Source organism: Saccostrea echinata, unplaced genomic scaffold, assembly GCF_033153115.1.
Source record: "Saccostrea echinata isolate AGI-Se365-2 ecotype Australia unplaced genomic scaffold, CSIRO_AGI_Sech_v1 ptg000016l, whole genome shotgun sequence".
NCBI classification, from domain to species: Eukaryota; Metazoa; Mollusca; class Bivalvia; order Ostreida; family Ostreidae; genus Saccostrea; species Saccostrea echinata.
In genome coordinates, this window is record NW_026889765.1 from 12,635,479 (window position 1) to 12,923,836 (window position 288,358).

The following is a 288,358-nucleotide window of genomic DNA, read 5'->3' on the forward strand; positions in this document are numbered from 1 at the left end:
CTACTATGCTTCATGCCTGCATATTTATCATGAAGCGCTAACGAGCTTGTAAAGTGTTGTAATTCATATTCTCAAAAATCAAATTCATTTCTTAAATAAACTGCCCCAAAGATTGAAATATTTGTTATATTTGCTGCATTCTAAAACTGTCAAGTTGCAACTAATTTTTCAAATGTCTGCAATGGTTATGTTTTTTAGTCCCCTACCGGTGAAACCGGAGGGGACTATAGGTTTCCTCTGAGTCTGTCCGTCCGTCTGTCTGTCTGTCTGTCCCTCTGTCTGTCTGTCAGTCTGAACCAGATTACACTTGCCGGTAGGGGACTAGTATTGCTAATGCAATACTCTCAGAATGCTTGTTTTACATATAAGAACCTTTACTTACGGCTTCTAGATTCATGTCTTTTACATTTAAGGACCTTTACTTACTGATTCTAGATCCACGTCTTTCACATTTAAGGACCTTTACTTACTGCTTCTAGATCCATGTCTTTCACATTTAAGGACCTTTACTTACTGATTCTAGATCCATGTCTTTCACATTTAAGGACCTTAACTTATTGATTCTAGATCCACGTCTTTTACATTTAAGGACCTTTACTTACTGCTTCTAGATCCATGTCTTTTACATATAAGCACCTTTACTTACTGCTTCTAGATCCACGTCTTTTACATTTAAGCACCTTTACTTACTGCTTCTAGATCCATGTCTTTTACATTTAAGCACCTTTACTTACTGCTTCTAGATCCATGTCTTTTACATTTAAGGACCTTAACTTATTGATTCTAGATCCACGTCTTTTACATTTAAGGACCTTAACTTATTGATTCTAGATCCATGTCTTTTACATTTAAGGACCTTAACTTACTGCTTCTAGATCCATGTCTTTCACATTTAAGGACCTTTACTTACTGCTTCTAGATCCACGTCTTTCACATTTAAGGACCTTAACTTACTGCTTCTAGATCCTTGTCTTTTACATTTAAGGACCTTTACTTACTGCTTCTAGATCCACGATTTTAGTCCCCTACCGGTGAAACCTGAGGGGGACTATAGGTTTTCTCTGTGTCTGTCCATCCCTCTGTCTGTATGTCCCTGTCAGTCTGTCCCACTTTGTTTTCTGCACTTTTTTCCTAAATGCTTGAAGATATTGAGCTGATTTTTGGTGAGTGACACTTGAAGATATTGAGCTAATTTTTGGTATGTGAGTGTATCTTGATGAGTTACAGATCAAGTTTGCATTTTGTTCCGCTTCATTGATTTTTGATGGAATTATGACCTTTTCAATTTCTAAGGGTTTTCCAAAATTTTTTTCTAAACGCATGAAGATATTGACCTGATTTTTGGTATGTAACTTTACCTTGATGAGTTATAGATCAAGTTTGCATTTCATTCTGCTTCAATGATTTCTGACGGACTTATGGCATTTTCAATTTTTAATGGGAACCAGATTACAATGCCGGTAGGGCACTAGTATTGCTAATGCAATACTCTAAGAATGCTTGTTTACATTTAAGGACCCTACTTACTGCTTCTAGATCCATGTCTTTTACATTTAAGCACCTTAACTTATTGATTCTAGATCCATGTCTTTTACATTTAAGGACCTTTACTTACTGCTTCTAGATCCATGTCTTTTACATTTAAGGACCTTAACTTATTGATTCTAGATCCACGTCTTTCACATTTAAGGACCTTTACTTACTGCTTCTAGATCCACGTCTTTCACATTTAAGGACCTTTACTTACTGATTCTAGATCCATGTCTTTCACATTTAAGCACCTTTACTTACTGATTCTAGATCCATGTCTTTCACATTTAAGGACCTTTACTTACTGCTTCTAGATCCACGTCTTTCACATTTAAGGACCTTTACTTACTGCTTCTAGATCCACGTCTTTCACATTTAAGGACCTTTACTTACTGATTCTAGATCCATGTCTTTCACATTTAAGGACCTTAACTTACTGCTTCTAGATCCATGTCTTTTACATTTAAGGACCTTATCTTATTGATTCTAGATCCATGTCTTTTACATTTAAGCACCTTTACTTACTGCTTCTAGATCCATGTCTTTTACATTTAAAAGGACCTTAACTTACTGCTTCTAGATCCACGTCTTTTACATTTAAGGACCTTAACTTACTGCTTCTAGATCCATGTCTTTTACACTCAAGGACCTTTACTTACTGCTTCTAGATCCACGTCTTTCACATTTAAGGACCATTACTTACTGCTTCTAAATCCATGTCTCCTGCATCATCTTCATAATCTGAATCATCTTCATCTTTCCATTTGTTAAAATCTGTTCTTATCCAGTGAACCTAAGTACAGGAGAAATAAGGGAAACATATCAAAAATTATCTCCTCATCTTTTCATCTGTGGCAAATTCTTGGGATAAAATTTTGACCCTTTATAAATGTATTCTGTTTCCAAAAAGCAAAAATTTAAAGAAAAGTGCACAACCCCATACAGTCATGGATAAAAACATACTCTGTAGCAAGATGTCACTCAAGTGATTCCAGTGATTTTAAAAGAATGTTTTCAGTTCTGATTCTGATTGCTCATATGGTTGTAGCAGTCCTGCATGTACAGTAGAGCTGGGATGATATATCGAAAATTGATTTTGTGTGATGACCACAAGAGTATCAATGTGTGTGCAGAAATGTTGATAAAGAAAAATTAATTTTCTGACCTATTTTTTCTTTGTTTTACTTTTATGTTTTGAATATAAAAAGGATATTTTAAATATAAACTAAATCCAAGCACACAAGAGTTAAAGAAGATGTGAATCAACTGACCAAATTTTATATCAAAGTCAATGGAGATAATTTTTTTAAGCATTTAAGGATAAATAACACACAAATTTTGTCTTCCAAAATTCAAGTATTATTGCTTGTATATGTGCCTCTCTCACTAATGAATTGATATCTGTTTAGTTTAACAATTTAATTTTTTATTAAGCCACACTTGGTGAAAAGTGGGAAAATTATCTTTACAGTTCAGTTTTGTTACTGTAAAGTTTCCTGGAACATTTATACAAATAAATTTCCAAGTTAGATTTCAATTGTAAGAAATATTGAAATCAAAAGCTTGAAAGGCTTCAATGGCATCAAACATGATTTTAAACACATACAGCCCCTAGTAAATTGACAAAAAATTAAATATCTAAATTTTACTCTAATTTTTGCATGCACTTAATCACTGATATGTGTACCCTCATGGAAAACTACTTTTACCAAAGATAAAAACATAATTTGGAAGATATATGTCTTTATTTTGAGTAGGAGTACCATGTTTACATCCAATTCCTATTGAATTTTGGCCCCTCCCCACTCTTTGAAGCCCTTAAAATATAGGAGTGCAAGTAGGTACATTTTCCTCCTTTGGCTGGTCACTGTATTTTATTGAAATCTACCTATATATGAAAAGAGAAAAATTTTCCTAACTCACTCAAATGTTGCTTTTAAAAAATTGTAAAATCTAGCTGGCCTTCCAATTATTAACAGATCCATGAAACTATTTTTTCTGACCTAAGAATAAATTCATATGCTAATTGAAGCACTGGCATGACTTTCTAACTGACCAATCAGCTAAATGAGTTGCATTACTAGTGAGTACCACAAAAATAATAGGGAAAATTAATGCTTTGAAAAAGGCATGTTTTTTACTTGCTTTCCAATTGACAATTTTTATGCATTTCAGACATGGATTAGACATGAATCAACAATTTACCTGTTCATAATTACAAAGAATTGATTTATAAACATACATTGTATAATTTCATAGTTTTGTAAGGCGTTTGGTGGGCAAATTGGCTACATGTATTCCCGAGTATCAGTGAATACAAGTTTCATGTGCATTTCTTGGTCCAAAATGATAAATGCTGAGGTTCCATGCGTAGTATCATGTATAAAAAAGCTTTTGCTGACCATTAAAAGTTTGAAATGTAGTAGAGATAATGTGTAAATTGACCTAAACCACATGTCTGTGATAAAAAGTAAACATGTAGTAAACCAGCATATTTTGTCGTTCAGTCATCGGATTGGACAATTGTTCTCAGTATACGACTATGTGCAAAATAATAACAATAGCCATAAGGCAGATTTCTCAGACATGCATATCCCTCTTTTGTACTAAGACCTGCCTTATCTCTATTCATAAAAGAACATATTGTCACAAACCAGGCTGAATTTTGCTGTCATGGGGTCTAAAAAATCATAAATAATGTAATAATCTTCAATATTATGATGTGTCTGAAGTATTGAAACTATTTATTCACTCGTTTGAAAACTATCAAAATCATTGTAGAATATATTTATAATTCATCATAGAAAAAGGGGCCTTAGACAGTAGTTTTGGTACATCATCCTTTTACAAAATTAAAAATTCTTTAGAGATTGATATTAAATTTTAACTTTAAACAAAATGTCACAATGACAGTTTTTGAGCCTTATGCCATGGTCCTGTAACAGAGTTAAAAGTGGATATGTGTTGTAAATAGTAAGGCCATGCTCCTACTAGCACTAACTAGTGGGTTAACCCTTTAGCTCACTCGGTATAGCGTTGGATTTTAAATCTGAAGGTTGTAGGTTCAAGCCACAGTATGGACAACCCCTAGTTAATCGGTCATATTGGTGCCCAACAACAAAACCCACCTGCAGGTGAGTGGTGTTTATATAGTCTTGTATGTAAGATTTCTCGGGGTAAGAAATCTCAAGAACTAGATGTGTCCTAAAGCCATGAATGCCCCCACAGGCAGCCAAAATTTCAAATGCCATATTTAGTCTTAAATTTGTTTGCACAAAAGATTTTTTTGATTCAAAGATAATAATTAGAAACTGCAAATTGTAAATTGCACATTTAATGAGCAGGGTAATACTATATGTCCCCAGCCATTTTATAGCAGGGGCATAAAAAAAGGGGAAAGTGTAACAGAGTTAAAAGTGGCTATGTGTTGTAAATATTGAAGCCATGCTCCTACTAGCCCTCGCTACTAGCTAGTGGGTTACCCTTTAGCTCAGTCTGCAGAGTGCTGGATTTTGAATCTGAGGGTAGTAGGTTCAAGCATACATGTTAACTCTACCGCTTTAGGCAGAATTCTACTTGTTTTACTCCATCTCCCGCCTACCACTTTTATTTGTAAATCGAACGCTTTCCTAGAAAATCCATTTTTGGTTCGCATGAGAAGCCATTTTTAAAGCCACTCGTCATAAAATCTTGTTAGATATCACATGATTAGGGAGCATACAAATGCTTTTTTTACTCCTTCAACACTGAGTAATTTTTTTCAACCAACCCCCAGTACACTGAGTAACTTTAGTCATCATTAGAAAATCCAACTGCAGTCAGAAAAATACAATAACTTCTTTATTTCCTTAAATATTTTAATAAATGACACATCATAAGAAAGATAAGACATTTCTCTTTTAGATGGTATAAAATTAATACGTATTCAAAATTATTTAACAAGAGAAAAGCACTAATAAAAATTATATTTTATATTCTAAATGATCTTATGTAATATTTTGATAACTTTGCTGCCACGAAGTTTCAAAATCATATATGTTCTTACCATCATTTAAAAGAGAAATTATTTTCGAGTAAAATGATATGCAATATGTCATAATTTATTGAAAAATAAGTCCGGAAAAATAAAAAAATAAAACATGGTGTTTCAGGATATTGAGAAAAGTTTGGGGCTTCATAAACGTGCTCCGTCTTGGAGCCTTCATAGTCTTATTCCAAGTCAAGTTTCTCCAACTACCTTTCACAACATTGTTTATTACTCATATCTTTATTGTCTAGGAACATTTATAATGTCTAAGTCCTGATTTTTATTTAAATTTTTTGTCTTTGTAAAGATCGGATATTTCGATGTTAACTGCCATTTTGCTTCCTTCTTTGTTTCCTTTAAGATTCGTCCAATTTTTCTTATTTTTCCATGATATTCGCCATGTGGTCCGCCATATTTGTTAATGGATGTTTATATCAATCTACCCATAAATCATAGCAAAAGATTTTGCGCTGAGAATACTTTCTAAGAATAAACATGTTTACTTTCAGTTTTGTGTCCGAGACCGCCACAACGGCCTACCATGTTGAAAGGAAAAATTTTATCAGACCATTGTGGCAGTGTACAGTGTTTAAAGGATTAAACCGATGTTTACACAGATTTCAAACGTGTTTGACAACGACAGGTGCACAAATCTGTAGAACAAAAATGTAGAACACAGTTTTTATCAAATCAACAATTTGTTCATATAAAAATTATTAATTACATTGTTCTTATGATTTAAGACAGTTTTATTCTAATCAGAGCATTATTCAATTATGTTATTAGCAGGAGAGTACGGGTATATGTATTTGTTGCAGGGAAAGGGGGATGAACATTATTGTTACAAATGCCAATGGTTTTAAGATCATTGATTTAGTTGTTCTTGAGAAGAAGATGAAAATGTGATAAGTTTACAACAATGACAACAGACAATAGACAAATTTTGATCAGAAAAGCTCACTTGAGCCTTTGGCATTTTCTGTTTTTTTCCTCCCTCCTTCATAGGTTTTGAATGTTATAGGTGACGTTTAACGTAGAATTTCTGTAACTTTGTACAGCCTTATAATTACATGTAATTAACTGACATGTACATATAACACAGGTTTATGAACAATACATACCTTAAATTTATCTTTTATTAACCGAGGCCAGAAGTGACCCTCTTCTTTCTTCTTTATCACAAACGGAACATTCCTGGGAAGGACAGTATATTTTGATTCCTGAAAAAATTGTTTCAGTTGAACTTGAAGTTAGATTGGTGCATGTGGTTAAAACACTTCCATTCTGTTTAAACTAAATAAACTTTTTTCATTCCTAACCTTTTCTGGCATATTTAATCATTACCTTTGGGTCTACTTCTTTGAAGAATTCAATTTTGGATTCATACAATTTCTTTTCTGCTCCTCCTCTTGCCCTACAAAAATACAGGTTTATAATTAAAGTTTAATAATATATATGCAGTGCCTGGGGAGGTCAAAGAACAGATGGGGCTAATGGCCCCACTTCTCATGAAATGATGGGGCCATTTGAAATTTTAGGGTCCAAGAGCAAATACACTGCAGTCATTTTAAAATATTTGGTATAAAAAATAACTGGACTCATGAGATTGTTAGTTTCATCTTTAAATTACATATCAATCACTTTTTGTTGGAACTAATAAAGCATTTATCTTCAACAACATATAGGAATTGCAAATCATCATATCTGACACTGATAATTTTTTTTCCATATCTAATAACCTTATTCAGTAATTCATTCTAACACAGCAACAGGCCTTTCAAAATCTGGCGGTACCCGGTACTTTTATCCAGCTGAAATCATGACTATACCGGCCAAAATATCTGATGGAGAAAAATTTGACAACATATTTAATTAAAACGCTTCCACTAGGTACTTCCCATTTTGTAAAAGAGGATCTTTTTGAAAGCCCTGCACCAAGTATTTTGAAAAATTATCTTAAAACTAAAAGCACCAAAAAGTTTTTTTTCTTTTTAAATGCTGATTTATAGATTGAGGAAAAGGCAATGACAAGATGTGGTACTTCATTGTATGGAAACATTTTCTATGTGCAAGACTTAAAATAAAATTTGTGATGCTATGGACAGAAGTCTAAAACAACTTGACAGTTATGAACCATGTTGGAGGAAAAGTTTCAGTTTCTTTGCCAGCAAAATGTCAATATGTTAAATAGCAGTTCCTATTTTATTATTCCATACTATCATCATCATTCAAATTGGATGGAATCATCTGTGAAGTGTCTACTGTGATGAACTTACAAACTAGAAAATCATACATGATAACATTTTACAGAATATTTGCAAGATGTGCCATTAGGCCATTATTGCATTGCGCCATTTTTCAGCAGTATGCACACATGGCACAAGGCCCTGCCCCTTCCTAGGCCCTACATATGGCTGCAACAATTAATCAAGGTGCACCCAAATCAAAAGGCGCAGCATTTGATTTAATTTGCAATGCAACTGCAGCTTCAAATTGCGATTTAATTCATGTTTACATTTTCTTTCCAGAATAAAAAACAATCAACATTTTTGGTTTTTTTCTTTACAACTAAAACAGAAAAAATGGTGGACATCTGCTGTGGTCAAATCTCAGGAATTTGGATTAAAAACCCACAAGCAAACCTCATGTCCACCCATTGTAGAAATATTTTGGCCTGAAAGAACTGAAATATTGCAATAGGTAACTGGCCAAGTGGTTCTTGAGAAGAAGATTTTAAAAGATTTGTCCTATATATTTCAAGGTAAAAATTTAATTCCCTTATGTGGTCCCACCCTACCCCCAAGGGCCAAGATTTGAACAATTTAGAATCTACACTACCCAAGGATGCTTTCATATAAGCTTCAGCATTCCTGGCCCAGTGGTTCTTGAAAAGAAGATTTTTAGCTTACCTGAGCTGAAGGCTCAAGTGAGCTTTTCTGATCAAAGAGTGTCCAGCATCCGTCTGACGTCCTTTGTCTGTACACTTTTCACATTTTCAACTTCTCAAGAACCACTGGGCCCATTTCAACCAAACTTGCCACAAAGCATCCTTGGGTGAAAGGGGATTCAAGTTTGTTCACAGGAAAAGATGCATCCTCTTTCAAGGGGAGATAATTAAGAATTCGTACAAATTTGATGGCATCTTTTAACAAGAGGCCCATGGGCCTTAACGGTCACCTGAGTACAATACAACAATTTAGAGGATCCATAAACTGATAAATGAAGCTTTGTAGCCCAAAAGCAAGAAATATAGTATGATTAGCATCAACAAAATAATTGGTTTAGTATCTATCCATCCCCCATTATTCACCATTACCATGTAGACTATTTAACAAAATGTCTATTTTTTAACCCCTTATTATTACTTCTCACATTGGCTTCTCTTGGCCTTTGAAGAACATTTAAAAAGATAAGTTATTTTTGTCTCAATTTTATTCATCTATTATTTCCAGGTCTACCTGATCATTAAAACTGTGAAAGTACTTTTCGTATTTTACAATAAACATTCTTGCATAATTCTTGTATTCTATTAACCTTTCAAATACATTATTTACAGCGATTAATTATCAAAGGTGAATGGCAAAGGGAATAACTTTGCTCAGCAGAATACAAGTTAATAGAGCACTGGCCAGGACCAGAACACTTGACTAAATGTCCAGGTGTTCAAAATTCTGGTAAGAATACCTTTGCAGATTAAAAATTCTACTCTGTTTGCCTCGAATATGCCCAGAAGCATAGAAGATTTTCAAAGAAATGCATTTTCACTATATTATTAAATAAATAAAGCCCCGCCCTTACACCAGAACATCTGACCCAGGGGCCATGAACTCACAATTCTGGAAGAAGCACCCTTGCTCATCATAACTATGCACTTGTTTCTTTGCTTTATAACCAGTAGTAGAAAAAATTATTTTGAAAGAAATTATACATTTTCAATATATAATCAATAGAGTCCCCCTCCCCCTCTTCACCTAACCCCTGACCCAGGGGCCATGAATTTCACAATTTGGAAGAGGCATTCTTCCTTATCATAACCATGCACTTCCTTTGTTTGAATAATACCAAGGAGCAGAGAAGAAGATTTTGAAAGAATTTATGCATTTTCCCTGTATAATCAAGACAGCCTTGCCCTTACACCAAACCCTTGACCAAGGGGCCATGAAATTCATAATTTTGGAAGAGGCAACCATGCTCATCATAACTCATCGTCACTATGTACTTAGTTTATTTAATACCCCGGAGAAGAGAAGAAGATTTTCAAAGAATTAATGCAATTTTACTATATAATCAATAGAGCCCCACCCTAACACCAGAGCCCCTGACCCAGGGGCCATAACATTCACAATTTTGGAAGAGGTACTCTTACTCATCATAACTATGTTCTTAGTTTATTTAATATCCAGGAGCAGAGAAGATGATTTTCAAAGAATTAATGCATTTTCACTATATAGTCAATAGAGTCCCGCCCAAACACCAGAACCCCAGACCATGGGGCCATGAAATTCACAATTTTGGAAGAGACACTCTTGCTCATCATAACTATGTACTTAGGTACTTTATTTAATATCCAGGAGCATAGAAGAAGATTTTCAAAGAATTAATGCATTTTCACTATATAATCAATAGAGCCCTGCCCTAACACCAGAACCCCTGACCCTGGGGCCATAAATTTCACAATTTTGGAAGAGGCACTCTTACTCTTCATAACTATGTACTTAGTTAGTTTATTTAATACACAGGAGCAGAGAAGAAGATTTTCAAAGAAATAATGTACTTTCACTGTATGATCTATATAGCCCCACCCTAGCACCAGAACCCCTTACCCTGGGGCCATGAATTTCATAATTTTGGTAGAGGGCTCAATGCTTATTACAATGATGCCAACAGTTTGACTGCTTGATGTCCAGGAGTAAAGAAGAAGATGTTTAAAGATTGCATTATTTTTGGTGGTTTTAGCCCCACCCCTCAGGCCCCAGGGGGGCAGGGACCACGAAATTCATAATTTTTGTTCCCCCTCACCCATAGATGCTATATGCCACATTTGGTTGAAATTGGTCAAGCGGTTTCAGAGAAGAAGCTAAAAATGTTCAAATGTTAACACACGACGCACACCGACAGACAAGAACGGACAGCAATAGGTCACCTGAGTGACTCAGGTGACCTAAAAATCTTCTTCTTAAGAACCAATGGGCAAGAAAAGATGAAACTTATGTGAAAGCTTTTTACATATTCTAGATGCAAATTTGTTCATATCATAACCCCCGGGGGTAGGGCGGGGCCACAAGAGGGGGTCAAAGATTTACACAGGAATATATAAGTAATGTCTTTAAAAATCTTTTTGAGAACAGCAAAACCATGATTAGTCATATTATTACAGAAATATCCTCAGGTAGTGTAGATTCAAATTTTCCAATCATGACCCCTGGGGGTAGGGCAGGGCCACAACAGAGGTGTCAAAATTTACCATAGGATTATACAGGAAATATCTTTAAAAATCTTAAGAACAGCTCAGGCATTATTAGGTATATTAATACAGTGCGGTCTCGTTATTACGATGTTCATTTTGTCACGGTAAAATATCATAATACCGAGGGCAACGTAATAAAACTTCCCAATAAAATCCATTAAAACATCGTTTTGAAAGCTTATGTTATCTGCATATTGAGGTGTATTTTTTCCATTCTGTTTTCTTTTTCCGTTCTACTTTACATATCTTAGTTAAAACACCTTGACACTTTAATTTATTCACAACTTATCTTGTAAATGCATATTTCTTCATGCTGTTGAACTCCTTTTGCTTTATTTCTAATGCAGCAATCATATTTTGTAGGAAAGACAAGCTATCGCTATGTGCATTCATTCCCGCGATCCCGCCATTTTCTTTTACTTTCACTTTCATGTGTACTTAGACAATGCGTTCATGAAAACTTAACTGAAAAAGGTTTCGTGTTCAACATATGTTCAACCGAAACATTAGGGTTTTTTTAATTTATTTATTAAATTTAGATGTATTTAAAATAAAAAAAAGCAATTTCAGTTCACAAAACAGAGTTCTACAAGATTTGATTACACACAAGCTTTATCGGTATATGTCGTAGTTCAATGGGCAATTACATGTATTATTCCGTGTTCCTATTAACACTGCTAAATTGGCCCAAGCCATTATCCAAGCTGTTGAAACTTGACTGAGTTTTTTTTTTTTTTTCAAAATAATGTTTGATACCCAAGCTGTCCATGAACACAGTGTAATGGCAAACATAGTTACACAGTGGATTTAGCATGCATCAACACAATTAAATGCAACATTTTCTTTATAAATAAGATTTATTTGGTAACCAACCTTTGAAAAATAAAGTAAATTTACAGAATTAAATAAACTAGAAGCTATAGATGTGCACACTTCCATAGTTTATCAATGGCTTGGAAACAACGGCCTCTCTTCTATGAATCGCCTGACCGGTTAAAGTGTGATCAGTCAAGCGTCACTAATCACCTAAAAGGTCTGGAAGTGTACACACCCAGTCAGACAACAGTTGTTTCAATGTTTATTTAGCGTCTCCTTAAGTGTCAATTATCAATCAATTAAGCAGGTCGAGGAAACTACCATATATGGATATTGTTGTCATTGCGCACAGAGGTGCTTACAGCGAGCAATCGTCCAATCCAATGAATGAGCTGAAAAGCATGATGGTCTACTACATGTTTATATTTTAATACAAACACGTGGGTCAGGCAAATTTAGGACGCGATTTCAAATGACTGCAGGAAAGTCATCTAATAACTATTTTTAATGTTTTTGTAAAAAACACGAAGAATAGGTACTAATTAAGATTTTCCATGCTCACATTAACAAACAAAGTCAATTTTCCGTATTAAATAGTACGTTGAAATACCGCTCACAAAGTCTTCACAAGTAAATAAGAACCCAGTTTTTATAACTTGATATTCATAAATTTGCCATGCTACTGGTGTTATTCGTTGTTACTTTGTTATTTGTTTACTAGAATATAAAAGTTAACGCAGTTATAAAAACATAAGTCTATTACTGTACGCTATTTTAATTCTCATGTACATTGATCATAGAACGTGTATTGAGTAGCATATATATCGAAGTTGTATATGTAGTAAACAATGAAAATACGTGAGTACACCTCAGAGTCGATTTGTTTTGGACCAGGGAGTTCATACTGACTGATAGTACAGCATGGGAAAACTGCCAGGCTATTGTCAATAAACGGACTTATACAATGGAGTGGAGAAAACCCAAATTTTATCGTTGTAAAACATTTGTATGTAAATGTGAGCACAGAACTAGTAGATAATGATGTACATATTACATTGTGTAAAATGCTTGGAAAAATGCATTATGTCTTTCCGAGAGCGATTTCAAAAACTGGCCTTTTCGAAACGTACATGTAGTATTTTTTGTAGTAACCCATAATGCAACTCATTTAGCGGATTGGTCGGTTTGCCAGTCACGTTGGGCGCCTCATTTAGCATGTAAATTTATTCTGATGTCACACAAAATAGTTTCCTCGACCTGTTAAGGAATAACTGTCTTATTTTTTGGATTCATGATGTGATCAATCAAGTGGTTTGCGTGATAATTTGCATAAACGCCGAAGGTGTTTATGCATAAAATTATCACGCAAGCTAATCGATTGATCATTGTCATGAATCCAAAAAATCTGACAGTTATTCCTTATATTTACATGTTCCCGTGCTAATAGCCCCACTTCTGTTTCTATTTGTCCCGCCCTGCACGTGATTTTTTTTAACCGCGCCTATCGATGAACCAGTAGATTTATGTAGGAATAAAGTATTTTTACAATTTGTAATTTTATCTCGGACAAAGACATTGGAAATGTAAATATTACTGAATAAACATGGATGTAATTTTTTTTTTGGTCAAAATTAGCGTCTCCTTAAGTGTCAATTATCAATCATTACTGAATAAACACGGATGGAATTTTTTTTTTTGGTCAAAATTTTTACATCGTAATACTGAATCCTGGCATTTTTGGACAACGTAATAAACGGTCCTTTTTTGTATAGATTTGTTAAGGAATGGTTTTGTGCTTTGAATTTACAACGTAAAAAGCGTTCTATCTTATAAAACCGTAACCGTAATAACGAGATTCCACTGTACATAAGTATCCTCAGTTAGTGTAGATTCAAGTTTGTTCAAATCATGACCCCTGGGGGTAGGGAGGGGTCACAACAGTGGGTCAAGGTTTACATAGGAATATATGGCTGTAATGGTTAAGGGGCATTTGAGTAAAATGCATTGAAGACTTCAAATAGTGGAATGACCTGACAACCCTTGGAATGGACTAGCCTAAGGGTATATAAATGCAAAGCTTTGGGAAAGTCAGGCATTCAGAAGATAGATGTAGAAGTTGGATGATGAATCAGCAATAAAGAAGTTAAGGTATTCCATCCTAATAACAGAAGATTCAATGAAACTGAATACATAACAGATGTGTAGGTGTTGAATACTCAGTATATTTAGACATAATTCCCATTATTACTATTAGCATGTAAGGGTTGGATGTGTCCTAATTTATGACCTTGAATTTTGGTAAAAGTTATCTCCCTCTGTTTTTAATTCATAAAAAATCTATTTTAAGAAACTTATCTGGTTTTAAAAAAATCGTTATAAATTGTCATTCTATTTCTAATGTGTTTTAGTGCATTTTTCCACTACAGTATTTATTGATATCCTTATTATTTGAATTTTTATTTTTAAAAAATTGCTCCATAGACTTCAATGCAATCTTTGTTAAGTACTTACTTACTTAATTACATTTTTGAAACTTTCTCTTGGTAAATCTTTTTCTACAGTAAAATGCTTTAAATTAATATCAGAGTATCATGTATGTGATGGACATTTAAGGATACGGGATGGAAAACCTTGAGGGTAAAAGCAAAATAAAAGTATAAAAGTTATAAACACCAGTGGCAAGTATCCTAAGGAATTGATGTTAAGCTCTGGGTGTAGTAAATCTGAAGAAGATTGAGACAACTGGTTCTTATCTATCAATGGGAACCTAGGAGAGAAACACGGTGCAAGTAGTACCTTACCCAGTCCCCATATATAACTAATATTAACAAGAGGCCCATGGGCAACATCGCTCACCTGAGCACTGTGGCTGGGGAAAAAAGCAAAAATCAGTTTAGTATTGAAAGCTTTTATGCATAAGTGGTCCCGACCTACCCATAAAGAAGGAGGGGGGTATAATTTGAACAAAATTGAATCTACACTAACCAAAGATGCTTAAATATTTCTTTGTCTAACTGTGACTTTTTTCCTACAAGTTTTAACTTTCATTATGGTCCCACCCTACCCCCAAGGGTCATGGTTTGAACAAATCGGAATCTACACATCTGAGGATGCTTCCATATAAATTTGACCAATCATAGCTTTGCTGTTCTTGAGAAGAAGATTTTTCAAAAATTTTCTTATGTATTCCTATGCATAACTTTAATCATCAATTGTGGCCCCACCCTATCCCCAGGGGGTCATGATTTTTTTCAAACAGGAATCTACACTACCTTAGGATACTTCCGATTAGTTAATAACTAGGGATGTCAAAATATTTATTATCTTTAGTCGAATATTCGAATGCATTATTCGAATGATAGTCTAATATATTCGAAACTTTTACGGAAAATAAAATTTTATTTTATTTCAAACTTCATTGGTACATGACATATTAACCCCAAAACCCCTGTTCTCAAATTAATTAAAATGTAACAACAAATGTATACACACAGATGTTCACATGCACCTAAAATGTGGATAGCGCGTTTATATTAACTAAATATAGACCGCTAATTTCTCCAAAATGTATGATTTCCCCATCAATCATTCCATAAATCAGCCTGTAAAGACATGTTTTTCTCAAGGAAAAAAAATGACAGTACTATATATTTTTTAAAGCTTATTAAAATAAATGGGGTGGGGTGGGGGGGGGGTGAAACACACACTATCCACACCCCAGGTGTCTGTGATAATGTACAACAGTTGAGTATACTTTTCGTCCCGGCTATCAAAATGTTTTTAAAATTTGTAAAAAAAATATTAATTCTATAATAATCGTAGTGTCCAAACCTGTCACAGCTATAACGGGTACATGGGATGAGATCAAGTCCAATTAATAATTTTACAAAGCCCAGTATAGAGAGAAAATTTTATTACTAAAACAACACATTAATTGACAAGTAATTCTCGCGGAAGTGAAGCATTTCTAAATACTGTACTTTCTACGTGTAAAGTCAGCAGTTTTTAATGAGGAAAATTATCTTATCGACTGTGTCTGAGGAAAGACGGTTTCTCAATTTTAAGATGAGAATTCCATTTCTTCATCACTCTTTTATTGAATTAATTTATTCAAATGTCGTTTCGTTATTCGATCGTCGGTCCATTCGACTGATAGTCGAATAGTCGACTATTCGTTGACATCCCTATTAATAACCAATCATGGCTTTGCTGTTCTTGAGAAGATTTTTTTCTTTATATTCCTATGTAAAACTTTGATTGTCTATTGTGGCCCCACCCTACCCTAGAGGGTCATGATTTGAACAAATCTGAATCTACACTATCTGAAGATGCTTCCATATAAATATGACCAATCATGGCTTTGCTGTTCTTGAGAAGAAGATTTTCAAAGATTTTTCCTATGAACTCCTGATATGTAAAAATTTTATCATCCATTATGGCCCCACCCTACCCCTGGGTCTCATGATTTGAACAAACCTGAATCTTCACTACCTGTCCATGATTCCACATGAGTTTCATCTTTCCTGGCCCATTGGTTCTTGAGAAGAATTTTTAAAAGATGCCATTAATTTTTCACTATTTTGTAATTATCTCCCCTTGGAAGAGGGCATAGCCCTTCATTTGAAAAACTTGAATTCCCTTCACCCAAGGATACTCTGTGCCAAGTTTGGTTGAAATTGGCCCAGGGTTCTGGAGAAGAAGATGAAATTGTGAAAAGTAAACGACGACAACAACAACAACAGACAAATTTCGATCAGAAAAGCTCACTTGAGCCTTTGGCTCAGGTGAGCTAAAAATACGTAGCAACTGTTCCTACGCCAAATGCTCGGCACTTTGAAGTGAAAGTTGCAGGTCTTTCAAATGAGATGTTAACCAAAAGTCTCTGACGAGACTGTAGCTCTACTGGTTTGTACTTATAACAAAGGAAGATAAAAATAGCACTTGAACTTGAAAATTTGCAACAGCAATAAATAGAACAAGAGGCCCAAGGGCCTTAACGGTCACCTGAGTACAATACAACAATTAAGAGGATCCATACACTGATAAATGAAGCTTTGTTGCCCAAAAGCAAGAAATATAGTATGATTAGCATCAACAAAATAATTGGTCTAGTATCTATCTGTCCCCCATTTATCACTATTACCATGCAAACTATTAACAAAATGTCTATTTTTAACCCCATATTTTTACTTCTCACATTGGCCTCTCTTGGCCTTCGAAGAACATTTCAAAAAGATAAGTTATTTTTGTCTTGTTTTTATTCATCTATTATTTCCAAGTCTACCTGATCATTAAAACTATGAAAGTATTTTTTGCATTATACAATAAATATTCTTGCATACTGTAATTCTCTTATTCTATTAACCTTTCAAATACATTGTTTACAGTGATTAATTATGAGAGGTGAATAGCAAAGGGGAATAACTTTGCTCAGCAGAATACAAGTTAATAGAGCACTGGTCAGGACCAGAACACTTGACTAAATGGTCCAGGTGTTCAAAATTCTGGTAAAAATACCTTTGCATATTAAAACTTTTACTCTGTTTGCCTCAAATATGCCCAGAAGCATAGAAGATTTTCAAAGAAATGCATTTTCACTATATTATTAAATAAATAAAGCCCCACCCTTACACCAGAACATCTGACCCAGGGGCCATAAACTCACAATTCTGGAAGAAGCACCCTTGATCATCATAACTATACACTTGTTTCTGCTTTATAAGCAGTAGTAGAAAAAAATATTTTGAAAGAATTTATGCATTTTCACTGTATAATCAATTAGAGTCCCCCCCCCCCCTTCACCAGAACCCCTGACCCAGTGTCCATGAATTTCACAATTTTGGAAGAGGCATTCTTCCTTATCATAACCATGCACTTCCTTTGTTTGAATAAATACCCAGGAGTAGAGAAGAAGATCTGGAAAGAAATTATGCATTTTCCCTATATAATCAATAGAGCCCCTCCCTAACACCAGATTCCCTGACCCTGGGGCCAGGAAATTCACAATTTTGGAAGTGGCAACCATGCCCATCATAACTATGAACTTAGTTTATTTAATATCCAGGAGCAGAAAAGAAGATTTTCAAAGAATTAATGCAATTTTACTATATAATCAATAGAGCCCCACCCTAAGACCTGAACCCCTGACCCAGGGGACATAAAATTCACAATTTCTGAAAAGGCAGTCATGCTCATCATAACTATGTTCTTAATTAGTTTATTCAATACCCAGGAGCAGAGAAGAAGATTTTCAAAGAATTAATGCATTTTCACTATATAGTCAATAGAGCCCCACCCTAACACCAGAACCCCTGACCCTAGGGCCATGAAATTCACAAATCTGGAATAGGCACTCTTGCTCATCACAATTTGTACTTAGCTACTTTATTTGATACCCAGGAGCAAAGAAGAAGATTTTCAAAGGAATTAATGCATTTTCACTATATAATCAATAGAGCCCTACCCTAACACCACAACCCCTGACCATGGGGTCATGAAATTCTCAATTTTCGAAGAGGCACTCTTGCTCATCATAACTATGTACTTAGTTACTTTATTTAATACCCAGGAGCAGAGAAGAAGATTTTCAAAGGAATAATGCATTTTCACTATATGATCTATATAGCCCCACCCTAGCACCAGAACCCCTTACCCTGGGGCCATGAATTTCACAATCTTGGTAGAGGGCTCAATGCTTATTACAATCATGTCAACAGTCTGACTGCTCGATGTCTAGGAGTAAAGAAGAAGATTTTTAAAGACTGCATTAATTTTGGTGGTTTTAGCCCCACCCCTCAGGCCCCAGGGGGGGCAGGGACCATGAAATTCACAATTTTTGTTCCCCTTCACTCATAGATGCTATATGCCAAATTTGGTTGAAATTGGTTCAGTAGTTCAAGAGAAGAAGCTGAAAATGTTCAAAAGTTTACGACCGACAGGTCACCTGAGTGACTCAGGTGACCTAATAATAATCCTTGGTTTAGTCTCTTTCTGTGGCAAGATTTATTGCAATCATACTTAAACTGTAGGAGGAGTAGCCTTTTAAAAGAATTTTACAGAAATTTAAATTTCAGTAACCATGGCAACATCATTCATCAAAATCAAAAAACAATAAAGACAATTATGTATCTCAGTGCAGTCTACTTGTGTGTTAAGTTACACTGAAATTAAATCAAAACTGTAGGAGGACGAGTGTTTTGAAAGTATTTCACAGAAATTTTTATTTTTACTAACCACGGCACCACCGTTCATTGAAATCAAAAATTGATGAACAGAAACATGTATCTAAGTATAGTCCTCTTATGTGTCAAGTTATATTGAACTCAGACCAAAACTGTAGGAGGAGTAGCGTTTTGATAAAATTGTTAACAGGTGGACGGACAGACAGACAGATTGACAGACGATGGACACCTTTTCTATCACATAAACTCTTCCAGACCTGCCTAGCTTTTTCATTGCAATGGTGTAGGTGTAATTTCAATACTCAATTTGTTGGAACTTCAGAGGTAAAGGTGTAATCCTTTATGTTTCCCTATTTTGACATTTTACTTTTATACTATATATTCTCTAGATAAAACTGAAATTGTACATCATTGAACAAAGCAAGCATGAGCACTTTTATTTTTCAAATCATTTTTTGCCACAAAATCCATGTGTTATGTAAAAGTAGAACATCGGTATCCTAAATGCAGTCATATCAAACTTGTATCAACCTTACATGCTTAATGAAGCATTTGGTTATTTTCTAGCAAATCACATAATTAGGAGTATCATTTCAATTTTAATACAAATTGTACATTATTGCTTCTTTTTTTTTACATTCACTTGTCACTATGTTGTTAATAAACTGAACTGAAAGTTGAACTTGCTCTTTTCATTGCACATATCATTTAATAGTTTTCTAAAAGTAGTGCCTTCTCGTCTTCTTTTTCGAATCTACGGAATGCCACCCGTTAAAAACCTACATTATAACTACCAGGCATTATCTTATGTTATCTTATCTACAACATTAATAATTATATCCTAAAAACCGAAGCTCTCTATTAATCATTAATATTATTGAAGTTTTCATTTTTGCATGCCATACTCCAAAGTTAGCAGTTCTTAAAGAGGGTTTAGACCAAAAATTTAAAAGCGTAAAACTAATGTAAATGGCGTAATAGCATAATATCATGGTAAAAAGCGGAAGAATTACACCAAAAGCGGAAGGGTAGGCAGGTCTGCTCTCCTGGTCTCTGACCAGTTGATCTAGAGATAAACCTATTAAATGTAGCTATTAGGAATATCAATGCCACTTGTATTTTGATACGATGATCAGGTTAATCAATTGGAACGTCTTGCGGTTAACCGATAGACAATTCTATAATCAGTTGCCATTTCATATAAATATAAACATGTACATGAATCAAGTTTTGATTCATTTGAATATTTTTCAGAATAATAGCAACAAAGGATGAATTCCCGTAACTATATTCAAGGGCCCCTTATTCTATGTATAATGATTATAAATCTGCAATCATTCTGGTAACTAGATGAAATCCCGTACAAGCGCAGGGAATTGAATATACCATTACTAACAGAAAAATTCCAATAAAATATATTGTAGTTTTTTTAGTTTCTACTGACAGCCTACAGGCTCATCACAGGAAGAAATACTTTGTTCAAAATCCCACATTTAGCTTTGGAGCAGAAGCAGATGTACATCAGGACATCATACCCCCCCCCCCCCAATCACATCAATTTCAGCTTTTCTGGTCCAGTGGTTCTTGAGAAGAAGATTTTTGAATGAACCAATGCTATTTTTGTCTTTTCTTGATTATCTCCCCTTCAAAACGGGTTTGGTCTTTCATTTGAACAATTTAGAATCCCCTTCACCCAAGCATGCTTTGTGTCAGCTCTGTTTAAAATTGGCCCAGTCGTTCTTGAGAACAAGTTGAAAATATGAAAATTTACAGATGGACGTACAGACAGCTAGATGGAGGACGTTCAGACAATTCATACGAAAGGCTTTTATAAGCTTGTGTAAATGTAAAATTTAAAAAAAAACAAAATTAAGGAAACTCAAATAGGAAGAACAGAAATATTTATTGTAAATAAGTAAAATAATGGTTGAACATTTTAACAACTTCCCTTCTTAGGAATACAAATAATTATTGTTTAACCAACACATGCATGATAGTTTCTTGGATCTTCGACAAACGCTAATTATGAGATGCTCCCAATTTGGAATTACATTCCTGAAAGTTCAACATGAATCCTCATTTTTATGCACAGGAAAACCTTGTGTACAAATTAAATCCTCATTTTATACATAGGAAAACCTTGTGTACGACTTGACTTCAGTTTTGTATACAAGTTTACTCCTTGTTATGGCTCAGTTTGTGTATGACTCCGGTTGTGTACGAGTTGACTGGACATCCTTACCAGTACATGAGCACCTCTGGTCTCTGACCGTTTAAGTCAAAAATTAAAATCTATGCAGTTAAACTTATTTATTTTACTTAAATATATAAACAACACTTTAGGTGTTATTTTCATGATTTTTTTAAAAAAAGTTTGTTTGTATTATATATCTGGCCTCAAAGGTGCTTGGATACAGATTTGAAGTTAATATTTTCTCAAATTTTCAGTATAATATCATGACTTGTATGTTCTCATAGCATTTCACATAGAAATAAAATATGAAACTTATTTTATCTTGAAATTGTTGAAACTACAGATTTCGGGACGCATCTTATTGACACATCCATGCACTTTCACAAGGTAAACTTTATCCTTAATACTTAAAAAATGTAATAATTTTGTTGTGCATTAATGAAAAATATTAAACTATAATCCAGAAAATAAAGACTAGAAATGTGAGAAAGCAAAACCAACTCACCATATTGTCAGTCCGTGCTCAGCATCCGCGAAAGGTAAACTGTTTTTATAAACAGGGTACGAGCTCTGTTACTGTTAATGTTTACGTTTTGCCTGGTGTGTTCAATTTGTTAAACTCTGCACACATCACTGAGCACAGACTGACAATAATTGTGAGTTGGTTTTGCTTTCTTACATTTCTACTCTGAATTTTCTGGGTTATAGTTTGAATATATTTCATTAATACACAACAAAAATTTTACTTTTCTTAAGTATTTAGGATAAAGTTTGCTTTATGAAATTGCTAGGATGTATTGATCAAACGCGTCCCGAAATTTGTAGTTTCAATAATTTCCAGATAAAATAAGTTTTTTATTTTATTTCCATTTGAAATGCTATAGCAACATATAAGTCATGATATTATACCGAAAACTTAAGAAAATATTAACTTTAAATCTGTGTACAAGCACCTTTAAAACATTTTCACAATAAGCTCTACCCTGGATCATGAATCCAACTCTGAGGACATAATTTTTTTCTCAGTTTTTAAAAGACTCATTACTTGAATAATCATGCAAACAGATAGGTTTAATGACTAAAAGAAAAGGATGATTATATATCTAAGATTAAATGCATTTGGTCTGCCAGGAGTACATGGGTAACGGGGAAAAAGTTCTCTTCATAGATCTTATGTCTGATCATGCAGATGTGTCAAAAAGACAAAACACAGCATAACTCAGCTAGAGTGCACAGTTGAATGCACTATTAAGCTGAAAGCAGACCACCTTGCATCAAACATTTCTGACTGTGTGTTAGCATATACCTGGTCAGCTTTCAAATGTAAAACCACAAAAAGTTCTTTTAGGCCAAACAAAAAAATATGTGTGGTTCTGGTTACACTTCCAAAAAAATTAGGGTAGGTAGGTAGGGATTTTTTTTTTTTTTTAAGAAACAAAATGATTTTCTAAATTTTTTCTAAATAATACCTATCACTGCTTTGCAAATGGCATTTAGATGTGGTATGATAATATACTAGTCAATATTGGTAGGGGACACCTACATGCTAGCTTGCTTTGGATTTAACACTATTAAACACTTGCACTATGTTTTGCAAGGAGGCCGTCATTGCTGAAACTAAAACTTAAACTGGAGCCATTGATGGAAATCGGGGGAAATTCCGGAAAAAATATGAAAATTGCCAAAAAAAAGTTTAGGGTCGGGGGTATAAAATAGGGAAGGTCGGGTAACCGGAACCACACATATTTTTTTATTTGGCCTTATACACAGAAATACATGCAGAAACCTGAACAATGGAAACTTTACCTTGTATAAGCAGTGGAGATAATGATGCACGTAACATACCTAAATGTTAATGAAGTTTCTGTGAGCTCTATTTGGGGTTCCACACAATCATCAACATCAACTGTAATGTATAACTTGTCTTTCCTTTGTGCCCATTCTATCGGTGCATGAAGAGCTTGTCTGCAATAACAAATACATGTGAACATAGGCTTATAAGTTATGCCATAGTAAATGATTAATAAAAGTTTAATTATAAAATTGAAGGCAAGAATGTGATACAATCATCCTGCAAAAAATCTACCGAGTCTCAAAGGTTAGGAAAATTAAATTGTGAATGATATCAGTATCTGATACATAGATAAAGTAAGGTAAGTCACAACACCAGCTTGCTCAGGAGTCTAGGTTTTCAGTATGTTGCTGACTGACTCTAAAACTGCAATTCAAGCAACCAATCATTCATGATTCATGACAATGCAATTTTAGGGTGTTTTAGTTTACAAATATAATTCAGGCCTCTCACTCCACTTTTGGGGACTGGAGCCGGAGCCATACAAATTCGGAAATTTATACAGACCCTGAAACGTGCTACTACCCCAAAAAAGCATGTGACTTTCGTGCGCTTTTCGTTTCGTGCAAACCGTGTAGCGTTTCGTATAAACCGTGCAGCGTTTCGTGCAAACCGTGTAGCGTTTCGTGTAAACCGTGCAGCGTTTCGTGTAAGCTCCAAAGCATTTCGTGCAAACCGTGTAGCGAGCGTGCGAGAAGCGTGCGAGAAGCGTGTGAGAAACATGCGACTTTTGTGTAAGAACCTTGTGAGAAACGTGCGACTTTCGTGCAAGAATCGTGTGAGAAACGTGTAGGATTCATTCGGAAGTCTTTTTATTTTAAAGATGGCTAATGATGGGTCAACATGTCATTCTGTGTTGTTTGTAACTAATATTATTCGGATATATCATACCGGTGGTATTTTAAGAGTGAAAAAATACGGAAACAACAAAATAAAATTACTCGGTAATGTATTACATATTTGTTTGATTTTCTTTCTTTTTTTTATTTCAATAAAGATAGACAGAAAATGTGTTAAAAGTAATTAATTATATGCACATAAATTTTAAGGTATTTGATTCAATACATTTTAAAAGGGAGCAATACTGAACAATTTTTGTCCTTTTCATTCATTTATTTGAATCTCTTCACCAATCTACAATTATGGGATGTAGGATTACAAGAACATATTGGTGATTAATACAAAATAATAGATAAATATGGCACTCGTGAAAAATAAAATGCAAAATTTAGTGTGTTGCTATAAATGTGAAGTATTGGAATTCTAGGCCGGGGAGCACAGTTAATTGATTTTCTTTATAAACGAACATAATTTTCTTATATTACAAGATTGTGATACAAATTATTTTGGAACGATGAGTGATTTATAGTCTTTTTTATGCATAAAATTGGTTGATTGATAATAGTCATATAAATGAATTATAATTCACATGCATCGACAAATACAGGGTTAAATATTTCCGGGAGTGGGGGGGGGGGGGGGGGGGGGTGATCAAAATTAATGAAAATACTGAGTTTTTGTTGTAAACAAGTCTTTTATTGATGATTTTCTTTTTTAAAATAATCTATTACTTTTTTCGGGGTGCGCCCGATGCACCCCTTAAAAATATTGTAATCTTCTTTACACTTTCAACACTTTTCTTACGACTCTGATCAAGGTCATTTACAACAGCGATCACGGCTTCCGCGTGTCGGGACTGAAAACTTGTTCTGCAAGTATCTCTTGTCAATCATAGATAAGATGACAACCGACAATAACGATTGATTTTTAATGTGTGAAATTAAACGGTTTTATTAGTATTTAATGGGTATAAATAAATACCCGTGGATTTTATTTCTTAAATTTATCCGATTGTCTGTAAACAGTGAATTAATTTGCCAGTGCATGGGTAAATAAAATAAATCCTGAATAATCATACATGTATATTAGTTGTTTCATTAATCACACAGTTCTAGAGAATATTTTTTTTTTTAGTTTTTAGGACATTGGACATGTATACATATATATTGAATGTATTGTTAAGAGCCGTGATTATTGATTACATAAATTATTGTTGGTTGTTTTTTTTTTTTTTTTGTCTAGACACGGTTTGAAATGAAGGATTTTAAAAGTTGGTGGGTATAATATTGTTTTTATTTGATAAACCAATGCCTCAAAAGAGAACTAAATAATTACAATACTTATCCCCCGGCATCTCTATCATATAAAATTTTAATGATTAAATAAAGTTCAACTCTGTAATGAAACGATATATTTACCATTTTGAATAAAGTGCATTTAATGAATTACATGTATCGGGTCCCGCTGGAGATATGTATATCCTTTTTTTTTTCTTAGAACGGGCACTTGTTTCTGTAATATTTTTCCCCTGATGGTATACTTACTGAAACAAGTGCCCGTTATATTTAGTCATGTACAGATTTGAAGATACAACAGTAAGATCTCGGTAATCTACACCCCCCTTTTCCTGCACAATGTTCCTGTTAAATGCAGTTTACATATTACCTTTGCAAACTATAAACAGAGCCTAATTTTATTAAATGATTTTTTTCTAATAAATCAAAAAATGTATAAATCAATCAATAATTAAAATAGGGAAAAGAAAATCAATCCGTTTACAGAAATCATACGCAATTGAATCATTTTTTTTTTCAAATCAATAACTGAGTTTATTTGTTAGTAATAAAACGACTATTTAATATCAAATTATAATTGGAAATACATTAGATGCTGTGAAAGATTATGAATTACAAATATGATATTTTTTTCAGTGCGTAATTTAGAGTCTAGTGAAAAAAGGTTTGTACACAGATGATAATAAGTATTTCATCGGGCGGGTCACATACTCACTGACAACTATGTATTAATTACAACTGAACATTGAGTATTTTATCTTTTAATATAGTACTGGTGTAGCGAGTTTTAATCTTAACTTAATCTGAATGATTGCAATTCTTAATTAATCTTTGATTAATCCGTAATAATTGAAATAAAGTCCGAGAGATTCCGAATAGAAAATCCAGATCGAGGCCAAACCGTGCGAGAATCGTGTACAAAGCGTGTGAGAAAAGTGTACAAAGCGTTTCGTGCAGGCTTTCGTGTAAACCGTGCAGCCTTTCGTGCAAAGCGTTTCGTGTAAACCGTGTAGCGTTTCGTGCAAACCGTGTAGCGTTTCGTGTAAACCGTGCAGCGTTTCGTGCAAACCGTGTAGCGAGCGTGTACCGTTCGTGCAGCGCGCATGTGGGGTAGTAGCACGTTTCAGGGTCTGTAGTGACCTTTTTAGAATTTTGGGAAAGTCATTTTACATTAAAATCATTATATATTGTCTTTCTGGTGTTTGTTATGACCTAAATTTCTGTTTTACAACACAGAGGAATATGAATAGCAAGTTTAGTTATTTTTTTTATTTCTGGGAGAAATGACTATTAGTTATATTAACACATTCAATAGAGTGTTTCATGGTAAGTACAGTACTGCTCTTTTGCAGGGCAAAATGATATAGTTTGGTGAAATATGTCATTTGATTCAGGGACTGACAAATCCCATTGCCTGACGTCCGGGACTAGTGAATTTTGGGGATGGGCAAGTGAATTCTTATTAACCACTTGCCCGAGGGCAAGTGACTTTTTCAAGAAAAAAAATAATAAGTCTTAGTTTTAAGTGGAAATGGGCACTTGTAATAATCATTTTTTATCTTCCTATTCAGGGTTCGACACTAACTTTTTAAGGCTCTAGTCCAGCCGGACTAGTGCTTCATTACTTTTACTAGTCCGCACGTGATTTTATTAGTCCGTCAAAAAAAAAAACATCAATGTTTTCTAACATTAATTTAACGTGACAATTAAAATACGTTTTATTTTTTGAAATAAACAAAGTATTTACGTGAAATATATTATTCCACAGATTCATTGAAATCTCGCAATCAGCAAAATACGATCGTATTCCCGATCTCTCTCTCTCTCTCTTTTTTTTTTTTTTTGTCTTTACATTACATCCAAAATGTCCAACATCTTTCTTAAAAGTGTCATACTAAATCATGATCCCTTAAACCTTATACTTCATATCGATCAGTCGAAAAATTAAGCGCTGAATTGACCCGGCATTGCGTAACTACGCGCCAAAAGCTAGAAATCTAAAAATACACGCGGGGTTTTCCAGTAAAAGTTGTCGAGAATTGGACATCGGCAATTTATTCATATTGTTTTTCAGAAATTTTTATTGGTCCGTTCGGACTAATTAGCCACATATTTTATTAGTCCGAATGAAAATGTATTAGTCTGAGACTAACGGACTACCGTTAGTGTCGAACCCTGCTATTTCTTAGTTTAAGCTGGGGCAAGTAAAAATTCAGGTAGGGCAAGTGAGTTTTGACCATGTACTCGCTCATGGGCAAGTACTTGAAAAATCTATTTGTCAGCCCCTGCTGATTATCTGTCAACAAAAACTTTGCCAAATGTTATTATTTTGCCCTGCAAAAGAATAATACCGCAATTACTGTGAAGGGATAATTTGGGGAAAGGGGTACCTTTTTTGAATTGGGAATGGGGCCTTTGAATGACCCCAATTATAGACAATTGAAAACTTTTGATATGTAATGCATAAAATTACAATTACTTTGCAATTCTTTGCAATCCATTACAATTACCATAATTCTCTTTCAGGAAAATAATTATAATTAAATTACAATTACTTTTTTAAAGTAAAGAATCACATTACACATAACATTTTATATGAAAATGATAGGGCTGCCACGATTAACCGAAAAATCGGTTAACCGCGAATCAAAATCTTTCTGTTCGATTCGGTACATTTTTCCTGGATTTCGATTCGATTCAGGTTTGATTTTTTCAAACTAACATCCGCTGTTGTTAGATGCATTCTGATTGGTTAATCGGAAGAAATGATGGCAAATCATGTTGATGTAAACAAAAACACGAAAATGGCCGCGAAGAAGTCTGTGGAGGACTACAAAGAATGTTCTATCTAAGTACCTTTAAAATGATAAATGTCATATGGACCCGGTTGTCCCGAGACACAGTTAGATTAGTCCAACTAGGGGACTACTAGATAAAATGTTCTATCGTTAAAATGATAAATGTCCTACGGACCCGGTTTAACGAACTGTGGTGAGGGCCTGTCCCGAGACACAGTTAGATTATTCTAACTAGGGACTACTTCCATTTCCTACAGAAATATGGCACAGAAGATTAGTGCATTTAGGCCACACTTATCAGCGACGCAATTCTGAATTTAGAGGACCTGACACCGTGCTGCGAAATTTCGTATTTCCTTTTAATATTGACATCGTTTTGAATGTGAAATTAATTATTGACTGTATTGTGTTTCGGCGGTTTGATATCGTATTGGTGAATCTAAAATCAGAGATCCAACCGTAATTTCTATGGTGGCAAAATAGCTTTTGTAAGCAAATCACCAATACTTTTATGTTTAGCATATGCAATCATGGAAGTTTTGTTTGAAAGATTTGTATGCATGTTTTCTCTTTTAAAACTAATGACCAGTATTTTAATAATTTGAATTTCAGACATTTGATTCTTGGTTCATACTTTGTAATTAGAACATTAGGTATTTCCTTTGTTTTCTTGGCTTTACATTCCATATTATCTTAATAAGTCTAATAAAAGCTTGTTTCATTATTTATTTTGAATTATCAAACATTACAAATTTTATACAAAAATAAAAAAGGTTCTATTTCTTATAATCGAATCGAAATTATTCGAAAATCGAGGTTTCTGTTTGAACCGAATCGATTCGAAAATTTTCTGATTCGTGGCAGCCCTAGAAAATGACACAAATATTAAGACAACACAATTTATTTATAAACAGTAATAACAGTAATTCAGATTGTGGTATTAAAAATTGGCATTTTTGATTGATTTTTTTTTTCATCTTCATGTAGTTCACCTATTGTAGCAATGCTCACGGTCATAGGTGGTGCTGCGGTTCGTATATTTTAAGCTGTGTGAATAACATGTCCGAGTTTTGTATATGTTTTTAATACCCATGTTTTCTCCCCTATTACTCCAAACATTTAAATGACAATGATTGGAACAGAAGCCCAAGGAACAAAACCGAGAGAAATCGAAAGATTTTCCGCGGTAATAGCTTTATCTGTAGAAAAAAATCGTAAGTGAAAATTACTTCACGTGAGAAATATAACAATGAGACACATTTCCCCTTTAATATATATACTTTTATAAACGCATTTTATCTATTTACTTGATGTTGGGTAAATTTATTAAATCCATGAGGTATTTCTTGAGAAAAACAGCTGAGACATTTGGTAAACAGAGGAAATTCGAACTACACGTACACTACATGCAAAGTTCATATTACATGTGTAAGCTACTAACAGTAAACCACACGGTCGAGACTTCATTAGTTTGAATTGTTCTACAAAAACATCTTTTTTTTGGGGAGTGGATTTCTTTAATGTCAGATAATAATAAACAAAATACACTTGTAACCTATATTATATAGTCTTGATTAATGTGTGTATCACTGTGTGAAAGTCTACTTGAGGATTTCTTTTTAATCTTTATTATCTACAGAATATGTTGTAGATAAAATACAATTTCATTAATACAAACATAATACAAACAATATAGCTACAGGAATAATAATAATATACTTTATTTATAAAAAAAAATTAATTATGTAATTATTAATGATTTATATAGCATACAAAATCATTAATAATTGCATTTTTTTAATAAATAATGTATTATATTATTATTTCTTTAGCTATATTGTTTGTATTAATAAAATTGTATTTTATGTACAGCATATTCAGTAGATAATAAAGATTTAAAAAAATCCTCAAGTAGACTTTCATACAGTGATACACATTAATCAAAGAAAATGTGGGTTAAAATTTGTGGGGGTGGGTGTCTTTGATCCTAAATATATACTTTCTATAATATTTAAACCCCTTTTTGTTTCTTTAGTATTCTTCTTTAGTCATTCCTGAGCACATATAAATTGTATATCAATCAAAATCTCATGAAATTTAGTCAAATATTTAAAGGGTCACTTTTCACTAAAACCTGAAATCATAGATGGAAAAAAATATGCTAGGGTACCCATGTTTATGATGCTCTTTTTTTTTTAATTTTCAAGATAAACCAATAACTTTTGGTGTTTTGTAATCAGAAATAATAGGCAATTCTAAATATCTAATTTATTTCAAGATATTTTGAAATTTAAAATTTCATGAGCATTGCTATAGCCTATTGACAGTTGATAAAGTGGATCGGAACACTTTCAGCGCTAGGATGTTTTGTAGAGCTTGAACACGTTGAATAAAAACCGAAATGGAGTGCGTGTATGAAGACATGGGATTTAGCAATGCTGACAAGTTAAGTATCGGCCTAGCACACTTTTTATAAAACTACTACTTCCTCACAAAAATGAAAGTACAGAAATTTCTGGAAGTTTGTAACCTATATATTTTACATATTATTTTAACTTTTTAACAAAATTACAGGACAACAACCTCCCCCTTTCAAAAATTATCGTCAAGCAAACAGTGAAAACTTGCATGACCTTTTTTCACCAAATGATTTGAGTTTTGGATAAAAAAAAGAATAAAATTACTCTTTGTCTGCCATCTTGGAATCGTCGGACGCCATGTGGGTTTTTGCCGTATAACGAGTGGTAACGGGTGGGTTCGCCCCATACATGTTCGCTCTGTGTAGTTTCGACTCCTGTAGTTTCGTACCATACTTGTAATTAACTAATTGTAGGTGTCAAATTGTTGCACGTGTGGATTTGGGCATTTGTTTTGACAAACCAGTAATGTTCTATGCTTGTGATTTGCGCGTTTGCTGTGAGAGAGGTTTTTGATACATGTATCCAAAGCTATACAATGTATTCATTTTTTTAAATGTCAGAAGTAAATCTTCTTTGTTCAATTTTTTTTTAAAAATGAGATAGGGGAATAAAATTAATCCGGTCAAATTATTATTTTTACCCATATGAGCATATATATTGTTATTGAAAAAAAAGTTTGTATCATAATTATAGAATCTGTTCCAAAATTTTGTATTGATCGGCAACTTTTTATTGAATTCATAGTAATCAAGTGCTCATTAATCATGTTAATATAAACAACCACTTATCAAACGACTTTTACTGGCATAAACATCAAAATTCACCGGGGGGGGGGGGGGGGGGGGTTCCACTGAAGGCGAACAGGGAAGGGGGGCAAAATCACTAATTGCGAAAAGGTGGTGGGACGAAACCACTCATATTCTAACCAGCAAGTATAAAATCTGGAGTGGACCGGGATTTGGCAATATATTCTACCTTTAAAGTGACAGTACGGCGCATCTCATCAAAAAACTGACTTGATAAAATTTTCCGACAAGATTTGGTATTTTTTTACTGCTCATAAATGTATAAACTTTCAGAAAATTACAACTGTCACAATTAAATAATTTTGATTATTTCGTTAAAATTAATAGTTATACATGGGACGTGAATATATACATCGCAACGTGTTCGGGGTTCCACATTCCATGCTATGCACGCATGCGTAGTTTTCATAAACAAAACAGCATGGTTAGAGAGAGAAGCCAGGTAGGCCTGCTACATTGACAAAGTCCACCAAAAAGAAAAAGAAACTGAAAATAGAACTTGAAAAAGCAACTTTCCTGACTAAAATTTAGTTTGGGTATTAATATAATAGCTGGATAAGGAAGAAACGGGAACTCGGCGACACTCGTGCAGGGCTCTCGAAGGTTCTATTCGACAGGTTTGTTGATACTTATCATTTCTCATTTTTCCACCGCTTTCAAAGAAAAAAAATTAGCGTAAACTCAACATAAAAATACACCTTTGACTTATAAACATTGCTGCCATTTGAAGTGCTAATTTGTGTAACTGTGCAGAAAAATATTTTGTTTGACATTTGCCGCGATAACGTATGATACTATAGTTGGTTTTTCCTTTCTCGGACCCCAATACACAAAACGTCAACATTTGTACTTTTAATTCTGTTAAATTCGCCTGAAAGCAGACAAAAAATCTTTACGATTATTATTTTAGATTATTTTATAAGAAAGTTATGATAATTTGCTTTTGAGAATTGCTTTTACTTAATATTCATTATAATTGTAAACTATACAGTGTAGGCACGTGTCGTTTTAGAATTCACGTGGTACAAATAAACAGATCTAAGATTGCTCCAGTTCGTACGACCCTTGATTTTCCGGCAGATTCTAATTACGTTAATTTTGTTTGAGTAGAGAATATTTCTGTTTCTCAAATTGCTTACATCAACTTTATTCCTTATTTCTTAGCGACATATTGGGTAAATTTGAATGAAAAAGCACACATTTTGCAGCCGTACTGTCGCTTTAATAAATATTATTTTTAATTTATTACTTTTCATTATTTATGTTTAAATTGCATTTTTGGCAATAGCTAAAGAAGCTATAAAGTTTTTGTAATTTATACTGATAAGATTCTAAATAAGAAATTATTAAGATAATAGCTTTGTTACAACACGAAATGTAATAACAACACGAAATGTAATTTTGCGTCGAGATCAGCGCAAAATCACAAAATGCAAAACAAGATTTTTGATTATAACATTTTGCGCTGGTACAATTTGCGTGATTAACGCAAAATGTAATAACACACTTGATTGTAACATTACCTTTTGCGTTATTTATTTTTTGCGTTGAGAACAACGCATAATGCATGGCAGTATAGGAACCAGGGGGGCACGGAAGGGGGCTATGCCCCCCCCGCCCCCAATAATTTTGCGGATATATAGATTACTATAGAAAATATAGCTACTACTAGCTTGTGCCCCCTCAATAAAAACTTCTTTTTTTTTTTTTTTTTGCTTGTCAAGGAATTTTTGGTAGTTGATAGTGCCCACCCCAACTGAAAATGAATGGCTGTGCCCCCTAAACTGAAATTGCTTCCTAAGGGCCTGTAATGTAATATCACAAGATATTAATGTATATTTTTTTGTAATTGTGTTCAAAACGAAACATCAAAAATTGTTACTTTAAACATTTATTAATATTATAAAGTATGAAAAGGTATCATATGGAGAAATGATGTACAGTTTATTCATGAGGTTGCTCCCACGTGATTTACTTCTCATTAATATTCGGCCGATGATATATACACGACCGTCGTGCGCATAGAAAAGAAAGTCTATTTACACGACCGTCGTGCGAATAGCTATTGCAAATTGCTGAGATATATACACGACCGTCGTGCACATAGGTAAGAAAAAAATCTATTTACACGACGGTCGTGCAAATAGCAATCGCACATTACCAGAGATATGCACACGACGTTAATAGCTATTATGCATATATATATATATATATATATATATATATATATATATATATATATATATATATATATATATATATATATATATATATATATGTATATATATATATATATATAAAAGTGAATTTTTCTGTGCTTTCTATATTAATATTTCTTCACTTAGGGCAGTTATATTAGTTTAAGAGTTGTTGTAAAATGTGCTTTATAAATAAAAATTAATTTCATTACAACATGTATTGGTAGCGATCCTCTAATAAAACTAATGTTCAAATAACTGTATCTCACTTCCATTCTCAATGACCGTGTAGTATAGGACAGCGCCGCGAGAATTCCATCGGCATCGAAAGCAAGTTTTTTTAACTTGCCTAGATAGCCGAGCGGTCTAGCGCGCTGTTTCTGTACTGCTAGGAGACAGATTCCGTAGGTCGAGAGTTCAACCCCGGGCTGGGGCGGAAGTGGGTATCCTTATAAAAGTGAATTTTTCTGTGCTTTCTATATTAATATTTCTTCACTTAGGGCAGTTATATTAGTTTAAGAGTTGTTGTAAAATGTGCTTTATATATATATATATATATATATATATATATACACACACACGACCGACCTGTGCTCGAAGACGTTGTTTTTAAATGGAATTTGACCCCAGTATGAACATTTATGTCAACATTTTTTGACATTTAGATACTATTATTTAATGAATGTTTTTATGAACGGATATTTCTTTTCTTTTACACACATTAAATTAGAAAGAATTTGGTAAAATAAAAATAAAAACTAATTGATAATTCAAAGAGATTCAATCCCGATCAGATTTGTGTGGAGTTCCAAAATCGCTAAACTTTGACATTGTGAGGATGATTCCGTTTCTGGCTTTATGTGTAAATTTAATCTTTTTTATTCAGTTTTTTTAAAAAAAGAAATGCAAGCAATTGATTGTTTCACACGATAGTAAATATTACATTTATGTTGATATTTAATTACCTCAACATTTTTTTCAATTTTATCTCATGTTAAAAAAAATGTAAAACATATGAGGGATTGACACCTGTGTAAGATCTACACTCCAACTTCAGATGAAAAAAAACCTTTGTATGCAATCCCCTATCTGAATTGTAAAATGCATGTTTAGAAACAGGATGGGGACATAAATACCACATTTCATCAGTTTTAGTCTGGTTATAGACTGGGACACATGATCGTGCCCCCTTTATGGTTCTCTCTCACATCTTTAAGTATTTCTATTTCTATTCTTTTCATACTTGAAGTTTACAGACTACTCCATTTACATATTTCTATTTGAAACTGAATTAAATATTATAGCCCACAACCATTTCCTTTCACGCCTCTTTCTTTTTACGGTACAGCTTCTTTTGTAGATAATTTTGATTATTTTACATAGTACATGTATAAAATATATGGATGCACCAGCTAGAGGATGGGTATATTATGAGCTATTCAAGTGTGCGGAAGAATACAACCGAATCGTTATATAATTTCTATCAGTTCCATAAAAATTTAGATGAAGGAGTTTATTAGCTGGAAAAAGAAAACAAATCTATAAAACAAAATAATAATAATGAAGATTAGAAACGAAAATAAAATTGGAAAGGGGGTTGATCACTCAACATCCGTTTTAAAAGAGAAGACGTGCAGATCGCCAGGGGTAGACAATTAACTTTCACACTTGGCTAGCGATGATTGGGGGGGGGGGGGTAAAAGTTACGTTACTGGGTTATACCCTCCTATATACCCTTTCGGTCCTCAACCACACAGTGCACTCACACATATGTTGTATTCTGGATCTGCCATGGAATTTCAATGATATATTGATGACCAAATTGATGACATAAAAAATTGAACGTGAGCAGTACTTTCAACTAACGTAATGTCATTTGCGGACGAGTGTTATATTTTCATAGTTGCAATTATGTCATATAACAGTCATTTTACATGACTGTTCAAATTACTCTAATTTTGGGACAAAAGATTTAGAAACTCAATAAAAATAAAACAAGCATTACGCAAAACTTAATAAAATAGTTCAGAACTGTCTTTTCCCGAGATACTTTCAAAGTGTAACGTGTATATTATGACTCTCTGAAACTATGTTTATTATAAAAGTATTGAATAAAACGTGTAAAAAAAATACACATGAAAGAAAAAAATTTGAAAGAGCACAACTGGAAAAATCTTAAGGTTGAACTCGAATCACCACATTTACATTTCAGCGATCATACCACTGCACCACGAAGTCATTGCTAATGAATAATGAATTTAAGACAGATTGCCAAATCTTAAAATAATACGCCTATGAGAAGAAAAATGAATATATATAAATGTTCACCTTAACCAAAATAAAGTGCCGTCATAAATGTTTTTCTGGTAAGGAGTGGTCTTTGTCAACATTTTGTCATCGTTTAACTAGATATACCTCAATATTTACTACATACTCCATACAAACTTGATGATTTTTATAATTATATTATATATGGGAATTAACTACAATATGTATTAACATATGAATATCATTATTGTTTAATTTGAGATTACACGTGTGTAATAACAATGGTTGTATGACAAAATTTTGGTTAAAAAGTGTATTTAAGAAATCACTACTAGAGTAGGCAAAATGCTTATCCAATGTTCTATGGCTCTTTTTAATTGGTGGGATTTAGTTTGACGTGCTTTTCCAGGAACACTAAATATCAAAATCACTATAAAAAAAAAAAAAAAAAAAAAAAAAAAAAAAAAACCTGGAAAACCTCAGATATCTCGGACTAGGTTCAGGTTGAGGGGTTAAACCTACCAAAATAGTAGGTAAACATTTTGTTATAGTGACGTGTATATATACAAGGGTAGTTCTAATAGAAATATATTTACATTACACCGACCAGCCTATTGGATCTATATGTCACTTTAGCATATACAATGTAAATTAACATTATGAAAGAGTTTTTCGAATGTTTTCTTACTAAAATGCTTCTAGGCTTAAATCAGTTAAATCACTGCGTGCCGAACTTAACTGGGGGCGAAACAAAATGACATAATAAGTTGTAAACGATAATGGTCGTGCGAACAGCTGATTAATAAATACAATACACGACGGTTGTGCAAATAGTCAATGAAAATTATATACACGACGGTCGTTCAAATAGTCATTGAAAAATTATATACACGACGGTCGTGCGAATAGCCGATGAAAAAGTAAGTGCACGACGGTCGTGCATATAGACACTGCCTTAATATTCATAAGATCCTGCATAGACTCGAAATATTCCATTTCTTTAAGGTAGAGACGGATAGCAATCACGTGATTGATAGAATCCGCATATTAGCACGTGCTGTTTTTCCGGATTCCGCATTGCCGCCAAATAATAATCTTCATTTACACATTATTGTCTATGCTACAAGATGGACGACGAAGCAGTCGAGAAAATTTCCTCGTTTAAAAGACAAAGTTTCCATACATATTTAATCTTGACGGTCCTCGAAATTGAAACACCTTAATAAGAATCGAAATGAAAATGAGACTGAAACCGACCATGAACATAATTTTGGTGAAACTACTCCTTGTCGACTGCAGCACCACGTGGGTGCCGGTATCTGTGTCTGATGTGGTTTTGAATATAGACATAAGCTGATTAAAGGCCATGACCCTGCAGATGTTAATTGGTATGATGGAAGAAGTAAAAATTTTGCAGAACAAATGTTTTGTTTGCAGTGTCCGTTTCAGATACATCAGGTGAATATTACGACTATGGTGCATGTTTGTTTAACAGTTTAACGTACAGGTCTGGTACAATCACTAGATTTAGCTACGTAGCTTGAATTACCTACATAGGTTTATTTACCTAACTAAAGTAGTTTTATTTAGCTGCAAAGTCAAACTTATTTTATGACCAGACTCTTACTTCTTGAATGAAATAACAAGACCAGACATTTCTGGTGAACATGATAAAGGCCGGATTGGTAATTATTTAGCACAATGTGAAGTAATCATACTTTTCTGTGCCTAAACGCACACCAGGCTGTGTATAGTTACTCAAACAATAGAAATACATATTTTGCTTAAAGTGTTAAAACGCAGAAATGTGTAAACTTTCTCAGCTTTGGATCGCTTTTTAAATATTAATCCCTTGTATAAGTAATTGTGGATATTTACTTGCAATTCTAGATCTTTTGTCTTTTTGAAATAAAAAGCAAATTTGTAAAAAGTTGCATTGAAATAGCTAAATAAAGCTACCCAAAGTAGCTAAATAAAGTTACAGTAGCCGTCTGTAGGTAATTCAACCTATGCAGATAAATGTACTGATTGACTGGACCTGTTTAATACTTAACATTGTATATTATTTAAGTACATGTATTTTACATGTTATCTTATGAACCATATACATAGATGATAAATTACAGTTTAAATGGTGCTGTATTCAAAAGATTTTTAAATAAATGCAAGTTTATGTAATAATTATGCACATGTAATAAATTATGTATGTATTTGTTGTATGCTCAAAAGGGCCCTGATTATAAACAGATATCATAAATACTAAAAGAAATATTAAATACTACAGGTGAAGCAAAATATGGACTAGGCTAAGGCAGTGTATTCAGCATTCTCTGCAGAAATAATGTGGCCATTCAAATCAAGTGTCAGCTGGAAAGAGGAATATCAAGGGTGCTTTTTACATTAACTTCAAAGTAGCCATTGGTTTGTATTTAAAGCTTAATTTGTTTCATCTCTTATTTTTTCCTTTCAATTTACACTTGCACATGTATCAGGGAAAATCCAGAAATTTTTCCAATAAGGGGGGGGGGGGGGAGGTGTTTTATATTATTATAAATTTATTAGATTTCAAATTTTTAGTCCTTATATTCTTAAGTTACACACCATAATGTACAAACTATTGTATACATGTAGAAGCATTTTCTCAAGTCAATAATTTTTCAAAGTTCATATACATATTTCAGGAAAATTCAAGACAGATCTGCTATAGTAACTGTACATGTGTGACAGGAAAGGAGGAAAATGTATGGCTGGACCGAGATTCTAACCTGGGACACCTGCATCACTAGTCAGGTGCTCTATTGACTTAAATACATGTACCGGTAAATGCTTGTGTATAGACATACAAAAAAAAACCATATTGTAAATTGAATTAAAAACTGAATACATGTAACCAAAAATTATAAAATGTAAAGATGTCTTCTAACTTGAATGAAATTGTTTCAACTATAACACCAAAGAATTGGTATGATAATCTGAAGAAGTCAGTATTGTTAAAAAACTTATGAGACATGGTTTTTTAACAATACATGCACATACTGACTTCTTCACATTATCATACCTAAACTTACAAAAAATTAAATTTACAAATTAAATCAGGCCCAGGATCATGAAACAGACTTAGACTTAAGTCAAATTTTCAATCGCCTGTAAAGTATTTATTAATTATTGAATTAATCTCTAAATTTGCAGATAAAAACACTTTTGTAATGCAATATTGACAATTATTTTAATTTTGGTCTATTTAATGTCTACAATGTTTTAGTGCAACATTAAGATTTTGACTTAAGCTTAAGATCTTTCATGATCCTGGGGCCAGAATTGTTAATAAATTCTACAATATCTTTTAAATAGATCAAGCTATCTACTTTAATTTTTATTGTCTTTTCTTCATGTTACAGATCTTATGGACATACATGATCCTTGGCTATATAATCAAGTGTCATATGCAGTGTTACAAAAGAATATTGGAATTATGTCAATAAGGTAATTAGGACAAGACTGGATTAAAACCAAGGAATAAGAATGATGTAAAAAATGTATTTTAATTCCACATATAATAGTTACTGTACATAAATTTGCGTATTTAAAATTTAGCGCAATTACTGGGTGTGGAATTTTTGGCAAAATCATGAATTCGAACTATATATGTCCCTGCTGTATATTGTATTTATAAATGATTTCTTAGCAGTATTATTGAATTAGTGCATCGTTGTCTGCGCCAAAGCTGCTAAAATATGAAGCCCGCTTTTTTAAGTACACATACAGGTGTTGCTAGTTGCTGTATGTATTGTTTTACATTGAAGATGTTTCATTGACAGGTACATGTAGTGTTTTTTCCACAAAAACTTTATCCTTTGGCCTTAACTCTTAAACAGTTATTGCTGGGTCTTTGTATTTCACATGTTTATTTCTTTTTTTAACCCCATGATCTTGGCCTTAGAGTGTGACCTACATTGAGAAACTAGAACATTTAATCTTTATCTATATATACCAATTTTTTTTTTAATTTAGACACTTCATTAATCCAAACAATTTCCATGGGAGCAAAAGTGTCCAGATTAATGAGGCTGACTACATATGCATTTGATTAAAAGATTCATGACAATTTGATGAATACATATATATAAAAATGTATTGCTACAGTATAATCTGACAGAAATGTCTTATATTCATAATATAGACATAGTCATACTATGTTTACAGTGTAAGAAAGAAGTAATACATGTATTTTAGTTCTTTAAATATTAAAATAATTTGTTCATTTCAGAAAAAGAACTACCAGAAGGATACAGTAAAGAGGAACAGACATATCCCACCCATTATATATGTGCTTCAAAATCTGAATATACAGAATGAATTCCGCTCATTGCAGCTCCTTCTGAAAAGAACACCTTTGTTGTATTGACATAGAATCAACAGAATTGTCCGGTTCCTTGAACATGACACAACTGGATCCATATGATGGCAATTAAAGATTCATACATGTGTACATAAATGATTGATCTTCGTCAGCCAATAAGCCAAAAAACTACAGCTAGCAAAATAACAAGTTTATCTTACTTTTCCAAATGAATCTTAATGGTAATACATGTACATGTAGCATCAACATGTGCATTCATCAAGCATTGTTATATTTCTTAGATTTTCTTAAATCAAACCATCCTTTTCTTGTTGTAGGTCATAATGTTGTATCAAATGACATTCCAATTTTCTTGAAATTACTTGAGGAGTTTGGACTTCAAGAAAAACTTACATATTATTGAATGTATTCACTTTATTTTGTTGAATTACATCCTGAGTTTAAAAGTTGTACACCATCATATACAGTCCTCTAACTTTTATGAATCTGTGTGTAAAATCTATACTTTAAAGTTACAAATTATTACCTTTAATAAATTATATGTTCTTACGTAAATTATTACACTATTTTTGTATGTATGTAATGATAAACGAATCACTCTATTTCCCCGCACTTTTTACCATGTGATGCTTTAGTGTATTAATATCTGACTACTGATGACCAGGCAGTCTTCATTAAACAGTGAAACACATAACTCATGCTTTTATTTGAATATCTTTAAAACAAGGATAACATACTGTGGATTGATTCTGTTTACAAAACTTCATAATCACTGGGTATTCTTATATATATTATACATGTATTTGGAATGAAAAAGAAACTGTTAAAGGAAAGTGAAATTAATACTAATGTTGTCAAAGGAAGATTAAAAGAACAGTTTATTTATGCACAAAATTGGTCAAAAGATATTGTCATTGATAATTCATCCAAGAATCATATGTATAATAAATCTATCAAAGTCAATTTTAACGATATAAAGGAAAGTTTATATCTGTTTGAATGTAAGTGCAAAAAGGTCAACCAGGGCAACATGTGTCTAGGATGTATAAATATTTGCTTTTGTGATATAAAATGTAATTTAGAAGAATATTACAAAGAATTTACGCATTTTCTGTGAAATATTTTGATGAATTCTTTGATAATCTCTCTTAGTCACCATATTCTTCAAAAGTGCATCCTTTGTAAAGGAAGGGGGTAGGGTAGTGTGTAAGATAATAAACTTGCACCAGGTTGAAATTAAACCCCATTATGTAGTATGATTTTTTTCTGAAATTTAAGATACCTATTGACTAACTATAATATGCAATAAAAAAAGAAATTTGATGGGTAATTTTTTCAGAGTGGAAGCAGAAGTGTGAGTCTTTGAGCAATGAATAGGCAGTATTTTAACGTAATTTGACCATGCATCTTGGTGAATGTAATTCTGTTTTTTGTTTACAATGCTTGATACTTTTAAGATTGATGTCAAATATTAATTCATATAGACAGATGTTTCAATTCATATAAGACAAATGATAATTAATATATCAATGAAAATTTTATAGCCCTTTTCATTTCTTCTTCTTATATTATTTTACCCTGCTTTTTCAGCTCTTCGGTGGGTGATGAAGGCTATATTAAAATAATCAAATTTCTCTTAAACTAGCCCGATGACCTACCTTGAATTTTTAATATGATTTAGAACAAAGACTCAACACAAACATATATAAAATTCAGAAAATTTCAATGGTTAGTTTTTTTGTTGACAACCTATCAATCTCTACCTTAAATTTTTATTATAAAACCTGCAAGCACAGTTTGTTTTGTTTTTTTAAGCCTCCGTCATAGTTACTTGGGCAGAGTTTTGGGTTATTAATAGTTGACAACTCATGAAACCACCTGTTTTGGTAATAAGTAGGCATGGCCGTAGGAACCGGAGGGTGGGGGGGGCACGGGGGGGCCGTGCCCCCCCCCCCAATAATTTTGCCGATATATAGATTACTATAGTAAACATAGATACTTTATTTTTGCTTGTCAGAAAATTTTTGGTAGTGCCCCCTCAACTGTCAACTGAAAAATGTATGGCTGTGCCCCCCCCCCCCAAACTGAAATTGGTTCCTACGGGCCTGGTAGGTCACACTGATGCAAGAAATTACCGTTTTCAAATTAAAAAGGCGGTGATAACTCTTTATGAAATGATAAATCATCTGTATTTTATATATTAAAAAAAAGGCATTCGTCTGCATCTATAAATCGGCGGAAGAACTCTGTCAACTTGCATTAAACACTTACATTTAATCACCAAAAATGATAATGACACCAATTCTGTACTCTTTCTTTCATTGAAACATTATACTCTCGCTTCGGAATTTCAAATCAAAAAGGCGGTCGCAACTTTCACTTTGGCATCAACAATATTGTCATTTCCGGTAGAAGATATTAAGAAAAATCTAAACATCGGCGGAAGAACTTTATCCGAAATACTTACAAATAAAAATCTGCGGGTTTTTGTTCGTTCTCTATATAAACCTTTATGGAATCTGTCGCCATTATAGCTCCAATATGGACGATATGTAAATGAGAAGAATGAACACCATTTCTCCATATGTTGTGCTGAAGTGGATTGGTCGGTCAGGGGTATGAAATACGTTGAAGGTCCTTCATATAATTTTTTTTTTCATGTATGCACAGGTTAGTTTTTTGAAATTTACATACATGTTGCATACATGTGATATGTACAGGCTGTACGCAAAATGTACAGTTTTTTGAGCCCATTCATAGTGTACCGGCGGGACACCAAAATTCACAGAATATGAAAATTTGTACAGTATTTTGAATTTCTCGCTAAATGCCGCCATTTTCCTCTCATTCTCGCTCGCGAGACACTGAAAAACGTCACCTGTTTGACACTTGACCTTCTGATAATTGTGTAGTGTACACAACCATGGCGTGCGAAGGTGTGAACTGCCATAATTATCTTGCTATAAATCCGTATCAAATATCCCTTTAGGTAGCTTTATATTTTAAGGGGTACTTAATTACTGTTAATGTTTCGTATACGTAACTTGATTGAAAAAAATTAAGTCAACTTCGAAAGTTGATATACATGACTTTAGTCTTAATATACGTGAATCTGACCCAGATCTTCATAGGTATAAAATATACGATGTTTATTACAATGATTACGATGGAATTTCAGAAGAATTTAAGCGATATTTTATACCATTTTTTTGTACCGTTTTTTGATAAGCAGTGTACAGTTTTTTCACCCAAATTCCAGTTTTTTTATGGCTCCTGTACAGTTTTGTGGTCTTTGACTTATCACATGTATGATGTTGAATTAGAAAGCATGCCGATTCACACAAATGAATGACGTTCTAATTCAGGCCCGTAGGAAGCAATTTCAGTTGGGGGCGGGGGGCACAGCCACACATTTTTAGGTGGTGGGGCCCTATCAACTACCAAAAATTCCTTGACAAGCAAAGAAAAAAAAGCCCCCCCCTCCCCGCTTCCTACGGTCCTGTAATTATACAGAAGAAATATAATGTATTTGTGTCAATATGTATGTATAAGAGAGAGAGAGAGAAAAAAAACAGCAGAATATGGTACCGTTGAATTCAAATTAAAAAAAATAATTAAAGAACAATTTCAGGTGTGATACAGTAGTAACAAAAAATATTAATATAAAGTTAAAGAAGAAAAAAATGACGCTTGCTACATACTCTTAAGAGAACACACAAGTGCATACCCACGGAGGAGGGGTAGTGAATAAATATAGAGGGGAAACTGATTATATAAATCTTTTGGTAGCTACAATAATACAATAATAAAATATTGATGTTAATGTAATGTGGAAGAGTGTAAATATATGGCACGCCGATTGCTTCAAAATTATTTTCTGCACGACCTAAAACAAAAATTACACGAGTAAGTAAAAACTTACACAAAGTGAGGAAAATATACACGAAGCTATTGAAATTTACACAAACTATAGAAAAACTGCACAATCAACAAAATATTTACACGATATATAGTGAGGAAGTTACACAAACGTAAAAACGAAAACTGCACGAGTGAGAATACAACATCGACATAATATGCTACGCATCCTCATTGCGCACATTTCATTAATATTCATTAGAGAACAGTTCAATGTGGTTTGGATGCTTGCAACATACTATAAAATTTTTACAAAAGGAGGAGTAATTAACGTGTTGGTAATCTTTTTTAAAAAAGATTCTTTTAAAATTCCGCTAGACTCCCAAGAATATATGTACAACGCATATTATACATGTAGATAAATTGACAGGCAAACAATCTTAAACTTGTAGTATATGAACAACCCCGAATAAAAAACATTCTTCACAGAATACTTGTATAGATAACGTAAAAAAGGGGGATGCATATTACCAGTTGTGTGTTTAATTGTTGGATTTTTAAAAGTATGTCATTCCTCTATATAGCAATTTCTTTTGAAAGTTTAAAACAATGACATAAAGGCCTAAATAAAAATAAATAAAAACATGTGATATAATACAGGAGAGTTAACAACAAATCAAACTCTTCTCCTCCACCACCTACTGTGTGTACTTTTGGTAATAATCAAGGATGTGCATGCGTGACCTTTTCATACAGAGATCCTTCCCTGCTGGTTCTGGAACGAAAGACACATGTACGCTAATCGATTTATAGCTATTTGACACACCAATAATACCTTTTGATTAAAGATTATATTACTAGCAATTCATATTTTTTTTTTTTTTTTTTTGAAGCAATGTTGCGATCATCTGGGTTGTGGAATTTGACCGAAAACTTTTTGGAAATCAACAGTAAAGAAAATCGAGCAAATATTAATTGTGCAACTTAAATTTTAATATTGAAACGCATATCTCACTTTTTGGTATATGTATGTAACAAAGTACATGTAGTACATGTAGTCTTAACTTTTGTGCAGCGTGTGGTGATTTCATAAAAACTCCAAGAAAATGTAGAAAAAATATACAGTCGTTTTACTTATGTAAATTAAAGTTTAATTTATGTTGTTTTTGATGTATCGGCGGTAGTCTATTTTGAATAGTTAAAATGCATATAAAGGTGTTAAGAAAATTTAAAATTATAAAATACAGGCAAGTAGTATCGTTTTTGAAAGCGGGGGAGGGGGGGGGGAGTCAGTTTTTTTTTTTTTTTTTTTGACAACCTATCTGAAAAAACAAAACAAGTATTTTCGAAACACATTATAATACCAAATTACTTTGATTTAAACTATCCTACAACAAAGGGAGGGGGCAACCAGCTTTTCAGTGGAAATTTACAATAGAAGTAGGTTATGTTTGGAAAAAAAGTGGGGGGAGGGCAGACCCCTCCTGATGCTACGTGCCTGAAATATTTTCTAAGAATTTAAGGGTACATAAAATAGTCCATCGAAATCAGGATTGCAATTCAACTGAACTGTAACGATATTGTAAGACCAAATTCAAGAAGACATACAAGATGAACTTAATTAGCTGGGACTTGGCTACACATGCACATTTATTTTCAATGTGCAGATTTTGACAATAATAAACACACGGTAATAAAACAAAGATTTCTTGAGGTCATCATATGTTTTCTTATATTTATTCGTAGTCATGCTCGAAGTAAAACAAGACCTGGTTGATGCCATTGATACACATGTACAATATTGCTATAAAGCAAACTTTTTAATTATTTGTACATGTATTCGTACAAAATACAAATTGCATAGATTAGGCTTTTTAACTCATAATCTGATTTTTCAAAAACGTTAGATATGCACATGAATAGTCTTTTAAAAAGTGAATCTTGTATCAAATATGTTCCTTGAATATTATTGAAGATTATTTTCATTTTATAATTATACAGTCATTTTTTTTATAATGACTATAGATTTGGGTAAAAAAGTGTTAGCCTATTACAAAAACTTAGTGTTCGGAAAATAATTAAAATTTTATGCATACGAATTCGAAATGTAAAGAGAAATTGTTGTCTTGGAAAATATTTGTCAAACCTCGAGCTCCATAAAGAACATGATTTATTTGCATTATTTAAGAGTGATACAACACATTCTTTGTTCTTTCTATTTATTATAATATCCATTCCCCTTTTCTTATTTGTAACATTGTACGTAGATGTATTTAGTAATTCACTATGTTTTAAAATTTCTGATGTGTCATTATGGTCCAACGATTTGAAACTTTAATAAATACATAGGTTCAGATGTTGCTACTCTATCAATCCACGAACCAGATCCGCCACTGATGATATGTTTTACCGGTGCCAGGATCATTTGAGTAGAGTTTTGTTATTTCATTTGGACAAATTTTAAGTAACAAAACACAAAACCGCATGTACTAAAGCACACAGAGTATATATATTTTCCCTTTATCTGGTCCTATTTATTAAAAGTGAAAACATTTATCAAGTAATCGCCATTACGAATGAGGGTAACGCTTACCCTTAGGAATGTCTTGTTTTTTATTGAGTAGTTTATGACTGAAAATATGTGATATCATGGAAGGAATTCATAACAGTGTAGGCTACAGATGTCCAACCAAAATTGATATTCTCATATTTTATAAGTGAAGATACATGTATAATTAGAAAAAAAATATTTTTTATGTTTGACTTTAAAAACATACTGTATATATCTAAGGTCAGGTAATTCCCACTTTTTAATCTATGAAAAAAATCTGCCCAAATGAATTCATAATTAGTACAAATGAGAAGTACCAAAATGAATTCTACAATTTAATGATTATAATCAGCAATAATTCTGCCATCATTTTCATGAAGAATCCACGTTATTAATTGTTTTATTACGCATGTGTTAATTTTATTTTATACAAGTACTTTCCGTTAAAGTTGTATCTGTAAGTTAGAGAATTTTAAAAGACCATAGAGCGTATTACTTTTAGTTCGGAGTCGAGTGCATCATATGCAATGGTACTTTTTTCCCCGCATTATAACACAAACATGCAATTCCTTTCTTGTCACAATTTATGTCCGGCATCATATAATACCTCCATATTTTGGCTAGGATCTCGGTCAATATAAGAAAAATATAATATCTCCGAACAACTTTTAAATTTTTTCACACAGTTCACAAGAAAACATTTCATTCGTTCGATTGGCATTAGCTAGAAATCGGATCGAGTTTTAGCAAAGAAATAAAGAAGCAAACAAACATGCATATCATCGTCAACGCCATTTTCTCTCGATTACACCCAGCATTCAAGAAGAGATAAAGAGTACAGAAAACCAAGAACACAATGAATATTCTATATGCATAATAATGATATGCGCAGCTGTATGCGCAGTAAAATTGTTTGTGTAATTTTTAGTTTCCTCTGCTCGTGCAGTTTTTGACTTTACGTTTGTGCATTTTATACCCCTTAATCGTGTAAAAAATTTCGGATTCGTGTATTTTTCGTTATGTTTGTGTTAAAATCTTTCAAACTATGTGCAATTTTTACCGATACGTGCATTTTTATTTTACTCGTGTATATTTTTCATCAAGCTCGTGTATAAAATCGTGATCGTTGTGCAGAAAATAATTTTGAAGCAATCGGCGTGCCATATAAATAAGTCTATCTCTGAGATTTTCAAAATAAGAACGAGGAAATGTTCAGAAATTTCAATCTCGCCACAATTGCAGTTGGGGCTACTGACAATACTTTGGGAAAATACATGACTGTTTAGTGAGTTACAATCAATTCGTAGTCTTGTGTGTACTTTTAAAATATTTGTTCCTTATGTTTACCAATATTTACGATTTGCACCGTTGACATTTAAGTAGCGTTTAAGTCCCGAGCACCATGAGATTTGGTGCCTCTATATCTCTCTGGTGTCTCTATCAATTTCATTACAACTCTCAGTATGTTTCTTGTTATTTAATCAAGATAATGATGATTTAATCCTGACTGTTGTCATTTTGTACGGCCCAAATGTGATTATTATACCTTCAAGGGTATATCTACATGTACCTGTTTGCAACTGGTCAGATGAAGGTCTACAGTGAGTAGTTTTTAAATTCATTCATTCATTCATTTTATTCTCTCAAAAACCATATGAATGGTACAAGAGGTACATATATACATATTTACAATAATTATGGACGAGCAGAGATTACAGGAGGACAGACAGTGTCAAAAATTTTGATGATAAATATACACAATTTTCTTAAGAATGCTGGGTCAGTATTTGTCATTAAATTACAGAATTTTATAATATTTGGATGTACATAGTATTTCTTTAACAGAAAATCTTTTCGAATATTACAAAATACATTACATTCCATTAAGTAATGAAATTCGTCTCCAATTTGATTATTATTACATAAATAGCACACTCTTTCATTTCTTTCAACATTATTCCATCTACCCACCTCCATGGGAAGACGATGGTTATTGTTCTGAATTTTGAAAAGATATTTCTAAATTTTCTTGGTAAAATAGTTAAGTATTTTTCACATTCAAACTTTGTTTTAAAAATTCTATATATAATACCTTTACTGGAATTATTCATATCACTATACCATTTTTGTAAAAATTGGTCTTTAAGCTTTTGGTTTATTGCAGTCGCAATCCATTTAACACTATGAAAATTTTGATCATTCCAAACATTACATAGTCCTGCAGTGTTAAGAATACTAGTATTCTGTATGCAAGATATCCATGGATTATTGATTCCATTTTTGGTATATTTATTATAAAGATGTAAATAAATAAATCTACAAATCTTATTCTCATTTCCATGTAACAGTTTCCCCCAGAAAGATATCATTCTTGTATAAATGCGTACGTACATCGGGTAACGTCCAGTCTCCCCGTATACCATAAAACTCGTACTAGATTTTAGGTTTAAAATATATTTCAAAAATCTTAAATGTAGACGTTCAATAATATCAATATTTTCAATCCCCATATTTCGCACCCATATAACAAAACAGGAATAACAACTTTATCAAACAGCTGACAATCAAAAGGTAGATTATATAAACGAATTTTTCTTATAATGCCGTACATTGCCTTTTGTGCTTGATTACATAAGTGTTTCTTAGCCTTTGAAAATGACCCTGATCTTGAGAATAAAATAACCTAAGTAATTTTGTTTGTTTTTGTTTGTTTGTGTTTTATTAGTCTATGTTAGTGTCTGTATTGTGTAAAGTTTTTGTGAATATATGTGAAATATAACACTCATAATGGAAATGTTAAGCCTTTAATATTAAATATTTTCTATGTTTATATGGCAAAGTTTAGTGACCTGGTTCGAAAATGACGCTTCTTTGTGGGTTGTTTCTCTACTAAAAGTTCGAAAATAGGCTGACCATCTAGACTCATACCTTGTAACCAAATATACTCGGAAACTTAAACGCCTTCTATCAAGTTACAGTACGGGAATCGGCTTCCTCGTAAACACCATGTACTCTAGTAGGGGAAAAACCAGGGTTCTGGCACAGTAGCCTCCCATAGGGTTTATATAGGATAGCCTCCCAGTAGCCTCCAGGTATCCTCCCAGGGTGAGAGGCTAATTATGACGTCATTAATGTAAATAATTAATCAATTAATTATAATCAATTAATTATAATCAATCAATGAATTATAAATAAATAATTATAATCAATCAATTAATTATAATTAATTCATTCAGGGTTCTGGCACAGTAGCCTCCCATAGGGTTTATATAGGATAGCCTCCCAGGGTGTGAGGCTAATTATGACGTCATTAATGTAAATAATTAATCAGTAAATTATAATCAATCAATTATTAATAAGATTGATTGATTTGATGATTGGCATACGATATTTAACTATCTATTTTATGACAACTGTGTTGATTTAAAACTACACTTAGCTATTATCATATCTTTAAATATAACTTCACTATATTTTGTTTTGACTCAGACGATATCAAACGTTATGGAAAATGCATCCAACGTCCAATATATCTGCCTACATCTTGCATGATCCTTATATTCATATTAATAATACATGTTTATTACATAATATTTATTGAATTATGCATCAATTAGTTATTTTCATATTAGGTATTAATTATAAATGTTCTAAAGAAAACATAATTTAAAAAATATATACTTATTTTTTTTTTATTTAGAAAAGAGGGGGGGGGGGGGCTGTTTTAATGCAGATCCAATCACGCAACATCCAAGGTAATGATGCGCACTTGTAATATCACACACTTAATATCATTTACAAATGTCAATTAAACAAAACATAACAAACACATAAATCAATACAAATGTATATTTTATTATCTCCGTTACAATAATAAGGCATGGGTCGGAGAGCCATCCCAAGTCCACTTTACAATGTCTACACCCCTAATCTATAATGTACAAGTAAAATATTGGAACTATCCAAGAGTCATCTACCATCCACTATACCGTACTTCAAACAATCTGTGTATACATTGTATGTACGCTCTTTTCAATACGATGGAATCTAAAGTTTGACCTTTTCTGGGTAGTAGTACACTCATCTACTTACAAATCAGACATATCAAATGCATTAACCCAAGAATTAAATTTCTTTGGAAAATGAAACCATTTCACAAAATATTGTTTTTGTCTACCTTTTCCTTTTGTTTTCAAGACCTGTTCTACTTTCCAGAGGTCGTCCTCTTTTATGTCTACTTTTTGAAGTTCTGATTGATAGAAAGTTCCTTTAATTTCATCTTCATCAAAATCCTTTGCCCTGTAAACCGGTAAACCATCACGTAAAATCCGCTGGGATATTATGAATATCTCACCCGTCCACCTTTCATCATATTCTCGAGAAAATGGATTCCTTAAATGGGTTAGACGAACATGATCACCAATTTTGAATTTGAAAGGTTTTCTTACGGTCTTTGTCTTTTTAATTACGCTATGATCTTTTGGCCAATACATTCTCCACCATACAGCTGTCTCATTTTTACTGTTGACACTTTTAGGCGCCATGCCAATCGTTCTGTGATATGTGTTATTGTAGCTTTTGACAAATGTTTGAAGTTTGTCTGTGTATTCATACGACTGTTGGTAAGTCATGAAACGATAAATCCTTGTTTTAACAGTTTTGATGACACGCTCAGCAATTGCAGCTTTGGTTTCATTCTGAGCATAAAGATGTCTTACGTCATAATCGTTGAAGACTTTTTGAACTTCCTTGGATCGAAATTCTTGTCCTTTATCTGTTCGTATTCTTTTGGGCACTCTACCTTTTAGAAAAATTTCCCGCAACGTCTTTCAAAGGACGCATCCAAAGATACTTTGAGAGAACATCGATAACAACCAAAATATACATGTATCCCTCATTATACTTGGCAAACTTTACCATATCCATGAGATCAGCAGACCATTGGTCATCTATGCCGGTAACCATTATTTTGTTTCTTCGAAATTGTCTTCGCAGTGGTCTTTGTAAATTGTAAGCCCCTTGGTTTTGTAACCATTTTCTTATTTTATACTGTATTTGCTTATCACGTATTTACCATCTTTCCTAATATATCGGAATAATTTGTCAGGTCCAGAAAAACTACCAGCATTATCTGGATTGTAATAAATTTCATGTAAATAATCCTCCCACGACATGTTTCCTTTTCAATGTACAGCAGCAAAATGAATGCATAGCAATATGTCATCTATATTTATGCAGGAAATTTTCAGTCATCATTTTCATCCCCTTCTGAGTCTTCCTCTGTTTCACCTTCGTCATCATTCTCATCATTATCGTCTTCATCATCTGTTTCCTCGTCATCTGTTTCCAACATCATTTCTTCAAGTAAATGTTTGTACTTCCTTAGAGTCATGCGAACTGCTGGTAAATTTTCATAACCCTTTTTAAGGAACTTTTCAATACTTTTCATGACTTTCCCGTGGATCTTTCCATCTTTCAAATCCAAAAAATCTAGGATAGAATGACCATATAAATCTAAAAACGTAATAAAATCAGTTTCTTTCATTTTGTTATCCGCTTTTTCTTCAGCCTCCTTTTTGGATAATCCACTGTTTTGGTATTTTTCGACTTTTTCAGACCAAATCTCCTCGTTTTTTGCTTTGGATCTTTTTCTTATTCTTTTAAAATAGTCTTCTCCTGCTGATGTGTTAGAAGACTCATCCTCAGATTCATTCTCGAATTCATCTGACTGAAGTATACATGTACGTGGCCTCTTTCTCTGTGTTTCCTCATTATCATCCAGTGGTAATTATCGTTTACGGTTATCATTCTCTGGACACCATCTCTTTATATGTCTTTGAAGATCATGAGTACTCTCGAAAACGAGACCACAGTCGTCACAAGAAGCCATAATAGGTTTCAAAGATGAATGAAATTCGGTGTCAATAGAAATACTGTTTTCTTCACCAGCGTTACTCAGATGCGTCCTTTCTTCTCCAAAAGATCTTTGCGAATGATCTATAGTCTCTCGTTTGTGTTCTTTTATAGATGCGTCGGTGAATACATCACTGCGCATGCGCGTTGATTCGGTTGTTGTTGGCTTTAAATCAATCAATAGATATCCGTAAGGTTTTTCTGTGGCCTCTTTAAAATATCGCATCAAATGCTGAGGGTTTCCAGGATACATTTGTCGAGCAAGAGTCATTACTTGTTGTTTATCAATTGGGTTATTAAACAGAATAATGTAATGACAATTACGTCTTTGAGTCGGATCCTTGTTGTTAAACAAGTTCTGGTTAATGGCAATGATTGATAAATTCCTATGATGACTTCCCTCCGTAAACAATTCATTGATTCGGGGATCTTTTGAGGTGCTTGACATCAAATCATCCAATAAAAGTAGATTTCTGGTGCTTGGGCTTAAAAATGAATCTTCTTCTAAATCTACTGGTATTCCTTTGATGAATTCTACACTGGGAGAAACTGTGTCTTTAATGACGTCATATAAAGGTTGCCAATGTTTGTAAAGCCAAATAATTCGCTCAGGTGGTGGATCAATTTTGGTGTAACAGTTCTGCAAGAGTGATTTCACAAAATAAGTTTTTCCACAGGAGGTTGGCCCCGATACGTTTGCAGTGAATGGATGTTTGAATTGAAAATTCTGTTGCTGCTTAGGAGATACTGGGATTTCCTGCTGCTGCTGCTGCTGTTGCTGCTTCTGCTGGGGAGGTACAGTGGATTCTTGCTGCTGGGGAAATAAACTGGATTCCTGCTGCTGCTGCTGCTGGGGAGAAACAGTGGATTCCTGCTGCTGCTGCTGCTGCTGCTGCTGCTGCTGCTTGAGGAAATGAGACTCTTGGTTATGATTATTTGAAGTGTTGTATACCTCTTGTTGCTGCTGATTTGCGGAATGTTTTTGTTTCAGGTGACGCTGTAAATCATTGGGCCAGACATAAGATCTCAGACAAAGTTTACACTGATTCATGATGATTGATGTTCACTCCTTGACTGTAAAAAGTAAAATGGCTTGATTTCTCCACTCGTCACTTTATATAGCCATCGTTGTTGCATCATGGGAAATCCTCCAATGGCCATGAGCTAATGTATGTATCCCATCTTTTAATATATACCGTTTGTCATCATAAGGGGAAAGGGTTGTCTTGTTTAATGCTATGGTGTGTATCTGATGTTTATCTGATCTAAATGTAACCATGCTTTCCATTTGAGTTTCCTTCTGAAGTAAACATTCTTTGTATGATAAATGACGCAATTTTGTTCTTATCACCGATTTGCTGACACCTTTTGCAGTACGCTTTTCACTTGATCCATAAGTGAGGCTGTAGATTTTTGGTTTCAGTCCTATAAATTCAGTCACTGGTACTGACATTGTTTCATCTTTCATTTTACCTAAGACTTTTTTATTTGTAGCATTATACAGAAAGTGATCAGTTGGGTAGTCACTAAAATCAAACTTGTCTTTGTCCTTTTCCATGTCTTTGTACAAGTCTTCTGTAAAAATGTTGTAGCATAAGGAATCTGTGTCTGTAAACAGGAGCTCAGCCTTATCTTCATACCTTGATTTGACATGGTTGTAATGGAAATCATACATCAGCACCTTTGATAATTCTAAGATGGAAAATCCAACGTAAATGGGGCGGTTCAAGACAAGATTTTGTTTTGCAAGTTCTACAGATGCAAGATCTTCGTTGAATATTTTGAATGATTTGAACCCTGGTTTTGCTGTCACTTTGAGTAGCCTTTCTTCCCTGTGTATGAGCTGAATATCGACCCTCTTTCTTAAATTCTCCATAGTTTTCCCAAATACACTATTAGTCATTAATTTGTAGAAGTCTTTCTCAAAGTCATTCTTGGCTGCTTTTCTCATGTTTGTGTTGAAGTCGATGTATTTTCTCAACCATGGTGCTTGTTGAAAAGCAACTACTTGATGAATTTTGGTGACCTTCATGCCAAGAGACATATAAAGTTGAAGATTTCTATAATGGACAATATAATCCCTCTTATTATTGAGAATCGGAACCAGTTTTCGAGTGGAGGCTTCCCCAAGATGTAAACCTTTTAGGAGTTGTAACTGATAAGGTGATAACATGTCTTGTTTCACTTCACATGATTCCGGTGCCAATGGATAATCGCTGTGAGTATCATGTAATTCTGTTGGGTATTCAAGGTCTACCGACAAAATATAGCCCTCTTCAGACATTTCTGTTGCATGCTGAACATCTAAGGAATCGATTTCCTCTCTAGAAAGCCACCGAAATCCATGTGTGGGTAAGGCCTGACTCTTTGACCATCCATACAAATTGTTTGCATCTAGGTAGATGAGATAGTTAGTTGGTTGGCTCTGATCGTAATCTTCTACATATGGGTTGTTGGCTTTTGCATATCTTTGAGATATCATTGAAATGCCTCCTCTTAGACCCCTTTCAATAAATAAATGCATATCAGGATTTGTGAAAAGTTCCAAGTTTACACCTGTCATTTTGAGAGCCGCCTGCCATGCCAATCCCGGTGCAGTATAAAAATGTGCAGGATCAAGTTCATAGATTTTAAGACACACATTTCTAAAGTTTTCAAACACATCAGCCAATAGGATAACATCTGATTCCATGTACAGTTCATGATAATCCCCTAAATTAGAAACTCCAAATGTTTTCCACACAACTTGAGCATGGCTGTAATCAGCTTCTGATATATCTAGATCGTTGATGGAACTGTAAAAAGCTGATCTGTCTGGTAGACAAGTTTCTTTGAATTTCTCCATTCTGTCCATGTACTCGTAGGGATAAACGCCCTTACGCATGAGTAAGTTCAGTTTTTCTTTGACTGATCCAGAATGCTTTTGCTCAATGTACTGTCGGAGGTGTTTGAATTTTTCTGCACCTTCTTTGGAAAGATTGTACACGAGCTTTTCTAAGGAGGTTGACAAAAATTGAAAGGAATCGATGAAATCTAATTTTCCCATGGAAAACGATGTATATTTCTCATGGTTTTGGGGAATGCAGTTAAGTTGTTTGTGCTTCATCTTTCCAATGGCTTGCATGATCAAGTGTGAATCATATCCTTTCAGGTTATGAAAAAATACCGGAATTCGCTCTCTTTGTTTCAGATTTAGGTTACAGGAATTATGGGCGGCTCCGCGAAATTTTCCTGTCACATGGCAGTGATCACGAACTCGATCTTTCCCCAAGTGTTGATGACAGATGTAGCATTGTTCAGCTGTTTTAAATTCAAGTTCTTCTTTCATTTCCATTCTAAGTGGTTTGTGATTTCTGAGCGCAAGGAAGAAATAATATAGGAGGAAAGAGTTTTCCATCTTAAATACAAAACATTTAATTCCCATATTTCCTTGCAAGCAAATAATTCAATAAATTTTTTGACGGGGGGGGGGGGGTATTAAAGGTTTATATACGTCAGAAAAAATGGGAGGAGGGGCAAACTTTTAATAGGATCTTGAGTAATATTTGTTGGTATATGCATTTATATCAGAAACACTAATAAAAAATCATAAAGGCCTTTTACTCTATGTAAAAACAGTTGATCTCAGGCAAGGAAAAGCAATATCACCGCGGGGGGGGGGGGGGGGGGGGGCAACCCAACATAATTCCCTTGACAAGGAATAAAATAAGTCAAAGGCGTCTTTAAGGAAGGAGAACTACTGTATAGTATATGTTGGAAATTAATTTAGTGGGTACGTCCCCCCCCCTCCCATCACCACCACCACGAATGTTTTTACAGATCTAACATTAGCAATTAAACCGATTTACATAAGACACATATAAAAATTTCTAAATAGAGGTACTTTTCCTAAGAAACACCGAAAGATATTGCTAGATATTTTACACTAGGCAAAAGTTATGTTATTATAATTTTCAGTAATATTTCTAGTATAAATACATATACCAACAAATGTTACTCAAGTTTGTTCTTTTGTCGTATGTGACCCCCCCCCCCCTCTTCCCGCGTCTATAAAAGCTACCAAATTAATTAAATCAAATAAATTGCCTGCAACGAAATGCAGAAATTAAATGTTTTGTTTTTAAGAGGAAATACTCCTTCTTCCGATTTACTCCTTCCTCGCCTGACAGTTTAGAAATTCCTAAATCCGCCAAATTTTGTTATTATTGTAAGAACTACGCACGCTAACTCTCGATTCCCGCCTACATTTTCCATCCATTTAAATCAATGTAAATGGCAATTTGGACTTTAAAACTTGTTTGAATGCAAAGAAAAGTTCATCAGTATTAAGTAATAATTTTAAAAGCCAGTGACAAAAGAGTTAATTGCTCTTATTTACAACTCCTTTCATAAGGGGGTAGAAAATTTTATCAATTGATATCAGGCTGAAAACGTAAACATTACAAGATTTTCAAATACTCATGGAAATGTATAAATGGCTCTTAAATCTCACCGTATGTTTAACTTATGTAAAACTCAACATATTAGATTGATAAAGTACATTTTTTATTTGTTATCTCATTTGAAATTGGTAATAAATGACTATTTTCCTGTTTTTAATCTTTAAACACGTGACCGCCCCCCCCCCTTTCCCGTGAGACAACAAAACCTTTGGAATGAATTTGTGAAATAAAGTTTTCAATTCATAAAAACTGAAAAAAAGATTTGTTGTTTCGCTGGGGAAGATGTTTTGAAAATCAATTTCCATTTTCCGTTAATTTCGATGGTGAAAAATTTTCTCAAATTAAAGACATATCTCTTTGTTTTCCCAAATAAGTTATGTTTTACATGCGCGGATCTAGATGGGAGGGTCGGTGGGGTCCGGAACCCCCCCTCCCCCTGGAATTTGTAGAGTTATTTAATGTATATACTAAACCCAACTAAAAGTGACCTTGGACCCCTAGAAAACGCGGATCAGTGTTAAGTTGATATGAAAAGTCATAGATATGAAGATAGGAAGCATAAGTAGTTACCCCTCTCCACCCCCCCACCCCCCCCCCCACCCCCCCCCCCCCCAACCACCAATACTACCACCACGAAATAGGTTTTTCACGGTTTGGAAAGGAGCTTACGTGTTTTTTTTTCTTGTAAGGAAATTTCTGGGTTGGATTTTTTTTTTACCGGGGTGGACCCCTCCTGGAAAAAATCCTTTTATAAAAATTCACATAATATCAATATAAATATGAAAATTTATTCAAATATGTGTGGCAGTTGGCAGTAAGCAGTGAGCAGTTGGCAGTAAGCAGTGAGCAGTTGGCTGTCGTATATGGAATTCCATAAAACAAAAAACAAAACAAACAAGCATTCTGAGAGTATTGCATTAGCAATACTAGTCCCCTACCGGCAAGTGTAATCTGGTTCCCGTAAGAATTGAAAATGCCATAATTCCGTCAAAAATTAATGAAACGGGACGAAATGCAAACTTGATCTATAACTAATGAAGGTAAAGCCACATACCAAAAATCAGCTCAATATCTACAAGCGTTTAGAAGAAAATTGCGGAAAACACCTAAAAATTGAAAAGGCCGTAATTCCGTCAAAAATCAATGAAGCGGAACGAAATGCAAACTTGATCTGTAACTCATCAAGATACACTCACATACCAAAAATCAGCTCAATATCTGCAAGCGTTTAGGAAAAAAGTGCGGAAAACCAAGTGGGACAGACTGACAGACAGACAGAGGGACAGACAGACAGACAGACAGACGGACAGACAGACAGACAGACGGACGGACAGACGGACGGACAGACTCAGAGGAAACCTATAGTCCCCTCCGGTTTCACCGGTAGGGGACTAAAAACAAAAAACAAACAAACAAAAAAAACAAAATTAATGCGAAAAAAAATAATAATAATAAAACAGAAGAATAAAAATACATGTACATGTATTTTGCAAAAGTAATTATGAACTTGTTAAATTCAAAAGGGGAAGAAAAGGTTTAGCACTTTTCATATTTAAATTCCATATATTCCTCGTCATCGTACATGTGAAAAATAAATCACAGAAAAATATCAATATTCATATTATTTATTGTATAATTAAGAAATTCTCTTGTACTGATATCTTTTTCCAGTTTTCAGATCGGGATCGAGATCCCTCCGAATCAGATTCGTTTCAGATTCATTTTCAGATTCGGATTCGATTCATATTCAGAAACATCTCTATTTAGGAATATGTCATAATTGTTAAAAGCCATTTGAGCTTGATTACCGTTTGAAAGGTACACCGCAATATAATAATTAACAATTACTGATAAACATTATTCTCATAACATATAATAACGCAATGTTGTAATGTAATAACATACTTGTTGGATTTACTACATTTTGCGTCGAGGTAAAACTCAAATTGTAAAAGCAGACTTTGGATATTTTACATTTTGTGTTACTAGTATTACGTGTTGCATCGAGGTAAAATATGATAACATTCAATGGATTTAATATTAAGATTTAAATATCATTGAATACTATTTTAAATAACATTTCCTGAAGTTTCAAAAATCTGTCAATATTATATGGTATTAAAAATATAAATAGAGGGTATTCCGTGTTTTGTAGTTGGATATGGAATTTATTTCACGAGTGGGACAGAATTTTTTGATATATTCACGAGTGAGAAGCACGACTGAAAATATAAAAAATTCCTGTCTCACGAGTGAAATAAATTTTATAGCCAACTACAAAACATTGAACTTTCTGTTTATTTCATTGTATTTTGATTCCCCTTTTCCTCTCTCTTCACACATTGTTGTACATGTAGGCTGTGACGTCATAGTTGAGCGGTTGAAACCTCATAGCGTAGCAATATTGTGAGACTGAAAACATCGTAACAAGGATTTTAGCAACATATTGAACTTGGCAGTTTTAGTCTCAGTCAAGATGGTTTAGTTCTTATCTCTTTCTGAGAGACCAGAAATTATTTTTACTTACTTTGATATCCTTTCACACTGTGACAGAATATCACTGTGGTATCCTTTCACATTGTGACAGGATATCACTTTTATTCAGTCAATAAATCACAGTATTTCATTGTTGAAAATGTAATAAATACACGTATATGCACATTTTGCGTTCATGACATTCTGTGTAGAAATTTGCACAAATTTTGATAACGCCAATTGAAACAAGCATTCTGAGAGTATTGCATTAGCAATACTAGTCCCCTACCGGCAAGTGTAATCTGGTTCCCGAAAAAAATTGAAAATGCCATAATTCCGTCAAAAATCAATGAAGCGGAACGAAATGCAAACTTGATCTATAACACATCAAGGTAAAGTCACATACCAAATATCAGCTCAATATCTGCAAGCGTTTAGAAGAAAAGTGCAGAAAACCCTGAAAAATTGAGAAGGTCGTAATTCCGTCAAAAATCATTGAAGCGGAACGAAATGTAAACTTATCTGTAACTCATCAAGATACACTCACATACCAAAAATCAGCTCAATATCTGCAAGCGTTTAGAAGAAAAGTGCGGAAAACCAAGTGGGACAGACTGACAGACAGACAGAGGGACAGACAGACAGACAGAGAGACAGACAGACAGACGGACGGACAGACAGACTCAGAGGAAACCTACAGTCCCCTCCGGTTTCACCGGTAGGGGACTAACAAGCATCATGAGAGTATTGCATTAGCAATACTAGTCCCCTACCGGCAAGTGTAATCTGGTTCCCGTTAAGAATTGAAAATGCCATAATTCCGTCAAAAATTAAAGAAGCGGCACGAAATGCAAACTTGATCTATAACTAATGAAGGTAAAGCCACATACCAAAAATCATCTTAATATCTACAAGCTTTTAGAAGAAAATTGCAGAAAACCCGTAAAAATTGAAAAGGTCGTAATTCCGTCAAAAGTCAATGAAGCGGAACGAAATGCAAACTTGATCTGTAACTCATCAAGATACACTCACATACCAAAAATCAGCTCAATATCTGCAAGCATTTAGGAAAAAAGTGCGGAAAACCAAGTGGGACAGACTGACAGACAGACAGAGGGACAGACAGACAGACATACGGACAGACGGACGGACAGACTCAGAGGAAACCTATAGTCCCCTCCGGTTTCACCGGTAGGGGACTAATAACAACTTTTGTACTAGATGTAAAAAAGAAACTAAAACGTATCCCTCCAAATTCAGGGAGAAACCATTTCCCGAGGCTGAACAAGTTACAACTTTACAATTAAATACAAGCATTCTGAGAGTATTGCATTAGCAATACTAGTCCCCTACCGGCAAGTGTAATCTGGTTCCGTTCCCGTTAAGAATTGAAAATGCCATAATTCCGTCAAAAATTAATGAAGCGGCACGAAATGCAAACTTGATCTATAACTAATGAAGGTAAAGCCACATACCAAAAATCAGCTTAATATCTACAAGCGTTTAGAAGAAAATTGCGGAAAACCCGTAAAAATGGAAAAGGCCGTAATTCCGTCAAAAATCAATGAAGCGGAACGAAATGCAAACTTGATCTGTAACTCATCAAGATACACTCACATACCAAAAATCAGCTCAATATCTGCAAGCGTTTAGGAAAAAAGTGCGGAAAACCAAGTGGGACAGACTGACAGACAGACAGAGGGACAGACAGACATACGGACAGGCAGACAGACGGACGGACAGACTCAGAGGAAACCTATAGTCCCCTCCGGTTTCACCGGTAGGGGACTAATAACAGAAACTCTTAAAACATGAGGTGTAGATAATATTAAATTGTATTCAATTTATATAAAAATATTTTGTGGTATAAGAAAAATGGGTCAATACAAGAAAACTTCCAAAAGTTCAAAAGTATGGTAATCATTTTGTTTTGGCAGCTGAGAAGGTTTAAATGAAATGTTATTTTTTTATTAAGCTTTGCCTTGGGATCAATATAAAACATATACCGACAGTAGATTTAAGAATATTTTGGATAAGGTAGTCAAAGTTGTATAAAGAAAATTAAATTGACTGCAATATACTGTATTCCCATTTCAATTAAAAATTCACTTATTTTTTAAGATAACAAGCATTCTGAGAGTATTGCATGAGCAATACTAGTCCCCTACCGGCAAGTGTAATCTGGTTCTGTTCCCGTTAAGAATTGAAAATGCCATAATTCCGTCAAAAATTAATGAAACGGGACGAAATGCAAACTTGATCTATAACTAATCAAGGTAAAGCCACATACCAAAAATCAGCTCAATATCTACAAGCGTTTAGAAGAAAATTGCGGAAAACACCTAAAAATTGAAAAGGCCGTAATTCCGTCAAAAATCAATGAAGCGGAACGAAATGCAAACTTGATCTGTAACTCATCAAGATACACTCACATACCAAAAATCAGCTTAATATCTGCAAGCGTTTAGGAAAAAAGTGCGGAAAACCAAGTGGGACAGACTGACAGACAGACAGAGGGACAGACAGACAGACAGACGGACAGACAGACAGACAGACAGACGGACGGACAGACGGACGGACAGACTCAGAGGAAACCTATAGTCCCCTCCGTTTCACCGGTAGGGGACTAATAAGCGATGATAACATCCTGTAATTTAACCTTGAAAGCTGGAAGTGGAGTTCTTACGTACATGCACGATGTCATTGATTAGCTGGTGGCCTGGCAAACAGGGACTGGAAAATGTGAAGTTCATACGCACACTGCTCAACGCGTTATCGGCTATTCGGTTGTTATCGGGCATTCGGTGCAAGGAAAGCAAAGTTTAGAAAACATAGGTGATTTTAAATTTCTTAATTCAACGATAATTGCGTACGTAGTATTAGCTGGTAGTCTGGCAAAATTGGCGATTGTGATCTGTTGACGCGATTTCTAACAATAGGCCCAAGAGACCTAACAGTCACCTGAGTATAATACAACAAACTGATAGGCGAAGCTTTGTTACCCAAAGGCAAGAGAAATAGGATGATCAGGATCAACGAAATACTTAGTCTTGTCCTCATATGTTCTATTTATCCTCATTTATCACTCATCAGACTGTTAACAAAATGTTTAGAGCCTCTATTCTATATTTAATCCCATATTTTTACCCCTAACATTGGCCTCTCTTGGTCTTTGAGAAGCATCTAATAAAATGAGTTATTTTTGTTGCATTTTTGTATATCTAGTATTTACAAGTCTAACTGATCATTAAAACTATGAAAGTACTTTTTTATTATACAATAAAGGTTCTTGCATGATTTTCTTAACATTATTCTATTAACCTTTCAAATACATTATTTACAGTGATTAATTATCAAAGGTGAATGGCAAAGGGAAATAACTTCTCTCCGTAGAATCAAATTAATAAAGCGCTAGCCAGCACCATAACACTTGACCAAATGGTCCAGAATATCAAAAATCTGGTAAAATTACCCTTGCTTATCAAAATCTTAACTCTGCTCCGAGATGCCAGGAACAGTGAAGATTTTCAAAGAAATAAAGTAAAGATTCAACACAGCCTCACCCTAGCACCAGAACCCATGACTCAGGGTCATGAAATTCACAAAGAATGAGTGCACTTTAGAGTGTCTTTTGGAACCTTTTCGACCACCCTTTTTAAGAGTTGAATGAGACTATATTGCTAAGTTAATCTATGATTATTGTTTATACGTATGCGTTTGATAATTATACTTCGACTTTTTTGTTAAACATATTTCTATAATTCCACACAACATCATGAAAAGAACATGTATAAGCCTTAAATTCCGGAAAGAACTGGGTACGTTAAGACCGATTTACGGCCCTGTAAAATCGGCAAAAATTAAACGCACGATTACATTTTATCAATTGTATCAATTAACTGTTAAGGTTTCCCTGTGTGTGAAATAGGAATCAATTTTTCTCAACTCACGTGCCCTTTCATTAATATAACGTTCAAAACGGTCTAATATTCCAGAATTCCCCTATTTTGGACGTTTTCCTCCTCTTCAAGTCTATATTTCGATATGGCCGCATCCGAGTATGTATGCCAAACTTTGCAGAAAGAACAAATATACTACGATTTTTAATTTTAAAGAGAAAAAATAACCTTACAAAAGTGCGGCCACATCCGTTTTTACAAAAAATTGAAGTAAAAATGCTGCATTTTTGGATAGACGTCACCTTTTCTCCACAATAAAATCTATATTTTTAAAGAAATTAATTGCTTAATTCTGTATCTGAAGGCTTTATTATTTTTTATTGTCTTTTAAATTCAATTCTGCATTTGAAAAAAAAATGATTTTATATAATTATTTATGCAAATGAAAACCATATAAACCTTTCTCAGTGAAATTTATTATGGGACATTACATGTAAATTAATGACGCAATGCATTGAAAAAATGACGTCACAAAGAGCAATCATGTTGAAAATATGTACTTGAAACAAATTCTTCAGTCTTCGCAACTATGATAAATATTCAATCAATATTTATAGCGTGAAAAAGTATAATTTAACGACATAAGTTAGGATGGTTCAGACAATTAATTTACGTTTAATCCTACATGCACCTCCAATTAAAACGCGCGTCTCCTTCATAGTGGACGTTGACTTTATCTGACTTAAGAAAAGATTTTTTAACATTTTTATTTAAAATCATCAGCTTTCTTAAGTATGTTTTATTCTTTTTCAACTTATATATGTCTGGGATTCATGAATATCCAAAGACAATAGCTAATGATTGGGGCGGGGAAATGGGGGAGGTAGATTGGAAGCTTGGCGTATAGCAGTCACCACTTGAACATTTCTTTCCAAAACTTGTTATCCTTGTCACTGTATTGTTGCAGATTTTTTTTTTTTTTCAGAATTAAAGGATTCTAGTGTTTTATCGCATAATCAGGAAGTGTTTTATATATGACTAAATACTTCTAAATCTGCCACTGCCGACCTACATTTACTTATTGAAGGTAAGCAGCTGGGAATGGATGATTATATTATTAATTATATATATGTTTATGATGCTGATCGGAATATTTGACATCGGTGTTTTCAAGTAAAATCGGGTTTAAATTATAATTTACAAGGAATTTTAGATAATTATGTTGACCAAGTTTATAAGGCTTAAAAAACGTATACAGTGATGTACGCTTCCGGCATTTTCTACGAAAATTTAAGTGAAACATGATAAAATCAACCTTTTTTTGTCTATAAATAAAGATTATCTGTTCCTAGTTCTGTAAGAAATACAAACACGATCCTGCATTACTTGTGGACAAGACACCCCCCTTACCGCTCCATAATCGATGGTTTAACTCGATTACTATTTTTTTCAGAAATTATTTTCCTAATACATTTTTAAGGCATCCCAAGTCTTGAAATGAAAAAAAGATTACTCTATAGATATTTATCTGCATAAAAAAAACGAATGTACATATTAACTACATGTACACTGTTGTTAATCTTGAAGTAAGCGAGTATTTTTCAAAAGGATTTTATCCAGATTATCCATGAAATAATAATAACACATTTCATAGGAAATATGTTCAATATTCCAATGGATGTTCATCGGGGCTGGAGGAGCGTCCTGTCCAATATCACCTCTGTGAAAACGGTGCACATTATCTCTGAATTTTAAAGATTCAAAGTCGGTCTATGATGATAATCCGTTCCAGAAAAAAAAAATTAAAAGTATTTTATCGTTACTACAAGGACAATTGTAAGAACTGCAAAGGAAATGCCCCAGAGAGTTAATGTATCCAAATGAAGTGATAAAATTATCATTGTCACCGAAATATATCAAATATCCTACCTACGGTTGTGTAACATGTAAACATAGGGAGGAGTTCTAAAGAAAATCTTTATCTATTTCAAGGCAGTTTTTGACTTAGTAGATGACTAGATCTGATGTTTCGTCATGTCAGCAGTTTGTTAGGTATATTTTTAAAGATTTTTTATCAGACACTAACATGAGAAAGAAACAAAATCAAGCTAGTGATATTATAATCCGGGAATGGCAAGGATAACTCTATAAGGAAGCACTATGACGTGTTTTGCGAATTGTTCTCACAAGTAACAAAATAACATCAGATTTCGTATAATTTGATAACTGAAATAGAAATAAAATCTCTATGTAGCTTATCAAAAGTGAATTTTGATCTTTTATGTGAGTGTTCTGTTATTGTGCATCTCGATTATTTGTATTTTGTCTCTATGTAAATAGAAGTGGGGGGGGGGGGGTTTACTGATAATCAAGTTATACATGTACTGTAATGAATACCAATAAAAAAATTATATCAAGAATTTGATTTAAAACTAAATACATCCCTTTCTAATTTCCTGTGGCTTCCCACTCGACTGTGACCGTTGATCGATCTTTTACTGATGATATCAAAGCAAGTGTCTGCCGCTTCATGCAGCATTGCTTTGAAGACGACACGCGCAGATTTTCATAGCTGATGTGGATAAACTCTATATGTAAATCATACACAAAATATGATATCCTTTTTTTAAATAACTTTTAGTTTTTAGGGAATTATGCCCGTTAGAGTGTACTACAGGCTTCTGAATCCCTTCCCGAGAATTCGTGTGCATTTCCTGTCGAATTTACTACGCAGATTTAAGCATGTAATCTTCGATTTTGTTAATCAAATAATGAGTATGTACATGCAAAGTAGTGTATTTGTCTCTAAAATTAAATTATTAGCATTGGCTATATAAAATATTTTGTTCAGGGAGAAATGGATCTAAACAAATTGCACACCCTTTTTAAAAGCCTTCGGAGATTCACGGTTTTTATTTGAAGCAAAATTTTTCAAGGTCTGTAACGCAAGTTATGATGAGGGCATTCCAAGTTTTTTTTTCTATGTGCAGCGTACGCGGACGAATTGGTTTTGAGGTTATGAAATTAAAAACAAACACATATTAAAATTGATAAATACAAAGCTTTGAAACGCAAACACAAAGTTAACTAAAATTAAAATCAACAAATACGAATCTCTGAAATGCATTTTACTCTTTTGGGATTGACATCTCTCTTTTTTTAAGTGGTGTATAATTTTTTTTTATTTCAATAAACTAGTAGTTTAACTTAGTTTTGTGTCGAGGAGAGGTCTCAAATGATAATAAGAAATTCTATAACTGTTCTGAAAATGTTGTTTTTTTTCCTTTTTGTTTGTGTTTTCTTGAATAGGAAGATAGGTTTTCGAATTTAGGATGGACGCTAAACAAAGAAAAAACTTGGAAATGACTCTTATATCCGATCTCCTCTTGTGGTTTTAACATAGAAAGTGATTGTGTGTAAGTATATTGGGGATTATTCCTGGTTAGTGTATTTTACATGAACCATGCAGTAAAGCGGATCCACTGGAATGAATAAATAACGATCTATAAAAGAAATCCTAACATCAAAGAAATTTTTTAACGCAGTTTAAGACACCTCGTAACCCCGTAATAGTTAGTAATTTATACGTTTATAAAAAAAAAAATAAAATCATTAGCGCTGCCATTTGTTGGAATGGAAAAGGGGAATGGTGTTGATGGCTTTTTCATTGCCAAAAATCCAATTTTGATAACTTTGTACCAATTTTCTTTTTAATATTGATTCATGTAACTTTAACATTTTTATTGTAACTTCATAGACAATGCGGAAAATGATTGAAGAAATCATTAGGAAATTTTTACATAAAAAATGATCAATTTGGTACGAGCACAATTTCAAATTAAAGAAGTACTACTTGTCTCGTCTGTTTGGATGAATCAAGCTTCATTACTTGTTAGATGAAGTAGTTTGTAATAAAATTATATTTTCCTTTAAATTATTATACTCCTTCCAGCTAGCAAATTTAAAGATACATTACGATGAATTGAAATAAAAGTTCAAAATTGTTTTCTGGAACATAAGGCAGGTTAAATTAAATAGTTTCCGGCTCAGAGAATTTACAGATTTCTTTTAAAATCAGTTACGCCGTGATGACGTTATCACGTCAAAATTTGTAATTTCTAAAGAAAACTCCCCATTTTTCGAGACCTCTGACGGAAAAACGTTTTGTGATAATTAAAAAAAAATAAAATGATTTTGAAAGGACACATCGTAGGCATGTTTGTAAGAAACTGAAATTAAATTTGGAGACAGGGCCGCTCTGTTATCCGTAACGTACCCAGTTCTTTGAACTGGAACACTTTCGAATTTAAGGTACCCGCAAATGGGCGGAGATATTTAAATCGCATGGAAGTGGAATGTAAACATTTGCACATTATTTCAAGATTGATTCCACAGTATGAATTTAAATGGAGCAGAGAGAGATTGTGTAGTTTCATGATTCAAACAAATGATAAATGATTCATGGCCATACAAATTGATCATTTTCATGATTCGTATCTATAAATTTGCTGCTTAGCACCGATTCAGCTCAATCTTCAGTTTTCTTATATATATGTTTAAAAAAAAATGTCCCCCCTTTTTTTACTTTAGCTTTATCATTTTTCGTTTTATAAGCTGATTGCTTTTCAATTCAAAGAATAAATGTATGTTTTAGGAAAGATTCACATTTACATGACTTCGATTTCACACTACATTTAATCGTAATTCACTGTACATGTACAGTATATACGTAGTAACACAAACGTGTAGTGAAACAATCAAAGTATAAATGTATGTAGTACTCACGGTGATACAAATTTTATTATATGAATGTATAGATAAACAACATTCAGAAATGAAATAAAAAATTTTAACTAAAACTTTGAGTTGCTAGGTTAACATGAAAATTCCAAGAAATACAAACTATCTGTAAAGATTATGCACTTCATGTAAAGATAACCGTCTAATTGTGCATCCAATCTTTCCAGATATATATAGACGGAACTCCAAATATACGGCAATAACAATCTATTAACAATGTGGACAGGCTCTGTCATATAGCGGACGAGAGCGCTGTCCAGCGTGGCTGTCTTGGCGCAAGCCAGCCGCTGACTGTCTACAAAACATATAAGTTTATCAGAACTACATAACATTACACAATCTTACATTAATAACATTTCAATCAATTATTTCCGATATAAAGTCAGTTCTTTACATAAGAATTCTGGGTGGATTTTAGCAACACTTTAACAATCGTCCCTTGGACCGTTTGTTTTTAGTCCCCTACCGGTGAAACCGGAGGGGACTATACGTTTCCTCTGAGTCTGTCCGTCCGTCTGTCTGTCAGTATGTCCCACTTGGTTTTCCGCACTTTTTTCCTAAACGCTTGCAGATATTGAGCTGATTTTTGGAATGTGAGTGTGTCTTGATGAGTTACAGATCAAGTTTGCATTTCGTTCTGCTTCATTGATTTTTGACGGAATTACGGCCTTTTCAATTTTTATGGGTTTTCCGCAATTTTCTTCTAAACGCTTGTAGATATTGAGCTGAATTTTATTATGTGGCTTTACCTTGATTAGTTATAGATCAAGTTTGCATTTCGTGCCGCTTCATTAATTTTTGACGGAATTATGGCATTTTCAATTCTAAACGGGAACGGAACCAGATTACACTTGCCGGTAGGGGACTAGTATTGCTAATGCAATACTCTCAGAAAGCTTGTTGTCCTTTAGTTCTTCCGGATTATAACACTTTCTCACTTCGTCATAAATGTTTGTTTTATACCAAAATTGCTCGGTCACATAAATCTATTGATGGTGAATTTCATTTCTTTTTACAATGTAATTGTAATATACAAGCAAGGAATATACTTGTAAAAACCATGTTAGATAATTGTTCCTCATTCTATCTCAGATCACCCATACAGAAACTTTTAATATATACTTAGTCAAACACTTGAAGTTATACCGGCTGTTTGCACTTTTATAAAACAATCATTAGAATTAAGAAATAAAAGGTCCACATCGATGTAACATATATTGAGTAAATTACTTAAATTGTGCATTTTGTTTATAAACATTCATTGTTCTCTCTCTTTTTTTTTTTATTATTTTGTATTGTATTGCTTGACCCATATGGTGTATTATTCCGAAACTTCATAAAAATCCTTACAAACAAAGATACATAGCGGGTTCCAGTAAATGTTCAACCAAGCCTCTATCTTTACTCCTCACTAAGATATTAACAGTGGTGAAGGAGAAACTTCAAGAGTACTGTGCAACAATATATTCGAGAAGTGGTGTAAATCAGATGTGGATACTTAAAAATTCCAAGGAACTTTTGGAAAATTTGAAATCACAAGATTTTACCAAAATCAACAGCTTAAAAACTTACGACTTTTCAACTTTATACACAACCATTCCCCACGATAAATTAAAGTCCAGGCTTTTTGATATCATTGACAGCTGCTTTTTCAATAAAAATGGAACTCGTAAATATACTTACCTTGTCATTGGTCATTTGCAAAATTATTTTGTTAAAAAACATTCTGATTGTACACACAAGTACTCTGAAGTTGACATTAAAAAGATGCTTGAGTTTCTGATTGACAATATCTATGTGGTTTTTGGAGACCAAGTCTTCCAACAATCTATTGGAATTCCTATGGGTACCAATTGCGTCCCGTTGTTAGCAGACCCTTTTTTGTATTCGTATGAAGCAGAATTTGTCCAAAATCTTGTACGTGAAAAGAAGAAAACACTTGCTGTGGCGTTCAACTCGACATTTAGATATATCGACGACGTATTGTCAATTAACAATGGCTATTTTCATTCTTATGTCGATACGATATATCCTGGTGAACTTGAGATAAAAGATACCACAGAATCTGACACATCTGTTTCATATTTGGATATTTTACTTGAAAAAGACGTTAATGGTAATCTAACAACCAAGCTTTATGATAAACGTGATGACTTTAACTTTTCAATCGTCAACTTCCCTTACTTATGCAGCAATATACCTTCATCACCTGCATATGGGGTATATATCTCTCAGTTGATTCGATACGCAAGAGCATGCTCTACGTATGTGCAATTTCTAAAACGAGGTAAATTATTGACAAATAAGTTGATGAAACAAGAATATCAGCTGTCTCGTTTAAAGTCATCATTTCGTAAGTTCTATGGTCGATACAATGACCTTGTCAGCAAATACAATTTATCATTGAGTCAAATGCTGACTGATGTTTTTCATACTAATTGTTAGGCCATTATTTACACACTGAATTGTCGACGGATTTTTCCGTTATTTCCAGATCATGACAAGGAGCACACGGCGGGTGTGACCGGTCGGCAGGGGATGCTCACTCCTCCATGGCACCTGATCCCACCTCTGATGTTTGGAGGTCCGTGTTTGCTCTGCTCCTATTTTGTATAATGGACTTTTGAGCTTGAATACTGTTCGTTATCTCCATATATTTCATGCAATAAAGAAATTATAAATGTAATTTTGATTAACATTTTATTGACGGAACAAGTATATTTGATATCAAAAACCACGGTCAAAGAAAATTCCACAACGTTACTATTATAATATCGATAATCACTCGCTTATGTTTTCAATATCTGTTTCATTTCGGCAATCCAAATATTGTCAGGTATGATATAGTGTTTAGGGATGTGTCTGTAGATGCCTGTAGACCATAATACGGAAGGCGACATGAGCTAGCACAGCTATCTACTAATCGTGCACCTGATTTGCACTGGCAATACCAGAATTTCCTTCAAAATTCCAAACGAAAAACACAATCTAGTGAAAGAAGACAAGGTCAACTTTAAGACCCTAATAAAATCTTCGCAAAATTCTTCAATATTTTGAAGCCGGTACACACGGCGAGATTTGTAATATTATGCAAGTATTATAATTGTATTGTTATACTTTCAAGTACCTACACTTATACATGTCTTTTTAGATTGTTAATAGACTTTAGGTATTTCTACGTGTTTCCCTCGCAATATCTCTCTCTTTCTCTCTCTCTCTCTCCATAATGGAAAAAGAGGTTCCGTCAGTAGTATCTGTTATAGTATTATGCACTGCATTAAAACTGAAAAGACCATCATAATGGAAACAACGGCGGAACACTCATACATGTACTTGGTGCACATAATGCCTCGCTAGATGAGGTGGAAAGGGAAGACCCCAGAAGTTTAAAAACTTCTTTAGAATAGATAATGCAGCATTTGAGCAACTTTTACAATCACATATAGTTACTCCTTTTGATCTCCTTCTCATAAAACATGTTTACTGCTAAAGTCAACCATTATTTACCATGTGCTTTTTTATGATAAAAATAGCATGACCACAATATGAGTACTTTTGATTGGTTTAAAAATGAAAGGTAAGTTAAGACTTGTACAAGTAATAGAGCATTGTCCTATTCTTAATACAGTTTTATAAAATTCGACAAATCTTATGATTTACTGTATTAAAAGTCTATACATAGTAAGATTTTGTACTTAAAAACATATACGTGTGTACAGCCCTCGATTGACAGACACAATGAAAGCATATCGAACAGTGGAATGTCACGTGAGTAGAGTGATTATAATATCTAACGGTTGACACTCGGTGATCTGCTAATTTAGTAGCTAACTCGACCGATGTTTGGAGAATTTTTCAAAAAATTACATATGAGCCGCAAATTGTCTAACATTGCCCTTTGGATATGTATAAGTTTAGATCAAAATACACATTCTGTGTAAATGAGACGAATGGACAAGTTGCGGCTCGATATAAACAATGTCGTTGAAAACTAGTATGCATATGAATAACAACAGAAATGTGACAAAACTGCTAGACCCCCGTCGCAAAAACCAGTGTCGCTCGGCATTATTTAACATTTCCATGTGATATAATATATCAAACTCTGCTATTAAGATATTGTTTAATAATTCTGATTCAAAAAGTTTATAAATTTCGGAAATTTATTTTTGGCAAAGCACCGGGACCCAACTCTCATAGCTTAAGTGCACTGATCCTTTTGGAAGAGGTACTCTCGCTCATTATAACTATGCACTTAGTTGAAGATTTTCAAAGAATTAAAGAATAAACACATTTTCCACTATATTATCAATGGAACCCCCTCCCCTTGAAACACCAGAACCCCTGACCCTGGGACCAAAAGTTTTCAAAAGATTTGGATGAAGCTCATCATGCACTTTTTATGAAGCTCATCATGCATTTTGTTTCTCTGTTCAATACCAAGGAGCATACAAGATTGATTATTAGAATTAATGTATTTTTACTATATTATCAATAGAGCCCCACCCTTACACCAGAACATCTGACCCAGGGGCCATGAAAGTTGAAGAAGCACCCTTGCTCATCATAATTATACACTTAGTTTCTTTGCTTTATAACCAGGAGCAGAAAAGAATATTTTCAAAGAAATTATGCATTTTCACTATATAATCAATAGAACCCCCCCCCCCCCCCGTGTTATCACCAAAACCTCAGACCCTGGAGCCATGAGATTCACAATTTTGGAAGAGGAACTCTTGATCATCATAGCCATGCATTTAATTTATCTGTTAAACCCAGGAGTTGAGGAGAAGGTTTTCAAAGAATTAATGCATTTTCACTATATCATCAATAGAGCCCCGCCCTAACACCAGAACCCCTGACCCAGGGACCATGATTTACACAAAATTGGAAGAGGTATCCTTTCTCATCATAAATATATACTTGGTTTGTTTGTTTAATAGACAGGAGCAGAGAAGAAGATTTTCAAAGAAATAATGCACTTTCACTATATAATCAATAGAGACCCCCCTTGACCCTGGGCCACAAATTTCACAATTTTGCACGAGGCACCCTTGATCATTATAACATGCACCTAGTCTACCTGCTTTATATACAGGGGAAGAGAGACGATTTTGAAAGAATTTACCCATTTACACTATATGGTCATTAGAGCCCCACCCTAACTCAAAACCACTGACCCTGGGGCAAGATATTTCACAGTTTTGGTATAGGGCTTAATTCTTATTACAATCATGCCAACAGTTTGACTGCTTGATGTCCAGAAGTAAAGAAAAAGATTTATAAAGATATCACTAATTTCGATAGCTTTAGCTCCACCTCTAAGGCCCCAGGGGGCAGGGACCATGAAATTCATAATTTTGATCCCCTTCACTCAAAGATACTGTATGCCAAAAATGGCTTAAATTGGTTCAGCAGATCCTGAGAAGGAGCTGAAATTTTCAAATGTTAACGCACGACTGACGACGCACGCCGACCGACAAAAACAGATAAGTCACCTGAGTGATTCAGGGACCTAAGAATAGTGATGTAAAGAAACCCGCTTCTCACCCTTAAGAATGCTATGGACAACATGGACCATTTCACAGGATTCATAAAGAACAAGAGTGGTGGGATCGTTTGGGTGGTGGTGGATCTTTGAACAAAACAACCATACTTTGAGTAATCTGTGGTCATGCAGCGCACATAAAGAAATGTCGTACACTTAATTCGCAATTCTTGTGATATTTCTAAACAAAAATCCTCAATTATATTAATAATCCATTTCTTTTTTTTTTTAATAAAAAATCAAATATTTATCATATTTTCATTATGTTATGTATGTCAACATTCAAGTGTAATATTTTTTTTTAAGTTAACAATTCAAGGAAGAGCAATAGTTATTAATACATTGTTTGTGTCAAAATTGTGGTATTTTTTAAGTGTGATATCAATTCCTTAATGGGCTACAGAAAGTATTCAAAAAGAATGTACCAATTTTTTGTGGAATTACGGGAAACATTTAGTTTCGTACAAAACAATAATTGGAGAAAAAAGAGAAGGAGGTTTGAATGTTATAGATATATATATGTTAAAATGTTGGCGTTCAGACTGAAGATTTTAGCAAAATATTTGTGCAATGAAAAACAGTTTTTATGGAAGTTAACATGTAGATATTTTTTGTCAAAAATTTGTGGTTTGAGAGCCGGGTTCGAATTATTTTTATTAAGATTTAATACGAAAGATTTTCAATTTCTCCTTCAGTGCTATAAGGAGATGATGGACGCATGGTATGCAATAGAAAATAGTATAGAATACAAGAAAGATAATAATGAGATTTATGATTATTGTTTATTTTGTAATCCACAAATTGTTATAAATGATAAGATGTTGAAATGGGATCATTTTATCAGATCAGGTATTTTGCATGTAAAAGACATTACTTATGAGGTTATACCTGGTTTTCTACCTGTTTCTTGTATTATAGAAATAATTCAAGAAGATATTCCTGATATAGATATCAAAACTATCAAAGACAAGATGTGTTTGTGAAACACTGATGCCCCCGTATGGCAATATACCTGTGAAATATGAAAGCCCTAGCAGCAACCATTGAATAGATATGGAAAAGGTTAAAGTAATTCAAACATCAAGGTCAAGGTCAAATGTTCAAAATATGGTGCCCAAGGAAAGGCCTTCTCCCAAAAAATATACAGATGAAATATGAAAGCTGAAGCACCAATCGTTCAAAAGTTATGACCAAGGTTAAAGTGTTTCAAAAGTAGGTCGAACTCCAAGGTCAAGGTCAATGGATAACAATTGTTGGTATCCAAAGAAAGGTCTTGTCACAAGGAAAAAACATGTTAAATATGAAAGCCCTAGCAACAACTTTTCAAAAGTTGTGTCCAATGTTAAAATTGTTGAAAAGTAGGTCAAAGTCCAAGGTCAAGGTCAAAGGGTCAAAGTTGTTGGTTTCCAAAGGAAGGTCTTGTCACAAGGATTACATATGTGAAGTATGAAAGCCCTAGAATCAGCGATTTTAAAAGTTATGGCCAAGGTTAAAGTTTTTCAAAAGTAGGTCAAACTTCAAGGTCAAGGTCAAAGGGTCCAAGTTGTTGGAATCCAAAGAATGGTCTTGTCACAAGGATTACATATGTGAAGTATGAAAGCCTTAGCTTTAACCGTTCAAAAGTTATGGCCAATGTTAAAGTTTTTCAAAAGTAGGTTAAACTCCAAGGTCAAGGGGTCAAAGTTGTTGGCATCCAAAGGAAGGTCTTGTCAGAAGGATTACATATGTGAAGTATGAAAGCCTTAGCTTTAACCGTTCAAAAGTTATGGCCAATGTTAAAGTTTTTCAAAAGTAGGTCAAACTCCAAGGTCAGATGTGGTGGTACCCAAAGAAAGGTCTTGTGACAAGGAATACACATGTGAAGTATGAAAGCCCTAGTACCAATCATTCAAAAGTTATGGCCAAGGTTAAAGTTGGGAAAAATTTTGCAAAATTGGGTCAAACTCCAAGGTCAAGGTCGAAAGGTCAAATATGGTGGTACCCAAAGAAAGGTCTTGTCACAAGGAATACACATGTGAAATATGAAAGCCAAAGCTCTAACCAATCAAAAGTTTTTGCGGACAAATAGACAAACAGACAGACAGACGGACGGACAGGGCAAAATCTATATATCCCCGAATCTTCGATACGGGGGCACAAAAAACGCGTTTGCCCCATAAACCAAAGGTCGTTGTCTCGAATCCTGATTGGACTTTTTTTTTAATTTTAATTTTTAATTTTTATCTTTTCTTTCTTTTACATTATTTTTGCCAAATTAACAAATGTGTAAACTCGACATTTATAATTTGTGAAAATAAATCATTATAAAAATAATATTTTACCAATCAAAGCAGTTTTATCGACTGCGTAATGGTGACTTAATGGTGGCTTAAAGGTGGTTTAATGCTAGCTTAATGGAGTTTGGACATTAAGCACCTATAAGGGCTTAATGGTGACTTAAAGATTGTCTAGAAGCTACCATTAAGCACGTATAAGCCACCATTAAGCTACCTTTATGTACCCATTAAGGACTTTGAAATGGCTCAATGGTAACTTAATGGTGGTGTATTTATTACTAAAGGATAGCTTAATGGTACTTAATGGTGACTTAAAGACATCCATTAAGCCATCATTAAGGACCTATAAGCCACCATTAAGCCAAGTTTTAAGCAAGTGTTTCATCTTGTGTCTCTGACAACAAAGTTAAGGAATTGTGAATTTTAAAAAGAAATGCGATAGGAATTGACAAATCATATGACAATGACAAGTGAAAATAATTTTTCTGTTTCTAAGAACTTCAGGCCCGTAGGAAGCAATTTCATTTTGAGGGGACACAAACATATATTTTCAGTTGAGGGGGGCACAATCAACCACCAAAATTCCTTGACAAGCAAGCCAAAAAAAAAAAAAGGTCATCAGACGTTATTTTGAGGGAACACAAGGATATAGTAGCTATGTTTTCTATAGTATTCTATATATCGGCAAAATTATTGGGGGGGGGGGGGGGAGCACGGCTGTGAAGCTGTGTCATTTGTATAGAACGATTTGACACTTACGAACCACCGGGGGGGGGGGGGGTGTCTTTGCCAGTGGATGTCAATATATTGAATGATGGTTCCGATTTTATTATATGACACACATTGGCTGATCCAGAAGGGGGGGTACATGTGTCAAGTGGAGAGGAAGAAAGGGGGGCAGAGGGGGGATAAAACACATCTTTTGGACAAGATATTTTTAGGTTTAGTACATTTGATATATGTTAACGTAGTTCAAAACAGCTCTGTCGGCTGCAATCCCTGCTCATATTCCCTTTACTATAGGTAAAGTCTCACATATTTCCTTTCCTCCATTTACCTTCACTATCCCTTCCTTTCAGCGTTTTTATGATAGAAAATATTCTAGGAGACTTATTTCAATATGATATATATAAGTAGCATGCGAGGTTCAATTTGATATCAGATTTAGGCGATCTTTGGCTATATAACATTTTCGGATCATCTTTTGAAGGAACTAACTTTAAGAAGTTATTAAAGGGAGTATGCATAATTTAAGCCGTGCAGCAAATCAGTTCTTTGTTTTACGTCGCCTGGCGGGTAGGTTTTCAGGAAAATCCAGTTTAAAAACACACAAGTTTGTCAAAATCTCATCAACTTTACCTTGCATTTTTTGGAAATGTTGCAAATCCATTCTATTTTAAGACTGCAATATTTCTTTCTTTTTTTTTTTTTTTTTTTTTTTTTTTTTTTTTTTTTTTTTTGAATGTGTTTGTTTTTTATTCAGACTGAAGGGTACTTTTTCAAAGAATTAAGTGTTACAAAAACAAAGATATTACTTACTACGGCCTTCGATGATTTTTCTCTCCTTGTGTGTGTATGTGAATCTATGTTTGAGCGTTTGGAATGGGATCCCCCCCCCTTTCAAAAATTGCTGGATCCGCCTCTAACACCTGGATACATTAAAGATCAATAAAGAATATAGTCTGGTAATGCCTGTCTCTACCATAAGAAATATCGCGTATTTCAGACTAACAAGGCCAGTCTATTTAAAGAGGACCGAAAGCGCCAACTGCAACGAAAACTTAAAAACTATAAGACATGCATTTTGCATGGTGCGCCGCATGGCGCAGCATACTATAATTGCATTGCACCATGTTTCGGCAGTATGCGCATATGACGCGGCCTCTTCCCCATGCAGTCTCTTCTCAGGCCCTGTAAAAAAGTTGTGAATTCATTCCTCCTATTCTTGAAATAAAGCCATATATGTGTTTCCTAGAACAGCAAAAAAATTCAGGTCAGTAGTTGAAATTATTTGTAGAAGTACCGAAAGGGTTTTTATCACGTCTCAAAATTTTTTGATATGACAAAGTTTACATGGTATTAAAATCATATATTTAGAAATCTTTGCTAGAAAATTAATATTTTTGATGTTTCAGCGATTCAAAGTTTGAATTTCTCAATATGCATATTTTGATCGCCGATGTTACGCGCCATAGCTCTGACGTCATAGGTGTCAATCCTGGTCAAGCAAAGTACTTATTGTGTATACAAAAGGGCTCATTTGTTGTTTCAATTAAACTGTTAGAAAATAAGTGATAATTGGATAATTGACAGATGCTTATGGATGCACAAATGTGCACAAGAAAGGTTTTAGGAAGAATTATTTTCCACAATTCCTGGACTTGGTCGGGAGATGAACATGATGAAAGGGGGGCCTTTTTCTGCAAATGCGATGGCGTTTATCTCCATTATGCCCGATCGATCACGAATATTTTTTCTGTCCTATAAAAAATCTGGCTATTTCTCTCTGCTAGACGTTCATACATAAAAGATTGACCGTCCATAACCAAAGGAATTTCAGTAGTCGATGTCAAAATTTCAACCGGCCATGTTGTGTATTTTATTTATTTAGCGTAAAAATCTATTCAATGTATTTTTTCATACGATAAGCTTTACGAGTTCTATTGACCATTGACACCTATGACGTTTCAGTACCACGTGACCCCTATCTAACTATAGTGGAGATTTTTACTTCGAGGACTCTATATTACGGTCGTTTTATCGTCTAATTACGGCCGTTTTCAACATTATTTCATAATTAAACGATAATTATATGTTTCAAGAATATAATAGTGTTTCATTTTTTAAGAAATTTAGATACGTGATAAAAACCCTTTAATTTTGTTTAATAACAATTAAATTTTATAATTTACCTCTTTATTAAAATGCATGCGAAGATTAGTTTTTTTACCTACTGTTTTTAATCTTTTAAATTAAAGATTTGTAAATAGCTGTACATGTTTAAAAACTTTAAGTTAAAGTAAGATGTGTATATTGCAAGAAAATTGGACTTTTTCAGTTTCCTATCTAAATTTTTTCCAACAACAGAAAGTTTTTTGAGCGCACGTGATATGGAAACCCCGACTCAGCCAAACAAAGAAAAGGTGAAAGGGTGTGTAATTGTTCTAAGAACTCTTAGTTTCCTCAGTAGTTTTTATTAAAAACCTGTAGAATTTAGGATCCTTACTTCTGACAGAGCTTCTAATATTAATTGTCTTTTGGTAGAATTCAGTCATTAGCATTAATTGCGCTTTTAACGAATTCACTCTAAAATCTAGATTGGAAGAAAAGCACTACATTTGGTATGAATTTCTGGAGTGGAGATATATTTTTCTATCCACGTCATTTTTTTTCTTGCAGACAACCTTATCTAAAATGAATAATGTAATATTTTCTCAGTTTAAATGGTGACGTCTCTATATGAGTGAAAAATTCTCGAACATACAATAAATAAATTAATCAATCACAGTTTAAATAAAAGCTAAGAAAAAAAGATTCCACTTTCGTACTAAAGACCCGTCAAATTTCTTTAAAAAACTGAGATATCCCCTGTTTGATGTGATATTTTATGTAGAAAAAATGATTAGAATTATTATGGGATACATTTGCGGTGTAGCAGAGTGCTTGCTGAAAAAAAAAGATTTGCAACATGTATCACTATGATATATACAGAGTTGTAAATGCGAAACTAAGACACGTGGTCGGTTGCAGAGGAAATTCAGCTGGAAAACACTGGTGTCTCAGAGGGAAGGTGAATGACCCCAGATCTATTGGTGAATTTTCATTAGGGCTTGCATTTATTCATAGCATACTTGGTCTTTTATCCTCCTCGCTCGGGACTGGGGGTGGGCTGTATGGGTGTGACTGATGCCCAAATCTTGGAAAAAACAAGGCCAAAATTTGGGGAAGTCCCCAAGTGCATTTTCGGTACATGTGCACTCTAATATTTAGATTGCGTGCTATATGGTGACATAATTTGTGAGCTATGGGCATATGAAGTGTAGTTAATTAGCCCCCAAGAAACTGTCCCCATGTATATATTTTTTGACCGTATGTACAAGTATATATGTGTACCCTCTCGACACATGTTTGGCATTAAAAAAAAAAATTATCCCCATCCACCTTCATCATGTTCATATTCGACATGAATTCGCGATAGTAACTTCTCGATCATTTGGTTATTCGACAAATAAAGTTTTGATGTCGGGTAAAATTTATTTGCAAGAAATCTTAAATTTCAATTTAAAGTATTTAAAAAATAAAGAAAGAAAAAAGAAATGCTTTTTACTTGAAGAAGAAATCAAAATGTACGACTTATCCAACGAATACACAATGTTACTTCCGGGAGAAACAAACGATAAACGTTAATCGGTCAGACGGTCGACGGTCAGTAATATTGATATTCAGTAAGTAAACTCAACTGTAATGTTGCTATTAATTCTTAGTGGAATGTGTAATGTTCACTTGAAATGTCATTCTTCAGACTGTTGACATTCTGAATTCTGAATAACTTGATAACATCACATGTGCTTGTGGAAAGGACCCTGTGTTACAACGCGAAATGTAATAACAACGTAATAAACTGGTATTATTGCATTCTGCGTTATTACATTTTGCGTCGATATCAATTTTTTTTTTACATAATTTTCTTTATTTCTTATCTCTTATTTTACTATAAGACTATAAGAGTACTACTATTTTACTTCATTTACATGTTCCTGATCAAAAATCACATTAAAATTATGAGGCAGATGCAAATTCTAACATTCGTTACCCCAACTTAAAGGTGTGAAAAAGAAAATTCCAAAACCTTATTGCACATCTACATGTACATTAGCTGCAGAACTGTAGCATTATGGTTTTATATTTTAGTCTTTGACCATAACACTACAGGTCCCTTTTTAAATAAGGGATCTGTAGCAATACAAATATTGTGCAATTTACGGTGCAAGATTTTCTGCGCACTTTGGGGACGTACATGTAATTCGCCATGTTCCAGCATTGGTAAATTAATGACCTTTCATTCCCTAATTCTAGACATATTCTATAACCAATCTGTGTATTTTATCCACCTCCTAACCCTTTGCAGTCGTCTGTACAGACCAATAATCTCACTTGTTGTGAATTTGTTTTCAGATGGCATAAAATTCACAACAAGCGAGTTTATTGTCTGCAGAGATGACTAGAAAGAGTTAGGAGATGGATTAAATATACATTATGGTTACAGAATATGTCTAGAATTAGGGAATGAAAGGTAGTTAATTGACCAGTGCTGGAAAGTGCCAAATTACATCCCCAAAGTGCGCAGAAAATCTTGCGCTGTAAATTGCACATTCAATATATTTGCATTACGGGATCTGTAGCGTTATGATCAAAGACTAAAATGTAAAACCATTATGCTACAGTTCTGCAGCTACATGTACATACACTCTGAATCATCAAAAGATTAGATGGCTACTTTTGTAAAATTTTGAAAAAATGTATTTTGACACCTAAGTTGAAAATGAAAATTCCAAAACCCTATAACACCGAGCACATCTGCAGGACACCCCCAATCATCTTGCATAGGATGAAATGGCTACTGTGTCAAATGCAAGAGTTCTGGGAAACAGATTTTTTTGAAATGTAAAACATCATTTTTTTCCCATATGGCCACCAAGGTGAAAATGAAAATTCCGAGATCTACAGGACACCATCAATTACCTTCTAAAAGATGTTGTGGGCAAAATGTACAGATGCGTGCCATGTATTAGGAGATCCCAGGGAGTGAGGTTTCTGTTAAAAAAAACAAACATCATTTTTCAACCCTCAGGGTGAAAATGAAAATTCTGAAACTTTATTACACATCAACAGAACACCAACTTTCATATTCCAAAAGATGAGTTGGTTACTGCTTAAATTGTAAGAGAAGTAAGGGGAGATGAAAGTGGGTTTGATAAAAGGGGGTCTATAAATTATGTTTTCAAGTTCAAATTTGACCAATTTTTTTCTACTTTTTTTTTTCTTTACAGAATTTTTTATTTTTTGGAACTCCCTTTTTTAAAATCAGAATATACTTCATCACAATCTTTAATTTCAGACCAGAAATGAATTAAATGTTTGAAATACTAACACAAGAGGTCCATAGTTATGATCACCTGTAAATTTTATACTCAGTTTGATACATATATACACATTTTGTAAGTTATAGAATAAGTTTATGGCTTCTTCACTACCCAGGTACAAGGGAGCTAGTTAAAAGTTAAGATCTAACCATCTTCCCTGAAAGTTTCAAAAAGAGTATATTCAACCGTTTCTTAGAAAACACACAGACAGAATGCCAGTTTAAAAACATATCTTTCTGACAAGTTCAGACTCGTATCTAGAAGATTTGAAAATTTCACCTAGACCTTTCCGAGAAATTTGGATGCACAAAATTGGTAAAATAAAGAATAATAATAGGGAAAAAGAAATAGAACAAAAATCAATAAAGTCTTAATTCCCATGGAGGTGGAAGACCTTTAATAATAAAACATTCACATGTGGTAATGTTTATGTTTAACAGGCCTTTCAATATGTGCAGGTACCCTGTACTTTTATCTGGCTGACATGAATGTACTGGCTAGAATATTCATTGAAGAAAAATTTGATAACATATTTAATTAAAATTGCTTCCACAAGTTATCTCCTATTTTTGAAAAAGTACCGCATGTTTCTAATCTTTTTGAAAGCCCTGTGTTTAATTAATGTTGAATAATTAGAAAACCTTTTCACAATTAGCAATAAAATTTTCATACATTATAAATCAGTTTCTAAATTCTTTTTCCAATGTCAAAAAAAGTCTTCATTGTAATCCCAGGTGTATCATTACAGCAGTATTTTCTCAAATAACTCTTTCTTCCTCTGTAAACATGGTAAAACAAAATATTTACTGGTATGCCCCCGTATCGAAGATTCGGGAGTTTATAGTTTTTGTCCTGTCTGTCTGTCTAGCTGTCTGTTTGTTAGCAAAAACTTTAACATTGCATGCCCATAACTTTTGATTCATTGGAGCTATGACTTTCATATTTCACATGTGTATCAGGGATGGGGTAATGGTAATGTGTAATGGTAATTGACAGTAATTAATTACAAATTTCGATGTAATTGAAAGTAATGTGTAATTGGCCCAATTTTCAATTACATGTAATTGTAATTTTAATTAATTACTTTTGAGAAAAGCATGTAATTCACAATTACTTTTCAATTACATTCATTTACACTTGTGTTTAATAAATGGGAAATAGCCCCCCCTCCCCTTTTTTCAAATCCCAAACACTTTATTCATGAAAGGTTAACTGATTTTTTGGACAAAATGTTCTATAATATATTAAAAAATTATATCATCTTTATTTAGTGAATTGCTGTTTCCTCCTTAAAATGCATTTTCTTCAAAACTTTCTAATATTATTTATCTCCTTGTTTATAAAAATATTAAATAAAATTAATAATTTCAATTAAGATGTTTATGAATTGACACTTAAAATATCTAGTCCAATGGAATATAAATGAACGTTCATGACTATTTATCATTGTTTATTTTTCTATGTTTTTTCTTAATGTAATTTGTAATTTAATTAATTACATTTGCAAAGTAATTGTAATTTAATTAATTACATTTCAAAATCCTTGTAATGGTAATGGTAATTTAATTGAAGGTTTGGGCAAGTAATTGTAATTTAATTAATTACTTTCCTATGTAATTGACCCCATCCCGGATGTGTATTCCTTGTGACAAGACCTTTCTTTGGTACCATCATATTTTACCTTTTGACCTTGGAGTTTGACCCAGTTTTGCAAAACTCTACCGAACTTTAACCTTGGCCATAACTTTTGAACAATTGGTGCTAGAGCTTTCATACTTCACATGTGTAATCCTTGTGACAAGACCTTCCTTTGGATACCATCAACTTTGACCATTTGACCTTGACCTAGGAGTTTGACTACTTTTGAAAAACTTTAACCTTGGCCATAAATTTTGAATGGTTGGTGCTAGGACTTTCATACTTCACATATGTAATCCTTGTGACAAGACTTTCCTTTGGATACCAACAACTTTGACCTCTTGACCTTGGAGTTTGACCTACTTTTGGAGAACTTTAACCTTGTCCCTAACTTTTGAACAGTTGGTGCTAGGGCTTTCATATTTAAGAAGTCTATTTCTTGTAAAATTCCTTCCTTTTGGATACCATCAACTTTGACCCTTTGACCTTGAACTTGGTGTTTGACCTACTTTTGAAAAACTTCAACCTTGGCCATAACTTTTGAATGATTGGTGCTACGGCTTTCATATTTCACATATATATTTCTTGTGAGAAGACCTTTCCTTGGGCACCATTAATTTTGACCATTTGACCTTGACCTTAGAGTTTGACCTACTTTTGGAAAACTTTAACCTTGGCCATAACTTTTGAACAGACGGTGCTAGGGCTTTCATATTTCAAAGGTATATTACTCGAGACAAGACTTTACTTTGGGTACCAATATATTTGATTTGCATTTGATAAAGTTTAACCTTTGCTATAAGTTGCCATACAGGGGCATCAGTGTTTCACAAACACATCTTGTTCTTTAAGGTTTGCAATGCAGTTGCTGCATGTAACCTATATTTTCCAATTATGTGTTAACTAAGGTTAAAATTGATAAAGGTAGTTTAAGGAGGGAAGTTGAATAGAGAAGCTAATGCATGGATATTTCAACTGTCATTCTTGATGATAACTCTTATTCTTGATGAAAGCTACTACTTTTTAATATCCTAATATTTTTATGTGTTTAGGTATGTTTCCTCAGTGACAAATTTATAGGTCTTGGAACATTCAATCGAAAATGGAGAAAACTTTGACAGAGGCAATAATCTTACCAATACAGCCTTCTCAATCTGAAACTGTACACTCTAGTATTGGCCAGTCAGGTGATATATCCCAGAAGTCTACAGATGAAATTCAACACCATGTACAGGAACAGGAAGTTAGTCAGAGTTCAGACAATCCAGAGCCAGTGAAACAGAAACGTAAAAAGAGAGAAAAGTATATTCCTGATGCAGTTCCACTTGAATTACCTCCTTGTAAAATATGTGGTAAAAAGGCTTCTGGGAATCACTATGGGGTCATCAGCTGTGAAGCTTGTAAAGTGAGTGAAGTTGTTTAATACTAGGTACATAACCTCTGATTTTATGAATCTAATACTGTAAAATCATGAATTTTCTTGGGGGTTTAATTTTCATTGTTTTCAAGGTATGAAGAGACCCATGAATTACTGTCCACCACAAACTGTAAAATGTCAATGACGTACTGTATGTGTACTTAAAAAAGCAGGCTTCATATTTTAGCGGCACAGACAACGATACGCTAATTCATGAATACCGCTAAGAAATCATTTATGTATACAATATACGGCACAGGCATGAGTAGCGCTAATTCATGATTGTGCCAACAACTCCATACCCAGTGATTGTGCTAAATTTTGAATACGCCAATTTATGTACACATACAGTATAAAAATTTGGAAATTTCTACAAGGAAATGCAATAGTAAGATTATTTTAAAAAAGTCTTGAGTGCACGTACAGATGAAATTTTATCTGCATCATTGTCTTTTGGACTTTGGAGATAATAAGTGCATGATGATTTGATATTTATTTGACTGCCACTCTGGGAGGGTAGGGGTCCACCTGGCATGAAAATTCTTCATTCATGAAATCAAATCCCAAACCATCCTCAAACCACAAAAATTTGACCCCACAAAAATATGTGATTTTACAGTATATGAAAGTTTTAGTTTATATATTATATACTGGTATATATTATGGCTGTTATTATTAAAGATTTAAGATTCATCCAGTGATTATTAAAATATGAAGTTGTTGAAGCGTCTTTTGGAATTGGGCACTGGATATTATTTCTAAGAAACATTCTTGAAAACATATTTTTAGCTCACCTGAGCCGAAGGTTCAAGTGAGCTTTTCTGATCACATTTTGTCCGGCGTCTGTCTGTCTGTCCGTCTGTCTGTATACTTTTCACATTTTCGACTTCTTCTCAAGAACCACTGGGCCAATTTCAACCAAACTTGCCACAAAGTTTTCTTGGGTGAAGAGGATTCAAGTTTGTTCAAATGAAGGGCCACACCCTCTTTCAAGGGGAGACAATTAGGAATTAGTGAAAAAATAATGACATCATTTAAAAAATCTTCTCTTCTCAAGAACCACTGGGCCAGGAAAGATGAAACTTATATGGAAACATCCTCAGGTAGTGTAGATTCAAGTTTGTTTAAATCATGACCCCCGGGGGTAGGATGGGGCCACAATGGGGGATCAAAGTTTTACATAGAAATATATTGGAAAATATCTTTAAAAATCTTCTTCTTAAGAACAGCAAAGCCATGATTAGTCATATTGATATGGAGGCATTCTCAGGTAGTGTAGATTCAAGTTTGTTCAAATAATGACCCCCAGGGGTTGGTGGAGACAGAACGGCTGATCAAAATTTAACATTGGAATACATAGGAAAATTCTTTAAAACTCTTCTTCTCAAGAACAGCAAAGTCATGATTGGTCATATTTTAATGGAAGCATCCTCAGGTAGTGTAGATTCAAGTTTCTTCAAATCAAGACCCCCGGGATTAGGGTTGGGCCACAATGGGTGATCAAAGTTTTACATAGGAGTATACATGTACAGGAAATAACTTTAAAAATCTTCTTCTCAAGAACAGCAAAGCCATGATTAGTCATATTTATATGGAAGCATCCTCAGGTAGTGTAGATTCAAGTTTGTTCAAATAATGACCCCCAGGGATAGGGTGGGGCCAGAACAGGTGATCAAAGTTTACCATAGGAATACATAGGAAAATTCTTTAAAACTCTTCTTCTCAAGAACAGCAAAGTCATGATTGGTCATATTTTAATGGAAGTATCCTCAGGTAGTGTAGATTCAAGTTTGTTCAAATCATGACCCCTGGGGGTAGGGTGGGGCCATAATGGGGGGGGGGGTTCAAAGTTTTACATAGAATATATAGGAAAAAATCTTTTTCTCAAGAACAGAAAAGCCATGATTAGTCATATTGATATGGAGGCATCCTCAGGTAGTGTAGAATCAAATTTTTCAAATGAGGCCCCTGAGGGGTAGATTGGGACCACAATGGGGGATCAAAATTTTACATAAATTAATATATAGGAAAAAATCTTCTGCTCAAGAACAGCAAAGCCATTTGTTATATTGATATAGAAGCATCATCAGGTAGTTTAAAATTCAAGTCCCCCTACTTCCCCCCCCCCCCTTGTAAACTTTTCAATACTGAACTGATTTTTGCTATTTTCCTAGCCAGTGTGCTCAGGTGAGTGATGTGGCCCATGGGCCTCTTGTTTTAAGTTTGTGCTACACCTGGTCTATTAGGGTTATAATAAAGAAACTAATTGTTTCCCATGTACACAGTTTTCTCAGGGCACTTGCCACTAAGTAAACAGTGTCAGGTAAGGGATACAGGTAATTAAGAGACAATAATTGTTTAGATAAATGAATGAAAACTAAATCATGATAATTAGCAAGTCAAAAAAAACTTGCTTTCGATGCTGATGGATTTTCGCGGCACCCCCCTACCCTACACGGTCATTGAGAATGGAAGTGAGATACAGCCATGATTAGTAAAATTGATACAGAAGCATCCTCAGGTTGTGTAGATTCAAGTTAATTCACATCATGACCCCCAGGGGTAGGGTGGGGCCACAACAGGGAATCATCAATCTGATGACCAGCAAAGCCATGATCAGTCATATTGATACAGAAGCATCCTCATATTTATGTAGATTCAAATTTGCTCAAATCATGACACTAGGGGTTAGGGTGGTGCAACATTAGGCAGTCAAAGTTATACATAGGAATATAAGGGAAAAAAATCTTTAGAAATTTTCTCAAGATCAGCAAAGCCAAATATGGAAGCAAATTTGTTCAAATCATCAGTAAGGGTTAGGTTTGGACCACATAAAGGGGCCTGGGCACAGATTGCATTGCCGTTTTGTTTACAATTTTAAATTTTTAGGTCACATGAGTCACTCAGGTGACCTATTACTATCTGTTTTTGTCTGTCATCTTTTGAAACCGCTCAACCAATTTCAACCAATTTTTAGCTCACCTCAATGAAGTTGGGGGAGCTTATGTAATACCCTCAGCATCGGCGTCCCAGGTTAAAGTTTTTGGAGCAGTTTTCTTCTCAAGTACTTCTATGCCCTGAATTAATCAGAGATGCATGGAGGATGCTTCTAGTGTGTTTCTTTGTACCAGTCAAGGTTTCAGATGCTGCAATTTCAGCTAAAGAATGACCAGATTAATGTTTTTGGAGCTGGTTAAATAGGGGTGCAAAGATACACTAACCACACAATACGATATGTATCACGGTATTCAGTTCACGATACGATACGTATCACGATACATGACAAGGTTAAAAAGTCTTTCAAGTTTGTCATAATATTTTTTTTAAACTTGATAGGGTTATATCAATTGTTCATATTTTTGATAATAATTAAAATATCATTTTGTTAACTTGAACTAGATTGATAGGTAGATCTTTGAGTTGTGACAATATTCTAAACCAGTGATGAACATTTACAGGGAACTACGGGGACCTTTCCTAATAATCTTCCTTTTAAATTGGAAGGAAAAAGGAAGACATTCATTCTTTTATTCCTTTTATTTATGTAGAAAACCAGTTGTCATATTTCTTGTGTTAACACGTTTTAGTCAACAAGACAGTGAATTTTCATTGAAATACACGTTTTAGTCAACAAGACAGTGAATTTTCATTGAAATACACGCATGAAGAAATATCGTGTATTACCAAAGAATATGTTTAGATCTAAAGGGTTTATCATTTGTCTTAACATCTATAACTTTTAATCAGATAAAGTCCTTCTCCGTGTTAAATCTGAGGTCTGTAAGATGCTGGAGATGAGTTTAACTGCCGTTAATGCATTATGTCGACCTCACTTTTTGCGTGGAAGCCATTTTGAAATTGTAAACAAGGAAACAAAACGGACGATTCAGATAATTCTGGACCAATTGAACTGAACCATGGTATCAGTTTAGTGTATCATGAATTGAACCGTGGAAAAAAATACCGCGATATACTGTCAAACAGTTTATTGTTGCACTCTTAAGGTTAAAGTTTTTGGAGCAGGTTAAAGTTTTTGGAGCATATCCCATTTCCAAGTAACTATAAGCCCTATGTTGACCAAACTTGCATGGATGATACATCTAAGGATGCACACTACTGGACCTGCTTCAGATGCTGGATCTGACCTACATTTTCCGGATGAGTGACCAGGTTATAGTTTTTGGAGCAGATCTCATTTCCAAGTAACTATAAGCCCTATATTGACCAAATTTGCATGGATGATACACCTAAGGATGCACACTACTGGACTTGCTTCGGATGCTGGATCTAATCTATATTTTCCGGATGAGTGACCAGGTTAAAGTTTTTGGAGCAGATCTCATTTCCAAGTAACTATAAGGCCTATCTGAACCAAACTTCCATGGATGATGCATCAAGGGATGAACACTCTCAAACTTGCTTCAGATGCTGGATTTGACTTACATTTTCTGGATCAGTGACTTGTTTAAAGTTTTTAGATAAGTCCATTCCCAAGTAACTACAAGCCATATCAGAACAAAATTGCATAAATGTTGCATCTAGGAATGCACACTACTAGATTATTAGCTTAGTGTGGGACTGGGATTTTGCCTTACTTAAAGACGACATTCGTTGAGGTGAGCTCTGTAATATCTGATTACCTATGTTTGCATAAAGCATCTATGGGTAAAGGGGAACAAAAAATGTGAATTTCATGGTCCCTGCCCCCCCCCCCCCCCCCCGGGGGTCCTTAGGGGTGGGGCTAAACCACCAAAATTAATGCAATCTTTAAAAATCTTCTTTACTCATGGACATCAAGCAGTCAAACTGTTGGCATGATTGTAATAAGCATTGAGCCCTCTAACAAAATTGTGAAATTCATGGCCCCAGGGTCAGGGGTTCTGGTGCTAGGGCGGGGCTATATAGATGATATAGTGAAAGTGCATTATTTCTTTGAAAATCTTCTTCTCTGCTCCTGGGTATTAAACAAACTACATAGTTATGATGAGCAAGAGTGCCTTTTCCAAAATTGTGAATTTCATGGCCTCAGGGTCAGGGGTTCTTGTGTTAGGGCGGGGCTCTATTGATTATATAGTGATAATGCATTAAATGTTTGCAAATCTTCTTCTCTGCTCCTGGGTATTAAATAAACTAACTAAGTACATAGTTATGATGAGCAAGAGTGCCTCTTCCAAAATTGTGAATTTCATGGCCCCTGGGTCAGGGGTTCTGGTGTTAGGGTGGGGCTCTATTGATTATAGAGTGAAAATGCATTATTTCTTTGAAAATCTTCTTCTCTGCTCCTGAGTATTTAACAAACTAATTAAGTACACAGTTATGATGAGCAAGAGTGCCTCTTCCAAAATTGTGAAATTCATGGCCCCAGGGCCAGGGGTTCTGGTGTTAGGGCGGTGCTCTATTGATTATAGAGTGAAAATGCATTATTTCTTTGAAAATCTTCTTCTCTGCTCCTGGGTATTAAACAAACTACATAGTTATGATGAGCAAGAGTGCCTTTTCCAAAATTGTGAATTTCATGGCCTCAGGGTCAGGGGTTCTTGTGTTAGGGCGGGGCTCTATTGATTATATAGTGATAATGCATTAAATCTTTGCAAATCTTCTTCTCTGCTCCTGGGTATTAAATAAACTAACTAAGTACATAGTTATGATGAACAAGAGTGCCTCTTCCAAAATTGTGAATTTCATGGCCCCTGGGTCAGGGGTTCTGGTGTTAGGGTGGGGCTCTATTGATTATAGAGTGAAAATGCATTATTTCTTTGAAAATCTTCTTCTCTGCTCCTGAGTATTTAACAAACTAATTAAGTACACAGTTATGATGAGCAAGAGTGCCTCTTCCAAAATTATGAATTTCATGACCCCAGGGCCAGGGGTTCTGGTGTTAGGGCGGTGCTCTATTGATTATATAGTGAAAATGCATTAAATCTTTGAAAATCTTCTTCTCTGCTCCTGGGTGTTTACATAAACAAACTAAGTATATAGTTATGATGAGCAAGAGTGCCTCTTCCAAAATTGTGAATTTCATGGCCCCTGGGTCAGGGGTTCTGGTATAAGAGCGGAGCTCTATTGATTATATAGTGAAAATTCATAATTTCTTTCAAAATATTTTTTCTACTCCTGGTTATAAAACAAAGAAACAAGTGTATAGTTATGATGAGTAAGGATGCTTTTACAAAATTTTTTGAAATTTGTGGTCCCAGGGGTTCTGTTGGTTTTCTGAGGGGGGCCTCAATTGATAATGTTGTGAAAATGTGTGAATTCTTTGAAAATCTTCAAATAATTGCATAGTAATGATGATGAGGGTACCTCTTCCAAATTTGTAAATTTCATGACCCTGGGTCATGGGTTCTGGTGTTAGGGTAGTGCTTTGTTAATAGTGAAAATGCATTATTTCTTTGAAAATCTTCTCTGCTCCTTGGCATATTGGAGGCAAACAGAGTAAAAGTTTTGATAAGCAAGGGTATTTTCACCAGAATATTGAACATCTGGACCAGGGCTCTATTTATTTGTATTCTACTGAGTGAAGTTATTCCCCTTTGCCATTCATTTTTGAAAATTAATCACTGTAGATAAAGTATTTGAAAAGTTAATAGGATAAGAGAATTATGCAAGAACATTTATTGTATAATACAAAAAGTACTTTCATAGTTTTAATGATCAAGTAAACTTGGAAATAATAGATGAATAAAAATGAAACAAAAATAACGTATCATTTTTAAAGTTCTTCAAAGGCCATGTGAGGCCAATGTGAGAGGTAATAATATGGGGTTAAAAAATAGATATTTTGTTAAAAGTCTGCATGGTAATAGTGATAAATGGGGGACAGATAGATTAGATACTAGACCAATTATTTTGTTGATCTTAATTGTACTATTTTTCTTGCTTTTGGGTAACAAAGCTTCATTTATCAGTTTATGGATCCTCTAAATTGTTGTACTCAGGTGACTGTTAAGGCCCTTGGGCCTCTTGTTTTTTTTTTTTATCAAGAAATAACATCAGTTTAAAGAATTGAACTTGCATGAACATTCGTAGAATTTAATGACAACGACATTTTTCATAACATCACTCCAAACATCTGTGTTTGTTAACAGGGCACAAGCTTTGTTCTTGGTAATGTTTACGTTTTACCAGGTGTTTCAATTTGTTTACTCTGCACACATCACTGAGCATGGACTTGCAATACTGGTGAGTTAATTTTGCCATCTCACATTTCTACTTTAAATTTTCTGGATTACAGTTTCAATATTTTTCAATAATACACTCACACAAAAAAATCTATTTTTCTTAATTATAAAGGATAAAGTTTACTTCATGAAAGTGCAAGGATATGTGTCAATCAAGCACATCCCAAAATTCATAGTTTTAATAACTTAATAACAGATAAAAGAAGTTTCTGAACATGCTTTCATTATATTTTGTTGTGAAATGCTCTAGCAACATATAACTCATGATATTATACTGAAAATTTTCGAAAATATTAACTTCAAATCTGTGTCCAGCCCCCTTTAATATACACAGTATAAGCAGAATTTTAAGCGAGGATTCATTTTTGGCCGTATTACTATAGCGAGGATGTTGAGATCGCTAAAATTGAATATCATTAACAATTTTAAAATTGCAGACCAGTTTTCTTTTGTTGGCATTATAAAATTGCTAAAATTACTTCTCGCTTAAAGTAATTATATACCAAATTTTAAGGATTAATTGTTAAGTTTGTGTTTCGCTAAAAATTCTACTTATAAGGCAGGGTTCGACACTAACGGTAGCCCGCTAGCCAGGGACACCTGAAAATTGAGGTCGGGCTACTAAACATGTCTTCAAGTTTGTCCTGCAGGGTTACTGCAATTTATTACCAAACACTCACTCGGATCAATTGTAAAAATTGTTTTAAAAATGCACAAGTCCTGATTTTGTTACTTTCCGAATCACAACGCTTTTCGCAATTCTCAGTAAATTATCTTATCGCTGTACCTTGCACGACACATCCACATGTGTGACATCCAACTAGTTATCAAAAACTGATCAGATACAAAAAAATTAAAGAGATAAACATCATTTGTTAATTAAAAAATTAGCAATTTAATTGATTAAATTATCCTTATTGAAGAAATACTTGTGTTGAAAACATTGCATGGTTTTCCTCATCGATGTCGTAGCATTGTTGGTGGGTGAAACACGATGCATTAGGAATTGACAGATTGCTAGAACAGCAATTTTAAAAGCTTCCATGAGCATTTATTGTTTTTGACAACACCTGAAAATTAAAAAAAAATCATTACTGCATTTGTAGTCCCCTACAGTTTGGGTTTTTTCGAATCACGTTTGTACATCACCGCAACCGAACAAATTGGAAACGCTGCATACTTGCTGAATATGTCACATATTTTTGTAACATGTAGCTTTCTTTAAATGCAAGGAATATAAAAGTTAAAGTATGAAAAAGCAACAGCCACTAGTATTAATTGTAACGGGGACCGTTACAGATGTTCCCCAAACGCTCCCCAACTTCCTTTTGGTGTCTTATTCCCTGTAAGCTTCATTAAATAAGGCAATCAAGAATAATTGGGTTTTTTACGCATTTCTCGCGCGCGCACGGGCATGCATGTACAAAATGACCATGTCAACTTGTCTATACTTTTAATAGATCTTTATATTCAAATTTCATCAAAAGATAAAAAAATTGGCTATATTAAGTCATTTTACGCATTGCAAGCGCGCGCACGTGCATGCATGTGTGCGCTGATCAAGTCTTCTTGTCTACACTTCTAATATATATTTATATTCTGAGTTTCAAAGCATTTCATCAAAGAATGTACAAGTTAAGTCTATATCAATTGTATTGGTTATTTCAATCAATGCGCATGCGCACACGTGCCTGCATGTGCATTCTGACCATGTCATCTTGTCTACACTTTTAATATATCCTGACATCCTGAGTATCAAAGCATTCCATCAAAAGATATGAAAGTTATGGCTGTATCAGGTATATCTGTCATTTTACCCATTGCACGCGCGCGCACGTGCACGCACGTGCATGCATGTGTGCACTGATCAAGTCTTCTTGTCTTCACTTCTAATATATATTTATATTCTGAGTTTCAAAGCAATTCATCAAAAAATGTACAAGTTAAGTCTATATCAATTGTATTGGTTATTTCAATCAATGCGCATGCGCGCACGTGCATGCATGTGCATTCTGACCATGTCATCTTGTCTACACTATTAATATATCCTTATATTCTGAGTTTCAAAGCATTTCATCAAAAAATATAAAAGTTACAGCTATATCAAGTATATTGGTCATTTTACGCATTGCACGCTCACGCACGTGCATGCACGTGCGCGCAAAATGACCTTCGTTCCGCAAATCTACATAACATTCCTAGAAACCCTAAAAAAGTTTCACCTCAATCGGATGTGTAGTTTCGGAGATCACTCACGGACAAAAAAGTACCCAGGAAGAAAAATAATAATAATAATAAGAAACAGAGTAAAAACAATATGTTCCCAAACTTCGTTTGGGGAACATAATTAAAGATTAGCCCGGGTATATATTGGTCAGTGTTGATCTTTTTACATGTATCATACACTGAAATACATGAAATACATTTCACACAGATCTATACAAGCATGCCAGTAAGTTCATGTTATACAGAAATAATAATACTTTGTTTCTGATATCTTAACTAAACATTAACAAATTAGTTTAATTCATTTTCATACATTTTTTATTATCATTTTTGACTGTATCGAAGATGGACTTGCCTTGTAATGTAGATCTGATTTTTCATATACTTGACTTTTCTTTAATTCTAAATAACTAGTTACGAACTTTTTAATCAGATTGTTTGCAGTCAAAATGTAAAAGGTGATTTGGAATACCCTAAATGACTGTAAATGTGGAATTTTTCAATAAGAAAAACGTCTTTGGTTCAGTCATGAAGTGACATATAATTTTACCTAAAAATGTAGCCAGAATGCAGGATTTGGCATCTCTATTTTTTAAATTTTCTGGGGGAGACCCCCATACCCCCACCAGCAGGAGGGGGAAACCCCCTCCCACACCTACCCCTCTCAGTGCTTTGCGACTCGGCCAACATCCTTTGGCTGCTGGACAACTAATTCATGGTCAGGGCTAGTAGAAATTAGAAATTGCTAGCCCTGCGGGCAACTATGGGTTAAAAGTTAGTGTCGATCCCTGTATGGTATTTAAACTTTTTGGCAATGAACAGATTGAATAGATTTGGCAGATAAGGAGTGTCTCATGTATAGAAAACACTATCATTTTCACATATAGCCATGAATACAATAAAACAATGAACAACTAGTTATAATTGTAACGGGGACCGTTACAGATGTTCCCCAAACGCTCCCCAACCTCCTTTTGGTGTCTTATTTCCAATAAGTTTCGTTAAATAAGGCAATCAAGTACATTGGTTGTTTTACGCATTACATGAGCTCGCACGTGCATGTACATGTATGTGCATCCTGACCATGTCATCTTGTCTATACTATTAATACATCTTTATATTCTGAGTGTCAAAACATTTCATCAAAAAATGTTTTAAGTTACGGCTATATCAGGTATATGAGTCATTTTAGAATTTCATGCGTGCGCAAGTGCATGCAAGTGCAGTATGACCACGCCATTTTGTCTATATTATCAATATATCTTAATATAATGAGTATCAAAGCATTTCATAAAATATTATAAATGTTACAACTAAATCAAGTATATAGGTCATTTTAGCATTGCATGCACGCGCGTGCATGCATGTGCGTGTTGACCATATCATCTTGTCTACACTATTAATATATTTCTATATAATGAATATTAAATCACTTCATCGAAAAGTATTAAAGTTACGGTTATATAAGTGTATAGGTTATTTTAGCATTGCACGCGCGCGCATGTGCATGCATGTACATGTTGATCAAACTATCTTGTCTACACCATTAATATCTCTCTGTATTATAAGTATTGAAGCATTTCATCAAAAAGTATAAAAGTTGCAGCTACATCAATTTTATAGGTCATTTTAGCATTGCACTCACGCGCATGTGCATGCATGTGCATGTTGACCATATCATCTTTTCTACACTCTTAATATCTCTCTATAGTGTAAATATCAAAGCATTTCATCAAAAAGTATAGAAGTTACGGCTATATCAATTATATTGGTCATTTTTCGCATTGCACGTGCGCGCACGCGCATGCATGGTCTTGCATTCAATTTTGATAGTAGCATAATGTAGGATTCAATTGTACCTATTTATATTCTAAATTTCATCCTGTTTTGTTGAGAACCAAGAGAGATATAGCCATTTAAAGTTTAAGCCAATCAGATTGCAGCACACGCGCATGCGCGTGTTTTCATGATAATTATTATATACTATATTGTAGAACCTTCTAATGTATGACTATATTTCAAATTTCAAAGTACTTTGTCAAAAAACAAGGAAGATATTGAGACTTTTGTTTCAGCCAATCAGAGCGAAGCGCACGTTCATGCACGTAAGTTCATGCTAATTCAACCATTTCATCTTGTTTACTCTACTAATATATACTTATATTATGAGTTTCAAAGCATTTCATAAAAAATGTAAAAGTTACGGCTATATAAATTATGTCAGTCATTTCACTCATTGCATACGCCCGCACGTGCATGCATGTGCGCGCAAAATGACCTTCGTTCCGCACATCTACACAACATACCTATTAACCCTAAAAAGGTTTTAACTCAATTGGATGAGCAGTTTCCAAGAACACTTGCGGAACAAAAAGTACCGGAGAAGAAATAAGAATAAAAAAGAATAATAATAATAACTAGAAACTCATTACTAGTAATGAGAAGGTCTTCCGTTATACCACTTCCTGTTGGGAGTCGCCTATGTAACACAGTGTTTTTAGCGTTTTTTTGGCCGGTACTTCTAGCGGAAATAATTTGCTTGGACATGTCCTTTCTAACTTCGGTATTATTCTAAAACTAAACTAATGTAGAAAGAAAACAACTTGCAAAAAATTCACTTTTTTGTATCACTTCCTGTCACGATCGGAAGTAATGGCGACACACGATTTTACACGATGCATTTGAACTGATGATTGGCTATCAGTCCTGAAAGTTTTAGACTTCAATCTTTTACTGTTGTCAAGCAATTTTGAGAACACATTCTAATTTTGAGTACAGGAAAACACGCGACCGGAAATGAATTGTTTAAAAATCTCTGAAATTCTTCTAGACATTTGTAGTATCTACAACATATATAAAAAACATTTCAAATACTTTATCTCTAAGTGATATTTATGAGACAGTTAAACATAGAAATAACATAGTTGATCTCATAAAACCGGAAGTTTAGGTTTTTGTTTCCGGTGGAATCTAACATATCAGAAAACAGCAAAAGAGTTGCAATAAAGTGATGCAAGTTTTAATTTTAAAAAGAAAACTTAAAATTTTTGATTTTTTGTCACTTCCTGTGACGACCGGAAGTGACGGGTGACGCGTTTAACCATATCTGTTTTGTCTACTCCTCAAGATCTATTATTCTTATAAGTTTGGTGTCTTAATCTCTTACTGTTTCCGAGATCTCGCTGAAATAATTTTTCATTTTGAGGACGAGAAAACACGCGACCGGAAGTGAATTTTACAAAGATATCTAAAATTATTCTAGACATTTGCAGTCTGAATAAAATATCTAAAAATCATTTCAAATCAATCATCTATAAAAGATATTTATCGGAAAGTATAATACTCAAATTATGTGGTTTTTCTCTTATAACCGGAAGTTGTCGTTTTTGTTTCCAGTGGGACTGACATATTTCGAAACGACAAATAAGATGCAATAAAGTGATGCAAAAAAAGATTCAAAAACGAAAAGTTGAAATTTTTTATTTCTTTGATCACTTCCTGTGACGACCGGAAGTGACGGCTGACGTTCTTGCCCTAAATGGTTTAGCTTACTCGTCAAGATCTATTACTCATAAAAGTTTGGTGTCTTAATCTCTTACCGTTTCTGAGATCTGGCTCAGACAAGTTCTTATTTTACGGACATTCAAACGCGCGACCGGAAGTGAATTTTACTAAGATATTTGACGTTACTCTAGACATTTACAGTCTTGATAACATATCTAAAAATCATTTCAAATACTTTATCTATAAAAAATATTTATGGGAAAGTAAAATACTCAAATTATGCAGTTTTTCGCTTATAGCCGGAAGTTACCGTTTTTGTTTCCGGTGGGACCAACATATTTTGAAACTACAAATAAGATGCAATTAAGTGATGCAAAAAAAGATTCAAAAAAGAAAAGTTGAAAATTTCGATTTCTTTGATCACTTCCTGTGACGACCGGAAGTGACGGCTGACGCGTTTAACCCAAATGGGCTCGCCTACTCCTCAAGATCTATTACTCATATAAGTTTGGTGTCTTTATCTCTTACCGTTTCTGAGATCTCATTCGGAAAAAATATTTTTGAAAAAAAAGGAAATCGGACATATCTGACGACCGGAAGTGAATTTCGAAAAAATGAAAAAAACGCCTCAGGGTATTTTCATTCTCTATCAACCCTGAAAATTTCAGGAAAATCCATCCAGCCATCTCCGAGAAATCCTGCCGACAAAAAAAGGGGAAAAAAAAAATAATAATAATAATAATAATAATAATAATAAACAGTACAATCACTATAAGGTCTTCCGTCTGGAACGGAAGACCTTAACTAGTTATAATTGTAACGGGGACCGTTACAGATGTTCCCCAAACGCTCCCCAACTCCCTTTTGGTGACTTTTTTCCTGTAAGCTTCATTAAATAAGGCAATGGAGTATATTGGTCATTTTTTGCATTTCACGCGCGCGCACGTGCATGCATGTGCAGGATGACCATGTCATCCCGTCTATACTATATATGCATCTTTATATTCTCAGTATCAAAACATTTCATCAAAAAAATATATAAGTTCCGGCTGAATCAAGCATATTGGTCATCTTATCATTGCGCGCACGCGCACATGCATGCATGTTCATAATGACCATGCCATTTTGTGTACACTTATAATATGTCTGTTAATTCATAGTATCAAAGCTTTTCATCAAAAAATATAAAAGTTACAGCTATATTAAGTATATTGGTCATTTAACACACTGCACGCGCGCGCATGTGCATGATGGCCAAATCATCTTGTCTACACTTTTAATATATCTATATATTCTTAATATCAAAGCTTTTCATCAAAAAATATAAAAATTACGGCTATATTAATTATATTAGTCATTTAACACATTGCACGCGCGCGCACGTGCATGCATATGCATGCATGTGCATGATGACCATGTCATCTTGTCTACTCTTTCTATATATATAAATATTTTGAGTATCAAAGCATTTCATCAAAAAGTATAAAAGTTACGATATTATCAAGTAAATTGGTCATTTTACGCTTTGCGCGTGCGCGCACGCGCATGCATGTGCATGTTGACCATGTCATCTTGTTCACACTTTTAATATATCCTTATATTCTGAGTATCAAAGCATTTCACCAAGAAATATAAAAATTACAGCTATATCAAGTATATTGGTAATTTTACCCATTGTACGCGCACGCACGTGCATGCACGTGCGCGCAAAATGACCTTTGTTCCGCAAATCTACATAACATGCCTATTAACCCTAAATAGGTTTTAACTCAATTGGATGAGCAGTTTCCGAGAACACTCGCGGACAAAAAAGTACCAGAGAAGAAATAAGAAGAAAAAAGAATAATAATAATAACTAGAGCAAAGCTCGTTGCAAAGCAACGAGTGGGTCTTCCTTCTTAGCTTGTAAGTTGACGTCGTAATAAAAGGATAAATATTTGTTTAATTTCCACCTAAAGGTTACATGTTTCTGTTTATATTGTCAACTTTGCTAACATTCTCTTTCTTCTTTGACCCAAATATCAAGAGACCTCATCTCCGGAACTCTGAATTTGGAGTGAGCATGAGGATATATAATTCAACTGTACTCTCTCCAACAGTACTCCTGAAATTGTATCCAAAACACTAATACTCCCAGACCCTCATTTCTTGAACTTTGACTTTTGATTTTTATTTTCTAGACTTTTCTATTCATCTAACATCTTTGATGCAATCATGTTAGTAACACGTGTCATACTACAGAATCATCAGTGTTTTGCTACATCACTGTCATAATAATTGCTTGACAAAACATTTACACAGCATAACTACATAGTAAGTAATCCCAATGTGTTACTGATTGAGGATATCCATTGTTTGACAATCAGTAAGTAGAAAAATACTCTTACAAGAAATGCACAGGGATGATTTCAGTAAGACAAAAGAAAATTTTAACATAACGTCTTTTTTAGACTTTAACTTAAAAGTTAAACTTCATTATCTCAAAAACCGATATCTAAATACATGTACCATTTATATGGTGAAGTGAGTTGGTACTCCCAACCCCTTATTCTTTAAGTTTTTTACCCTGCATGGTTATCTGGAGTCATTGGATATCTTGATGTTTAATCTTGGTCCAGTTGAAATTGAGAAAAAATGGTTTTACTGTACTTCTTGGGTTCATTTATTCAAATGTTTTACAAGGAGGGAAAAAGACACATATATTTAAATTTTTGTAACATGTTAAAATAATCTTTTACATGTACATGTATATTACACATATATTCAAGTAAATTTTTTTAATAAGAATTCATTAAAAATATTTGAATCCATTGAAGTTGATTGCAGTAGATATAATGTGAATTATGAGCCTAACACACAACAAGCAAATTTAAAGAATAGTGGTCTCATTCTGTCATTTGTCAACTGAAAAAGTTTGATGATAATAGGCCTGAAACTGTTCAAAATATGCCTCTAAATCATTTTGAAAAAGAATAGCTGCAAAATTTAAAAAGTAGGTAACCATGAACTACTTTTGAGTCAACATGATAAGAGGTCCTTAGATGCATCAACTGACAAGATTTGATGATCCTAGTCCTTATAGTAAGCAAAATATCAACATTTTAATAAATGTAATTTTTGGTCAACTTTGAAGTGACCTTGAGACCAAGCCCTTTGTCTCAGAGCGATTCCCTGTGCAAATTTTAATCTACAATATATCCTCATCCTTTTGTGAAAGTTTGGTGATAATCTGCCCAGTGGTTCTTGAGAAGACGATTTTTTAGCAACCAGTACTTTTGGTTTTATTTACCTAATTATCTCCCCTTGTTTAAGGGTCACAACCCTAAGTTTACTATAAACGGGAGCCCTTGGGCCAGTGATACACTGTGACAAATTTGACAATAATTGGCCAAGGGTGTCTTGAGTTATGGCCCATATTCTAACAAGAGGCCCATGGGCCACAATGCTCACCTGAGTTACTTTGGCCCTGCTGTTCTTCACCAGACCCTCCCTCCCTTGCAATACTTATTGCGGCCCCACCCTACCCCTGGGGGCCATGATTTGAAAAATTAGAATCTACACTACCCCAGGATGATTCCACGTATGTTTCAGTTTTTCTGGCCCAGTGGTTCTTGAGAAGAAGATTTTGCCTATATATTTTAAACTTTGATTCCCTATTATTGCCCCGCCCTACCCCCGGGGGCCATGATTTGAAGAATTTAGAATCTACACTACCCCAGGATGCTGCCACATAACTTTCAGCTTTTCTGGCCCAGTGGTTCTTGAGAAGAAGATTTTTAAAGATTTTGCCTATATATTTCAATGTATAACTTTGATTCCCTATTGTGGCCCCGCCCTACCCCTGGGGGCCATGATTTGAAGAATTTAGAATCTACACTACCCAAGGATGCTTCCACATAACTTTCAGCTTTTCTGGCCCTGTGGTTCTTGAGAAGATTTTTTAATGACCCCACCCTATTTTTGTCTTCTCTTGATTATCTCCCCTTGTAAAGGGGGTTGGTCCTTCATTTTAACAACCCCCCTTCACCCAAGGATGCTGTGTACCAACTTTGGTTAAATTTGGCTCAGTGGTTCTTGAGAGGAAGATGAAAATATGAAAAGTTTACAGATGGATGGACAGACAGACAGACAGACGGACAGACAACGGACAACTGGTGATCAGAAAAGCTCACTTAAGCTTTCAGCTCAGGTGAGCTAAAAAGTTTACATACACTGCACAAATGGCCATAGCATTAGCTCTTTGAGCCTTTGGCTCACAAGAGCTAAAAAGATAAAAAGAATTATGTATCTTAGAGTTGTCTATTTGTAATCAAAGCTATATTGAAATCAGACCAATTTCTTGTAATAAAAAATTGCACTGTTGTAGTGCAAAAAAATTAATGATATTTTACATGTCGCTACAATATTCAAAGAGGGCATGTTGCAAAATTTTGAATTAAATTAGAGGGATTATGACTGTTTCATCGCTAATTATAGATGATCAATGCGAAAACACAAAGTTGAGAATTGCAATGTCATTGAAAGTCTTGGAGAGCACCGAGCTATTAAAAAATTATTCCTTCAGACAGGTCATTTTTCAAAGTGCACAGTAAATTTTCCTTAAATCAATGTGTCCGCAAACTTTTCTAACAATCCTCATTCATGTACATGCCCTCAGCACTGAAGTCATTTGAAATATGCACATATGTTAACATTTGTTGTTGTATATGCCAAAATAGCAGTTCTCTCTAATTTTTTTTTGTAAAAATACATATATTACAAGTTCTTAATGTATTAAGGCCTGATGTGTCCATAATCCTAGATGGAAGGACTTTTATCCTTGTGTGACTGTTTAAATTTCACTATGCTGCTTATTCTTTGTCATCTCCAAACAGATGCTCTTCTGGCAAATATGGTCATGCTTGGTATCACATTTCAGTTATCAGATGGCAGTCACACCTATCCAAAAGAAATTGAAATTTCTCATTTAAAATAAAAAAAACTGTACAACTTATAAATGATAAATAGCGATGTTAATTTTACTCGGACAGCTAAGTCGCAGAGTCAGAGGCTTTAGTCAAATGAAAGTCGAGTACTCGTTGAAATTTAAATTAATTTTTCATGTCATTTTCCTTTTTGTCTTTAAGAGACTGCTAGCCTGTACAATATTTAAACTACGTTATAACCATTATACAACAAATTATTGAATCATTAACATTTTCGTAGTAATAAATATATGTATCAAATGTATTTGATTTCAAATATAATATTTACTGCCTGTGTTTTTTTTTCAGTACTTTGGGACTGGGGGCTGGGGTCCTCAGAATTGGGAATTTCAGCATCAATTAGGCTAAATTGGGAATCTCCCAGAAAGCCCAATCACTTAAAAAGCATTGTCAAAAAGCTTTGTTTTTGTCTTTGTATTACTTTAACAAACAATTGTTATAACTAATCAAGACTATTCTTGGTATGGATTATCTAATTACTTGCATCAAGAACAAGAGTGGTATGAATTATCTAGTAAAGTGCACATGTACCAAAAATACACCTGGGGTCTCCCCAAATTTTGGCTTGTTTTTCCAAGATTTGGGCCTCAGTCGCACCCATACAACCCATCCCCAGGCCGGAGCAAGCAGGATAAAACACCCAGTAGTCTGTAAATCAATGCATGCTGTAATGAAAATTCACCAGTTGATATGGGGCCATTCATCTTCCCTCTGAGATACACACCTTCTTCTAAGGCCTACTGCTTTTCAGCTGAATTTCCTCTGCAACTGACCACGTCTCTTAGGTTCGCATTTATAACTCTGTATATGATAAGCATCATAGTAACACCTACAAGTTGCACATCATTTTTTTCAGAAAGCACGCTGCTACACTGCAAACGTGTCCCAAAATTATTCTAATCATTTTTCTACATAAAATATCACATCAAAAAGGGGATATCTCAATTTTTTAAGAAATTTGACCGGGTCTTTAGTACAAAACTATCCCCTGCCACCTTTAACTTTCAAAGTTTGCTTTTTAATTAAAATAACTTTCCATATTTAGAAAGTGCAATCAATTCTGAGTAAAAATATACTAAATATGTCTTATTTCAATGAAAAATAAAAAAGTAAGAGGCAAATAAGTGACCCCACCAATTGTCAGTCAACCACCTTAACCCCATATTCTTTGTGTTACTTCAAAAATGACCAACTCCTACAATCCAAAAGAATCTATTTCTTATCAAAACAGTGTTTAATGGTAACTTTGATCAATTTCAAATGCAGCTACATATAAAAAAAATTCAATAAGAATTGCATGCCTTCATGAAATGTACTCACATGAAACACATACTCTCCTATTTTTGATGTTTTGAAAAATCCCATTTTACCTCTTAATTGCTTGAATTTATACATCTATAGCTTGTTTGCAAAAAGAAAACCTTATCTGTTTTTCAGGATATTTATTGTAATATACAAAAACCCCTCTTGCATCAAAGGTTCAAGAAGAAGTGTCCTGAAAGTTGCAGTTATCTACCCTACCCCTCCAACCATTACCTGATTCTATAGAAAATATTTCAAAAACATTAAAATGTGCACCGTCACATATACTGTGGAAATCTGATTTTACTGATCGACTGTCCTTTTCCTGAGTATATTGAGTATATTTCCATTCAATTTCAATGTATCTGAGTGATCAAATACATGCATTTGATTCCCCCGAATAATTAAAGTGATCATCCTGTCCTTACTTGGCATTTGTGAGTAAATTTCAGGTGTTTAGTAGAATCCAATAATTACATGAAAAATATACATATTTCTGATATTTTGTTCATTAAATATGCAAAAAGACCATCTGTTTTGTTATAATTTAAAGAAAAATATATAATCTATATGAAAATAATGAAAAGTTTAAGTTCTATCACATTATAGAAGACAAATGAGGGGGAAAATGAAGGGGAGGGGGGGGGGGTATTTTTTTTATGTAATTATCAATAGTAAGATGGGTCTAATTTGAAAAAAAAATAAAGCACAGCAATTCTTTGAATAAATGTGGTTCTGTGAACTGATATTTTTGCATACCGACTCATTCTTTTCTCAAAATAATGATATTTAGTGAAAATACATGTAAAAAAGAGTAAGTTTATAATTTATAATTTCAGTGATATTGCAATAACTGAGCCCCTTTAATTTTAATTAATACTAAGTGATATTGCATCAAAATTTGATAAAATATATGTGACAGTGCCCAAACTATTATTTTCAAACAAATAAATTTTTCTCAGACAAAAATTGCCTTACTCTGTTAAGATTTGTTAAGCTGATGCTTCAAACTCTTTGAAAATGTGTACTGGGAAAGGTTTACCCCTCTGTGTTTAGGTCTCTATATCTAAATGAATAAGAGTCAAATAAAAGAAATATGGTGAGTTTTGAAAATGGCATACATCAATAAACTTATTTAGATAAGAATTAGACTAAATTACATATTTCTGAAAATTGGTGTTTTCTTGAAGGTGGCAGAGGATAGTTTTTTTAAATGCCAAACATGTGCTGAGGGGGTACACATATAAATGCGATCCATAAAAACATGTACATGGGGACAGTTTTCCAGGGGCTAATTAATTACACTTCATATGCCCATGGCTCACAAATTATGTCAACAAATTACATATAATTTGCCTAGTAGAGTGCACATGTACCAAAAATACACCTGGGGTCTCCCCAAATTTTGGCTTGTTTTTCCAAGATTTGGGCCTCAGTTGCACCCATACAACCCACCCCCAGGCCCGAGCGAGCAGGATAAAACACCCAGTAGTCTGTAAATCAATGCATGCTGTAATGAAAATTCACCAATTGATATGGGGCCATTCACCTTCCCTCTGAGATACACACCTTCTTCTAAGGCCTACTGCTTTTCAGTGAATTTCCTCTGCAACTGACCATGTGTCTTAGGTTCGCATTTACAACTCTGCATGTATATAAGCGTCATAGTGACACCTACATGTTGCACATCATTTATTTCAGCAAACACTCTACTATACTGCAAATGTGTCCCATAATTATTCTAATCATTTTTCTACATAAATATCACATCAAAAAGGGGATATCTCAATTCTTTAAGAAATTTGACCGGGTCTTTAGTATGAAACTATCCCCTGCCACCTGAACAACAAAACCTGCTTGAAAAACATGCAATAAACAAACTAAATTTGATCACATATTTTGTAAGTTTTTCTTTGGGAAAACTTCCATTACATTTTGGGAAAATACAGGCATATTTTCAATTGGGACTGGGGCCGAATTTTGGCCCCAAGTCGGCTCTAAAAAAATCACTGCACATTTTATCTATATACAGAACATCAAATGCTCGTATTTATCCTTTCTTTTCCTGCTGCTAGTACATGTACCCGTTATTGATTTCTTACCTGAAGCCATTTGAATGTGTCTTGTCAGTGACCTGTGATTGTTAAACAATTAAAGTGTAACTCTTATAAAAACAAAATTTTAACTATGAGATTTTTTGCATTCAATCAATAGAATTTAAAAATGATTGATATTAATATCAGAAAGAAACACCTTTGAATTATGCTCATAACCATTCCCCAATTTACATGTATTTATAAAGTTTTATTATTCTTCATTAATTGGTAGTTGCATTATATGAGATCTGAGATCTTACGAAATCGCAGGTTGAAACTTTACAATTTGGATCCGACATCTTTTAAAGTATGCCAATGCATGTTTGTCGAACAACAAAATTCCTTTGAACAATTAACAAAGACTGGTTAAGCCTTTCCCTGAGTTTGAACACTGATACGTTAATAAATGAACTGAGCAGATCCAATTTTTTTTTACATTGAATTTTTAAACGAACAACCGACTTAATAAATTTTAGTCGATAGTCAGTATGATTGAATGATAGTCGAGTACTCGAATATTCATTGACACCCCTAATGAAACCATCAAACAGAGTTCAAAGATACTGTCACATTTTCCGTGTATTATTTGTAAAAAGTACTCTATTAAATAGATGTTTACATGCAGTCAATTTCGAGAATGTAATTACAAAATATAATATAAATAGGGATTAATTAGGAGTTTTTTTTTCATGATTTCACAAAGGAAATGCACATAACTTACACATGTAAAAAATTTATTAGGGATGGCAATGGTCAACTGGGTAACCATCTAATCAGTCAGAAATATAGTAACCGGTTTAGTATGGGATGACGGGTTATGATTTTCATAACCGGTTAGTCGGTATTTTTTGTATAATATGTACTTTTTAAATAATATACCAGTATACATATTTTTTTTGAAAAAATTACCACTTAGATCATGTAGATAGCATGTGCAAAACTAGTCTCATTCAAGCAGATGCTCGACTGTCTCCATAAACTCCTGCTCGTTGGAGTTTACGGAGACAGACAAGCATCTGCTTGAACGAGATTAGTTTAAAACTGAAAAGTTGCTATCGACTTATTAAATTATTCACAATATACAGCCACTTTGAAAACAAATCCCCATTATTTTGTCATTACAGTAAAACATGCTTATAAGTGCCAGAGACAAATAATTTTGATTCATTATAAATGTATTCATTTTTCAGTTTAGTTTTCAGTATGTTTTAAATCCACAGGGAATGAAAATCACTTCACTCTATATGCTTCAATTCCTTATTTAAGTCTGTTCGCAGTAAGCGTGTTTTACTGTATAACCCAAATACCACTCTAAGTTTAAGCTGATCCTTACGTCACAGGTTCGAATCCCACAGCTGGATGTGGAGATAGGTTCCTCGAATGAAACTGTATGAACCGAGGTTCTGTGTCACAGAAGGTGCTGGCACGAAAAAGATCCCTCACTTCCCAAAGGCCATAAGTGTCAAGTACAGGTCTATATTTGCAGGCCTCCACCAGCAAGTGGTGGCATAATAATATGACTAAAAAAAATTTGAAGGGGCAATAAACAAAACACAAATCAATCCTGCAGTCTTATCACAGAAATAATTCAAACTTTTATGTATAAATATATTTCCAAATTTCTTTTGCAATTTAACTGAGTGACATTTTTGAGATTTTCCAATAATAATACACATTTACTAACTGGGTTCGAGGGCAATATGTGTTTTGTCGGACCCAAGAACCAAACTGTTTGCTTGAGGCCCTTATGCCGAAGGGAAACAGTTTGGTTCAAAGGGTCAGCAAATTGCATTTTACCCCGAGAACACGGTCAATATCTTTTACTTTCTTATTTTGTTTGACATACATGTATTTTGTAGTGGCTTCCGTGATGTAAATTTCCTTTACCAGCACTGAGGAAAACTCTGTCAATTCCGTAACTTTCGAACACCAACGAATGCAAATGAGATTTAACTAATCCCGCGCATACTGTAATATGTAAGCAGTCCAATGATCTCATCGACAGGTTCAATATCTCACTTTGCGGTTCAACATAGATTTTTTTATGATTGCTCATAAAACCTTGGAAATGTTAGACATTTTGAGTGTACACTGGTATAGATTTATATAAGAACAAATTTTTAAAGGTATAACAAATTATAATATTAATTAAGGCCCTAGTTATAACAGCTATTCATACTTGTTGAAGAATATATAACAATAATTATCATGTTTATACATGTAGTATGTTAGATAGTGTATTGTTGATTTTTTGCATTTTTTTGTTTCAATAAAAAAAATAAGTCTTGGTGAAATTACATGCTCTCATGCATTTAAATATAAGGTAAAGCAATGGGGATTTGACAATGTCATGTCAGGGCTAACAGACAAAGACTGAACCATAAAATAGATAACATACATCAGTGTTTGTGCATACATTTATACATTTGCTGGCATATACATGTAAACATCAGTGCTGTAAGCAGCTGTTAAATTTTAGATAAGAAGAATTCTAACCTTCATTTCCATGGTCCACGCCAATCATATATTAAAATGTCACCGTGAACTGTTTCATCACTCGCTACATTTATCACAGAAAACTCCGACACAAGACTGTTCATCGCTGTTGAACGTCAGAATTTCCTCGTAAACAATTTGCGCAAGAATATATATATCCCTTTAAAACTAATGCTCCATGTACGCAACCAAGGATTTTATGTGCTTCGTAGATGTGGATTAAACGTGCATGTCTACATACGGCTCGTACGTTAAGAAAATGTACAACTGTCAACTTCACATATTTTCTTCCCATTTTCTGTCTGTTGCATGGCTACTTTCGGGGACGTACTAAAGACTTGATATGCTAAAAACCTGATATTCGACCTGATGATTTTTCAAAAAATAAAATAATCAGATTGAGTGTTAAACATGATTTATTTTTAAAAATTATTGATTATGAAGCATTATGCTATACTAAACTACACTTCTTTTTTTTTTTAAATATTTGCCAACAAAGCATCAGATCAAATCACGTTTTTCGTATATCGGGTCTTTAGTGTCTTCTTCCCACAATGCCGCTCGTGATTGTTTACATCCAGGTTACAAACAAGAGGCCCCGATTAAGACTCTTTCTATACGGATGCATTTGTAAATGTTGATTTACCTTTACTTGTGTAAATAACTTGCATTTATAAACGATTTAAATAACAGAAAAACAGAGAAATCGAATCAAAACAATTATTTAAAACACAACAACTATCTAAAACCGTACAAGCATGTGTTACGATGCCCTAAAAGGCGTGGCTGGTTTGTAGACAACTTGTTCCTGTACGATTCTCGAATAATTATTATATAAAATAGAATAAAATATAGCACGGAGCTTGTTTCTCTTTATACCACATGACAAGATTTAATATGTTAGAAATTATGTCATTCACACTTTTTCATAATATTTTAATATTTCTAGCTATCCAAAAAATACTTTTATGACCTGCTGTCCCCTGAATATAGGGGCCAGCCCCTTTTTCTTGATGTTATCTGAAAGCTCTCGTAATTACACACAACTTTTATTCTATATGTCTTACCAAATTTTTATCAGTTTAAAAGTTATTAAACAAAAAGCGGCAAAATTTCATGGAAAAATAATTCTTAAAACTTGCCGTCACATAGCTTCCGAACTTAAAAAAATTAGCCTACAATTTTAATGTTCTGCGCATCTGCAATGTATTAGTTACAAGTTCTCCAGTTTTCATGCAAATATCATGTGTCGTTATTGAGAATTCTACTGGACAAGAGACCCTCCAAATATCGATTAAAGGGCAATAACTCATGAACGGGGGTATATATCAAAAATTTGAAAAAACCGTTTTTAGGCAATAATACACTGTATCTACCCTGAAAGTTTCATAGCAATCGGACAAAAGGTCTCCGAGAAATCGCCTGCTGAAAATCGGCGGGAAAAAAAAATAAAATAATAATAAGAAACAGTAGAATAACAGTAGGGTCTTCCGAAGGAAGCTCGGAAGACCCTAATAACTAGATGCGTTTCTTGTTGCTAGGGCAACAAGTGGTCTTCTGACCGAACTTTTCTCCAGATCGCTGTGCTACCTCACTTCATTCCATACTTTATTGAAGGTATTTTTTGTTCGCGTTTATGTAACACAGTCTTTCAACATAGATCATGATTATTAAAGGATTTCTGTAGAATCTCTGTTAAAAAAGCTTTAAAAAATAAGCAAAAACTATCATACATGTTTTCACAGAGAAAAATATCATTTACAACTGAAAAAAGAGAGAAACAATCTCCCGACCCAGCAGGATTCGAACCCGCAACAATACGAGAAGTTTGGATCGGTCATATGAAAGATATGGAGTTAACGAACAGTATTCAAGCTCAAAAGTCCATTAAACAATACAAAATAGGAGCAGAGCAAACACGGATCTCCAAACATCAGAGGTGGGATCAGGTGCCATGGAGGAGTGAGCATCCCCTGCCGACCGGTCACACCTGCCGTGTGCTCCTTGTCATGATCGGGAAATCACGGAAAAATCCGTCGACAATTCAGTGTGTAAATAATGGCCTAACAATTAGTATGAAAAACGTTAGTCAGCATTTGACTCAATGATAAATTGTATTTGCTGACAAGGCCATTGTATCGACCATAGAACTTACGAAATGATGACTTTAAAACGAGACAGCTGATATTCTTGTTTCATCAACTTATTTGTCAATAATTTACCTCGTTTTAGAAATTATACATACGTAGAGCATGCTCTTGCGTATCGAATCAACTGAGAGATATATACCCCGTATGCAGGTGATGAATTTATATTGCTGCATAAGTAAGGGAAGTTGACGATTGAAAAGTTAAAGTCATCACGTTTATCATAAAGCTTGGTTGTTAGATTACCATTAACATCTTTTTCAAGTAAAATATACAAATATGAAACAGATGTGTCAGACTCTGTGGTATCTTTTAGCTCAAGTTCACCGGGACATATCCTATCGACATAAGAATGGAAATAGCCATTGTTAATTGACAATACGTCGTCGATATATCTAAATGTCGAGTTGAAGACCACAGCAAGTGTTTTCTTCTTTTCACGTACAAGATTTTGGACAAATTCTGCTTCATATGAATACAAAAAAAGGTCTGCTAATAACGGGGCGCAATTGGTACCCATGGGAATTCCAATAGATTGTTGGAAGACCTGGTCTCCCAAAACCACATAGATATTGTCAATAAGAAACTCAAGCATCTTTTTAATGTCAACTTCAGAGTACTTGTGTGTACAATCAGAATGTTTTTTAACAAAATAATTTTGCAAATGACCAATGACAAGGTAAGTATATTTACGAGTTCCATTTTTATTGAAAAAGCAGCTGTCAATGATATCAAAAAGCCTGGACTTTAATTTATCGTGGGGAATGGTTGTGTATAAAGTTGAAAAGTCGTAAGTTTTAAAGCTGTTGATTTTGGTAAAATCTTGTGATTTCAAATTTTCCCAAAGTTCCTTGGAATTTTTAAGTATCCACATCTGATTTACACCACTTCTCGAATATATTGTTGCACAGTACTCTTGAAGTTTCTCCTTCACCACTGTTAATATCTTAGTGAGGAGTAAAGATAGAGGCTTGGTTGAACATATACTGGAACCCGCTATGTATCTTTGTTTGTAAGGATTTTTATGAAGTTTCGGAATCCAATATAAATATGGTAATTCGAATTCATTTTGGTTGTTTGGAATATTAAAAATATTCAAAACTGACATATGATTTTGAAGAAGTTCTTCCTTAGAAAGGGAACTATGAGTATAAGTTGGATTACCACTTGTAGAATTAAATCCAAGTTCCTCTAAAATACATTTAATATAATGAGTCTTACAAACAAAGACAATATTGTTACCTGCTTTGTCAGCAGGGACCAGTACGTACTGATCATGTAATCTATCTTTGTATTACATATCTTTGCAACAAATGCATCAATCAAAATGATAAAAACATACTTAGAACTCTTAGAAGACTCTCGATTAACCCTGTAAATCCCAGAGAAAAATATTGAAAAACAAAAAAGTTACAAATTTAACATTTTTTAATTCACTTCCGTTTGCGACCGGAAGTACGAACGATGGAAAATAATGGTCGATCAACATATCTACATTTGATGCTCTATCACCTCAGCAAGTTTCATATTCATATCTTATCATATATATCGAAATACCTTAATAATAACAAGTAAACTAATTGTTCAGAGAACAATTAGAGGCCTTTCCACCTTTTTTAAGTGTTTTCGTGTCGTTTAGGCCGAGAAAAAGAAAAATGCCAAAAAAAAAGAAAAAAGCAAAAAAATCCAAAAAAAAAAAAAAAAAAAAATCCTCCTCCAGCTGGGATCGAACTCAAAACCCTTGGTTTGAAAGGCAGGTGCTCTAACCACTGCGCTACACATTCCGATAAAATTGAGCAAGTTAATTGTTTAAGACTATAGAATAAATACAAGCATATTTTTAGAATCGGTAGGGGAAGAAAGAAGTTCCGTAAAAGGAAATAGTTCCTGAACTTGCAAGCAGTATATAAAATAACAAGGGACGGGTGTGCGTGAGAAAACGTTAACACTGTTCCCTAATGAAAATGTATTAATGGACTGTAGCCCGATTCATCGATATTGTGAGCACGCTGAATTTTTTGAAAATAGCTTTGTTGTAAGCTTAAAAGATCGGGTTCGGATTTTAACATTTCTGACTGAATATCCTGAAATAAATATGAAACATTTAAATAAGCATTTCTTTGGGTTAAATTAAATATATGTAGCACAAATTAAACTCCCAACATGCATTTTTAGAAGGGAAACACGACAATGAAAGCGAGAATTGTTTTTAATATACCGAAAATCGCTATTTCTGGAAACTGATTAATTCTAAATAAAAATCAAATAAATTCCAAATGTAAAAGAAAGAGAGAATGCTTGGTATTAAAATGTCGTATCATATCAGGAAAATCGAATGCTACTAACGACATCTGAAGAAATAGCCGATAAAAGGTTTAGATCATTTCTTCGTTCACCTGCACTTTAATTTCAAACACAACAGAACTTGTAGTTTTTGCCGTGAAACTTCATGACTTCTATTAACTTATAAGACTCATCGTAAAACTCTCAAGAAAGTTTCTCTGAGGTCTATACTACAAATGTACCAAATATGTTGTCGATCCGAGGTCTGGTTTGAATTTTACAGAAATATTCTACGTTGTTGTTGATGTGATTTTTTTTAAGAAGGGGGGGGGGGAATGAATTATTTATTTTATGCCTCTTTTAAACTAAGAATTGTAACTACTTTCACATCTTTAAGCCTGATTGTGACCTTTGGGTCAAGATCAAAGGTCAAGATCAAAGGTCAGGGCCATTTCAAAAAAAAAAAAAAAACCAAAACAAAACAAAACAAGGAAATCTTTACTTTCTATGTTTTTACCTGATACTGGAGCTGGATGCATGTCCTTACTTTTTCATTTGACCCAATGTCAAGGCCAAAGGTCAAGGTCATTTGGTGAATTGCTATATTTCACACATATATAAGGAATTTCTTATGTTTTTAAATGACTTTGACCTTGACCTATATTTCAAGGTCAAAGTCAAACATGCCGATGCAGTTGGTCCCATGTCTCTAGGATACACCGTTTTAAAAAAGGTTCATTAAATGTAAGCAGCATAAACTTTCAGGGGCAGTAACTCATACAAGGGACCAAAGAATGCTTTTGCAATGATAGAATGAAGAGAGTATTAAATGAGTCGAAGACACTGCTGAAGGCTTGGAATCTCTACGTTTTACGGTTTCGGAGGAGTAGCGATAACAAGGTTTTATTGCAAAAGGGGTGACAACTTTTGAATGGGTCAAGCTTTGGGGACAAGAATGAAATCTTAAAATAGTTTTAGAAGGACATATCATAGATGCAAAGATATTCAGTATATGTCGAAAGGTTTTCTACAGAATCTCTGACAAAAAAGCTTTTAAAAATCAGCAAAAACTACCATACATGTTTTTAAAGAGAGAGAAGTCATTAGCAACTGAAAAAAAGAGAAAAACAAAGAAAAAAAAATTAACTACCTCCAGCAGGATTCGAACCCCAGACAGTGGGACAAAGTTTGGATCAGTCATATCTTTGCAATAAATGCACGCATCAAAATATTGAATACATATTTAGAATTCTTGTAAAACACTCTATAAACCCTGTAAATCCTAAAGAAAAATATTGAAAAACAAAAAAGTTGAAAAATTGGATTTTTTGAATTCACTTCCGTTTGCGACCGGAAGTGCCGACGACGAAAAATAAAGGTCGTTCCCCATATTGGAATTTGATGTTCTATTTATTCATTGAGTTTCAATTTCATATCTTTAGCCGTTGTCGAGAAAAATTCTGGACAAAATGCCATTTAAAAAATACAAATTTCCCCAAAAATCGCGAACGGAAGTGATTTTTGAAAAAATGAAAAACACATCTAAAGATATTTACATGATGCATCTTCCGCGAAAAAATCTCTGAAATCTGCTCACTCACAGCTGAGATATCGCCATAACTATGAAAAAAAGAATAATAATAATAATAATAATAGAAAACAGACGGAAAACAATAAGGTCTTCCAAAGGAAGTCGGAAGACCTTAATAATAATAATAATAAGAAACAGAGTAAAAACAATATGTTCCCAAACTCCGTTTGGGGAACATAATAATAAGAAACAGAGTAAAAACAATATGTTCCCAAACTCCGTTTGGGGAACATAATTATAAGATCGAATACTTAAAATTATCCAAGTAACAAGCATTTTCTTGCAGCAGTTGGATACAGGTGACTCTTGATGGCTCAAACTTCGATCTCTTGAAGTGACTCTCCGGTCTCGAATTTTTCTCCTACTAAGGAAATTTATGCTTGATTAATTCTTTAACTCTGAAAACCTTTGACCTCTCAAACACAAAATGCAGTCCTGTAATACCTATTCTATTATAATATAGAGAACAGTACCCAGTATATTACACAGTAGAATTGATCCAACAGACTGTTAGGAAGCAATTTCAGTTGGGGGGGGGGGGGGGGGGGCACTCTCAACTACCAAAAGTTCCTTGACAAGCACATCAGATGCTTTTATTGAGAGGGCACGAGCATATGGTAATTATGTTTTCTATAGTAATCTATATATCGGCAAAATTATTGTTGGAGTTTAATTGAACATTTTGATAAGAGTTTACATCTGTCAAGTTGAAAATTAATTAATGAGTTTAATAATTTCTGTAGGAGCACCTCCGATCAAGAGGGTTTTATCCACATCTTTTTGGAAATGGGCAGAGGAATTAAAGATCTAGCCTCTTAATTTGCAACCGATAGCAATTGATAACATCATTCAAACTTGAGTGCTGGTCTTGTGTTTTAATACTAATTTGATATAAAGTAGTTATAAACAATTACCTTGATATTGGATAATTTTTTTTTAGCTCTTCTTAGCCAAAGGCTCAAAGAGCTAAAGCTATGGCCATTTGTGTCATGCATGGTGTGTGTAAACTTCTTGAAATTTGGGCCATATCTCAAAAACAATTTTTGTCAAATTTGTCTCAGCATATCCTTGGCCCAAGGGCTTTAATTTTTACTAAAAATAACAGTATGACTTTTAATCAAGGGGAGATAATTAGGGAAATAAAAATTTAAAAAGTGGTTGCTAAAAATCTTATTCCGAAGAACTGCTGTGCAGATTATGAAGAAACTTGCACACAAGGATGAGGATTTGTTGTAGCTTAAAAATTATGAGGGCAAAGGGTGTTGTCACAAGGTCACTTTAACGTTGACCTAAAATTGTTAAAACTTTGATATAATGCCCATTATAAGCACTAGGATCATCAAAACTTGTCAGTTTATGCATCGTAGGACCTTAAAGAGTAGGTCACCGTGACCTACTTTTTAGCTCACCTCAACGAAGTATGTACCGTATTTGGCTGAATATAATACGCACTTTTTTCCCCAAAATATTTTCTGTGAGAAAGGGGTGCATATTTTACACCACAATGGGATTTTGATAGGTTTTTCTTTCATGTGAAACACGGCTATCATACGCACATACCGTAGTATTACCTAGATACTTATGCAATTTCTTGCTGTTTATCGCCGTATTGAAAACTTCGGAAAGTTATTGTTGAAATGTAGGCTTGTTAAAAATGTTATATTTATAACCTTTTGATAGTTAAATTAAATTTAAAAGCAAGTTAAAATTAATTTGAGCTGCGTGTTCATCGTTTCCGTGTAGGCCGCCATTAACGATGTTATTTATAGATGTTCACACATTCCTTCGCCACGTGCTTCCGTAATCATAGTACACATGTACCTAATCAGTCAGACACTGGTCAAGAAAGTAATAAGTCATTTTTTAATGAAATACAATAAAATAAATTTTATTTTAGGTTTTAAATAACTCAGTGAAAATTCATTTCAACATAAACACCCCTCTATACGTCCCAATGAATGGAAGCCAATGTTGTGAACATGTGCGCTTGTCACTTGATAATTACCCCTCAACACCCCTCCAGGCAATTAAATTGTTTACCAACTCCAAAGCATTGTTTTTACAGTTAGAGCACTGATTATTTACTGCCCTTATTAATGGCTTTGATTATTTTCTTTGTTAAAAATCGGGGGTTGGTTTATGATCTTTCGTATGTGATTACGACACATTAAACAGTTAAGCGCTTGTAAATTGAATTTTACTTTTTCTTATATTGGCCTCGTGTTAAAATAATTGAGAGTTAAGAAAGGAAATATGAAGTATGTTGAAACTTAAGTGTTATCATTTACTCGTGCTCTGTAGAAAATAAGATATTCACGAAGATTACCTCGATGTATGAAGACATATATCCCACCTTTGTACATCATTTTTCACAGCTTTGGAGGTGTGTTGAAAACTTTACACGCTTGTTAAATTTGATTTTATTTTTATAACATCAGCTATTTATTTAATTAATTAATTTCAAGTTCAAAAGAGGAAAATCGTAGTCTATGAATACTTTGATGTTGCAATATCGCTTGCCCTGTTCAATTTACGTAATTTTCAACATGATTACCTTAAACTAAAAATAAATATGACAACTGTTAAACTTGCAACAAAAGCTCGTGCTTTGTTGAAATAAAATTATTTCTACAAAGAATAGTTAGAATACGGCGACGTATAGTTTCAATATCACCATATGCTAAAAAAAAAAAATTAAAATAAACTCTGTTAATACTTTAATGCAACATTATCTCGTGCTTTGTTAAAATAAATAATCTTCAGATTGCCGCGATATGGAAAGTCAAGATTAAGAAATAAAAACACATTTGAATAAAATATCGTGTTCTGTAAATTTTCGGCACTTTATCTCCGCGCCGATTTTCATATCAAATTACCGCGATTTTCAAAAGTTCAGAACACCGCTTGGTAAAATTTTCTGCTGCGTATAATACAACCGAACTGCGTTTTTTCCCCCAGTTTCAGGCTCAAAAAGGGGGGTGCGTATTTTACACCAATGCGTATTATATTCGGCCAAATACGGTAATACTTATGTAATACCCTTGGCGTCGGCATCGGTGTCGGCGTCCCAGGTTAAAGTTTTTGGAGCAGTTTTCTTTTCAAGTACTTCTATGCCCTATATCAATCAGAGATGCATGGAGGATGCTTTTAGTGTGTTTCATTGTACCAGTCAAGGTTTCAGATGCTGCAATTTCAGCAGAAGAATGACCAGGTTAATGTTTTTGGAGCAGGTTAAAGTTTTTGATGCAGGTTAAAGTTTTTGAAGCAGGTCTTATTTCCAAGTAGGCCCTATATTAACCAAACTTGCATGGATGATACATCTAAGGATGCACACTACTGGACTTGCTTCGGATGCTGGATTTGACCTACATTTTCCGGATGAGTGACCAGGTTAAAGTTTTTGGAGCATATCTCATTTCCAAGTATCTATAAACCTTATATTGACCAAACTTGCATGAATGATACGTCTAAGGATGCACACCACTGGACTTGCTTCAGATGCTGGATCTGAACTATATTTTCCGAATGAGTGACCAGGTTAAAGTTTTTGGAGCAGATCTCATTTCCAAGTAACTATAAGCCCTATATGTTATCCAAACTTGCATGGATGATACGTCTAAGGATGCACACCACTGGACTTGCTTCAGATGCTGGATCTAACCTATATTTTCTGGATGAGTGACCAGGTTGAAGTTTTTGGAACAGATCTCATTTCCAAGTAACTATAAGCCCTATATTGACCAAACTTGCATGGATTATACACCTAAGGATGCACACCATTGGACTTGCTTCAGATGCTGGATCTGACCTATATTTTCCAGATGAGTGACTAGGTTAAAGTTTTTGGAGCAGATCTCATTTCCAAATCACTGTACGCCCTATATTGACCAAACTTGCAAGGATAATATGTCTAAGGATGCACACCATTGGACTTGCTTCAGATGCTGATCTGACCTATATTTTCCGGATGAGTAAACAGGTCAAAGTTTTTGGAGCAGATCTCATTTCCAAGTAACTATAAGCCCTATATTGACCAAACTTTCATGGATGATATGTCTAAGGATGCACACCACTGGACATGCTTCAGATGCTGTATCTGACCTATATTTTCTGGATGAGTGACCAGGTTAAAGTTTTTGGAACAGATCTCATTTCCAAGTAACTATAAGGCCTATCTGAACCAAACTTGCATGGATGATGCATCAAAGGATGAACACTCTCTAACTTGCTTCAGATGCTGGATTTGACTTACATTTTCTGAATGAGTGACTAGTTTAAAGTTTTTAGATAAGTCCATTCCCAAGCAGCAAGCCCTATCAGACCAAAATTGCATAAATGTTGCATCTAGTGATGCACACTACTAGATTATTATCCCCTGGCGCAACTAGTTGCGGAGGGGATATAGCATCGCTACTGTGTGTATGTGTGTGTGTTAGTGTGTCCGTTACAGCTTGTGGGCAAGATTTAAAGAGAACCTTTAGACTATCAATTCTCAGCTTCCACATACTTATGTGGCATGGTAAAAGGACGAACCCTATTCATTTTCAAATGAATCAGTGAAATATTTCTCAAAATATTGCGTTTTTACTACCTTCAAACCCAGAAATTTTATGTACGACTTGACAATACTCGCTTCCGCTTAATCAACCTTGGAAAATTCGTGTCGCTTCGATAGACTTTGTCTAAGTAAGTTCACCCAACTTTGTATTAAATTTTTGCATATTGTCATATTATTGTGTGTATCTTGAGACAGTCTGTATGAATTAAGTTTCATCTCGGATGCTGAGTAATTGAAATAATTTGATGAATGTCGCGGTTTCATTACCAAATTTCCACAGGTGTCTGTTTACAACATGGAATTTATTCGTGAGGCACACGTAATTCCTGAAAGCTATAAAGACATTTTGCAAGTTTAGGTCTATGGTTTCAGTGACCTCTCAACACCGGTATATTGTCACTTTAATTACGAAAAAATATTGTCTTCGTGGGTATTCTCAGATTTTATGCATATAGCATGCAACTTTGAGATATACCTAAGAAGGTAAATTACTGAAACTTAGAGCATATGTGATATGTTTCTGCTAGGAATAAGGGAAACTGCCCAGTTATGTATGCATGTTATGCCCCCCCCCCCCCATGCTATGCACTTTGGTTTAAAAATGACAACCCACCCCCACCCCCGACGATTTTGTTAAAAAAATAATGAGTGCTGCAACATATTTTATTTTCTTTACCATTTTTTAAACCTAACTAGATGATTGTATCTTCATTAACGTCCCTCTTGAGAATTTTTCTCTCGTATGGAGACATTGCCATTACCGGTGAAGTTCCTGCCACAAGGGGATGCTCCGCTTAGTGGTGCTCTTGTTAGTTTAGTGTTGGACTTTGTCTTACTTAAAGACATTTGTTGAGGTGAGCTCTGTAATCTCTGATTACCTATGTTTGAAATTTATGGGTAATCATTTTCTAAACCTTTAAGGTCATTATTTCAGATAATCATCAAACCTTGTAAGTTGATGCATTTTGGGGCCTTGAAACATATTTATCAAAAAGGAGGTCACAGTGACATTTTCTTAGGTCTCCTAAGTCACTCAGGTGACCTATTGCTATCTGTTTTTGTCCGGCGTCATCTGTCATGCATTGGACATAACTTTTGAACATTTTCACCTTCTTCTCTTGAACGGCTGAACCAATTTCAACCAATTTTGGCATTAATTATATTATCTAAGAGTGAGGGGTTTTTTTTAAGTTCATGGTCCCTGCCCCCGGCCTGAGGTTTAGGGCTAAAACCATCAAAATTAGTGGTATCTTTTTAAATTTTCTTTTTTACTCTTGAACATCAAGCAGTCAAACTGTCGACGTGATTTTAATAAGCATTGAGCCCTCTACCAAAATTGTGAAATTCATGGCTTAGGGGTTCTGGAGTTAGGATTGGGCTCTAATGATCTTGTAGTGAAAATGCACAAATTCTTTAAAAATCTTCTTCTCTTCCCCTGTGTACTGTAAAAGCACAAATTTTCATTGGGATAAAATTAAGTTGATTTGTCATCTAAAAAGATTTCGCTGACATTAAATTTCATTGTTTCAAAAGTAACCCTATACAATATATATTCATATAAAATTTTCATGTGGGTTTTAATTTCGTTGATACTTGTTCACAAAGAAATAAATGAAATTTAATACCCAATGAATATTTCTGCTTTTACAGTACAGGTGACTCTCGATCTCTCGAAGTTCAAGGGACCGCAAGAAAAGTTCGAGAGATCGAGGGGTTCGAGAGATAGAAAGTGAATAAAATCCGGAATTTTCAGTTCCGATCATCATTGTTCTACTATTATAAATACCGGAAGTATATGTTGATAATTCATTCGTATTTTACAGGTAATTCACTTGATTTCAACAACAATGATCATATTTTGAATAAATAAAACGATCTCTTTAAGTTTCAATATTTATTTGTTCTCATTTCATGATTACATAAAACCTGAATAGCAATCATCGGTGTGGCTACCCCCCGGGCTTGATCGGGTACTTTACCAGATTTCTCATATTAAATCAGTATTTAATTTTTGAGATAGGATTTCTTGTGCAATGTTTGTTATACTGGGATTATGTAAACTCTAATAAAACTTCATAATCTATGGAAAATTATTGACAAGCCTCTTAAATTATTTTCTAAAAATTTTCGTCGCGCTGTCAAGTCAAAAATAAGTTGTGAAGCAACTCGTTTATAATTTACCAATTGTAGCCAATTATTTATATCAACACTTGGATGCTCACAGGTATAGTGTCATCTATGTAAACACCCAATTAACACCTCCATGCCAGCCCCAGGCGTTCACTGTTATCCAGGTAAGTCCAAGCTGCATTAATTTTACCCTTGATTGGCGTGTACACACGCGCAATCAAAACTTCGAGAGATAGAGAGTAAAAAACAATGAAATATGTGTAACGGGACACAGGTCTTGGTTCGAGAGATAGAGAACTTCGAGAGATTGGGAGTTCGAGAGATCGGAAGTAAATTTGCTTAGTTATATAGAGGAAAAAAACGGGACCGGAGGTTCACTTCGAGAGACCGAGAACTTCGAGAGATCGGAGTTTGAGCCATCGAGAGTCACCTGACAGATATACTAAATGTGAGGTTATGATGATCAAAGATGCCTCTTGCAAAATTGTAAAATTTGTGGCCCCAGGGTCATGGGTTCTGGTTTTTGGGGAGAGGGACTCTGTTGATTATATACTGTATGCAGGGTTATTTTCGCTCCGTGTTTTTTTTTTGGCCCCTTTCGTCCTAGACGGAAGTGAGCGAATTTAAGACAGTGTGAATTCATAGAAGACAGTATTTCTTCTTAAACAGAACTGTGACTGGGCGAATTTAAAATGGCGCAAAATTGTTTCCAACAAGTGTGAAAGGGTGAAAAAAAAAAACACGGAGCGAAAATAACCCTGTATACAGTATTGAAAATACATTATTTTTTGAAAATCTTCCTGGGTATTGAGCAAACAAACAAAATACATAGTTATGATGAGTAAGAATGTCTCTTCTAAAATTGTGAATTTCATGGCCCTTGATTTTAAAGTGAAAATGCATTAATTTTTTGAAAATCTTCCTCTGCCCCTGTGTATTTAACAAATAAACTAAGTGCATAGTATGGTGAGCAAGGATGCTTTTTACAATATTGTAAAATTTGTGGCCCCAGAGTCAGGGTTTCTGGTGCTGGGGGAGGGGCTCTATTGATTATATGGTGAAAGTGCATTATGTCTTTGAAAATCTTCATCCATGCTTCTGGATATTAAGCAAACAAAGTCAGTTCATAGTTATGATGAGCAAGGGTGCTTCTTCCAAAAATATGAATTTCTTGGCCCCTGAGTCAGGGTTTCTGGTTTTAGGACAGAGCTCTATTGATTATATAGTGAAATGCATTAATTCTTTGAAAATGTTCTCTGCTCCTGGGTATTTAGCAGATAAATTAATTACATAGTTATGATGAGCAAGGATGCTTCTTCCAAAATTATGAAATTTATAGCCTTGGGTCAGGGGTTTTGGTGTTAGGGTGGGGCTCTGTTGAATATATTGTGACATTAGGCCATATAAATTTAAAATTTAGATTCTCATCCTAATTTGCTAAAATATTGGGGCGGGTGGGCGGATTTTATTTTTTATTTTTTATAATTGAAAGTATCAACAAAACATTCGTACACGTAAATTTTACATATGTTAATGCCAATATGAATATATTTTATTGTTTTCATATTCTTTTAAATATCTACAGAAGATTCTTCTTATAGAAAATTAAAAATATATATAACGTTAGTTTTATTAACAAATTATCAAGTACACGGATATACGGCACACGCCAAACAAAATGAGGTGCTGATCCTAATAAATTGCATATGCATGTTTTCTCATCGGCCTTTTCCCAAATACCTTATAGTTTTACCAACAACTCCTGTTCTGTGTGATATACAGATATCACAGATTTACACTGTCCTGATACATTCAATCGTTCTTGAGACTTGACATGTTCAACATTAAAATATATCATATTTGCAAAACAGGATTGTGTAAATCTGTAAAATATTCTACTGAAAAGCCTAGGCCTGAACAGTTTTAAGATTTAACATTTCCATAGCACTATTATTCTCTTAAGTCTTTGGACGATGTTTTATTTTTTAATGCAAAATCACATACATCTGGAGATCGTTATTTAAAACTTGACCATGTGTATTTTCTTCGTCTGTTTTTACTTGATTAAAATCTCTTTAAACACTTGTCCATGCCAGTGATGGTATCTAGATGTGTTTATATGTTATTTTTGCTTTTCTGCCTTCTCTTTACTAACAAATTATCTTTTCCTTACATGTTTAAACTGCATTTATTGCCGATTTTTCTCCATTCTTCACATAGTTTTTTTTGCTATAAATAGCGCCACGCGACTTTTAATACAGACGAGAGATAACTCTTAAATTTTGACCCAGATTCTTGCTGAATAAAAATACATGAAAATAATACGTTTGGCACCCAAAAAGAAAAATAAAAAACAACGGGGCGGGGCACTTTGAGAGGGGCGGGCGGGAATGAGAATCTTAAGATTAATTTTACCTGGCCTTATTTCAGAAAAAGTACGAGGGGTGATCAAAAAGTTCGCGAACTATCTCTATATTTACAAAACCACAATTCAGATCAGACTGAAATTTGGCACACAAATAGTCATACACATGTTCTATAAATAGCAGATGTTAAATAATGTTTTGCTCCTTGTTTGTGACATCACAATGTTAAAATGACGTCAGTATGTAGGTCACTTGTGACAAATAATGATTGACTCAGTTGTATTCAAGCAACGAATGGCTGTAAAGTTTAATGTATATCTCAGAAATTCCTTTGCAGTAGAATATGATAATTTGTACAAGGTTTATGAAGACAAAAGACTTACTAGAGGTTCAAGCATTTGCGCATGGGCAGAACAATGGCAGATGTGCATTAAAATCAGAGAGGACTACTTTAAAAAATAATGAACACTGAAACCTCATTTTATTATGCCCCGCCATGAATATTGCCAGGGCATATAGTGTTTGTCATGTCCGTCTTCCGTCCTTCCGTCACACTTTGCGTTTAGCTCTGTTCAAAGCTCAGTTTCAAAGAAACTATCCAAGATATTTTTATCAAACTTCATATGCTGATAGATATTGATAAGAGCTATGCAACTGCATCAACTTTTTTTGACCTTGACCTTTCCTTTGACCTTGACCTCACTTTTCTTAAATTAGTGTTTAGCTCAGTTCAAGATAGTGTTATCAAACTCCAAATGCTGATACATACTGATGAGAACTATTCAACTGCATCAACATGTTTTGACCTTGACCTTTCCTTTTACCTTGACCTCACTTTTCTTAAATTAGTGTTTTGCTCAGTTGTAAAGATACCATTCAAGATAGTGTAATCAAACTTCATATGTTGATACATACTGATGTAAGCTATTCAACTGTATCAACATTTTTTGACCTTGACCTTTCCTTTTGACCTTGACCTCACTTTTCTTAAATTAGTGTTTAGCTCAGTTTTAAAGATACCATTCAAGATAGTGTTATCAAACATCAAATGCTGATACATACTGATGAGAACTATTCAACTGTATCAACATGTTTTGACCTTGACCTTTCCTTTGACCTTGACCTCACTTTTCTTAAATTAGTGTCAAACTTCATATACTGATACATACTGATGAGAGCTATTCAACTTCATCAATACTTTGTGACCGTGACCTTTCCTTTGACCTTGACCTCACTTTTTTTTAAATTAGTGTTTAGCTCAGTTTTAAAGAAACCATTCATAATATTTTTGTCAAATTTCATATGCTGATACATACTGATGTAACCTTTTCAACTGCATCAACAATTTTTGACCTTGACCTTTCCTTTGACCTTAACCTCACTTTTCTTAAATTAGTGTCAAACTTCATATGCTGATACATACTAATGTAAGCTATTCAACTGCATCAATATTTTTTCACCTTGACCTTTCCTTTGACCTTGACCTCACTTTTCTCAATTTGTGTTAAAAATATTGCATTACTAATATACCCTCGACGGGGCATTCATGTCCTATGGACATATTTCTAGTTTCTTTAAAGGAAGTAATTCTGCAAGTGTGTCATGACCTTGACCAAGTGTCATTCACTGAAGTTCAAGGTCACTGGTAGAAAAAGCATCAAATTTTTGTTTAGGCTACAATTTTGTAATGAAGAATCATTGGAAGCTCATACGTGGTACATAAATTATTTAAGACCTGAGTGTGTGTCGTAACCTTGACTTAAGTTCCTTGTGGTAAATTCAAGGTCACTGGTATAAAACGTGTAAAATTCATTCCAGGTCTATAATTTTTTAATGGAGAAACACTGGATGTTCATATTTCACTAAAAGATTACTTATGACCAGAGGATGTATCAATATTTTTAACCAAGGTCTTTTTGGAAGTTCAAGGTCATGTTTACAGAATTTGAATGGGCACTTTATAAAGATTGTAGTGGGGATATTATTTTGAGAGCTCACTCACAGTACCTCCAGTTTTATACTTCTGTGCATGGATCTTTATGCTGTATTATACTCTTGTTGAGTTTTGCAGGTACATGTATTCATTTTCAAATTTGTTTTAGAGATATTTTGGACACTGTGAAGACTAGGGCTGGGACGATACAACTTTTTCTATATTGATATGTATCACGATATTTGAACCACGATACGATTTGTATCACGATATGTTGAATTGGTTATAAAATGTCTTTTTTGTATTGAAATAAACAAAACATTTCTTCACAAATAAGAATAATTTATTCAAAGAAGTTGTATACCTATTGTGAAAGAAAATAATTTTACACAAGTAGTGTTAATTATTATGTATTTCATATTTATATTAATATTTAGCATATTTATATTACATATTTAACACAAAATGTTAAGTAAACAAAGAAAAACATACGTCAGAATTTTTTTGGTGATATTTCGATATTTCTTCATACGTATCGATATGCGTATCATCCTCACATTGAATTGATATTATCGATATCTCGATATATCGTCCCAGCCCTAGTGAAGACTAGGATCATTGTACCTTGTTAGTTGATGCATTTTAAGGTCTCTGAGTATATCAACCAAAAATAAGGTCACCTTGGCCTACTTTCAGAATGTAGGAATATGACGATATTTAAATATTTCAGATACTAATTGGCTAAAAATCATCAAACTTTGTCGGTTTTTGCATCTTGGGTCCTTTTTGTTTTGTTTAATGACCCTTTCGAAAAATTTTCTCATATTGAGATGCCATCACTAACCAGTGGAGGGATGCAAATTTAGACCTATGCTGTGCACTCAGGGGCATTGAGCAGTGAGGGATCTTTTTTGTACCAGCACTTGCTGCCACAAGGGACCTCGGTTTACACAGTCTCATCCGAAGGAATTTAGGATTTGGCAGCAACAACTTAATAAAATTTCATTATTCCAAACATTAAAATATTAACTTAAAATAATTATCACTTTTATAGACACATAACCCCCCTTATACCATGAAAAGTAATGAGTCAACGTATAATTTTTTTTAGCCAATTCTTTTCCTAAGATATTACAGGTAACTCTTGATGGCTTGAACTTCAATCTGTCAAAGTTCTTGATCACTCGAACTGAGTCTCCGGTCCCAAATTTTTCCCCTATATAACTAAGCAAATTTACTCTTGATTACTCGAACTCTTGATCTCTCAAAATCCTTGATCCCTCGAAGTCAAAATGCAGTCCCACTATGCATATTCTATTAGAATTTACCCTCGATACCTCAAAGTGGCTATGTGTACACAAGGTTATATAATTAGCACCTTTACCTGGACATTTAAATGGCCCCAGGCAGAAGACGCGGGTCTCGAGGAACGGGATGTTTATTCAGGTGACACTTATGCTGCAAGGTGATAATTGATTTGTAATTAATCATATTTTGCCTACATGCTATCAAAATAATTATCATCAACTGTCTTATGATAATTTAGAAACACAGTGTCAGTGAAAAGTAGTAATGGATTAAAAGACGAAACACTAATTTAATTTTTATTTGGAGTCAGTGTCAAAGTTAAAGGAAATATGGAAAAGCAGAAATAGCCTAAATGTCAATATGATGACTATTAATGGACAAATACTTACAGAACTGCGTTCAATGATCATGTTTGGAATACTCAATGCTATGTACGACGCTGTTTTTATGTAAAGAATGCGTAGTATGATATCTGTATTACAAAGAATAAATAAATATACATGAAATGATGATATACATTTTTTTACTTTACTCAGTTTAATGAAATATTCATCTAAATTACGAAAAAATATCGTTGTTTTATAAAAACCACGTGCAAAAGGTAAGCACTGCATGAAAATCATTACATCTGGTAAGACTAATTTTAAAGCCAGTCAACAAACCCGGAAAATTCTGGACTCTTGAAAACTCGAACTCTTGATCTCTCGAAGTTTTTCCTCGGTCCCATGGACTTCGAGGTATCGAGAGTTACCTGTATTTTGTAAAAAGAAAACACTTTTGAGAAGATTGAGTCCATAAAGTTTAAAATAGTTTAAAATGACCCAGATTGACCTTTGCGGCATACTGTACATGTACATAAATTGGTGTATTCAAAATTTAGCGCAATCACTGGGTATGGAGTTGTTGGCGAAATCATGAATTAGCGCTATACATGTCGGTATATTGTATTTATAGATGATTTATTAGCGGTATCCATGAATTAGCCCATTGTTGTCTGCGCAAAAGCCACTAAAATATGAAGCCCACTTTTTTAAGTACACATACATTATTTTCTTGTGTTACATTTTGATACATCAGCCCAACAAAGTGAACATATTTATAATAATTCATGCTAAACTATTACAATGATTAAATATGGTTTAATAAAATGTTTCCATTCTATTTTGAGTATCATAGTTTGTCTAGATTTTAATTCTTATTTATTGACAAAAACAGGTACCTTTTCTTAAATTTAAATATATATTTGGCATTTCGGGATATATGCTGCTGAGAGGCAATAGCAGAAAAATAAGCATGTTGAAGTATAATATGTCTATCCATTGCTATGATGTATGTCTATGTTATGAAAGCAAGTTTTTCAAGCTTGAGCCGATTTGGTGCCATCCATTCCCAAGTAACTATAAGTCCTACTTAAACAAAATTTGCATGGATATTGATCTCAGGATGCATAATAAACTGGAAAAAAAATTGGAGTAAGATTCGCTTATCAAAGATAATATCCATTGAGGTGATTACCTATGTTTACCTATGGGCTTTTTTTTTGATATGTGATGAAATATTTTATATACATTAAGTAATTAATATTGTCAGACTATTTAAAAGTTCCGATTTCAGTGCCACTGAGAAACATACTGGACACAAAGGTAACTTGAGTCCAGAGAGTATAGTGAATTTAACAAACACATTTTGACCAACCTTGGGCATTTTTTTTTTTTCTCAACTTCAGCACCCTCCTTTTTTCATACACAATTAAGTCGTAATTTCTAATTTATATTGATTTGAAAATATATCTTTTTAAGGGATTTTTCCGAAGGTTCCTTCAAAGAAAAAATCCTTATAAATGTAATAAAGGGGGTAAATGCCTTGAGAATTCCACCTGCAAGAAGAATATTCTTTGTTCAGCCTGTCGAATGCAAAAGTGCTTAGACTGTGGAATGTGCAGAGAAGGTATAGATTTTATATACACTTATTTCTTTGAAAAAAAGTGATGAAATAAAAAGAATATTTATGTGAAAGCTTACATTTGTGTTGTAAAATTAGGTTTGTTCAGTTTATGCCAATTTAGTCTTTATCCCAAAAATCAACACAACCATTTTAAATAGGAATAAGTTACCTATAGCTCACTAAATTAAATAAATATGATTTTTGGTCACCTGTGTCACTCAGGTGACCTAGTGCTCTCTGTTTTCATCCATTGTGCATAGTTTGTTAACATTTGAACATTTTCAGCTTCTTCTCTGAAACTGCCTGACCAATTTAAGACCATTTTAGCATATAGCATCTATGGGTAGAGGGGAACAAAATTTGTGAATTTCATGATCTGAAGGATGGGGCTGAAAACCATCAAAATTGGTGCAATCTTAAAAAAAATCTTCTTCTATACTACTGGACATTAAACAGTTAAACTTTTGGCATGATTGTAATAATCATTTAGTCCTTTACCAAAATTATTAAATTCATGGGCCCAGGGTCAGCAGTTCTGGAGTTAGAGTTTGGATGGGGCTCTATTGATCATATGATGATAATGCATAATTTTTTTTAACAATCTTCTCTATCCTTGGGTAATTAGCAAACAAAGTAAGTGCCTGGTTATGCTGAGTAAGGATGCCTCTTCTGAAAATGTGAAATTCATTGCCCCAGGGTCAGGGGTTCTGATCTGGGGGTGGGGGGACTATATTGAAAACAAAATGAAAATGTATTATTTCTTTAAAAATCTTCTTGACCCCAGGTTCAAGGGTTCTGGTGAGAGGACTAGGCTCTTTTAATCATATAGTAAAAATGTATAAATTCTTTACAAAATTTCTTCTCTGCCCCTGGGTATTAAGTAAACAAATGCATGGTTATGTTGAGCAAAGATTTTTCTTCCAAAATATTGAAATTCATGGCCCCAGGGGGAATTCTAGTCAATTTGGCACCTGGTAAACTCGGCACCTGGTTAATTTGGCACCAAGTAAAGTGAATTCGGCACCTGGTATATTGGGTACCTAGTCAATTCGGCACCTGGTGCACTCGGCATCTAGTTAATTCGGCACCCGGTTTTGAATTATTAAGAATATAATAAATACTAAAAAATTTTGAAGATGTTTTGGATAATTATCTTTATCAAACAGTTCTTAATTTTCACGGTGTAGTACATAAACGGTTGCTATTGGAACAAAAATGCATTCAATGTTTCTATTCGAAAAAGGAACGACTGCTACCTGATAAAAATATATTGGAGACACTTGAAACAAATTGTAAAACTGTCAAAAAGTGACCCCAATTCGTTTAAGTCTCTGATTAATCCTTGTGCACGTAAATATACGTAAATATAATAAAAATATTTTTAAAAGTGTATTTTGAGAGAGATTTCTGGACGAAACCAGATCTTGTCATGTTACGGTTGCTATCAGAGTTTGGTATGTATGCACCGGTTATAAACTTAAAAAAATGCACCGGCCGCTATTTGAAAAATAATTTCTTTTCCATAAGGAAAGAGAAATTCAACAAAATTGTGCTGCCTAAATATATTCATTACATCTCAAACAGCATGTGAAACACAACATTTAGTATACTATACGAAGGAAACGAAAATTATTTTTTTTTATTGAAATGAAAGAACTTTTACCATCTGTACATCAAATCCTTTTCAAAGCATAATGAGTCTTTGGGGATTTTTGTAGCCTACATGTATACTTAGACTTAAATAATATCTAGAAAAGCTGAAGTATATATAACCTTTGACATTTTTTTTTCTTGAAGCGCAGTAGTGCATACACTTTAGCTAAAGAAAATACAACCAACAGGCAATAATCAAAACATCAGATTGATCTTGAATGGAGAAATTTTTTTTATTTTTTTGCTTGTCAAGGAATTTTTGGTTGATAGTGCCTCCTCAACTGAAAATGTATGGCTGTGCCCCCCCAAACTGAAATTACTTCCTACGGGCCTGTTTTGAGTGGGCTAGGATCCCCCCACCCCTCCCCCTTTTGGGAAAAAAAACTGTAGATCCGAACACTAAAACGGCTGTCTAATATTCTATCTAGTAAGTAACATATAATATGTTTATTATATTATTATATGATACATTTAAAGGAAAGAGCATTACAATTATTAACAGACATATGTAATCTTTTCCGAAATAGAAAAAAAGGGGGCGGGGGGATTGTGATCAATTCCACTTTCGTTCTAATTTTCAACACATAAATATTATTTGCATTTGGACATTAGGAGTGTTTGACCATACTGTACATCAAAAATTGAATTTAAAAAAATCAATCAAAATTTACAGCAATAGACTCTTCTTGGAAAAAAGGGAAGGCCGGGAGAGAGCAGGCCACCCTTTCTACGTGCTCTATGAATATGTTTGGAGCAGGACCGTTTTAAAGAAACATTTTACCCTATTATGAGCAAGTTTTAACTAGCCATGCGCATGTTATTGGTTTAATTATCAATGCCATACAGCAAAACCTTACCCCTTTCTCCCTTACTACTAGTATTTCAATTTAGATTTTTTATCTAGATTTTTTAGTGCTATTTTGAATTGCTCATGAAAATTTGTAGTCCATAATTGAAAAAAGGTAAGATCTTTAATGCCAATTGAATTTAATTCAATATAAAGAAAAAAATGTTAAATCGTTCAAATTAGGATCTAATTACAGCATATTTATACATATAGCACCGAGTAAACTCCCGTTTTTGTGATATTCTCCGAGTGTTTTTGTTTCAGATCTAAAAGCTGTACATGGATAAAACATTTTTAGTCGTAATACCGAAAATATGTTTTTGTCTTAAATAATGTTATGTTAGTATGAGATGCTGTAAACGTACAAAATAAATTTGAGTACGTTACAGAAATGACTGTTACGGAGATGAAAAAGTTACCATTGATTTTTATGTATTTATTTATTGTTTTTAAATGATTTGTTTGTACAGCAACATGCTCTGTATTTTTACTTGATACGTCTATATGAAAAGAAATTGATAGAACGACTCCAGTACAATAAAAATTCCTTTCAAAGCAGCAGGCTTGTTAGGAATCTACAGGAGGTCGTGTAATTAAGGTTGTAAAAATATGATGCAACACACGTGTTAAATGACCATCGATATTTTATTACTGAATGTTGAACATTGTAAAAAGATAAAACTCTTTTCCGCCAACTAATGGCTGCAGTGGTAATTAAAAAAAGAGTACACTTTAAGTTTATGAAGTAAAATATACTATGAATTTTGGTATGGCACAAATTTGGTATTTAGTTTTGGTACAGTTCTAAAAATTTTCAACAATAAAATTTGTAATTCTCGTCTAAGGATTAATATTAATGTTTATTAACGTTGTCCCTAAGTTGAAAAGATTTTTTTAATGCAAATACATTCCCAGATTATAGTAAGGAGAGTTATTTTTTTGAGTGAGACAATTTTGTTGGTATGGTGTCTGTAAATAAATTGTGAATTATAGGCTGTGATTATATATTTCAAAAAGGACATTTGATAAAATTATATACTTGAAAAACAATATTATGTCTTCCCTGGTCAGAAATTCATTGCTTAATAATCCAATTTTTCGCTTAAGCATTTTAACACCCTGGCATAAAAAATTACAATTTTGAATAGTACAATTATTATGGACAAGCTTTTTTTCAAAACTTGGTTATATACATTTTTTGTAAAGCAAAGGACAACGGGTTATTCTGAATATAAACTTCCATTAAATTTTCTTCTATTTTCCACAAAAATATGTTACAAAAAATTAAGATTGGTGTTGCTTCAAATGCATATTATTTAATACAAAATAATCAAATATAAAGACAACAACTAGAATTATAAAATTCTCTACTTAAGATAATTACTAGTATTATAGCCCTCTTCTTTAGCTTTAACTTTTCTATACCCGCAAAAATTTAGCGAGACTGAGAGAGATTTTAGTATATATTTATAAACTAATAATTCAATTTTGTACGTTTCAGTACGAATATTAGAATTATTCGAAATTTTCTTTAAAGAAAAGGTCTTAAACTTACAGTATTCCTGATTGAGTTTTCCACAGATGAACTTTAACTCATTAGATCTATACTTAACAAACACGCATTTTTCTTTAAAAAAATGACTTTATTCGTTAATAAAAAAAAATCGAAACGCCTTTTTTCCCTGTAAAAGCAATTAATCACACGAAAAATATTAACAAACCACTCAACAATTACATGGTTACCGAATTAACACAAACAGGTACTGAATTCACCAGATTCCGATGCCGAATTCACCAGATTCTGATGCCGAATTCACCAGTTGCTGAATTCACTTAGTGCCAAATTCACTTTTTCGTTAGGTGCCGAATTCACCAGGTGCCGAAATCACTTGTACCCCCCAGGGGCAGGGTTTCTGGTCTTGGGGGGGGGGGGGCTGAATTTATAATATAGTGAAAATGCATATAATATAGTGAAAATGCATCATTTCTTTGAAAAGCTTCTCTGCTCCTAGGTATTTAGCAGATAAGCTAATTGCATCATTATGTTAAGTAAGTTTGCCTCTTCCAAAATTGTGAAATTCCTCATCCAGGGTCAGGGATTTTGGTATTAGGGAGGGGGTGGGTGTATTGGTAATGTAGCGAAAATGCATCATTTCTTTGAAAATCTTATTTGCTCCTGGGTATTAAGCAGATAAGCTAACTGCAGGATTATAATAAGAAGGGATGGCTCTTCCAAAATCGTGAAATTCATGGCCCCAGGATCGGGGTCTGGTGTGAGGGTGGGGCTTTATTGATCATATAGTAAAAATGCATAAATCTTTATAAACAACCGTTTGGGGAAATGATTTGATGTGGAAGTAGTAAAAGAATGTGATAGGAACCCATGGTTAGTAAAAATTTGAGATGGCAGCATAAATAAACGGAGAAATATATTGAGAAACAGCACATGTTAAATATACACTTTTTTACACTGTAGCTCTCTGGTTGTCCATCCCTCTTTTTTCAGACCAGCAAACTACAGATCTGCAGCAAGGCTAAAGGGTCAAGGATTCTGGTGTGGGGGCAGGGCTCTATTGATTATGTAGAAATGCATAAATTCTGTGAAAATCTTAATTGTATCACTGATGGCACCTGATTCCACCACTGATGTTTTTGGAGGTCCGTGTTTGCTCCCATTTTGTATTGTTTACTGTAGATTCCTAAATATACATGAGGAATAAATTATCGCGTAATTACGTGAGAAGCACCACTCGCGAAATAAAATTACTCGCTTTTATTTTTATAGTGCTTTAATGTATGTAAAATCTCTAGATAAATCAAAGATTCGTGAATTTTTGTTCTCGCGATTTGACGCCCTTGGGCCATTTCGCGATATTAAGTACTCGCGTAAAATAAGGAATCTACAGTAAATGGACTTTGATCTTGAATACTGTTTGTTATATCCATATTTCATTGTAATGAGGAAGGTGTTTTTACCAGATTTTTGAAATTCTTGACCACTGGATCAAGCGTTCTGGTGCTGGGAAGGGTTCTTTTGATATTGTTAGGGAAAGACGGTTCGTGTGATGCTTTGGTGCCATTTTATATCCGTGATCAGATAGACCTGAACATGTACAAAATATATAACAGTACTTTATACCCAAAGATATCAGTTTATTTTTGGCAAATTTACTTGGTCGATAGTGGTAACATCCGTATTCAGTTCTTTGTACTCTACAGAGAGAAGTTATTCCCCTTTGCTATTTACTTATGATAATTGATAACTGTAAATAATGCAATTGATTGGTCAAACTGTATAAATAATTAAACAAGAATTTTTAATGGATAATATAGAAAGTACTTACTTAGTTTTTAATTGTCATGTAGACATGTAAATAATAAATATATAAAATGGGACAAAAATACCCTATGTTCATGCATACATTGTATACTCTTCAAAGACCAAGAGAAGTTAATGTGCGAGGGAATGTGTAAGACTTACTACATTTTATCAAGCATATTGAATTATTTAGTCTGCATGATGACAGTGACAGAAGGGAGTGTATAAGTATTGGCAAGTAAATATTTCCATGATTTATTACTGAGAACTAAACTACATTGTAACTATTTTATTGATCCCTGATTATCCTTTTTCTCTCAGTTTATTTTGTTTTATTTCATACTTCAGTGGATCCTTTACAGTGTTATATTATACTCAGGTGACTAGTAAGGCCCTTGGGCCTCTTGTTCAAATTGATACCTATATGCAGTTACATATACATGTACTAGGTTATGTGGAATGTTGCTTAATTTATAAATTAGGGCCATGGGGATTCATTTGGCAGAGAGAACAATGTGATTCAAGTGAGTAGTGTGGGCCATTAATCTCTAATTCACTTGACATTTTTATTTGACTCTTTAGGAATTCGTCAAGGCAGGTACACTGCTACAGAGAGGGCACATGCTATTGAGGAAATTAAGCGCTACAAACGACAGAATAGCAATAGTTCATTATCACAAGACAACCAGGCAAAGAGTTCAGATCAGGGCTTGAATCACAGTAGCACCAGTGAATGTCTAGATTTATCATTACCAAAACAAGGGGAATCAGCAAATGTAGAGACTGCTGGAATTAATGGAGTTTTGTGTAACAGTTCTGAAAAGGTTACTGGTTCTAATGAAAGCTTAAAAGTTGGGAAGCTGTGGCCTCATATCGGCACTGAGATGGTCACTCTGATAGACAATGTAGTGAAGGGCTATCATGAACTCAATCCACATATTATGACGCTGACTGATGAAGAGGCAGACAAAATCATGAAGGAAGGCTATGTGAGTTTTATTGCAATTTTATTTAATAAGTTATGTGTAGCATTGAATTCAATATTTCTCTCTTTTGAATCTACATATTATACCACCCTAAACAAATGGGGGGGGGGGGGGCACCTTGTATGTCTGGTTTTCTGTCTTTCTTGCAAATCATGCCTGGCCCATATAATGAAGAAACAATGGATGCTCATTTTTTAACACAATGATTGCTTATGACATGATGATATGCTGTGACCTTGACCCAAGGCTATTATTCTGTCAAGTTCAAGGTCACTGACAGAAAAAAAGTGTTAAATTTGTGTCAGGTCCATATACCTTTCTAATGGTAAAATATTGGAAAGTCATACAAAGATTGCTTATGACCTGAAAGTGTGTAATAAGGACTTTTTATCAAGTTCAAGCCCAGATCACTTTTCAAAGATTGTTGCGTGGACCCTGAGGTCTACGCAGAAAATATGTAAGTCAAGATTGTATCATTCCTGTCCTTACCATACATGTATCTTCTGATGGAGAAATTTTGAAGCTCATACTTTAAGGTAGCTAAGTACACCTGACCCAAAAAATACCTCTTACCGGTAATATTTTTTATGCCCCGCCATAAATATGGCCGGAGCATATAGTGTTTGTCATGTCCATCTTCCGTCCTTCCATCCTTCTGTCTGTCTTTCCATCATGCTTTGCGTTTAGCTCTGTTCAAAGCCCAGTTTCAAAGAAACTATCCAAGATATTTTTATCAAACTTCATATGCTAATAGATATTGATGAGAGCTATGCAACTGCATCATCATTTTTTGACCTTGACCTTTCCTTTGACCTTGACCTCACTTTTCTTAAATTAGTGTTTAGCTTAGTTTTAAAGATACCATTCAAGATAGTGTAATCAAACTTCATATGTTGATACATACTGATGTAAGCTATTCAACTGCATCAAAATTTTTTGACCTTGACCTTTCCTTTGACCTTGACCTCACTTTTCTTAAATTAGTGTTTAGCTCAGTTTTAATGAAATCATTCAATGTAGTGTTTATATAAAACGAACACAAATGATTATTTACAATTTATTCAAATTGCCTTCTAGTAACTACTCAGCTATTATGAAATCAAAACAAACCATACATGAAAATTACACATGCAAATAATATATTTACAGTACTTAGTTATATACACTAATAACATTTATCAAACTTCATATGGTGATACAAACTGATGAGAGCTATTCAACTGCATCAATATTTTTTGACCTTGACCTTTCCTTTGACCTTGATCTTGACCTCACTTTTCTTAAATTAGTGTTTAGCTCAGTTTTAAAGAAACCATTCAATGTAGTGTTATCAAACTTCATATACTGATACATACTGATGAAAACTATTAAATTGACCTTGACCTTTCCTTTGACCTCACTTTTCTTGAATTAGTGTCAAACTTCATATGCTGATACATGCTGGTGTAATCTATTCAACTGCATCAACATTTTTTGACCTTGACCTTTCCTTTGACCTTAACTTCATTTATTGTAAAATAGTGTATAGCTCAGTTTAAATAAACCATTCAAAATATTTTTATCAAACTTAATATGCTGATATGTATTTGTGAGAACTATTCAACTGCATCAAAAACGGTTGACCTTGAACTTTCCTGTGACCTTGACCTCACTTTTCTTAAATTTGCAGTTTGCTTAATTTTAAAGAAACCATTTAAGATATATTTATGTAAGCTTATGCACTTATACATAATTTGGTGAGAATTTATCATCTGTATCCAACTTTTTAGATTTCAATTTCAATTTTTAAGAAGCTATTCAAGATATTCTCATCAAATTTCATACATTAATACAAATTTTCATGTTGCATTACTAATATACCCTCGGCAGGGCATTCATGTCCTATGGACATATTTCTAGTTGCTGAAATTTTCACATTGCACAAAGCATTGTGTAATAAATATTTAGTGGAAATATGAACTTGGCATCAAGGATTAATTACGAACCAGGGGGTAATGAGTTACCGTCCCTTTCCAGTCACTCCAAAAATCATAATACAACATATATAAATGTATTATGCAATATGCATTCAATATTTAAAATAATTTTAACAATTTTGATACTGTAAACTAATTTAAACAATAGATTGTTTGAATGGAAATATTGCATAAAAAACTTTAAATTTAACAAATTTGGCTATTTTCATGCACACAAATTTGATTATTTTTAAATTTAAAAAAAAAATTGTCCAATAGATATTTTATATTTTATCATTATGTTAAAGATTTGTTCAATACCTTTCTTCACTCAAGAAATCTTGGTCACATTGAGGGCTAAATAAAGGTACTTAATGGTTTACTACCCCTCTCAGTGTTTTCAATAAGATTTTCAATAGCAGGAAATATATTTGGAACAGCAGGAAATCAATCTAGGCGAGGGGTATGGGGGCCGAAAACGAAAATTGGCATTTTTGACTCATTTTTCTTACCTCTCAGGCCAATAAATTTTTCACATATCTGTCACTATCAATTACCAAATTTTACCTAATAAAGCCATTTAGAAAACAATTTGTACCCTTTCACTGATTTGTTATATGGACTTTTGACAGATTGATTTTTTTTTCCTGAAAACCAGGTGTCTGTAAAAACATTAAGACAACTTAAGTATGAAATTCTAGCACAGCACAGACAATGTTTGTGCTAGAATTTCATACTGAAAATGCTACATAATTAGTCCCTTTCACATTAACTGGTCAAAAAAATTATTCAAAATTAAGGAAATAATTTAATAAAAAATTTAAGAACTTTTTAACACGTAGTGACGTACAATACCCCCCAAAAATTGAAATATTCTGCAATCTTAGACTAAAATATCATAAACCTTTCAATTTATTTACTATTTTGTACAGATTGTCAGAACGAAATAATTAAGAAAATGGATACAAATACAAACTACTAGTACATAAAAAGCTTCTTAAATGTGAAATGTTACACTGTTCCTGTATTTCAAGAGAGCTAACACAAATAAACGAGAATACAAATTTACATTTTCAATTTGAGGAAATTCTGTAAGAATTAATTCCTATGTCCCACGTCTGAGTCACGATTGAAAAATTAAGACTTTAATTTGTAAGGTCTTAAAATTATATCGGTCTAGATATAAATAGTTTCTGTTGTGATAATCTTGACCTAGCTTGTGGAGTGACAGTGAATGTTAAAAAAAAACATTTATTTTCCTGTTCGACATTTTAGGCCGTAGATACCTGACGCTTGCGTCAATGAAACCCCAAATTCTCAATAATCTTGATCATATCCTGTATAACTAAAGTTAAATCGCGATCGTTGAGTTGTGAATTTTATATGAGGTTGGAATTATTCTTTAAAAATTTATTCTTAAAACTTTACTCTCGCAAGTTATAGCCTTGTTCAGTAGTTGTAGTACGTATTGGATCAAATCAAACTTCCATGAAAAAGAGCGCACTCAAGGGAAGTTACTCTATATCATGTAGATAGTCCGAATTATGGAAATCTCACAGCCGGCAAAATTTCTCGTACAGGCGGTTAATGTTGCCGGATGCCGGCTCTTATTGAAAACACTGCCCCTTCCCCTGCCCCCACCCCCTTCTTTTCCTGTCAAGAAAATAAAAATAATGATTGAAATGCAATTAAAAAAAAATCAATGCAAATTTAAAAAAAAAAACAACTGATGAAATGAGTTATAAGTACAAAACTATGTCTAATAAATGATTGATGAAAATATTAAGGGGGCTCTCTACAGTGTCAAAGCATGGTGTTCGAAACACTATTTTGGTCGGAAATGGTACCGATTTTGTCCTGAACAAATTCACTAGACACCAATAAATCACCGGGTGTAATGCAACATGCGATATTTGTTCTCTTATTGTGAACAGAATGTATCCCCTTGAAGCGACAAGAGTGGCCAATGTACCCTGTCTTTAAACATGAATTGTTGACAATATATTCATTACAACTTATTTTATTCAAAAGGGATATATTTGCAAACTTATTAAAATATGATTATAAGTAAATAAACCCACTCATATGTTTCTATAAAGTCCTAAATTGTCCACATCAAGTCTACATCAAAATGTATTCCCCAAAATGTCTATATCCTATATATAGAATTTCAGTGAACATGCATATAACTTACAGTAGTTTACAATAAATTGCCAATTTTCTACACTTATTAAACTTTGCATAACAAAATTCAGATGATGACATTACCAGTATCACTGTATACTGACAGCAAGACCCCTTGGTCTGCTATCCAGCATCAAAATTGCATTCCAATTGGTCCGCTATAGCATTCTTGGTCTAGCCATCCAACAAGACTCCTTGGCCTGGTTGCACAATAGAGGCTGAAATCTCTTTTTCTTCAATGTGGTGGCACCAATAGGTGGAGTGTTATAGGTGCTGAGAAAATTTACTACTGTACATGGGTTGGTCTAATACCAGAATGTACCATGGCTGAAAAAAAAAATTACAGCAAAATATATACAGACAAAAACAAACTAATGGCTGATTTTTTTTTTTTTTTTTTTTTTTTTGTGATGGAAAACATAGATAATATGTCCCCAATCATCTTTGAAATAAAAATAAATAACCTATACTTCACTGGCATATAAATAAATAATCTGACACCCCAAAAATTTGCCCCCCCCCCCCACCCCCCACCCCTTTGAATCAAATGTCAGTTCCCTACAGTTTGCAAAGGAAAAGATTTATATTCAATGGCATGATGAATTACAGTTTTGTCTGAAGTTTGAAATGTACATCTATATACAATGTACGAGGGGTTATCAAAAAGTTCGTGGACTAGCGTCATAAAATTAAAACCGCTTAAGATACATCAATGAATTTTTAAACATTAAATAAGCATCTTCTTTTCTATCCGTAAAATAAACTATAAATCATAAGTTTTATTTTTGAGTGAATCGTAAATGTTTTTGTAAGCAATGGCAGGTCAAGGCGGCGCAACCTCGAACATGACGTATTTTCTACCTGATGGTAACTGAGAAAAACTCTTCTAATATGAGCATTTGTCATCCGAAAAGCCCATTAATTCACTCATGTGATATGACATAATGTTTTCCTAAAAGTTGCAATTTTTACCTGATTCTATATATTCTATGAAATTTTATCGTAAATTTTACAGGGAATGTCCAAACAATATAGGGCTTAAAAATGATGTCAAAAGGGGGTAGGGTGTCATTTTACAACATTCTATAAAGTTTCAGCCCCTGGAAAACCTGACATAGACCTAGAAAATGTTTAAACAGGCTACAGAGAAATTAAATACATCCAGAGTACTTGTGTTTGAATACCAAAACAGATTTAGCAAGAAAAGAGACTCACGGTTAATGTCGATTTGTAGTCAGGGTGTCCAAAGTCAGACACTACGAAAAGTGAGGTTGATCATTGGTTGACATTGAACAACGGTAAGAAAATTATGCTGGCAAAATCAAGCGAGGATTTTTTCCTATGTATAGATTTAATATTTACAATATAAATGCACTGAAATCAGGTGTTCATAACATTGTAAAGTCATATAAACAAGACGGGTTTAAGTCTTTACTTTACTCAAGAGAATCTCATCAAAATAAGTGTATTGAGGCAGAGGGAGCGGGCATGGAGAAATAATGACGTTGTCGGACGTCATAAAAATAAACGGCGACAGCGCCGGGTGATCATATAATGCTCTTTTTATTTAATGATAATCTGGCAAATTATCAATATATTAAGCCGAAATTTTTAACACTTCTTAAACTATTGTTGTTTTATGTTGCCTACAAATTTTGTAATCAACAACTACATAATATTAATTTCATCGCATCAGTCCACGAACTTTTTGATAACCCCTCGTACATCATGTTAATATTTATTTGACTTACCAAGAGGTACTTTTGAGTTGATATCTAAACCCTCTCTATCATATCTCTTTCACACGGAAGAAGTGTTGGTAAATCCACAAATGGTACACTCCTATCAGTCACATTTAAGAGTGATGATTGATACAATAAAGTACCAAGTCCACAACGTATTTGATGTTGGAAAAAATGCAAACAATTCCCTGTGGCTGTAGCATATAATCTGGTCTTTCAAGTTCTTCAGCTCAACAACCCTTTGTCCTTCATTCCATTTGATGTCATCATGTGATTTACATCAGCCGTGTGTCTGCTTTGGAATAGGATGTAATGTTATATTGTTTCCCTGTGTTGTTGACATGTTATGTGCTCTCGTTCGCTGTAATTTGCTTGATCTACCTTTACTGTTGAGCTTTTCTGTAACTTTTCCTGGAAACTTTTCTCTGAGCACACATTGTTTACAATTGCAGTCCCATATATTGAAAGAGGGGCATTACTGGAATAAGCAGACTGAAAAATTCTGAATTTAGAATTCACATGTAATGTCATGTGATCGCTTTCCAGAGCTATGTTTAAAAGGCTATGCCAATATGCATACAGCTTTTTAGCTCACCTGAGCCAAAGGCTCATGTGAGCTTTTCTGAACAAAGAGTGTCCGATGTCCGTCTGTCGTCTGGTGTCTGTCATCTGTCGTCAGCAAACTTTTCACATTTTTGACTTCTTCTCAAGAATTAAACTTGCCACAAAGCATCATTGGGTGAAGGGGATTCAAGTTTGTTCACAGGAAGTACCGCGCCCTCTTTCAAGGGGAGATAATTAATAATTCATGAAAATTTGGTGGCATCTTTTAAAAATCTTCTCCTTAAGAACCACTGGGCAAGAAAAGATGAAACTTAAGTGAAAGCTTTATTACATACTCTAGATTCAAATTTGTTCATATCATAACCCCTGGGATAGGGCAGGGCCACAACAAGGGGTCAAAGTTTACCATAGGAATATATAAGAAATGTCTTTAAAAATCTTCTTCTTAAGAACAGCAAAGCTATGATTAGTCATATTATTACAGAAGTATCATCAGATAGTATAGATTCAAGTTTGTTCCAACCATGGCCCGTGGGGGGTAGGGCAGGGCCACAACAAGGGGGTCAAAGTTTACCAAAGAAATATATAGGAAATATCTTTAAAAATCTTCTTTTCAATAACAGATGAGCTATTATTTAAAACATATTAATATGTAAGTATCCTCAGGTAGTGTTGATTAAAGAATGTTCCAATCATGACCCCTGGGGGTAGGGCAGGACCACAACAGGGGGGTCAAAGTCTACCATAGGAATATATAGGAAATATCTTTAAAAATCTTCTTCTCAAGAACAGCTAAGCCAGTATTAGACATATTAATACAGAAGTATCCTCAGGTAGTGTAGATTCAAGTTTGTTCAAATCAAAACCCCTGAGGGTTGGGCGGGGCCACAACAGTGGGTCAAAGTTTACATATGAATATATAGATGTAATGGTTAAAGGGCATTGGAGTAAGAAGCATTGAAGACTTCAAATAGTGGAATGACCTGACAACCCTTGGAATGGACTAGCCTAAGGGTATATAAATGCAAAGCTTTTGGAAAGTCAGGCATTCAGAAGATAGATGTAGAAGTTGGATGATGAATCAGCAATAAAGAAGTTAAGGTATTCCATCCTGATAACAAAAGATTCAATGAAACTGAATACATAACAGATGTGTAGGTGTTGAATACTCAGTAAATTCAGACATAATTCCCATTTATTACTATTAGCATGTAAGGGTTGGATGTGTCCTAATTTATGACCTTGAATTTTGGTAAGAGTTATCTCCCTCTGTTTTTAATCAATAAAAAAAATCAGTTTTTTAAATTCTTACCTTCAAAAAGAAAAATCATTTTCAATTGTCATTTTATTTCTTATGTGTTTTAGTGCATTTTTTCACTACAGTATATATTGATATTCTTATCATTTGAATTTTTATTTTTAAAAAATTGCTCCATAGACTTCAATGCAATCTTTTAAGTACTTAAGTTCTGGGTGTAGTAAATCTGAAGAAGATTGAGACAACTGGTTCTTATCTATCAATGGGAACCTAGGGGAGAAACACGGTGCAAGTAGTACCTTACCCAGTCCCCATCTCTAGATGAAAGAGAAAATTTAAGTACTATGTGATATACCCTCAGACATAGCTGTCCAATCATTAACTCAGACAGAGTAAAAGGAAAACCTATATATCCCTTGTAAGAACCTGATTATACACATTACATAGGAAATATCTTTGAAATCTTCTTCTCAAGAACAACTAAGCCATTATTAGTCATATATATACAGAAGCAACCTTAGGTATTGTAGAATCAAGTTTGTTCAAATCATGATCCCCCAGGGGTTGGGGCACAACAGAGGGTCAAAGTTTTGCATAAGATTATATAGGAATCATCTTGAAAAAATCTGCTGTTCAAGAACAGCAAAGCCATGATTAGTCATATTATAGGAAAATGCACAGGTAGTGTAGATTCAAATTTGTTCAAATTTACGGTGGGTAGGTTGGGGCCACAGTGACCAATCAGAGTTTTACATAGGAATACATAGGAAAAATAATCTTTAAAATTCTTCTGTTTAAGAACAGCAAAGCCATGATTAGTAATATTGACATAGAAACGTCCTGAGGTAATGTAAATTTAAGTTTGCCCCCCCCCCCTTAAAACTTTTTTTAATATACTGATTTCTGCTTCTTCCTAGCCAGTTTGCTCAGGTGAGTGATATGGCCCATGGGCCTCTTGTTTAGATTTTCTGAGCCAAAGGTTCAAAGAGCTAAATGCTATGGCCATTTGTGCGGTGTGCATAAACTTTTTAGAATATGGGCCATAACTCAACAACCCCTTGGCCAATTATTGTCAAATTTGTCACAGGGTGTCCTTGGCTTAAGGGCTCCCGTTTATACTAAAACTAAGGTTGTGACCCTTAAACAAGGGGAGATAATTAGGTAAATAAAACCAAAAGTACTGGTTGCGAAAAAAATTTTCTTCTCAAGAACCACTGGGCAGATTATCACCAAACTTACACAAAAGGATGAGGATATGTTGTAGATTGAAATTTGCACGAGGAATCGCCCTGGGGCAAAGGGTGTGGTCTCAAGGTCACTTCAAAGTTGACCAAAAATTACATTCTATTAAAATGTTGATATTTTGCTTACTATAAGGACTAGGATCATCAAATCCTGTCAGTTGATGCATCTAAGGACCTCATATCATGTTGACTCAAAAGTAGGTCACGGTGGCCTTTTTAAATTTTTCTTTTTCAAAATGATTTAGAGGCATACATGTATTTTGAACAATTTAAGGCCTATGATCATCAAACTTTGTCAGTTGATGCATCTTGGGTCCTCAAAGTATGTCAACTAAAAAGAAGGTCACCTTGACCCACTTTTTGAATTTTATGGCTAATCTTTTTCAAAACATTTAAGGTAATTAATTTGAATACTGAGAGGTTTAGAATCGTTAAATCTTGTAAGATGATGCATCTTGGGGCCATAAAACATATTTATTATAAAGTAGGTTACAGTGACCTACTTTTTGAACTTTGCAGGCATTTGATTTCAAAGCATTTGAGAGGCATATTTTGGACATTTTAAGGCCTATGATCATAAAACTTTGTAAGTTGATGCATCTTGGGTCCTTAAGAAACATCAACTGAAAAGTAGGTCAGCATGACCTACTTTTGAAATTTTATGGCTATATTTAAGTATTATGGGTACTATTTGGCTTAGTATCATCAAACTTTGTCAGTTGATCCATCTTGGGTCTTCGGAGTAAGTTGACTGAAAAGTAGGTCACCATGACCTACTTTTGAAAATTTATGGCTTTAATGAAATATTTTAGGTACTATATAATTGGCTTAGAATCATCCAACTTTGTCAGTTGATGCATCTTGGGTCCTCGGAGTATGACAACTGAAAAGTAGGTCACCTTAACCTACTTTTGAAATTTTATTGCTATATTTTAATATTTTTAGGTACTAATTGGCTTAGAATCACTAAACTTTGTCAGTTGATGTAACTTGGGTCCGCAGAGTTAGTCAACTGAAAAGGACGTCACTGTGACCTACCATATTTTTGAAATTTTATGGCTTTATTTAAATATATCAGGTACTGATTGGCTTAGAATCATCAAACTTTGTCAGTTGATGCATCTTTGGTCCTTGGAGTATGTCGCCTTAAATGTAGGTCACTCTGACCTACTTTTGGAATTTTATGGCTATATTTAAATATTTTTGAGTACTAATTTGCTTAGAATCATCAAACTTAGTTGATGCATCTTGGGTCCTCAGAGAATGATGATGATAAGTAGGTCACCATGACCTACTCTCAGGTACTAATCTTGGGTTCTCAGAGTGTTTTATCTAAAATGTAGGTCATGATGACCTACCTTTGGAATTTCAAGGCTTTACTTAAATATACAGGATATATACTTAGAGGCTTTGAATAGAAGTGATAGGTTGTACAGTTTATCAGAAGAGCGATTCAAGGCCCTTGGGCCTCTTGTAAAGAGTCAATGCCAATAAACATAGAGCTTTAGGTGGAAAGTGAACAATCATAGTAATGTGAAATCATTACCATAAGGCTTAAATGCAAAATTAACAGAGCATTTTTGAAAAACATTATGATTTACTGGTGCTCAAAAATTGATGTTCTTGACAACAGCTCATTTAGAGTAGAAAAAAAGTTCATCATAGGAATATATAGGAGAAGTGTTTAAAAATCTTTTTCCCAAGAACAGCAAAGCCATGATTAGTCATATGTAGATCGAAGCATCTGCAGGTTGTGTACATTGAAGTTTGTTCAAATCATGGGAGTTAGGTGGGGCTCCACTGGGCAATCAAAGTTTAAACTAGGAATATGTAGGAAAAAGTCAACAACAGCAAATTCATGATTAGTCATATTTATATGGAATCATCCTAAGGTAGATTAGATTCAAGTGTGTGTAAATCTTGACCCCATGAGGTAGGGTGGGGTCATAAAAAGTGATCGAAGTTTTAAAAAGTGATCAAAGTTTTGTATAAGAATATGCAGGGGAAAAAAATCTGCTGATGACTAACAGAAGGGCCTTAGTTACTAAGTGTTGTGGCTTATGGGCCTTTTCTGTTATAAATCATCAATGGGCAAAGAGGGACAAAAATTATTAATTTCATGTTCTCCGTCCCATGGGGCCTGAGATATGGGACCAAAACCTTCAAAATTAATGCAATTTTCAAAAAATTTTCTTTAATACTCATAGACATCAAGCAATCCAACTGTTGACATGATTATAACAAGCAATGAACCCTATACCAACATTGTAAAATTCATGGCCCCTGGGTCAGGGGTTCTGGTGTTAGGATGGGGATGATACAGTGAAAGTGCAAAAATTCTTTGAAAATCTTCTTCATTGCTCCTGAGTAAGTAAACAAACTCTGTGCATGGCTATGATGACAGAGAATGCCTCTTCCGGAATTGTGAAATTCATGGCCTGTGGGGTTCTGCTGTAAGGGTAGGGTTCTATTGATTGTATTGTGAAAATGCATTATTTCTTTACAAATTCTTTTTCTGCTCCTGGGTATTAATCAGAAAGACTAAGTGCATTGTTATGATAAACAGGGTTAAACACATTTGTTCATTTATTATACCCCACGCAACAAGTTGCGGGGGTATAATGTTTTTGACCCGTCCGTCAGTCAGTCAGTCCGTCAGTCCTGTTTTTTTGTCAGCGCAACTTCATAAACCGCTGCACAGAATTTCATCAAACTTTGCAGATATTTAGGACACAATGTGTAGATGTGCATATTACCAGGAAATTCCAATTCCTTTATTTTTTTCTGGGAATTTTGGCACTTTTCAACTTAGATTTTTGGCCATATCTTGAATATAGATGTGACCACCGATCTGGGAGGGTAGGGGTCCACTTGGAATGAGTAGTGCACCCTACTGCACACACATGCAGACCTGGCCTCAACACTCGGTCACTCAGTAACCATTAGACATGGTTACTGTCCTTGACCTAGATCCGTCAAGGATTAAGACATAAGATAATTCGTTTTCCAGTCTTTATTACAGGAATATGTACATATACACATATGTCAAACTGGGTCTGCTAGCTGCCTGCTCTAGTCCTGACTCCTTACTCTCTTACTGCTAAAACTACTACTCTTGATGCCACACTACTACTACTGAGATTATCTCTTTGTTCATTAGATAAAGTATAATCTTTGCCTTAAGGGGAATTGAGTGATTATTTAATTTACTCAGGATTGTTTGACATCTTTACAATAGAGTGATGTGGACAGGTAAAGTGTTAATAACTGTGACACCTATACTGTCTTCAGGGTAATACTTAATTAAAGATAATTGCACAGGGGATTAACTAAATTGACTTCAAAGACTAGATAACAATGTACTAGACATATATACAACTTACAAGCCATCTGCTTAACTTTGAAATATATGGCATCTTTGTATCAATTAAATATTAGAAATGAATGAAATAGAAAACTAAAGTATAAAATAAAAATGTAAATCTTGTAATATTAAAATATATAAAATTATAAATTATGTAAGACCCCTAACTCTTTGGTTAGTGGCTATATAGAGATGAACGGTTTGTCAGCGCAACTCCTCATAAACTGCTGCACAGAATTTGGTCAAACTTTGCAGATATTTAGTGCACAATGTGTAGATGTGCTTATTACCAGGAAATTCTGATTCCTTTATTTTTTCTGGGAATTTTGGCACTTTACAACTTAGATTTTTGGCCTATCTTGAATATAGAGATGAACAGTTTGTCAGTGCAACTCCTCTTAAACCGCTGCACAGAATTTGTTCAAACTTTGCAGATATTTAGGACACAATGTGTAGATGTGCATATTACCAGGAAATTCTGATTCCTTTATTTTTTCTGGGAATTTCGGCACTTTTCAACTTAGATTTTTGGCCTATCTTGAATATAGAGATGAACAGTTTGTCAGTGCAACTCCTCTTAAACTGCTACACAGAATTTAATCAAACTTTGCAGATATTTAGGACATAATGTGTAGATGTGCATATTACCAGGAAATTCTGATTCCTTTATTTTTCTGGGAATTTCGGCACTTTTCAACTTAGATTTTTGGCCTATCTTGAATATAGAGATGAACAGTTTGTCAGCGCAACTCCTCTTAAACCGCTGCACAGAATTTGCAAAAACCCCTGCACAGAATTTGGTCAAACTTTGCAAATATTTATGCAAATATTAAGTTCAGAGTGGGTAGATGTGCATATTTTCAGGAAATTCCGACTCCATTATTTTTGCCCTAAGAGTTTTGCCTATTATTGAAGAAACTTTCCAGCTAGGTAACAAGGAAATCCAATGGAATCAGCTTTTGTAATGAAATTTTATGTGAAATATTTTATGACCTTAGAAGACCCCTATTGATTTTGAGATCAAAATATTGATAATTTAACACACACACACACACAAATCTTGGATAGTTCTCAAACTCCCCCCCCCCCCTCCTCAAATTGGTGCTTTGCCTTAAATAATTTCATAAGTATAGTATATAAACAAATTCATATGGCTACATCATAATTTTGTTTCCATCAATTATTTAAATGTGTAAATTGTCATGTGTTGGACATGGACTTACACTCATTAACAAATCGAAATCACTGAGGAATTTAAATAACAGTTTGTCAGCATAACTCCTGCTCTGAATTTCCTGAAACTTTGTAGGTATTTCAGACATAATGTATAGATTTGTATATTACCAAGAAATTTTGATTCCATTATTTATCTAGAAACTTCAGCCCAATTAAATTTGTAACATACAAAGATTTGAATGTCCTTATATGCAAAAAAGTTTTGATGTTATGATTTTTTGCAAGTAATGCCCCTTTTTGAATTATACTGTGTATTTAAAATGCACATGTTGCATTGTCAAGTTTTGGGGGAGTGTGGGGTATGTGAGCTTGCTCACTTTTTCTTTCATTACAGTAAAACTTGTTTAGTACGAACACGGATATAGCGAAGTTTTCTTGGATCCCCAGCTATATAAATTTTACTTATTCCTTAAACGGATATAACGAAGTAATTTCACAGGTCCCAATGACTTCATTATGACCGAGTTTTACTGTATATAGTGTAAATACACAAACTCTTTAAAAATTTTCTCTGCCCCTGGGTATATAGCAGACAAACTAATTGCATTGTTGTAATGAGCAAGCATGCCTCTTCAAAATTGAAATTCAAGGCACCTTGATCAGGGGTCCTGGTATTAGGGTTGGGCTCCATTGATTATTTACTAAAAATTTATTAATTCTTTGAATATCTTTTCTGCCCTGTGGTATTTAGCAGATAAACTAACTGCATACTTATGATGAACAAAGTTGCCTTTTCCAAAATTGTGAAATTCATGGTCCCTGGTTCAAGGGTTCTGGAGTTAAGGCAGGATTGTATTGATTATAAGAGCAAGCACAGCGAGCGGCGCAAAGCGCTGCTCATCACTGCGAGCTCTAACTACAATGCCTGGGCGAAGAGCAAATTTGGACTACTGCACATTCATTTAATAGAATTTTTTTCAGCAGTAATTCTGGACCCACAATGCATCGTTTGTTTAAGCTACGTTCTCGTGAGAATAACAACAACAGTTTAACTGAATAATAAACTCGCCTTGATTTAATGGATATATTGCAGATAAATAGTAAATGAAACGTTCTACATTAAAGTCAACAATATTCAGGCTTCGGTTTGGTAATGCAACTTAAATACGAAGTCATGTGACGTCAGAGTCCAGACGCACCAAATGTCATGTGCAGTTTGACATACGAGCCCGATCTAAATTAAACCTGAATAAATATCTGCGCTCGCCCTAATGGTTGCACCATCAACATATTAGTGAAAATGCATTGATGCTTTGAAAATCTTCTCTGCTTATGGGCATCTAGGCAGCAGAATTCAAAGTTATAATGAGCCAGGGTATTTTTTACCAGGTTTCAGGGCTCGACATTAACGCTTATCTGGTACCAGTGAAATAAATTACGGACAAGTGAATATTGTTGGGCACTTGTCCGATTGGACAAGTGCATTTTGATTTAAAGAAGTCTTCAAATGATAAAAAGAACAACTGATGAAAGTTCATCTGATTCGGTAAAGACGGAAGCAGTACATAAAAACAGAACTTCGATCCCGATATGGATCGCTATGTAATTGAGTTCACACTCGATCGGGATCGAAGTTCACTAATTGCATACTACTGCAAAGGTAGCTAAACACAGTTTCGTATAAAATCCAGGGGTTTTTTTTCTCGGAGAAAAGCATGATGGGTAGGGATTTCCCTGCTATTTTTATGCAGTGTACATGAAAATTGCAACTTTTTTTTTTATTTTTGTTTGCATAAAGTAGAGTCTTATCTTAAGATTAAATGAAAAAAGTATACAAATATTTTTTGAGAATTAATTTTTGTGTGACTTTTTAAACGGTGGCTATTTATAGCCACAGGCTATTGCTGCTGCTTTTGGGCTATAAATAACAACGGTGTAAAATCACAGGGACCCTAGCAGCAATTTTTGCAGAGTCAAAATAATGAAAATAGGGTTGATTCGATGTTTGAAAATAAAATGCACATAGTTAACAAATACTCTCAAGTTATTTCAAAGACATTTTGTTAAGGGCACAATGCTTAATTCCTGATATTTGCCGTTATAGATATTTCTCGTTTCATGAATATTCATTAAATTATGCCGACCTACAACTAATTCGTACACATACCGACTCGTATATTTGTATGCAAACTACAGAAGTCACACGGCTTTTTTTAACGTTGTGTTAATGTAAAATTTAAATAATATTTATTAATAGTCAGAATATTTAAGGGAAAAAATATTTGAGAATAATGGTTTCACATTTTAACTTTGAAATCAAATAAATTATAATTGCTAAACACATGCACGGTGGTTTCTTAGTTACATGTATGCGACAAACGGTAATTATGAGACGTTCCCAATTTGATACTCCCTAATTATGAGATACTCCATGCTAGGAAAACGTCGATCTCCAAATTTCTCCAATTCCAAAAGTACAACATGATTCGAGGACTGCACATTCTGTGTTCTGGAATTGCATGTTTTATAAATGTTTTATTTGAGACGTTTTGTGGAATTTTTATACAATAAAACTTTTAAAGTTAACTGTAATTTTACGATGTCTTTTGATTGTTTGAATTTCTAATATCTGTTGATGATAATATATTAGAAATATGTATATATTTTCGGAAAGAAAAGAAAAGATCATGACATCTTATCGATAATCAGTTAATAAAAGGGTTGTTGGAGGCAGATACGATGCCATAGAATTTGCAAAGTTTATTATGATTCTATCTAAAAAAAATAATAAGCCATTGCCTAACTATCTCGGACACAAAAACTACTGAACGAATGCTAATTTATCAAAGTTATAATTAAAAAGACTGTGACGGACAAAAGTTAACAATGTATTTCATTCGTATTTTAAAATTCTATCATGCCCCGAATGAAATTTACCTTTTAAAAAGTGTAAGAAAAAATGTACTAAAATACACGTGCATGAAATATTAGTATTTTCTTGCGAATTCAGTGGGCTTAATTTAGGTCAGTCTTCTCCTCCGTGTGTTCACAAATTAAATTTCTTATTGTGCAATGACTAGCAGCAATGAGCAGGGTCAGTGCGTATTAAGATTACATATGAGAAATAGCATTGTCACAAACCACGGCCAAAATATACGATCTTTTCCCATTCTGAAGAGAGCTATATGCAGACTCCGAACCGTGGCTTGAGACGATGGAGAAATGGAGGTTGACAAATATTTTGGTTTTTTTTGTTCTTCTTTTTTTTTTCTTTTCGAACATATATCAAACAAAGAAGTAAGACTTCTGTACAATTCCTGAAGTCTTTCAAGCTTTTAGAAATAAGTTAATTACAGCCAGGGAATTTAGCAAAGATGGGAATCCAAGGATAAAGTCTATTTCGTTATCTTTCTGCACGTGATTTATGTCGCACATTGTACAGTACATGGCCAAAAGTGATTCATCATTTCCCTTTTTTACCATATACTTTATGAAAAGTAAGTTTTTGTTAAAAAATATTGTGGGTTCAATTCTACTCAAAAATTTCAAAAACTTTTCCAATAAGTTACAAAAATTTGTTCATATTTTCTTTTTTTGGGGGGGGGGGGGTGCAAAATTTGATTATTGATCACTGAGTAAAGATTTGAAATTATAAAGTCAAAATTTCTAACTTCAAAACACCACGATTTCATTACACATTTTGGTAAAACATGCATCTTAGAATAAAAATGTTCGGTCACTACATGATTATATTAGGAACCTTGATTCCCTTATGATTTAACATTTAGAGTAAACTGACATGTTTGACATGTTTTAAGCATTAATTTATGTGGAAAAATACTAAACATCCCAAAATCCATTATTTGAATATATAATTTCAATCTGTCCATCATCCTTAAATATGTTTTCATTTTTAAATTTGCAATTATGACTGTACACCACAATAGTACATATAGAAAAAAAAACTGAAATGATTGTTTTGAAAAGTTTTGCTTCTGGCATTTCAGGATAGTTTTTTTTTAGGTCACCTGAGTCACTCAGGTGACCTATTGCTATCTGTTTTCGTCCGTCGTCGTCAGTCGTCCGTCGGTCATAAACTTTTGAACATTTTCAGCTTCTTCTCTTGAACTACAGAACCAATTTCAACCAATTTTGGCATATAGCATGGTGAAGGGGTACAATAATTATGAATTTCATGGTCCCTGCCCCCCTGGGGCCTGAGGGGTGGGGCTAAAACCATCAAAATTAGTGCTATCTTTAAAAATCTTCTTCTTTACTCCTGGACATCAAGCAGTCAAACTGTTGGCATGATTGTGAAAAGCATTGAGCCCTCTACCAAATTTGTGAAATTCATGGCCCCAGGGTCAGGGGTTCTGGTGCTAATGCGGGGCTATATAGATCATATTGTGAAAGTTCATTATTTCTTTGAAAATCTTCTTCTCTACTCCTGGGTATTATTTAAACAAATTAAATACATAGTTATGATAAGCAAGAGTAATACTACCAAAATTGTGAAATTCATAGCCCCAGGGTCAGGGGTTCTGGTGCTTGGGTGGAGCTATATAGATCATAAAGTGAAAGTGCATTATTTCTTTGAAAATCTTCTTCTCTACTCCTGGGTATTATTTAAACAAATTAAATACATAGTTATGATAAGCAAGAGTGCCTCTTGGAAAATTGTGAAATTCATGGCCCAAGGATCAGGGGTTCTGGTGTTAGGGTGGGGCTATATAGATCCTATAGTGAAGGTGAATTATTTCTTTGAAAATCTTCTTCTCTACTCTTGGGTATTATTTAAACAAATTAAATACATAGTTATGATAAGCAAGAGTGACTCTACCAAAATGGTGAAATTCATAGCCCCAGGGTCAAGAGTTCAGGCTCCGGGGCCATAAAACTTAGACGAGCTCACTTTTGATCTCAGTCTCACTTTTACTAAAGGAATGTATAAGGGAAAAGTGAGACTGAGATCAAAAGTGAGATCATCTAAGTTTTATGGCCCCGGAGCCTGGTGCTAGGGTGGAGCTATATAGATCCTATTGTGGAAGTGCATTATTTCTTTGAAAATCTCTTTCTCTGCCCCTGGGTATTATTTTAACAAATTAAGACATTGTTATGATACGCAAGGATGCTTCTTCCAAAATTATGAATTTCATGGCCCCAGGGTGAAGGGTTCTGGTGAAGGGGGGGGGGGGGGGGGCTCTATTGATTATATAGTGAAAAAGCAAAATTTCTTTGAAAATATTCTTTTCTGCTCCTGGATAAAAAGCAAAGAAGCTAAGTGTATAGTTATGATGAGCAAGAGTGCTTCTTCCAGAGTAGTGAATTGCATGACCCCTGGGTCAGATGTGCTGGTGTAAGGGTGGGGCTCTTGATAATATAGTGAAAATGCATAAATTCTATTAAATAATCCTGTCTACTCTTAGTGTTAAGCAGATAAATAAAGTGATTACTTATGATGAGCAAATTTCTGGTCCCAGGGTGAGAGGATCTGGTGTTTCTCACTGGGGGGGGGCTCTATTGATAATATAGTGAATCTGTAATAAAAATGCATTATTTCTTTAAAAATCTTCTCTGCACCTGGGCATATCAGAGGCAAAAGAGTAAAAGTTTTAATACGGAAGAGTATTTTTACCAGATTTTTGAACATCTGGACCATTTGGTCAAGTGTTCTGGTCCTGGCCAGGGCTCTATTAATTTGTATTCTACTGAGAGGAGTTATTCCCGTTTGCCATTTACTTTTGATAATTAATCACTGTAAATAATGTACTTGAAAGGTTAATAGAATAAGAGAATTTTGCAATGAAATATATGGAGATAACGAACAGTATTCAAGCTCAAAAGTCCATTATACAATACAAAATAGGAGCAGAGTAAACACGGACCTCCAAACATCAGAGGTGGGATCAGGTGCCATGGAGGAGTGAGCATCCCCTGCCGACCGGTCACACCCGCCGTGTGCTCCTTGTCATGATCGGGAAATAATGGAAAAATCCGTTGACAATTCAGTGTGTAAATAATGGTCTAACAATTAGTGTGAAAAATGTCAGTCAGCATTTGACTCAATGATAAATTGTATTTGCTGACAAGGTCATTGTATCGACCATAGAACTTACGAAATGATGACTTTAAACGAGACAGCTGATATTCTTGTTTTATCAACTTATTTGTCAATAATTTACCTCGTTTTAGAAATTGTGCATACGTAGAGCATGCTCTTGGGTATCGAATCAACTGAGAGATATATACCCCGTATGCAGGTGATGAAGGTATATTGCTGCATAAGTAAGGGAAGTTGACGATTGAAAAGTTAAAGTCATCACGTTTATCATAAAGCTTGGTTGTTAGATTACCATTAACATCTTTTTCAAGTAAAATATCCAAATATGAAACAGATGTGTCAGACTCTGTGGTATCTTTTATCTCAAGTTCACCAGGATATATCGTATCGACATAAGAATGAAAATAGCCATTGTTAATTGACAATACGTCGTTGATATATCTAAATGTCGAGTTGAACGCCACAGCAAGTGTTTTCTTCTTTTCACGTACAAGATTTTGGACAAATTCTGCTTCATATGAATACAAAAAAAGGTCTGCTAATAACGGGGCGCAATTGGTACCCATAGAAATTTCAATAGATTGTTGGAAGACCTGGTCTCCAAAAACCACATAGATTTTGTCAATCAGAAACTCAAGCATCTTTTTAATGTCAACTTCAGAGTACTTGTGTGTACAATCAGAATGTTTTTTAACAAAATAATTTTGCAAATGACCAATGACAAGGTAAGTATATTTACGAGTTCCATTTTTATTGAAAAAGCAGCTGTCAATGATATAAAAAAAAGCCTGGACTTTAATTTATCGTGGGGAATGGTTGTGTATAAAGTTGAAAAGTCGTAAGTTTTTAAGCTGTTGATTTTTGTAAAATCTTGTGATTTCAAATTTTCCAAAAGTTCCTTTGAATTTTTAAGAATTTTTATTGTATAATACAAAAAGTACTTTCGTAGTTTTAATGATCAGGTATACTTGTAAGTAATAGATAAATAAAAATGAGACAAAAATAACTTGTCTTTTAAAATGTTCATCAAAGACCAAGAGAAGCCAATGTAAGAGATTTCAACAGGAATTAAAATAGTACTGGACTAATTATTTTGTTGATCCTGATCACCCTATTTTTCTTGCTTTTGGGCAACAAAGCTTCACCTTTCAGTTTATTTTATACTCTATGGATCCTCTAAATTGTTGTATTATACAAAGGTGACCGTTAAGGCCCTTGGGCCTCTTGTTTTAATTCAATCCTTATTTTATAATAAACCTAATGTAGAAAAATTCATGCAATAAATTAACAACTCCAATTAATACATGTCCTTATACTACAGAAATATAAATTTACTTATTAAAAAACATGTATCGTGAAAAATTGCAATAAACTTTCATAATTTCCATCATTTTACAGATTTATATATTTTAACTCATTCAATGCCAGTCGCCATGTGGCGCAGTGGTTAGCGTTTGCTCTAGAGTCGCAAACATGAAGGAGTCGATCCTTACGTGGTGAGTTCGAATCCCACTGCGGAACGTGGAGACAGTTAAACTGAGGTCCCGTGTCACAGTAAGTGCTGGTCAGAAAAAGATTTTTCACTACTCAATGGCCTGGAGTGCTGAATATAGATCTAAACTTGCAGCCCGTCAACGGCAATAGTGATGTCTCAATATGAGTGAAAAATTCTCGAGAGGGACATTAAACAAACAAAATCATTCATGCCACCGTCTATCAGTACTTACAGTACTTTGATTAATAGTGGGAGATAACTCTAAAAACACCCATTTTTCAAATGTGCAGAATAGCATGATTGGAGTAGCAGGTAAATTAGCTCTTTAAAAAGCTGGAAAATTACCCTAAAAGTACAACAAAAAGAAACCTAAGGACTTGTTCTGTGAAATGCATAGCACTTTTATCTTCTGATTTCTGCACTGTTTGTGATCAAGGGAGCTAAAAATGCATAGGTGTACTACAATTAGACACATAAACCTTCCCATTTCCCTCATGTTTCATGTGTCAAATACACCTCATTAGTAAGTGATAAATGCAATGTATATATATATTTATAAAAATCACCATTTTATCTTTCTATTGATATATAGATGTCTATGTAACAAGTCTTCATATTATTTCTTTATGGAGGTCACTTTAGCATGTCCCTCATTTAGTAACGTCATGATAACGTCATACATAAAACTGTGTTTTGCACCCAAAAGTATGAAACTTCGAGTTACGAAGTTTAGATTCTGTTGGATGTTGACAGCTTCATTTGTGAACATTTATGTTGTTGCCAGAATAGAAAGTGTAGATAAAATTTTGTTTTTATGTGTTTTTTTGTATTTATCAATAAAATCACAAATCAAGCACATGTAATGGATTTTATTTTAGTTTTCAAGTTGACAGTATTGTATCTTTAATACTTTATTGAACAATTTTCGGACAAGTGAAGTTGAAGTTCGGACTAGTAAATGTCTTGGTCAGTTGTCCAAATGGACAAGTATGGAAAAAAGTTTATATCGAGCCCTGGGTTTTAGAAATTCTGGACGACCATGTCAAGTGTTCTGGTGCTGGGCAGGGCTCTATCAATTTTGTATGGAAATGTGTATTCTATTGAGAGAATTTATCCCCCTTTGCTTTTCACCTTTCAAAATAATCACTGTTATTAATGTAATTGGTAGGTCATTTGAATAAGAAGATTTTACAAGAATTTTTAATGTGTAATACAAAGAGTTACTTTTTAATAGTCAGTAAGACTTGTAAATAAATAACTTGTGGATAAATAAAAATGAGACAAAAATACCATATCTTTACACTGTATATTTTTAAAGGATCAAAAGATGTCAGTGTGAAAGGGGATGAGATAGAATAACTATATGTGCTGAAGAACTATTGTTAGCTCACCTGAGCTGAAAGCTCAAGTGAGCTTTTTTGATCACCTGTTGTCCGTCATCCATCCATCCGTCTGTCCGTCCGCCTGTAAACTTTTCACATTTTCAACTTCTCTTCAAGAACCACTGGGCCAATTTTAACCAAAATTGACACAAAGCATCCTTGGGTGAAGGGAAAATTAAATTATAAAGTGCCAAGCCCCCTAACAAGGGGAGATAATCAAGAAAAGACAAATATAGGGTGGGCTCATTAAAAATTCTTCTCAAAAACCACCATGCCAAAAAAGGGAATCTTATTTGAAAGCATCCTGGGGTAGTGTAGATTCTTAATTGGTCAAATCATGACCCCCCAGGGGTAGGGTGGGGCCACAATACTGAATTCCAAGTTTTACATCAAGATATATAGGAAAAATTGTTACAAATCTTTTTTCTCAACAACCACAGGGCCAGAAAAGCTGAAACTTAGAAAAAAGCATCCTCGAGTAGTGTAGGATCTAAATTATTCAAATCATGATCCCTTGGGACAGGGTGAGGCCACAATAAGGAGTCTGTTTTACATTGAAATTTATAGGAAAAATCTCCTCCTCAAGAACCACCTGGCCAGAAAGGCTCAAACTTGGGTGAAAGCATCCTGGAGTAGTGTAGATTCTAAATTGTTCAAACCATGACCACACTGAGTATTACAATGCAGAAATCTGTTGAAGATCAACAGGGCCAAAGTTTCTCAGGTGATTGTTGTGGCCCATTGGGCCTCTTGTTTTGTTTAATCCTGGTGATAGTGACAAATGGGAATGTATTAGCAGGCAAGTAAATATATCTGCTGTGTGATTTGTTACTAGAGTAACTATTTTTTTTTACCTCTGATTATCCTATTTCTCTTGTTTTTGGGCAACATATCTTCATCTCTCAGTTTATTAGGTCACCTGAGTCACTCAGGTGACCTATTGCTATCCGTTTTTGTCTGTCGTCGTGCGTTGTCCGTCGTGCTTCGTGCGTTAACTTTTGAACATTTTCAGCTTCTTCTCTGAAACCACTCAACCAATTTCAACCAAATTTGGCATATAGCATCTATGGGTGAAGGGGAACAAAAATTGTGAATTTCATGGTCCCTGCCCCCCTGGGGCCTGAGGGGTGGGGCTAAAACCACCAAAATTAATGCAATCTTTAAAAATCTTCTTCTTTATTCCTGGACGTCAAGCTGTCAAACTGTTGGCATCATTGTAATAAGCATTGAGCCCTCTACCAAAATTGTGAAATTCTTGGCCCCAGGGTCAGGGGTTCTAGTGCTAGGGTGGGGCTATATAGATCACATAGTGAAAGTGCATCAATTCTTTGAAAATCTTCTTCTCTGCTCCTGGGTATCAAATAAACTAACTAAGTACATAGTTATGAAGAGCAAGAATGCCTCTTTTGAAATTGTGAATTTCATGGCCCCAGGGTCAGGGGTTCTGGTGTTAGGGCGGGGCTCTATTGATTATATAGTGAAAATGCATTAATTCTTTGAAAATCTTCTTCTCTGTTCCTGGGTATTAAAAAAACAAACCAAGTATAAAGTTATGATGAGCAAGAGTGCCTTTTCCAAAATTATGAATTTCATGGCCCCAGGGTCAGGGGTTCTGATGTTAGGGTGGGGCTCTATTGATTATATAATGAAAATGCATTAATTCTTTTAAAATCTTCTTCTCTGCTTCTGGGTATTAAATAAAGTAACAAAGTACATAGTTAAGATGAGCAAGAGTGCCTCTTCCAAAATTATGAATTTCATGGCTCCAGGGTCAGGGGTTCTGGTGTTAAGGGGGGGGCTGTATTGACTATATAGTGAAAATGCATTAATTCTTTGAAAATCTTCTTCTCTGCTCCTTGGTATTAAATAAAGTAACTAAGTACATAGTTATGATGAGCAAGAGTGCCTCTTCCGAAATTGTGAATTTCATGGCCCCAGGGTCAGGGGTTCTGGTGTAAGGGGGGGGGGGGGGGCTCTATTGACTATATAGTGAAAATGCATTAATTCTTTGAAAATCTTCTTCTCTGCTCCTGGATATTAAATAAACTAACTAAGAACATAGATATGATGAGCATGACTGCCTTTTCAGAAATTGTGAATTTCATGGCCCCTGGGTCAGGGGTTCAGGTATGGGGGGGGGGGGGTCTATTGATTATTTGCATTAATTCTTTGAAAATCTTCTTCTCTACTCCTGGGTATTAAATAAACTAACTTAGTGCATAGTTATGATGAGCATGGTTGCCTCTTCCAAAGTTGTGAATTTCATGGCCCCTGGGTCAGGGGTTCTGGTGTCAGGGTGGGGATCAATTGATATATATAGTGAAAATGCATTATTTCTTTGAAAATCTTCTCTCTCCTGAATATTGAATAAACTAAGTACAATAGTTATGATGAGCATGGCTGCCTCCTCAGAAATTGTGAATTTTGTGGCCCCTGGATGAAAGGTTCTGGTGTTAGATCGGTGCTCTAATGATATATAAGGAAAATGCATAAATTCTTTCGAAATCTTCTTCTCTGCTCCTTGGTATTGTTCAAACAAAGGAAGTGCATGGTTATGATGAAAAAGAATGCCTCTTTCAAAATTGTGAAATTCATGGCCCCTGGGTCAGGGGTTCTTTTGAGGGGGGGGGGGGGGCTCTATTGATTTTATAGTGAAAATGCATAATTTCTTTCAAAATATTTTTTTCTACTGCTGGTAATAAAGCAAAGAAACAAGTGTATAGTTATGATGAGCAAAGTGCTTCTTCCAGAATTATTAGTTCATGGTCCCTGGGTAAGATTTTCTGGTGTAAAGGGGGAGGGGGGCTTTATTTATTTAGTAACATAGTGAACATGCATTTCTTTGAAAGTCTTGTATTCTTCTGGGCATATTCGAGGCAAACAGAGTAAAAGTTTTAATATGCAAGGGTATTTTTACCAGAATTTTGAACACCTGGATTATTTAGTCAAGTATTCTGGTCCTGGCCAGGGCTCTATGAACTTGTATTCTGCTGAGCAAAGTTATTCCCCTTTGCCATTCACCTTTGATAATTAATCACTGTAAATAATGTATTTGAAAGGTTAATAGAATAAGAGAATTATGCAAGAATATTTATTGTATAATACAAAAAGTACTTTCATAGTTTTAATGAGCAGGTAGACTTGGAAATAATAGATGAATAAAAGTGAGGCAAAAATAACTTATCTTTTTTAATGTTCTTCAAAGGCCAAGAGAGACCAATGTGAGAAGTAATAATATGGGGTTAAAAATAGACATTTTGTTAATAGTCTGCATGGTAATAGTGATAAATGGGGGACAGATAGATTCTAAACCAATTATTTTGTTGATGCTTATCATACTATTTTTCTTGCTTTTGGGCAACAAAGCTTCATTTATCAGTGTATGGATCCTCTGAATTGTTGTATTGTACTCAGGTGACCGTTAAGGCCCTTGGGCCTCTTGTTTAAACAATAAAATGTTTTCTTTGGTTGTTAGTACAGGAATTAATGTCACACTGTTGCAGAAAAAATACATAACCCACGTAAGCGGGTTATGTAAATTTGTTCTGCAATAGCTGCAATGTTTATTCCCATACTAACAAAGAAAGAAAAACATTTTTTGTGTTTATATTTATATCTGCATAAAAAAAAATACATTCAAAGTAAAATTGAATATATTAAATATTGTATTATAGATGTGTATGTCATTGTATGCATAATTAATGGAACAGCCTTTGCTCAAGAAATCTATGGCAGGTGGCTAGCTAAGTGTCATTTACTGAATGATGAACAGCAATGGTTTTCATAAGAAATAAAGGAAATAATATTCAGTGGATGTAAATATACTCAGGTGACTGGAAAAGCCCTTGGGCCTCCTGTTCAAATTCTACTAGGTACATGTATTTTGTTTTATTATAAAGCCTGAACCTACCGTTTCCTTGTATAATAGGTCAAGACAAAGACAATAAATAAAATAATAAATATAAGGGATGTTCAATATGTAACACTTTGCATGATTTCATGGACAATGATACTCTTGAATAGCTCTATTCAATACCTTTCCAATGGAATAAAAACAAACAAACCTTCAGCTCCACATAGTTTCAGTAGAGGCAATTGTTGACCACTCTTGTAAAAATGCTTGTGAAACGGGTTGAGAATATTGAAGAAATCAGAGCTTATAAAAAGTTCACACAAAACTTGGTTATTCGGTATTGGTGATTTTTAGCTCTTCTGAGCCAAAGGCTCAAAGAGCTAATGCTATGGCCATTTGTGCGGTGTGTGTAAACTTCTTGAAATTTGGGCCATATCTCAAAAAAAGTTTTGGTCTGACTTCAATGTGACTTGGCACACTAGTGTAGATTGCACTGAGATAGATAATTCTTTCAGTTATTGTGTTGCTATTGTTACTAAAAATAGAAATATCTGTGAAATACTTTTAAAACGCTACTCCTCCTAAAGTTTTGGTTTGATTTCAATATTTCTTGGCATACTAATACATTTCACTAAGCTTCCTCATTCAGTATCAGTTTTTAATTTTGATGAATGGTGTTGCCATGGTTTCTAAAATAGAAATTTTTGTGAAATGCATTCAAAACACTACTCCTCCTACAGTTTTTGTCTGATTTCAATAAAACTTAGCACACAAGTAGACTACACCAAGATACATAATTGTCTTTATTGGTTTTTGATTTTGATGACTGATGTTGTCAAAATTACTAAAATCAAAATTTCTGTAAAATTCTTTTAAAAGGCTACTCCTCCTACAGTTTTAGTCTGATTGCAATAAATCTTGCCACGAAAAGAGACTAAACCAAGGATCATTATTCTGTGTATTGCTGTTGCAAAGTTTCAAGTCCCAGTGCTACTTTTCTCTTCCTTTGTTAAAAGTACAAACCAATAGAGCTACAGTCTCATCAGAGACTTATGGTTATTTCATAAAATGTGCAATTCATTTATACATTTATTTCTCATATAGCAAAATAATTCATTTAGGTGTGCAATCCTATAATGAATGATTGTACTATTTTCTTCAGAAGAAACATAGAGAGAAGGTAGAGATGTTTGGCAAAATGGATCCCGTTCCTGCCAGAGTGTACAGTGAAATCTACAAAAACACTCAGATGGATATTGATGGGAGAATGGAGATTTTTCAGGTAAAATGTTTTATGTGGGTATGTTAAGGCAGCATCCAGATTAATACAGTACAGTAAAACATGCTTATACATGTAACGAAGTGCCAAAAATGGACAATTTTGCTTCATTATAAGCATAATTTGTTATATCCGTAAAGTGTTCAAAATCTTTTAAAGTCAAGGGGAAAGAAAATCACTTCACTATAAGCATCAATTCCTTATATTGTGTTCACTGTAAGCGTGTTTTACTGTATTTGAATATTTGAAAAATTTACACTTTTTTATGAAAAATGAAATTTTATAGATCATAACAGCCACTGAAAGAACACCAAATATTTTATTCATTGTATAGATGTCAGAGTGTCTAAAGCTAAAAGAAGCACCTCACCGCAATGTCATAATGGGGAGGGGGGCTATTGATTTTATAGTGAAAATGCATAAATTCTTTGAATATCTTTTTATCTGCTCCTAGGTATTAAGCATAGAAACTAAATGCATAGATATGATAAGCAAGGTTGCCCTTTCCAAAATTTTGAATTTCATGGCCCTTGGGTCAGGCTCTTTTGATTAAATAGTGAAAATGCATAAATTCTTTCAAAATCTCTATATCTGCCCCTGGGTATTAAGCAGTTAAAAAAGTGCATGGTTATGATGAGCAATGGTGCCTCTTCCAAATTAATGAATTTCATGACACTTGGGTCAGGGGTTTTAGTGTTCGGGTGGGGCTCTATTTATTTATATAGTAAAAATGTACAAATTCTTTGAATATTTTCTTCTCTTCTCCAGGATATTTAGCAGATAAACCAAGTACCTGGTTATCATGTGTAATGGTGCCTCTTCCAAATTTTTTTTTTCTTTGCCCAAGGGTCGGGGGGTTCTGGTGTTGAGGGAGGGCGTTGGGGGGGGGGGGTGCTCTATTGATTATTTAGTAAAAAATGCATTAATTCTTTGAAAGTTTCTCTTCTGCTCCTGGATATTAGCAGAGAAACTAAGTGCATAATTATGATGAGCAAAGGTGCATCCTAAAAATATTTTTAAATTGTGGCCCCAGGGTCAGAGGTCAAGTGGACGACTTGGCCAAGTGTTCTGATGCTGGCAGGGCTCTATTAATTTGTATTATAGTGAGAGAAGTTATTCACCTATGATAATTAATCACTGTTACAGTAAATAATGTAACTGAAAAGTCAAATTTAATAAGAAATTTATACAAATTTTTTATAATATATAATACAAAAAGGACGACTTTCATGGTTCTGGCCAGGTAGAAATAAATAAAAATGAGACAAAATACCTTATCTTTGTGCATTAAATGTTTTTTATAGACCAAGAGAGGCCTATGTATGAGGGAATGAGAAGGGTTTACCAATAGTGCTAAAGCACTATTGTTTTCATTAGTTTACAAAATAATAGTGACAAATGGGGGCAGGTACAAATAAGTAAATAGATCTAGTTTAAGATTTATTAAGGGGTACCATACTAATTATTTTGTTGATTCTTAATCATTTTATTTCTCTTGCTTGTCAGTTGATGCATCTTGGGTCCTCGGAGTACGATGACTGAAAAGTCACCTGACCTACTTTTCAATTTATATGGCTATAATGAAATATTTCTGGTACTAATTGGCTTAGAATCATCTAATTTTGTCAGTTGATGCATCTTGGGTCCTCGGATTAAGTTGACTAAAATGTAGGTCACCGTGACCTACTTTTGAAATTTTATTGCTTTATTTAAATATTTTTAGGTACTAATTGGCTTAGAATCACCAAACTTTGTCAGTTGATGTATCTTGGGTCTGCAGAGTTAGTTGACTGAAAAGGAGGTCACTGTGACTTATTTTTGAAATTTTATGGTTATATTTAAATATATCAGGTACTAATTGGCTTAGAATCATCAAACTTTGTCAGTTGATGCATCTTGGGTCCTCAAAGTATGTCATCTGAAAAGTAGGTCACTGTGACCTAGTTTCGAAATTTTATGGTTATAAATATTGATTATGTTTATAATCAGTGTTTATTTTCCAAATTCACATTATTAATCGGTATATAATAGAGTACCCCCTATGAACCTCATGCAAACCAAGTGATAAAATTAACCAATCAGGAATCAATTATTAGCCAAAGTTAGCGTGCCTGCAGTGTTTTTGTTTACTTTTTCCAGTTCAATAACCACCACCACCTCTTCCACCTTCCAATTATTGATGGTTCTAGACATAAAAGGGTTCATGAGTATGTTTTGGCAATTACGTAATGATAAACTTATATATATCTCATTACTTTCTCCCAACTGTGGGAAGTTAATCACTCAGCAATGAGATCAGGTGCTTCTTGTATGAGTGGGAGCATGTGGTCTATTTTTGGTGAGCATTTCTTACCAAGATTAAGACTCTCCAGTTGTGTACTCTATTCCTAATCTATTCAGGCGCATGTTAACATGCCTCATATATAGGCAAGCATTTCTTGCCCTCAGCCGTCATCATACAGGTGCTAGTGAGCATGTGTTCATGTAGGCAAGTTGCCCTCAGCCTGCAGGATTCTCAGAGTATACATCTGTTTACAGTTATGTAACTAGTATTTGGTTCTGATGCTGGGAGATTGACTCTGTTTATCTTTGTATAAGCTGCAAATATTGTAGAATGTTTTTAGCAGTATTGTAAATAAATGTGGAACTTTCACTTATCTTATGTTGTATTTGGATAAATAAATTAAATATTTTAGGTATTAATTGGCTTAGAATCATCAAACTTTGTTAGTAGGGAGAGGGCTAAAATAGGCTGAGGCTGCTGCCCAATCCTATTCACTCTTACATCTGCGAATAAAATATTGTTTAAAAAAAACTTAGTTAGTTGATGCATCTTGGGTCCTCAGAGAATGACAATGATAAGTAGGTCACCATGACCTACTCTCAGGTACTAATTGGCTTAGAATCTTCTTTGCTTCTCAGAGTGTTTCATCTAAAATGTAGGTCATGATGACCTATGTTTGGAATTCCAAGGCTTTATCTAAGTATACAGGATACTTAAAGGCTTCAAATAGAAGTGATAGGTTGTACAGTTTATCAGAGGAGTGATTCAAGGCCCTTGGGCCTCTTGTTATATGGAAGGATCCTCAGGTAGTGTAGATTCAGGTTTGTTCAAATTATGACCCCAGGGATCATCAAACATCAAAGCCAGTTTTATTTATTCAGAAGCATTTTCAGTTAAAGTAGTTTCAAATGTGTTCTAATCATGCCCCTGGAGGTAGGGCAAGGCCTCAATAGAAAATCAAATGTTAGGACCACATTTATATTTAAACTTTTCAATACTGAACTGATTTCTGCTTTTTTAAAATTTCCTAGCCAAAGTGAGTGGTGTGGCCCTTGGACCTCTTATTATTGTTTCTCTACTTTTGATGATTGGGTTTAGTCTTGTTACACTTAACATTATCTAATATTTAGCTTTTTTCTGCATCAAAAATTTATTTCATATGTATCCATGGTTACCACCTACTTATTTAAATATTACAAATAATTTCTTTACAGCAACAGGATACAGTTTTTGGCTCACCTAAACAAAGTTGGGGGGAGGGGGAGCTTATGTAATACCCCTGGCTTAGCCGCTTTGGCATCCCAGGTGAAAGTTTTTGGAGCAGATTTCTTTTCAAGTAATTCTATGCCCTATATTAATCAGAGATGCATTGAGGATGCTTCTCGTATGTTTCATTGTACCAGTCAAAGTTTCAGATGCTGCAATTTCAGCTAAAAAAAGGACCAGGTTAATGTTTTTGAAGCAGGTTAAAGTTTTTGGACAAGGTCTCATTTCAAAGTAACTTTAAGCCCTTTGTTGATCATACTTGCATGGATAATACATCTAAGGATGCACACTACCAGGCTTGCTTCGGATGCTTGAACTGACCTACATTTTTCGGATGAGTGACCAGGCAAAAGTTTTTAGAGCAGATCTTATTTCCAAGTAACTATAAGCCTTACATTGACCAAACTTGCACATCTAAGGATGCACACTACCAGACTTGCTTCAGATGCTGGATATGACCTATATTTACCAGATGAGTGATTAGGTTGAAGGTTTTTGAGCAGGTATATTACCAAGAAACTATAAGACCTATCTGAACCAAACTTGTATGGATGATGCATCAAGAGATGAACACTGTCTGAGATGACCAGATGCTGGAATTGACTTACATTTCTGGATGAGTGACTAAAGTATTTAGATAAGTCCATTCCCAAGTAACCGCAAGCCCTATCAGACCAAAATTGCATAAATGTTGCATATAAGGATGCACACTACTAGATTATTAGTTTAGTGTGGGACTTTGCGTTACTTGAAGACCACATTGAGGTGATCTCTGTAATCTCTAATTGTGCTCAACTCAAAAACGTTTCAAAGAAAAAGGCAGACCTTCACTACACATGTACATTAAACCTACTATTTATAAATATTTCAGAAAGGTATATCAAAGTAAAAATAGCATATGGATTGAAACCAACTTAAAAATCTCAAATCAGAGTCAAGAAATTAAAACACACTACTTATGCTTTTGTTTTATCAAACCCTATGTAACAAAAACTAAATCAGAGGAAATTTTTGCAGAAAACGAAATTGCAAGATTTAGATGCAAAGGTGAAGTATTAATATGTGGAGATTTTAATGCTAGGACAGGAGGGCTTCAAGATTATATAAAACATGATACAATAACTGACACCTTTTCTGATTGTCCTTTACCTAAGAACATATATGAAAGTGGAATATCATGTAAATGTTACCAACTTGATACAAAATCAAATTTGCATGGCAATTGTTAAATACCATATGCAAAACTTGTGGATTATCCATACTTAATGGAAGATTTCTTGGAGACTCTTGTGGCTATTTTACTTTTCATAATGTTAATGGCTCTAGTACAGTTGATTATATGTTGGCGTCTAGTCATTTATACCACAGAATTCAGCACTTTAATATATTGCCTCCATCAGAACTTTCTGACCATTGCCTTATTAACACTAGAATACTGATGGATATTTTCTTGTTTTGAAAAGAAAAATATAACTTGAACACTATGAAAGGGAAATTTCTCTGGTCAAACATCTATGCCTGCCTTGTAGACTTTTCCAAAGCCTTCGACACTGTTTGGAGATCTGCACTTTTATATAAAATTAATAAAAAGGGCATTGGTGGCAATTTTTTGAAACTTTTATACAATATGTATACAAATACTTATTACTCCTGTATAAAGGACAATCAAATGAGTGAAGATTTTTTAGCAAATAGAGGAGTGAAACAAAGTGATAACCTGAGTCCAATACTTTTCAATATTTTCATTGATGATTTGTAAAATATTTCAATAATACAGCCACAGATCCAGCTCATTTAGATTCATTACCTTTTAACCACATGATCTTATTCTTGCATGGGAAACACCTATTGGTTTACAGAAATGTATAGATATTTTAAGTAAATATTGTCATGAATGGAAGTTATGTGGGAACATGGAAAAACAAATGTTATGATTTTTTCTCAAAGTATAAATAATGAAAACGAGTATGGTTTTTACTACAATCATAGCCCTACAGAAATAACAAATCAGTACAAATATTTGGGACTTGTATTTAAATCTGATGGAAAAATGAAATTCTCAGCAGAACAGCTGTCAGAAAGAGCTAGAAAGGCGTATTATGCTATAAAAACTAATTTTCCAGCTAATATAAATTTTTCTGTTGAGACAATATTAAAACTTTATAGATCTATGATTACTCCAATCTTAACTTATGGTTCTGAAATTTGGATTGCTGACTACAAATGTGATTTATTATCCTCAGATCATTTCCCATTTGAAAAAATACAACTTCAGATATTTAAAGACATTCTGGGTATTCATAGAAAATCATCAGTGAATGAGCATCATGACCAATTAGTGGTGTCTGCATTTAAGGAAGATAAAACATTGGGGTCTAGAATATCTTGGCAAAGAAAACTTTTTACTCTACAGCAGAATTGTCTTTATCCTCATTGGACATATCACATAAAACTTTAAGACATAAATTAGAGCACTATAGGAACAAAATCTGTGAACAGTTAAAGAACATTTCTATATCAGATTCTGGAAAATTAACTTTTTATAGTAATATAATAAATTTAAATGAATATAAATTACAGAACTAACTACAGTTACCATTGAAGAAATGTGAAAGAACAATCCCAACAAAACTAAGAATTAGTGCTCATATACTGCATATTGAAATGGGGAGGTACTCAAGGCCACCTATTCTTAGAGAAAAATGTGTATGTCATGCTTGCAAACTTTTTATTGAAAATGAAAAACGTTTTTGTACTTTATTGTCCTAGTTATGATCAGTATAGATTACAATATTGTTATATATACTGAAAGGAAAAAGAAACGCATATTGACATTGACTTTAGAAATTTTAATCATAATTCGAATAATGATCAACAATATAAATATAATGTAAAATTTAGACAAACAAACAATGTAAATCAACAAAGAAATGTTGGACACTTTGGTATTTTACACAAAAAAAGACATTCTTTGGGGGGGGGGGGGGGGGTCTTTCCTCAGAATTCAGTGATTAATACCGACTGTGTCCACCACGTGCTCCAATTGTTGCAGGGATTCTTCTGTGCATGGAGTTTACGAGTCTGTTAACTGTTCTTATTGGGATGTTATTCCACTCTTCTGTCACTGCTTGTGCAAGTTCCTCAGTGTTGTTCAGAAGGTTTTGACGCTGTCGAACTTGTCTATCAACCTCATCCCATATGTGTTCAATGGGGGAGAGGTCTGGACTGTATGGAGGCCATTCATGTGGTACAATGTTGTTTGTTGCCAGAAAATTGTGACATATCCGTGCAACATGTGGGCGAGCATTGTCCTGCTGTAGAACAAGATTGTGCCGACTCACAAAAGGAATAGCGTATGGTTGCAGGATAACGTCTCAATAACGTATAGCCGTTAGAGAGACGTCAACAACTACTAAAGGCGTCTTAAGTCCATGAGATATTCCACCCCACACCATTATGGACCCTCCCCCAAATCGATCACGCTCCATGACGCGTGCGTCGGAAAAACGTTCACCTTTGCGCCTATACACCCACCTCCTTCCGTCTGCTCAGAAAAGGGTGAATCTAGACTCATCAGAGAATAGCACATTTCTCCAGCGTTGCAAGGGAAATCTGTTGGGAAAATGTCTATGTAACCAGACCATTCGAACATCCCTACTGTTGCAAGACAATGGCAAACCTTTGTACGGCCTGCGCACTCTAAGACCTGCCTCCCTCAGCCTATTTCGAACCGTTTTTGCACTTATTCGTGCACTGTTACGTCCTCGGAAATGAGCAGCAGTTTCTACAGCCATTTGGAAACAATTCCTTAGATGGAGTAGACAAATTTCTCTGTCTTGGCGCTGAGTCATTACCATCAGACGTCCACTTCTAGGGTGATCGTTTAGACTTCCTGGTGTCAGCATCCGACATCTAAGACAAGATATGGTTGAATGTGCAACGTTAAATCGTTCAGCGACAGAAATTTGACCTCCCCCTCATAAGAGTAACCCTATTGCTTCACCCCTCTGACGTTGGCTCAAGCGAGGCATTGTAGCAAGTTGATGTCAACAGAAATAAAGTGTGGAACTTTTGCACATAAACGTTGAATATTCAAAAATGATCAAGAATGATTACAAATTGTAACGTGTACCCAGAGCCCAAAATTGTTGCCAAAATTTCATGCTTTATTCGAACAGGCTCTTTTCGTGGTTGAATGATTTTCCATTCATGAACCTCTAGCCGACACTCAATAGAACAGCTAAAATCAATATTTAGCTTGCGTCTTCTTTTCATGTAAATAGAGTATCAAAAAGTAAAATATTCATTTCTTTTTCCTTTCAGTATATTTAATGCTCAATGCTACATGAAGGAAAACCCTATTATTGACATTATCAACCCTCCAAGTATTAAAATTGCTAGAAGAGTATGTAACCTTCTGAAAAAGTGCTTTGATATTAGAAAAGAACAACTTCAACATAAATGATATGCTTACTGGAATAATTTTTTATTGATTTTATGTATGTTATTGTTTGTTGTATTCATGACTATATGCCAATGTATGGTGGTGTTGTCAATAAATGAAATGAATTGAATTGAAAATTACCTATGTTTTTGTGTATAAGTGGTCAGTTTGGTTGTCTTACTCCTCTGTTAAGGTTCAACATTCAAAGTAGCTGAAATTCTCAAAATTTTACTGTTTCCATGGCAACCAAGACACATAGCAACCAAATTTTTTTTTCAGTTTATTTAGCTGTTTAATTTCTTATTTCTCTTGAATTGATGTAGAAGTTTTTACTTTTACATTTAATTGTGTTTACATCATATCATCAAAGTGAATAAAATATTTTACAATAATGACCTCAATTTTCAACTTTCCCTTGTATGAATTTTTCTTAACTTTTTATTGTTTCTTTAGATCATTTTATAGATAGATAAAAACTAAATTTCGAAACTGTTGCAATTAGTTCCCATTTTGACAGCAAATTTTATATTATGATAGACAATCGGGATCTGTATTGCACAATGGATCATGTAGACTGAAATCACAGACTGAAATTGCAGACTGAAATCTCCTTTGGAGGATTGTTTAAGATACACATATTAATAAAATGTTAAATGATAATTACTAATGATTTCAATTTCATAATTCATGAGGATTGGGGAACCATATTTTTCTTTGATTGTCAGAATCTATTGCAGTCTTTTTTCTTGGCAAACAAATGCATGAACTATTATAAATAGCCGACCACTGTTAGATTTATTAAATCTTTAATGAAGCTACAAAGCAGGCAACACATGCATTCCTTGGAACACTAGTTATAACTTTGGTGCCATTTTCTTAAACTTGAGCTTTAACAAGTTGATTCATTAAATTGGGTGAAGCCAGCGGTTCTAAGAAAAAGTATCAACCTTTAGTCCATAAATTACAGTACAATGTATTTAATGTGGGAAATGTTTAACACCTTCCATCATGATGTTTGAATTTGTTTACATTAAGGAAGCACAATAAATCACATGTCAAATGAGATTTCCCATGTTGTGAGAGCAAGAATTAAAGAAAAGTAGAAGTTTCTGGAAAACAATTCAAAATTCAGGATAAAATTTTCATTTCCTGTGAATTTTGGTGACCCCACAAATGGGGTAAAAAAAATATGTGACATTTCATATACAGCAGGTACATATCATATGTATGGAAATCAAAATTTTACAAAGGAATATATTAGGAAAAAATTTCTTTTCAAGGACAGCAAAGTCATGATTAGTCATAATAACATGAAAGCATCCAGATCAAGGTCCTCAGGAATAGGTTGAGGCTGCAATAGGGATCAGAGTTTTACAAGACATGGCATATTAGGAAGAATTTTTTTCCAGAGTGGCAAGACCATACTATAAATCATATTTAAAAGCAAAACATACCTAAGTTATGTGGAAATCATTTTTTTTTAAATTATGAGCCTTGGGGTAAGAGCTGGGCCAAAATCACAGATTCAGATTTTACATAATGCATGTTAATTATTACACCCCCGCTCCAAAGGAAAGGTATACTGTTTTACCTTTGTGTGTCTCTGTGTGTGTGTGTGTGTCTGTCTGTCTGTCTGTCCGTAACAAATTTTTTTTGTCACAGTTTTCTCAGCAACTACTCATCGTAGATGCTTGAAATTTTAGCACACTCTTTGTTTAGGCATGCCATATGGTGGGATTCATTTTTGTACAAATCCGATTTTAACTTCCTGTTAATCTGTGCATCTGTTTGTACCATACATATCAAATTTTTGTCACAGTTTACTCAGCAACTACTCATTGCAGATGTTTGAAATTTTAACACACTTTGTTTAGGCATGCCATATGGTGGGAATCTTTTTTCTATGAATCTGATGTCAACTTCCTGTTTATCTGTGTGTCTGACTGTACAATATTTAACAAATTTTTTGTCGCATTTTTCTCAGCAACTATTCATTGCAGATGCATGAAATTTTAGCACACTCTTTGTTGAGGCATGCCATATGGTGGCCTGGATTCATTTTTGTATGAATCTGATGTCAACTTCCTGTTTGTCCCTGTGTCTGTCTATAACTGAACTTGTGTATGTTCACATCAGAGTGTATTCACATCAGAGCAGGGGTATTACTAGTGAGCATTGGCTCACAGACTTCTTGTTTCTTTGAGTCTATATTTAGACCTCAAACTATTTAATAATTTTTATACAGCCATCATATCCTTTATGTCAACAACAAATGCACTGTTTTGTGTTGTGCAGTCAACTGGATTCATAAGCAAAAGTAAAGAACATGTGCTGATCCACATGATCACAATTATGAAGTGCATTGTAGTTTTTTTTAAAGGAAATGTAGAGGAAATATTTTATGGATAAGAATACGAGATACTTTCTCAGACTGATGATATTGGATACTTGATAAATTTATTTTAAGTGTACTGGTTGATCAAATAAACACTACTTCAGGAGACAACCAAAAACTCTAGGGGAATCACAGTTGAGGCAATTGTAGGGGAAGGAGATGAAGATTTAACTTGAAGATTTTACTTTTTAATCAACCCCACCCCACCCCTTACAATACTATGATTTCATTTGAATGTTTTTGGTATTGGTAGGTAATCAAAGAAGAATTAGCAACTCTAATCCAGGAATATGTTCGTTTTACCCATGGTATCCCAGGATTCTCTGAACTACCACCCACAGACCAAGCCAAGCTTCTGAAAGGTAAACTAATTTTAGATATTTCCAAATAAGTTAAATTTGTTTTTTTTTCTATGAGGTTCATTCAAAAAATACATAGACCATGTCATAAAAATTTATCAATACATACACTGTAAGTGGGAATTCATTATAAGGTTGTCTGCTATAACTGTTTTACTGTATTGTTAGTAAATTACTAAATTTTGATGTACAAGGTCCATTTACTAAATTTTGATGTACAAAGTCCATGACCTCATTTTGGCAGTTTTAAATTTAAATTCTAAAATAATTTTGAAAGTTCAAAAAGAGTACTAGTTGATCTGTAGAAAATAAAAATTCCTAGAAAAAAATCACATTTCAAAATCAACGTTTATAACTTATTTCTAAAATCCTTCAGGGCAGGCCTGGCCCTTAATAAAATTATGATACAGTTGAACTTCCCCAAACAAAAATTTACTATAGTTAACTATAGTTTACTATAGTTAACTATAGTGAAAACTTTGACACTTTGTTTTACTATGAAACTTTACTCTGGAACTTTTTTTGAGATTTCAAAGCTTAAAATCTCTAAAATTCGAAAACAGTAATGTAAAATTCGGAAATAATGTATGAATATACAAATGATATTTCAATTTAATATAAAATATGTTCAGGTATGAATTGAAGAACAGAAAATATAACGCTCTGAAATCCATAGTAAAAATACTTTGATTTACTATAGTGAAAAAACTTTGATACTATAGTAAACTATAGTTAACTATAGTTAACTATAGTACTTTTTGGTTAGGGATATATATCAGCATGTCAAACACAGATATCTTGAATACCATGGATATGTAAAAGTGATTGGAAAGTCCTAACCATGCATTTTTTAAGTATTTTACCCTCCATAACTCGGACCTTCGGCTATCTCAAAGTTTTTTCTTGGTCCCATCAGGTTTGAGATAATGGGGTTTGACTGTATTTTGAGAGGATGTGATCTAAGGAATAATTTAAATGAGGATTTGTATGGGGCACCCCCCAAACTGCAGTCAAATTTCACAAAGAAAAAAATACAACAAGCAAATTAAAAGAATTGTGATCCCCCTCTATCGGTGTCTTGGTGAATAGGATGCCATTATTTATGGCATATTGTAGATGTCTTGTTTGTGTGTCCTGTCTTGTCTGTGCATTATACAAAAAAGACAAAAATTTTTGAATTAATAACACTTATGGGAAAGCTTATAGCTTCTCAAAACTACATCAAACTTCAACATCAAGGTCATGAGGTCAAATATCATATGAAAATTGGAAAGGTCTTGTCACAAGTAAGGCAGAAAAAAAAAAACAAAATCCAAAGTATACAGTCAGAAAGATCTTGAAACAGGTAATGCACTTGTCAAATGATTATGCCATATCTTCTCTCAATCAAAAGTTATTAGATATGTTAAAATGTCTGAAAATTAGGTCAAACTTCAAGGTCAGGGTCATGGGATTAAAATCATAGTACATTTGGAAATGCTTGTCACAGGTAATGCATGTTTCAAATATGAATGCCCTATCTTTGAAATGTTTGAAAATTATGTAAAACTTGAAGGTCAGGGTCGCAGGGTCGATTATCATAGCATATTCGGAAATATTTTGACACACTTGTCAAATATGAACACCCTATCGTATGTTATTCAAAAGAATTAATTTTTTTGAAAATTAGGTCAAACTTGAAGGTCAAAGTCAAGGCTAAAAAAATCATAGCATGCTCAGAAACACCTTGTCACTGGTAATGTGCATGTCAGAAGCCCTATCTATTCTCAATCAAAAAAATTAAAAGCAAAGATAAAAATTTTGAAAAGTAGGTCAAACTTCAAGGTCATGGGGTCAAAAACCATAGTATATTTGGAAAGGTCTTGTCACAGGTAATGTACATATTTAATATGAAAGCCCTATCTTTTCTCATTCAAATTTTATGACCAATTTAATGTTAAAATGTTTGAAAAGTAGGTCAAACTTCAAGGTAAGGGGTCAAAAATCATTGTATATTTGAAAGGATCTTGTCACAGGTAATGCACATGTCAAATATAAAAGTCCTATCTATTCTCAATCAGAAGTTATAGGCAGAGATGAATTTTTTGAAAAGTAGGTCAAACTTCAAGACTAAGGTTACAGTGTCAAAAATCGTAGTACAGTGTATATTTGGAAAGGTCTTGTCAAAAGTAGTATACATGTATAATATGAAAGTCCTGTCTTTTCTCATTCAAAAGTTAAAGTAATGTTAAATGTTTGAAAAGTAGGTCAAACTTCAAGGTCAAGGTTATGGGGTCAAAAATCATAGTATATTTGCAGTAATAATTCTGTTCTGATATTTAGCGGAATTCTGCTGATCTGAATCCAAGATTCTGATATTTATGAGTGTTTTCTGATATTTTGGTACTTTATATTTTTGCAGCAATCTCTTTCCGTTTTTGTCTGGGTAAAAAAAATAAAGTTGTTTAATCCGTGTTTTGATCTAGTCTGCCTCATCCAGACATTTGCTTTTATCTCCAAATTAGGTAAACACAAATGTAGGGTGGTCCATTCAGCCAGGCCAGGATGTAAAAGTTGTTGAACAAACTGTCACACTCCAGTTTTTGTCACCCATTTAAACCTATTTGGGGTTTGCTAAAGCCCATATTTCTTCAGCCCCTTGACCCCCAACCTATTTCCGATATTTTGGCCAATTCACAGAATCATCACTGATATTTGGAAAGGTCTTGTCACAGGTAATGTATCTTCTCATTCAAAAGTTATGGCCAAGGCCAAAATAAAAAATACCTTTGTTTCCCCTAACGTGACCGACCCAATTAAATCCGGCCGACTGAAAAGTTTTTTTAAGATTATTCAAATATTTTTTTTTTTAAGTTTATCAACTTTTATAAAGTACAATTTCATCAAAACCTGTTCTTATCAGAAAATAAGAATGTATTTTCAAAGCTGCTGTCAGGAAAAAAAAATATTTACCTACCTACCTACCCAACTTCAGATTTTAGGGTTGGGTTAGGGGAAACAAAGATATTTTTAATGATGGCCCAAGGTAAAAGTTTTTGTGACAGATAGACTGACAGATAGACAGATCAACAGAAGGCAAATTAGATTTAATGTTCCCTTGCTTTCGTAAAAGCAGGGGGGGGGGAATGAGGAAACCTTATAGGTGCCCCATAGTGATCGGTCTGTCTGTCCGTCCTTCCGTTCAACTGTCCGTCCATGAATGAGATCTCTTGTCTGGAGCATATCTTCTCTCTCCTTGGCCCAATCTGGCTCATACTTCACCCAAAGAGTGCCTTTGGGTAAAGGGTGTGCAGTGACCTTGAACCATATTTCTAGGTCTAGGGTTAAGGTCATAGCAGAATTATATGGAAAATCCTTGTACGGAGCATATCTTCTCTCCCCTTGATCCAATGTTGCTCATACTTCACTCACAGAGTGCCACTGGTCAATGGATGTGCAGTGACCTTAAAAATTTGTTAAAAAGCTTTATATAATGAAAAAAAAAATTGTGTAATCTTGATGCAACATTTTTTTAAATAAGGTTACTGCACGACTCTTACATTTGTGGGGACTATCTACAACTTTTTTTTAATACTTGGTGACAGAGAATGACAATGATAAGTAGGTCACCATGACCTACTCTCAGGTACTAATTGGCTTAGAATCTTCTTTGCTTCTCAGAGTGTTTCATCTAAAATATAGGTCATGATGACCTATGTTTGAAATTTCAAGGCTTTATCTAAATATACAGGATACTTAGAGGCTTCAAATAGAAGTGATAAGTTGTACAGTTTATCAGAAGAGCGATTCAAGGCCCTTGGGCCTCTTGTTAGTACCATCCTTGGTTTAATGCATGGTGAAGTACTTTCAATACTTACATGTATGTAAATGACTTTGAAGTGCACTTTTTAAATTCTGGATGTTTACCATATGAAATTTCATCATTAAATCTTTTTCTTCTTTTGTATGCAGATGATACGGTGGGTTTTTTTTTTTCTGAAACAGTTGCTGGCATACAATCTCTGTTGAATCAACTAGCAAACTATTGTAAAACATGAAAATTACATATTAATGTGGATAAATCAAAGATTGTTGTTTTTAGAAAAGGGGAAAAGTGAAAGAATGTGAAAATTGGTATATTAATAGTGAAACACTGAAATTATTGATCAGTTTACCTACTTGGGTATTATTTTTAATTATGATAAGTTTTCTGGAGCTGAGAAACAACTTGCTGACCAAGTTAGGAAAGTTTTATTTGTTTTAAAAAAAGAATATTAGAAACATGTACTTTAATCGTGAAACATTGCTGTCTTTATTTGATTGTTTTGTAGGCAGTATTGTAAATTATGTTTCAAAAATTTGGGGTTCAATTAAATCATTGAGAAACTTCATCTTGATATTTTAGGAGTTAAAAGGACAACATGTAATGTAGCTGTATATATTCTGAATTAGGACGATATCCTCTGCTTTACCAAAGAATGTTTAATATAATCAAGTTTTGGGAAAAAAAGCTCTTGACCAAAAAAATTGTATTATTCAACATTGTTACGATGTTTTATATGAGAGATGCAAAAAAACTGGTTGTCAAATGTTAAAAGTATTTTATGCAATTTAGGTATGTTTGAATTGTGGGAAAAACAAAAAATGTGTAGACCTTCCCATCATCAAGCAAAGACGTTTTGATCAAGCAAGACAGAATATTCTTTCTCAATTAGCAGGTCTGGGCGGCCTCCGTTTTTGGAGGATAGCTAAATTCAATGTGTTTTGATTTCTTTGAATCTTTAAAACTTTTATTTTCACTAAAGCCTCCACATGGGGTATGTTAGTACAATAAGAGTTTAACAATTGAACAAATCAACATGTGAACAGTTAACATAATGAACTATAAAAAGATCTTTGATATGAACAGTACTGATGGTTGTAAAAAAAAATTGTTTAATGTTTACATTGTAGGAAGTTCAGGCATGAAATAATTTAAGAACAGTTTTACAAAACTTAGCTAAACCTATTAGTTCCTATATATCAGAAGAATTCATCAAATCATAAAAAGATATTGTGTATGGATTTGTGTAAATATTGCTAGGTATAAATTTCTCTCTTTCATTCTTTAAAAAAGGACACTTAAATAAATAATGAAACTCATCACCAAGTTCATCGATTTCAAAAGAGTTGCTGTTATTTGTTTGGTTAAGAGTTAACTGCCCTTAGTTTTGAAAATTCCAGTAGGTTGCAAGACCGCTATCCTCTGTTTTCAGAGGATAAAATCTATCCTCCAAAAACAGAGGCCGCCTAGACCTGATTAGATAGTTCTAGAAATCTTCTTATTTCAGATACTTAATTGCAAATCACAATCTACAATTTTACTTATGGAAACCCATACCAATAAAATATCAAAAATGCATTTCTAAATTGAGACTGTCATCACATCAATTGGCAATTGAAATAGGTCGATATAGTAATACAGAAACACGACATAGACATTGTTTTTTGTGCTCAAATTATGTTGAGGATGAATATTTTTATTTTAGTCTGTCCTGCTTATGAAATCCATCGTAAGAAATACATAAAATCTTATAACTGGAAAAACCCTTTAATGTTTAAAATTGTTTTCAATGTTGAAAATGTGTAAGAATTCTGCAATTTAGGTTTTATTTACTTTGGCTTAAAAACTAGAAAAGACTGTTAAATTAAGTATATTGTATATATCATTTGTACGAGGGGTGCATGATCAAAAAGTTCACGAACTATCTCTATATTTACAAAACCACAATTCAGACCAAAATGAAATCTGGCACACATAGGGTGAATTCACCATGCATCGGACACCCTCGCACTTCAACAAGTTCTAGCGATATCGCTACCAACCGAATATTATCAAAATGGAACTTAACATGTAGTATGTGGTTAAGATATATTTTTTGACACAATTATGTCCTATTTATTGAGAAAATATCATAAAAAACCGATTTTTTCGAAATAAGTCAGAATTCACCATGCATCGGACATACGATTATTAAACCAGAAAAATATCATACCTTGATCTCGGTGCTTTAGAATTAGTGATATCAAAACATTTTTATCTTTTATTTAAAAATTAAACTTCTAATTAAATTTGAATGACTTTTTCGATCCACAAATGTGAAGAAATTCTAATTGCATCACATCGCCTTAGAAAGACTTTACAATGCTAGTAATATGGCAACTCGCGCCTTTGTCGCGTGGGTTATCATCATCTAGTTTAAAGAAATAAATTGAGTCAACTTCTAGTCATCGTATATCGATAATTTGTATTTTCACTGAAAATTTAGAGTTTCTATTTTCTATTTCCTTAAAAAAAAACAGCTGTCATTTGGTTTTATATGAAAATGGAAGTGATTACCCATGCATCGGAAAGTGTCCGATGCATGGTTAATTTGTGTCCGATGTATGGTGAAATAAACATACTAGTTAAAAACAACTCTAAAAAATATTATACAAACACTGAAGTAAAATTTTTGAAAAATTTCTGTAAAATATCAATCATTGATCAATTTTACCTAGGTCCGATCCGTTCCCGTTGACGTCTATTTAAAAGAACGACAACTCTAAAAATTGCAAAATCGTAAAATTCTGGTTACTCCCATTTGATGCAAAATATGACGTTATTTCAAGGCTCTTCTTAGGGTATTTTTATCACAACATGAAAATAAAAATCGGCATCATTAAAAAGTTTGTCTTCACCTTTAAGACAGACATAAGTAAAAACACGGGGAGACTCGGGTTCAATGAAAGTTTATTGCTTAAAGTTGTCCAAAGCAAGGTATGTGTCCGATGCATGGTTAACTCACCCTACATGTATATAGTCATAAACATGTTCTATAAATAGTAGATGTTATGTTATGTTTGATCCATGTTTCTGATGTCACAATGTGAAAATGTTTGATCCATGTTTGTGACGTCACAATGTGAAAATGAAGTCAATATGTAGATGACTTGTGACAAAAAATGGTTGACTCAATCGTAAACGAGCAACGAACGGCTTTAAAGTTTAATGTATATCGAAACATCGAATGTGACAAATATTTGATATTTTAATGAAAACGATATTAATGTAGTCCTTATGGAATAATGTAATTGAAGATTTGTTTGAAAATAGCTTATTTACTAAAATATTTTATTTTGTGTTCTTGAATTCCTCTATATAATCCATTGATTGTATGTCGGAAACAAAGAACTGTAAATTCTAATACATTTTCAACAGATCTATAAATCACTCCAAACTAAGTTAAGAAATATTTCAACTTTCAAATTAAAAAATAAAATCAGTGGGAAAATATTTTCAATAGTAGTTTTCTTGCAAAATAGATGGTCGTTTTTATGAAATTTTGTGATGCAAGAGTTATCTCCATATATCTTTAGCATCGGGAAATTGGCTAACATCTTACAATCGGAACACCTGTGAAATATTATTCAACAAAAAATAGTTGGATTATTTTCAAAAAAGGAATTAATTTTCAACTTTAAATATAATTTTAAACAAAATTTGCTTTATTATTCAGGTTGAATCCACGTATAAAAATCAATCCCAATTGAAATAAAACTGATCCCGATTGAAATTAATGCAAAATTATTATGTTATTAAACTATAAAGACAATTGCCACCTAGAAAACTTGTTTAAAAATAAATCAATGAAATATATGGAGATAACGAACAGTATTCAAGCTCAAAATCCATTAAACAATACAAAATAGGAGCAGAGCAAACACGGACCTCCAAAACATCAGAGGTGGAATCAGGTGCCATGGAGGAGTGAGCATCCCCTGCCAGCCTGTCACACCCGCTGTGTGCTCCATGTCATGATCGGGAAATAACGGAAAAATCTGTCGACAATTCGGTGTGTAAATAATGGCCAAACAATTAGTATGAAAAACGTCAGTCAGCGTATGACTCAATGATAAATTGTATTTGCTGACAAGGTCATTGTATCGACCATAGATCTAACGAAATGATGACTTTAAACGAGACTGCTGATATTCTTGTTTCATCAACTTGTTTGTCAATAATTTACCTTGTTTTAGAAATTGTGCATACGTAGAGCATGCTCTTGCATATCGAATCAACTGGGAGATATAAACCCCATTTGCGGGTGATGAAGATATATTGCTGCATAAGTAAGGGAAGTTGATGATTGAAAAGTTAAGAGTCATCATGTTTATCATAAAGCTTGGTTGTTAGATTACCATTAACGTCTTTTTCAAGTAAAATATCCAAATATGAAACAGATGTGTCAGACTCTGTGGTATCTTTTATCTCAAGCTCACCGGGATATATCATGTTAATCAAGTAACTTTTAAACCATATTAAAACATAACAACCACATTTCACGATGAAATCATAGTAGCTTTCTTCTTTACATAATCCGGTCGGTTTAACTTGGGTAAATTTATAAAATAGATAATTTGACCCAGCCCTCACATTTTCCTCAATATATCTGTTCCCACCAATTTTTTTTATTGATTCAACAATTTGTACTTTGTATTCATAATAACATGAGGAGAAAGTTTTGACCATGTAATGTATTGGATTTTAGAAAGTAATGTTTGTTTGTTTGTTTGTATGTTGTTTAACGTCCCTGTCGAGAATATGGAGACGCCACCACTTTCCGGTGGAGAGCTGCAAATTTTGTCCTATACTCGGCACTTACGGCCATTGAGCAGTGAGGGGTCTTTTTCGTGCCAGCACCTCCTGCGACACGGGACCTCGGATTATAAGGTCTCATCCCAAGGACCGGTCTCCACGTCCAACTGTGGGATTCAAACCCGTGACGTAAGGATCAACTCCTTACTTCACGACTCTAGAGCAGACGCTCTAACCACTGCGCCATGCGGGCGACTAGAAAGTAATGAAAATTGGATAGTGAATTCATAAAGTCACTTGCTTAACTCAATTTTAAACCACCTATTTTTAGGTCACCTGAGTTCACTCAGGTGACCTATTGCTATCTGTTTTCGTCCGTCAGCGTGCGTCGTCCGTCGTGCTTTAACATTTGAACATTTTCAGCTTCTTGTCTGAAACCGCTCAACCAATTTCAACCAATTTTGGCATATAGCATCTATGGGTAAAGGCGAACAGTATTTTTGAAATTCATAGCCCCTGCCCCCCTGGGGCCTGAGAGGTGGGGAAAAACCACTAAAATTAAAGCAATCTCCTCAAAATCTTCTTCCTTACTCCTGGACATCAAGCAGTCAAACTGTTGGCATGATTGTTATAAGCATTGAGCCCTCAACCAAAATTGTGAAATTCCTGGCCCCAGGGTCAGGGGTTCTGGTGCTAGGGTGGGGCTCTGTTGAATATATAGTGAAAATGCATTATTTCTCTAAAAATCTTCTCCTCTGCTCCTGGGTATTAAGCCGATGAACTATGTACATAGTTATGATCAGGAAGTGTGCCTCTTCCAAAATTGTGAATTTCATGGCCCCTGGGTCAGGAATTCTGGTGTTAGGGCGGGGCTCTAATGATTATATAGTGAAAATGCATAAATTCTTTAAAAATCTTCTCCTCTTTTCCTGGGCATTAAACCAATGAACTATGTAGATAGTTATGATGAGGAAGGGTGCTTCTTCCAAAATTATGAATTTCATGGCCCCTGGGTCAGGGGTACCGTGAAGGGGGGGGGGGGGAGCTCTAATGATTATATACTGAAATGAATTAATGCTTTGAAATCTGCTCTTTGGTATTAATCAAACATTTATGACGAGCAAGGGTGCCTTTTCCAAAATTGTTAAATGTGTGGCCCCAGGATCAGGGGTTCTTGTGGGGTGGGGCAGTACTGATTATATAGTGTAAATGCATTTTTTTGGTTCCTCTGCTCTGCCTATGGGTATTAAGTAATCAAAGTAAGCATGCTAACTGTATAATTATGATGAGCAATAGTGCCTCTTTCAAAATTGTGAATTATATGGCCTCTGGTTTAAAATACGAACCAAATTCAATTGTTGGAAAGTTGAAACATGATACTCAGGTGCCCTATAAGGCCCATGGGCCTCTTGTTTTGTAAAGAAATAGAAATTGATGTCTTATTCATTGATATAAAAAAAGTTGAGGGATTATACTATAAATAATATTATTGACATATCCAGTTTTTGAATATCTGTTTCAAATAATACGAAACAAAAATGTAATAATTTTTTATCCAGCATGTTGACCTTTTTGCACTTAAGATTAAGCACTTACCCAAAATAGGACTAGAAGAACACTAAGAAAAATTTTTATGTCGCCATGTGTTAACACTTGCTTTAATTAGTGTACATGCAGAAAATAATCAAAATCCATGACATGCCATGTGCCAGCCATTGCCTGGTTTTTTTGATGGACGGCCTCTTAACACCATATACAGGTGATAGTGGAATATTACTACACAAATAAGGAAAGTTGACAATGGAAAAGCTGAAGTCATCTCAATTGTTATTATATATACTTTAGTTGTTAGTTGACCCTTATCATCTATAATCAGTAAAACATCCAAATCTGAAGCAGATGTTGCAGACTAAGTGGGGTCTTTTATTAGGTCACCTGAGTCACTCAGGTGACCTATAGCTATCCATTTTTAGGTCACCTGAGTGACTCAGGTGACCTATTGCTATTCGTTTTTGTCTGTCGTTGTGCTTTGTGTGTCAACATTTTTAGCTTCTTCTCTGAAACCGCTTAACCAATTTCAGCCAAATTTATCATACAGCATCTATGGGTGAATGGGAACAAAAATTGTGAATTTCGTGGTCGCTACCCCCCAGGGGCCTGAGGGGTGGGGCTAAAACCACCAAAATAAATGCAATTTTTAAAAATCTTCTTCTCTACTCCTGGACATCAAGCAGTCAAACTGTTGGCATGACTATAGTAAGCATTGAGCCCTCTACCAAAATTGTGAAATTCATGGCCCCAGGGTCAGGGGTTCTGGTGCTAGGGTGGGGCTATATAGATGATATAGTGAAAGTGCATTATTTCCTTGAAAATCTTCTTCTCTGCTCCTGGGTATTAAATAAACTAACTAAGTACATAGTTATGATGAGCAGTGTGCCTCTTCCAAAATTGTGAATTTCATGGCCCCAGGGTCAGGGGTTCTGGTTTAAGGGTGGGGCTCTATTGATTATATAGTGAAAATGCATCAATTCTTTGAATATCTTCTTCTCGGCTCCTTGGTATTAAAATAAACTAAATACATAGTTATAATGAGCAAAAGTGCCTCTTCCAAAATTGTGAGTTTCATGGCCCCAGGGTCAGGGATTCTGGTGAAGCTCAATTGATTATGTAGTGAAAATGCATAATTTCTTTCAAAATATTTTTTTCTACTACTGGTTATAAAGCAAAAAAACAAATGTAAAGTTATGATGAGCAAGGGTGCTTCTTCCAGAAGCAGTTCATGGCCCCTGGGTCAGATGTTCTGGTGTAAGGGCGGGGCTTTATTTATTTAATAATATAGTGAAAATGCATTTCTTTGAAAATCTTCTATACTTCTGGGCATATTGAAGGCAAACAGAGTAAAAGTTTTAATATGCAAGGGTATTTTTACCAGAATTTTAAACACCAGGCCCCAGGATCATGAAACATCTTAAGCTTAAGTCAAAATTTTTATTTTATACTAAAAAGTTGTTGAAGTCAAGCAGACCAAAATTAAAATATTTTTCAATATTGCTTCACAAAAGTGTTGTTATCTGCAAATTTAGGGATTAATTCAACAATTAATTAACATTTTACAGGCAATTGAAAATATGATTTAAGTCCAAGTCTGTTTCATGATCCTGGGACCTGGTCCATTTAGTCAAGTGTTCTGGGCCTGGTCAGGGCTCTATTAATTTGTATTCTGCTGAGCAAAGTTATTCCCCTTTGCCATTCACCTTTGAAAATTAATCACTGTAAATAATGTACTTGAAAGGTTAGTAGAATAAGAGAATAATGCAAGAATATCTTTATTGTATAATACAAAAAGTACTTTCATAGTTTTAATGGTCAAGTAGACTTGGAAATAATAGATGAATAAAAATGAGACAAAAATAACTTTTATAAAAATAATCTTTTTAAATGTTCTTCAAAGACCAATGTGAGAAGTAATAATACAGTGTTAAAAAATAGACATTTTGTTAATAGTGTGCATGGTAATAGTGATAAATGGGAGACAGATAGATACAAGACCAATTATTTTGTTGATCCTAATCATACTATTTTTCTTGCTTTTGGGCAACAAAGCTTTATTTATCAGTTTATGGATCCTCTAAATTGTTGTATTGTACTCAGATGACCATTAAGGCCCTTGGGCCTCTTGTTTCAAGTTCACTGGGATATATTGCATTAAAATACAAATTGAAATAGCTATTTTTAGGTCACCTAAGTTTGTTCAAATCATGACTCTGGGGATAGGGTGGGGCCACAATGGACGATCAAAGATTTACAAAAGCTTCTTCTATCAGTTTATTTTATACTCTATGGATCCTCTTTAGATTGTTTTTTTTATACTCAGGTGACCATTAAGGCCCTTGGTCCTCTTGTTGATTGATAAAACTGTGTCAGTATATCTGAATGTCCACTTGAAGGCTTTAGCAAGTAATTTCTTCTTCTGATGTAGAAGTTTTTGAATAAATTCTGCTTCATAGGAATTTAAAAACAGGTTGGCTTATAAAGGAGCACAATTAAAGCCCATTGGACTTCCTAGTCTCCAAAGACTACTTAGATGTTGTCAGTGAAGAACTTTAGCATCCTTGTAATACAAGGATTAACTAGGTTTTGGGGGAAAGTACCCTTTCTGGATAATTGTGCACTAGTAAGGTGTACGTCTGTCCATCTGTAAACAATTTTTGAAAATGCTTGTCCTACAGTTTTGGTCCAATTTCAGTAAGACTAGGTACACAAGTAGAATACACTAAGAAACGTAATTCTATTGATTGGTTTTTGATTTGGAATGAAATATCCATGAGTTTTGTGACCTTGCTTTACTCACAAATATTTCTTGCTTTAAATTGTTTATTTCATTTTATAAATTAGTATTTGTGGAAAGATTTCAAGCTGAAAAATTGTGAATAAAATTGTTAAAAATGATAGGTTACTGTATTAAAAATGCATGAATTCTTTGAGAATCTTGTTTTCTGTCCTTAAGTATTTAGCAGACAAACAAAGTGCATGATTATAATGAGTAAGAGTGCCTCATCCATAATGGTGAAATTCATGGCCCGTAGATTAGTTCTGGTGTTAGGGTGGGACTCTGTTGGTTATGTAGTGAAAATACATTAATTCTTTGAAAATTATCTCTTCTCCTGTGTATTTAGCAGACAAACTAAGTGCATTGTTATGATGAGTGAGAGTGTTTTTTCCAAAATTGTAATATTTTTCTCCAGAACCACTGGGGCCATCTTAAAAAAAATTTTTGGTTGGCCTCTCCCAACCAACTGGCTAAAAATGACCCGACTCAAAACTTTTTTCTAACCTCCATGAAACAATTATTTTTTTTTATGCAATCCTGAAAATCTTGCATTAATGTTGAAATTTTTCTGTGTAAAAAAAAAATTCAACCTACCCAACTGACCCAAATTCTTCATACCGAGTCGGGCGAGGGAAAACAAACATTATTTGGCATGGGTCAATTTCAATCATACTTGGACCAAAGCATCTTTGGGTGAAGGGGATTCATATTTAGGCCAGAAAAAATAATAGTCTTGTTTCCTGCTACCAGCCTGAAAAAATAGGGTAGGTAGGTAGGAAAATTATTTTATATTTTTATTTTATTTTTTTTTCGACAGCATGTTTTGGATATGAATTTATACAAGATCAAATAAAACATGTCACAGGTCAATATTGTCTTTTGAAATTAAATTTCATGTCTTTTTATGCACAACTCAAGTGGTATTTTATGAAAGTCCATATTTAAAGCAAGAATTTCATGAAATGCTTGTTTTGTGTTAACACAGAAACCGATCACTGTGACAGAATGATGAAATTCTGGAAATTCCCGATTTTTTTTCTTCCCAAACTTAAAAAAAACTTTAGGGTCAGGTGCAAAAAAATAGGGTAGGTCGGGTAGCAGGAAACAAGACTATTATTTTTTTTGGCCTTATTCAAATGAAGGGCCACACCATCTTTCAAGGGAGATAATTAAAAAAATTGTTACATGTGGCCCGGGGTCACAATGCTCACTTGAACACATTAGCTAGAAAAAAGCAGAAATTAGTTCAGTATTGAAAGTTTACAGGGGGAGGGGGGCTTAAATTTACACTAACTCAGGGAGCTTAAATTTACACTAACTCAGGATGCTTCTATATCAATATTACAAATCATTTGCTTTAATAGGTCTGCATGCAAAAAACAATTAAAATCCATGACATGCAATGTGCCACCCATTGCCTGGTTTTTTGGTGGACTGCCTCTTAAATACAAAAAGTACTTTCATAGTTTTTAGCTCACCTGAGCCAAAGGCTCAAGTGAGCTTTTCTGATCAAAATTTGTCCGTTGTCTGTCGTTGTTGTTGTAAACTTTTCACATTTTCATCTTCTTCTCAAGAACCACTGGGCCAAATTCAACCAAACTTGCCACAAAGCATCCTTGGGTAAAGGGGATTCAAGTTTGTTCAAATGAAGGGCCACACCCTCTTTCAAGGGGAGATAATTAGGAATTAGTGAAAAAATAATGGCATCATTTAAAAATCTTCTTTTCAAGAACCACTGGGCCAGGAAAGATGAAACTTATTTGGAAACATCCTCAGGTAGTGTAGATTCAAGTTTGTTCAAATCATGACCCCCGGGGGTAGGGTGGGGCCACAATGGGGGATCCAAGTTTTACATAGAAATATATAGGAAAATATCTTTAAAAATCTTCTTCTTACGAACAGTAAAGCCATGATTGGTCATATCTATATGGAAGCATCCTCAGGTAGTGAAGATTCAAATTTGTTTAAATAATAACCCCCGGAGGTAGGATGGGGCCACAATTGGGGATCCAAGTTTTACATAGAAATATATAGGAAAATATCGTTAAAAATCTTCTTCTTAAGAACAGTAAAGCCATGATTGGTCATATTTATATGGAAGCATTCTCAGATAGTGAAGATTCAAGTTTGTTCAAATCATGACCCCCAGGGGTAGGGTGGGGCCACAATGGGGGATCCAAGTTTTACATAGAAATATATAGGAAAATATCTTTAAAAATCTTCTTCTTACGAACAGTAAAGCCATGATTGGTCATATCTATATGGAAGCATCCTCAGGTAGTGAAGATTCAAATTTGTTTAAATAATAACCCCCGGAGGTAGGATGGGGCCACAATTGGGGATCCAAGTTTTACATAGAAATATATAGGAAAATATCGTTAAAAATCTTCTTCTTAAGAACAGTAAAGCCATGATTGGTCATATTTATATGGAAGCATTCTCAGATAGTGAAGATTCAAGTTTGTTCAAATCATTACCCCGGGGATAGGTTGGGGCCACAATGGGTGATCAAAGTTTACAGAGGAATATATAGGGAAAAGTCTTTTTCTCAAGAACAGAAAAGCCATGATTAGTCAAATTGATATGGAGGCATCTTTGGGTAGTGTAGAATGAAATTTGTTCAAATGAGGGCCCCCGGGGGTAGGGTGGGGCCACAATGGGGGATCAAATTTTTACAAATGAATATATGGGAAAAAAATCTGCTGCTCAAGAACAACAAAGCCATTTGTTATATTGATACGAAAGCTTCCTCAGGTAGTTTAAAATTCAACACCCCCCTCCTTGTAAACTTTTCAATACTGTACTGATTTTTGCTTTTTTTCCTAGCCAATGTGCTCAGGTGAGCGATGTGGCCCATGGGCCTCTTGTTAATGATCAGGTAGACTTTTATATAATAGATAAATAAAATAAGACAAAAATACCTTGTTTTAAGACTATAAGAGAGGCCAATATGTGAGGGAGTGAGATTAGGTTACTAATAGTATTCAAGAACTTTTGTTTTGTTTAGCCCTCATGGGGATAGAGACAAATGGGGCCAAGTACAGACTAGTGAAAAGATCAACTTTAAGATTTATTACTGAGCACTAATTATTATTTTTGCTGATCCCTTGTCATTCTATTTCTCTTGCTTTTGGGCAACATAGCTTCATTTATCAGCTTATGTTGTTTTATTTTATATTCAATCCTTCACAGAGTTATATTTATCCTCAGATTACTGTTAAGGCCCTTGGGCCTCTTGTTTAAAATTACATTTTATTAACATATTTTACAAAATCAATGCAAAATACAGGCATGTAGCATCGAGGGGGGGGGGGGGGGGGGCCCACTTTTTTCCAAACATAATTTTTTACTATTGAAAATGTTCCTGAAAGGGTGGGTGCACCCCCCCCCCCCCCCACTTTTTGTTGCAGTATTCTTATATATATAGCAATATAGTATAGTATTGCTACGTCCCTGAAATAAGCAACATAGTTTACATTTAATTTGAAGAATGTGTCTAGAATTGTTTGCTTTTATCACTTGCACAAACCTTTTAACTAATTATATGATCATGCATAAACTCAGCTATGGATGACACTTTATGAGCACACTATGTGCAATTCAGCTTTTCGGCAACGTTTCTTGATACATGCTTGTGTGACCTTGTAGCATGGTATGCTCTATGTACTAAGCAAATTACATCAAATTAAGGACATCGCTTTCACATTATATGCTGTATAATCATTTGAAATCTCTTCATGATATTTAGGTGTTCATCCAAGACCGTGAGCTATTAACTATAATAATATGTATTGTTCTTTCCCCAGCTGCTAGACTGGAGTTTTTCTTCATTCTGTGCTACAGAAGTTTTGATTCTGAGACTAAAATGGTGATGACCTATAAAGGTCATGTATATCCCATCAGACAGTACTATCCCTATATAACAGAGGAGATGGCAGTTAAATGGCTGAACATTTCTAATGATGTTAGAAGTCTTCATCTGACCACTCAGGAACATGCTGTTATTCTAGCTATATGTCTGACATTTACAGGTAAAGATCAAAACATTAACACTATAACAATGTGATGGGTCATCAGTCTATTGAAGCTTATCCAAGTTGAAGGCTTGGATTTCTGGATCGGAATTTGTCCTTGTGTCTAGCTCCCTGTTTGTCTGTCTTAAGAGACACATTTATCAATTTTTTTCTTCAGAATTGGAGGGCCAATTTCAACAAAATTAGGCACATATTATCCTTTGAATAAAGAATTCAGAATTGTTCTTATGAAGGGCAGACCCATTCAAAGGGGGAAATCATCAATTATTGTTGACAAATCTTATAACTAATCTTGTTTTTAATGTTTGATAATTGACTCTAGAGGAATGCAAATTCAACTCCATTTGAGAAATGCAAGAACTTATCTGTACATTATGAGATAGAACATATGTGAAAGGTTCCTGAAATAATGTAAATTCAATTTACAGACAATTCTCTGTAAACAGGGTTTAAACTGATAAGCATTCCCAGACCAGTCCCACAGTGGTCCCAGAGCAGTCAAAGCAGTCCCAGAAACCGTGCCAGTAGGTTTGTTTAATAAATTTAATGGGCTTAGCTTAGTCCTTAGATTACACATTGTATCAACAAACAATGTCAGCATTATAAAGGTAGCTGAAACTAATGATGCACTTCTCTTCCAAAATTATGAAATTTGTGGCCAAAGGGTTAGGGAGGATGCTCTAATGATTATATAATGAAAATGCATTATTTCTTTGATTATCTTCTCTTCTCCTAGGTATTAAGCAAACAAATTACATGCATGGTTATGATGAACATGGGTGCTTCTTCAAAATTGTGAATTTCATGACCCCTGACTCAGGGGCTCTGGTGTTAGGACAGGGCTCTATAGATCAGATAGTGAAAATCCATAAATACTTTAATAATCTTATTTCTGCCCTGAATATTCAGCAGACAAACTAAATTCATGGTTATGATGAGCAAAGATGTCTCTTCCAAAATTGTAAAATTCAAATCCCCTGGCTCAGGGCTCTTGGTGTTAGAGAAGGGCTCTATTGAATGTTTAGTGAAAATGCATTATTTCTTTGAAAATTTTCTTTGCCACTGGGTATTATGTAAACATGCAAAGTGCATGCTTATGATGTGTAAGGGTGTCTCTTTCAAAATGGTGAATTTCTTGGCACTTGGAGTAGGAGCTCTGATGTTAGGGTGGGGCTGTGTTGAATCTATAGTGAAAATGCATTATTTCTTTGAAAATCTTTTTCTCTGCTCCTAGGCAACTTTGACTCAAACAGAGTACTTTGTAATAAGCAAGGGTATTTTGTCCAGATTCTTGAAAATTTGGGCCACTTGATCAAGTGTTCTGGTAATGGTAAAAAACGATGCTTTTCTACATAAACCTGGCCCCGGGGCCATGAATGTTTTATTTTACTCAACTCAAATCTGAGTAAAGTAAACTTTGTTTTACTCTCCTGAGTTTCAACTCAAAAAAGTGTGCCACGAATGCTAAGGAAACTCAACTAAACAGAGTAACAAAACTCTGCATAAAACTCAAATTGTTTTTAATGATATAAGTGGTCTAAATAAATAAGAAAACATTTAAACGCCCTTTCTGTGTTCACCTTTCCATTTCATTCATGCTTTTCTGCATCATAACATGAAATTATGACGTCATTCTCGGGTTGATTTTCGATACTTGCGAACCGAATTAAATGCTAAATTCACAACTTATTAATAGTACAATGCCTTTAGTACTCACCAACATCGTTTTTATGGTTTGTTTATGAAATATACAGTCTGGTGAAAACTTTTTATCAGACGGTCGAGTTTTCTTTTCATTTCGTGCGTTTTAAAATCTTGCAAGACCTTTATCGAAATGTGGAGTAATATTTTTTTTTCATCGATATTGATGAGTACTAGAAGCCTTGTGCTACTGGTAAATTGTAAGTTCGGCATTTAATTCAGTTCGCAAGTATTGAAAATCAGCTCATAGAAATAATGTACGTGCATGATCAAGATGACGAAAAATAATTTTCAATGCATATTACTAATAGGCCTGCATATTAGACCTTTAATATCCATGTATTTATTTTCAAGAGGCGGCAAAGCAATAAGAGCAGAGATAAATTACATGTGCCGCAAGATGACATATTTTCTTTAGTTTTGAAAATGTAGAGTATATCTGAAAACAGCTAAGTGAAAAAAAAAAACTTGGGGGAAAAACAGCGAAATCCAATAACAAAACAAATCCGTTCAATGGTTATGTATTGTTTTACTAACAACCAGCGATCATGTGCAGCAGTTTGCCAGATTTCCTAGACAAGATCATGGACCACGGCCGTTGCGTATACTGTACATGCAGTTAATCCCCCCCAAAATGGTCTTTAATTAGTTATCAATATAATCATGCACAATCTTTCCTCCCTGAGTGCCGAGTATAGGTCTAAATTTGCAACCCTCCACCGGTAAGTGGTGTCGCAATATGAGTGAAAAATTTTCGAGAGGGATGTTAAACAACAAATAAACATATCAAACAGGCAAGTGGGGTGGTGGGTTCTCAAACATAACATTTCACCATTAAAATGTCAGTTGAAAGGCTGGTTGGCCAGCCCACCTTTTGTGAAGCATATTTAAATATAGCACTACTTGGTAATTTGGTAATGTAAAGAGAAACTTGGTTATTAAAGAAAGTTGTATCCTAACCCCCCACCCACCAAATGCGGGACGGTTTGCCCCAAAAGACCATTCGCACTGAGACGATTCGGGCCTTTTCCTTTAATTAAGGGATTTAATTAGCCCTTGTTAGTAGTAATTATTATACCCAGGGTTCTCCATCATTTTACTGTGTTGCAGACTTTTCGTGAACAACTAAATATTCGCGAAAATTTTCATGATCAAATTCGCAACTAAACCACAATTCATTATAATTACAAAAGCATATACATACATTTTTTTAATCACCTATTCGTTACACAAATGGTATGGTCTGGCACATTAATAAAAAAATAAATTTATGGATATTTAAAACTATTAGAATGTATTCATACAATAATGTACATACAATGTACCACATGCATTAGATAAACCAACTGTAACCCCCCCCCCCCACTCCCCCCCAAAAAAACACACACAACTTAAAAAAATAAGTTTTTTTTTTTTAAAGGTGCTTATACACAGATTTGAAGTTAATATTTTCTCAAATTTTCTGTATAATATCATGACATATATGGCAATAGCATTTCACACGAAAATATAATTAAAAACTAATTTTATCTGGAAATTATTGGAACTACGAATTCCTGGACGCGTTTGATAAACACATCCTTGCACTTTCACAAATTTTATCTTTATCCTTAATATTCAAGAAAAGAAGCGATTTTGTTGTGTATTAATGAAAAACATTACATCTATAATCCAGAAAATTCAGAGTAGAAATGTGCGAAAGCAAACCTCCTCACTAATATCGTCAGCCCATGCTCAGTCTTGTGTACAGAGTTTAACAAATTTAATACACCCGTGAAACGTAAACTGTTTTTGTAAACAGGGCACGAGCTCTGTTATTGTTAATGTTTACGATTCACCGGGTGTGTTCAATTGCTAAAGTCTGCACACACCACTGAGCACGGACTGACAATACTGTGAGTGGGTTTTGCTTTTGAACATTTCTACTCTGAATTTTCTGGATTATAGTTTTAATATTTTTCATTAATACAAAACAAAATTGCCACTATTCTTAAGTATTAAGAATAAAATTAAAATTTGTGAAAGTGCAAGAATGTGTCAATCAAACGCGTCCAGAAATTTGAAGTTTCAATAACTTCGAGATGAAACAAGATTTTTATTATATTTTAGTATGAAATGCTATAGCAACATATAAGTCATGAAATTATACAGAAAATTTGAGAAAATATTAACTTCAAATCTGTGTCCAAGCACCTTTAAATATAGTTATATAATATACTTGTATTACTATCTACAAGTTGTACGTATTTATTAAACCTTGATATTTTTGTGTATATACATATGTAACTTCATGTTTTACACATGCTCTGAAGAGCAGGGGAAATTCTGGTTGATACAATCGATCTACAGAAAATTTGCCGTGATTTTTGTCAGTTGATCGAATTACAGAATTTAAAAAAAGAAACTTATATAATAGTAAATACTTTTAGAGGGTGCCTTTAAATTCTTAAACAATACATTTACATCAAAGAAATGATTACGGTACAATGTTTGACTCACAGTGCCAACATTATTCTAGAGACATAGTTCTGAAGTATAAAGACATATATTTATAATATATCTTTAAATTTTGAAATAATATTTTGAAATGCAACTAGCAATTATACAGTAACATGGAAGTGTGAAAACAAATTATTTGTCTTTTTCCTTTCATGCGTAAAGTCCAGCGAGGGTCTAGGAGATAATTGATATGCAAGGTGAAGTAAGACAAAGTGCCCTAATTAGGATATAATTAATATAAGTGCTCTGCCTTAAAAATTGAAACATGGTAGATTTGTTTGATTAAAGTTTCAGTTAGAGAAAATTTATGTTCTGATTTTCTGATTATCACAGATCTTACCGTGTCGCAAATTTTTTTACTGTGTTGCACGCATAAAATTTGAATCGTTACTGTGTTGGAGAAAATTTTACTGTGTCGGGACCTACACAGTAAAACAGCTCATGGAGAACCCTGTTATACCTATGTAGTGACTTTGTATCATTTTTAATTATTTTAATGACTACTCCATATTACTATTTTAGTCTTTCTTGAATAAAGTATTAACATGCTAAAGTTTTAACATTTATGAATCCATCAATATAAAACAGTAACAAAATCGTAACTTATTGACATTTAAAGAAACGGATCATTGCATCTGCCTAGTAGTATACCATTTTTATTGTTCAATTGTAAGTAGATACTGTAAGGATTCTAAAATTGAATACAGAGGAATTTCAATATTTATGTGTTCAGTAAGTTTGACAAACCGATACACGAATTTTGTTTAATCAATATACTGATCTAAGATACATGTCTGTTTTGAGCAAACGATATTTTATAGTAACATGTACACTTACATTTTATTCAAATTAACTAAATAAAACAGCTGACCCGTAAACATAATTTGGATAATTTTTAAGGTCTTCCATTCCAACGGAAGACCTTCTACTGATTCTGATGGTTAAGATTATTATTCTTTTTTTTTTCTTCTTTTTCCTAGATGCCAACTTTAAGACCTCATATCTCGCTCATTTCTCAACGGATTTTGCTCAAATTTGCAGGGTTTATAGATGTTACAAAACTCTATCAGAATAATGTCAAACATTTCAAAAAGTCACTTCCACTTTTGAGTTATTACCCTTTAAATGAAAATTTACTTGCCTTCATTTCCAGACAAAGGCTCCGAGACTACAAAAGCTGGAGCAGTAATTATACCGAATTTAAATAACAGAAGGATTGAAGTTGTGCACATCGGTTTTTGTTTTTTGATTTCTGTATTCAAAATGGCGCTATATAGGGGTCAAAAATTAGAACGCCTAAAAGAGCGAAAATTTAGACATATTTTTCTTTGTATCTATAAAACTAAAAATATTTTGATAAGACATGTAGAATAAAAGTTGTGCACAATTTTTAGGCCTTTGAGCCCTTTAAAGTTTTTGCTTTATAACTCAAAAACGGTAAATATTTCGAAATGGCTGCCATTAAAAAAGTTGTTCTTTATCATCTTATTGATCTCACGAAAATGTTATTTTGTTCGAGTCTTGTGTTTTAAATGAGCCAGAAACTTGACTTGTAGACTAATTTTAAAAATAAACCGATATTAGTCCTCTTTCTTGTCACTCTTTCCTCAAACATGTACCCCATGACTCTGGATAGGGGTCAACATTCTTTTTTCTGTAGATCTGTAGTACGAGGAGGAGGGGTGGAGGGGTTCCCTAGACTTTTTCTGAGAATAGTCTTTTGCTGTAGTTTTAATATGTGAGTTTTGATTTAGATGCTGCTTGCCTCTGTCAGCTTTCTGTTAAATTGTTGTACAGTCATACATAGGCAAATTCCAGCAAAAATGTACTGAAATGTAAGAGAAAGACCCACCCTTAACCCCCCCCCCCCCCCCCCCCCGCCCCCCAACACACACACATTTTTCAAGATGTGTATTGAGATAGGAATTAAAATTCTAAAACATTTTTCTGTTCATCGACAAATATAACTAATATGAATATTATTTTTTCCTATATTTCCATGAAAATCGGCATAGAAAATTATATACTGAATAAAATATTTCTTTATCTTGTTGTAACATCGACGGTATGGCCTGCCTTAAGGAACTTGATGTGACTGCATACCGTAATGCACCTTGTACTCCTTTGTTTAATAGGATTTAAAGATTTAAGGCCAGTAAAGAAACCTGAAGATGCCGCCATTTTTCAGTGTTCTTACTGAAAATAAAACATTTACATTGAACCTTTAAACCAGTGAGTTGAACCTTATACATGTAAAATACAACTTTAGACGATATTTTGATTCAATATATGGTCTAAAAAACATTTGTGAACTTTCTAGCCGGAAACACAAAAAATGATATTGCTGATATCATGCAGAGTGTGTCTTGGCTTTGATTGAAGTTCAAGGTCACCAAGGATTAGATCTTTTAGCTGATGTATGGTCTGAAAGAACATTTGTGAATTTGTTAAGTTGATAACACCAGATAGGGTTTGCTTATAACCAGAGTGTGTCATGGCTTGATGCAAGGTCATTTGGACAAGTTCAAGGTCACCACTGTACACTCCTTTACTATCTATCTACTTGCAAACATTGCAGGTTGATATCCCTTACAAGACTGCTTGTAACGTTAGAATGTGGCATAGCCTTGACTCAAGGTCCCTACTTCCTGTCCACAGCTCCAATGGAAGACCTACTAGTTTTTATTATATAAGCTTTGATATATTTTTTTAAATTTAATTTTTTTTAGTCAATATAAACTTTATATGTAAATAGATATAAACATCGAGAATAATTATAGACAATAGTCTATTAGATTATATGTGGCGTGAAACGTATCAGTGCGAAAGGTCTCTAGGGGCGAATGGTCTCGGTGCAAATCGTCAATAGGGGCGAAACATCCCGTTACACCCCCCCCTCCCCCCTTCCACTCAATTATTTTGAGTTTGGACAATTTTCTGTTCTTGTTTTTGTTTTCAGGTTTTACAGAGAATAAGTTAAAAAAAAAAAATTCTGGTTGCCCCCTTTCAAAAACGATACTATAAGCCCGTCAAAGATGCATATACTTCAAACCACGGGCACTTGATGTTACAATTTTTTTTTCTTATAAAAAAATATAACCCCATACATTATAATTCACGTGAATGTTTTTAATAAGAAAAATATGTCACCTGTGCCTGTGCTTTATATACAGTCAAACCTGTTTTAAGAGGCCACTTGTGCGAGAATGACAAATTGGCCACTTAAGACAGGTGGTCTCTAATTCCAGGTTTCAAACCAATGAACAAAATTTTGCGAGTGCAGTTGTATATTCATTTTCAAACATATCCAACTCCACAATTTCAACACATTTAAAAAATTAGGAAGTTGTACGTCACATGAAATCCTTTTTATTTTACATTTCATTTTACATGATTTCTGAAAAAATCTGTAATTGTTTTTTGTTTTGTGTTGGTAACACCCATAGAGTGTACAATATTTCACACTTTAAAATCTCCAATATCTCTCGTGAAGACAAGCCTTGTTTACGAAGCTCAATAGATTTGGCCTTATCTTTAAAGGAGAGGACTGACCTCTTCCTGCCTTCCATTTCATTTAATTTTTAATACAATGCTTGATTTTTACTCAGAATACATCAAAAAAGCAGATCTTAGTGTACATGTAAACATTCTAGGGCTAAAGCGCAAGACTGACCACTTGATAACCTCGGGCGAAATCGTAATTTATGTATTGAGTTTATATCATGAAAATATTCTACACCTTACTTTTGTATATAAAGAACAACACAAAACAGTTGTTAAAAATGAAAAAAATTATCTCATTAAATCCTGGCAAAATTTAAATTACACCCGCAATTCTTCAACATTACTCATTATCAGCTGTTTATGTTATAATGTTTGGCTTCTCTATGGGGCTACAAGATCACATGTCAGACGGAGGTCATGTGACAAAACAGACAAAATGGCCATTGAAAACAGGCATGTTGAGAGCATGGGACCTAAAAACACTGGCCACTGGCTGGGTTAGACAGGTGGCTGCTTAAATGAATTAAAATACAGTGAAAAAATGAACGGGCAGGATTGAAACTGGCCGCTCATGGGGAGTGGCCGCTGATTAAGGGTGGCCATAGCAGCAGGTGGGACTGTACATATAATTTATACATTTTTTTTTTCATTATTAACTACTAAATGGCACACCCATCTGCATGAGACAAGATTCCAAAAGTCTGTTCTATTATCTTACACTAAAACGACAAATAGCATTAATGTAAAAATTCTCCTCGGCTTTGTTTGATGTAGCAATACATGTATAATATTATACATACATATTTCTTCAATGAATAAACTGAACCTCCTTGTATTAGTCCTGTGCGGGCACCTGATGAAAATTATACCTGCGTATTGGAATTCAACAAGAAAAAAAAATTAGTATTAAGTTCGTTGACACTGAATCTTAATTTTGTCCATACTGCACCAAAAATTTGGGTCTGCAACCGCCTTTTCACATTGTCAAAGGAAAGGTCTTGTCTCGAGGAATATACATGTGAAATATGAAAGACCTAAAACAAACCATTAAAAAGTTATGGCAAAGGTTAAAGTTTTTTCAAAGTAAGTAAAACGGCAATGTCAAGGTCAAATGGTGCCCAAAGGAAGGTCTTGTCACAAGTGATACATATGTACATGAAATGTGAAAGCCCTAGAACCTAATGTTCAAATGTTATGGCCAAGGTTTAAATTTTTTAAATATAGGTCAAACTCCAAGGACAAGGTCAATGTAAAAATTGTTGGTATCCAAAGGAAGGTCTTGTCACAAATAATATAAATATGAAATATGAAAGCCCTAACACCAACTGTTCAAAAGTTATGGCCAAGATTAAGGTATTTCAAAAGTAGGTCAAACTCCAAAGTCAAGGTCAAAGGGTCAAAATTGATGGTATCAATAGAAAGGTCTTGTCACAAGAATTACATATGTGAAGTATGAAAGTCCTAGCACTAACTGTTCAAAAGTTATGGGCAAGGTTAAAATCTTTTAAAATTGAAATAGGTCAAACGTCAAGGTCAAAAGGTCAAAGTTGTTGGTATCCAAAGAAAGGTCTTATCACAAGGAGTACACATGCTAAGTATGAAAGACCTAGCACAAAGTGTACAAAAGTAGTATCCAAGGTTAAAGTTTTTTCAACAGTAGGCCAAACTCCAAGGTCAAGGTCATAGGGTCAAAGATGTTGGTATCCAAAGAAAGGAGTTGTTATAAGGAATACACATGTGAAGATTGAAAGCCCAAGCTCCAACTGTTCAAAAGTTATGGCCAAGGTTAAAGTCTCAAAAAATTTTGCAAAAGTGTGTCAAACTCCAAGGTCAAGGTCAAAAGGTCAAATATGATGGTACCAAAGAAAGATCTTGTCACAAGGAATACATGTGTGAAATATGAAAGCCATAGCTTCAACCAATTAAAAGTTATGGGCAAGGTTAAAGTTTTTGCACACAAACAGACAGACAGAAAGACAGACAGACAGATGGACAAGGCAAAAACTATATGCCCCCAAATCTTCGATTACGGGGGCATAAAAAAGGGGGGAGAATCAACTCATCTAAATTTATTTAGGAAAAAAGTTTTGGGAAAAATGTTACTGCAAATGCTTAAATAATTTAGGAATAAAATGCTTTCTTCATTATATTTAGACAGGGTGTGAAACTGTAAATAAATTGATAGGATATGACCAATAAAATATAATATACCCTATGTCGGAATTGCAGTGGCAAAAGTGCAAGTCTGAATTCCTAATATAAATGAGGGAAAAAATGTTTACTTAGTGATATTAATGCAATAATTTTTCAGTATTTGTAGAAGCACCTAGCATAAATGATATACAAAGTGGGAAAACTATCAAATGAATATCGCTCTGCCGGCACGCCTTACTTTTAATTTATAATGATGAGTGATTTCCCTGGGAAAATTAGGTCAGTTCTTGAATACTGTAATTTGGATAGCCTGTTATAGATCGATGCAACTTACTTGCTAACTAATAAAATTTTGTTCAGATTGGTGGAAAATCATTTGCAGACGGGGTTTTGATAAATTGTTGTATCACTGAAAAATCTCTCAACTTCTGACGAAACTTCCAAAGGATTGAAAAATTTGTGTAGGAAACCCTATCATTTTCCAAAGGAGGACTCTCGTGGCAGCCATTTTTGTGTTGAGTTGACTTCTGAGACAGCTACCTAGCAATCTCAGATATTTTGAGAAAAACTCAAGAAAAAACTCTATTAGAGTAAGACTCAAGTTTCATGGCACAGTTTATTGAGTTCAACTCAGTGATTTGAGAAAAATTCTCAGATTTTAGTAAAATACAGCCCTTGAGTTCGACTCAAGACGTTCATGGCCCTGGGGCCAGGTCCTCTGAACTCTGTTACATTTTTAGCAGTAGTCATTATTTTGGAACATGATTGGGAGTGACCTGTAAATGTGCAATAAGCTTTCAGAATTTCAATTTTCCCCCAATTGGGGCAACAAGGTTTAAAAAATTCAATGTGCACCCTGGGAGGAGGGCAATTTAGGGTGATAAAACTATGTTTTTCTACAAAAACCTTGTTCCATGAACTCTTACATTTTTTCACAGTAGCCCACTCATCTTTTACAATATGATTCGGAGTGTCCTTTAGATGTGCAATAGGGTTTAAGAATTTTGATGTTCATTTCTTATCATAAAGATACAAATTGATGAGAGCAATTCAACTGTGTCATGATTTCTTAAGAGCATTCAAGCATATTAAGAGAATTTTATTCACATATAAATTTGCAACATGAACTTAGAACAAGGAGGCTATGTGTTTGATAGATAATAGGATGAAACAACACTAATCTTTATACCATGGTACAAATTACATGTACAACAAAACTGTACTAAAGATGTAAGTCATGTATATGAAAAGGAAATAAAAATTATTCCTTCTTTCACTATTAACTAAAAACAAAGGAGCAAGGTAGGTTTCTTTTTATTTTGCAATACAAATGTACCTTCTGTTCGGCAGGTCATTCATGTCCTATGGACATATTTTAAATACTTATGAATATCTAGCAGCCAAAGTGTTTACATGATTATTATTAAGCTATACAGTAAATACAGTAAAAATCAGTTATAACAAAGTCTCTGTGACCCCTGAAATTACTTTGCTATATACGTGTTAGAATTTCCTAAACTGTATATAAGGTGGAGATTCAAGGAAACTTCTTCAATATCCATGTTTGAACTAAACAAGATTTACTGTGGTTCCATGTACTTTGAATCTGAGTTCAGACCCCTGCAGGAGCTAAATTTGTTTTTTTTATTGTAAAATAGATTAAACATAGACAATCTTCTTTATTCCTTGACTTCTAGCAGGCAAAATGTTTGCTTGATTATAATGAGCAGTTTTAAAAAATTGTTTAATTCAGGGTTCAGGCCCCAAGATGGGGCTTTGTTTATCATACATTTGAACATGCACCAAACCTTTTAAAATGTTTTCATTTACTGGGAATCTACCAGACAAATTAGCTGCAAAATGATGTAGACGTATGAAATTGATTTCCCCTCAATTCAGAATTTCAGCTCCAAGGTAAGGATAAAGTCAAACTCAATATCTTGATGGAACAAGGAAAAAAACTGAGATATCAAAGGGTTTTAGAAATTGAAGAAAAAAATACATAAAGTAAACTTTGTTTGGACTTCTAATTCACTTTGACATATCCATGTAATTCAAAATATTGATGTTCAATATACTAAGGTTCAACTTAGACATAGAGCGAATCTTTAGCCTCCTTTTTAAAATCTTATTCCTTGATAATCGTCAAACAGATTGATGATAATTGAAAATAAGTTACGAGCCCTGTAGGAATTTGTGAAAAATGCATTCCCAGGGTAAAGGGATAAGGTAAAGTTGGGCATCCAGGAGAGAAGCTCCTTACAATATGTGATAATGAACATGAGAGTCCAATTTCATGTCAAATGATTGCAGAGACCAATGTCATGTCACAAGATTACAGTTTCAGTGTCTGATAGGGCTGACTTGATCTGATCATATATATCATGATACTGTGAAATCCATAATTTCCATGGGGTTTTAATTTTTGTTGTTTTCATGGTATGAAGAGACTGATGAATTGTGTCCTCCACAAATGTAAAATTTCAAATAACACTTCAACCATAAAATCAAATTACCATGAACCAATATTTTTATGTCAAACCATGAAAATTTGACCTCACAGAAATGTGATTTTACAGTACTCAGGAGACTCTTATAGGCCTATGGGCTTCTTTATTTTTATCTTTCCTATAAAGTATCTTGAAATTCTAACTTGTTGATTTGATCCTACAGATAGGTGTGAACTTGATGCAAGAGACCAAGTGGAGAAGATCCAAATGCTTTTCATTGATGCAATCCAATATTTGCTAAATATGAGAGTCAAAGATGATAGTGGAGTACATTTCTCTAAAATAATGAATGTGTTTTTGAAGTTGAGGGAGATGAATGAGGAGTTTCTAACATTTTATAAGAAGATGTGTGAGGACCCAATGATTCAGAAGTATATGCCAGAATTACTTCATTTCCTGATAGAATAAAATGTTCACTGCTTAATACATGTATATATACCCTTTTACCTTACCTGAGCTGAAAGCTCAACTGATCTTTCCTGATAACATTTTGTCCAGCATCTGTCTGTCCATCTGTCCATCCATCTATAAACCTTTCACATTTCTGACATCTTCTCTGGAATCACTGGGCCAATTTCAACCTAACTTGCCACAAAGCACACTTTGGTGAAGGGGTTTCGGATTTGTTCAAATGAAGGTCCACATCGTCTTTCAAGAAGAGATGATTAAGAATTAGTGAAAATTTGGTAGCATCTTTTAAAAATTCTCATTTCAAGAACCACTGGTCCAGAAAAGTTGAAACCTTCATTACATGGTGTAAATTCAAGTTCGTTTAAATCATGACCCCCGAGGTAGGCTGGGTCCACAATGGAGGTTCTACATAGGACCAAATAGGAAAAATTTTAAAAATCCTCTACTCAAGAAGAGCAAAAGTATGATTAGTCACATTGATATGGAAACATCGTTATTCTAGTTTGTTCAAATCATGATCCTTTGGGGTAGGATGGGGCCAAAATAGTGAATCAAAATTTTACATAGGAAGAAATAGAAAAAATCTTTTAAAATCTTCTCAAGAACCACAAAACCATGATTAATCTTATTGATAGGGAAACATCTTCACTTACTGAAGATTCAAGACTGTTGAAATCATGACCTCTGGGGGTAAGGTAGGCCACAGTTGAGTTGCCAGGTTAAAGTTTTACAAAGGAAGAAATAGGAAAAAGTCTTTAAAAATCTTTTCAAGAATAAAAAGTCATGATTAGCCATATTAATATGGAAACTTCCTCATGTAGTTCAAATTTTAGTTTGCCCAAATTATGCCCCTGGGGATAGGATGTGGCCACAATGGGGGATCAAATATTTACATAGGGGGAAAAATAGGAAAAATCTTCTCAAGAATAGCAAAGCCATGTTTAGTCTTATTGATGTGGAAGCATCCTCAGGTAGAGTAAATTCAAATTTGTTCAAGTCATGACCCCCAGGGATGGGATAGGGCCACAATTGGGGATCAGAATTTTACATAGGAATGTATAGAATAAAATCTTTAAAAATCTTCTTTTGAAAAACAACAGTCATTATGAGTCATATTGACATGGAAGCATTCTCAGGTAGTTTTATTTATTTTAAGTTTGTTCAAATAATGACCCCTTGGGGGTAGAGTGGGGCCAAAATGGGGGGATAAAAGTTTGATATAAGAAGAAATAGGAAAAAATCTTTAAAAATCTTCTTCAAGAACATCAACGTCTTGATTAGTCATATTGATATTGAAACATCTTCAGATAATGTAGATTCAAACTTGTACAAATCATGACCCCTGGAGGTAGGGTTTGGCAACAAGGTGGATCAAAGTTTTACAAAGGAATATATAAGAAAAAATCTTTAAAAATCTTCCCAAGGACAGCAAAGCCATGAATATTCATGTTGACATGGAGTACATTCAAGTTTCTTCAAATCATGACCCCCACACCCACCCCCTGGAATAGGATGTAGCCACATTTTTAAAAATCTTATCAAAAATAATTGACAAAGAATATAGAGGAGAAAATATTGGCTGATGAAGACCCTCAGGTCCATTTTGATTCGGGTAGTGTTGAGGCCCAAGGGCCTCTTGTTTAATTTACACAACATACATGGTCACAAATTTTCCACAGACATTTTTCACTGTGCATTTAAGATATACAATGTCAATCCAAGAAATCCATGTATTTTTCAATCTGTTGATTGAACAGAAGCTGTGATTCTTCTGCTTTATTGAATAACCCTTTTGAAAAAAGTATGTCTTGGACTGGTGTGTGGGTGTGTATAAATATATTTACACACAAGTATTTTATATTTTTTATTAACATACATTCCATTTGTTATCTGTGATATTTATTCATTAAAAGAATAAGAGTGATCTTTTACAAAAAGTTAAACAATATAATTATCTATTTTGTACAAAGTTTTCTCTCTCATATTTTTTTTTTATTTTACCTGACCCAGAGGTTAATGGGTACTTTTTCTTCTGATCAAAATTTGTTCATCAAATGTTTGGTCTATTTACCTTTTAGCTCACTTCATTGAAGTTGGTCACGTCAACAAAGTTGGAGGAGCTTATGTAATACTGTATCCTTGTCGCCCCAGATTAAAGTTTTTGGAGTAGATTTGTTTTCAGGTACCTCCATGCCCTATATTGATCAGAAATGCATAGACAATGCTTCTAGTATGTTTCTTTGAACCATTCAGGTTTAAGATGCTTCATTTTCAACCAAAGAATAATAAGGTTAATATTTTTGGGTAGGTTGAAGTTTTGGAGAAGGTCTCATTTCCAAGTTACTATATTGACCAAACTTGCAGGGATGATGCATCTATGAATGCACACTTCTGGACTTGCTTCAGATGCTGGATCAGACCTAGATTTTCCAAATGAGTGATTAGGTTAAAGTTTTTGGAGCAGATTTCATTCTAAAATAACTACATGTATATCCCTATGCTAACCAACCTTGCAGTTTTGATACATATAAAGAAGCAATCTACCAGATTTGCTTCAGATGCTTGATCTACCTATATTTTACGAATGCATAAACAGGCTAATTTTCTTGGACCAGTTCCATTTCAGGGACCAGTTCCATTTCAGAGAAACTATAAGTCCTACCTGAACCAAACTTGCAGGCATGATGCATCAAGGGATACAAAGTACAAGATTTGCTGATGTTGGATTTTACTTACATTTTCCGGATGAGTGACCAGATTAAAGTTATTTGAGCAGACCTATTCTACAGTAACTTCAATCCCTATCTAGACCAAACTTGCATGGATTTTGCATACTACTAGACTTGCTTATAATGCTAGATTTGACCTACATTTTCTGTTAAAGTTTTTGGAACAGGCTCATTCCAGTATAACTTCAAGCCCTACCTAGACCAAGCTTGCATGGAATTTGCATCTAGGAATGCTCACTATCAGACTTGCTTCAAGTGCTTGATATGACCTACATTTTCCAGTTGAGTTTGCCAGGTACATTCAAGTGTAAATTAAAGCCCTACCTAGACCAGACTTTGATGGATGATGCCTATATGGGATTCACACTACAAGACTTGTGTTGGATGCTGGATATGACCAACATTTTCCTAGATGAGTGATCAAGTTAAGGTTTTGGAGCAGGTTCATTCCAGTTTTAATATTAAGCCCTTCATAGAGTAAACTAGCATTGATGATACATCTAGGGATGCATGATACCTTACTTACTTCGGATGCTGGATCTGACCTGTAGGCTTTCCTGGATGATTGAAGTAAAAGTTTTTGTTTGAGCAGGTCTATTTTTAAGTAACAGTAAGGTCTCTATGGACCAAACATGTATGGATGATGCATCAAGGGATGCACACAAACATACTTGCTTTGAATGCTAGATCTGACCTGCATTTTGGTGCATGAATGACCAGTTTAAAAGTTTTTAGAACAAATCCATTCCCAAGTAACCTCAAGCCCTACCTGGACCATATTATTTGCGTAAAAATTCTATAAATATTGCATCTAGTGATTACACACTACTAGATTATTACTTTAGTGTGGGACTAAAAAACAACTACAAAAAAAACTATAAAAAAAACAATAATGAAAGCAATGTACAGTGTAAGATATGGTCTTCATGTACTATTGGGTGGATGTGTGTGTTTTGTTTTGTTTTGTTTTTTTGTTGTTTTTTTTTTTTTTTTTTTTTTTGCTATTAATTATGTTAATTAATATAGAACAGTATTTATGTGGGTAATTGTTATACAACATAAAATTGATTGTTCTATTGTGCAAGATGTTTGTTTTTTACTGTTTCTTGCAAGAAAGTCTTCTTGACAATCATAATCAATTCCATTCAATTTTTTCTCTCAAAACCATGTTATAAACATATAAAAACATACATACATATAATACAGTGGGTCAAGCAAAAGGTGAGATTAATTAAGCTAGCGAAGGAAAACAGACCATAATATTAATTTTATTAATATATGTACAAATTTTTTTCAAAGAATCAACATTATTTTGGCACATGACTTCACAAAACTTCATAGTATTTTGGTTAGAAAAAAATTTTTGGTTCAAAAAATCTTTCCTTAATTGCTTTAAAGCACTACATTGTAAAATATGGTGATATTCATCTCCTGTCTGATTGCTATTGCATGAGCTACAAAATCTTTCATTTCTTTGAGTACCAATCTACTTGTTTCAATTGGAAGGTGATGTTTGTGGTTCTAATTTTAGCAAAAGTGTTTCTAAATTTACATGATAACAGAATTAAATATTTTTTGCACTTAAAATTGGTTATAAACATTCAATAATTTAAACTTTTAGAAGATCCTAAATTTCACTTTAATCAGTGCATTGTTACAACGCGAAATGTAATAACAACGCAAAATGTAATAAACCGGGATTATTGCATTTTGCGTTATTACATTTTGCGTCTAATTACATTTTGCGTCGATATCAACGCAGAATGTAATAACGCAAAATGTAAAAGCAGACTTTTTAGCTATAGGATCATTTCATTTTGCGTTATTACATTTTGCGTCGAGATCAACGCAAAATGTAATAACGCAATATGTAATATCACGATTTTTGGATTATTACATTTTGCGTTGTTACATTTTGCGTCGAGATTAAGCAAAATGCAACAACGCAAAATGTAATAACACACTTTTAAGTCAGTCAGGTTGAGAATACTTTCAATTGAGTAGTGAAGAAAATAGATGGAAAAATAAAACAAAAGGAAAATAAACATATGCTAAGTGTCTCATTAGATCTGATTTCATCATATATTGATTTCATTAGCCATTTAAAATCAGTTGATACCTTTATCATAGGTATTGCAAATTATAAATGCGCGTGCTCACGTATTGGGGGGGGGGGGGGTATTTCGCTGATCAGTGTATCAGTTTACTTTTGCTTTTTGATAGGCAGATGCCTGAAATTTAGAAAAGAAATCTATTTATTTTTACTGGCAGATGTAGATATAGCGGGAAGGGGGTTTCTTGACAATTAAGATTTGATATTGTTTTACAAATCATGTGCATTGCAGACCAGCAAAAATAAAATTCTCTCTCTCTCTCTCTCTCTCTCCAACAATAAAATGGATAGTTTCTGCATGTGCATAAAAATACAATGATCAACATACGAGTAGCCCTACCCCCGCTTCTCCTTGCTAGACACACACACACATGCGTTACTTTGCTAACCAATGTACACATGCACGTCGCACATGCATATCAAAAGTTTTTAATGGACCCATGGTCAATCTTTGGTTATTAAGAATGTCAGTGATGGATACATAATACAGATTGATTTAGAAATAGACATGTCAATCAAAGTTTAGTTAATATTTTTTAAGTATTCAATAGAAATGTTAGAAACAGCGTTAAAAATTTAGTAATGTCCATAAAAGTCGTAACGTTAAACTTTGTCTCATGGTCAGATATATGTCTGTCTATTTAGTGAAGCGAGTTTCCCCATGTTTCAATCAATTTTCTGATGTTTTGCATTGAACACAATACAAAAAATAATAATATTTTGTTTTATTACATTTTGTTTTATTACATTTTGCGTTGCCCTCAACGCAAAAATTAAGTAACGCAAAATGTAACAATCAAAAAGTGCATTACTACATTTCGCGTTCATCCCAACACAAAATGTAATAACGCAAAATGTAACAATCAAAAAATCGTGTTATAACATTTTGCGTTATTACATTATGCATTATTCTCGACGCAAAATGTTATAACGCAAAATGTAATACCCCCACTTTGTTACATTTTGCGTTATTACATTTCGCGTTGTAACATGTTGTTATTACATCTCGCGTTGTAACATGTTACAACGCGAAATGTAATAACAACGCAAAATGTAATAAACCGGGATTATTGCATTCTGCGTTATTGCATTTTGCGTCGATATCAACGCAGAATGTAATAACGCAAAATGTAAAAACATACTTATTAGGATTATTACATTTTGCGTTATTACATTTTGCGTCGAGATCAACGCAAAATGTAATAACGCAAAATGTAATAACACGATTTTTGGATTATTACATTTTGCGTTGTTATATTTTGCGTCAATATAAGCAAAAGGCAACAACGCAAAATGTAATAACACACTTTTTGGTCAGTCAGGTTGAGAATAATTTTCAGTTGAGTATTGGATGAAGAAAATTAACGGAAAGAAAATAAAACAAAAGGATTATTTAAGGAATCACTGCGAAGCCCGTTATGGATAAATTATCCCACGTTTCCAACTATCGTTTATGTCCCTGGCATACTCTACTAACTAGACAGTGATTTCTTATATTTCCATTTCATTGTGAAACAAAATTGTAAATTTAGATTTTAAAAATGTAGACTAATAGATTTAAATTACACGAGGCCTCACATGTCAATTTCAATAGTCCCCGCCCACTGACGTAAAACACAAAGACAGCAGCACGAGATTTACAGGCATATTAAGCCTCCTTAGCGTCAGACACAAAGACAGCCGCACGAGAATTACATGCATATTAGGCCTTCTTAGCTCCTGACCTTTCGCTTGGCGAAATTTACATTCCGGTAGAATGATCAAGAAATCAACTCAACTAACTTTCAAAGAGTTATCACAGAGAAAACAAATAGAAATGGAAATATTCTTACATTAGGTCTGATTTCATCATATATTGATTTCACTAGCCATTTAAAATCAGCTGATATTCAAATCATAGGTGTTGCAAATTAGAAATGTGCGTACGCATGTGTGTGTGTGGGCGGGAGATTATTTTGTTGCTCAGTGTATCAGTTTGCTTTTTAATATGCACATGCATAAAATTTAGAAAAGTAATCTATTTACTTTTACTGTAAATATAGCGGGAAGGGGGTGTCTTGAAAATTAAGATTTCATACTGTTTTGCAAATCATGTGCATTGCAGACCAGCAAAAATAAAATTCTCTCTCTCTCTTCAATAATAAAATGGATAGTTTCTGCATGCGCATGAAAATACAATGATCAACATACGAAGTAACCCCTTCCCCCGCTTCTTTTCGCCAGGCACACACATACACTTCTAATTTATAACCAATGTACACCTGCTCGTCGTACATGCATATCAAGAGCTTTAAATGGACCCGTGGGTCAATCTTTGGTAATTAAGAATGTCAGTGATGGATATATAACAAAGACTGATTTATAAATAGACATGTCAATCAAAGTTTAGTTAATGTTTTATAAGTATTCAATAAAAATGTTAGAAACAGAGTGATAGAATTATACAATTAGATTTAGTAATGTCCGTAAAAGCCGTAACGTTTGTCTCATAGTCATAGGTCTGTCTGTCTATTTAGTAAAGCGAGCTTCCCCATTGTTATATGTTTAAATCAATTTTGTAATGTTTGGCGTTGAACACTATACAAAAAATAATTATGTTTTGTTTTATTACGTTTTGCGTTGTCCTCAACGCAAAAATAAAGTAACGCAAAATGTAACAACCAAAAAGTGCATTATTATATTTTGTGTTAACCCCAACGCAAAATGTAATAATCCCAGTTTATTACATTTTGCGTTGTTATTACATTTTGCGTTGTAACATAGCTATCGAAATCATCATTATAGGAAGTAAAACTTGCTTTGTCTGTCCACATGTGATTGTTGTTTACTGCATATTAGTGAACAATCATTCAATACGATTGGTCAGTATTGTTAGTGGTATTGCTGGATTCTGTGTTTCATATGCAAAGTATTATTGATTCCATTGAAATCAAACATCCAATCGATGAGTAAAATGATAATCAGCACAAAAAAATTTAGCACGCCCCAACAGGCAAACTGTCATGCTGTTAGTAAAACGATAATATAAATAAAATTGGCAGTAAACAGGAAATTGCTATAGTCTGTTTCTTTTTAAATACATGTCCTATGAAAAATGTGTTTCCGGACCTTTGTGAAAGATTTTCCTCCTGATTTTAAACAGAAAGGGTGGGGGTGTTTAAAATCACAATGTTATTAATGTTATTTTCGCTTTTTGTGATAATTTATGGCAAAGATTGGAGCTCAGTTGCGACAATTTTCCAAAATCGCCCACTATGTCGGTAGGAATATTGTGTAATATCTTCTACAATAACAAACCTTTGTTTACCTTATAATGATAACCAGTAATAAACTGGTATTATTACATTTTGCGTCGAGATCAACGCAGAATGTAATAACACGATTTTGGGATTATCGCGTTGGGATTAACGCGAAATGTAATAATGCACTTTTTGGTTGTTACAATTTGCGTTACTTAATTTTTGCGTGGAGGACAACGCAAAATGTAATAAAACAAAATATTATTATTTTTTGTATTGTGTTCAACGCGAAACATCACAAAATTGATTGAAACATATAACAATGGGGAAACTCGCTTCACAAAATAGAAAGACATATCTATGACCATGAGACAAAGTTTAACGTTACGGCTTAACATTAACTAAACTTTGATTGACATGTCTATTTAAAAATCAGTCTGTAATATATATCCATCACTGACATTCTTAATTACCAAAGATTGACCATGGGCCCATTAAATACTCTTGATATGCATGTACGAAGTGCATGTGTACATTGGTTAGCAAATTAGAAACTTGTGCATGTGTGTGTGTCTAGCAAGGAGAAGTGGGGGTAGGTGTTACTCGTATGTTGATCATTGTATTTTTATGCACATGCAAAAACTATCCATTTTAATGTTGAAGAGAGAGAGAGAGAGAATTTTATTTTTGTTCGTCTGCATGATTTGTAAAACAATATGAAATCTTCCTGGTCAAGAAACCCCCTTCCCGCTATATATACAACTGCAAGTAAAAATAAATAGATTTCTTCTATAAATTTCAGGCATGTGCTTATCAGAAAGCAAAAGAAAACTGATACACTGATCAAAACAGAGTCTCAACTAATTTTTTAATTTGTCTGAACTATTTTTTTTATTCAAATATCATCTTTTCAATGTTTGATTAATGGCTCATTCTTCAACTTACAAAAAACTGTCCTGAAGCACAAACTTTGAGCAGAATGTAGCTGAATTGGTAAACAAATTTTACTAAAATTCCAGATCGAGAGGTTTTTACTGAAAATATTTTAAAATTTTCCATCGTCTTACCTGCATTGTTGCAATGCCATACAACATGCACAGCTATATGCAAATGCAGATTATAAACATTTCTCAATTCATCAATGCAGGAATTTCATGACTACATAGTGTGAATGCAGGCTTCAGGTATGTTGAATTACTATGTCTGTCAATGCAGGCATTGACCTGTCTGTCAATGCAGGCATTGACCGACTCCAACGTCAGTCAATGCAGGCATTGACTTACTACACAGTCAGTCAATGTAGTCATTGGCTGACTACACAGTCAGTCAATGCAGGCATTTAACGATGACGCATTCAATCAATGCAGGCATTAGCCAACACCACAGTCGGCCAATGCAGGCATTGGCCGACTACATAGTCACTTAATGCAGGCATTGGCTAACACCACAGTCAGCCAATGCAGACAATGGCCGACTACACAGTCGGTCAATGCAGGCATTGGCCAACACCACAGTCAGCTAATCCAGGTATTGGCCGACTACACAGTCACTCAATGCAGGCATTGGCCAACACCACAGTCAGCCAGTGCAGGCATTGGCCGACTACAACGAAATAATCCCCCACACAAACACACACATACAAGAGCACGTGCGTTTCTAATTTACAATACCTATGATTTGGATATCAACTGATTTTAAATGGCTAATGAAATCAATGATGAAATCAGATCTAATGAAAGAATTAGCATATGTTTATTTTTCCTTTTGTTTTATTTTTTCCATTTATTTTTTTCATCCACTACTCAATTGAAAATTATTCTCAACCTAACTGACGTAAAAGTGTGTTATTATATTTTGCGTTGTTGCATTTTGCTTAATCATGACGCAAAGTGTAACAACGCAAAATGTAATAATCCAAAAATCGTGTTATTACATTTTGCGTTGATCTCGACGCAAAATGTAATAACGCAAAATGCAATAATCCCGGTTTATTACATTTTGCGTTGTTATTGCATTTCTCGTTGTAACAATGCGCACAGCGGATCTTACCACAAACGATTGACCAATCGTGGTAAGAATGGCGACGTTACTAGTCAACTACGTGTTCACATTTTACTTCGAACACGTGGTTCGGGTCAATTTACGATCCGATATTGAATGGACTGCAAAATACCAATTAAAAAAGTGTTTTTTATGAAAAAATACACAGATTAGAAACTAAGAAAGGTGTTATGGGCGTTTGTAATTTGTTGTTACGTTGTAAACTAAAAAATGCATAATAGAACACCAGCGCTTCAGAGATGAGGAGAACGAGCGGCATCTCATAGGCATTTAAATGGACTACAGAGGTTTTTTTTATAATTGATTTAATTTTGAATTAAAATGTCCTCATGGTTATAGGTCCGACAAAACGCATGTTGCCCTCAAACCCTGTCAATACATGTACAAGTATAAATGTAACAACTACACATCGCGTTAATTTCTTTTTTAGGGGGGGGGGGGGCTTCAAAGTTTTTGAACGCGGAAGTAAAAACTTTGATGAAATACTTAAGTAATATCGTTTCCATCGTTTCTTTGATATAACATTTGGTCAATTGATTCAAATCTTTCTTAACCCATGAATGCACAGGTTTGTGTCTACTAAACATAACATATATATTGTATTAAAATCTCAATACATATATATTTTTAGTCCTATAATATGCCTATCCCCCCTGAAAGTCGTAATATTATGTCACTAAAACAATTTAAGTTACATAATTAAGTAAATCAATGTCCTAGTGTTGTTTAAGCCGGATAACCCTATGGCATTTTATCATATACTTAGTAGTAAATACAACGATTTCGCATTCTGCGGTATGGGTGATGTCACATTACCCTTTATCAAGGAATTGCCCGAAAAACCATATCATGTATCATGATGGTGTAAAGACGAATAATGGCCCCCCATTGAGCAGTGACTGATCTTTTTCGTGCCAGCACCTACTGCGACACGGGACCTCGGTTTATACGGTCTCATCCGAAGGACCGGTCTCCACGTCCCACAGTGGGATTCGAACCCGCGACGTAAGGATCAACTCCTTACTTCGCAACTCTAGAGCAGACGCTCTAACCACTGCACCACGCGGGCGGCTGTCATCGCCATAAAAATCTGCATGCCCTACGTAAAGAGAAATGACCCCCTGTTGGCCAAAATGCTCACCTGAGCATTTCAGGCGTAGCATCGAAAGGGGATATGGGGCATTATAGGAGGCAAAAAAAACGCAAGTCTGGTTGCCCTATTCCCAACTTTTTGATACAGTGGAGGAAAAGGAAACGCCCCTCTACATCAATAAACTTTTTGAGGGGGTTCATCAAAGATATTTCTAAGGTAATTTGTCATTTTTGCCTCCTATAATGCCCCATATCCCCTTTTGATGCTACGCCTGACATGCTCAGGTGAGCATTTTGGCCAACAGGTCTATTGATTTATCTTTTATTTTGCCCCTAAAAATCAGCTTTAATCCACAAAGGGAATAAACTTAAGGGTTTTTTTTAATGCATTAACTTTTAATTTCTGATGATTTTGCCATGCTACTGGTGTTATTCGTTGTCGCTTTGTTATTTGTTCACTAGAAATTAAAAGTAATGCATTAAAAAAAAAACTTAAGTTTATTGCTGCACGGCATTTATTTTACATAGTTTTAATTCTCATGTACATCGATCATAGAACGTGTATTGAGTAGCATATATATCGTAGTAAACAATGACAATATGTGAGTACACCTCAGAGTCGATTGTTTTGGACCAGGGAATAGTCACGTGAAATTCATATTCACTGATAGTACAGCACGGGAAAAGCGGCCAGGCAATTGTCAACAAACGGACTTGTACAATGGAGTGTAGAAAACCCAAATTTTACCGTTGTAAAACATTTGTATGTAAACGTGAGCATGGAATTCGTAGATAATGATGTCTAGATTGTATAAAGTGTGTAAAATGCTTGGATAAATGCATCATGTCTTTCCGAGAGCGGTTTGAAAAACTGGCCTTTTCGAAACGTACATGTAGTATTATTTGTAGTAACCCATAATGCAACTCATTTAGCCGATTGGTTGGTTTGTCAGTCACGTTGAAGCCTATTTAGCATGTAAATTTATTCTGACGTCACAGAAAATAGTTTCCTGTTTAAATGCCTAAGAGATGCCGCTCGTTCTCCTTATCTCTGAAGCGCTGGTGTTCTATTGTGTATTTTTTAGTTTACAACATAACAACAAATTACAAACGCCCGTAACACCTTTCTTAGTTTCTAATCTTTGTATTTTTTTTCATAAAAACACTTTTTAGTTGGTGTGTTGCAGTCCATTCAATATCGGATCGTAAATTGACCCGTACCACGTATTCGACGTTAAATGTGAACACGTAGTTGACTAGTAACGTCGCTATTCTCTCCAGGATTGGTCAATTGTTTGTGGTCAGATCCGCTGAGCGCATTAAGGTCAGACGACACGTTCCTCAAATATCTGTTTTGTATCTCTTCGTAGTGTATAAAAATATATTAATAATTATCATCATATTGTAAATTCTATACTGTTTTCAATTTGTTTTTTTTTTTTAAAATACCATTCAATATCGGATCGTAAATTGACCCGAACCACGTGTTCGACATAAAATGTAAACACGTAGTTGACTAGTAACGTCGCTATTCTTTCCACGATTGGTCAATTGTTTGTGGTCAGATCCGCTGAGCGCATTAAGGTCAGACGACACGTTCCTCAAATATCTGTTTTGTATCTCTTCGTAGTGTAAAAAAATTTATTAGTAATTATCAACATCTTGTAAATTCTATACTGTTTTCAATGTGTTTTTAAAAAGAAATACTCCAAAAATTGATATTGGCAATTCCAAGTAATTTCCAGTAGGATTATATAGGAAACACCATCCTCTGGTGTTTTGCACAAATGGTACCTCAAGGTATCTCAATTTTTTGTGAATAAACTTGTTAAGGTGGCAAAACTTTAAGGGCAAATTTTGGGGGGAAATTATATATTACTGAGGAACGTGTCGTCTGACCTTAACAACAAAAGCTAATGAGGTTTTTAAAAAAAAGGGGGGGTTGTTATTGTAGAAGATATTACACAATATTCCTACCGGCATAGTGGGCGATTTTGGAAAATTGTCGCACCTGAGCTCCAATCTTTGCCATAAATTATCACAAAAAGCGAAAATAACATTAATAACATTGTGATTTTAAACACCCCCACCCTTTCTGTTTAAAATCATGAGAAAAATCTTTCAGAAAGGTCTTGAAACTCATTTTTCATAGGACATGTATTTAAAAGGAAACAGACTATAGAAATTTCCTGTTTACTGCCAATTTTATTTATTTTATCGTTTTACTAACAGCATGACAGTTTGCTTGTTAGGGCGTGCTGAAATTTTTTGTGCTGATTATCATTTTACTCATCGATTGGATGTTTGATTTCAATGGAATCAATGATACTCTGCATATGAAACACAGAATCCAGCAATACCACTAACAATACTGACCAATCGTATTGAATGATTGTTCACTAATATGCAGTAAACAACAATTACATGTGGACAGACAAAGCAAGTTTTACTTCCTATAATGATGATTTCGATAGCTATATAGTACAACAGTAGCAGAGTAGCCTTACTAATTCCATTCTTTATATTTTCTTTTACTTATTTAAAACTCCATCTGCTCAAATTACAACAAAAATGACACATGCTTTTTGAGAATAGAAAACGGGCTTTGACTGACCACGTGTTGCTTCTGACTACAAATTTCGTATTGGTAAACCTTCATCCAATTTGATTGGCCAGTATTATCTGGTACTGTTGTATTCTGAGTTTCATATGCAAATTAGTATTGATTTCATTGAAATCAAACATCCAATCGATGAGTAAAATGATAATCAGCACACACAATTTTAGCAAACCCCATCAAGCAAACTGTCACGATGTTTGTAAAACGATAATAAAACCGGTTCTAGCCTACTTTGAATGGGTCAACCTACACCACGTGTCTTAAATTTAAATCACAATAACATGAGTAGTGGTGTGGTTTTGAAAAGTTGGTCACTTTAAAATGAGCAACATCAATATGGACGCCGATGACGAGATATGAGAAATACATGCTCAGTCTTACCAAGAGGTGAGCAATGAGATGCTGAGTCAATTTTCTAGTATTTTGGAGAATCGTTCATCTAGGCAAAAATGAATGAAAATAAAAATGTTAGCACTAGTGGTAAGAAGAGAAGCTAAATTTAAGCGGAATTTACGTGAACAGTATTCAGTTAGGGTACATTTCAAACATTGTTAAAATGTTGGCAAAATTGAACGAGACGAAGAGCTTTAAGAAAACTGGATTTTAGACGAATGACAAAAGATAACAGAAGATATGATTCAGTGAGTGGAGAGCTGTAGATATATCAAAAATCCGACTCGGTTGTTCTGGAGCGCGAACGAGTGTGGAAAAGAAAGTCAAGAACGAAAGTTTTTGAGGCCTCAATATTTATACTATTTTCGAAGCGAACACGCCATCCACTACATGTATACCGGCAGTATTACAGATTTTATTAGAGGAGCACTGGAGGAAAAACTGTACAGAGAAAATAGACGATGGGGTAAGTAGATTTGTATTTGCATGTTTTGATACGAATCAGTCAGGCGAGACTAATACAGGTAAACCCTGGTACTAATTTTTATGACGTCGAGCTCTTGGAGCTCGAACGTCATCTAGCAAGCGCCCAGTTGAAATCGCGACCGGATATGTACGCGACCAAATGTGTCAGTCGATGCATCCGCAATAGAAAATAGCAATAGCTATAAACCTATTACTTTGAAAACGCTCAAAATAAATAATAGCTTGAAAATAAAATTGCATCAATTATATCTGCAATTAATTCTATTGCAAAACAACATTATGTTTTATTCTCACACAAGAAAAACGTGATGGTTGTTGCGGATGAATTTCTACAGAAAGGGTGCGTTGAATGACATGAATAACATTTCGGAACGATAACCGTGTAACGTAAACAACACAACAGGAGGTAAAATAATTACAAAATTACATAAACACGAATACTACAAGACAAAAAAAAGATTGAATTTCTAAATCTTAGCTTCACTTATACAGTCTTCTAACCAACTCTATCCTAAAAACCAATGATTTTGACCAGTATTGCTGTATTTCTCCATTTCCTTCATTTCTCAGTATACCGTATACCACGCCCGATCGTAACTCGATCGGAATTGTAACGGAACAGAGTCTTGGTTGTAGTTTAGATGCAAACACGAATACAATGCTTTGACATTAGCAATTAGAAAAAAATATTATATAAATTCATGAAATCCTTCATAGTTCTTCAACTGACTGAAAAGAATTTAGCATGAACATGTTCAACGGTGTCTGGTCAATTCGAACCCTGCTCCATTCGGACCATGACATAAGGCCCCAGACTGTGTAATTGTGATATTTTGTTTAAAACTATTTTTTTATTATGTCTCCTGAGTCACTCACTTGACTTATTGCTATCTTCAAATTCAAAATGATCTTTTGAAATTGTTTTTCTTCTTCGACCTCATTGAAGCCTTTCAGGCTTTTGATTTATGATTTGTTTTGAACATATTTTATTGAATGAATCAAATGGATCAGTAACAAGTCTTACAACTTACTGGTTCCTCTCCTTAAATATAACAATATGTCATGCAATTGAAATATTAATAGTACATAAAAAAATAAATTTAACAAGTGGTACAAGTGAAAATTCTCTTTAGTAACATAGCAATTAAAATCTACAGGTTTCATCAGTAAATTTATGCACAGCAGCCAAAAAATATTAGTCTGCAAAGGCAAATTCACATCACCGCATGATAACAAATTTGTGTCAATAGTGACCAATTCATCAAGTATAAATTAGGCGGTTAAAAAGATCATTCCTAGCGTTTGGATAATTTCTGCAGGCAAAAGAAGAAATGATAACTAGAGCAGAGCTCGTTGCAAAGCAACGAGTAGGTCTTCCGTTGGAGCTGTGGACAGGAAGTAGGGACCTTGAGTCAAGGCTATGCCCTTGCAACATTCTAACGTTACAAGCAGTCTTGTAAGGGGTATCAACATGCAATGATTTGCCTGTAGATAGATAGTAAGGGAGTATACAGTGGTGACCTTGAACTTCAAATGACCTTGCCATGACACACTCTGGTTATAAGCAAACCCTATCTGGTGTTACCGACTTGACAAATTCACACATGTTCTTTCAGACCATACATCAGTTAAAAGATCTAATCCTTAGTGACCTTGAATTTCATTCAAAGCCACGACACACTCTGCATGATATCAGCAATATAGTTTTTGTGTTTTCAACTAGACAAGTTCACAAATGTTTTTTAAGACCATATATTGAATCAAAATATCGCCTAAAGTTGTATTTTACATGTATAAGGTTCAAGTCACTGGTTTAAAGGTTCAATGTAAATGTTTTATGTTCAATAAGGACACTGAAAAATGACGGCATCTTTAGGTTTCTGTACTGGCCTTAAATCTGTAAATCCTACTGAACAAAGGAGTACAAGGTGCATTACGATATATAGTCACATCATGTTCCTTAAGGCAGGCCATACTGTCTGCGTTACAACAAGATAAAGAAATATTTCATTTAGTATATAATTTTCTATGCCGATTTCACACGGAAATAGGAAAAAATATTCAAATTAGTTATATTTTTCAATGAACAGAAAAATGTTTTAGAATTTTAATTTCTATCTCAATGCACATTCTGAAAAATGTATGTGTGTGTGTGTGTGTGTTTTTTTTTTTTTTTTGGGGGGGGGGGGGTTGAGTGTAGGTCTTTCTCTAACATTTCAGTACATTTTTGCTGGAATTTGCTTATGTATGACTGTACAACAACAGAAAGCGGAGAGCGGCAAGCAGCATCCAAATCAAAACTCACATATCAAAACTACAGCAAAAGACTATTCTCAGAAAAAGACTAGGGAACCCCTCCACCCCTCCTCTTCGTACTACAGATCTACAGAAAAAAATGCTGACCCCTATCCAGAGTCATGGGGTACATGTTTGAGGACAGAGTGACGAGAAAGATGACTAATATCAGTTTATTTTTAAAATTAGTCTATAAGTCGAGTCAAAATATCTATTCCGCAATATATTTTTTTCCTTTTATTTCATCCCTGTGATTGTGTCATTAATGTTACTTTCTGTAATGGACTTGAAAAATGTCGACATCTTCGGGTTTATGTGCTAGCCTTGAAGCCCGCAGTGAAGATTGTATACTAGTTTAAATACGATAAATCCGAGCTCCATAGACAACGTGTACGAACGGAGGGAATTCGGGTTGAAATCTGCACATTGTTCAAAGAAATTTTTATCGGTCCACGTGAAAAAATTCCAAACTCCCAATAATCCTTTGCAGTTCGTAGCAACATGGTGAATTAAGCATAGCATCAACTTACTTTGGAAAAATTAAAAACAACGGTTTAATACAATTTCCAAGCCACAAAACTATCGTTTGTGTACTCAGTAAACATGACTTTGTATGTGACGTCATATTTTCGTCACTTCAACAGCTCGGGTATGTCCCGATTTTGTCGGAAAAATCCGAGAAGTTAGGAATCTCGACCCTGATGCATTGGAAGTCTGCAACGATATGTACCATATTTCAAGAGTCAAAATCGTTTTTAAAAAGATGAACTTTCATGTACGATATGCAGTAAACGCACTCCTAAGGAGTTTACTGGAAAGTGTAACGTCATAAGCAGAATGTAAAATGACATTTGAGAAGGTGTCGAAAAAAGTTGAAGGTATGTAGAGTTGTATAAGAATGAACTGCGCTCGCCCTAACGGTTTCACCGTCGGACATATTAATTTGAAGTAATATCTAATCCAATAACTAATTTTGTGTTGTTGTTGTTTTTTAAGTTGATCTCATCAGGAAATACGAAATTTGATTTTTTAAATAGTATTTTTTTCCCAACGAACTGATTATCTTAACAGTTTAAAGTCCTATCTCAATGCTTTCTATTATCGACATGAAAGAGTTATATTTCTTAGTGCGCTCTTTTGTGAAAAAGTCGGAAAATGTACAAATCTTGCATGATAGGACACAAACTACCAATCAAATATTTTGCTATACATTCCTTTATAATGTAAAAATTAATTTAAAAAATCACACCGGCTCAACTTACCTGAAACTTGGCACAGAGTAAGAACAATTCAAGTCCAAAATGTTTTCAGGCTCTTGGGAAAATTCTTACTCTGCAAGTCCTGCTATGGCATCGCAAATAACCCCTACCCTGCTTATTTCACTTTTCCGTTGAGGAAAGGGTAAACATGGGCCTCTTTACACCCTTCCTACTACGCGCTTAAAATCAAAATTTCCCCTTTATTATCAATTTTATAATTTTTTCAGACCCTCTCCTTTCCATCTATGCCCAAAAATAACCCCATTCCACCCCATATACATCCCAAAGAATTTTTAAGAAAAAACCTCTATTTTTAAACTGTCACTACTTGCGTGGTCAATGAAATAGGGGTAAAATTAGTAGTATGTAACCTAATAAGGACACAAACCTTGTCTGATTTTGCTGAAATCTGACATGGCCATGTCTTTTGTCTATACAAAGTAGCTGATGTCGTTTCATTGAAATTGATGATTCCAAAGCAAAGTTATGGCCCTTTAATTGATGTGCTGGAACACCTTAAATCAGAGGATGAAATGAGCATAAGACACACAGTTCTCAGATTTGAAATGCGAACAACTCACATATGTTACAGTTATTTTCTTTCTTTATTTTCTGGTATACTAGATAAATATGTCCTATACAAAATTCTGGAAACAAACTTTACCTATTACATAAATAAATATTTTAAACAATTTTCCAAAAAATACCTTCAAAAAGCAAAAAATTCTTGAAAATTTTAAAAATAAAAATATTTAGCAAATTCTAATTTTAGTAAAAGTAATATTAAAAAATTCTACAATATATAAGCTATAACAAATTAGTATAAGAGTTAAGGAAAAAAGATTAATACCTTTGTTATAAGCAGATTATCCAACCTGGTTCATTCAGCCTCTGTCAGGAAGTGGTACTTACTACTCTAATTGGATTATCCCTGGTCATATTTAGACTTCTTTAATGGGTATTTCATGTAATAATAAGCATGATTAGACAATAAATACCATAAATGTTATAAAATTTTGGTTTTTATAACTCTGAATTTACAAGAAAGGGAATTTAAACATGCATTTTACCTGCATACATTCTTCACTTTGCTGTAGTAAAAGGGGAAGAACTCTGCAATAGAAAGGTACAAAATAACAGAAAATAATTAAAAAGCATTTCATATACTTTCAATGGTTCAACACAGAAAATACATATCATGCCTGTGTCACATATATTCACTCCTGGGGTTATTTGGAAGTTGACTACTAAGAAAAAAAGAGGGGGGTGTAGAGATGGTTATATTAAAATGCACATAAATTCTGCCTGCTAGATCGAGCACTATTTTTGCACAGTGTACATCTAAATTCTTGAAAACACCTGTCCTTGTCCAAAAAAGATGATTTTGTCTGATATGCGACCACAGACAATGATGTCCAAGATGCTACAAAGAGTAGAGGAAGTCAGTAGGACCAAACATCCCATATGAAATGTTGAGCACCTTACTAACATCCCCTGTCTTGGACAATCACAGATCAGTGCCAGCAATCAGACAGCAAATGTTTAATTCCAAAAGCTGAAAGAAAAAGAGAAAGTTTTAGTGACTGTACACCAGTTTGGTGGTGATAGATGAAAACAGTACAAAAGAAAAAAATGACACAAACTTAAGAGACAGTTGATTAAATACCTTTAGTAAAGGCTACTGTAGAGTAATATTGTTGACAGTTGTTATCATGTTTTCAAAATACTCATTTGTCTCTGCTGCTGGTAGAAATTTGTTCACTTCTGACTGGTAACTGGCCTGAATTTTTAAAAATAAAAGAAGTCAGCCATTCAGGCCACTGCATGCAATCCCACCACATCAACTGAAAATGAGCCACTGAAAAAAAAATACTCAACTTTTAAAGCACTTTTAACTTCAATTCACATTCATAATTAATAAATAATTGTATCAACTATAATTACAGACACCGAGTAACCAAAGTTTCGAGGAATAATGCATGTCTTTCCTACTAAGAGCTGTGTAATAGAACAATAAAATGTTAGAAACATACTTGTGTTTTTGTACTCAATTTGAAATTTAAAATAACAGGATAGGTGAGGAATGGCATAAATAATAATAATAATAATAATAATAATAATAATAATAATGCCCAAAAATAACCCCATTCCACCCCATATACATCCCAAAGAATTTTTAAGAAAAAACCTCTTGTTTTTAAACTGGCACTAATTGCGTGGTCAATGAAATAGGGGTAAAATTAGTAGCCTGTAACCAGGATTTCTGGGACACTCAGCATGTAAACAATATGATTGTTAATGAAAAAAAAGCCTAACAAACATGCAAATGAGACGCTGTATTGTTCCTGAATTTACATGCATTAGAAATAGAAAGGACAACGATCAATTTATATCTATTACAGGAAGTTATTAATGAGTGATGACGGTCCATCTCCAAATACGGGTATTGCTACAACGCGAAACAGAAAACGGAACGGAAAATATGATACCAGTTTAAAGCCCTTAAAAATTTATAAATTATACCAAAAAGTTTTATATACATTATATATGTTGTTCATATTTAACCTTGGTTATCAAGAACGAGTTGATCTATTCATGTATATATTTTCATATGAAGTTTCCTGTACAAAAGCAAAGCATAGGGTACGGAAAACATAAAATATAATGCCGTACACATGGTATATATAAAACAATGTGGTAAAATATGATTGAATTAACTTTATAAAAGACCACTCTGAACAACATGAATAGCCAGTATTCGATATTTATATGAGCGAACACAACATAATTTTCGATGCACAGGCTCATAAAGCGTGGATAACCATGATATCGTACAATTCTCCATCCGCCCCCCCCCCCCCCATTTGTAAAACTGGAAAACAACACAGACCGATTGCACAGAATAACATTAAAATTGCTATGATTGAGAAATCACACATTTTCCAGAAAATGCACTCTCGTAATTTATACATGTATATTATTTGGTAGGGAGGGGGAATGATGCATAGATGTAGCCTACGTTGTCCTCGCTTTAAGTGCCTGACGGTGGATAGCGCAGATCCAGGATATTTTCCGGGGGGGGGGGGTTACACCCTAGTCAAAAAAGTTTGTTTGTTTATTGTTTAACGTCCCTCTCGAGAATTTTTCACTCATATAGAGACGCCACCACTTGCCGGTGGAGAACTACAAATTTTGACCTATACTCGGTACTCAGGACCATTGAGTAGTGAGGGATCTTTTTCGTGCCAGGACCTACTGCGACACGGGACCTCGGTTTATACGATCTCATCCAAAGGACCGGTCTCCACATCCCACAGTGGGATTCGAACCCGCGACGTAAGGATCGACTCCTTACTCCGTGACTCAGGAGCGAACCTCGTTAACAACTAAATTACGCTCATTGAAATAAAATTATTATAGACACTATAATTTAAAAATACATTCTGTTTCTGCATAAAATAGATGTACGTACACAATAAAAGCGAGCGCAGCGAACTCTAACGACAATGTCTGGGCGAAGAGAAAATTCGGACTTACACATTGATCCAAACGAATTTTTTTCCGCAGTAACTTCTGGACCCACAATGCATCGCTTGTTAAGCTACGTTCTCGCGAGAATAAAAACAATTAAAAGTTTAACAAAAAAATAAACTCGCCTTGATTTAATGGATATATTGCAGATAAATAGTAAATAAAACTTTCTTCATTAAAGTCAACAATGTTCAGGCTTAGGTTTGGTAATGCAACTTAAATACGACGTCATGTGACGTCAGAGTCTAGACGCACCAAATGTCACGTGCAGTTTGACGATCGACTCGATCTAAATTAAATCTGAATAAGTACATGTATCTGCGCTCGCCCTAACGGTCGCACCGTCAACATATTAGGCTCTAAACAAAATATTTAAAAGTATTTATGAACGGTCGAAATTACCCCGGTAGTCGAAGTTACGCCACCCAGTTTTTCTAGCATCGGATTGAGAATTCTCCGCTACATCATGGTTTGTCCGCAGAAGGATAAAACGTACCCTCAACTAGGACCTAAGGTCACCCGCTCATTCACAACTATGAAACCTGTTTACTCCGCTACAAAATATAGTGCATTGCAACCGCAAAGTGAAAGTAGAGTAAATCGTTCTCCTGGGAAGCCTTTAAAAATGTAACATACGTACAACTAACAGAAAATGCATTTCTTTAAAGAATAATCATCTGATGTTAGGAAAGATACAATAGGGGCTAAAGCAAGCAACATCGGCTGTTATATAATTATTTTAAGATTTATGAGTTATATGGTAATGAATTACGTTAGGTGACCCGTGGTCTCCCTTATGATAAACCACGTTACGCGACCGTATCAAAGTAACACACCAGCAAACCTCTGGTCTCCTTATTAATATATCAGAGTAGGTGACCTTTTTGTCTCTGTATGTGCAGACTACCGGGAATTTTAACATTGAGATTTTCTGTAAACTGGATCCAAAATAGAACTCATATAATGCGGGTGCGTAAAACGCGCATGTCTTTGACGAATCCCCATGTGGAAACAAACATACAAAATTTGTATAAACATGTAGTCGCAATCAATCTTTATTTTTGTACCTACATGCCAATCAAATAATTCTTATGCACATGTACATGTATATAAAAGCGTGAAAAGTAATTTCTTCCTTTTTCAAAGGAAGGATACTTGTCTGGTTTCTGACTAAATAATATATTCAATTTATATATATAATTTGTTCGTATATCTTTTATTTACGTCGACGGTATTTGTTTTGATACACGTATTTTCGTTTATGCGACATACTTCAAATGTGTTTCCAGAAGCAAAATGCATATTTTAAATTTATGCCCCTATGGAAATTACTAAAAATATTAAGATATACGGGGCATCGCTTTTTTTTTAAAGAGGTGGGGGTGGGTGTCATCAAGAAAAATGAATGAGATGGCGAGCAAAAAAAAAGTCATACACTTTGACAAGAAAGAAGAAAAGGGGAATTGACACATGTATGTTTCAATAAATTCATAATTATTCAATTGTCAATAACGAGTAAAATATGTAGATGTATGGTAATTACCACAGTCTTATGTATTAATTGTTTAATTACCACAGTTTTATGTATAAATTGTTCTTGTCAAGTTTTATTGACCAGTACAACCCTCGTTACAAATGACTGTACACTGATTAACATTTAAACACAATATACAAGGCCGTAGGAAGTTAGGAACCGGGGGAGCATGCCCCTATAGATTACTATAGAAAACCTAGCTACTATATGTTTGTGCCCCCTTAATAAAAACGTCTGATGACTTTTTTTTTTGCTCTTCAAGGAAATTTTGGCAGTTGATAGTGCTCCCCCCCTCAACTGAAAATGTATGGCTGTGCCACCCCCCATGGCCAACTGAAATTGCTTCCTACGGGCCTGAGATACATAGGATGGCTTAATTTTCAGGCACGTAGTATTCGAAAGGGGGCATTTTTCTTAGAAGAGTCTTTCATTCGAAATCCTATTTTTATTTATTTGTTTATATTTTTTTTTTGGCAGTATGATTGAGGCATTTCAGTAAAATAAAAAAAAAATATTAGAGTCAACGATGGGTCCGTGGATTTCTTCAAAAGGGGTTGGAAGGTTTGGGGGAACTATACCTTCTCCAAAAAAAATCCGAATTTTTTTTTTTTTTTTTTTTTTTTTTTTTTGACAAGGGAAAAACAGTTTCAACGTGAATAACCTAATCGGGGGGGGGGGGGGGGGGGGGGTAGTTGGACACTTCTCATTGGCAAGCAGTCTTTATATACACGTCAGTTTCTTCTGACCAAATGCAGATCCTTGGGGGTGGGGTGGGGTGGGGGTGGCAAGGTAATTTTTTTCTTACTTTACATTTAATTACTCTGAAATCTTAACCCCCACTGGATCCGCTACCGAGATTGGTTGTTTCTCACCACACAAATCAATCTTGCGCTGAGTAAGTAAAATGTTTTTGCCTGTACATGTATTTCAATTACTATCTTGACATGTATATTTATAAGCTTTGGTTTACGTACGCAGCACTGCTCTATTTGTACACGTAAAAATCATAACGTGAAAATGAAATAGAAAGCAGTGAATGTTATAGTAACATATAAGAAAGCATATTAAATTAATTATATTTATAGATCTATCGATAATGATATGTTTTGAGAAAAAAAAGGAAACATCACTTATCTCTACAACCCGGCACGAATCACCAATTTATTTTTTTTTTTAATAAATACACTATCCGTGAAGTTGAGTTGCGACCGAATCTCCCGCACGCGTTAGCAATATAGATAAGAATTTATCTAAATGTCACATAAACTCTCTTTGTATAAAAACATTCAAAATGAGTATAAGCACAAATTTCTGTCTTTGTTAATTTCTTGCAGTAAAGATATATTTTGAACATATCAGGTAATATTTATTATATACTCTGTTTATTCTTAGGTGGGGAATTGACTGGTACATGTACATATGTATATAAAATGAACATCTTTATCTGCTTTTTAATATAATCATAAATTGATTATGATGTTGATAAGATAAATGTCTATTCCCAATTTTTAATTTCAAGTCCTGTGTTCATATATCGGTACATTATAATTCGATAGTCATTTCTATCGCCTTTTGACGTGACGTTACATTACAAAAAATGACGTTCCTATTGCATTTTTCCATCAAAACACTGCCATACTGCAAGGTCTCCTTTTAAAAAAGTATAAAAGAAAAAAAGAAAAACGGTTATGAAAAGCTAAAAGTCTACACTATATATATTAAAAACCACGTTAATTTTTGGAATGAGGCCATTTTTGATGGTTCGTGGATTTTGCTCTTTAGTGAATATGGAGAAATTGTGTACCTTTTTGTTTTTGCTTGTTATCAAAATCAGAGTCTGTTTGAAAAATGATTTTTCATATGCCACACTTTTTAACCTATTGTCTCCTTACAACATTAGGTGACCTTTTGTTCTCCCTAATAATGTACAATATAAGGTGACCTCTGGTCCCCGAATAATGAACAATATAAGGTGACCTCTGGTCCCCCTTATAATGTACAATATAAAGGTGACCTCTGGTCCCCCTAGTGATGTACAATATAAGGTGACCTCTGGTCCCCCTAATGATGTACAATATAAGGTGACTTCTGGTCCCCCTAATGATGTACAATATAAGGTGACCTCTGGTCTTCCTAATAATTTACAATGTATGGTGACCTCTGGTCCCCCTAATGACGTACAATATAAATGATTGATTAATTGTATGTTGTTTTACGTCCCGTTCGAGATATTTTCACTCATATAGAGACACCATATAACGGTGAATGGCTTCAAATTTTCACCTTTCCTTGGCACTCAGGGCCATTGAGCAGTGAGGGATCTTTATCGTGCCAATGCCTGCCATGACTCGGGGCCTCGGTTTTTAAGGTCTCGTCCGAAGGACCCGCAACGTTCACTTCAAAGTGCCGAGCGCATGGCGAAGAAACAGTTGCTACCCTTTTTCTATCGATTGACCTCTGGTCTCCCTAGTGATGTACAATATAAGGTGACCTCTGGTCCCCCTAATGATGTACAATATAAGATAACTTCTGGTCCCCCTAATGACGCACAATATAAGATAACCTCTAGTCTCCGCATTCATATATATCTTTAAGTGACCCCTGAGCTCTCTTATGATGTACAATATGGGGTTACCTCTGGTCTCCGTTTTCATATTCAACTTTATGTGACTCCTGGTGTCCTTATGATGTAAAAAAGCTGTATAAGACAAAAGGTTGTATATAAATACGGAGACTAGAGATTACCTTATATTGTACATCATTAGGGAGACCAAAGTTCATATAAAGTTGTATATGAATACGGAGACCAGAGGAGGTCACCTTATATTGTACATTATTGAGGAGACCAGAGGTCACCTAATATTGTACATCATTGAGGAGAGCACAGGTCACCTAATATTGTACATTATTAGGGGGACCAGAGATCACATAAAGCTGTGTATGAATACAAATAGAGGTCACCTTATATAGTACATGATAAGGGAGACCAGGGGTCAATAAAGTTATATATTAATACGGAGACTGGAGGTCACCTTATATTGTACATCATTAGGGAGACCAGCAGTCAAATAAAGTTACATGTATATATGAATAAGGAGACCACAGGTCACCTTATATTGTACATCATTAGGGGGACCAGAGGTCACCTTATATTGTACATCAAGAAGGAGACCAGGGGTCAAATAAAGTTATATATGAATATGGAGACCAGAGGTCACCTTATATTGTACATCATTAGGGGGACCAGAGGTCACCTTAAATTGTACATCATTAGGGGGACCAGAGATAACATAAAGTTGTATATGAATACGGAGACTAGAGGTCACCTTACATTGTACTTCATTAGAAAAACCAGAGGTCACCTAATCTGGACACCACATTGAAGTGTTCTGGTTACTCTTTTGGACACGCTTGTTTCACCTGATCGTATATCTTGAATTTAGGGATCTGTTTTATGCCCTGTTCACAAATTTTCCTTGTTAATAGGATTTTTGAGATCAGTTCCTGCTTGGTATCTGAACCTTTTTTTCATTGTTCAGCATATGGTTGTAGCTGAATGTTAGTTGTAAAATTTGTTTGAAAATAAATTGAAGATATTAAAAACTCCAATTTCTGAAACGAGGTGGAATATTGACAGGCAGGTTGGTGAAACGGGGAATCTAGTTTATGGTCATCATTTGCCAGGTTTTGTGGTCGATACAATGACCTTGTCGGCAAATACAATCTATCATTAAGTCGAATGCTGGCTGACGTTTTTCGCACTGGTGGTTAGGCCATTATTTAAACACTAAATCGTCAACGAATTTTTCCGTTTGCCCGATCATGAAAATGAGCACACGGCGGGTGTGGCCAGTCGGCGGGGGTGTGAGCTCCTCCTTGGCGCCTGGCCCCACCTCTGATGATTTTAGGAGGTCCTCTGGTGCTCTGCTCCAAATCTGTATTGTTTCAATGGACTTTGAAATTGATTACTGTTCTTGTATTTTTTTTTCTTTACATGGTTAAATGTTCAGATGCTTATTTTCATACTTGTTGCCTTTAGTTTGTTTTTGAAAAGTCCAGTTTCTTAAATCATGATTGATGATGATACTAAACGAATAAAGAAAATAGAAAAAAAAAAAAGATTCATTTCCTCATGTGTACTTTCTAATTAAACTACAAATAGTCAGCTGCTCCAGCGGCCGATAATAATATTGTTTGAAAAAAGTTAAGCAGTTAAACATTTGTGAAGAGATTAACCTTATTAACATTTAAATCCTAATCTGGAATTAAGGTTAAATTTGTTAAATAATCAAAATTTATTTATGAACCAGATCTGCGAATTTGTGAAATGCCAGGCTAGGATACTTGAAAAATTATTGAAGGGGCACAAGAAAAGAATCTTCTTTGTTTTCTATAGTAGAGAATGTACTGGAAATTATTGAGGGGGGACCCGACCCACACAGCTTCTTATGGGCCTGACCTATTTTAAAACAACTTGACGTCGTGTCTTTAAACGTCAAAAACATTACTTTTACGTCGTGCTATTCTATTAGAAAATAAATAGATGTTAAGTTATTAATATGATTGTATTTGAGTAAAATTTTTTAAACTATGTCTAATAAAATTCAATTAAAATATATGGTGAGCTACGGTCACCGTACTGATATAGATGAATTTACTTTTGTGCCTTTAAAGTCTGAAGAGTTCATATGATATTTTATTACTACGCAAAAGAGTGGGGTCTGTCAGCTAACATCCGCAACTGTACTCGGCAGTGCTGGTACCGGACATCCATGACTGTACCTGCTCACTAATATCAAAAACGGAATGTCAGAGCAAGATTTTCCGGATTGTTCAACATATTAAACTATAGGTTGTTAATTAAGTATGGATTGTTTTTTAATGAAAAATACGAAATGTGTTAATATGGAGGAAAGAAAATTTCTGATTTTAAATAAATCTACTTTATGGAAGGCTGTAATCGCCAAAACGGTAACGATAACTGGCTTAGTGAATATATCGCAGAAAATATATGTAAACTTGACTATGCCTACATTTTGTATATCTATGACTGTATCCTCTGCCTGGTATACAACATCTGCGACTGTACCTGTGCCGTACATACACACTACCACTGGCTCAACCCGCGCTTGATTAATAACATCCACAACAAAAAATTCTGTGGATTATCTCCGATTTAGATTTAAACTGAATTCAATCAAAGCGCAATTAACGCTAATCTTTATATTACCCATGACAGTGATACCGAGACAAACGATGTCAGCAGTGATTAGGGAAAGATCCAAAACTTTTACAGATTTAAATTTAAAGCTTTATGTTCAGAGAACAATATGAACCAGGTGTTTATTTATTTTTTTTTTTTTTTGGGGGGGGGGGGGGGCTGGGAGCATGATTTCAATATCCTACGTACTCAATAATAATGATGAATTTAAAAATGAAACATGCTAGTATAATTATAAAAAATATACGAGTAAATAATAAACAAAGTAAAATAAAAAAGGAAATTAAAATAAATATCGGAATTAATTTGTAATCCTTAATTTTATGTTAGAAAGTATAAGTACGTCACAATATTATTAATTTCACCCATTTCATTGATCACGCAAGTGGTGTCAATGAAAAACACAGGTTTTTTCCCATTAATATGTGTTTTACGATATATACGGGTGGAATGGGCGTATTCACCCGTTTTCAATGTGTATTCATATATCGCGGAAAATATATGTAAGCTTGACTATGCCTAAATCCATTGTATGAATCGCATTTATCTCTAAAAAGTAACATTTACTACAGCGTACATTTTGTATATCTATGACTGTATCCTGTGCCTGATATACAACATCTGCGACTGTACCTGTGCCGTACATACACACTACCACTGACTCAACCCGCGCTTGATTAATAACATCCACAACAAAAAATTCTGTGGATTTTCTCCGATTTAGATTTAGACTGAATTCAATCAAAGCGCAATTAACGCTAATCTTTATATTACCCATGACAGTGATACCAAGACAAACGATGTCAGCAGTAATTAGGGAAGGATTCAAAACTTTTACAGATTTAAGTTTAAAGCTTTATGTTCAGAGTACAATATGAGCCAGGTCTTTATTTTTTTTTTTTGGGGGGGGGGGGGGGGGGGCTGGGGGCAAGATTTCAATATCCTACGTGCTCAATAATAATGATGAATTTAAAATGATACATGCTAGTATAATTATAGAAAATATATGAGTAAACAATAAACAAAGTAAAATAAAAAAGGAAATTAAAATAAACATCGGAATTAAATTGTAATCCTTAATTTTATGTTAGAAAGTATAAGTACGTCACAATATTATTAATTTCACCCATTTCATTGATCACGCAAGTGGTGTCAATGAAAAACACAGGTTTTATTTCCCATAAAAATACATTTGTATGTCTTACGATATATATGGGTGGAATGGGCTGTTCCACCCGTTTTCAATGTGTTATATATAAACCTCTCAAGTGCACCCCAGGAAGTAGCCTCCTATGCCCTAAAAAAGAATAGTTCCTGACAAAACATCTTTATTTATTTACAAAGTACATAAAATTTACTAGGCACAGGCATCAAAGTTGTAAAAATAGGCTGGAAGAACCCCCCCCCCCCCACTAAAAAAAAATTCTCAAAAGAAATAAAAATTAATTTTATATGCATGGAACAATTAACATCTTGACTGGTCGATAACCGTGGTGTGATACCTGAAATATGCAGGGTATGGTATTAAAATAATTGATCATATTAAAGGAAATTTATGCTAAAATTATCGATAACATCCAAAGTAAATATTTGTATAAGTAAATATTTTTATTAGATCCACCTCTCTAATATTCTGCTGTACTGTCCAGACAACTCTAGAAATTTTACACCATGACTGTACCGGTGTCTGATTGACAACATCCACGACTGTACCTGTCCAGTACACACACTTTATTTTACATCCATGACTGTACCAGTGCTTATAAACAACATCCCTGACTGTACCTGTGCAGTATACACATCTAACTCTACATCCCTGACTGTACCTGTGCCTTATAAACAACATCCACGACTGTACCTGTGCATATATACATACTTTATTCTACATCGCTGACTGTACCCGTGCCTTATAAACAACATCCACGACTGTACCTGTCCAGTACACACACTTTATTCTACATCCATGACTGTACCTGTGCCCTATAAACAACATCCACAACTGTACCTGTGTATGACACACACTACATCTATGACTGTACCTATGCCTTATAATCAAGATTTACACACAATAAACTTCTCAGGGTTTAAGAGGTACGTATTGTATACTGTATTTGGACCATCCTACCATAAAAAACAACAATATTTAAACAATTTTATTTCACTCACAAATTTTGATCTTTAAGTGTGTCATTGACTCTTAAAATTTGACCATGAAAATTAATTAGAATCAAGTTCGAGACACGAATAATCATTAGTGTACAGGTGGAAAACTCAAAGCTATAAGTCAACTCGTAGCCAATTACTATTATTAATTTTAATTAATTTTAATAAACATTTGTCGTATACGTTTGACGTATAATCAGTTGTAAACTATGATAATAATATCCCGCAACTTTGGGATTGGCACAGAAGAAGGTGTAAAAATGTTTTCATAGTTGAAAACATTTTAGGATGGAATAGTGCATTTTATCGTGTTAACAAAGAAAGACCTATTGAAAATAATTATTGCAGTACATGTAATACTACATGTATCTACACTTCACAATTCAATGTTTAAATGGCATTCAAAAGAATTAAGAAATAAGCCAATGATGAAACATGACATAAACAGGAGAGGAAAATGAGGAAAAAGTTGGATTTTTTTTTTCATGTGCTTAAGAGCCCTCTATACACTGCACACTAAAGAGTTCTAATTTTGTGGTACATTTATGCAAATAGAGTAATTAATCTTCCCTTTCATCAAGAACAAGCATTCTGAGAGTATTGCATTAGCAATACTAGTCCCCTACCGGCAAATGTAATCTGGTTCCCGTTAAAAATTGAAAATGCCATAATTCCGTCAAAAATCAATGAAGCGGAACGAAATAAAAACTATATCTATAACTCATAAAGTCACATACCAAAAATCAGCTCAATATCTGCAAGCGTTTAGAAAAAAGTGGGGAGAAACCAAGTGGGACAGACTGACAGACAGACCGACAGACGGACGGACAGACTCAGAGGAAACCTATCGTCCCCTCCGGTTTCTATAAACAACTAATAAAATAAATTGAAACCGGAGGGGACGATAGGTTTCCTCTGAGTCTGTCCGTCCGTCTGTCTGTCCGCCTAGCTGTCCCTCTGTCACTCTGTCCCACTTGGTTTTCCGCATTTTTTTTTTCTAAACGCTTGCAGATAAGCTGATTTTGATATGTTAGTGTGTATTGATGAGTTAAAGATCAAGTTTTTAATTTCGTTCCGCTTCATTAATTTTTGAGGGAATTACAACCTTTTTAATTTTTAAGGGTTTTCCACACTTTTTTTTTAAATGTTTGCAGATATTGAGTGTTGATGTTTGGTATGTCAGTGTATCTTGATGAGTTATAGATCAAGTTTGCATTATGTTCCGCTTCAATGATTTTTTGACAGAATTACAGCATTTTCAATTTTTAATGGGAACCAGATTACACTTTCCGGTAGGGAACTAGTATTGCTAATGCAGAAGGCTTGTCTCAATAGCTTTAATACGCATGCTTGAATAAACCATATGATAGCAAGAATGATAGTAAAATTCTGCCACCTATCGCAGAGTTAATTTAGAAAGTTACATATTGGAATGATTTTTTCATATTTATATACCGAATATTTATGTGAATTTTATCAGAAAACATAACTTATATGGGAAAACAAAGAGAGATAAGTTTATAATTTTGGTAAAACTTCATCTCTATAGAAATCAACGGAAAATATTTTTATCCCCCCCCCCCCAACCTCACTGAAACAACAATTCCTTTTTCAGTTATTATGAATTATTATTTCACAACTTCAAATTTATACCAATTGTTTTTTGTTTCAGGGGAGTGAGTTATTTGGGGGTGGGGGGGGGTAAGGGTGTAGAACATATGTTTACAGACTAAAAGCAGCAAAAATAGTCATTTTATTGCTAATGAATCTAATATGTCAGTTGACTTTTACATAAGTTAAACATACGGAGAGATTTGATGGTTATTCATCCATTTCCATGAGTATTTGAAAATCTGGTTCACTTGTTATGTTTAAAGCCCGATTTCAATTTATAAAATTATCTAACCCTTCCCCCTCTTTATGAGAAGAGTTTTAAATGAGCAGTTAACTTTTTGACACTGGTTTTAAAATAATAAATCCATTACTTATAAACTCTTCTACAATAATAATAAAACTTGGCAGAAGTTGTGAAGGCGAGGATGGAGTATATCGAAAGAAGGAGTATTTCCTCTTAAAAACAAAAGTCTAAATCCCACGCTTTCTTGCAGGCATATGATTCAATTTTTTTGACGGGGTGGGGGTTGCATTGGGGGTGGGGGTTCGGGTCACAAACGAAAAAGAACAAACTTAAAGTAGAACCTTGAATAACTTTTCTTGGATGTTGTTAATAAAGCAAGATGCAGTCATGGAAGTAGAATAATGTGTGTGTACTGGACAGGTACAGTCGTGGATGTTGTTTATAAGACACAGGTACAGTCAGGGATGTTGTTTATAAGGCACAGGTACAGTCAGGGATGTTGTTTATAAGGCACAGGTACAGTCAGGGATGTTGTTTATAAGGCACAGGTACAGTCAGGGATGCTGTTTATAAGGCACAGGTACAGTCATGGGTGTTGTTTATAAGCACTGGTACAGTCATGGATGTAGAATAAAGTGTGTATACTGGAGAGGTACAGTCATGGATGTTGTTTATAAGGCACAGGTACAGTCAGGGATGTTGTTTATAAGGCACAGGTACAGTCAGGGATGTTGTTCATAAGACACAGGTACAGTCATGGATGCTGTTTATAAGGCACAGGTACAGTCATGGATGTTGTTTATAAGCACTGGTACAGTCATGGATGTAGAATAAAGTGTGTGTACTGGACAGGTACAGTCGTGGATGTTGTCAATCAGACACCGGTACAGTCATGGTGTAAAATTTCTAGAGTTGTCTGGACAGTACAGCAGAATCTTAGAGAGGTGGATCTAATAAAAATATTTACTTATACAAATATTTTCTTCGGATGTTATCGATAATTATAGCATAAATTTCCTTTAATATGATCAATTATTTTAATACCATACCCTGCATATTTCAGGTATCACACCATGGTTATCGACCAGTCAAGATGTTAATTGTTCCATGCATATAAAATTAATTTTTATTTCTTTTGAGAATTTATTTTTTTTTGTGGGGGGGGGGGGGGGGTCTTCCAGTCTATTTTTACAACTTTGATGCCTGTGCCTAGTAAATTTTATGTACTTTGTAAATAAATAAATTTTTTTTTGTCAGGATCTATTCTTTTTCATGCAGGGCATAGGAGGCTACTTCCTGGGGTGCACTTGAGATGTTTATATATAACACATTGAAAACGGGTGAATACGCCCATTCCACCCGTATATATCGTAAAACACATATTAATGGGAAAAAACCTGTGTTTTTCATTGACACCACTTGCGTGATCAATGAAATGGGTGAAATTAATAATATTGTGACGTACTTATACTTTCTAACATAAAATTAAGGATTACAATTTAATTCCGATGTTTATTTTAATTTCCTTTTTTATTTTACTTTGTTTATTGTTTACTCATATATTTTCTATAATTATACTAGCATGTATCATTTTAAATTCATCATTATTATTGAGCACGTAGGATATTGAAATCTTGCCCCCAGCCCCCCCCCCCCCCCCCAAAAAAAAATAAAGACCTGGCTCATATTGTACTCTGAACATAAAGCTTTAAACTTAAATCTGTAAAAGTTTTGAATCCTTCCCTAATTACTGCTGACATCGTTTGTCTTGGTATCACTGTCATGGGTAATATAAAGATTAGCGTTAATTGCGCTTTGATTGAATTCAGTCTAAATCTAAATCGGAGAAAATCCACAGAATTTTTTGTTGTGGATGTTATTAATCAAGCGCGGGTTGAGTCAGTGGTAGTGTGTATGTACGGCACAGGTACAGTCGCAGATGTTGTATACCAGGCACAGGATACAGTCATAGATATACAAAATGTACGCTGTAGTAAATGTTACTTTTTAGAGATAAATGCGATTCATACAATGGATTTAGGCATAGTCAAGCTTACATATATTTTCCGCGATATATTCACTAAGCCAGTTATCGTTACCGTTTTGGCGATTACAGCCTTCCATAAAGTAGATTTATTTAAAATCAGAAATTTTCTTTCCTCCATATTAACACATTTCGTATTTTTCATTAAAATACAATCCATACTTAATCAACAACATATAGTTTAATACGTTGAACAATCCGGAAAATCTTGCTCTGACATTCCGTTTTTGATATTAGTGAGCAGGTACAGTCATGGATGTCCGGTACCAGCATTGCCGAGTACAGTTGCGGATGATAACTGACAGCCACTGTTGACGCAAAATGACGAACTATTTGCAGGTGACCTGAGGTCCTAGTTGAGCGTACGTTTTATCCTCCTGCTGCTTGTCCCAGTCAGACGACCAAGCGCGTCTCTAATTTGAAGAGTTCCAGTAACGGAACATGAAAGTATTCACATTGAAAATGTAAATGAATGAAAATACAAACATTTTTTTTTTCTTTAGCGAATTAATTCAAAAAAAGTAGTTCATATTTCCAATACCGAAACGTCTTTATGAAGTTACTATCATTATGAAAGTCACGTTCTGATTCAAGTCCGTAGAAAACTACTTCATTTTTTTCGGGGGTTGGGGAGGGGGTTGCATAAACAAACAGAAATTTCTTTATATATATAAGCCAAAATTTAAAAAAAGAATGCATAAGACATAATGGAGGGGGGGGGGGGGGCACGACCGTAGTTTTAAGCTATATAGTGACTAGGAAGGGATAATTTTTAATTTTCCAATACATATTCTTGTTACAAAGTAAAAAGTATATATTTATATGCGGTACAGGTATCTATCAGGTGCATAATTTATTTTATTGATCATTTTATCCTAAAGGAAAAGAAAAATTTCAATCAAAACTTGTCCCGCATACTGTGCTCTCTGATTCATATACATGTAAAAACGGATCGTCAATTAGGAACTGCAGGTTTGATAAATTCACATGCAGCATGAGGCATCCTCACAATGTCAGGGGTCCTGAGTCAACACGTTGCCGTTGGACAAAAGCTTCAGCCTTAATTCCAATTTTGTTCCAATCTTGTTTTTATCTTTAAAAGTTTAAAATTAAAATTTACCAAAAGAATAAAAGAATAATTTAAATCACATGGGGAATACTTCCGTGGCACCAGACTAAGTTCACAATTTTGATTGACAGGTGTAGCGCCGTCCATAGATTTTTGTATTTATAATGTACAATTTGTGACTGAAATTAGGAAACGAAGAGTTCTAAAGAAAAGAATTATTGATTGACATTGTAAAACTAACAGTAGTTTGGCTGCGCTGGCTATTCTGACTTTTGAAATTTTAGAATAATTTATCATTGAAATGAAGTTGTAAAGTGTATTATCAATTATTTTCATTTTATTATTAGATGTCTAATAAGTTTGTGATATTCAAGTCTATATATGTATGTTCTCCTTGTACAATTTTTTATGGAACCGCGCATGCAGGGGGAATTAAATTTTTCATAGTTAAATAACATACTACTTAAATTTATGTAATTTACGTTAGACAGTTCTGGACATTCGAAATAAATAAGTTTATAGGCTGTTAACGATATTTTATCGTACTAAAAAATATGGATAACATCAAACATGTATTTGAATAAGGTCCCACCTTGCCACGTGCTAGAGTTACATAATTACGGTCCGTCGACCGAGAATATTCAGAGTCGTTGTAATCATGAAAATAGCTTTAAAAAAGAAATCGTGAATGTTTAGAAATAATTCTTCTTGTTTTCAAAATGGTTCTGTTTTGATTTCTTTTTCTACAACGCATAGAGTACGGAAAGCTTGTGTGTTAACTGGTTAGAATTATCCGCAGAATTAACCACATGCGATGAATTTCCGAAATTAAACACATAATAACACATGACTGAGAAACAAATTTTATATTAACTAGAGCCGAGCTCGTTGCAATGCAACGAATAGGTCTTCCGTCGGAGCTCCGGACAGAACATAGCGACCTTGAGTCAAGGTCATGCAACATTTTAAGGTTATAAACAATCCTGTAAGGGGCATCAACTTGCAATGTTTCAACAGTAGAAAGACAGTAAAGAATGTAAAATTCTCCTGTCAGTGAACTTGAACTTGTCCAAATAACCTTGCGTCAAGCCATGACACATTCTGCAGCTGGTTAAGAGCAAACACCATCTGTATGTCACCGACACAAAAAATTCACAGTCATGTATTCTTTCATACTATTCATCCAAAACATCATATTCTAAGTGACCTCGAATTTAAGTCAAGGCCATTACACACTCTGGATGATATATTTATCATCTTTTCAGTGAAATGCAAATGCATGCAGTTTTTTCTATTACAAAATTATAGACCTTTTTGTTTGTTTGTTTGTATGTTGTTAATCGTCCCTCTCGAGAATTTTTCAATCATATGGAGACGCCACCATTTGCCGATGGAGATCTGCAAACTTTGACCTATACTCGGCACTCATGGCCATTGAACAGTGAGGGATCTTTTTCGTGCCAGCACCTATTGCCAGACGGGACCTCAGTTTATACGGTCTCATCCGAAGGATCGGTCTCTGCGTCCCACAGTGGGATTCGAACCTGCGACGTAAGGATCAACTCCTTTATCCACGACTCTAGAGCAGACACTCTTACCACTGCGCCACGTGGCGACTAGACCTTTTTGAATTTTACACTTATTATATCAGTAACCTTGAACTTGCCTAAATGACCTATGCTAAGGTCAAAAACAACCTTTGAACAAATTATGAGCTTCCAGTGATACTCAATGACAAAGATATTCCTGAAAAAGAATATTGCACTTTTCTGACAGTGACCTTGAACTTGCCAGAAAGACCTTGGATCAAGATCAAAACACATCCTGGATCATAAGCAATCTCTGTATCAAGTAAAAGCTTCCATTGATTTTATATTACAAAGTTATAGCATGGAAAAAATTAATTTTTATCTGCCAGTGACCTTGAACTTGCCGGAAAAACCTTTGTTCAAGGTCAGGACAAACCCATCTCTAGCAATCTGTGAAAAAGTTTCCTGTGTTCCTCCATCCCTTATAAATTTATAATCCAGGCACGAATTTTGCCACTTCTTCTGCCAGTCTAGTACTATGTTATCTCAAACCGGTGGATCATAAGCAATCTTTGTTCCAAGTATGAGCTTCCAAATTTATTGCACATACAGCAATCTTACACTTTTCTGTCAGTGACCTTAAACTTACAGGAATGACCTTAGATAAAGGTCGTGACAAACCCTTTTGTCATAAGCAATTCCTGTATCAAGTATGAGCTTCCAGTGACTCTCTATTACAAATAAATGGGTCGGACAAAACTTTGCTATTTTTTCCAGTGACCTTGAACTTGCCGGAATGATGTTGGATCAAAACCATGACGCACCCACGGATCATTAGTAATTTTTGTACCAAGTATGACCTTCCAGTTTCTTCATAACAAAGTTATATCGTGGGCAAACTATCACGTACAGACGGACAGCTAGGCAGACGGACAGTGTGATTCCAAAAGACTCAAAACACCCCCACCCCAAACCCACACACTTCATTTGGGGGGATATATAAATTCCTATGTTAAATTATGAACACACTTTCCGGCCCTTCTCCCTGGAATCAAGATTTGAAAAAAAATGAATGTATCCTATGTTGGAAATTTTCTCATTCTAGTCCAGGGGTTCTTGAGAATACTATTTTCAAATGACCCCATGCGCGGATCTAGAGGGGGTTGGGGCAGTTAAATGTATATACTAAACCAAGTAAAAGTGACGATGGAACCCCCCCCCCCCCCGCCCCTATAAAACGCGGACCCTTCCTCGAAAACGCGGATCTGTGTTAAAATGGTATGAAAAGTCTTAGGTATGAAGCTTTAAAAGTCAACCCCCCCTCCCACACACAAACACACACACGAAATAGGTTTTTCACGTTTGGGAAAAGAGTTTCTTTTTTTGACTCGTCAAGAAATTTCTGGGTTGAAATATTTTTTTATTTGGATCCCCCCCTCCCCGTGGAAAAAAAATTCCTTGATCCGCGCCTGGACCCCCTCTAATTTTTACTACATGTATCCGTTAAAAGAGGATGTGACCCTTCATTTGAACAAAACTTTACCAAAAATATTCTATGTTAATTTTCGTTGTTATGGCCCAGTGGTTCTTGATAAGATAAAAATGAGAAAAATTTACAAGTAGCTTTAGAACGACAACGACGATAACGCTAATATATACCAAGAAAGCAAACAAAGATGAAGAATTATGAACAGAAAAGCTTACTTGGGCCTTTGGCTTGGGAGATGACATACTTATTAAAATTTGAAATTATTGTGTCATTTTTTACGATCGACGGGCCTGCATTTCGAAGAGAGAGAGAGAATTTCTAGCTAGGTCTTTGAATAACATTGACATCGGTTCAGAAAACCAGGTCTCTAGGAATGTACATGTATATAAAATAGACAGTGCCTTTCTCTCGGAATTCGTCACCTACTTCTGTAAAGCTCCATTCTCACTTGTACTTACATAACCGACTGCGAAGGAAAACATTCTATTTATTTCGGGGATGGGGGTATACGTATAGCACTTGATGAGAGGAAATTTATTCACCTATACGTTCATTAAATATGAAAGATTGCTTTTGAGTATTTGTATACGATCGCACGACTTTCGTGTTAATTTATAAAAGTTAGATTATGTAAGCAAAGAACTAAACTAACATTTGTTAGATGAATTAAATAATTATTTAGCCGTTTATAAGGGGTTTTATTAACATCTGTAAGAACCACTTTATTTTAAAAAACAAATAATCGTCCTATTATGGGCGCCCATGATATATTAGACAGGATGTTTAATTAAAATATAATTCAGATATCGACATCAAGAGAACAACACATTCTTTTTCAGTGGCGGATACAGGAATTTTGAAAATGGGGCCCGACTAGTATTGGGTCGGGGTAGGGGCCCAAAACCACACAAAAAAAATTGATTTAAATATTAAATCTTGTGTATATTTTGGATACAAAAGGGGGCAGGCCCCCTGAACCTCCTCTAAATCTGCCAGTGTTTTTTTTTTTTTTTTTTTTTTTTTTTTCATTATAAAGACTTGCAGAATAACCGAAATACATCACAGACATTTAATAAAAATTTCGAACCCGATCTAAAACGCGCTCACAGTCATACCAGACGGTTTTAGTTTATAGGGCATTTTTACAGTGATGCATGTATGAGAAAAGTCTGATAATTGCTGTTAATCTTAAGAATAAAGTTCGGCATTTTTCAGCCTCGTTAAACAGCCTCGTTCGGTGTAATATAATTTACTGATATTTTTTTCCGTTTAGGAGGAACACATGGACGAAGGATAAAAAAAGCGGTATTCTGCATGTACATGTACACATCATTGCTATTGTGTACTCGGATTAAACCAAAAATCCATCGTTAGATTGTATTTGGGTATAATTTTACATGTTCTTAGGTTGATATTCATTTATTTTTATCTGTCTAAAACCAATAATTTCAGTTAATAGAGAAATGTTTTTATTTCATCGCTTTTTTCCCATCCTTTTGATTTACACGTTTGCTTTGTACACAAAAGCGTGTGTTCATGTACCGCTGTTTCTACGCGCTATCAATTTGATCAGGGAGAACATGATATCCTCCAGCAATTTACTTCTTATGAAAACACTCAATCAAAACATATAAGGTGAATATGTATATACCCGTGAGTATCTTAGTACCTTTGTATCTACCTGTTTAATTGCAATGTCACCAACCGTAACGATCGCTGGCCAGGACTTGAATATAATTTATTACCGTTATTAAAACAACTCGTCAGCTGAGATGACCCATGATTTAAACAGTAAAATAGGGAAATTCCAGAGTTCGAAGTGTATTTATTTTGGGCGCTCTTCCACATAGCATTTACGTATTTACATGCATGTACCAGTAATTCGTATCATGGGTAAATTCAGTTTATTAGATGAAATAAAACAAATGCATAAAATTAATCTTCCTAAACAACGCGTTTTTAAAACAATCTATCTAATATAACTGACGGTATAAAATAACAAAGAAAATAACGGGTTTGTGTTTGTATTTAATATGGAATGAGAACAAATCTAAACCTGTCAAATCATTTATAAAACATACTTCGTTTTTCAGACACTAATTGCCATGCGTAATCTTCACATGCACTGACCAAGAGGTCACAAGATTGAAATGTATGGCTTCTCATTGCGCGAGTTTTGTCAACACATGTCGGAGTAGACTATCTACGCCAATGGATTCCCATAGAAAACTGCATAGGAAGTTTTTTTTGTGCACATTTTAACGGGTAAAATTCGTTCGACGCTCGATAGAATTTTCAAATACAAGTGAAATATTTTGGTTACTTGCGTCCGACCTAGTATTTTGTATGCAATAATATTGTAAGTTAGGAAGAAAATAATACAAACTCAAAAGTACTCAATTTTATGTTCGATTTTCCTGACAATTAAAAATGTGATATCTACGTACAATTATCATGATAATTATATACATGCTGTTTAATGTTTATGAAAGACGTCATAGCAACTCGTTAAATAATAACATTAGAGAGATAAATAAACTGTTTCTTTAATACGCAAACAATTTAAAGTGGTCTTTTCGGCATTCAAAATGCATTGAAGTGAATAAGTGAAAGGCAGTTAAGACTAGCTGATTAAAACAAGCGAGTGATAAACAATAAGACAAAATCTTATGAAAGATTCGAAATGATTTTAAAGTAATTTTCCACAAAGCGCAATTATCTCGATATCGAGAAATACAATGCTTATAAAAATAAATATGCAACTTTCTTGTAATTCAGCGAATAAAATGTAAATTGAAATGTACTAGCGACTTAATCAAAAATATTATGAAATAATCTGAAAGATTCAACATATTCATCCACTCATCACTTAGTTTACAAAATGTATTTGGAATGGGCATTCTATGGTTTGTTTTGTGTATGACCTAAGGTCGCTGGCTCATACGCCGATTGATCTCCGGTGACCTCATTTGCAACGCGCTATCGAGGGAGGGGTTACATAATTGTAAACACACAAGGTGAATGTAAAAGGCGTGTACTGAATGGCTGTGAATAGTCTATGTTTAAAGTTTTGTTTTATTTTCTAACTTTATTGTTTGTTTTTATATGATAAGAATAAAAGGTTATCTTTTTTCCCCCTGTTTAGTAGACTGGTTTATCCAAATTTGAAAACAAACGAAATAAAAGGGAAAGTTGGCAGTAAATAATTTGGAAATAAAGCACAGAATACTTCAAGAACCTGATTCTAAACAATATTAACATCTAATGTAGCCAGGTCTATTTTTTAAAGTAAGTTTATTTTAATTACACGCATGAAGAGCTCTTGTTTACTTGCTGAATGAAAACACTTACCTGTATATGTGTTATGCTTCTAGCTCATTTAGAACACAAGACTCAAACAAAATAACGTTTTCTTGAGATCAATAAGATGTTAAATAACAACTTTAATTACGGCAGCTTTTTCGAAATATTTACCGTTTTTGAGTTATAAAGCAAAAAATTTAAAGGGCCCCAGATCCCTAATTTTAGGGACCAGACCCTTTTTAACGGTGTCAAATGAAGGCCTTAAAATTGTGCACAATTTTTATTATACATGTTTTATCAAAATATCTTTAGTTTAGAAGATAAAAAGGAAAATATGTGTAAATTTTCGCTCTCTTAGGCGTTCTAATTTTTGACCCCTATCTAGCGCCATTTTGAATACAGAAATTGAAAAACAAATACTGATATGCACAACTTCAGTGCTTCTATTATTTAAATTCGATAGAATTTCCACTCCAGCTTTTGTAGTCTCAGAGCCTTTGTCTGGAAACGAAAGCCCCCTAAATTTTCATTTAAAGGGAAATAACCCAAAAGCGGAAGTGGATTTTTGACATGTTTGAAAACATTCTGATAGAGTTTTGTAACGTCTATAAACCCTGCAAATTTGAGCAAAATCCGTTGAGAAATGAGCGAGATATGAGGTCTCAAATTTGGCGTCTAGGGAAAAAAAAGAATAATAAGAACTAGAGCAAAGCTCGTTGCAAAGCAACGAGTAGGTCTTCCGTCCAATTTTCAGAAGCACTGCTTGAAAGATGGGTAAATGAAAATAAACCATTCGTTAAAAAGAAGGCATCCAGACCAAAAATGATGTCGACCTGTATTTTGTATTTTTATGATTCAAATCTATGCTGATTTTGTGAATAAAGCAAATTAAGACTACTTCCGGTTTGACCAGAAGTGATCCCAATCGACAGAAAATTCGGTCGGAAGTCTTGGGTTAAGTAAATCATTTGATTTTATTTTAATATCTGCAGAATAAAGTCATTTATGGTTACTTCCGGTTTAACCGGAAGTTGACAAAAGTGACGATTCTCGACAGGAAATACGGTCGGACGTCCTCTGTGACATGTATAATTCAATTCAATGCCAATATCTGTGAAAAAAGGCAATTTTTGACTACTTCCTGTTTGGCCGGAAGTGGCGTCATTTGACGAATTTTGATGATCTCACTAGGTGCCCTTGTCATTGTGAACAACTTTGTTTCTTTGATGTATTACAAATTCATAATACTTTTTGAGATATCAGGAAAATACTTTCGGCCCCTCTAGATCCCTTATTTTAGGGGCCAGCCCCTTTTCCAAGACATCATTTGAAAGACCTTTTAATTTTGCACTACTTTTGTTCTATATGTTATAACAAAATGTTTCCAAGTAAAAAGATATTGTAGAAAAAGTGTTAGAAATTTTGAAACTCTCGATATGCCAATTTTCGAGCCATAGCGAGCGTCGAAGCTTTGTACTTCCGGTGGTTATAAGATACAAAATTCACTTCTTCATAGGTTGCTCTATCATCACTGAAAATTTCATACTTCTATGATCATTGGTTTTTGAGAAAACGCTCGGACAAAGTGACCCTCCTAAAATCACTAAATTGCGGAAATCTCCGAACCGGAAGTGACGTCATCAAAATTAAAAAAATAGTTCTAGATTTTTTGATGTTCTACCAGACCTGAAAGTTTCATGAAAATCCATTGAGCCGTTTTCGAGAACTCGCGTGCACAAAATCGGTAAGAAAAATAATAATAACTAGATGCGATCTCGTTGCGAGCAACGAGTGGGTCTTCAGTCCGATTTTTGATAAGATGAGATCAGGATTTGACTGAGATTTTTGTTCAAATATAATGATAAAAATAAATTGTTAAGACGAAAATTTTGCTTCAGTAGTACTAGTGTGTATTAAAATATTGATCATTAAAGAGTTATAGATTAAAGACTTTCGACCCGTCCTGGCCCCTAATTTGAGGGGCCAGTCCTTTTTTCTTGGTATCGTCTTATAGCTCTCATGATTTTGAACATTTTTGTTCAACAACTATTCTGGAATTTTTTTTCGTTTCCGAGATATATGCAAAAGAAATATTTAGGGGCTGGCCCTTCAACTCCTTAATGGGGGCGTTAAGCAAAAATGAAAAGGTTACATATTGTTTAAAACCTTATTTTGAACATCTTTTATTCAACACTGCTTATCAAAATATTTCCCAATTTCGGGATATAGAGTGCCAAAGATTTGGCATTCTGGCCCTTTGTGGCCCCTAATTATGTAACATATGATGTGAATATTATAATATTAAGTTGTAAATTGTTGAGATAAACATGTTTGCTTCTTAATGAATTACAAAATATTGAGCATTAAAGAGTTATTCATCAAAGACTATCGGCCCCTCTCAGCCCCTATTTTGAGGGGCCAGTCCCTTTTTCTTCACATCACTTTAAAGCTCTCATGATTTTGAACACTTTTTGTTCAATAATTAGTCAGAAATTCTTTTTCGTTTCTGAGATATTTGCAAAAGAAGTATTTAGGGGCCGGTCCTTCAACTCCTTAATGGGGACGTTTAGCAAAAAATGAAAGGTTGCATATTGTTTAGAACATTATTTTGAACATCTTTTGTTCAATATTGCTTATCAAAATATTTCATACTTTTAAGATATAAAGCGTCAAAGATTTAGCATTCTGGACCCTTATGACCCCTAATTATGTAACATATTATGTGTAAATCATAATATGTAGTTGTAAATCGTTAATATTAACATTTTTGCTTCAGTAATGCATTACAAAATATTGATAATTAACGAGTTATTGATTAAAGACTTTCGGTTCCTCTCGACCCTTATTTTGAGGGGCCAGCCCCCTTTTCTTCATACCACTTTATAGCTCTTATGATTTTAAACACTTTTTGTTCAACAACTATTCGAAAATTCTTTTTCGTTTTCGAGATATTAGCAAAAGACGCATTTAGGGGCCGGCCCTTTAACTCCTTAATGGGGACGTTTAGAGAAAAATGAAAAGTTGCAAATTGTTTAGAACATTATTTTGAACATCTTTTGTTCAATATTGCTTATCAAAATATTTCCCACTTTTGAAATATAAAGCGTCAAAGATTTTGCATTCTGGCCCCTAATGGTCCCTAATTATGTAACATATGATGTTAATATTATAATATATAGTTGTAAATTGTTGAGATAAACATTTTTGCTTCAGTAATGCATTACAAAATTTTGATCGTTAAAGAGCTATTGACTAAAGACTTTCGGCCCCTCTCGGCCCCTAATGTGATAAGTCAGCCCTTTTTCTTTGATATCATATAAAAGACCTTGTAATTCTACACAATTTCTATTTAATATGTTTTTAGAAAATCTCCATAGTTTTAGAGATATGATAAAAAATGTCTCGAAAATTCACTCCTGATTCATGTCCTAAATTTCGACCCCTACCGAGCTTCCATACTAGGTACTTCCGAAAAATTTGAAAACCCAGGTGCAAAACTTCAACATGTCGTCTATAATCGCTGAAAATTTCAGCGCTCTAGCTTTTGCCGTTTTTTAGTTTTTGTGTCGACAAAATGGTTATCTGAAAATCGATTAAAGGGCGATAACTTCCGACCGGAAGTGAATTTTAAGGATTTGAACAAAAAAGGATCATCTTCAGATCACAAGGCATTACCCCTGAAAATTTCATGAAAATCGATCGAACCGTTTGCGAGATATCTTCTGCACAAAAATTGTAAAGAAAAAGTGGAATAATAATAATAATAATAAAAGTGAAAAAGAAACAATACAATAATAGAAGGGTCTTCCGTTGGAGACGGAAGACCCTAACTAGATGCGATCTCGTTGCGAGCAACGAGTGGGTTTTCCGTCCGATTTTTGATAAGACGAGATCAGAATTTGACTGAGATTTTCGTTCATAAATATATAAATAGTGAAGCCGTACAATTTGCTTCAGTTATGATTAACAAAATTTTGATCATTATGGCACCTAAAAACGCAATGTTTGATGAAGATTTTAAAATATTTATAGTAGCAGATCGTGAAGATGAACATTAATGTGAAAGGGTTATAGATAAAAGATTTTTGGCCCCTCTGAGCCCTTAATTCGAGGGGTCAGCCCCTTTTTCTTGATATCACATGAAAGGTCTTGTGATTCTGAAGACTTTTTGTTCTACAACTATTCAGAAGTTTCGTTTCGTTTTCGAGATATGTAGACTTGAAATATTTAGGGCCCGTCCCTTTAAGTCCTTATGGGGCTGTTTAGGAAAAATTCAAAGGATGCACATTGTTGAGAACATCATTCTAAACAACTTTTGTTCAATATTGCTTTTCAAAATATTTCCCCTTTTCGAGATATAAAGCGTCAAAGATTAAGCATTCTGGCCCCTTATGGCCCCTAATTACGTAATATTTGAAAGAAACTCTAAGATAGATACAGTAGTTGCAGATTGTGAAGATGAACATTTTTGGTTCGATAATTAATATCAAAATATTTAACGTTAAGGAGTTAAAGATGAAAGACTTTTGGCCCCTCTGAGCCCCTAATTTCAGGGGTTAGCCCCTTTTTCTTGATATCACATGAAAGGTCTTGTAATTCTGAAGACTTTTTGTTCTACAACTATTCAGAAGTTTCGTTTCGTTTTCGAGATATGTAGACTTGAAATATTAAGGGGCCGTCCCTTTAAGTCCTTATAGGGGCTGTTTAGGAAAAATTCAAAGGATGCACATTGTTGAGAACATCATTCTAAACAACATTTGTTCAATATTGCTTTTCAAAATATTTCCCCTTTTCGAAATATAAAGCGTGAAAGATTAAGCATTCTGGCCCCTTATGGCCCCTAATTACGTAATATTTGATGAAAATTTAAAGATATATAGTTGCAGATTGTAAAGATAAACATTTTTGCTTCAATAATTAATATCAAAATATTTAACGTTAAGGAGTTATAGATGAAAGAATTTTGGCCCATCTGAGCCCCTAATTTCAGGGGTCAGCCCCTTTTTCTTGATATCACATGAAAGGTCTTGTAATTCTGAAGACTTTTTGTTCTACAACTATTCAGAAGTTTCGTTTCGTTTTCGAGATATGTAGACTTGAAATATTTAGGGGCCGTCCCTTTAAGTCCTTATAGGAGCTGTTTAGGAAAAATTCAAAGGATGCACATTGTTCAGATCATCATTCTAAACAACTTTTGTTCAATATTGCTTTTCAAAATATTTCCCCTTTTCGAGATATAAAGCGTCAAAGATTTAGCATTCTGGCCCCTTGTGGCCCCTAATTATGTGCCATGCGACGTAAAAATCATAATATATAGTTGTAAATTGTTAAGATAAACATTTTTGCTTCAGTAATGTATACCAGAATGTTGATCGTTAAAGAGTTATTGATTTTATACTTTTGGCCCCTCTCGGCCCCTAATATGACAAGTCAGCCCTTTTTTCTTGATATCATATTAAAGATCTTGTCATTTTACACAAATATTGTTCAGTATGCTTTTACAAAATAATTATACTTTAAAAGATATGATACAAAATGTCTCAAAAATTCACTCATGATTCGTGTCCGAAATTTCGACCCCTACCGAGCTTCCATACTAGGCATTTCCGGAAAATATCCAAACCCAGGTGCAAAATGGCAACATGTCCTCTATCATCACTGAAAATTTCAGCGCTCTAGCTTAAGCCGTTTTTGAGTTCCATCGCAGACAAGGAGGTCCTCTAAATTTTGATAAAAGGGCGATAACTCCGGACCGGAAGTGAATTTCTAAAAATTGTTTAGCCGGAATTAACTTCAGATAACTTAGCAACAATCCTGAAAATCTGAAGCAAATCCATCGATCCATCTCCGAGAAATCGTCTGCACAAAATTTGTGCAGAAAAAAAGAATAATAACTAGATGCGATCTCGTTGCGAGCAACGAGTGGGTCTTCCGTCCAATTTTTGATAAGATGAGATATGAATTTGACTGAGATTTTCGTTCATAAATATATAGATAGTCAAAACAAAAATTTTGATCATTAAAGAATTATAAAACAAAGGTTTTTGGCCCCTCTTATGGCTCCTAAAAACGTGATATTTGATGAAGATTTTAATTTATATATATATATAGTAGCAGATCGTGAAGATGAACATTACTTTAAAGAGTTACAAATGAAAGACTTTTGGTCCCTCTGAGCCCCTAATTTGAGGGGTCAGCCCCTTTCCCTTGATTTCACATGAAAGGTCTTGTAATTCTGAAGACTTTTTGTTCAACAACTATTCAGAAGTTTCGTTTCGTTTTCGAGATATGTAGACTTGAAATATTTAGGGGCCGTCCCTTTAAGTCTTTATAGGGGCTGTTTAGGAAAAATTCAAAGGATGCACATTGTTGAGAACATCATTCTAAACAACTTTTGTTCAATATTGCTTTTCAAAATGTTTCCCCTTTTCCAGATATAAAGCGTCAAAGATTAAGCATTCTGGCCCCTTATGGTCCCTAATTGCGTAATATTTGAAGAAAACTTTCAGATATATAGTTGCAGATTGTGAAGATGAACATTTTTGCTTCAATAATTAATATCAAAATATTTAACGTTAAGGAGTTATAGATGAAAGACTTTTGGCCCCTCTGAGCCCCTAATTTGAGGGGCCAGCCCCATTTTCTTGATATCACATGAAAGGGCTTGTAATTCTGAAGACTTTTTGTTCAACAACTATTCAGAAGTTTCGTTTCGTTTTCGAGATATGTAGACTTGAAATATTTAGGGGCCGTACCTTTAAGTCCTTATAGGGGCTGTTTAGGAAAAATTCAAAGGATGCACATTGTTGAGAACATCATTCTAATCAACTTTTATTCAATATTGCTTTTCAAAATATTCCCTTCTTTCGAGATATAAAGTGTCAAAGATTTAGCATTCTGGCCCCTTGTGGCCCCTAATTACGTAATATTTGATGAAAACTTTCAGATATATAGTTGCAGATTGTGAAGATGAACATTTTTGCTTCAATAATTAATATCAAAATATTTAACGTTAAGGAGTTATAGATGAAAGACTTTTGGTCCCTCTGAGCCCCTAATTTGAGGGGTCAGCCCCTTTTTCTTGATATCACATGAAAGGTCTCGTAGTTCTGAAGACTTTTTGTTCAACAAGTATTCAGAAGTTTCGTTTCGTTTTCGAGATATGTAGACTTGAAATATTTAGGGGCCGTCCCTTAAAGTCCTTATAGGGGCTGTTTATGAAAAATTCAAAGGATGCACATTGTTGAGAACATCATTCTAAACAACTTTTGTTCAATATTGCTTTTCAAAATGTTTCCCCTTTTCGAGATATAAAGTGTCAAAGATTTAGCATTCTGGCCCCTTGTGGCCCCTAATTATGTGCCATACGACGTAAAAATCATAATATATAGTTGTAAATTGTTAAGATAAATATTTTTGCTTCAGTAATGTATACCAAAATATTGCTTGTTAAAGAGTTAAGGATTTCAGACTTTTGGCCCCTATCGGCCCCTAATGTGATGAGTCAGCCCTTTTTTCTTGATATCATGTTACAGATCTTGTCATTCTGCACAAATTTTGTTCAGTATGTTTTAACAAAATAATTATACTTGAAAAGATATGACACAAAATGTCTCAAAAATTCACTCATGATTCGTGTCCTAAATTTCGACCCCTACCGAGCTTCCATACTAGGCACTTCCGGAAAATATCTAAACCCAGGTGCAAAATGGCAACATGTCCTCTATCATCACTGAAAATTTCAGCGCTCTATCTTAAGCCGTTTTTGAGTTCCATCGCAGACAAGGAGGTCCTCTAAATTTTGATAAAAGGGCGATAACTTCCGACCGGAAGTAAATATCCCTTAACGGAATTGCCGGAATTAACTTCAGATATCAACGCATCTACCATGAAAATTTGAATAAAATCGAACGAGCCATCTCCGAGAAATCGTCTGCACAAATTTTGTAAGAAGAAAAAAGAATAAAAATAATAATAACTAGATGAGATCTCGTTGCGAGCAACGAGTGGGTCTTCCGTCCGATTTTTGATAAGATGAGATAAGAATTTGACTGAGATTTTCGTTAAAAAATAGTTGTATAAATAAATTGTTAAGACAAACAATTTCCCTTCAGTAATGTGTAACAAAATATTGATCAATAAAAAGTTATAGATTAAACACTTCCGGTCAGTCTTGGCCCCTTACATGAATGATCAGCCCTTTTTCTTGATATCATCTTAAAGCTCTCATAATTTTAAACACTTTTTGTTCAACAACTATTCAGAAATTCTTTTTCGTTTCCGAGATATATGCAAAAGAAATATTAAGGGCCGGCCCTTTAAGTCCTAAACGGGGACGCCTAGCAAAAATTGAATGATTGCATATTATTAAGAATATTATTTTGAACGTCTTTTGTTAAAATATTGGTTATCAAAATATTCTTCCTTTTCAAGATTTATTGCGCCAAAGATTATACAATCTGACCCCTAATTATCCCTTATTGCATAAGATATAATGTAAACACCATGCTATATAGCTAGAGAGTGTGAAGATGAACTATTTCGCCTCAGTAATATATTACAAAATATTGATCATTAAATAGTTATTGATTTAAGACTTTCGGCCCCTCTCAGCCCCTATTTTGAGGGGCCAGCCCTTTTTTCTTCATACCACCGTAAAGCTCTTATGGTTTTGAACACTTTTTATTCAACAACTATTCAGAAATTCTTTTTCATTTCCGAGATATATGCAAAAGATATATTTAAGGGCCAGCCCTTCAACTCCTAAATGGGGACGTTGAGCAAAAATCGAAAGGTTACTTACTGTTTAGAACATTATTTTGAACATCTTTTATTCAATATTGCTTATCAAAACATTTCCCACTTTCGAGATATAAAGTGCCAAAGATTTGACCTTCTGGCCCCTTAGAGCCCCTAATTATGTAACATGTGATGTAAATATCATAATATATATTTGTAAATTGTTAAGATAAACATTTTTGCTTCAGTAATGAATTGCAAAATATTGATCGTTAAAAAGTTATTGATTAAAGACTTTTGGCCTCTCTCGGCCCCTATTTTGAGGGGCCAGCCCTTTTTTCTTCATACCACTTTAAAGCTCTTATGATTTTGAACATTTTTTGTTCAACAACTATTCAGAAATTCTTTTTCGTTTCCGAGATATTAGCAAAAGAAGTATTTAGGGGCCGGCCCTTTAACTCCTTATTGGGGACGTTAAGCAAAAAATAAAAGGTTGCATATTGTTCAGAACATTATTTTGAACATCTTTTGTTCAGTATTGCATATCAAAATATTTCACAATTTTTGAGATATATAGCGTTAAAGATTTTGCATTTTGGCCCCTTATGACCCCTTATTATGTAACATATAATGTGAATATCATAATATGTAGTTGTATATCGTTAATATTTACATTTTTGCTTCAGTAATGCATTACAAAATATTGATCGTTAACGAGTTATTGATTAAAGATTTTCGGTCCCTCTCGGCCCTTATTTTGAGGGGCCAGCCCCTTTTCCTTCATATCACTTTAAAGCTCTTATGATTTTGAACACTTTTTGTTCAACAACTATTCAGAAATTCTTTTTCGTTTCCGAGATATTAGCAAAAGAAGTATTTAGGGGCCGGCCCTTTAACTCCTTATTGGGGACGTTAAGCAAAAAATAAAAGGTTGCATATTGTTTAGAACATTATATTGAACATCTTTTGTTCAGTATTGCATATCAAAATATTTCACACTTTCGAGATATATAGCGTTAAAGATTTTGCATTTTGGCCCCTTATGACCCCTAATTATGTAACATATAATGTGAATATCATAATATGTAGTTGTAAATCGTTTATATTAACATTTTTGCTTCAGTAATGCATTACAAAATATTGATCGTTAACGAGTTATTGATTAAAGATTTTCGGTCCCTCTCGGCCCTTATTTTGAGGGGCCAGCCCCTTTTTCTTCATACCACTTTAAAGCTCTTATGATTTTGAACACTTTTTGTCCAACAACTATTTAGAAATTCTTTTTCGTTTCCGAGATATTAGCAAAAGAAGTATTTAGGGGCCGGCCCTTTAACTCCTTAATTGGGACGTTTAGAGAAAAATGAAACGTTGTATATTGTTTAGAACATTATTTTGAACATCTTTTGTTCAATATTGCTTATCAAAATATTTCCCACTTTTGAAATATAAAGCGTCAAAGATTTTGCATTCTGGCCCCTAATGGCCCCTAATTATGTAACATATGATGTGAATATTATAATATATAGTTGTAAATTGTTGAGTTAAACATTTTTGCTTCAGTAATGCATTACAAAATTTTGTTCGTTTAAGAGCTATTGACTAAAGACTTTCGGCCCCTCTCGGCCCCTAATGTGATGAGTCAGCCCTTTTTCTTTGATATCGTATAAAAGATCTTGTAATTCTACACAATTTCTATTCAATATGTTTTTAGAAAATCTCCATAGTTTTAGAGATATGATAAAAAATGTCTCGAAAATTCACTCCTGATTCATGTCCTAAATTTCGACCCCTACCGAGCTTCCATACTAGGTACTTCCGGAAAATTTGAAAACCCAGGTGCAAAACTTCAAAATGTCGTTTATAATCGCTGAAAATTTCAGCGCTCTAGCTTTTGCCGTTTTTTAGTTTTTGTGTCGACAAAATGGTTATCTGAAAACCGATTAAAGGGCGATAACTTCCGACCGGAAGTGAATTTTAAGGATTTGAACAAAAAAGGATCATCTTCAGATCAAAAGGCATTACCCCTAAAAATTTCAGGAAAATCGATCGAACCGTTTGCGAGATATCTTCTGCACAAAAATTGTAAAGAAAAAGTGGAATAATAATAAAAGTGAAAAAGAAACAATACAATAATAGAAGGGTCTTCCGTTGGAGACGGAAGACCCTAATAAGAAGAAGAAGAAGAAAAGTGAAAAATCAACAATAGAATAATAGAAGGGTCTTCCGCAGAAGACGGAAGACCCTAATAACTAGAAACTCATTGCGAGCAATGAGAGGTCTTCCGTCCGATTCTGAAAATTGAAACGAAAATGCAAGCTGAAAAAGTGATAAAAGAAATTCAGACACTCTGGAGATTTAACCTTAGTCGTCAGCGTGAAAATTCAACGTGCTAATCATTAACCATTCACTTTATTAAATCACTTGCTGTCACGACCGGAAGTAACGGCAATACAAGATTTTCTCACGATTCAAAAAAAATGATGACTGACTATCAGTCCTGAAAGTTTTAGTCTTCAGTCGTTTACTGTTGCCGAGCAGTATTGTGAGAACAAATTCTAATTTTGAGGACAGGTAAACACGCGACCCGAAGTGACTTTTATAAAAAATCTCTAACTTTTCTCTAGACATTTGCAGTATCTAAAACATACATAAAATCATTTCAGGTACTTTATCGATAAGCAATATTTATGAGAAGTTAGATACCAAAAGAACGTAGTTTATCTCCTAAACCGGAAGTTAACGTTTTTGTTTCTGGTGGAATCAAACATATTTCAAAATAGCGAAAGAGATGTAATATTGTGATGCAAGTTTTAATTTAAAAAAGAAAAGCTTAAATTTTTGATTTCTTTGATCACTTCCTGTGACAAGCGGAAATGACGACTGACGGGTTGAACCCAAATGGTTTTACCTACTCCTCAAGGTCAATTACTCATACAAGTTTTGGTGTTTTAATCTTTTCCATGTTTTTGAGATCTCTCTCAGACAACTTCTCATTTTGAGGACAGGAAAACATGCGACCGGAAGTGAATTTTTGAAAGATATTTAAGGTTACTCTAGACATTTGAAGTCTGAATAACATATTTAAAATTCAATTCAAATACTTTATCTACAAAATATATTAATGGGAAAGAAAAATACTCAAATTCTGTAGTTTTTCTCTTATAACCGGATGTTGACGTTTTTGTTTCCGGTGGGACCAACATCTTTCGAATCTGCGAAAAAGATACAATAAAGTTATGCAATTTTTAAATTAAAAAAGGAAAGTTGAAATTTTTTATTTCTTTGATGACTTCCGGTGACGACCGGAAGTGACGGCTGACGCTCTGAACCCAAATGGTTTTGCCTACATCTTAAGGTCTGTTGCTCATATAAGTTTGGTGTCTTAATCTCTTACCGTTTCCAAGATCTTGCTCAGGCAACTTCTCATTTTGAGGACAGAAAAACACGCGACCGGAAGTGAATTTAACAAAGATATTTGACGTTACACTAGACATTTGCAGTATGAATAACATATTTAAAATTCATTTCAAATACTTTATCTACAAAAGATATTAATGAGAAAGAAAAATACTCAAATTCTGTAGTTTTTCTCTTATAACCGGAAGTTGACGTTTTTGTTTCCGAAACTACAACAGGGATGCAATAATGTGGTGTAAGTATTTATTTAAAAAAGGAAAGTTGAAATTTTACGATTTCTTTGATCACTTCCGTAAGCGACCGGAAGTGCCGACGACGAACGAAAAGTAGCGACCCGCCTAGTATCTATCACGAACTGTAATCCCTGAAAGTTTGACATTGATATCTCTTGTCGTTCTTGAGATTATCTGCGGACAAAATGTCATTTTGAAATCAGAAAATGGTCTGTAACTTGGCACCGGAAGTTAATTTCCAAAAAATCTCCCAGATAGATCAAGTTCATGTTACAACAAACATTTCCTGAAATTTTCATGTAAATCCATCCGATAGTCTTCGAGAAATCGCGTGCACAAAATTAGAATGTCAAAAAAATAAGAATAACAATAATAATAACTAGATCCGATCTCGTTGCAAGCAACGAGTGGGTCTTCCGTCCGATTTCGATGAGGTGTCATTTTGATTGAAACAAGGACTATCTCTGTATTTTGAAAGATGGAGAACATTATACAATGTGTTTTGAAACCTCTCAAAGGTTATATAGAGTGAAATTTAAACGATTTAAATTTATCAAAAAGTTTAAATTAAATCCAAATGTTAAAACAAGGACTATCTCTGTATTTTGGAAGATGGAGAACATCATAGAATGTGTTTTGAAATCTTTCAAATGTTAAATAGAGTGAGATTTAAACGATTTAAATTTTTCAAAAAATTTAAATTAAATCCAAAGGTTAAAACAAGGACTTTCTCTGTATTTTGGAAGATGGAGAACATCATATAATTTGTTTTGAAATCTTTCAAAGGTCAAATAGAGTGAAATTTAAACGATTTAAATTTTTCAAAAAATTTAAATTGAAACCAATCATTAAAACAAGGACTATCTCTGTATTTTGAAAGATGGAGAACATCATACAATGTGTTTTGAAATCACTCAAAGGTTAAATAGAGTGAGATTTAAACGATTTAAATTTTTCAAAAAATTTAAATTAAATCCAAATGTTAAAACAAGGACTATCTCTGTATTTTGGAAGATGGAGAACATCATACAATGTGTTTTGAAATCTTTCAAAGGTCAAATAGAGTGAAATTTAAACGATTTAAATTTTTCAAAAAATTTAAATTGAAACCAACCATTAAAACAAGGACTATCTCTGTATTTTGAAAGGTGAAGAACATCATACAATATGTTTTGAAATCTCTCAAAGGTCAAATAGAGTGAGATTTAAAGGATTTAAATTTTTCAAAAAATTTAAATTGCTTCCAAATGTTAAAACAAGGACTATTTCTGTATTTTGAAAGATGGAGAATATCATACAATGTGTTTTGAAATCTTTCAAAGTTCAAATAGAGTGAGATTCAAACAATTTAAAATTTTCAAAAAATTCAATTTGTTTCCAAATGTAAAAACAAGGACTATCTCTGTATTTTGAAAGACGGAGAACATCATACAATGTGTTTTGAAATCTTTCAAAGGTCAAATAGAGTGAGATTTAAACGATTTAAATTTTTAAAAAAATTTAAATTAAATCCAAATGTTAAAACAAGGACTATCTCTGTATTTTGAAAGATGGAGAACATCATACAATGTGTTTTAAAACTTCTCAAAGGTCAATTAGAGTGAGATTTAAACGATTTAATTTTTTCAAAAAATTTAAATTGCACTGAAATATTAAACAAAAGTAAACTTACATATTTTATAGGAAGAGAAAATCATTTGTTGCGTTTTTTATGTTTGTGGATGCAATTTAAATTTTTTGAAAAATTTAAATCGTTTAAATTTCACCCTATTTGACCTTTGAGAGATTTTAAAACACATTGTATGATGTTCTCCATCTTTCAAAATACAGAGATAGTCCTTGTTTTAACATTTGGATTCAATTTAAATTTTTTAAAAAATTTAAATCGTTTAAACCTCAGTCTATTTGACCTTTGAGAGATTTCAAAACACATTGTATGATGTTCTCCATCTTTCAAAATACAGAGATGGTCCTTGTTTTAACGTTTGGATTCAATTAAAATTTTTTGAAAAATTTAAATCGTTTAAATTTCACTCTATATGACCTTTGAGAGATTTCAAAACACATTATATGATGTTCTCCATCTTTCAAGATATAGAAATAGTCCTTGTTTTAACATTTGAATTCAATTTAAATTTTTTGAAAAATTTAAATCGTTTAAAATTCACTTTATTTGACCTTTTAGAGATTCAAAACACATTGATGTTCTACATCTTTCAAAATACAGAGACAGTCCTTGTTTTAACATTTGGATTCAGTTTAATTTTTTTGAAAAAAAATTAAATCGATAAAATTTTACTTTCTTTGACCTTTGAGAGATTTCACCTCGTTGTATGATGTTCTCCATTTTTGGAAGCAGTTTTGAATTTTTTAAAAAAAAATTAAATCGTTTAAATTTCACTCTTTTTGACCTCCAATAGACTCCAAATCACTCTCATTCATGTTCTCATTATTTTAGATGTCCTTGATTTCATATTTTAAGGCTTTTAAATTATTCCAAATTTGAAAATTTTTGAAGTTTTAAATGCTGTAATAAAAATTCATCAAGTAGGAGCTTACCGCTTTCAACATTAGAGGATATATCAAAATCTTACGATTAAAGGTTTTAAAATTTGAAATTACAGTATTCAAAACTTTCAATGATTTAAATTGAATACACAAATTTTCATAATCACAGGTACATTATGAAATCACTATTTCAGACTTAATTGAATATCCTTGCTTTCTTCTAGGTCACTGTGTATTAAACGTCGCTGAAGAAAATCGATATCTTATACATGGGCCGTCAAAATTCTCTAACACACCTGAGCTCATATTTTCTTTAAAATTTCACCTAAAATCAAAACAAATATACTGTAAGAAAGGTCACAGGAAGACCTATCAGACGGTGTAAAAAGTTTTAAAATCGGTCAAGATATAAAAGAGTAAAGATTTTTTAAAAATAAAAGGATATCCGCCAAAGATGAAAGAGTACGGTCATCCACAAGTGTCCTTGATAATGAGTTTGACATGTCCTGTCAAAAAAAAGCTAACATACCTGAGCTCATATTTTCTTTATTAGTGCATTTACAAACAAAAGAAATACATTGTTGGAAAGGTCTCGTAAAGATCTATTTGATGGTGTATAAAGTTCTAAAATCGGTCAAGAAATAAAAGAGTAATGCTTTTTAAAAGAAATCAAAGGATATCTGCCAAAGATCAAAGAGTACGGTCATACGCAAATGTCCTTGACAATGATTTTGACATGTCCTGTCACTTACAATAAAACCAAATATACTGTTGGAAAGGTCTCGTAAAGATCTATTTGACGGTGTAAAAAGTTTTAAAATCGGTCAAGAAATAAAAGAGTAATGATTTTTTAAAGAAAAGTTCTTAAAGTACACTTGCACTCAAGTGACCTAACACACCTGAGCTTATATATTGTTTATTAATGTACTCACATGCAAAACAAATACATTTTTGGAAAGTTCTCGCCAAGATCTATTTTACAATATAAAAAATTTCAAAATTCGATTAAAAAATTTTTTTGAAAAATTTAAACATCTTCTTAAAATTTCAAAAGTCAGGTGCACATGTCAAGGTCACAATTCTATCATTCCTGAAAATTTCAAATTTCTATTTTGCACAGTTTCTTCGGAGTAGGACAGACTGGAATTGCAGAAAAACGTCAAAAATACGTCATATTTCGCGACCGGAAGTGAAATCATCAAAAATGAAAAAAAACGTCCCGAGGGAACTTGTGGCCCCTAATTATGTGCCATACGACGTAAAAATCATAATATATAGTTGTAAATTGTTAAGATAAATATTTTTGCTTCAGTAATGTATACCAAAATATTGCTTGTTAAAGAGTTAAGGATTTCAGACTTTTGGCCCCTATCGGCCCCTAATGTGATGAGTCAGCCCTTTTTTCTTGATATCATGTTACAGATCTTGTCATTCTGCACAAATTTTGTTCAGTATGTTTTAACAAAATAATTATACTTGAAAAGATATGACACAAAATGTCTCAAAAATTCACTCATGATTCGTGTCCTAAATTTCGACCCCTACCGAGCTTCCATACTAGGCACTTCCGGAAAATATCTAAACCCAGGTGCAAAATGGCAACATGTCCTCTATCATCACTGAAAATTTCAGCGCTCTATCTTAAGCCGTTTTTGAGTTCCATCGCAGACAAGGAGGTCCTCTAAATTTTGATAAAAGGGCGATAACTTCCGACCGGAAGTAAATATCCCTTAACGGAATTGCCGGAATTAACTTCAGATATCAACGCATCTACCATGAAAATTTGAATAAAATCGAACGAGCCATCTCCGAGAAATCGTCTGCACAAATTTTGTAAGAAGAAAAAAGAATAAAAATAATAATAACTAGATGAGATCTCGTTGCGAGCAACGAGTGGGTCTTCCGTCCGATTTTTGATAAGATGAGATAAGAATTTGACTGAGATTTTCGTTAAAAAATAGTTGTATAAATAAATTGTTAAGACAAACAATTTCCCTTCAGTAATGTGTAACAAAATATTGATCAATAAAAAGTTATAGATTAAACACTTCCGGTCAGTCTTGGCCCCTTACATGAATGATCAGCCCTTTTTCTTGATATCATCTTAAAGCTCTCATAATTTTAAACACTTTTTGTTCAACAACTATTCAGAAATTCTTTTTCGTTTCCGAGATATATGCAAAAGAAATATTAAGGGCCGGCCCTTTAAGTCCTAAACGGGGACGCCTAGCAAAAATTGAATGATTGCATATTATTAAGAATATTATTTTGAACGTCTTTTGTTAAAATATTGGTTATCAAAATATTCTTCCTTTTCAAGATTTATTGCGCCAAAGATTATACAATCTGACCCCTAATTATCCCTTATTGCATAAGATATAATGTAAACACCATGCTATATAGCTAGAGAGTGTGAAGATGAACTATTTCGCCTCAGTAATATATTACAAAATATTGATCATTAAATAGTTATTGATTTAAGACTTTCGGCCCCTCTCAGCCCCTATTTTGAGGGGCCAGCCCTTTTTTCTTCATACCACCGTAAAGCTCTTATGGTTTTGAACACTTTTTATTCAACAACTATTCAGAAATTCTTTTTCATTTCCGAGATATATGCAAAAGATATATTTAAGGGCCAGCCCTTCAACTCCTAAATGGGGACGTTGAGCAAAAATCGAAAGGTTACTTACTGTTTAGAACATTATTTTGAACATCTTTTATTCAATATTGCTTATCAAAACATTTCCCACTTTCGAGATATAAAGTGCCAAAGATTTGACCTTCTGGCCCCTTAGAGCCCCTAATTATGTAACATGTGATGTAAATATCATAATATATATTTGTAAATTGTTAAGATAAACATTTTTGCTTCAGTAATGAATTGCAAAATATTGATCGTTAAAAAGTTATTGATTAAAGACTTTTGGCCTCTCTCGGCCCCTATTTTGAGGGGCCAGCCCTTTTTTCTTCATACCACTTTAAAGCTCTTATGATTTTGAACATTTTTTGTTCAACAACTATTCAGAAATTCTTTTTCGTTTCCGAGATATTAGCAAAAGAAGTATTTAGGGGCCGGCCCTTTAACTCCTTATTGGGGACGTTAAGCAAAAAATAAAAGGTTGCATATTGTTCAGAACATTATTTTGAACATCTTTTGTTCAGTATTGCATATCAAAATATTTCACAATTTTTGAGATATATAGCGTTAAAGATTTTGCATTTTGGCCCCTTATGACCCCTTATTATGTAACATATAATGTGAATATCATAATATGTAGTTGTATATCGTTAATATTTACATTTTTGCTTCAGTAATGCATTACAAAATATTGATCGTTAACGAGTTATTGATTAAAGATTTTCGGTCCCTCTCGGCCCTTATTTTGAGGGGCCAGCCCCTTTTCCTTCATATCACTTTAAAGCTCTTATGATTTTGAACACTTTTTGTTCAACAACTATTCAGAAATTCTTTTTCGTTTCCGAGATATTAGCAAAAGAAGTATTTAGGGGCCGGCCCTTTAACTCCTTATTGGGGACGTTAAGCAAAAAATAAAAGGTTGCATATTGTTTAGAACATTATATTGAACATCTTTTGTTCAGTATTGCATATCAAAATATTTCACACTTTCGAGATATATAGCGTTAAAGATTTTGCATTTTGGCCCCTTATGACCCCTAATTATGTAACATATAATGTGAATATCATAATATGTAGTTGTAAATCGTTTATATTAACATTTTTGCTTCAGTAATGCATTACAAAATATTGATCGTTAACGAGTTATTGATTAAAGATTTTCGGTCCCTCTCGGCCCTTATTTTGAGGGGCCAGCCCCTTTTTCTTCATACCACTTTAAAGCTCTTATGATTTTGAACACTTTTTGTCCAACAACTATTTAGAAATTCTTTTTCGTTTCCGAGATATTAGCAAAAGAAGTATTTAGGGGCCGGCCCTTTAACTCCTTAATTGGGACGTTTAGAGAAAAATGAAACGTTGTATATTGTTTAGAACATTATTTTGAACATCTTTTGTTCAATATTGCTTATCAAAATATTTCCCACTTTTGAAATATAAAGCGTCAAAGATTTTGCATTCTGGCCCCTAATGGCCCCTAATTATGTAACATATGATGTGAATATTATAATATATAGTTGTAAATTGTTGAGTTAAACATTTTTGCTTCAGTAATGCATTACAAAATTTTGTTCGTTTAAGAGCTATTGACTAAAGACTTTCGGCCCCTCTCGGCCCCTAATGTGATGAGTCAGCCCTTTTTCTTTGATATCGTATAAAAGATCTTGTAATTCTACACAATTTCTATTCAATATGTTTTTAGAAAATCTCCATAGTTTTAGAGATATGATAAAAAATGTCTCGAAAATTCACTCCTGATTCATGTCCTAAATTTCGACCCCTACCGAGCTTCCATACTAGGTACTTCCGGAAAATTTGAAAACCCAGGTGCAAAACTTCAAAATGTCGTTTATAATCGCTGAAAATTTCAGCGCTCTAGCTTTTGCCGTTTTTTAGTTTTTGTGTCGACAAAATGGTTATCTGAAAACCGATTAAAGGGCGATAACTTCCGACCGGAAGTGAATTTTAAGGATTTGAACAAAAAAGGATCATCTTCAGATCAAAAGGCATTACCCCTAAAAATTTCAGGAAAATCGATCGAACCGTTTGCGAGATATCTTCTGCACAAAAATTGTAAAGAAAAAGTGGAATAATAATAAAAGTGAAAAAGAACCAATACAATAATAGAAGGGTCTTCCGTTGGAGACGGAAGACCCTAATAAGAAGAAGAAGAAGAAAAGTGAAAAATCAACAATAGAATAATAGAAGGGTCTTCCGCAGAAGACGGAAGACCCTAATAACTAGAAACTCATTGCGAGCAATGAGAGGTCTTCCGTCCGATTCTGAAAATTGAAACGAAAATGCAAGCTGAAAAAGTGATAAAAGAAATTCAGACACTCTGGAGATTTAACCTTAGTCGTCAGCGTGAAAATTCAACGTGCTAATCATTAACCATTCACTTTATTAAATCACTTGCTGTCACGACCGGAAGTAACGGCAATACAAGATTTTCTCACGATTCAAAAAAAATGATGACTGACTATCAGTCCTGAAAGTTTTAGTCTTCAGTCGTTTACTGTTGCCGAGCAGTATTGTGAGAACAAATTCTAATTTTGAGGACAGGTAAACACGCGACCCGAAGTGACTTTTATAAAAAATCTCTAACTTTTCTCTAGACATTTGCAGTATCTAAAACATACATAAAATCATTTCAGGTACTTTATCGATAAGCAATATTTATGAGAAGTTAGATACCAAAAGAACGTAGTTTATCTCCTAAACCGGAAGTTAACGTTTTTGTTTCTGGTGGAATCAAACATATTTCAAAATAGCGAAAGAGATGTAATATTGTGATGCAAGTTTTAATTTAAAAAAGAAAAGCTTAAATTTTTGATTTCTTTGATCACTTCCTGTGACAAGCGGAAATGACGACTGACGGGTTGAACCCAAATGGTTTTACCTACTCCTCAAGGTCAATTACTCATACAAGTTTTGGTGTTTTAATCTTTTCCATGTTTTTGAGATCTCTCTCAGACAACTTCTCATTTTGAGGACAGGAAAACATGCGACCGGAAGTGAATTTTTGAAAGATATTTAAGGTTACTCTAGACATTTGAAGTCTGAATAACATATTTAAAATTCAATTCAAATACTTTATCTACAAAATATATTAATGGGAAAGAAAAATACTCAAATTCTGTAGTTTTTCTCTTATAACCGGATGTTGACGTTTTTGTTTCCGGTGGGACCAACATCTTTCGAATCTGCGAAAAAGATACAATAAAGTTATGCAATTTTTAAATTAAAAAAGGAAAGTTGAAATTTTTTATTTCTTTGATGACTTCCGGTGACGACCGGAAGTGACGGCTGACGCTCTGAACCCAAATGGTTTTGCCTACATCTTAAGGTCTGTTGCTCATATAAGTTTGGTGTCTTAATCTCTTACCGTTTCCAAGATCTTGCTCAGGCAACTTCTCATTTTGAGGACAGAAAAACACGCGACCGGAAGTGAATTTAACAAAGATATTTGACGTTACACTAGACATTTGCAGTATGAATAACATATTTAAAATTCATTTCAAATACTTTATCTACAAAAGATATTAATGAGAAAGAAAAATACTCAAATTCTGTAGTTTTTCTCTTATAACCGGAAGTTGACGTTTTTGTTTCCGAAACTACAACAGGGATGCAATAATGTGGTGTAAGTATTTATTTAAAAAAGGAAAGTTGAAATTTTACGATTTCTTTGATCACTTCCGTAAGCGACCGGAAGTGCCGACGACGAACGAAAAGTAGCGACCCGCCTAGTATCTATCACGAACTGTAATCCCTGAAAGTTTGACATTGATATCTCTTGTCGTTCTTGAGATTATCTGCGGACAAAATGTCATTTTGAAATCAGAAAATGGTCTGTAACTTGGCACCGGAAGTTAATTTCCAAAAAATCTCCCAGATAGATCAAGTTCATGTTACAACAAACATTTCCTGAAATTTTCATGTAAATCCATCCGATAGTCTTCGAGAAATCGCGTGCACAAAATTAGAATGTCAAAAAAATAAGAATAACAATAATAATAACTAGATCCGATCTCGTTGCAAGCAACGAGTGGGTCTTCCGTCCGATTTCGATGAGGTGTCATTTTGATTGAAACAAGGACTATCTCTGTATTTTGAAAGATGGAGAACATTATACAATGTGTTTTGAAACCTCTCAAAGGTTATATAGAGTGAAATTTAAACGATTTAAATTTATCAAAAAGTTTAAATTAAATCCAAATGTTAAAACAAGGACTATCTCTGTATTTTGGAAGATGGAGAACATCATAGAATGTGTTTTGAAATCTTTCAAATGTTAAATAGAGTGAGATTTAAACGATTTAAATTTTTCAAAAAATTTAAATTAAATCCAAAGGTTAAAACAAGGACTTTCTCTGTATTTTGGAAGATGGAGAACATCATATAATTTGTTTTGAAATCTTTCAAAGGTCAAATAGAGTGAAATTTAAACGATTTAAATTTTTCAAAAAATTTAAATTGAAACCAATCATTAAAACAAGGACTATCTCTGTATTTTGAAAGATGGAGAACATCATACAATGTGTTTTGAAATCACTCAAAGGTTAAATAGAGTGAGATTTAAACGATTTAAATTTTTCAAAAAATTTAAATTAAATCCAAATGTTAAAACAAGGACTATCTCTGTATTTTGGAAGATGGAGAACATCATACAATGTGTTTTGAAATCTTTCAAAGGTCAAATAGAGTGAAATTTAAACGATTTAAATTTTTCAAAAAATTTAAATTGAAACCAACCATTAAAACAAGGACTATCTCTGTATTTTGAAAGGTGAAGAACATCATACAATATGTTTTGAAATCTCTCAAAGGTCAAATAGAGTGAGATTTAAAGGATTTAAATTTTTCAAAAAATTTAAATTGCTTCCAAATGTTAAAACAAGGACTATTTCTGTATTTTGAAAGATGGAGAATATCATACAATGTGTTTTGAAATCTTTCAAAGTTCAAATAGAGTGAGATTCAAACAATTTAAAATTTTCAAAAAATTCAATTTGTTTCCAAATGTAAAAACAAGGACTATCTCTGTATTTTGAAAGACGGAGAACATCATACAATGTGTTTTGAAATCTTTCAAAGGTCAAATAGAGTGAGATTTAAACGATTTAAATTTTTAAAAAAATTTAAATTAAATCCAAATGTTAAAACAAGGACTATCTCTGTATTTTGAAAGATGGAGAACATCATACAATGTGTTTTAAAACTTCTCAAAGGTCAATTAGAGTGAGATTTAAACGATTTAATTTTTTCAAAAAATTTAAATTGCACTGAAATATTAAACAAAAGTAAACTTACATATTTTATAGGAAGAGAAAATCATTTGTTGCGTTTTTTATGTTTGTGGATGCAATTTAAATTTTTTGAAAAATTTAAATCGTTTAAATTTCACCCTATTTGACCTTTGAGAGATTTTAAAACACATTGTATGATGTTCTCCATCTTTCAAAATACAGAGATAGTCCTTGTTTTAACATTTGGATTCAATTTAAATTTTTTAAAAAATTTAAATCGTTTAAACCTCAGTCTATTTGACCTTTGAGAGATTTCAAAACACATTGTATGATGTTCTCCATCTTTCAAAATACAGAGATGGTCCTTGTTTTAACGTTTGGATTCAATTAAAATTTTTTGAAAAATTTAAATCGTTTAAATTTCACTCTATATGACCTTTGAGAGATTTCAAAACACATTATATGATGTTCTCCATCTTTCAAGATATAGAAATAGTCCTTGTTTTAACATTTGAATTCAATTTAAATTTTTTGAAAAATTTAAATCGTTTAAAATTCACTTTATTTGACCTTTTAGAGATTCAAAACACATTGATGTTCTACATCTTTCAAAATACAGAGACAGTCCTTGTTTTAACATTTGGATTCAGTTTAATTTTTTTGAAAAAAAATTAAATCGATAAAATTTTACTTTCTTTGACCTTTGAGAGATTTCACCTCGTTGTATGATGTTCTCCATTTTTGGAAGCAGTTTTGAATTTTTTAAAAAAAAATTAAATCGTTTAAATTTCACTCTTTTTGACCTCCAATAGACTCCAAATCACTCTCATTCATGTTCTCATTATTTTAGATGTCCTTGATTTCATATTTTAAGGCTTTTAAATTATTCCAAATTTGAAAATTTTTGAAGTTTTAAATGCTGTAATAAAAATTCATCAAGTAGGAGCTTACCGCTTTCAACATTAGAGGATATATCAAAATCTTACGATTAAAGGTTTTAAAATTTGAAATTACAGTATTCAAAACTTTCAATGATTTAAATTGAATACACAAATTTTCATAATCACAGGTACATTATGAAATCACTATTTCAGACTTAATTGAATATCCTTGCTTTCTTCTAGGTCACTGTGTATTAAACGTCGCTGAAGAAAATCGATATCTTATACATGGGCCGTCAAAATTCTCTAACACACCTGAGCTCATATTTTCTTTAAAATTTCACCTAAAATCAAAACAAATATACTGTAAGAAAGGTCACAGGAAGACCTATCAGACGGTGTAAAAAGTTTTAAAATCGGTCAAGATATAAAAGAGTAAAGATTTTTTAAAAATAAAAGGATATCCGCCAAAGATGAAAGAGTACGGTCATCCACAAGTGTCCTTGATAATGAGTTTGACATGTCCTGTCAAAAAAAAGCTAACATACCTGAGCTCATATTTTCTTTATTAGTGCATTTACAAACAAAAGAAATACATTGTTGGAAAGGTCTCGTAAAGATCTATTTGATGGTGTATAAAGTTCTAAAATCGGTCAAGAAATAAAAGAGTAATGCTTTTTAAAAGAAATCAAAGGATATCTGCCAAAGATCAAAGAGTACGGTCATACGCAAATGTCCTTGACAATGATTTTGACATGTCCTGTCACTTACAATAAAACCAAATATACTGTTGGAAAGGTCTCGTAAAGATCTATTTGACGGTGTAAAAAGTTTTAAAATCGGTCAAGAAATAAAAGAGTAATGATTTTTTAAAGAAAAGTTCTTAAAGTACACTTGCACTCAAGTGACCTAACACACCTGAGCTTATATATTGTTTATTAATGTACTCACATGCAAAACAAATACATTTTTGGAAAGTTCTCGCCAAGATCTATTTTACAATATAAAAAATTTCAAAATTCGATTAAAAAATTTTTTTGAAAAATTTAAACATCTTCTTAAAATTTCAAAAGTCAGGTGCACATGTCAAGGTCACAATTCTATCATTCCTGAAAATTTCAAATTTCTATTTTGCACAGTTTCTTCGGAGTAGGACAGACTGGAATTGCAGAAAAACGTCAAAAATACGTCATATTTCGCGACCGGAAGTGAAATCATCAAAAATGAAAAAAAACGTCCCGAGGGAACATCGTTCCCTATCATCTCCGAAAGTTTCATAAAAATCCACCGAACCGTTACTGAGATACCGGTGTTGGAAAAAAAAATAAGAAGAAGAAGAAGAAAAAGAAACAATACAATAATAGAAGGGTCTTCCGCTGAAGACGAAAGACCCTAATAATAATAAGAAACAGTAGAATCACTATAGGTCTTCCGTTGAAAACGGAAGACCTAATAATAAGAAGCTTGAAAAAGAAACATAAGAATAATAGAAGGGTCTTCCGCTGAAGACGGAAGACCCTAATAATAATAACTAGATGCGATCTCGTTGCGAGCAACGAGTGGGTCTTCCGTCCGATTTTTGATAAGATGAGATACGTATTTAACTCAGATTTTTGTTCATAAATATATAAATAGTCAAAACGTACAATTTGCTTCAGTTGTGTTTAACGAAATTTTGATCATTAAAGAGTTATGAATAAAAGGTTTTTGTCCCCTCTCAGGGCACCTAAAAAACGTAATATTTGATGAAGATTTTAAAATACATAAAGTAGGATCGTGAAGATGAACATTACTGTTAAAGAGTTACAGATAAAAGACTTTTGGCCCCTCTGAGCCTCTAGAACATTATTCTAAACAACTTTTGTTCAATATTGCTTTTCAAAATATTTCCCCCTTTCGAGATATAATGCATCAAAGATTAAGCATTCTGGCCCCTTATGGCCCTTAATTACGTAATATTTTATGAAAATTTTAAAATATATGGTTGCAAATTGTGAAGATGAACATTTTTGTTTCAATAATTAATGTCAAAATATTTAACGTTAAAAAGTTATAGGTGAAAGACTTTTGGCCCCTCTGAGCCCCTTTTTTGAGGGGTCAGCCCCTTTCTCTTGATATCACATGAAAGGTCTTGTAATTCTGAAGACTTTTTGTTCAACAACTATTCAAAAGTTTCGTTTTGTTTTCGAGATGTGTAGACTTGAAATATTTAGGGGCCGTCCCTTTATGTCCTTATAGGGGCTGTTTAGGAAAAATTAAAAGGATGTACATTGTTGAGACCATCATTCTAAATAACTTTTGTTCAATATTGCTTTTCAAAATGTTTCCCCTTTTCGAGATATAAAGCGTCAAAGATTTAGCATTCTGGCCCCTTGTGGCCCCTAATTACGCAAAATTTGAAGAAAATTTTAAGATATATAGTTGCAGATTGTGAAGATGAACATTTTTGCTTCAATAATTAATATCAAAATATTTAACGTTAAAAAGTTATAGGTGAAAGACTTTTGGCCCCTCTAAGCCCCTTATTTGAGGGGTCAGCCCCTTTCTCTTGACATCACATGAAAGGTCTTGTAATTCTGAAGACTTTCTGTTCAACAACTATTCAGAAGTTTCGTTTCGTTTTCGAGAGTCGTAAACTTGAAATATTTAGGGGCCGTCCCTTTAAGTCCTTAAAGGGGCTGTTTAGGAAAAATTTAAAGGATGCATATTGTTGACACCATCATTCTTAACAACTTTTGTTCAATATTGCTTTTCAAAATGTTTCCCCTTTTCGAGATATAATGCGTCAAAGATTTAACATTCTGGCCCCTTATGGCCCTTAATTACGTAATATTTTATAAAAAATTTTAAAATATATGGTTGCAAATTGTGAAGATGAACATTTTTGCTTCAATAATTAATATCAAAATATTTAACGTTAAAAAGTTATAGGTGAAAGACTTTTGGCCCCTCTGTCTTTTTCTTGATATCACATGAAAGGTCTTGTAATTCTGAAGACTTTTTGTTCAACAACTATTCAGAAGTCTCGTTTTGTTTTCGAGATATGTAGACTTGAAATATTAAGGGGCCGTCCCTTTAAGTCCTTATAGGGGCTTTTTAGGGAAAATTCAAAGGATGCACATTGTTGAGACTATCATTCTAAACAACATTTGTTCAATATTGCTTTTCAAAATGTTTCCCCTTTTCGAGATATAAAGCATCAAATATTTAGCATTCTGGCCCCTTGTGGCCCCTATGTATGTGACATATGACGTAAAAATCATAATATATAGTTGTAGTTTGTTAAGATAAGTATTTTTGCTTCAGTAATGTATACCAAAATGTTGCTTGTTTAAGAGTTATCGATTAAAGACTTTTGGCCCCTCTCGGCCACTAATGTGATGAGTCAGCGCTTTTTTCTTGATATCATGTTACAGATCTTTTCATTTTGCACAAATTCTGTTCAATATGTTTTAACAAAATAACTATACTTTAAAAGATATGACACAAAATGTCTCAAAAATTCACTCATGATTGGTGTCCTAAATTTCGACCCCTACCGAGCTTCCATACTAGACACTTCCGGAAAATATCTAAACCCAGGTGCATAATGGCAACATGTCCTCTATCATCCCTGAAAATTTCAGCGCTCTAGCTTAAGCCGTTTTTGAGTTCCATCGCAGACAAGAAGGTCCTCTAAATTTTGATAAAAGGGAGATAACTTCCGACCGGAAGTACATTTCAAAAAATTGAAAAATACGTATAAGGTTCAGGTAAAGATACATCTTCCCTGAAATTTTCAAGTAAATCGATCGAGCCATCTCCGAGAAATCTTCTGCACAAAAATTGTAAAGAAAAAAAGAATAACTAGATGCGATCTCGTTGCGAGCAACGAGTGGATCTTCCGTCCGATTTTTGATAAGATGAGATAAGAATTTGACTGAGATTTTCGTTCAAATATAATGATATAAATAAATTGTTAAGACGAACAATTTTGCTTTAGTAATGTTTAACAAAATATTGATCAATAAAGGGTTATAGATTAAAGACTTTCGGCCCTTCTTGGCCCCTAATGTGAGAGGTCAGCCTCTTTTTCTTGATATCATCTTAAAGCTCTCATGATTTTGAACACTCTTTGTTCAACAACTATTCAGAAATTCTTTTTTGTTTTTGGGATATATGCAAAAGAAATATTAAGGGCCGGCCCTTCAAGTCCTAAATGGGGACGTCTAGCAAAAAATGAAAGAGTGCATATTGTTCAGAATATTATTTTGAACGTCTTTTCTTCAATATTGTTTATCAAAATATTCTTCCTTTTCGAGATATATACAAAGATTATGCAATCTGGCCCCTAAAGACCTCTTATTGCGTAACATATGATATCAACATCCATGTTATTTAAACAAAGAGTGTAAAAATGAACTATTTCGGTTCAGTAATATATTGCAAAATATTGATCATTAAAAGAGTTATTGATTGTATACTTTCGGCCCCTCTCAGCACCTAATTTAAGGGGTCAGACCCTTTTCCTTGATATCACTTAAACCTCTCATGATTTCGAACACTTTTTGTTTAACAATTATTCAAACATTCTTTTTCGTTTCCGAGAAGTATGCAAAGGATATATATAGGGGCCAGCCCCTCAATTCCTTAATGGGGACGTTTAGCAAAAATCAAAAGGTTGCATATTGTTTAGAACATTATTTTGAATAACTTTTGTTCAATATTGCTTATCAAATTATTTCCCACTTTTGAGATATAAAGCGTGAAAGATTTAGCATTCTGGCCCCTTATGGCCCCTAATTATGTAACATATGATGTGAATATCATAATATATAGTTGTAAATTGTTAAGATAAACATTTTTGCTTCAGTAATGCATTACAAAATATTGATCGTGAAAGAGTTATTGTTCAAAGACTTTCGGCCCCTCTCAGCCCCTATTTTGAGGGGCCAGCCCCTTTTTCTTCATATCACTTTAAAGCTCTCATGATTTTGAGCACTTTTTGTTCAACAACTAGTCAGAAATTCTTTTTCGTTTCTGAGATAATTGCAAAAGAAGTATTTAGGGGCTGGCCCTTCAACTCCTTAAAGGGGACGTTAAGCAAAAAATGAGAGGTTGCATATTGTTTAGAACATTATTTTGAACATCTTTTGTTCAATATTGCTTATCAAAATATTTCCCACTTTTTGAGATATAAAGCGTCAAAGATTTAGCATTCTGGCCCCTTATAGCCCCTTATTATATAACATATGATGTAAATATCATAATATATAGTTGTAAATTGTTGAAATAAACATTTTTGCTTTAGTAATGCATTACAAAATATTGATCGTTAAAGAGTTATTGTTCAAAGACTTTTGACCTTTCTCAGCCCCTATTTTGAGGGGCCAGCCCCTTTTTCTTCATATCACTTTAAAGCTCTCATGATTTTGAACACTTTTTGTTCAACAACTAGTCAAAAATTCTTTTTCGTTTCTGAGATACTTGCAAAAGAAGTATTTAGGGGCCAGCCCTTCAACTCCTTAACGGGGACGTTAAGCAAAAAATGAGAGGTTGCATATTGTTTAGAACATTATTTTGAACATCTTTTGTTCAATATTGCTTATCAAATTATTTCCCACTTTTGAGATATAAAGCGTCAAAGATTTAGCATTCTGGCCCCTTATGGCCCCTAATTATGTAACATATGATATGAATATCATAATATATAGTTGTAAATTGTTAAGATAAACATTTTTGCTTCAGTAATGTATACCAAAATATTGATCGTTAAAGAGTTATTGATTAAAGACTTTTGGCCCCTCTCGGCCCCCTTATATGATAAGTCAGCCCTTTTTTCATGACATCATATTAAAGATCTTGTCATTCTGCACAAATTATGTTCAGTATGTTTTAACAAAATAATTATATTTTAAAAGATATGATACAAAATGTCTCAAAAATTCACTCATGATTCGTGTCCTAAATTTTGACCCCTACCGAGCTTTCATACTAGGCACTTCCGGAAAATATCTAAACCCAGGTGCAAAATGGCAACATGTCTTCTATCATCACTGAAAATTTCAACACTCTAGCTTAAGCCGTTTTTGAGTTCCATCGCAGACAAGGAGGTCCTCTAAATTTTGATAAAAGGGAGATAACTTCCGACCGGAAGTAAATATCCCTTAACGGAATTGCCGGAATTAACTTCAGATGTCAACGCATCTACCATGAAAATTTGAATGAAATTGATCCAGCCATCTCCGAGAAATCGTCTGCACAAAATTTGTAAGAAGAAAAAAGAATAAAAATAATAATAACTAGATGGTTCTCGTTGCGAGCAACGAGTGGGTCTTCCGTCTGATTTTGGATAAGATTAGTCAAGACCTTGACTGAGATATTCGTCCATAAAAAGTGAAAGGATGCATATTGTTTAAAACATTATTCTGAGCATCTTTTGTTCAATATTGTTTATCAAAATATTTCCCCTTGTTCGAGGTGTCAAAGATTTGGCAATCTGGACCATTTTGGCCCATTATTTTGAACATATGATCAAAGTTTTATAATATATAGTTATGGAATGTTAAGATGAACATTTTTGCTTCAGTAATTTATAACAAAATATTGATCATTAAAATTAAAGATGAAAGACTTTTGGCCCCTCTGAGCCCCTAATTTGAGGGGTATGCCCCTTTTTCTTGATATCAAATGAAAGGTCTTGTGATTTTGAAGACTTTTTGTTCAACAACTATTCAGAAATTTCCTTTCGTTTAAGAGATATATAGAATAACAATATTTAGGGGCCAGTCCTCCAAGTCCTTAATGGGGATGTCTTGCAAAAATTAAAAGGGTGTACATTGTTTAGAAGATTATTCTGAACATCTTTTGTTCAATATTGCTTATCAAAATATTTCCCCTTTTCGAGATATAAAGTGTCAAAGATTTAGCATTCTGGCCCCTTATGGCCCCTTATTACTTAACATATGATCAAAATTTTATAATATATAGTTGCAGAATGTTAAGATGAACATTTTTGCTTCAGTAATTTATAACAAAATATTCATCATTAAAGAGTTATAGATGAAAGAATTTTGGCCCTTCTGAGCCCCTAATGTGAGGGGTCAGCCCCTTTTTCTTGATATCAAATGAAAGGTCTTGTGATTTTGAAGACTTTTTGTTCAACAACTATTCAGAAATTTCCTTTCATTTAAGAGATATATAGAATAACAATATTTAGGGGCCAGCCCTCCAAGTCCTTAATGGGGATGTCTTGCAAAAGTTAAAAGGGTGTATATTGTGTAGAACATTATTCTGAACATCTTTTGTTCAATATTGCTTATCAAAATATTTCCCCTTTTCGAGATATAAAGTGTCAAAGATTTAGCATTCTGGCCCCTTATGGCCCCTTATTACGTAACATATGATCAAAATTTTATAATATATAGGTGCGGAATGTTAAGATAAACATTTTTGCTTCAGTAATTTATAACAAAATATTCATCATTAAAGAGGTATAGATGAAAGACTTTTGGCCCTTCTGAGCCCCTAATTTGAGGGGTCAGCCCCTTTTTCTTGATATCAAATGAAAGGTCTTGTGATTTTGAAGACTTTTTGTTCAACAACTATTCAGAAATTTCCTTTCGTTTAAGAGATATATAGAATAACAATATTTAGGGGCCAGCCCTCCAAGTCCTTAATGGGGATGTCTTGCAAAAATTAAAAGGGTGTATATTGTTAAGAACATTATTCTGAACATCTTTTGTTCAATATTGCTTATCAAAATATTTCCCCTTTTCGAGATATAATGTGTCAAAGATTTAGCATTCTGGCCCTTTATTGCCCCTTATTACGTAACATATGATCAAAATTTTATAATATATAGTTGCAGAGTGTTAAGATGAACATTTTTGCTTCAGTAATTTATAACAAAATATTGATCATTAAAGAGTTATAGATGAAAGACTTTTGGCCCTTCTGAGCCCCTAATTTGAGGGGTCAGCCCCTTTTTCTTGATATCAAATAAAAGGTCTTGTGATTTTGAAGACTTTTTGTTCAATATGTTTTAACAAAATACTTCTATTTAAAATGTTATTATAAGAAATGTCTCTAAAATTCACTCATAAATCACGTCCTAAATTTCGACCCCTACCGAGCTTCCATACTTCGCACTTCCGGAAAATTTGAAAACCAAGGTGCACAACTAGAACATGTCCTCTATCACCACTGAAAGTTTCAGCACTCTAGCTTTTGTCGTTCTTGAGTTTTTGTGCAGACACAAGGTCTATCAAAAAATCGATCAAAGGGCGATAACTTCCGACCGGAAGTGATTTCTCAAAAACTGAAGCGGCATTATAAACTTCAGATAGCAATGCATTAACCCTGAAAATTTGAAGCAAATCGATCGAGCGATCTCCGAGAAATCTTCTGCACAAAATCGGTAAGGAAAAAAAAAAGAATAATAATAATAATAATAATAAGAAAAGTGAAAAATCAACAATAGAATAATAGAAGGGTCTTCCGCAGAAGACGGAAGACCCTAATAAAGGTGAAAAAGAAACCGAAGAATAATAGAAGGGTCTTCCGCTGAAGACGGAAGACCCTAATAATAAAAGTGAAAAAGAAACAATAGAATAATAGAAGGGTCTTCCGTTGGAGACGGAAGACCCTAATAAAGGTGAAAAAGAAACCGAAGAATAATAGAAGTGTCTTCCGCTGAAGACGGAAGACCCTAACTAGATGAGATCTCGTTGCGAGCAACGAGTGGGTCTTCCGTCCGATATTTGATTAGATGAGATAAGAATTTGACTGAGATTTTCGTTCGAATATAATGATATAAATAAATTGTTAAGATGAACAATTTTGCTTTAATAATGTTTAACAAAATATTGATCATTAAAGGGTTATAGATTAAATACTTTCGGTTCTTCTTGGCCCCTAATGTGAGAAGTCGGCCCCTTTTTCTTGATATCATCTTAAAGCTCTCATGATTTTGAACACTTTTTGTTCAACAACTATTCAGAAATTCTGTTTTGTTTTCGGGATATATGCAAAAGACATATTAAGGGCCGGCCCTTCAAGTCCTGAATGGGGACGTCTAGCAAAAATTCAAAGTGTGCATATTGTTCATTATTTTGAACGTCTTTTGTTCAATACTGTTTATCAAAATATTCTTCCTTGTCGAGACATATTGCGCCAAAGATTATGCAATCTGGCTCCCTAAAGACCCCTTATTGCGTAATATATGATATCAACATCATGTTATTTAGATAAAGTGTGTGAAGAAGAACTATTTCGCTTAGTAATATATTACAAAATATTGATCATTAAAGAGTTATTGATTGTATACTTTCGGCCCCTCTCGGCCCCTTATTTAAGGGGTCAGACCCTTTTCCTTGATATCACCTTAAAGCTCTCATGATTTTTTACACTTTTTCTTCAACAACTAGTCAGAAATTCTTTTTCGTTTCTGAGATATTCGCGGCCCTTCAACTTCTTGCATCCTGTTTAGAACATTATTTTGGACATCTTTTGTTCAATATTGCTTTTCAAAATATTTCCCACTTTTGAGATATAAAGCGTCAAATATTTAGCGTTTTGGCCCCTTATGGCCCCTAATTATGTAACATATGATATGAATATCATAATATATAGTTGTAAATAGTTGAGATAAACATTTTTGCTTCAGTAATGTATTACAAAATATTGATCGTTAAAGAGTTATATATCAAAGACTTTCGGCCCTTCTCAGCCCCTAATGTGATGAGTCAGCCCTTTTTCTTTGATATCATATAAAAGATCTTGTAATTCTACACAATTTCTGTTCAATATGTTTTAACAAAATAATCATAGTTAAAAAGTTATCGTAAGAAATGTCTCTAAAATTCACTCATGATTCGCTTCCTAAATATTGACCCCTACCGAGCTTCCATACTAGGCACTTCGGGAAGATTTGAAAACCCAGGTGATCAATGGCAACATGTCCTCTATCATCGCTGAAAATTTCAGCACTCTAGCTTTAATCGTTTTTGAGTTCCATTGCAGACAAGGAGGTCCTCTGAATTTTGATTAAAGGGCGATAACTTCCGACCGGAAGTGAATTTCAAAAAAATGAGAAAAACTTATAAGGTTCAGACAAAGATACATCTTCCCTAAAATTTTCAAGTAAATCGATCGAGCCAACTCCGAGAAATCTTCTGCACAAAAATTGTAAAGAAAAAAAAAGAATAATAACTAGATGAGATCTCGTTGCGAGCAACGGGTGGGTCTTCCGTCCGATTTTTGATAAGATGAGATAAGAATTTGACTGAGATTTTCGTTCAAATATAATGATATAAATAAATTGTTAAGACGAACAATTTTGCTTTAATAATGTTTAACAAAATATTGATCATTAAAGGGTTATAGCTTAAAGACTTTCGGCCCTTCTTGGCCCCTAATGTGAGAGGTCAGCCCCTTTTTCTTGATATCATCTTAAAGCTCTTATGATTTTGAACACTTTTTGTTCAACAACTATTCAGAGAGTCTTTTTTGTTTTCGGGATATATGCAAAAGAAATATTAAGGGCCGGCCCTTCAAGTCCTACATGGGGACGTCTAGCAAAAATTCAAAGAGTGCATATTGTTCAGAATATTATTTTGAACGTCTTTTGTTCAACACTGTTTATCAAAATATTCTTCCTTTTCGAGACATATTGCGCCAAAGATTATGCAATCTGGCCCCCTTAAGACCCCTTATTGCGTAACATATGATATCAACATCATGTTACTTAGATAAAGTGTGTGAAGAAGAACTATTTCGCTTCAGTAATGCATTACAAAATATTGATCATTAAAGAGTTATTGATTGTATACTTTCGGCCCCTCTCGGCCTCTAATTTGAGGGGTCAGACCCTTGTCCTTGATACAACCTTAAAGCTCTCTTGATTTTTTACACTTTTTGTTCAACAACTAGTCAGAAATTCTTTTTCGTTTCTGAGATATTTACAAAAGAAGTATTTAGGGGCCGGCCCTTCAACTCCTTAATGGGGACGTTTAGCAAAACATGAAAGGTTGCATCTTGTTAAGAACATTATTTTGGACATCTTTTGTTCAATATTGCTTATCAAAATATTTCCCACTTTTGAGATATAAAGCGTCAAAGATTTACCATTCTGGCCCCTTATGGCCCCTAATTATGTAACAAATGATGTGAATATCATAATATATAGTTGTAAATAGTTGAGATAAACATTTTTGCTTCAGTAATGCATTACAAAATATTGATCGTTAAAGAGTTATTGATTAAAGACTTTCGGCCCCTCTCAGCCCCTAATTTGAGGGTCCAGCCCCTTTTTATTCATATCACATAAAAGATCTTATGATTTTGAACACTTTTTGTTCAACAACTAGTCAGAAATTCTTTTTCGTTTCCGAGATATTTACAAAAGAAGTATTTAGGGGCCGGCCCTTCAACTCCTTAATGGGGACGTTTAGCAAAACATAAAAGGTTGCATCTTGTTAAGAACATTATTTTGGACATCTTTTGTTCAATATTGCTTATCAAAATATTTCCCACTTTTGAGATATAAAGCGTCAAAGATTTACCATTCTGGCCCCTTATGGCCCCTAATTATGTAACAAATGATGTGAATATCATAATATGTAGTTGTATATAGTTAATATAAACATTTTTGCTTCAGTAATGCATTACAAAATATTGATCGTTAAAGAGTTATTGATTAAAGACTTTCGGCCCTTCTCAGCCCCTAATGTGATGAGTCAGCCCTTTTTCTTTGATATCATATAAAAGATCTTGTAATTCTACACAATTTCTGTTCAATATGTTATAACAAAATATTCATAGTTAAAAAGTTATCGTAAGAAATGTCTCTAAAATTCACTCATGATTCGCTTCCTAAATTTTGACCCTACCGAGCTTCCATACTAGGCACTTCCGGAAGATTTGAAAACCCAGGTGATCAATGGCAACATGTCCTCTATCATCGCTGAAAATTTCAGCGCTCTAGCTTTAATCGTTTTTGAGTTCCATTGCAGACAAGGAGGTCCTCTGAACTTTGATTAAAGGGCGATAACTTCCGACCGGAAGTGAATTTCAAAAAAATGAGAAAAACTTATAAAGTTCAGACAAAGATACATCTTCCCTGAAATTTTCAAGTAAATCGATCGAGCCAACTCCGAGAAATCTTCTGCACAAAAATTGTAAAGAAAAAAAAAGAATAATAATAATAATAAAAGTGAAAAAGAAACAATAGAATAATAGAAGGGTCTTCCGTTGGAGACGGAAGACCCTAACTAGATGCGATCTCGTTGCGAGCAACGAGTGGGTCTTCCGTCCGATTTTTGATAAGATGAGATACGAACTTGACTGAGATTTTCCTTCATAAATATATAAATAGTGAAAACGTACAATTTCCTTCAGTTATGTTTTTGATCATTATGGCACCTAAAAACGCCACATTTGATGAAGATTTTAAAATATTTATAGTAGCAGATCGTGAAGATGAACATTACTGTAAAAGGGTTATAGATGAAAGAATTTTGGCCCCTCCGAGCCCCTAATTCGTGGGGTCAGCCCCTTTTTCTTGATATCACATGAAAGGTCTTGTAATTCTGAAGACTTTTTGTTCAACAAGTATTCACAAGTTTTGTTTCGTTTTCGAGATAAGTAGACTTGAAATATTTAGGGGCCGTCCCTGTAAGTCCTTATAGGGGCAGTTTAGGAAAAATTCAAGGGATGTGCATTATTTAAAACATTATTCTAAACAACTTATGTTCAATATTGCTTTTCAAAATGTTTCCCCTTTTGGAGATATAATGCATAAAAGATTTAACATTCTGGCCCCCTAATTACGTAATATTTGATAAAAATTTTAAGATATATAGTTGCAGATTGTGAAGATGAACATTTTTGCTTCAATAATTATTATCAAAATATTTAACGTTAAAGTGTTAAAGGTGAAAGACTTTTGGCCCCTCTGAGCCCCTAATTTGAGGGGCCAGCCCCTTTTTTCCTGATATCACATGAAAGGTCTTGTAAATCTGAAGACTTTTTGTTCAACAACTGTTCAGAAGTTTCGTTTCGTTTTCAAGATATGTCGACTTGAAAATTTTAGGGGCCGTCCCTTTAAGTTCTTATAGGGGCTGTTTAGGAAAAATCAAAAGGATGTACATTGTTGAGAACATCATTCTGAACAACTTTTGTTCAATAATGCTTTTCAAAATGTTTCCCCCTTTAGAGATATAAATCGTCAAAGATTGAGCATTCTGGCCCCTTATGTCCCGTAATTACGTAATATTTGATGAAAATTTTAAAATATATGGTTTCAGATTGTGAGAATGAACATTTTTGCTTCAATAATGTATACAAAAATATTGCTTGTTTAAGAGTTATTGATTAAAGACTTTTGGCCCCTCTCGGCCCCTCATATGATGATTCAGCCCTTTTTTCTTGATATCATGTCAAAGATCTTGTCATTCTGCAAAAATATTGTTCAATATATTTTAACAAAATAATTATACTTTAAAAGATATGATACAAAAAGTCTCAAAAATTCACTCATGATTCTTGTCCTAAATTTCGACCCCTACCGAGCTTCCATACTAGGCACTTCCGGGAAATATCTTAACCCAGGTGCAAAACGGCAACATGTCCTCTTTCATCACTGAAAATTTAAGCACTCTAGCTTAAGCCGTTTTTGTGTTCCATCGCAGACAAGGAGGTCCTCTGAATTTTAATAAAAGGGCGATAACTCTAGACCGGAGGTAGATATCCCTTAACGGACTTGCCGGAATTAACTTCAGATGTCAACGCATCTACCTTGAAAATTTGAATGAAATCGAACGAGCCATCTCCGAGAAATCCTCTGCACAAATTTTGTAAGGAGAAAAAAGAATAATAATAATAACTAGATGAGATCTCGTTGCGAGCAACGAGTAGGTCTTCCGTCCGATTTTTCGATAAGATGAGATATGATTTTGACTATGATCTTTGTTAAAAGATAATAATATATAAAGACTTCCCTAATTAGATTTTAATCCTTGGATTTATATACATTATCAAAGAGCTATCGATGAATTGTTTTGGCCCCTCTGAACCCCTAGTTTGAGGGGTCAGCCCCTTTTTCTTGATATCAATTGAAAGGTCTTGTGATTCTGAAAACGTTTTGTTCAACAACTATTCAGAGATATCTTTTCGTTGTGGAAATATGCTGAATGGAAATATTTAGGGGCCACTCCTCCAAGTCCTTAATGGGGCAGTTTGACAGAAATTGAAAGGGTGCATATTGTTTAGAACATTATTCTGACCATATTTTGTTCAGTATTGCTTTTCAAAATATTCCCCCTTTTCGAGATATAAAACATCAAAAATTTAGTATTCTGGCCCCTTGTGACCCCTTATTACATAAAATATGATCAGAATCTTATCATGTATTTTTGTAAATCGTTAAGATTAGCATCTTTGCTTCAGTAATGTATTACAAATTATTGATCGTTAAAGAGTTATAGGTGAAAGACTATTGGCCCCTCTGAGCCCCTAATTTGAGGGGCCAGCCTTTTTTTCTTGATATCAAATGAAAGGTCTTGTGATTTTGAAGACTTTTTGTTCAACAACTATTCAGAGATTTCTTTTCGTTGTGGAGATATGCTGAATGGAAATATTTAGGGGCCACCCCTCCAAGTCCTTAATGGGGCCGTTTGACAAAAATTGAAAGGGTGCATATTGTTTAGAACATTATTCTGACCATCTTTTGTTCAGTATTGCTTATCAAAATATTCCCCCTTTTCGAGATATAAAGCGTCAAAGATTTAGTATTCTGGCCCCTTTGTGACCCCTTATTATGTAACATATGATCAAAATCTTATCATATATTGATGTAAATCGTTAAGATAAGCATCTTTGCTTCAATAATGTATTACAAATTATTGATCGTTTAAGAGTTAACGATGAAAGACTTTTGGCCCCTCTGAGACCCTAATTTGAGGGGTCAGCCCCTTTTTCTTGATATCAAATGAAAGGTCGTATCATTCTGCACAACTTTTCTTCTATATGTTTTAACAAATTGTTAACATGTATGAAGATACAAAAGAAAAGGTTTAAAATTTTGTGAGATGTTTCTGAGACATTTTTTGAGCCCTACCGACCTTCGGTGCCTTTTGCGCTAGAGAGATTTGGACACCTGCCTGCAAATCTACAAACCTTCCCCTACCTTCACTGAAAATCTTGACTCAATATCTTAAGTCGTTTCGGAGGAGTTTCCAGGACAGGCCGACCCTCTGAAAATCAGAAAATCCTAAATATCTCGAGATGGAAAGTGACGTCATCAACGAAAAAAATTTCCAATAAGGTTCAGATCAATACCTATCAGATCTGAAAGTTTCATGAAAATCGGCCTAGACGTTACCGAGAACTTGCGTGCACAAAATCGGTAAGAATAATAATAATAATAACTAGATGAGATCTCGTTGCGAGCAACGAGTAGGTCTTCCGTCCGATTTTTCGATAAGATGAGATATGATTTTGACTATGATCTTTGTTAAAAGATAATAATATATATAGACTTCCCTAATTAGATTTCAATCCTTTGATTTATATACATTATCAAAGAGCTATCGATGAATTGCTTTTGGCCCCTCTAAACCCCTAGTTTGAGGGATCAGCCCCTTTTTCTTGATATCAATTGAAAGTTCTTGTGATTTTGAAAACGTTTTGTTCAACAACTATTCAGAGATTTCTTTTCGTTGTGGAAATATGCTAAATGGAAATATTTAGGGGCCGCCCCTCCAAGTCCTTAATGGGGCCGTTTGACAGAAATTGAAAGGGTGCATATTGTTTAGAACATTATTCTGACCATATTTTGTTCAGTATTGCTTTTTAAAATATACCCCCTTTTCGAGATATAAAACATCAAAAATTTAGCATTCTGGCCCCTTGTGACCCCTTATTACATCAAATATGATCAGAATCTTATATATTGTTGTAAATCGTTAAGATAAGCATCTTTGGTTCAGTAATGTATTACAAATTATTGATCGTTAAAGACTTATAGGTTGAAGACTTTTGGCCCTTCTGAGCCCCTTATTTGAGGGGTCAGCCCCTTTTTCTTGATATCAAATGAAAGATCTTGTGATTTTGAAGACTTTTTGTTCAACAACTATTCAGAGATTTCTTTTCGTTAGGGAGATATGCTGAATGGAAATATTTAGGGACCACCCCTTCAAGTCCTTAATGGGGCCGTTTGACAAAAAATGAAAGGGTGCATATTGTTTAGAACATTATTCTGACCATCTTTTGTTCAGTATTGCTTATCAAAATATTTCTCCTTTTCGAGATATAAAGCGTCAAAGATTTAGCATTCTGGCCCCTTGTGACCCCTTATTACTTAACATATGATCAGAATCTTATCATATATTGATGTAAATCGTTAAGATAAGCATCTTTGCTTCAGTAATGAATTTCAAATTATTGATCGTTAAAGAGTTAACGATGAAAGACTTTTGGCCCCTCTGAGCCCCTAATTTGAGGGGCCAGCCCCTTATTCTTGATATCAAATGAAAGGTCTTGTGATTTTGAAGACTTTTTGTTCAACAACTATTCAGTGATTTCTTTTCGTTGTGGAGATATGCTAAATGGAAATATTTAGGGGCCACCCCTCCAAGTCCTTAATGGGGCCGTTTGACAAAAATTGAAAGGGTGCATATTGTTTAGAACATTATTCTGACCATCTTTTGTTCAGTATTGCTTATCAAAATATTTCTCCTTTTCGAGATATAAAGCGTCAAAGATTTAGCATTCTGGCCCCTTGTGACCCCTTATTATGTAACATATGATCAAAATCTTATTATATATTGATGTAAATCGTTAAGATAAGCATCTTTGCTTCAATAATGTATTACAAATTATTGATCGTTTAAGAGTTAACGATGAAAGACTTTTGGCGCCTCTGAGACCCTAATTTGAGGGGTCAGCCCCTGTTTCTTGATTTCAAATGAAAGGTCGTATCATTCTGCACAACCTTTCTTCTATATGTTTTAACAAATTCTTAACACGTATGAAGATATGAAAGAAAAGGTGTAAAATTTTGTGAGATGTTTCTGAGACATTTTTTGAGCGCTACCGAGCTTCGGTGCCTTTTGCGCTAGAGAGATTTGGACACCTGCCTGCAAATCTACAAACCTTCCCCTACCTTCACTGAAAATCTTGACTCAATATCTTAAGTCGTTTCGGAGGAGTTTCCAGGACAAGCCGACCCTCTGAAAATCAGAAAATCCTAAATATCTCGAGATGGAAAGTGACGTCATCAACGAAAAAAATTTCCAATAAGGTTCAGATCAATACCTATCAGATCTGAAAGTTTCATGAAAATCGGCCTAGACGTTACCGAGAACTTGCGTGCACAAAATCGGTAAGAATAATAATAATAATAACTAGATGAGATCTCGTTGCGAGCAACGAGTAGGTCTTCCGTCCGATTTTTCGATAAGATGAGATATGATTTTGACTACATGTATGATCTTTGTCAAAAGATAATAATATATAGACTTCCCTAATTAGATTTCATTCTTTTGATTTTTATAACATTATCAAAAAGGTATAGATGACATGCTTTTGGCCCCTCTGAGCCCATAGTTTGAGGGGTCAGCCCCTTTTTCTTGATATCATTTGAAAGTTCTTGTGATTTTGAAGACTTTTTCTTCAACAATTATTCAGAGGTTTCTTTTCGTTGTGGAGATATGCTGAATTGAAATATTTAGGGGCCGCCCCTCCAAGTCCTTAATGGGGCCGTTTGACAAAAATTGAAAAGGTGCATATTGTTTAGAACATTGTTCTGAGTATCTTTTGTTCAGCATTGATTATCAAAATATTCCCCCTTTTGGAGATATAAAGCGTCAAAGATTTAGCATTCTGGCCCCTTGTGACCTCTTATTACGTAACGTATGATCAATATCTTATCATATATTGTTGTAAATCGTAAAGATAAGCATCTTTGCTTCAGTAATGTATTACAAATTATTGATCGTTAAAGAGTTATACATGAAAGACTTTTGGTCCCTCTGAGCCCCTAATTTGAGGGGTCAGCCCCTTTTTCTTGATATCAATTGAAAGGTCTTGTGATTTTAAAGATTTTTTGTTCAACAACTATTCAGAAATCTATTTTCGTTTTCGAGATATGCTGAATTATAATATTTAGGGGACAGCCCTTCAAGTCCTTAATGGGGTCGTTTTGGAAAAATTGAAAGGTTGCATATTGTTTAAAACATTATTCTGAACATCTTTTGTTCAATATTGCTTTTCAAAATATTCCCCCTTTTTGAGATATAAAGCATCAAAGAATTAGCATTCTGGCCCCTTTTGGCCCCTTATTACGTAACATATGATCAAAGTTTTAAAACATATAGTTGCAAATCGATAAGATGAACATTTTTGCTTCAGTAATTTATAACAAAATATTGATCGTTCAAAAGTTATACATTAAAGACGTTTGGGCCCCTCTGAGCCCCTAATTTAAGGGATCAGCCCTTTTTCCTTGATATCAATGGAAAGGTCTTGCGATTTTGAAGATTTTTTGTTCAACAACTATTCAGAAATCTATTTTCGTTTTCGAGATATGCTGAATTGAAATATTTAGGGGCCAGCCCTTCGAGTCCTTAATGGGGCCGTTTAGCAAAAATTGAAAGGTTGCATATTATTAAGAACATTATTCTGAACATCTTTTGTTCAATATTGCTTTTCAAAATATTCCCCCTTTTTGAGATATAAAGCGTCAAAGATTTAGCATTCTGGCCCCTTGTGACCCCTT

At 34.0% G+C, this 288,358-nt stretch overlaps 2 protein-coding genes and 1 long non-coding RNA gene across 4 annotated transcripts in view; 2 read left to right on the forward strand and 1 right to left on the reverse strand.

Moving 5' to 3' along the window:
• LOC133188461 (prostaglandin E synthase 3-like) overlaps positions 1 to 30,742 on the reverse strand; it is an 82,189-nt gene extending 51,447 nt beyond the window's left edge. For both annotated transcript variants that reach the window (XM_061323901.1, XM_061323900.1), the window contains exons 1-5: positions 30,685 to 30,742; positions 23,061 to 23,180; positions 6,902 to 6,971; positions 6,679 to 6,777; positions 2,234 to 2,323 (exon numbers count right to left, since the gene is read on the reverse strand). In XM_061323901.1, coding sequence (XP_061179885.1) covers positions 2,234 to 2,323; positions 6,679 to 6,777; positions 6,902 to 6,971; positions 23,061 to 23,180; positions 30,685 to 30,719 — 414 coding nt within the window. In that variant the 5' untranslated portion in view covers positions 30,720 to 30,742. The remainder of the gene's footprint in view (positions 1 to 2,233; positions 2,324 to 6,678; positions 6,778 to 6,901; positions 6,972 to 23,060; positions 23,181 to 30,684) is intronic.
• A 7,121-nt stretch (positions 30,743 to 37,863) lies between these two features.
• On the forward strand, positions 37,864 to 40,283 carry LOC133188932 (uncharacterized). Its single transcript, XR_009721347.1, has 4 exons — positions 37,864 to 38,113; positions 38,374 to 38,482; positions 39,091 to 39,175; positions 39,960 to 40,283. It is a non-coding gene; the product is annotated as an uncharacterized LOC133188932 (long non-coding RNA).
• A 44,397-nt stretch (positions 40,284 to 84,680) lies between these two features.
• LOC133188452 (nuclear receptor ROR-beta-like) lies at positions 84,681 to 204,256 on the forward strand. Its single transcript, XM_061323889.1, has 7 exons — positions 84,681 to 85,000; positions 128,918 to 129,065; positions 135,464 to 135,870; positions 163,308 to 163,427; positions 174,067 to 174,175; positions 190,905 to 191,129; positions 203,664 to 204,256. The coding sequence occupies exons 1-7, from the start codon at positions 84,698 to 84,700 to the stop codon at positions 203,906 to 203,908; spliced, it is 1,557 nt and encodes a 518-aa protein (XP_061179873.1). The 5' UTR covers positions 84,681 to 84,697; the 3' UTR covers positions 203,909 to 204,256.
• Positions 204,257 to 288,358: the final 84,102 nt, after the last annotated feature.

Excerpts from the sequence above, each read along its gene's own strand:
- LOC133188452 (XM_061323889.1), top strand. The coding sequence starts at position 84,698 with ATGGAGAAAACTTTGACAGAGGCAATAATCTTACCAATACAGCCTTCT. Across the intron at positions 135,871-163,307 it reads AAATCATGAAGGAAGGCTAT|AAGAAACATAGAGAGAAGGT; the intron begins GTGAGTTTTATT and ends TATTTTCTTCAG. Across the intron at positions 191,130-203,663 it reads TATATGTCTGACATTTACAG|ATAGGTGTGAACTTGATGCA; the intron begins GTAAAGATCAAA and ends TTGATCCTACAG.